Raw genomic sequence first — 277,853 nt, 5'->3', positions numbered from 1 at the left:
TCTGGTCTGTTTCTTATCTAACTCTGTTTTTTTTGTGTTTCTTTACAGGGCTTCCCCGCGCCGTGCCGTTCCCGTGCAGCGTCGTGCATGGAGCGCTTTCCCCGGTATGTATGATGCTGTTTGCGGGTCTTAGGTAAGGCATCTGATCTGTTTCTTATCTAACTCTTTATTTTTATGTTTCTTTACAGGGCTTCCCCAGGCCGTGCCGTTCGCGTGCAGCGTCATGCATGGAGCGCTTTCCCCGGTATGTATGATGTTGTTTGCGGGTCTTAGGTAAGGCATCTGATCTGTTTCTTATCTAACTCTTTATTTTTATGTTTCTTTACAGGGCTTCCCCAGGCCGTGCCGTTCGCGTGCAGCGTCGTGCATGGAGCGCTTTCCCCGGTATGTATGATGCTGTTTGCGGGTTTTAGGTAAGGCATCTGGTCTGTTTCTTATCTAACTCTTTTTGTTTCTGTTTCTTTACAGGGCTTCCCCGGGCCATGCCGTTCCCGTGCAGCGTCGTGCATGGAGCGCTTTCCCCGGTATGTATGATGCTGTTTGCAGGTCGTTGGTAAGGCATCTGGTCTGTATCTTATCTAACTCTTTTTTTAATGTTTCTTTACAGGGCTTCCCCGGGCCGTGCCGTTCCCGTGCAGAGTCGTGCATGGACTGCTTTCCCCGGTATGTATGATTCTGTTTGCGGGTCTTAGGTAAGGCATCTGGTCTGTTTCTTATCTAACTGTTTTTTTTATGTTTCTTTACAGGGCTTCCCCGGGCTGTGCCGTTCCCGTGCAGCGTCGTGCATGGAGCGCTTTCCCCGGTATGTATGATGCTGTTTGCGGGTCTTAGGTAAGGCATCTGGTCTGTTTCTTATCTAACTCTTTTTTTTTTGTTTCTTTACAGGGCTTCCCCTGGCTGTGCCGTTCCCGTGCAGCGTCGTGCATGGAGCACTTCCCTGGTATGTATGATGCTGTTTGCGGGTCTTAGGTAAGGCATCTGGTCTGTTTCTTATCTAACTCTTTTTTTTTATGTTTCTTTACAGGGCTTCCCCTGGCCGTGCCGTTCCTGTGCAGCGTCGTGCATGGAGTGCTTTCCCAGGTATGTATGATGCTGTTTGCGGGTCTTAGGTAAGGCATCTGGTCTGTTTCTTATCTAACTCTTTTTTTTTGTGTTTCTTTACAGGGCTTCCCCGGGCCGCGCCGTTCCCGTGCAGCGTCGTGCATGGAGCGCTTTCCCCGGTATGTATGATGCTGTTTGCGGGTCTTAGGTAAGGCATCTGATCTGTTTCTTATCTAACTGTTTATTTTTATGTTTCTTTACAGGGCTTCCCCGGGCCATGCCGTTCCCGTGCAGCGTCGTGCATGGAGCGCTTTCCCCGGTGTGTATGATGCTGTTTGCGGGTTTTAGGTAAGGCATCTGGTCTGTTTCTTATCTAACTCTTTTTGTTTCTGTTTCTTTACAGGGCTTCCCCGGGCCATGCCGTTCCCGTGCAGCGTCGTGCATGGAGCGCTTTCCCCGGTATGTATGATGCTGTTTGCAGGTCTTAGGTAAGGCATCTGGTCTGTATCTTATCTAACTCTTTTTTTAATGTTTCTTTACAGGGCTTCCCCGGGCCGTGCCGTTCCCGTGCAGAGTCGTGCATGGACTGCTTTCCCCGGTATGTATGATTCTGTTTGCGGGTCTTAGGTAAGGCATCTGGTCTGTTTCTTATCTAACTGTTTTTTTTATGTTTCTTTACAGGGCTTCCCCGGGCTGTGCCGTTCCCGTGCAGCGTCGTGCATGGAGCGCTTTCCCCGGTATGTATGATGCTGTTTGCGGGTTTTAGGTAAGGCATCTGGTCTGTTTCTTATCTAACTCCTTTTGTTTCTGTTTCTTTACAGGGCTTCCCCTGGCCGTGCCGTTCCTGTGCAGCGTTGTGCATGGAGTGCTTTCCCCGGTATGTATGATGCTGTTTGCGGGTCTTAGGTAAGGCATCTGGTCTGTATCTTATCTAACTCTTTTTTTTAATGTTTATTTACAGGGCTTCCCCGGGCCGTGTCGTTTCCGTGCAGAGTCGTGCATGGACTGCTTTCCCCGGTATGTATGATGCTGTTTGCGGGTCTTAGGTAAGGCATCTGGTCTATTTCTTATCTAACTCTTTTTTTTAATGTTTCTTTACAGGGCTTCCACGGGCTGTGCCGTTCCCGTGCAGCGTCGTGCATGGAGCGCTTTCCCCGGTATGTATGATGCTGTTTGTGGGTCTTAGGTAAGGCATCTGGTCTGTTTCTTATCTAACTCTTTTTTTAAATGTTTCTTTACAGGGTTTCCCTGGGCCGTGCTGTTCCCGTGCAGCGTCGTGCATGGACTGCTTCCCCCGGTATGTATGATGCTGTTGCGGGTCTTAGGTAAGGCCTCTGGTCTGTTTCTTATCTAACTCTTTTTTGTAATGTTTCTTTACAGGGCTTCCCCTGGCCGTGCCGTTCCTGTGCAGCGTCGTGCATGGAGTGCTTTCCCCGGTATGTATGATGCTGTTTGCGAGTCTTAGGTAAGGCATCTGGTCTGTTTCTTATCTAACTCTTTTTTTTGTGTTTCTTTACAGGGCTTCCCCGGGCCGTGCCGTTACCGTGCAGCGTCGTGCATGGAACGCTTTCCCCGGTATGTATGATGCTGTTTGCGGGTCTTAGGTAAGGCATCTGGTCTGTTTCTTATCTAACTCTTTATTTTCATGTTTCTTTACAGGGCTTCCCCGGGCCGTGCCGTTCCCGTGCAGCGTCGTGCATGGAGCGCTTTCCCCGGTATGTATGATGCTGTTTGCGGGTCTTAGGTAAGGCATCTGGTCTGTTTCTTATCTAACTCTTTTTTTTAATGTTTCTTTACAGGGCTTCCACTGGCCGTGCCGTTCCCGTGCAGCGTCGTGCATGGACTGCTTCCCCCGGTATGTATGATGCTGTTGCGGGTCTTAGGTAAGGCATCTGGTCTGTTTCTTATCTAACTCTTTTTTTTAATGTTTCTTTACAGGGCTTCCCCTGGCCGTGGCATTCCCGTGCAGCGTCGTGCATGGAGTGCTTTCCCCGGTATGTATGATGCTGTTTGCGGGTCTTAGGTAAGGCATCTGGTCTGTTTCTTATCTAACACTTTTTTTTAATGTTTCTTTACAGGGCTTCCCCGGGCCGTGCCGTTCCCGTGCAGCGTCGTGCATGGACTGCTTTCCCCGGTATGTATGATGCTTTTTTGCGAGTCTTAGGTAAGGCATCTGGTCTGTTTCTTATCTAACTCTTTTTTTTAATGTTTCTTTACAGGGCTTCCCCGGGCCGTGCCATTCCCGTGCAGCGTCGTGCATGAAGCGCTTTCCCCGGTATGTATGATGCTGTTTGCGGGTCTTAGGTAAGGCATCTGGTCTGTTTCTTATCTAACTCTTTTTTTTTTTGTTTCTTTACAGGGCTTCCCCTGGCTGTGCCGTTCCCGTGCAGCGTCGTGCATGGAGCGCTTCCCTGGTATGTATGATGCTGTTTGCGGGTCTTAGGTAAGGTATCTGGTCTGTTTCTTATCTAACTCTTTTTTTTAATGTTTCTTTACAGGGCTACCCTGGCCGTGCCGTTCCCGTGCAACGTCGTGCATGGAGTGCTTTCCCCGGTATGTATGATGCTGTTTGCGGGTCTTAGGTAAGGCATCTGGTCTGTTTCTTATCTAACTCTTTTTTTTGTGTTTCTTTACAGGGCTTCCCCGGGCCGTGCCGTTCCCGTGCAGCGTCATGCATGGAGCGCTTTCCCCGGTATGTATGATGCTGTTTGTGGGTCTTAGGTAAGGCATCTGGTCTGTTTCTTATCTAACTCTTTTTTTAAATGTTTCTTTACAGGGTTTCCCCGGGCCATGCTGTTCCCGTGCAGCGTCGTGCATGGACTGCTTCCCCCGGTATGTATGATGCTGTTGCAGGTCTTAGGTAAGGCATCTGGTCTGTTTCTTATCTAACTCTTTTTTTTCTGCTTCTTTACAGGCTTCCCCGGGCCGCGCCGTTCCCGTGCAGCGTCGTGCATGGAGCGCTTTTCCTGGTATGTATGATGCTGTTTGCGGGTCTTAGGTACGGCATCTGGCCTGTTTCTTATCTAACTCTTTTTTTTTGTTTCTTTACAGGGCTTCCCCTGGCTGTGCCGTTCCCGTGCAGCGTCGTGCATGGAGCGCTTCCCTGGTATGTATGATGCTGTTTGCGGGTCTTAGGTAAGGCATCTGGTCTGTTTCTTATCTAAGTCTTTTTTTTATGTTTCTTTACAGGGCTTCCCCTGGCCGTGCCGTTCCTGTGCAGCGTCGTGCATGGAGTGCTTTCCCCGGTATGTATGATGCTGTTTGCGGGTCTTAGGTAAGGCATCTGGTCTGTTTCTTATCTAACTCTTTTTTTTTGTGTTTCTTTACAGGGCTTCCCCGGGCCGTGCCGTTCCCGTGCAGTGTCGTGCATGGAACGCTTTCCCTGGTATGTATGATGCTGTTTGCGGGTCTTAGGTAAGGCATCTGGTCTGTTTCTTATCTAACTCTTTATTTTCGTGTTTCTTTACAGGGCTTCCCCGGGCCGTGCCGTTCCCGTGCAGCGTCGTGCATGGAGCGCTTTCCCCGGTATGTATGATGCTGTTTGCGGGTCTTAGGTAAGGCATCTGGTCTGTTTCTTAGCTAACTCTTTTTTTTTATGTTTCTTTACAGGGAATCTCCGGGCTGTGCCGTTCCCGTGCAGCGTCGTGCATGGACTGCTTTCCCCGGTATGTATGATGCTGTTTGCGCGTCTTAGGTAAGGCATCTGGTCTGTTTCTTATCTAACTCTTTTTTTTAATGTTTCTTTACAGGGCTTCCCCGGGCCATGCCGTTCCCGTGCATCGTCGTGCATGGACTGCTTTCCCCGGTATGTATGATGCTGTTTGCGGGTCTTAGGTAAGGCATCTGGTCTGTTTCTTATCTAACTCTTTTTTTTAATGTTTCTTTACAGGGCTTCCCCGGGCCGTGCCGTTCCCGTGCAGCGTCGTGCATGGAGCGCTTTCCCCGGTATGTATGATGCTGTTTGCGGGTCTTAGGTAAGGCATCTGGTCTGTTTCTTATCTAACTCTTTTTTTTTTGTTTCTTTACAGGGCTTCCCCTGGCTGTGCCGTTCCCGTGCAGCGTCGTGCATGGAGCGCTTCCCTGGTATGTATGATGCTGTTTGCGGGTCTTAGGTAAGGCGTCTGGTCTGTTTCTTATCTAACTCTTTTTTTTACTGTTTCTTTACAGGGCTTCCCCTGGCCGTGCCGTTCCTGTGCAGCATCGTGCATGGAGTGCTTTCCCCGGTATGTATGATGCTGTTTGCGGGTCTTAGGTAAGGCCTCTGGTCTGTTTCTTATCTAACTCTGTTTTTTTTGTGTTTCTTTACAGGGCTTCCCCGCGCCGTGCCGTTCCCGTGCAGCGTCGTGCATGGAGCGCTTTCCCCGGTATGTATGATGCTGTTTGCGGGTCTTAGGTAAGGCATCTGATCTGTTTCTTATCTAACTCTTTATTTTTATGTTTCTTTACAGGGCTTCCCCAGGCCGTTCCGTTCGCGTGCAGCGTCGTGCATGGAGCGCTTTCCCCGGTATGTATGATGTTGTTTGCGGGTCTTAGGTAAGGCATCTGATCTGTTTCTTATCTAACTCTTTATTTTTATGTTTCTTTACAGGGCTTCCCCAGGCCGTGCCGTTCGCGTGCAGCGTCATGCATGGAGCGCTTTCCCCGGTATGTATGATGCTGTTTGCGGGTTTTAGGTAAGGCATCTGGTCTGTTTCTTATCTAACTCTTTTTGTTTCTGTTTCTTTACAGGGCTTCCCCGGGCCATGCCGTTCCCGTGCAGCGTCGTGCATGGAGCGCTTTCCCCGGTATGTATGATGCTGTTTGCAGGTCTTAGGTAAGGCATCTGGTCTGTATCTTATCTAACTCTTTTTTTAATGTTTCTTTACAGGGCTTCCCCGGGCCGTGCCGTTCCCGTGCAGAGTCGTGCATGGACTGCTTTCCCCGGTATGTATGATTCTGTTTGCGGGTCTTAGGTAAGGCATCTGGTCTGTTTCTTATCTAACTGTTTTTTTATGTTTCTTTACAGGGCTTCCCCGGGCTGTGCCGTTCCCGTGCAGCGTCGTGCATGGAGCGCTTTCCCCGGTATGTATGATGCTGTTTGCGGGTCTTAGGTAAGGCATCTGGTCTGTTTCTTATCTAACTCTTTTTTTTAAAGTTTCTTTACAGGGCTTCCCCGGGCCATGCCGTTCCCGTGCATCGTCGTGCATGGACTGCTTTCCCCGGTATGTATGATGCTGTTTGCGGGTCTTAGGTAAGGCATCTGGTCTGTTTCTTATCTAACTCTTTTTTTTAATGTTTCTTTACAGGGCTTCCCCGGGCCGTGCCGTTCCCGTGCAGCGTCGTGCATGGAGCGCTTTCCCCGGTATGTATGATGCTGTTTGCGGGTCTTAGGTAAGGCATCTGGTCTGTTTCTTATCTAACTCTTTTTTTTTTGTTTCTTTACAGGGCTTCCCCTGGCTGTGCCGTTCCCGTGCAGCGTCGTGCATGGAGCGCTTCCCTGGTATGTATGATGCTGTTTGCGGGTCTTAGGTAAGGCGTCTGGTCTGTTTCTTATCTAACTCTTTTTTTTACTGTTTCTTTACAGGGCTTCCCCTGGCCGTGCCGTTCCTGTGCAGCATCGTGCATGGAGTGCTTTCCCCGGTATGTATGATGCTGTTTGCGGGTCTTAGGTAAGGCCTCTGGTCTGTTTCTTATCTAACTCTGTTTTTTTTGTGTTTCTTTACAGGGCTTCCCCGCGCCGTGCCGTTCCCGTGCAGCGTCGTGCATGGAGCGCTTTCCCCGGTATGTATGATGCTGTTTGCGGGTCTTAGGTAAGGCATCTGATCTGTTTCTTATCTAACTCTTTATTTTTATGTTTCTTTACAGGGCTTCCCCAGGCCGTGCCGTTCGCGTGCAGCGTCCTGCATGGAGCGCTTTCCCCGGTATGTATGATGTTGTTTGCGGGTCTTAGGTAAGGCATCTGATCTGTTTCTTATCTAACTCTTTATTTTTATGTTTCTTTACAGGGCTTCCCCAGGCTGTGCCGTTCGCGTGCAGCGTCGTGCATGGAGCGCTTTCCCCGGTATGTATGATGCTGTTTGCGGGTTTTAGGTAAGGCATCTGGTCTGTTTCTTATCTAACTCTTTTTGTTTCTGTTTCTTTACAGGGCTTCCCCGGGCCATGCCGTTCCCGTGCAGCGTCGTGCATGGAGCGCTTTCCCCGGTATGTATGATGCTGTTTGCAGGTCTTAGGTAAGGCATCTGGTCTGTATCTTATCTAACTCTTTTTTTAATGTTTCTTTACAGGGCTTCCCCGGGCCGTGCCGTTCCCGTGCAGCTTCGTGCATGGAGCGCTTTCCCCGGTATGTATGATGCTGTTTGCGGGTCTTAGGTAAGGCATCTGGTCTGTTTCTTATCTAACTGTTTTTTTTATGTTTCTTTACAGGGCTTCCCCGGGCTGTGCCGTTCCCGTGCAGCGTCGTGCATGGAGCGCTTTCCCCGGTATGTATGATGCTGTTTGCGGGTCTTAGGTAAGGCATCTGGTCTGTTTCTTATCTAACTCTTTTTTTTTTGTTTCTTTACAGGGCTTCCCCTGGCTGTGCCGTTCCCGTGCAGCGTCGTGCATGGAGCACTTCCCTGGTATGTATGATGCTGTTTGCGGGTCTTAGGTAAGGCATCTGGTCTGTTTCTTATCTAACTCTTTTTTTTTATGTTTCTTTACAGGGCTTCCCCTGGCCGTGCCGTTCCTGTGCAGCGTCGTGCATGGAGTGCTTTCCCCGGTATGTATGATGCTGTTTGCGGGTCTTAGGTAAGGCATCTGGTCTGTTTCTTATCTAACTCTTTTTTTTTGTGTTTCTTTACAGGGCTTCCCCGGGCCGCGCCGTTCCCGTGCAGCGTCGTGCATGGAGCGCTTTCCCCGGTATGTATGATGCTGTTTGCGGGTCTTAGGTAAGGCATCTGATCTGTTTCTTATCTAACTGTTTATTTTTATGTTTCTTTACAGGGCTTCCCCGGGCCATGCCGTTCCCGTGCAGCGTCGTGCATGGAGCGCTTTCCCCGGTGTGTATGATGCTGTTTGCGGGTTTTAGGTAAGGCATCTGGTCTGTTTCTTATCTAACTCTTTTTGTTTCTGTTTCTTTACAGGGCTTCCCCGGGCCATGCCGTTCCCGTGCAGCGTCGTGCATGGAGCGCTTTCCCCGGTATGTATGATGCTGTTTGCAGGTCTTAGGTAAGGCATCTGGTCTGTATCTTATCTAACTCTTTTTTTAATGTTTCTTTCCAGGGCTTCCCCGGGCCGTGCCGTTCCCGTGCAGAGTCGTGCATGGACTGCTTTCCCCGGTATGTATGATTCTGTTTGCGGGTCTTAGGTAAGGCATCTGGTCTGTTTCTTATCTAACTGTTTTTTTTATGTTTCTTTACAGGGCTTCCCCGGGCTGTGCCGTTCCCGTGCAGCGTCGTGCATGGAACGCTTTCCCCGGTATGTATGATGCTGTTTGCGGGTCTTAGGTAAGGCATCTGGTCTGTTTCTTATCTAACTCTTTTTTTTAATGTTTCTTTACAGGGCTTCCCCGGGCCATGCCGTTCCCGTGCATCGTCGTGCATGGACTGCTTTCCCCGGTATGTATGATGCTGTTTGCGGGTCTTAGGTAAGGCATCTGGTCTGTTTCTTATCTAACTCTTTTTTTTAATGTTTCTTTACAGGGCTTCCCCGGGCCGTGCCGTTCCCGTGCAGCGTCGTGCATGGAGCGCTTTCCCCGGTATGTATGATGCTGTTTGCGGGTCTTAGGTAAGGCATCTGGTCTGTTTCTTATCTAACTCTTTTTTTTTTGTTTCTTTACAGGGCTTCCCCTGGCTGTGCCGTTCCCGTGCAGCGTCGTGCATGGAGCGCTTCCCTCGTATGTATGATGCTGTTTGCGGGTCTTAGGTAAGGCGTCTGGTCTGTTTCTTATCTAACTCTTTTTTTTACTGTTTCTTTACAGGGCTTCCCCTGGCCGTGCCGTTCCTGTGCAGCATCGTGCATGGAGTGCTTTCCCCGGTATGTATGATGCTGTTTGCGGGTCTTAGGTAAGGCCTCTGGTCTGTTTCTTATCTAACTCTGTTTTTTTTGTGTTTCTTTACAGGGCTTCCCCGCGCCGTGCCGTTCCCGTGCAGCGTCGTGCATGGAGCGCTTTCCCCGGTATGTATGATGCTGTTTGCGGGTCTTAGGTAAGGCATCTGATCTGTTTCTTATCTAACTCTTTATTTTTATGTTTCTTTACAGGGCTTCCCCAGGCCGTGCCGTTCGCGTGCAGCGTCATGCATGGAGCGCTTTCCCCGGTATGTATGATGTTGTTTGCGGGTCTTAGGTAAGGCATCTGATCTGTTTCTTATCTAACTCTTTATTTTTATGTTTCTTTACAGGGCTTCCCCAGGCCGTGCCGTTCGCGTGCAGCGTCGTGCATGGAGCGCTTTCCCCGGTATGTATGATGCTGTTTGCGGGTTTTAGGTAAGGCATCTGGTCTGTTTCTTATCTAACTCTTTTTGTTTCTGTTTCTTTACAGGGCTTCCCCGGGCCATGCCGTTCCCGTGCAGCGTCGTGCATGGAGCGCTTTCCCCGGTATGTATGATGCTGTTTGCAGGTCGTTGGTAAGGCATCTGGTCTGTATCTTATCTAACTCTTTTTTTAATGTTTCTTTACAGGGCTTCCCCGGGCCGTGCCGTTCCCGTGCAGAGTCGTGCATGGACTGCTTTCCCCGGTATGTATGATTCTGTTTGCGGGTCTTAGGTAAGGCATCTGGTCTGTTTCTTATCTAACTGTTTTTTTTATGTTTCTTTACAGGGCTTCCCCGGGCTGTGCCGTTCCCGTGCAGCGTCGTGCATGGAGCGCTTTCCCCGGTATGTATGATGCTGTTTGCGGGTCTTAGGTAAGGCATCTGGTCTGTTTCTTATCTAACTCTTTTTTTTTTGTTTCTTTACAGGGCTTCCCCTGGCTGTGCCGTTCCCGTGCAGCGTCGTGCATGGAGCACTTCCCTGGTATGTATGATGCTGTTTGCGGGTCTTAGGTAAGGCATCTGGTCTGTTTCTTATCTAACTCTTTTTTTTTATGTTTCTTTACAGGGCTTCCCCTGGCCGTGCCGTTCCTGTGCAGCGTCGTGCATGGAGTGCTTTCCCCGGTATGTATGATGCTGTTTGCGGGTCTTAGGTAAGGCATCTGGTCTGTTTCTTATCTAACTCTTTTTTTTTGTGTTTCTTTACAGGGCTTCCCCGGGCCGCGCCGTTCCCGTGCAGCGTCGTGCATGGAGCGCTTTCCCCGGTATGTATGATGCTGTTTGCGGGTCTTAGGTAAGGCATCTGATCTGTTTCTTATCTAACTGTTTATTTTTATGTTTCTTTACAGGGCTTCCCCGGGCCATGCCGTTCCCGTGCAGCGTCGTGCATGGAGCGCTTTCCCCGGTGTGTATGATGCTGTTTGCGGGTTTTAGGTAAGGCATCTGGTCTGTTTCTTATCTAACTCTTTTTGTTTCTGTTTCTTTACAGGGCTTCCCCGGGCCATGCCATTCCCGTGCAGCGTCGTGCATGGAGCGCTTTCCCCGGTATGTATGATGCTGTTTGCAGGTCTTAGGTAAGGCATCTGGTCTGTATCTTATCTAACTCTTTTTTTAATGTTTCTTTACAGGGCTTCCCCGGGCCGTGCCGTTCCCGTGCAGAGTCGTGCATGGACTGCTTTCCCCGGTATGTATGATTCTGTTTGCGGGTCTTAGGTAAGGCATCTGGTCTGTTTCTTATCTAACTGTTTTTTTTATGTTTCTTTACAGGGCTTCCCCGGGCTGTGCCGTTCCCGTGCAGCGTCGTGCATGGAGCGCTTTCCCCGGTATGTATGATGCTGTTTGCGGGTCTTAGGTAAGGCATCTGGTCTGTTTCTTATCTAACTCTTTTTTTTTTGTTTCTTTACAGGGCTTCCCCTGGCTGTGCCGTTCCCGTGCAGCGTCGTGCATGGAGCACTTCCCTGGTATGTATGATGCTGTTTGCGGGTCTTAGGTAAGGCATCTGGTCTGTTTCTTATCTAACTCTTTTTTTTTATGTTTCTTTACAGGGCTTCCCCTGGCCGTGCCGTTCCTGTGCAGCGTCGTGCATGGAGTGCTTTCCCCGGTATGTATGATGCTGTTTGCGGGTCTTAGGTAAGGCATCTGGTCTGTTTCTTATCTAACTCTTTTTTTTTGTGTTTCTTTACAGGGCTTCCCCGGGCCGCGCCGTTCCCGTGCAGCGTCGTGCATGGAGCGCTTTCCCCGGTATGTATGATGCTGTTTGCGGGTCTTAGGTAAGGCATCTGATCTGTTTCTTATCTAACTGTTTATTTTTATGTTTCTTTACAGGGCTTCCCCGGGCCATGCCGTTCCCTTGCAGCGTCCTGCATGGAGCGCTTTCCCCGGTGTGTATGATGCTGTTTGCGGGTTTTAGGTAAGGCTTCTGGTCTGTTTCTTATCTAACTCTTTTTGTTTCTGTTTCTTTACAGGGCTTCCCCTGGCTGTGCCGTTCCCGTGCATCGTCGTGCATGGAGCGCTTCCCTGGTATGTATGATGCTGTTTGTGGGTCTTAGGTAAGGCATCTGGTCTGTTTCTTATCTAACTCTTTTTTTTAATGTTTCTTTACAGGGCTTCCCCTGGCCGTGCCGTTCCTGTGCAGCATCGTGCATGGAGTGCTTTCCCCGGTATGTATGATGCTGTTTGCGGGTCTTAGGTAAGGCCTCTGGTCTGTTTCTTATCTAAATCTTTTTTTTGTGTTTCTTTACAGGGCTTCCCCAGGCCGTGCCATTCGCGTGCAGCGTCGTGCATGGAGCGCTTTCCCCGGTATGCATGATGCTGTTTGCGGGTCTTAGGTAAGGCATCTGATCTGTTTCTTATCTAACTCTTTATTTTTATGTTTCTTTACAGGGCTTCCCCGGGCCGTGCCGTTCCCGTGCAGCGTCGTGCATGGAGCGCTTTCCCCGGTATGTATGATGCTGTTTGCGGGTCTTAGGTAAGGCATCTGATCTGTTTCTTATCTAACTCTTTATTTTTATGTTTCTTTACAGGGCTTCCCCAGGCCGTGCCGTTCGCGTGCAGCGTCGTGCATGGAGCGCTTTCCCCGGTATGTATGATGCTGTTTGCGGGTTTTAGGTAAGGCATCTGGTCTGTTTCTTATCTAACTCTTTTTGTTTCTGTTTCTTTACAGGGCTTCCCCGGGCCATGCCGTTCCCGTGCAGCGTCGTGCATGGAGCGCTTTCCCCGGTATGTATGATGCTGTTTGCAGATCTTAGGTAAGGCATCTGGTCTGTATCTTATCTAACTCTTTTTTTAATGTTTCTTTACAGGGCTTCCCCGGGCCGCGCCGTTCCCGTGCAGAGTCGTGCATGGACTGCTTTCCCCGGTATGTATGATTCTGTTTGCGGGTCTTAGGTAAGGCATCTGGTCTGTTTCTTATCTAACTGTTTTTTTTATGTTTCTTTACAGGGCTTCCCCGGGCCGTGCCGTTCCCGTGCAGCGTCGTGCATGGAGCGCTTTCCCCGGTATGTATGATGCTGTTTGCTGGTCTTAGGTAAGGCATCTGGTCTGTTTCTTATCTAACTCTTTTTTTTTGTTTCTTTACAGGGCTTCCCCTGGCTGTGCCGTTCCCGTGCAGCGTCCTGCATGGAGCGCTTCCCTGGTATGTATGATGCTGTTTGCGGGTCTTAGGTAAGGCATCTGGTCTGTTTCTTATCTAACTCTTTTTTTTTATGTTTCTTTACAGGGCTTCCCCTGGCCGTGCCGTTCCTGTGCAGCGTCGTGCATGGAGTGCTTTCCCCGGTATGTATGATGCTGTTTGCGGGTCTTAGGTAAGGCATCTGGTCTGTTTCTTATCTAACTCTTTTTTTTTGTGTTTCTTTACAGGGCTTCCCCGGGCCGCGCCGTTCCCGTGCAGCGTCGTGCATGGAGCGCTTTCCCCGGTATGTATGATGCTGTTTGTGGGTCTTAGGTAAGGCATCTGATCTGTTTCTTATCTAACTGTTTATTTTTATGTTTCTTTACAGGGCTTCCCCGGGCCATGCAGTTCCCGTGCAGCGTCGTGCATGGAGCGCTTTCCCCGGTGTGTATGATGCTGTTTGCGGGTTTTAGGTAAGGCATCTGGTCTGTTTCTTATCTAACTCTTTTTGTTTCTGTTTCTTTACAGGGCTTCCCCGGGTCGTGCCGTTCCCGTGCAGCGTCATGCATGGAGCGCTTTCCCCGGTATGTATGATGCTGTTTGCGGGTCTTAGGTAAGGCATCTGGTCTGTATCTTATCTAACTCTTTTTTTTAATGTTTCTTTACAGGGCTTCCCCGGGCCGTGCCGTTTCCGTGCAGAGTCGTGCATGGACTGCTTTCCCCGGTATGTATGATGCTGTTTGCGGGTCTTAGGTAAAGCATCTGGTCTGTTTCTTATCTAACTCTTTTTTTTAATGTTTCTTTACAGGGCTTCCCCGGGCCGTGCCGTTCCCGTGCAGCGTCTTGCATGGAGCGCTTTCCCCGGTATGTATGATGCTGTTTGTGGGTCTTAGGTAAGGCATCTGGTCTGTTTCTTATCTAACTCTTTTTTTAAATGTTTCTTTACAGGGTTTCCCCGGGCCGTGCTGTTCCCGTGCAGCGTCGTGCATGGACTGCTTCCCCCGGTATGTATGATGCTGTTGCGGGTCTTAGGTAAGGCATCTGGTCTGTTTCTTATCTAACTCTTTTTTTTTTGTTTCTTTACAGGGCTTCCCCTGGCTGTGCCGTTCCCGTGCAGCGTCGTGCATGGAGCGCTACCCTGGTATGTATGATGCTGTTTGCGGGTCTTAGGTAAGGCATCTGGTCTGTTTCTTATCTAACTCTTTTTTTTAATGTTTCTTTACAGGGCTTCCCCTGGCCGTGCCGTTCCTGTGCAGCGTCGTGCATGGAGTGCTTTCCCCGGTATGTATGATGCTGTTTGCGGGTCTTAGGTAAGGCATCTGGTCTGTTTCTTATCTAACTCTTTTTTTTTGTGTTTCTTTACAGGGCTTCCCCGGGCCGTGCCGTTCCCGTGCAGTGTCGTGCATGGAGCGCTTTCCCCGGTATGTATGATGCTGTTTGCGGGTCTTAGGTAAGGCATCTGGTCTGTTTCTTATCTAACTCTTTATTTTCGTGTTTCTTTACAGGGCTTCCCCGGGCCGTGCCGTTCCCGTGCAGCGTCGTGCATGGAGCGCTTTCCCCGGTATGTATGATGCTGCTTGCGGGTCTTAGGTAAGGCATCTGGTCTGTTTCTTATCTAACTCTTTTTTTAATGTTTCTTTACAGGGCTTCCCCGGGCCGTGCCGTTCCCGTGCAGCGTCGTGCATGGACTGCTTTCCCCGGTATGTATGATGCTGTTTGCGGGTCTTAGGTAAGGCATCTGGTCTGTTTCTTATCTAACTCTTTTTTTAATGTTTCTTTACAGGGCTTCCCCGGGCCATGCCGTTCCCATGCAGCGTCGTACATGGAGCGCTTTCCCCGGTATGTATGATGCTGTTTGCGGGTCTTAGGTAAGGCATCTGGTCTGTTTCTTATCTAACTCTTTTTTTTTTGTTTCTTTACAGGGCTTCCCCTGGCTGTGCCGTTCCCGTGCAGCGTCGTGCATGGAACGCTTCCCTGGTATGTATGATGCTGTTTGCGGGTCTTAGGTAAGGCGTCTGGTCTGTTTCTTATCTAACTCTTTTTTTTACTGTTTCTTTACAGGGCTTCCCCTGGCCGTGCCGTTCCTGTGCAGCATCGTGCATGGAGTGCTTTCCCCGGTATGTATGATGCTGTTTGCGGGTCTTAGGTAAGGCCTCTGGTCTGTTTCTTATCTAACTCTTTTTTTTTGTGTTTCTTTACAGGGCTTCCCCGCACCGTGCCGTTCCCGTGCAGCGTCGTGCATGGAGCGCTTTCCCCGGTATGTATGATGCTGTTTGCGGGTCTTAGGTAAGGCATCTGATCCGTTTCTTATCTAACTCTTTATTTTTATGTTTCTTTACAGGGCTTCCCCAGGCCGTGCCGTTCGCTTGCAGCGTCGTGCATGGAGCGATTTCCCCGGTATGTATGATGCTGTTTGCGGGTTTTAGGTAAGGCATCTGGTCTGTTTCTTATCTAACTCTTTTTGTTTCTGTTTCTTTACAAGGCTTCCCCGGGCCATGCCGTTCCCGTGCAGCGTCGTGCATGGAGCGCTTTCCCCGGTATGTATGATGCTGTTTGCGGGTTTTAGGTAAGGCATCTGGTCTGTATCTTATCTAACTCTTTTTTTAATGTTTCTTTACAGGGCTTCCCCGGGCCGTGCCGTTCCCGTGCAGAGTCGTGCATGGACTGCTTTCCCCGGTATGTATGATTCTGTTTGCGGGTCTTAGGTAAGGCATCTGGTCTGTTTCTTATCTAACTGTTTTTTTTATGTTTCTTTACAGGGCTTCCCCGGGCCGTGCCGTTCCCGTGCAGCGTCGTGCATGGAGCGCTTTCCCCGGTATGTATGATGCTGTTTGCGGGTCTTAGGTAAGGCATCTGGTCTGTTTCTTATCTAACTCTTTTTTTTTTTTTTCTTTACAGGGCTTCCCCTGGCTGTGCCGTTCCCGTGCAGCGTCGTGCATGGAGCGCTTCCCTGGTATGTATGATGCTGTTTGCGGGTCTTAGGTAAGGCATCTGGTCTGTTTCTTATCTAACTCTTTTTTTTTGTGTTTCTTTACAGGGCTTCCCCGGGCCGTGCCGTTCCCGTGCAGCGTCGTGCATGGAGCGCTTTCCCCGGTATGTATGATGCTGTTTGCGGGTCTTAGGTAAGGCATCTGATCTGTTTCTTATCTAACTGTTTATTTTTATGTTTCTTTACAGGGCTTCCCCAGGCCGTGCCTTTCCCGTGCAGCGTCGTGCATGGAGCGCTTTCCCCGGTATGTATGATGCTGTTTGCGGGTTTTAGGTAAGGCATCTGGTCTGTTTCTTATCTAACTCTTTTTGTTTCTGTTTCTTTACAGGGCTTGCTCGGGTCGTGCCGTTCCCGTGCAGCGTCATGCATGGAGCGCTTTCCCCGGTATGTATGATGCTGTTTGCGGGTCTTAGGTAAGGCATCTGGTCTGTATCTTATCTAACTCTTTTTTTTAATGTTTCTTTACAGGGCTTCTCCGGGCCGTGCCGTTTCCGTGCAGAGTCGTGCATGGACTGCTTTCCCCGGTATGTATGATGCTGTTTGCGGGTCTTAGGTAAGGCATCTGGTCTGTTTCTTATCTAACTCTTTTTTTTAATGTTTCTTTACAGGGCTTCCCTGGGCCATGCCGTTCCCGTGCAGCGTCTTGCATGGAGCGCTTTCCCCGGTATGTATGATGCAGTTTGTGGGTCTTAGGTAAGGCATCTGGTCTGTTTCTTATCTAACTCTTTTTTTAAATGTTTCTTTACAGGGTTTCCCCGGGCCGTGCTGTTCCCGTGCAGCGTCGTGCATGGACTGCTTCCCCCGGTATGTATGATGCTGTTGCGGGTCTTAGGTAAGGCATCTGGTCTGTTTCTTATCTAACTCTTTTTTTTTCTGCTTCTTTACAGGCTTCCCCGGGCCGCGCCGTTCCCGTGCAGCGTCGTGCATGGAGCGCTTTCCCTGGTATGTATGATGCTGTTTGCGGGTCTTAGGTAAGGCATCTGATCCGTTTCTTATCTAACTCTTTATTTTTATGTTTCTTTACAGGGCTTCCCCAGGCCGTGCCGTTCGCTTGCAGCGTCGTGCATGGAGCGCTTTCCCCGGTATGTATGATGCTGTTTGCGGGTTTTAGGTAAGGCATCTGGTCTGTTTCTTATCTAACTCTTTTTGTTTCTGTTTCTTTACAGGGCTTCCCCGGGCCATGCCGTTCCCGTGCAGCGTCGTGCATGGAGCGCTTTCCCCGGTATGTATGATGCTGTTTGCGGGTTTTAGGTAAGGCATCTGGTCTGTATCTTATCTAACTCTTTTTTTAATGTTTCTTTACAGGGCTTCCCCGGGCCGTGCCGTTCCCGTGCATAGTCGTGCATGGACTGCTTTCCCCGGTATGTATGATTCTGTTTGCGGGTCTTAGGTAAGGCATCTGGTCTGTTTCTTATCTAACTGTTTTTTTTATGTTTCTTTACAGGGCTTCCCCGGGCCGTGCCGTTCCCGTGCAGCGTCGTGCATGGAGCGCTTTCCCCGGTATGTATGATGCTGTTTGCGGGTCTTAGGTAAGGCATCTGGTCTGTTTCTTATCTAACTCTTTTTTTTTTGTTTCTTTACAGGGCTTCCCCTGGCTGTGCCGTTCCCGTGCAGCGTCGTGCATGGAGCGCTTCCCTGGTATGTATGATGCTGTTTGCGGGTCTTAGGTAAGGCATCTGGTCTGTTTCTTATCTAACTCTTTTTTTTTATGTTTCTTTACAGGGCTTCCCCTGGCCGTTCCGTTCCTATGCAGCGTCGTGCATGGAGTGCTTTCCCCGGTATGTATGATGCTGTTTGCGGGTCTTAGGTAAGGCATCTGGTCTGTTTCTTATCTAACTCTTTTTTTTTGTGTTTCTTTACAGGGCTTCCCCGGGCCGTGCCGTTCCCGTGCAGCGTCGTGCATGGAGCGCTTTCCCCGGTATGTATGATGCTGTTTGCGGGTCTTAGGTAAGGCATCTGATCTGTTTCTTATCTAACTGTTTATTTTTATGTTTCTTTACAGGGCTTCCCCAGGCCGTGCCTTTCCCGTGCAGCGTCGTGCATGGAGCGCTTTCCCCGGTATGTATGATGCTGTTTGCGGGTTTTAGGTAAGGCATCTGGTCTGTTTCTTATCTAACTCTTTTTGTTTCTGTTTCTTTACAGGGCTTGCTCGGGTCGTGCCGTTCCCGTGCAGCGTCATGCATGGAGCGCTTTCCCCGGTATGTATGATGCTGTTTGCGGGTCTTAGGTAAGGCATCTGGTCTGTATCTTATCTAACTCTTTTTTTTAATGTTTCTTTACAGGGCTTCTCCGGGCCGTGCCGTTTCCGTGCAGAGTCGTGCATGGACTGCTTCCCCCGGTATGTATGATGCTGTTGCGGGTCTTAGGTAAGGCATCTGGTCTGTTTCTTATCTAACTCTTTTTTTTTCTGCTTCTTTACAGGCTTCCCCGGGCCGCGCCGTTCCCGTGCAGCGTCGTGCATGGAGCGCTTTCCCTGGTGTGTATGATGCTGTTTGCGGGTCTTAGGTACGGCATCTGGCCTGTTTCTTATCTAACTCTTTTTTTTTTGTTTCTTTACAGGGCTTCCCCTGGCTGTGCCGTTCCCGTGCAGCGTCGTGCATGGAGCGCTTCCCTGGTATGTATGATGCTGTTTGCGGGTCTTAGGTAAGGCATCTGGTCTGTTTCTTATCTAACTCTTTTTTTTATGTTTCTTTACAGGGCTTCCCCTGGCCGTGCCGTTCCTGTGCAGCGTCGTGCATGGAGCGCTTTCCCCGGTATGTATGATGCTGTTTGCGGGTCTTAGGTAAGGCATCTGGTCTGTTTCTTATCTAACTCTTTATTTTCGTGTTTATTTACAGGGCTTCCCCGGGCCGTGCCGTTCCCGTGCAGCGTCGTGCATGGAGCGCTTTCCCCGGTATGTATGATGCTGTTTGCGGGTCTTAGGTAAGGCATCTGGTCTGTTTCTTATCTAACTCTTTTTTTTTATGTTTCTTTACAGGGAATCTCCGGGCTGTGCCGTTCCCGTGCAGCGTCGTGCATGGACTGCTTTCCCCGGTATGTATGATGCTGTTTGCGGGTCTTAGGTAAGGCATCTGGTCTGTTTCTTATCTAACTCTTTTTTTTAATGTTTCTTTACAGGGCTTCCCCGGGCCGTGCCGTTCCCGTGCAGCGTCGTGCATGGACTGCTTTCCCCGGTATGTATGATGCTGTTTGCGGGTCTTAGGTAAGGCATCTGGTCTGTTTCTTATCTAACTCTTTTTTTTAATGTTTCTTTACAGGGCTTCCACGGGCCGGGCCGGGCCGTACCGTGCAGCGTCGTGCATGGAGTGCTTTCCCCGGTATGTATGATGCTGTTTGCGGGTCTTAGGTAAGGCATCTGGTCTGTTTCTTATCTAACTCTTTTTTTTTCTGCTTCTTTACAGGCTTCCCCGGGCCGTGCCGTTCCCGTGCAGCGTCGTGCATGGAGCGCTTTCCCCGGTATGTATGATGCTGTTTGCGGGTCTTAGGTAAGGCATCTGGTCTGTTTCTTATCTAACTCTTTTTTTTTTTGTTTCTTTACAGGGCTTCCTCTGGCTGTGCCGTTCCCGTGCAGCGTCGTGCATGGAGCGCTTCCCTGGTATGTATGACGCTGTTTGCGGGTCTTAGGTAAGGCATCTGGTCTGTTTCTTATCTAACTATTTTTTTTTATGTTTCTTTACAGGGAATCCCCAGGCTGTGCCGTTCCCGTGCAGCGTCGTGCATGAACTGCTTTCCCCGGTATGTACGATGCTGTTTGCGGGTCTTAGGTAAGGCATCTGGTCTGTTTCTTATCTAACTCCTTTTTTTTAATGTTTCTTTACAGGGCTTCCCCGGGCCTTGCCGTTCCCGTGCAGCGTCGTGCATGGACTGCTTTCCCCGGTATGTATGATGCTGTTTGCGGGTCTTAGGTAAGGCATCTGGTCTGTTTCTTATCTAACTCTTTATTTAAATGTTTCTTTACAGGGCTTCCACTGGCCGTGCCGTTCCCGTGCAGCGTCGTGCGTGGACTGCTTCCCCCGGTATGTATGATGCTGTTGCGGGTCTTAGGTAAGGCATCTGGTCTGTTTCTTATCTAACTCTTTTTTTTAATGTTTCTTTACAGGGCTTCCCCTGGCCGTGCCATTCCCGTGCAGCGTCGTGCATGGAGTGCTTTCCCCGGTATGTATGATGCTGTTTGCGGGTCTTAGGTAAGGCATCTGGTCTGTTTCTTATCTAACTCTTTTTTTTAATGTTTCTTTACAGGGCTTCCCCGGGCCGTGCCATTCCCGTGCAGCGTCGTGCATGGACTGCTTTCCCCGGTATGTATGATGCTGTTTGCGGGTCTTAGGTAAGGCATCTGGTCTGTTTCTTATCTAACTCTTTTTTTTAATGTTTCTTTACAGGGCTTCCCCGGGCCGTGCCGTTCCCGTGCAGCGTCGTGCATGGAGCGCTTTCCCCGGTATGTATGATGCTGTTTGCGGGTCTTAGGTAAGGCATCTGGTCTGTTTCTTATCTAACTCTTTTTTTTTTGTTTCTTTACAGGGCTTCCCCTGGCTGTGCCGTTCCCGTGCAGCGTCGTGCATGGAGCGCTTCCCTGGTATGTATGATGCTGTTTGCGGGTCTTAGGTAAGGCATCTGGTCTGTTTCTTATCTAACTCTTTTTTTTAATGTTTCTTTACAGGGCTTCCCCTGGCCGTGCCGTTCCTGTGCAGCATCGTGCATGGAGTGCTTTCCCCGGTATGTATGATGCTGTTTGCGGGTCTTAGGTAAGGCCTCTGGTCTGTTTCTTATCTAACTCTTTTTTTTGTGTTTCTTTACAGGGCTTCCCCGCGCCGTGCCGTTCCCGTGCAGCGTCGTGCATGGAGCGCTTTCCCCGGTATGTATGATGCTCTTTGCGGGTCTTAGGTAAGGCATCTGATCTGTTTCTTATCTAACTCTTTATTTTTATGTTTCTTTACAGGGCTTCCCCGGGCCATGCCGTTCCCGTGCAGCGTCGTGCATGGAGCGCTTTCCCCGGTATATATGATGCTGTTTGCAGGTCTTAGGTAAGGCATCTGGTCTGTATCTTATCTAACTCTTTTTTTAATGTTTCTTTACAGGGCTTCCCCGGGCCGTGCCGTTCCCGTGCAGAGTCGTGCATGGACTGCTTTCCCCGGTATGTATGATTCTGTTTGCGGGTCTTAGGTAAGGCATCTGGTCTGTTTCTTATCTAACTGTTTTTTTTATGTTTCTTTACAGGGCTTCCCCGGGCCGTGCCGTTCCCGTGCAGCGTCGTGCATGGAGCGCTTTCCCCGGTATGTATGATGCTGTTTGCGGGTCTTAGGTAAGGCATCTGGTCTGTTTCTTATCTAACTCTTTTTTTAAATGTTTCTTTACAGGGTTTCCCCGGGCCGTGCTGTTCCCGTGCAGCGTCGTGCATGGACTGCTTCCCCCGGTATGTATGATGCTGTTGCGGGTCTTAGGTAAGGCATCTGGTCTGTTTCTTATCTAACTCTTTTTTTTAATGTTTCTTTACAGGGCTTCCCCTGGCCGTGCCATTCCCGTGCAGCGTCGTGCATGGAGTGCTTTCCCCGGTATGTATGATGCTGTTTGCGGGTCTTTGGTAAGGCATCTGGTCTGTTTCTTATCTAACTCTTTTTTTAAATGTTTCTGTACAGGGCTTCCCCGGACCGTGCCGTTCCCATGCAGCATCATGCATGGAGCGCTTCCCTGGTATGTATGATGCTGTTTGCGGGTCTTAGGTAAGGCATCTGGTCTGTTTCTCATCTAACTCTTTTTTTTTATGTTTCTTTACAGGGCTTCCCCTGGCCGTGCCGTTCCTGTGCAGCGTTGTGCATGGAGTGCTTTCCCCGGTATGTATGATGCTGTTTGCGGGTCTTAGGTAAGGCATCTGGTCTGTTTCTTATCTAACTCTTTTTTTGTGTTTCTTTACAGGGCTTCCCCGGGCCATGCCGTTCCCGTGCAGCGTCGTGCATGGAGCGCTTTCCCCGGTATGTATGATGCTGTTTGCGGGTCTTAGGTAAGGCATCTGATCTGTTTCTTATCTAACTCTTTATTTTTATGTTTCTTTACAGGGCTTCCCCGGGCCGTGCCGTTCCCGTGCAGCGTCGTGCATGGAGCGCTTTCCCCGGTATGTATGATGCTGTTTGCGGGTTTTAGGTAAGGCATCTGGTCTGTTTCTTATCTAACTCCTTTTGTTTCTGTTTCTTTACAGGGCTTCCCCTGGCCGTGCCGTTCCTGTGCAGCGTTGTGCATGGAGTGCTTTCCCCGGTATGTATGATGCTGTTTGCGGGTCTTAGGTAAGGCATCTGGTCTGTATCTTATCTAACTCTTTTTTTTAATGTTTCTTTACAGGGCTTCCCCGGGCCGTGTCGTTTCCGTGCAGAGTCGTGCATGGACTGCTTTCCCCGGTATGTATGATGCTGTTTGCGGGTCTTAGGTAAGGCATCTGGTCTGTTTCTTATCTAACTCTTTTTTTTAATGTTTCTTTACAGGGCTTCCATGGGTCGTGCCGTTCCCGTGCAGCGTCGTGCATGGAGCGCTTTCCCCGGTATGTATGATGCTGTTTGTGGGTCTTAGGTAAGGCATCTGGTCTGTTTCTTATCTAACTCTTTTTTTAAATGTTTCTTTACAGGGTTTCCCTGGGCCGTGCTGTTCCCGTGCAGCGTCGTGCATGGACTGCTTCCCCCGGTATGTATGATGCTGTTGCGGGTCTTAGGTAAGGCATCTGGTCTGTTTCTTATCTAACTCTTTTTTGTAATGTTTCTTTACAGGGCTTCCCCTGGCCGTGCCATTGCCGTGCAGCGTCGTGCATGGAGTGCTTTCCCCGGTATGTATGATGCTGTTTGCGGGTCTTAGGTAAGGCATCTGGTCTGTTTCTTATCTAACTCTTTTTTTTTTTGTTTCTTTACAGGGCTTCCCCTGGCTGTGCCGTTCCCGTGTAGCGTTGTGCATGGAGCGCTTCCCTGGTATGTATGATGCTGTTTGCGGGTTTTAGGTAAGGCATCTGGTCTGTTTCTTATCTAACTCTTTTTGTTTCTGTTTCTTTACAGGGCTTCCCCGGGTCGTGCCGTTCCCGTGCAGCGTCATGCATGGAGCGCTTTCCCCGGTATGTATGATGCTGTTTGCGGGTCTTAGGTAAGGCATCTGGTCTGTATCTTATCTAACTCTTTTTTTTAATGTTTCTTTACAGGGCTTCCCCGGGCCGTGCCGTTTCCGTGCAGAGTCGTGCATGGACTGCTTTCCCCGGTATGTATGATGCTGTTTGCGGGTCTTAGGTAAAGCATCTGGTCTGTTTCTTATCTAACTCTTTTTTTTAATGTTTCTTTACAGGGCTTCCCCGGGCCGTGCCGTTCCCGTGCAGCGTCTTGCATGGAGCGCTTTCCCCGGTATGTATGATGCTGTTTGTGGGTCTTAGGTAAGGCATCTGGTCTGTTTCTTATCTAACTCTTTTTTTAAATGTTTCTTTACAGGGTTTCCCCGGGCCGTGCTGTTCCCGTGCAGCGTCGTGCATGGACTGCTTCCCCCGGTATGTATGATGCTGTTGCGGGTCTTAGGTAAGGCATCTGGTCTGTTTCTTATCTAACTCTTTTTTTTTTGTTTCTTTACAGGGCTTCCCCTGGCTGTGCCGTTCCCGTGCAGCGTCGTGCATGGAGCGCTACCCTGGTATGTATGATGCTGTTTGCGGGTCTTAGGTAAGGCATCTGGTCTGTTTCTTATCTAACTCTTTTTTTTAATGTTTCTTTACAGGGCTTCCCCTGGCCGTGCCGTTCCTGTGCAGCGTCGTGCATGGAGTGCTTTCCCCGGTATGTATGATGCTGTTTGCGGGTCTTAGGTAAGGCATCTGGTCTGTTTCTTATCTAACTCTTTTTTTTTGTGTTTCTTTACAGGGCTTCCCCGGGCCGTGCCGTTCCCGTGCAGTGTCGTGCATGGAGCGCTTTCCCCGGTATGTATGATGCTGTTTGCGGGTCTTAGGTAAGGCATCTGGTCTGTTTCTTATCTAACTCTTTATTTTCGTGTTTCTTTACAGGGCTTCCCCGGGCCGTGCCGTTCCCGTGCAGCGTCGTGCATGGAGCGCTTTCCCCGGTATGTATGATGCTGCTTGCGGGTCTTAGGTAAGGCATCTGGTCTGTTTCTTATCTAACTCTTTTTTTAATGTTTCTTTACAGGGCTTCCCCGGGCCGTGCCGTTCCCGTGCAGCGTCGTGCATGGACTGCTTTCCCCGGTATGTATGATGCTGTTTGCGGGTCTTAGGTAAGGCATCTGGTCTGTTTCTTATCTAACTCTTTTTTTAATGTTTCTTTACAGGGCTTCCCCGGGCCATGCCGTTCCCATGCAGCGTCGTACATGGAGCGCTTTCCCCGGTATGTATGATGCTGTTTGCGGGTCTTAGGTAAGGCATCTGGTCTGTTTCTTATCTAACTCTTTTTTTTTTGTTTCTTTACAGGGCTTCCCCTGGCTGTGCCGTTCCCGTGCAGCGTCGTGCATGGAACGCTTCCCTGGTATGTATGATGCTGTTTGCGGGTCTTAGGTAAGGCGTCTGGTCTGTTTCTTATCTAACTCTTTTTTTTACTGTTTCTTTACAGGGCTTCCCCTGGCCGTGCCGTTCCTGTGCAGCATCGTGCATGGAGTGCTTTCCCCGGTATGTATGATGCTGTTTGCGGGTCTTAGGTAAGGCCTCTGGTCTGTTTCTTATCTAACTCTTTTTTTTTGTGTTTCTTTACAGGGCTTCCCCGCACCGTGCCGTTCCCGTGCAGCGTCGTGCATGGAGCGCTTTCCCCGGTATGTATGATGCTGTTTGCGGGTCTTAGGTAAGGCATCTGATCCGTTTCTTATCTAACTCTTTATTTTTATGTTTCTTTACAGGGCTTCCCCAGGCCGTGCCGTTCGCTTGCAGCGTCGTGCATGGAGCGCTTTCCCCGGTATGTATGATGCTGTTTGCGGGTTTTAGGTAAGGCATCTGGTCTGTTTCTTATCTAACTCTTTTTGTTTCTGTTTCTTTACAAGGCTTCCCCGGGCCATGCCGTTCCCGTGCAGCGTCGTGCATGGAGCGCTTTCCCCGGTATGTATGATGCTGTTTGCGGGTTTTAGGTAAGGCATCTGGTCTGTATCTTATCTAACTCTTTTTTTAATGTTTCTTTACAGGGCTTCCCCGGGCCGTGCCGTTCCCGTGCAGAGTCGTGCATGGACTGCTTTCCCCGGTATGTATGATTCTGTTTGCGGGTCTTAGGTAAGGCATCTGGTCTGTTTCTTATCTAACTGTTTTTTTTATGTTTCTTTACAGGGCTTCCCCGGGCCGTGCCGTTCCCGTGCAGCGTCGTGCATGGAGCGCTTTCCCCGGTATGTATGATGCTGTTTGCGGGTCTTAGGTAAGGCATCTGGTCTGTTTCTTATCTAACTCTTTTTTTTTTTTTTCTTTACAGGGCTTCCCCTGGCTGTGCCGTTCCCGTGCAGCGTCGTGCATGGAGCGCTTCCCTGGTATGTATGATGCTGTTTGCGGGTCTTAGGTAAGGCATCTGGTCTGTTTCTTATCTAACTCTTTTTTTTTGTGTTTCTTTACAGGGCTTCCCCGGGCCGTGCCGTTCCCGTGCAGCGTCGTGCATGGAGCGCTTTCCCCGGTATGTATGATGCTGTTTGCGGGTCTTAGGTAAGGCATCTGATCTGTTTCTTATCTAACTGTTTATTTTTATGTTTCTTTACAGGGCTTCCCCAGGCCGTGCCTTTCCCGTGCAGCGTCGTGCATGGAGCGCTTTCCCCGGTATGTATGATGCTGTTTGCGGGTTTTAGGTAAGGCATCTGGTCTGTTTCTTATCTAACTCTTTTTGTTTCTGTTTCTTTACAGGGCTTGCTCGGGTCGTGCCGTTCCCGTGCAGCGTCATGCATGGAGCGCTTTCCCCGGTATGTATGATGCTGTTTGCGGGTCTTAGGTAAGGCATCTGGTCTGTATCTTATCTAACTCTTTTTTTTAATGTTTCTTTACAGGGCTTCTCCGGGCCGTGCCGTTTCCGTGCAGAGTCGTGCATGGACTGCTTTCCCCGGTATGTATGATGCTGTTTGCGGGTCTTAGGTAAGGCATCTGGTCTGTTTCTTATCTAACTCTTTTTTTTAATGTTTCTTTACAGGGCTTCCCTGGGCCATGCCGTTCCCGTGCAGCGTCTTGCATGGAGCGCTTTCCCCGGTATGTATGATGCAGTTTGTGGGTCTTAGGTAAGGCATCTGGTCTGTTTCTTATCTAACTCTTTTTTTAAATGTTTCTTTACAGGGTTTCCCCGGGCCTTGCTGTTCCCGTGCAGCGTCGTGCATGGACTGCTTCCCCCGGTATGTATGATGCTGTTGCGGGTCTTAGGTAAGGCATCTGGTCTGTTTCTTATCTAACTCTTTTTTTTCTGCTTCTTTACAGGCTTCCCCGGGCCGCGCCGTTCCCGTGCAGCGTCGTGCATGGAGCGCTTTCCCTGGTATGTATGATGCTGTTTGCGGGTCTTAGGTAAGGCATCTGATCCGTTTCTTATCTAACTCTTTATTTTTATGTTTCTTTACAGGGCTTCCCCAGGCCGTGCCGTTCGCTTGCAGCGTCGTGCATGGAGCGCTTTCCCCGGTATGTATGATGCTGTTTGCGGGTTTTAGGTAAGGCATCTGGTCTGTTTCTTATCTAACTCTTTTTGTTTCTGTTTCTTTACAGGGCTTCCCCGGGCCATGCCGTTCCCGTGCAGCGTCGTGCATGGAGCGCTTTCCCCGGTATGTATGATGCTGTTTGCGGGTTTTAGGTAAGGCATCTGGTCTGTATCTTATCTAACTCTTTTTTTAATGTTTCTTTACAGGGCTTCCCCGGGCCGTGCCGTTCCCGTGCATAGTCGTGCATGGACTGCTTTCCCCGGTATGTATGATTCTGTTTGCGGGTCTTAGGTAAGGCATCTGGTCTGTTTCTTATCTAACTGTTTTTTTTATGTTTCTTTACAGGGCTTCCCCGGGCCGTGCCGTTCCCGTGCAGCGTCGTGCATGGAGCGCTTTCCCCGGTATGTATGATGCTGTTTGCGGGTCTTAGGTAAGGCATCTGGTCTGTTTCTTATCTAACTCTTTTTTTTTTGTTTCTTTACAGGGCTTCCCCTGGCTGTGCCGTTCCCGTGCAGCGTCGTGCATGGAGCGCTTCCCTGGTATGTATGATGCTGTTTGCGGGTCTTAGGTAAGGCATCTGGTCTGTTTCTTATCTAACTCTTTTTTTTTATGTTTCTTTACAGGGCTTCCCCTGGCCGTTCCGTTCCTATGCAGCGTCGTGCATGGAGTGCTTTCCCCGGTATGTATGATGCTGTTTGCGGGTCTTAGGTAAGGCATCTGGTCTGTTTCTTATCTAACTCTTTTTTTTTGTGTTTCTTTACAGGGCTTCCCCGGGCCGTGCCGTTCCCGTGCAGCGTCGTGCATGGAGCGCTTTCCCCGGTATGTATGATGCTGTTTGCGGGTCTTAGGTAAGGCATCTGATCTGTTTCTTATCTAACTGTTTATTTTTATGTTTCTTTACAGGGCTTCCCCAGGCCGTGCCTTTCCCGTGCAGCGTCGTGCATGGAGCGCTTTCCCCGGTATGTATGATGCTGTTTGCGGGTTTTAGGTAAGGCATCTGGTCTGTTTCTTATCTAACTCTTTTTGTTTCTGTTTCTTTACAGGGCTTGCTCGGGTCGTGCCGTTCCCGTGCAGCGTCATGCATGGAGCGCTTTCCCCGGTATGTATGATGCTGTTTGCGGGTCTTAGGTAAGGCATCTGGTCTGTATCTTATCTAACTCTTTTTTTTAATGTTTCTTTACAGGGCTTCTCCGGGCCGTGCCGTTTCCGTGCAGAGTCGTGCATGGACTGCTTCCCCCGGTATGTATGATGCTGTTGCGGGTCTTAGGTAAGGCATCTGGTCTGTTTCTTATCTAACTCTTTTTTTTTCTGCTTCTTTACAGGCTTCCCCGGGCCGCGCCGTTCCCGTGCAGCGTCGTGCATGGAGCGCTTTCCCTGGTGTGTATGATGCTGTTTGCGGGTCTTAGGTACGGCATCTGGCCTGTTTCTTATCTAACTCTTTTTTTTTTGTTTCTTTACAGGGCTTCCCCTGGCTGTGCCGTTCCCGTGCAGCGTCGTGCATGGAGCGCTTCCCTGGTATGTATGATGCTGTTTGCGGGTCTTAGGTAAGGCATCTGGTCTGTTTCTTATCTAACTCTTTTTTTTATGTTTCTTTACAGGGCTTCCCCTGGCCGTGCCGTTCCTGTGCAGCGTCGTGCATGGAGCGCTTTCCCCGGTATGTATGATGCTGTTTGCGGGTCTTAGGTAAGGCATCTGGTCTGTTTCTTATCTAACTCTTTATTTTCGTGTTTATTTACAGGGCTTCCCCGGGCCGTGCCGTTCCCGTGCAGCGTCGTGCATGGAGCGCTTTCCCCGGTATGTATGATGCTGTTTGCGGGTCTTAGGTAAGGCATCTGGTCTGTTTCTTATCTAACTCTTTTTTTTTATGTTTCTTTACAGGGAATCTCCGGGCTGTGCCGTTCCCGTGCAGCGTCGTGCATGGACTGCTTTCCCCGGTATGTATGATGCTGTTTGCGGGTCTTAGGTAAGGCATCTGGTCTGTTTCTTATCTAACTCTTTTTTTTAATGTTTCTTTACAGGGCTTCCCCGGGCCGTGCCGTTCCCGTGCAGCGTCGTGCATGGACTGCTTTCCCCGGTATGTATGATGCTGTTTGCGGGTCTTAGGTAAGGCATCTGGTCTGTTTCTTATCTAACTCTTTTTTTTAATGTTTCTTTACAGGGCTTCCACGGGCCGGGCCGGGCCGTACCGTGCAGCGTCGTGCATGGAGTGCTTTCCCCGGTATGTATGATGCTGTTTGCGGGTCTTAGGTAAGGCATCTGGTCTGTTTCTTATCTAACTCTTTTTTTTCTGCTTCTTTACAGGCTTCCCCGGGCCGTGCCGTTCCCGTGCAGCGTCGTGCATGGAGCGCTTTCCCCGGTATGTATGATGCTGTTTGCGGGTCTTAGGTAAGGCATCTGGTCTGTTTCTTATCTAACTCTTTTTTTTTTTGTTTCTTTACAGGGCTTCCTCTGGCTGTGCCGTTCCCGTGCAGCGTCGTGCATGGAGCGCTTCCCTGGTATGTATGACGCTGTTTGCGGGTCTTAGGTAAGGCATCTGGTCTGTTTCTTATCTAACTATTTTTTTTTATGTTTCTTTACAGGGAATCCCCAGGCTGTGCCGTTCCCGTGCAGCGTCGTGCATGAACTGCTTTCCCCGGTATGTACGATGCTGTTTGCGGGTCTTAGGTAAGGCATCTGGTCTGTTTCTTATCTAACTCCTTTTTTTTAATGTTTCTTTACAGGGCTTCCCCGGGCCTTGCCGTTCCCGTGCAGCGTCGTGCATGGACTGCTTTCCCCGGTATGTATGATGCTGTTTGCGGGTCTTAGGTAAGGCATCTGGTCTGTTTCTTATCTAACTCTTTATTTAAATGTTTCTTTACAGGGCTTCCACTGGCCGTGCCGTTCCCGTGCAGCGTCGTGCGTGGACTGCTTCCCCCGGTATGTATGATGCTGTTGCGGGTCTTAGGTAAGGCATCTGGTCTGTTTCTTATCTAACTCTTTTTTTTAATGTTTCTTTACAGGGCTTCCCCTGGCCGTGCCATTCCCGTGCAGCGTCGTGCATGGAGTGCTTTCCCCGGTATGTATGATGCTGTTTGCGGGTCTTAGGTAAGGCATCTGGTCTGTTTCTTATCTAACTCTTTTTTTTAATGTTTCTTTACAGGGCTTCCCCGGGCCGTGCCATTCCCGTGCAGCGTCGTGCATGGACTGCTTTCCCCGGTATGTATGATGCTGTTTGCGGGTCTTAGGTAAGGCATCTGGTCTGTTTCTTATCTAACTCTTTTTTTTAATGTTTCTTTACAGGGCTTCCCCGGGCCGTGCCGTTCCCGTGCAGCGTCGTGCATGGAGCGCTTTCCCCGGTATGTATGATGCTGTTTGCGGGTCTTAGGTAAGGCATCTGGTCTGTTTCTTATCTAACTCTTTTTTTTTTGTTTCTTTACAGGGCTTCCCCTGGCTGTGCCGTTCCCGTGCAGCGTCGTGCATGGAGCGCTTCCCTGGTATGTATGATGCTGTTTGCGGGTCTTAGGTAAGGCATCTGGTCTGTTTCTTATCTAACTCTTTTTTTTAATGTTTCTTTACAGGGCTTCCCCTGGCCGTGCCGTTCCTGTGCAGCATCGTGCATGGAGTGCTTTCCCCGGTATGTATGATGCTGTTTGCGGGTCTTAGGTAAGGCCTCTGGTCTGTTTCTTATCTAACTCTTTTTTTTGTGTTTCTTTACAGGGCTTCCCCGCGCCGTGCCGTTCCCGTGCAGCGTCGTGCATGGAGCGCTTTCCCCGGTATGTATGATGCTCTTTGCGGGTCTTAGGTAAGGCATCTGATCTGTTTCTTATCTAACTCTTTATTTTTATGTTTCTTTACAGGGCTTCCCCGGGCCATGCCGTTCCCGTGCAGCGTCGTGCATGGAGCGCTTTCCCCGGTATATATGATGCTGTTTGCAGGTCTTAGGTAAGGCATCTGGTCTGTATCTTATCTAACTCTTTTTTTAATGTTTCTTTACAGGGCTTCCCCGGGCCGTGCCGTTCCCGTGCAGAGTCGTGCATGGACTGCTTTCCCCGGTATGTATGATTCTGTTTGCGGGTCTTAGGTAAGGCATCTGGTCTGTTTCTTATCTAACTGTTTTTTTTATGTTTCTTTACAGGGCTTCCCCGGGCCGTGCCGTTCCCGTGCAGCGTCGTGCATGGAGCGCTTTCCCCGGTATGTATGATGCTGTTTGCGGGTCTTAGGTAAGGCATCTGGTCTGTTTCTTATCTAACTCTTTTTTTAAATGTTTCTTTACAGGGTTTCCCCGGGCCGTGCTGTTCCCGTGCAGCGTCGTGCATGGACTGCTTCCCCCGGTATGTATGATGCTGTTGCGGGTCTTAGGTAAGGCATCTGGTCTGTTTCTTATCTAACTCTTTTTTTTAATGTTTCTTTACAGGGCTTCCCCTGGCCGTGCCATTCCCGTGCAGCGTCGTGCATGGAGTGCTTTCCCCGGTATGTATGATGCTGTTTGCGGGTCTTTGGTAAGGCATCTGGTCTGTTTCTTATCTAACTCTTTTTTTAAATGTTTCTGTACAGGGCTTCCCCGGACCGTGCCGTTCCCATGCAGCATCATGCATGGAGCGCTTCCCTGGTATGTATGATGCTGTTTGCGGGTCTTAGGTAAGGCATCTGGTCTGTTTCTCATCTAACTCTTTTTTTTTATGTTTCTTTACAGGGCTTCCCCTGGCCGTGCCGTTCCTGTGCAGCGTTGTGCATGGAGTGCTTTCCCCGGTATGTATGATGCTGTTTGTGGGTCTTAGGTAAGGCATCTGGTCTGTTTCTTATCTAACTCTTTTTTTGTGTTTCTTTACAGGGCTTCCCCGGGCCATGCCGTTCCCGTGCAGCGTCGTGCATGGAGCGCTTTCCCCGGTATGTATGATGCTGTTTGCGGGTCTTAGGTAAGGCATCTGATCTGTTTCTTATCTAACTCTTTATTTTTATGTTTCTTTACAGGGCTTCCCCGGGCCGTGCCGTTCCCGTGCAGCGTCGTGCATGGAGCGCTTCCCTGGTATGTATGATGCTGTTTGCGGGTCTTAGGTAAGGCATCTGGTCTGTTTCTCATCTAACTCTTTTTTTTTATGTTTCTTTACAGGGCTTCCCCTGGCCGTGCCGTTCCTGTGCAGCGTTGTGCATGGAGTGCTTTCCCCGGTATGTATGATGCTGTTTGCGGGTCTTAGGTAAGGCATCTGGTCTGTTTCTTATCTAACTCTTTTTTTGTGTTTCTTTACAGGGCTTCCCCGGGCCATGCCGTTCCCGTGCAGCGTCGTGCATGGAGCGCTTTCCCCGGTATGTATGATGCTGTTTGCGGGTCTTAGGTAAGGCATCTGATCTGTTTCTTATCTAACTCTTTATTTTTATGTTTCTTTACAGGGCTTCCCCGGGCCGTGCCGTTCCCGTGCAGCGTCGTGCATGGAGCGCTTTCCCCGGTATGTATGATGCTGTTTGCGGGTTTTAGGTAAGGCATCTGGTCTGTTTCTTATCTAACTCCTTTTGTTTCTGTTTCTTTACAGGGCTTCCCCTGGCCGTGCCGTTCCTGTGCAGCGTTGTGCATGGAGTGCTTTCCCCGGTATGTATGATGCTGTTTGCGGGTCTTAGGTAAGGCATCTGGTCTGTATCTTATCTAACTCTTTTTTTTAATGTTTCTTTACAGGGCTTCCCCGGGCCGTGTCGTTTCCGTGCAGAGTCGTGCATGGACTGCTTTCCCCGGTATGTATGATGCTGTTTGCGGGTCTTAGGTAAGGCATCTGGTCTGTTTCTTATCTAACTCTTTTTTTTAATGTTTCTTTACAGGGCTTCCATGGGTCGTGCCGTTCCCGTGCAGCGTCGTGCATGGAGCGCTTTCCCCGGTATGTATGATGCTGTTTGTGGGTCTTAGGTAAGGCATCTGGTCTGTTTCTTATCTAACTCTTTTTTTTTTATGTTTCTTTACAGGGCTTCCCCTGGCCGTGCCGTTCCTGTGCAGCGTCGTGCATGGAGTGCTTTCCCCGGTATGTATGATGCTGTTTGCGAGTCTTAGGTAAGGCATCTGGTCTGTTTCTTATCTAACTCTTTTTTTGTGTTTCTTTACAGGGCTTCCCCGGGCCGTGCCGTTACCGTGCAGCGGCGTGCATGGAACGCTTTCCCCGGTATGTATGATGCTGTTTGCGGGTCTTAGGTAAGGCATCTGGTCTGTTTCTTATCTAACTCTTTATTTTCATGTTTCTTTACAGGGCTTCCCCGGGCCGTGCCGTTCCCGTGCAGCGTCGTGCATGGAGCGCTTTCCCCGGTATTTATGATGCTGTTTGCGGGTCTTAGGTAAGGCATCTGGTCTGTTTCTTATCTAACTCTTTTTTTTTATGTTTCTTTACAGGGAATCCCCGGGCTGTGCCGTTCCCGTGCAGCGTCGTTTATGGACTGCTTTCCCCGGTGTGTATGATGCTGTTTGCGGGTCTTAGGTAAGGCATCTAGTCTGTTTCTTATCTAACTCTTTTTTTTAATGTTTCTTTACAGGGAATCCCAGGGCTGTGCCGTTCCCGTGCAGCGTCGTGCATGGACTGCTTTCCCCGGTATGTATGATGCTGTTTGCGGGTCTTAGGTAAGGCATCTGGTCTGTTTCTTATCTAACTCTTTTTTTGAATGTTTCTTTACAGGGCTTCCCCGGGCAGTGCCGTTCCCGTGCAGCGTCGTGCATGGACTGCTTTCCCCGGTATGTATGATGCTGTTTGCAGGTCTTAGGTAAGGCATCTGATCTGTTTCTTATCTAACTCTTTTTTTTAATGTTTCTTTACAGGGCTTCCCCTGGCCGTGGTATTCCCGTGCAGCGTCGTGCATGGAGTGCTTTCCCCGGTATGTATGATGCTGTTTGCGGGTCTTAGGTAAGGCATCTGGTCTGTTTCTTATCTAACACTTTTTTTTAATGTTTCTTTACAGGGCTTCCCCGGGCCGTGCCGTTCCCGTGCAGCGTCGTGCATGGACTGCTTTCCCCGGTATGTATGATGTTTTTGGCGGGTCTTAGGTAAGGCATCTGGTCTGTTTCTTATCTAACTCTTTTTTTTATGTTTCTTTACAGGGCTTCCCCGGGCCGTGCCGTTCCCGTGCAGCGTCGTGCATGGAGCGCTTTCCCCAGTATGTATGATGCTGTTTGCGGGTCTTAGGTAAGGCATCTGGTCTGTTTCTTATCTAACTCTTTTTTTTTTTGTTTCTTTACAGGGCTTCCCCTGGCTGTGCCGTTCCCGTGCAGCGTCGTGCATGGAGCGCTTCCCTGGTATGTATGATGCTGTTTGCGGGTCTTAGGTAAGGCATCTGGTCTGTTTCTTATCTAACTCTTTTTTTTAATGTTTCTTTACAGGGCTTCCCCTGGCCGTGCCGTTCCTGTGCAACGTCGTGCATGGAGTGCTTTCCCCGGTATGTATGATGCTGTTTGCGGGTCTTAGGTAAGGCATCTGGTCTGTTTCTTATCTAACTCTTTTTTTTTGTGTTTCTTTACAGGGCTTCCCCGGGCCGTGCCGTTCCCGTGCAGCGTCATGCATGGAGCGCTTTCCCCGGTATGTATGATGCTGTTTGCGGGTCTTAGGTAAGGCATCTGATCTGTTTCTTATCTACATCTTTATTTTTATGTTTCTTTACAGGGCTTCCCCAGGCCATGCTGTTCCCGTGCAGCGTCGTGCATGGAGCGCTTTCCCCGGTATGTATGATGCTGTTTGCGGGTCTTAGGTAAGGCATCTGGTCTGTTTCTTATCTAACTCTTTTTTTTTGTGTTTCTTTACAGGGCTTCCCCGGGCCGTGCCGTTCCCGTGCAGCGTCATGCATGGAGCGCTTTCCCCGGTATGTATGATGCTGTTTGCGGGTCTTAGGTAAGGCATCTGATCTGTTTCTTATCTACATCTTTATTTTTATGTTTCTTTACAGGGCTTCCCCGGGCCGTGCCGTTCCCGTGCAGCGTTGTGCATGGACTGCTTTCCCCGGTATGTATGATGCTGTTTGCGGGTCTTAGGTAAGGCATCTGGTCTGTTTCTTATCTAACTCTTTTTTTTTATGTTTCTTTACAGGGCTTCCCCGGGCCGTGCCGTTCCCGTGCAGCGTCGTGCATGGAGCGCTTTCCCCGGTATGTATGATGCTGTTTGCGGGTCTTAGGTAAGGCATCTGGCCTGTTTCTTATCTAACTCTTTTTTTTAATGTTTCTTTACAGGGCTTCCCCGGGCCGTACCGTTCCCGTGCAGCGTCGTGCATGGAGCGCTTCCCTGGTATGTATGATGCTGTTTGCGGGTCTTAGGTAAGGCATCTGGTCTGTTTCCTATCTAACTCTTTTTTTTTTCTGTTTCTTTACAGGGCTTCCCCTGGCTGTGCCGTTCCTGTGCAGCGTCGTGCATGGAGTGCTTTCCCCGGTATGTATGATGCTGTTTGCGGGTCTTAGGTAAGGCATCTGGTCTGTTTCTTATCTAACTCTTTTTTTTGTGTTTCTTTACAGGGCTTCCCCGGGCCATGCCGTTCCCGTGCAGCGTCGTGCATGGAGCGCTTTCCCCGGTATGTATGATGCTGTTTGCGGGTCTTAGGTAAGACATCTGATCTGTTTCTTATCTAACTGTTTATTTTTATATTTCTTTACAGGGCTTCCCCGGGCCGTGCCGTTCCCGTGCAGCGTCGTGCATGGAGCGCTTTCCCCGGTATGTATGATGCTGTTTGCGGGTTTTAGGTAAGGCATCTGGTCTGTTTCTTATCTAACTCTTTTTGTTTCTGTTTCTTTACAGGGCTTCCCCGGGCCGTGCCGTTCCCGTGCAGCGTCATGCATGGAGCGCTTTCCCAGGTATGTATGATGCTGTTTGCGGGTCTTAGGTAAGGCATCTGGTCTGTATCTTATCTAACTCTTTTTTTTAATGTTTCTTTACATGGCTTCCTAGGGCCGTGCCGTTTTCGTGCAGAGTCGTGCATGGACTGCTTTCCCCGGTATGTATGATGCTGTTTGCGGGTCTTGGGAAGGCATCTGGTCTGTTTCTTATCTAACTCTTTTTTTTAATGTTTCTTTACAGGGCTTACCCGGGCCCTGCCGTTCCCGTGCAGCGTCTTGCATGGAGCGCTTTCCCCGGTATGTATGATGCTGTTTGTGGGTCTTGGGTAAGGCATCTGGTCTGTTTCTTATCTAACTCTTTTTTTAAATGTTTCTTTACAGGGTTTCCCCGGGCCGTGCTGTTCCCGTGCAGCGTCGTGCATGGACTGCTTCCCCCGGTATGTATGATGCTGTTGCGGGTCTTAGGTAAGGCATCTGGTCTGTTTTTTATCTAACTCTTTTTTTTTCTGCTTCTTTACAGGCTTCCCCGGGCCGCGCCGTTCCCGTGCAGCGTCGTGCATGGAGCGCTTTCCCCGGTATGTATGATGCTGTTTGCGGGTCTTAGGTACGGCATCTGGCCTGTTTCTTATCTAACTCTTTTTATTTTGTTTCTTTACAGGGCTTCCCCTGGCTGTGCCGTTCCCGTGCAGCGTCGTGCATGGAGCGCTTCCCTGGTATGTATGATGCTGTTTGCGGGTCTTAGGTAAGGCATCTGATCTGTTTCTTATCTAACTCTTTATTTTTATGTTTCTTTACAGGGCTTCCCCAGGCCGTGCCGTTCCCGTGCAGCGTCGTGCATGGAGCGCTTTCCCCGGTATGTATGATGCTGTTTGCGGGTTTTAGGTAAGGCATCTGGTCTGTTTCTTATCTAACTCTTTTTTTTAATGTTTATTTACAGGGCTTCCCCGGGCCGTGCCGTTCCCGTGCATAGTCGTGCATGGACTGCTTTCCCTGGTATGTATGATGCTGTTTGCGGGTCTTAGGTAAGGCATCTGGTCTGTTTCTTATCTAACTCTTTTTTTTATGTTTCTTTACAGGGCTTCCCCGGGCCGTGCCGTTCCCGTGCAGCGTCGTGCATGGAGCGCTTTCCCCGGTATGTATGATGCTGTTTGCGGGTCTTAGGTAAGGCATCTGGTCTGTTTCTTATCTAGCTCTTTTTTTAAATGTTTCTTTACAGGGTTTCCCCGGGCCGTGCTGTTCCCGTGCAGCGTCGTGCATGGACTGCTTCCCCCGGTATGTATGATGCTGTTGCGGGTCTTAGGTAAGGCATCTGGTCTGTTTCTTATCTAACTTTTTAAAAATCTTTCTTTACAGGGCTTCCCCTGGCCGTGCCATTCCCGTGCAGCGTCGTGCATGGACTGCTTTCTCCGGTATGTATGATGCTGTTTGCGGGTCTTAGGTAAGGCATCTGGTCTGTTTCTTATCTAACTCTTTTTTTTAATGTTTCTTTACAGGGCTTCCCCGGGCCGTGCCGTTCCCGTGCAGCGTCGTGCATGGAGCGCTTCCCTGGTATGTATGATGCTGTTTGCGGGTCTTAGGTAAGGCATCTGGTCTTTTTCTTATCTAACTCTTTTTTTTTATGTTTCTTTACAGGGCTTCCCCTGGCCGTGCCGTTCCTGTGCAGCGTCGTGCACGGAGTGCTTTCCCCGGTATGTATGATGCTGTTTGCGGGTCTTAGGTAAGGCATCTGGTCTGTTTCTTATCTAACTCTTTTTTTTTTTGTTTCTTTACAGGGCTTCCCCTGGCTGTGCCGTTCCCGTGCAGCGTCGTGCATGGAGCGCTTCCCTGGTATGTATGATGCTGTTTGCGGGTCTTAGGTAAGGCACTGGTCTGTTTCTTATCTAACTCTTTTTTTTAATGTTTCTTTACAGGGCTTCCCCTGGCCGTGCCGTTCCTGTGCAACGTCGTGCATGGAGTGCTTTCCCCGGTATGTATGATGCTGTTTGCGGGTCTTAGGTAAGGCATCTGGTCTGTTTCTTATCTAACTCTTTTTTTTTGTGTTTCTTTACAGGGCTTCCCCGGGCCGTGCCGTTCCCGTGCAGCGTCATGCATGGAGCGCTTTCCCCGGTATGTATGATGCTGTTTGCGGGTCTTAGGTAAGGCATCTGATCTGTTTCTTATCTACATCTTTATTTTTATGTTTCTTTACAGGGCTTCCCCAGGCCATGCCGTTCCCGTGCAGCGTCGTGCATGGAGCGCTTTCCCCGGTATGTATGATGCTGTTTGCGGGTTTTAGGTAAGGCATCTGGTCTGTTTCTTATCTAACTCTTTTTGTTTCTGTTTCTTTACAGGGCTTCCCCGGGCCATGCCGTTTCCGTGCAGCGTCGTGCATGGAGCGCTTTCCCCGGTATGTATGATGCTGTTTGCGGGTTTTAGGTAAGGCATCTGGTCTGTATCTTATCTAACTCTTTTTTTTTATGTTTCTTTACAGGGCTTCCCCGGGCCATGCCGTTCCCGTGCAGAGTCGTGCATGGACTGCTTTCCCCGGTATGTATGATGCTGTTTGCGGGTCTTAGGTAAGGCATCTGGTCTGTTTCTTATCTAACTCTTTTTTTTTATGTTTCTTTACAGGGCTTCCCCGGGCCGTGCCGTTCCCGTGCAGCGTCGTGCATGGAGTGCTTCCCTGGTATGTATGATGCTGTTTGCGGGTCTTAGGTAAGGCATCTGGTCTGTTTCTTATCTAACTCTTTTTTTTTTCTGTTTCTTTACAGGGCTTCCCCTGGCTGTGCCGTTCCTGTGCAGCGTCGTGCATGGAGTGCTTTCCCCGGTATGTATGATGCTGTTTGCGGGTCTTAGGTAAGGCATCTGGTCTGTTTCTTATCTAACTCTTTTTTTTGTGTTTCTTTACAGGGCTTCCCCGGGCCATGCCGTTCCCGTGCAGCGTCGTGCATGGAGCGCTTTCCCCGGTATGTATGATGCTGTTTGCGGGTCTTAGGTAAGGCATCTGATCTGTTTCTTATCTAACTGTTTATTTTTATGTTTCTTTACAGGGCTTCCCCGGGCCGTGCCGTTCCCGTGCAGCGTCGTGCATGGAGCGCTTTCCCCGGTATGGATGATGCTGTTTGCGGGTTTTAGGTAAGGCATCTGGTCTGTTTCTTATCTAACTCTTTTTGTTTCTGTTTCTTTACAGGGCTTTCCCGGGCCGTGCCGTTCCCGTGCAGCGTCGTGCATGGAGCGCTTTCCCAGGTATGTATGATGCTGTTTGCGGGTCTTAGGTAAGGCATCTGGTCTGTATCTTATCTAACTCTTTTTTTTAATGTTTCTTTACATGGCTTCCCCGGGCCGTGCCGTTTCCGTGCAGAGTCGTGCATGGACTGCTTTCCCCGGTATGTATGATGCTGTTTGCGGGTCTTAGGTAAGGCATCTGGTCTGTTTCTTATCTAACTCTTTTTTTTAATGTTTCTTTACAGGGCTTCCCCGGGCCCTGCCGTTCCCGTGCAGCGTCTTGCATGGAGCGCTTTCCCCGGTATGTATGATGCTGTTTGTGGGTCTTAGGTAAGGCATCTGGTCTGTTTCTTATCTAACTCTTTTTTAAAATGTTTCTTTACAGGGTTTCCCTGGGCCGTGCTGTTCCCGTGCAGCGTCGTGCATGGACTGCTTCCCCCGGTATGTATGATGCTGTTGCGGGTCTTAGGTAAGGCATCTGGTCTGTTTCTTATCTAACTCTTTTTTTTTCTGCTTCTTTACAGGCTTCCCCGGGCCGCGCCGTTCCCGTGCAGCGTCGTGCATGGAGCGCTTTCCCCGGTATGTATGATGCTGTTTGCGGGTCTTAGGTACGGCATCTGGCCTGTTTCTTATCTAACTCTTTTTTTTTTGTTTCTTTACAGGGCTTCCCCTGGCTGTGCCGTTCCCGTGCAGCGTCGTGCATGGAGCGCTTCCCTGGTATGTATGATGCTGTTTGCGGGTCTTACGTAAGGCATCTGGTCTGTTTCTTATCTAACTCTTTTTTTTTATGTTTCTTTACAGGGCTTCCCCTGGCCGTGCCGTTCCTGTGCAGCGTCGTGCATGGAGTGCTTTCCCCGGTATGTATGATGCTGTTTGCGGGTCTTAGGTAAGGCATCTTGTCTGTTTCTTATCTAACTCTTTTTTTTTGTGTTTCTTTACAGGGCTTCCCCGGGCCGTGCCGTTCCCGTGCAGCGTCGTGCATGGAGCGCTTTCCCCGGTATGTATGATGCTGTTTGCGGGTCTTAGGTAAGGCATCTGATCTGTTTCTTATCTAACTCTTTTTGTTTCTGTTTCTTTACAGGGCTTCCCCAGGCCGTGCCGTTCCCGTGCAGCGTCGTGCAAGGAGCGTTTTCCCCGGTATGTATGATGCTGTTTGCGGGTCTTAGGTAAGGCATCTGGTCTGTATCTTATCTAACTCTTTTTTTTAATGTTTCTTTACAGGGCTTCCCCGGGCCGTGCCGTTCCCGTGCATAGTCGTGCATGGACTGCTTTCCCTGGTATGTATGATGCTGTTTGCGGGTCTTAGGTAAGGCATCTGGTCTGTTTCTTATCTAACTCTTTTTTTTATGTTTCTTTACAGGGCTTCCCCGGGCCGTGCCGTTCCCGTGCAGCGTCGTGCATGGAGCGCTTTCCCCGGTATGTATGATGCTGTTTGCGGGTCTTAGGTAAGGCATCTGGTCTGTTTCTTATCTAACTCTTTTTTTAAATGTTTCTTTACAGGGTTTCCCCGGGCCGTGCTGTTCCCGTGCAGCGTCGTGCATGGACTGCTTCCCCCGGTATGTATGATGCTGTTGCGGGTCTTAGGTAAGGCATCTGGTCTGTTTCTTATCTAACTTTTTTAAAATCTTTCTTTACAGGGCTTCCCCTGGCCGTGCCATTCCCGTGCAGCGTTGTGCATGGACTGCTTTCTCCGGTATGTATGATGCTGTTTGCGGGTCTTAGGTAAGGCATCTGGTCTGTTTCTTAACTAACTCTTTTTTTTAATGTTTCTTTACAGGGCTTCCCCGGGCCGTGCCGTTCCCGTGCAGCATCGTGCATGGAGCGCTTCCCTGGTATGTATGATGCTGTTTGCGGGTCTTAGGTAAGGCATCTGGTCTGTTTCTTATCTAACTCTTTTTTTTTGTGTTTCTTTACAGGGCTTCCCCGGGCCGTGCCGTTCCCGTGCAGTGTCGTGCATGGAGCGCTTTCCCCTGTATGTATGATGCTGTTTGCGGGTCTTAGGTAAGGCATCTGGTCTGTTTCTTATCTAACTCTTTATTTTCGTATTTCTTTACAGGGCTTCCCCGGGCCGTGCCGTTCCCGTGCAGCGTCGTGCATGGAGCGCTTTCCCCGGTATGTATGATGCTGTTTGCGGGTCTTAGGTAAGGCATCTGGTCTGTTTCTTATCTAACTCTTTTTTTTATGTTTCTTTACAGGGCTTCCCCGGGCCGTGCCGTTCCCGTGCAGCGTCGTGCATGGACTGCTTTCCCCGGTATGTATGATGCTGTTTGCGGGTCTTAGGTAAGGCATCTGGTCTGTTTCTTATCTAACTCTTTTTTTTAATGTTTCTTTACAGGGCTTCCACGGGCCGGGCCGTTACCGTGCAGCGTCGTGCATGGAGTGCTTTCCCCGGTATGTATGATGCTGTTTGCGGGTCTTAGGTAAGGCATCTGGTCTGTTTCTTATCTAACTCTTTTTTTTTCTGCTTCTTTACAGGCTTCCCCGGGCCGTGCCGTTCCCGTGCAGCGTCGTGCATGGAGCGCTTTCCCCGGTATGTATGATGCTGTTTGCAGGTCTTAGGTAAGGCATCTGGTCAGTTTCTTATCTAACTCTTTTTTTTTTGTTTCTTTACAGGGCTTCCTCTGGCTGTGCCGTTCCCGTGCAGCATCATGCATGGAGCGCTTCCCTGGTATGTATGATGCTGTTTGCGGGTCTTAGGTAAGGCATCTGGTCTGTTTCTTATCTAACTATTTTTTTTTATGTTTCTTTACAGGGAATCCCCGGGCTGTGCCGTTCCCGTGCAGCGTCATGCATGAACTGCTTTCCCCGGTATGTACGATGCTGTTTGCGGGTCTTAAGTAAGGCATCTGGTCTGTTTCTTATCTAACTCCTTTTTTTTAATGTTTCTTTACAGGGCTTCCCCGGGCCGTGCCATTCCCGTGCAGCGTCGTGCATGGACTGCTTTCCCCGGTATGTATGATGCTGTTTGCAGGTCTTAGGTAAGGCATCTGGTCTGTTTCTTATCTAACTCTTTTTTTAAATGTTTCTTTACAGGGCTTCCACTGGCCGTGCCGTTCCCGTGCAGCGTCGTGCGTGGACTGCTTCCCCCGGTATGTATGATGCTGTTGCGGGTCTTAGGTAAGGCATCTGGTCTGTTTCTTATCTAACTCTTTTTTTTAATGTTTCTTTACAGGGCTTCCCCTGGCCGTGCCATTCCCGTGCAGCGTCGTGCATGGAGTGCTTTCCCCGGTATGTATGATGCTGTTTGCGGGTCTTAGGTAAGGCATCTGGTCTGTTTCTTATCTAACTCTTTTTTTTAATGTTTCTTTACAGGGCTTCCCCGGGCCGTGCCATTCCCGTGCAGCGTCGTGCATGGACTGCTTTCCCCGGTATGTATGATGTTGTTTGCGGGTCTTAGGTAAGGCATCTGGTCTGTTTCTTATCTAACTCTTTTTTTTAATGTTTCTTTACAGGGCTTCCCCGGGCCGTGCCGTTCCCGTGCAGCGTCGTGCATGGAGCGCTTTCCCCGGTATGTATGATGCTGTTTGCGGGTCTTAGGTAAGGCATCTGGTCTGTTTCTTATCTAACTCTTTTTTTTTTGTTTCTTTACAGGGCTTCCCCGGGCCGTGCCGTTCCCGTGCAGCGTCGTGCATGGAGCGCTTTCCCCGGTATGTATGATGCTGTTTGCGGGTCTTAGGTAAGGCATCTGGTCTGTTTCTCATCTAACTCTTTTTTTAAATGTTTCTATACAGGGTTTCCCCGGGCCGTGCTGTTCCCGTGCAGCGTCGTGCATGGACTGCTTCCCCCGGTATGTATGATGCTGTTGCGGGTTTTAGGTAAGGCATCTGGTCTGTTTCTTATCTAACTCTTTTTTTTAATGTTTCTTTACAGGGCTTCCCCTGGCCGTGCCATTCCTGTGCAGCGTCGTGCATGGAGTGCTTTCCCCGGTATGTATGATGCTGTTTGCGGGTCTTAGGTAAGGCATCTGGCCTGTTTCTTATCTAACTCTTTTTTTTAATGTTTCTTTACAGGGCTTCCCCGGGCCGTGCCGTTCCCGTGCAGCGTCGTGCATGGAGCGCTTCCCTGGTATGTATGATGCTGTTTGCGGGTCTTAGGTAAGGCATTTGGTCTGTTTCTTATCTAACTCTTTTTTTTTCTGTTTCTTTACAGGGCTTCCCCTGGCTGTGCCGTTCCTGTGCAGCGTCGTGCATGGAGTGCTTTCCCCGGTATGTATGATGCTGTTTGCGGGTCTTAGGTAAGGCATCTGGTCTGTTTCTTATCTAACTCTTTTTTTTGTGTTTCTTTACAGGGCTTCCCCGGGCCATGCCGTTCCCGTGCAGCGTCGTGCATGGAGCGCTTTCCCCGGTATGTATGATGCTGTTTGCGGGTCTTAGGTAAGGCATCTGACCTGTTTCTTATCTAACTGTTTATTTTTATGTTTCTTTACAGGGCTTCCCCGGGCCGTGCCGTTCCCGTGCAGTGTCGTGCATGGAGCGCTTTCCCCGGTATGTATGATGCTGTTTGCGGGTTTTAGGTAAGGCATCTGGTCTGTTTCTTATCTAACTCTTTTTGTTTCTGTTTTTTTACAGGGCTTCCCCGGGCCGTGCCGTTCCCGTGCAGCGTCGTGCATGGAGCGCTTTCCCAGGTATGTATGATGCTGTTTGCGGGTCTTAGGTAAGGCATCTGGTCTGTATCTTATCTAACTCTTTTTTTAAATGTTTCTTTACAGGGTTTCCCCGGGCCGTGCTGTTCCCGTGCAGCGTCGTGCATGGACTGCTTCCCCCGGTATGTATGATGCTGTTGCGGGTCTTAGGTAAGGCATCTGGTCTGTTTCTTATGTAACTTTTTAAAAATCTTTCTTTACAGGGCTTCCCCTGGCCGTGCCATTCCCGTGCAGCGTCGTGCATGGACTGCTTTCTCCGGTATGTATGATGCTGTTTGCGGGTCTTAGGTAAGGCATCTGGTCTGTTTCTTATCTAACTCTTTTTTTTAATGTTTCTTTACAGGGCTTCCCCGGGCCGTGCCGTTCCCGTGCAGCGTCGTGCATGGAGCGCTTCCCTGGTATGTATGATGCTGTTTGCGGGTCTTAGGTAAGGCATCTGGTCTTTTTCTTATCTAACTCTTTTTTTTTATGTTTCTTTACAGGGCTTCCCCTGGCCGTGCCGTTCCTGTGCAGCGTCGTGCATGGAGTGCTTTCCCCGGTATGTATGATGCTGTTTGCGGGTCTTAGGTAAGGCATCTGGTCTGTTTCTTATCTAACTCTTTTTTTTTTTGTTTCTTTACAGGGCTTCCCCTGGCTGTGCCGTTCCCGTGCAGCGTCGTGCATGGAGCGCTTCCCTGGTATGTATGATGCTGTTTGCGGGTCTTAGGTAAGGCATCTGGTCTGTTTCTTATCTAACTCTTTTTTTTAATGTTTCTTTACAGGGCTTCCCCTGGCCGTGCCGTTCCTGTGCAACGTCGTGCATGGAGTGCTTTCCCCGGTATGTATGATGCTGTTTGCGGGTCTTAGGTAAGGCATCTGGTCTGTTTCTTATCTAACTCTTTTTTTTTGTGTTTCTTTACAGGGCTTCCCCGGGCCGTGCCGTTCCCGTGCAGCGTCATGCATGGAGCGCTTTCCCCGGTATGTATGATGCTGTTTGCGGGTCTTAGGTAAGGCATCTGATCTGTTTCTTATCTCCATCTTTATTTTTATGTTTCTTTACAGGGCTTCCCCAGGCCATGCCGTTCCCGTGCAGCGTCGTGCATGGAGCGCTTTCCCCGGTATGTATGATGCTGTTTGCGGGTTTTAGGTAAGGCATCTGGTCTGTTTCTTATCTAACTCTTTTTGTTTCTGTTTCTTTACAGGGCTTCCCCGGGCCATGCCGTTCCCGTGCAGCGTCGTGCATGGAGCGCTTTCCCCGGTATGTATGATGCTGTTTGCGGGTTTTAGGTAAGGCATCTGGTCTGTATCTTATCTAACTCTTTTTTTTTTATGTTTCTTTACAGGGCTTCCCCGGGCCATGCCGTTCCCGTGCAGAGTCGTGCATGGACTGCTTTCCCCGGTATGTATGATGCTGTTTGCGGGTCTTAGGTAAGGCATCTGGTCTGTTTCTTATCTAACTCTTTTTTTTAATGTTTCTTTACAGGGCTTCCCCGGGCCGTGCCGTTCCCGTGCAGCGTCGTGCATGAAGCGCTTTCCCCGGTATGTATGATGCTGTTTGCGGGTCTTAGGTAAGGCATCTGGCCTGTTTCTTATCTAACTCTTTTTTTTAATGTTTCTTTACAGGGCTTCCCCGGGCCGTGCCGTTCCCGTGCAGCGTCGTGCATGGAGCGCTTCCCTGGTATGTATGATGCTGTTTGCGGGTCTTAGGTAAGGCATCTGGTCTGTTTCTTATCTAACTCTTTTTTTTTCTGTTTCTTTACAGGGCTTCCCCTGGCTGTGCCGTTCCTGTGCAGCGTCGTGCATGGAGTGCTTTCCCCGGTATGTATGATGCTGTTTGCGGGTCTTAGGTAAGGCATCTGGTCTGTTTCTTATCTAACTCTTTTTTTTGTGTTTCTTTACAGGGCTTCCCCGGGCCATGCCGTTCCCGTGCAGCGTCGTGCATGGAGCGCTTTCCCCGGTATGTATGATGCTGTTTGCGGGTCTTAGGTAAGGCATCTGATCTGTTTCTTATCTAACTGTTTATTTTTATGTTTCTTTACAGGGCTTCCCCGGGCCGTGCCGTTCCCGTGCAGCGTCGTGCATGGAGCGCTTTCCCCGGTATGTATGATGCTGTTTGCGGGTTTTAGGTAAGGCATCTGGTCTGTTTCTTATCTAACTCTTTTTGTTTCTGTTTCTTTACAGGGCTTCCCCGGGCCGTGCCGTTCCCGTGCAGAGTCGTGCATGGACTGCTTTCCCCGGTATGTATGATGCTGTTTGCGGGTCTTAGGTAAGGCATCTGGTCTGTTTCTTATCTAACTCTTTTTTAAAATGTTTCTTTACAGGGTTTCCCCGGGCCGTGCTGTTCCCGTGCAGCGTCGTGCATGGAGCGCTTTCCCCGGTATGTATGATGCTGTTTGCGGGTTTTAGGTAAGGCATCTGGTCTGTTTCTTATCTAACTCTTTTTGTTTCTGTTTCTTTACAGGGCTTCCCCGGGCCGTGCCGTTCCCGTGCAGCGTCGTGCATGGAGCGCTTTCCCAGGTATGTATGATGCTGTTTGCGGGTCTTAGGTAAGGCATCTGGTCTGTATCTTATCTAACTCTTTTTTTTAAAGTTTCTTTACATGGCTTCCCCGGGCCGTGCCGTTTCCGTGCAGAGTCGTGCATGGACTGCTTTCCCCGGTATGTATGATGCTGTTTGCGGGTCTTAGGTAAGGCATCTGGTCTGTTTCTTATCTAACTCTTTTTTTTAATGTTTCTTTACAGGGCTTCCCCGGGCCCTGCCGTTCCCGTGCAGCGTTTTGCATGGAGCGCTTTCCCCGGTATGTATGATGCTGTTTGTGGGTCTTAGGTAAGGCATCTGGTCTGTTTCTTATCTAACTCTTTTTTAAAATGTTTCTTTACAGGGTTTCCCCGGGCCGTGCTGTTCCCGTGCAGCGTCGTGCATGGACTGCTTCCCCCGGTATGTATGATGCTGTTGCGGGTCTTAGGTAAGGCATCTGGTCTGTTTCTTATCTAACTCTTTTTTTTTCTGCTTCTTTACAGGCTTCCCCGGGCCGCGCCGTTCCCGTGCAGCGTCGTGCATGGAGCGCTTTCCCCGGTATGTATGATGCTGTTTGCGGGTCTTAGGTACGGCATCTGGCCTGTTTCTTATCTAACTCTTTTTTTTTGTTTCTTTACAGGGCTTCCCCTGGCTGTGCCGTTCCCGTGCAGCGTCGTGCATGGAGCGCTTCCCTGGTATGTATGATGCTGTTTGCGGGTCTTACGTAAGGCATCTGGTCTGTTTCTTATCTAACTCTTTTTTTTTATGTTTCTTTACAGGGCTTCCCCTGGCCGTGCCGTTCCTGTGCAGCGTCGTGCATGGAGTGCTTTCCCCGGTATGTATGATGCTGTTTGCGGGTTTCAGGTAAGGCATCTGGTCTGTTTCTTATCTAACTCTTTTTTTTTGTGTTTCTTTACAGGGCTTCCCCGGGCCGTGCCGTTCCCGTGCAGCGTCGTGCATGGAGCGCTTTCCCCGGTATGTATGATGCTGTTTGCGGGTTTTAGGTAAGGCATCTGGTCTGTTTCTTATCTAACTCTTTTTGTTTCTGTTTCTTTACAGGGCTTCCCCGGGCCGGGCCGTTCCCGTGCAGCGTCGTGCATGGAGCGCTTTCCCCGGTATGTATGATGCTGTTTGCGGGTCTTAGGTAAGGCATCTGGTCTGTATCTTATCTAACTCTTTTTTTTAATGTTTCTTTACAGGGGTTCCCCGGGCCGTGCCGTTTCCGTGCAGAGTCGTGCATGGACTGCTTTCCCCGGTATGTATGATGCTGTTTGTGGGTCTTAGGTAAGGCATCTGGTCTGTTTCTTATCTAACTCTTTTTTTAAATGTTTCTTTACAGGGTTTCCCCAGGCCGTGCTGTTCCCGTGCAGCGTCGTGCATGGACTGCTTCCCCCGGTATGTATGATGCTGTTGCGGGTCTTAGGTAAGGCATCTGGTCTGTTTCTTATCTAACTCTTTTTTTAAATGTTTCTTTACAGGGCTTCCCCTGGCCGTGCCATTCCCGTGCAGCGTCGTGCATGGAGTGCTTTCCCCGGTATGTATGATGCTGTTTGCGGGTCTTAGGTAAGGCATCTGGTCTGTTTCTTATCTAACTCTTTTTTTTTTGTTTCTTTACAGGGCTTCCCCTGGCTGTGCCGTTCCCGTGTAGCGTCGTGCATGGAGTGCTTCCCTGGTATGTATGATGCTGTTTGCGGGTCTTAGGTAAGGCATCTGGTCTGTTTCTTATCTAACTCTTTATTTTCATGTTTCTTTACAGGACTTCCCCGGGCCGTGCCGTTCCCGTGCAGCGTCGTGCATGGAGCGCTTCCCCCGGTATGTATGATGCTGTTTGCGGGTCTTAGGTAAGGCATCTGGTCTGTTTCTTATCTAACTCTTTTTTTTAATGTTTCTTTACAGGAAATCCCCGGGCTGTGCCGTTCCCGTGCAGCGTCGTACATGGACTACTTTCCCCGGTATGTATGATGCTGTTTGCGGGTCTTAGGTAAGGCATCTGGTCTGTTTCTTATCTAACTCTTTTTTTTAATGTTTCTTTTCAGGGCTTCCCCGGGCCGTGCCGTTCCCGTGCAGCGTCGTGCATGGACTGCTTTCCCCGGTATGTATGATGCTGTTTGCGGGTCTTAGGTAAGGCATCTGGTCTGTTTCTTATCTAACTCTTTTTTTTAATGTTTCTTTACAGGGCTTCCACGGGCTGTGCCGTTCCCGTGCATCGTCGTGCATGGACTGCTTCCCCCGGTATGTATGATGCTGTTGCGGGTCTTAGGTAAGGCATCTGGTCTGTTTCTTATCTAACTCTTTTTTTTAATGTTTCTTTACAGGGCTTCCCCTGGCCGTGCCATTCCCGTGCAGCGTCGTGCATGGAGTGCTTTCCCCGGTATGTATGATGCTGTTTGCGGGTCTTAGGTAAGGCATCTGGTCTGTTTCTTATCTAACTCTTTATTTTCATGTTTCTTTACAGGACTTCCCCGGGCCGTGCAGTTCCCGTGCAGCGTCGTGCATGGAGCGCTTTCCCCGGTATGTATGATGCTGTTTGCGGGTCTTAGGTAAGGCATCTGGTCTGTTTCTTATCTAACTCTTTTTTTTAATGTTTCTTTACAGGGAATCCCTGGGCTGTGCCGTTCCCGTGCAGCGTCGTGCATGGACTGCTTTCCCCGGTATGTATGATGCTGTTTGCGGGTCTTAGGTAAGGCATCTGGTCTGTTTCTTATCTAACTCTTTTTTTTAATGTTTCTTTACAGGGCTTCCCCGGGCCGTGCCGTTCCCGTGCAGCGTCGTGCATGGACTGCTTTCCCCGGTATGTATGATGTTGTTTGCGGGTCTTAGGTAAGGCATCTGGTCTGTTTCTTATCTAACTCTTTTTTTTAATGTTTCTTTACAGGGCTTCCACGGGCTGTGCCGTTCCCGTGCATCGTCGTGCATGGACTGCTTCCCCCGGTATGTATGATGCTGTTGCGGGTCTTAGGTAAGGCATCTGGTCTGTTTCTTATCTAACTCTTTTTTTTAATGTTTCTTTACAGGGCTTCCCCTGGCCGTGCCATTCCCGTGCAGCGTCGTGCATGGAGTGCTTTCCCCGGTATGTATGATGCTGTTTGCGGGTCTTATGTAAGGCATCTGGTCTGTTTCTTATCTAACTCTTTTTTTTAATGTTTCTTTACAGGGCTTCCCCGGGCCGTGCCGTTCCCGTGCATAGTCGTGCATGGACTGCTTTCCCTGGTATGTATGATGCTGTTTGCGGGTCTTAGGTAAGGCATCTGGTCTGTTTCTTATCAAACTCTTTTTTTTAATGTTTCTTTACAGGGCTTCCCCGGGCCGTGCCGTTCCCGTGCAGCGTCGTGCATGGACTGCTTTCCCCGGTATGTATGATGCTGTTTGCGTGTCTTAGGTAAGGCATCTGGTCTGTTTCTTATCTAACTCTTTTTTTTAATGTTTCTTTACAGGGCTTCCACGGGCTGTGCCGTTCCCGTGCATCGTCGTGCATGGACTGCTTCCCCCGGTATGTATGATGCTGTTGCGGGTCTTAGGTAAGGCATCTGGTCTGTTTCTTATCTAACTCTTTTTGTTTCTGTTTCTTTACAGGGCTTCCCCGGGCCGTGCCGTTCCCGCGCAGCGTCGTGCAAGGAGCGTTTTCCCCGGTATGTATGATGCTGTTTGCGGGTCTTAGGTAAGGCATCTGGTCTGTATCTTATCTAACTCTTTTTTTTAATGTTTCTTTACAGGGCTTCCCCGGGCCGTGCCGTTCCCGTGCATAGTCGTGCATGGACTGCTTTCCCTGGTATGTATGATGCTGTTTGCGGGTCTTAGGTAAGGCATCTGGTCTGTTTCTTATCTAACTCTTTTTTTTATGTTTCTTTACAGGGCTTCCCCGGGCCGTGCTGTTCCCGTGCAGCGTCGTGCATGGACTGCTTCCCCCGGTATGTATGATGCTGTTGCGGGTCTTAGGTAAGGCATCTGGTCTGTTTCTTATCTAACTTTTTTAAAATCTTTCTTTACAGGGCTTCCCCTGGCCGTGCCATTCCCGTGCAGCGTCGTGCATGGACTGCTTTCTCCGGTATGTATGATGCTGTTTGCGGGTCTTAGGTAAGGCATCTGGTCTGTTTCTTATCTAACTCTTTTTTTTAATGTTTCTTTACAGGGCTTCCCCGGGCCGTGCCGTTCCCATGCAGCGTCGTGCATGGAGCGCTTCCCTGGTATGTATGATGCTGTTTGCGGGTCTTAGGTAAGGCATCTGGTCTGTTTCTTATCTAACTCTTTTTTTTTGTGTTTCTTTACAGGGCTTCCCCGGGCCGTGCCGTTCCCGTGCAGTGTCGTGCATGGAGCGCTTTCCCCTGTATGTATGATGCTGTTTGCGGGTCTTAGGTAAGGCATCTGGTCTGTTTCTTATCTAACTCTTTATTTTCGTGTTTCTTTACAGGGCTTCCCCGGGCCGTGCCGTTCCCGTGCAGCGTCGTGCATGGAGCGCTTTCCCCGGTATGTATGATGCTGTTTGCGGGTCTTAGGTAAGGCATCTGGTCTGTTTCTTATCTAACTCTTTTTTTTAATGTTTCTTTACAGGGCTTCCCCGGGCCGTGCCGTTCCCGTGCAGCGTCGTGCATGGAGCGCTTTCCCCGGTATGTATGATGCTGTTTGCGGGTCTTAGGTAAGGCATCTGGTCTGTTTCTTATCTAACTCTTTTTTTTAATGTTTCTTTACAGGGCTTCCCCGGGCCGTGCCGTTCCCGTGCAGCGTCGTGCATGGACTGCTTTCCCCGGTATGTATGATGCTGTTTGCGGGTCTTAGGTAAGGCATCTGGTCTGTTTCTTATCTAACTCTTTTTTTAAATGTTTCTTTACAGGGCTTCCACTGGCCGTGCCGTTCCCGTGCAGCGTCGTGCGTGGACTGCTTCCCCCGGTATGTATGATGCTGTTTGCGGGTCTTAGGTAAGGCATCTGGTCTGTTTCTTATCTAACTCTTTTTTTTAATGTTTCTTTACAGGGCTTCCCCGGGCCGTGCCATTCCCGTGCAGCGTCGTGCATGGACTGCTTTCCCCGGTATGTATGATGCTGTTTGCGGGTCTTAGGTAAGGCATCTGGTCTGTTTCTTATCTAACTCTTTTTTTTAATGTTTCTTTACAGGGCTTCCCCGGGCCGTGCCGTTCCCGTGCAGCGTCGTGCATGGAGCGCTTTCCCGGGTATGTATGATGCTGTTTGCGGGTCTTAGGTAAGGCATCTGGTCTGTTTCTTATCTAACTCTTTTTTTTTTGTTTCTTTACAGGGCTTCCCCGGGCCGTGCCGTTCCCGTGCAGCGTCGTGCATGGAGCGCTTTCCCCGGTATGTATGATGCTGTTTGCGGGTCTTAGGTAAGGCATCTGGTCTGTTTCTTATCTAACTCTTTTTTTAAATGTTTCTATACAGGGTTTCCCCGGGCCGTGCTGTTCCCGTGCAGCGTCGTGCATGGACTGCTTCCCCCGGTATGTATGATGCTGTTGCGGGTGTTAAGTAAGGCATCTGGTCTGTTTCTTATCTAACTCTTTTTTTTAATGTATCTTTACAGGGCTTCCCCTGGCCGTGCCATTCCTGTGCAGCGTCGTGCATGGAGTGCTTTCCCCGGTATGTATGATGCTGTTTGCGGGTCTTAGGTAAGGCATCTGGCCTGTTTCTTATCTAACTCTTTTTTTTAATGTTTCTTTACAGGGCTTCCCCGGGCCATGCCGTTCCCGTGCAGCGTCGTGCATGGAGCGCTTCCCTGGTATGTATGATGCTGTTTGCGGGTCTTAGGTAAGGCATCTGGTCTGTTTCTTATCTAACTCTTTTTTTTTTCTGTTTCTTTACAGGGCTTCCCCTGGCTGTGCCGTTCCTGTGCAGCGTCGTGCATGGAGTGCTTTCCCCGGTATGTATGATGCTGTTTGCGGGTCTTAGGTAAGGCATCTGGTCTGTTTCTTATCTAACTCTTTTTTTTGTGTTTCTTTACAGGGCTTCCCCGGGCCATGCCGTTCCCGTGCAGCGTCGTGCATGGAGCGCTTTCCCCGGTATGTATGATGCTGTTTGCGGGTCTTAGGTAAGGCATCTGATCTGTTTCTTATCTAACTGTTTATTTTTATGTTTCTTTACAGGGCTTCCCTGGGCCGTGCCGTTCCCGTGCAGCGTCGTGCATGGAGCGCTTTCCCCGGTATGTATGATGCTGTTTGCGGGTTTTAGGTAAGGAATCTGGTCTGTTTCTTATCTAACTCTTTTTGTTTCTGTTTCTTTACAGGGCTTCCCCGGGCCGTGCCGTTCCCGTGCAGCGTCGTGCATGGAGCGCTTTCCCAGGTATGTATGATGCTGTTTGCGGGTCTTAGGTAAGGCATCTGGTCTGTTTCTTATCTAACTCTTTTTTTTAATGTTTCTTTACAGGGCTTCCCCGGGCCCTGCCGTTCCCGTGCAGCGTCTTGCATGGAGCGCTTTCCCCGGTATGTATGATGCTGTTTGTGGGTCTTAGGTAAGGCATCTGGTCTGTTTCTTATCTAACTCTTTTTTTAAATGTTTCTTTACAGGGTTTCCCCGGGCCGTGCTGTTCCCGTGCAGCGTCGTGCATGGACTGCTTCCCCCGGTATGTATGATGCTGTTGCGGGTCTTAGGTAAGGCATCTGGTCTGTTTCTTATCTAACTCTTTTTTTTTCTGCTTCTTTACAGGCTTCCCCGGGCCGCGCCGTTCCCGTGCAGCGTCGTGCATGGAGCGCTTTCCCCGGTATGTATGATGCTGTTTGCGGGTCTTAGGTACGGCATCTGGCCTGTTTCTTATCTAACTCTTTTTTTTTTGTTTCTTTACAGGGCTTCCCCTGGCTGTGCCGTTCCCGTGCAGCGTCGTGCATGGAGCGCTTCCCTGGTATGTATGATGCTGTTTGCGGGTCTTAGGTAAGGCATCTGGTCTGTTTCTTATCTAACTCTTTTTTTTTATGTTTCTTTACAGGGCTTCCCCTGGCCGTGCCGTTCCTGTGCAGCGTCGTGCATGGAGTGCTTTCCCCGGTATGTATGATGCTGTTTGCGGGTCTTAGGTAAGGCATCTGGTCTGTTTCTTATCTAACTCTTTTTTTTTGTGTTTCTTTACAGGGCTTCCCCGGGCCGTGCCGTTCCCGTGCAGCGTCGTGCATGGAGCGCTTTCCCCGGTATTTATGATGCTGTTTGCGGGTCTTAGGTAAGGCATCTGATCTGTTTCTTATCTAACTCTTTATTTTTATGTTTCTTTACAGGGCTTCCCCAGGCCGTGCCGTTCCCGTGCAGCGTCGTGCATGGAGCGCTTTCCCCGGTATGTATGATGCTGTTTGCGGGTTTTAGGTAAGGCATCTGGTCTGTTTCTTATCTAACTCTTTTTGTTTCTGTTTCTTTACAGGGCTTCCCCGGGCTGTGCCGTTCCCGTGCAGCGTCGTGCAAGGAGCGTTTTCCCCGGTATGTATGATGCTGTTTGCGGGTCTTAGGTAAGGCATCTGGTCTGTATCTTATCTAACTCTTTTGTTTAATGTTTCTTTACAGGGCTTCCCCGGGCCGTGCCGTTCCCGTGCATAGTCGTGCATGGACTGCTTTCCCTGGTATGTATGATGCTGTTTGCGGGTCTTAGGTAAGGCATCTGGTCTGTTTCTTATCTAACTCTTTTTTTTATGTTTCTTTACAGGGCTTCCCCGGGCCGTGCCGTTCCCGTGCAGCGTCGTGCATGGAGCGCTTTCCCCGGTATGTATGATGCTGTTTGCGGGTCTTAGGTAAGGCATCTGGTCTGTTTCTTATCTAACTCTTTTTTTAAATGTTTCTTTACAGGGTTTCCCCGGGCCGTGCTGTTCCCGTGCAGCGTCGTGCATGGACTGCTTCCCCCGGTATGTATGATGCTGTTGCGGGTCTTAGGTAAGGCATCTGGTCTGTTTCTTATCTAACTTTTTTAAAATCTTTCTTTACAGGGCTTCCCCTGGCCGTGCCATTCCCTTGCAGCGTCGTGCATGGACTGCTTTCTCCGGTATGTATGATGCTGTATGCGGGTCTTAGATAAGAAACAGACCAGATGCCTTACCTAACTCTTTTTTTTAATGTTTCTTTACAGGGCTTCCCCGGGCCGTGCCGTTCCCGTGCAGCGTCGTGCATGGAGCGCTTCCCTGGTATGTATGATGCTGTTTGCGGGTCTTAGGTAAGGCATCTGATCTGTTTCTTATCTAACTCTTTTTTTTGTGTTTCTTTACAGGGCTTCCCCGGGCCGTGCCGTTCCCGTGCAGCGTCGTGCATGGAGCGCTTTCCCCGGTATGTATGATGCTGTTTGCGGGTTTTAGGTAAGGCATCTGGTCTGTTTCTTATCTAACTCTTTTTGTTTCTGTTTCTTTACAGGGCTTCCCCGGGCCGTGCCGTTCCCGTGCAGCGTCGTGCATGGAGCGCTTTCCCAGGTATGTATGATGCTGTTTGCGGGTCTTCGGTAAGGCATCTGGTCTGTATCTTATCTAACTCTTTTTTTTAATGTTTCTTTACATGGCTTCCCCGGGCCGTGCCGTTTCCGTGCAGAGTCGTGCATGGACTGCTTTCCCCGGTATGTATGATGCTGTTTGCGGGTCTTAGGTAAGGCATCTGGTCTGTTTCTTATCTAACTCTTTTTTTTAATGTTTCTTTACAGGGCTTCCCCGGGCCCTGCCGTTCCCGTGCAGCGTCTTGCATGGAGCGCTTTCCCCGGTATGTATGATGCTGTTTGTGGGTCTTAGGTAAGGCATCTGGTCTGTTTCTTATCTAACTCTTTTTTTAAATGTTTCTTTACAGGGTTTCCCCGGGCCGTGCTGTTCCCGTGCAGCGTCGTGCATGGACTGCTTCCCCCGGTATGTATGATGCTGTTGTGGGTCTTAGGTAAGGCATCTGGTCTGTTTCTTATCTAACTCTTTTTTTTTCTGCTTCTTTACAGGCTTCCCCGGGCCGCACCGTTCCCGTGCAGCGTCGTGCATGGAGCGCTTTCCCCGGTATGTATGATGCTGTTTGCGGGTCTTAGGTACGGCATCTGGCCTGTTTCTTATCTAACTCTTTTTTTTTTTGTTTCTTTACAGGGCTTCCCCTGGCTGTGCCGTTCCCGTGCAGCGTCGTGCATGGAGCGCTTCCCTGGTATGTATGATGCTGTTTGCGGGTCTTAGGTAAGGCATCTGGTCTGTTTCTTATCTAACTCTTTTTTTTTATGTTTCTTTACAGGGCTTCCCCTGGCCGTGCCGTTCCTGTGCAGCGTCGTGCATGGAGTGCTTTCCCCGGTATGTATGATGCTGTTTGCGGGTCTTAGGTAAGGCATCTGGTCTGTTTCTTATCTAACTCTTTTTTTTTGTGTTTCTTTACAGGGCTTCCCCGGGCCGTGCCGTTCCCGTGCAGCGTCGTGCATGGAGCGCTTTCCCCGGTATGTATGATGCTGTTTGCGGGTCTTAGGTAAGGCATCTGATCTGTTTCTTATCTAACTCTTTATTTTTATGTTTCTTTACAGGGCTTCCCCAGGCCGTGCCGTTCCCGTGCAGCGTCGTGCATGGAGCGCTTTCCCCGGTATGTATGATGCTGTTTGCGGGTTTTAGGTAAGGCATCTGGTCTGTTTCTTATCTAACTCTTTTTGTTTCTGTTTCTTTACAGGGCTTCCCCGGGCCGTGCCGTTCCCGTGCAGCGTCGTGCAAGGAGCGTTTTCCCCGGTATGTATGATGCTGTTTGCGGGTCTTAGGTAAGGCATCTGGTCTGTATCTTATCTAACTCTTTTTTTTAATGTTTCTTTACAGGGCTTCCCCGGGCCGTGCCGTTCCCGTGCATAGTCGTGCATGGACTGCTTTCCCTGGTATGTATGATGCTGTTTGCGGGTCTTAGGTAAGGCATCTGGTCTGTTTCTTATCTAACTCTTTTTTTTATGTTTCTTTACAGGGCTTCCCCGGGCCGTGCCGTTCCCGTGCAGCGTCGTGCATGGAGCGCTTTCCCCGGTATGTATGATGCTGTTTGCGGGTCTTAGGTAAGGCATCTGGTCTGTTTCTTATCTAACTCTTTTTTTAAATGTTTCTTTACAGGGTTTCCCCGGGCCGTGCTGTTCCCGTGCAGCGTCGTGCATGGACTGCTTCCCCCGGTATGTATGATGCTGTTGCGGGTCTTAGGTAAGGCATCTGGTCTGTTTCTTATCTAACTTTTTTAAAATCTTTCTTTACAGGGCTTCCGCTGGCCGTGCCATTCCCGTGCAGCGTCGTGCATGGACTGCTTTCTCCGGTATGTATGATGCTGTTTGCGGGTCTTAGGTAAGGCATCTGGTCTGTTTCTTATCTAACTCTTTTTTTTTTGTTTCTTTACAGGGCTTCCCCTGGCTGTGCCGTTCCCGTGCAGCGTCGTGCATGGAGCGCTTCCCTGGTATGTATGATGCTGTTTGCGGGTCTTAGGTAAGGCATCTGGTCTGTTTCTTATCTAACTCTTTTTTTTTATGTTTCTTTACAGGGCTTCCCCTGGCCGTGCCGTTCCTGTGCAGCGTCGTGCATGGAGTGCTTTCCCCGGTATGTATGATGCTGTTTGCGGGTCTTAGGTAAGGCATCTGGTCTGTTTCTTATCTAACTCTTTTTTTTTGTGTTTCTTTACAGGGCTTCCCCGGGCCGTGCCGTTCCCGTGCAGCGTCGTGCATGGAGCGCTTTCCCCGGTATGTATGATGCTGTTTGCGGGTCTTAGGTAAGGCATCTGATCTGTTTCTTATCTAACTCTTTATTTTTATGTTTCTTTACAGGGCTTCCCCAGGCCGTGCCGTTCCCGTGCAGCGTCGTGCATGGAGCGCTTTCCCCGGTATGTATGATGCTGTTTGCGGGTTTTAGGTAAGGCATCTGGTCTGTTTCTTATCTAACTCTTTTTGTTTCTGTTTCTTTACAGGGCTTCCCCGGGCCGTGCCGTTCCCGTGCAGCGTCGTGCAAGGAGCGTTTTCCCCGGTATGTATGATGCTGTTTGCGGGTCTTAGGTAAGGCATCTGGTCTGTATCTTATCTAACTCTTTTGTTTAATGTTTCTTTACAGGGCTTCCCCTGGCTGTGCCGTTCCCGTGTAGCGTCGTGCATGGAGTGCTTCCCTGGTATGTATGATGCTGTTTGCGGGTCTTAGGTAAGGCATCTGGTCTGTTTCTTATCTAACTCTTTATTTTCATGTTTCTTTACAGGACTTCCCCGGGCCGTGCCGTTCCCGTGCAGCGTCGTGCATGGAGCGCTTCCCCCGGTATGTATGATGCTGTTTGCGGGTCTTAGGTAAGGCATCTGGTCTGTTTCTTATCTAACTCTTTTTTTTAATGTTTCTTTACAGGAAATCCCCGGGCTGTGCCGTTCCCGTGCAGCGTCGTACATGGACTACTTTCCCCGGTATGTATGATGCTGTTTGCGGGTCTTAGGTAAGGCATCTGGTCTGTTTCTTATCTAACTCTTTTTTTTAATGTTTCTTTTCAGGGCTTCCCCGGGCCGTGCCGTTCCCGTGCAGCGTCGTGCATGGACTGCTTTCCCCGGTATGTATGATGCTGTTTGCGGGTCTTAGGTAAGGCATCTGGTCTGTTTCTTATCTAACTCTTTTTTTTAATGTTTCTTTACAGGGCTTCCACGGGCTGTGCCGTTCCCGTGCATCGTCGTGCATGGACTGCTTCCCCCGGTATGTATGATGCTGTTGCGGGTCTTAGGTAAGGCATCTGGTCTGTTTCTTATCTAACTCTTTTTTTTAATGTTTCTTTACAGGGCTTCCCCTGGCCGTGCCATTCCCGTGCAGCGTCGTGCATGGAGTGCTTTCCCCGGTATGTATGATGCTGTTTGCGGGTCTTAGGTAAGGCATCTGGTCTGTTTCTTATCTAACTCTTTATTTTCATGTTTCTTTACAGGACTTCCCCGGGCCGTGCAGTTCCCGTGCAGCGTCGTGCATGGAGCGCTTTCCCCGGTATGTATGATGCTGTTTGCGGGTCTTAGGTAAGGCATCTGGTCTGTTTCTTATCTAACTCTTTTTTTTAATGTTTCTTTACAGGGAATCCCTGGGCTGTGCCGTTCCCGTGCAGCGTCGTGCATGGACTGCTTTCCCCGGTATGTATGATGCTGTTTGCGGGTCTTAGGTAAGGCATCTGGTCTGTTTCTTATCTAACTCTTTTTTTTAATGTTTCTTTACAGGGCTTCCCCGGGCCGTGCCGTTCCCGTGCAGCGTCGTGCATGGACTGCTTTCCCCGGTATGTATGATGTTGTTTGCGGGTCTTAGGTAAGGCATCTGGTCTGTTTCTTATCTAACTCTTTTTTTTAATGTTTCTTTACAGGGCTTCCACGGGCTGTGCCGTTCCCGTGCATCGTCGTGCATGGACTGCTTCCCCCGGTATGTATGATGCTGTTGCGGGTCTTAGGTAAGGCATCTGGTCTGTTTCTTATCTAACTCTTTTTTTTAATGTTTCTTTACAGGGCTTCCCCTGGCCGTGCCATTCCCGTGCAGCGTCGTGCATGGAGTGCTTTCCCCGGTATGTATGATGCTGTTTGCGGGTCTTATGTAAGGCATCTGGTCTGTTTCTTATCTAACTCTTTTTTTTAATGTTTCTTTACAGGGCTTCCCCGGGCCGTGCCGTTCCCGTGCATAGTCGTGCATGGACTGCTTTCCCTGGTATGTATGATGCTGTTTGCGGGTCTTAGGTAAGGCATCTGGTCTGTTTCTTATCAAACTCTTTTTTTTAATGTTTCTTTACAGGGCTTCCCCGGGCCGTGCCGTTCCCGTGCAGCGTCGTGCATGGACTGCTTTCCCCGGTATGTATGATGCTGTTTGCGTGTCTTAGGTAAGGCATCTGGTCTGTTTCTTATCTAACTCTTTTTTTTAATGTTTCTTTACAGGGCTTCCACGGGCTGTGCCGTTCCCGTGCATCGTCGTGCATGGACTGCTTCCCCCGGTATGTATGATGCTGTTGCGGGTCTTAGGTAAGGCATCTGGTCTGTTTCTTATCTAACTCTTTTTGTTTCTGTTTCTTTACAGGGCTTCCCCGGGCCGTGCCGTTCCCGCGCAGCGTCGTGCAAGGAGCGTTTTCCCCGGTATGTATGATGCTGTTTGCGGGTCTTAGGTAAGGCATCTGGTCTGTATCTTATCTAACTCTTTTTTTTAATGTTTCTTTACAGGGCTTCCCCGGGCCGTGCCGTTCCCGTGCATAGTCGTGCATGGACTGCTTTCCCTGGTATGTATGATGCTGTTTGCGGGTCTTAGGTAAGGCATCTGGTCTGTTTCTTATCTAACTCTTTTTTTTATGTTTCTTTACAGGGCTTCCCCGGGCCGTGCTGTTCCCGTGCAGCGTCGTGCATGGACTGCTTCCCCCGGTATGTATGATGCTGTTGCGGGTCTTAGGTAAGGCATCTGGTCTGTTTCTTATCTAACTTTTTTAAAATCTTTCTTTACAGGGCTTCCCCTGGCCGTGCCATTCCCGTGCAGCGTCGTGCATGGACTGCTTTCTCCGGTATGTATGATGCTGTTTGCGGGTCTTAGGTAAGGCATCTGGTCTGTTTCTTATCTAACTCTTTTTTTTAATGTTTCTTTACAGGGCTTCCCCGGGCCGTGCCGTTCCCATGCAGCGTCGTGCATGGAGCGCTTCCCTGGTATGTATGATGCTGTTTGCGGGTCTTAGGTAAGGCATCTGGTCTGTTTCTTATCTAACTCTTTTTTTTTGTGTTTCTTTACAGGGCTTCCCCGGGCCGTGCCGTTCCCGTGCAGTGTCGTGCATGGAGCGCTTTCCCCTGTATGTATGATGCTGTTTGCGGGTCTTAGGTAAGGCATCTGGTCTGTTTCTTATCTAACTCTTTATTTTCGTGTTTCTTTACAGGGCTTCCCCGGGCCGTGCCGTTCCCGTGCAGCGTCGTGCATGGAGCGCTTTCCCCGGTATGTATGATGCTGTTTGCGGGTCTTAGGTAAGGCATCTGGTCTGTTTCTTATCTAACTCTTTTTTTTAATGTTTCTTTACAGGGCTTCCCCGGGCCGTGCCGTTCCCGTGCAGCGTCGTGCATGGAGCGCTTTCCCCGGTATGTATGATGCTGTTTGCGGGTCTTAGGTAAGGCATCTGGTCTGTTTCTTATCTAACTCTTTTTTTTAATGTTTCTTTACAGGGCTTCCCCGGGCCGTGCCGTTCCCGTGCAGCGTCGTGCATGGACTGCTTTCCCCGGTATGTATGATGCTGTTTGCGGGTCTTAGGTAAGGCATCTGGTCTGTTTCTTATCTAACTCTTTTTTTAAATGTTTCTTTACAGGGCTTCCACTGGCCGTGCCGTTCCCGTGCAGCGTCGTGCGTGGACTGCTTCCCCCGGTATGTATGATGCTGTTTGCGGGTCTTAGGTAAGGCATCTGGTCTGTTTCTTATCTAACTCTTTTTTTTAATGTTTCTTTACAGGGCTTCCCCGGGCCGTGCCATTCCCGTGCAGCGTCGTGCATGGACTGCTTTCCCCGGTATGTATGATGCTGTTTGCGGGTCTTAGGTAAGGCATCTGGTCTGTTTCTTATCTAACTCTTTTTTTTAATGTTTCTTTACAGGGCTTCCCCGGGCCGTGCCGTTCCCGTGCAGCGTCGTGCATGGAGCGCTTTCCCGGGTATGTATGATGCTGTTTGCGGGTCTTAGGTAAGGCATCTGGTCTGTTTCTTATCTAACTCTTTTTTTTTTGTTTCTTTACAGGGCTTCCCCGGGCCGTGCCGTTCCCGTGCAGCGTCGTGCATGGAGCGCTTTCCCCGGTATGTATGATGCTGTTTGCGGGTCTTAGGTAAGGCATCTGGTCTGTTTCTTATCTAACTCTTTTTTTAAATGTTTCTATACAGGGTTTCCCCGGGCCGTGCTGTTCCCGTGCAGCGTCGTGCATGGACTGCTTCCCCCGGTATGTATGATGCTGTTGCGGGTGTTAAGTAAGGCATCTGGTCTGTTTCTTATCTAACTCTTTTTTTTAATGTATCTTTACAGGGCTTCCCCTGGCCGTGCCATTCCTGTGCAGCGTCGTGCATGGAGTGCTTTCCCCGGTATGTATGATGCTGTTTGCGGGTCTTAGGTAAGGCATCTGGCCTGTTTCTTATCTAACTCTTTTTTTTAATGTTTCTTTACAGGGCTTCCCCGGGCCATGCCGTTCCCGTGCAGCGTCGTGCATGGAGCGCTTCCCTGGTATGTATGATGCTGTTTGCGGGTCTTAGGTAAGGCATCTGGTCTGTTTCTTATCTAACTCTTTTTTTTTTCTGTTTCTTTACAGGGCTTCCCCTGGCTGTGCCGTTCCTGTGCAGCGTCGTGCATGGAGTGCTTTCCCCGGTATGTATGATGCTGTTTGCGGGTCTTAGGTAAGGCATCTGGTCTGTTTCTTATCTAACTCTTTTTTTTGTGTTTCTTTACAGGGCTTCCCCGGGCCATGCCGTTCCCGTGCAGCGTCGTGCATGGAGCGCTTTCCCCGGTATGTATGATGCTGTTTGCGGGTCTTAGGTAAGGCATCTGATCTGTTTCTTATCTAACTGTTTATTTTTATGTTTCTTTACAGGGCTTCCCTGGGCCGTGCCGTTCCCGTGCAGCGTCGTGCATGGAGCGCTTTCCCCGGTATGTATGATGCTGTTTGCGGGTTTTAGGTAAGGAATCTGGTCTGTTTCTTATCTAACTCTTTTTGTTTCTGTTTCTTTACAGGGCTTCCCCGGGCCGTGCCGTTCCCGTGCAGCGTCGTGCATGGAGCGCTTTCCCAGGTATGTATGATGCTGTTTGCGGGTCTTAGGTAAGGCATCTGGTCTGTTTCTTATCTAACTCTTTTTTTTAATGTTTCTTTACAGGGCTTCCCCGGGCCCTGCCGTTCCCGTGCAGCGTCTTGCATGGAGCGCTTTCCCCGGTATGTATGATGCTGTTTGTGGGTCTTAGGTAAGGCATCTGGTCTGTTTCTTATCTAACTCTTTTTTTAAATGTTTCTTTACAGGGTTTCCCCGGGCCGTGCTGTTCCCGTGCAGCGTCGTGCATGGACTGCTTCCCCCGGTATGTATGATGCTGTTGCGGGTCTTAGGTAAGGCATCTGGTCTGTTTCTTATCTAACTCTTTTTTTTTCTGCTTCTTTACAGGCTTCCCCGGGCCGCGCCGTTCCCGTGCAGCGTCGTGCATGGAGCGCTTTCCCCGGTATGTATGATGCTGTTTGCGGGTCTTAGGTACGGCATCTGGCCTGTTTCTTATCTAACTCTTTTTTTTTTGTTTCTTTACAGGGCTTCCCCTGGCTGTGCCGTTCCCGTGCAGCGTCGTGCATGGAGCGCTTCCCTGGTATGTATGATGCTGTTTGCGGGTCTTAGGTAAGGCATCTGGTCTGTTTCTTATCTAACTCTTTTTTTTTATGTTTCTTTACAGGGCTTCCCCTGGCCGTGCCGTTCCTGTGCAGCGTCGTGCATGGAGTGCTTTCCCCGGTATGTATGATGCTGTTTGCGGGTCTTAGGTAAGGCATCTGGTCTGTTTCTTATCTAACTCTTTTTTTTTGTGTTTCTTTACAGGGCTTCCCCGGGCCGTGCCGTTCCCGTGCAGCGTCGTGCATGGAGCGCTTTCCCCGGTATTTATGATGCTGTTTGCGGGTCTTAGGTAAGGCATCTGATCTGTTTCTTATCTAACTCTTTATTTTTATGTTTCTTTACAGGGCTTCCCCAGGCCGTGCCGTTCCCGTGCAGCGTCGTGCATGGAGCGCTTTCCCCGGTATGTATGATGCTGTTTGCGGGTTTTAGGTAAGGCATCTGGTCTGTTTCTTATCTAACTCTTTTTGTTTCTGTTTCTTTACAGGGCTTCCCCGGGCCGTGCCGTTCCCGTGCAGCGTCGTGCAAGGAGCGTTTTCCCCGGTATGTATGATGCTGTTTGCGGGTCTTAGGTAAGGCATCTGGTCTGTATCTTATCTAACTCTTTTGTTTAATGTTTCTTTACAGGGCTTCCCCGGGCCGTGCCGTTCCCGTGCATAGTCGTGCATGGACTGCTTTCCCTGGTATGTATGATGCTGTTTGCGGGTCTTAGGTAAGGCATCTGGTCTGTTTCTTATCTAACTCTTTTTTTTATGTTTCTTTACAGGGCTTCCCCGGGCCGTGCCGTTCCCGTGCAGCGTCGTGCATGGAGCGCTTTCCCCGGTATGTATGATGCTGTTTGCGGGTCTTAGGTAAGGCATCTGGTCTGTTTCTTATCTAACTCTTTTTTTAAATGTTTCTTTACAGGGTTTCCCCGGGCCGTGCTGTTCCCGTGCAGCGTCGTGCATGGACTGCTTCCCCCGGTATGTATGATGCTGTTGCGGGTCTTAGGTAAGGCATCTGGTCTGTTTCTTATCTAACTTTTTTAAAATCTTTCTTTACAGGGCTTCCCCTGGCCGTGCCATTCCCTTGCAGCGTCGTGCATGGACTGCTTTCTCCGGTATGTATGATGCTGTATGCGGGTCTTAGATAAGAAACAGACCAGATGCCTTACCTAACTCTTTTTTTTAATGTTTCTTTACAGGGCTTCCCCGGGCCGTGCCGTTCCCGTGCAGCGTCGTGCATGGAGCGCTTCCCTGGTATGTATGATGCTGTTTGCGGGTCTTAGGTAAGGCATCTGATCTGTTTCTTATCTAACTCTTTTTTTTGTGTTTCTTTACAGGGCTTCCCCGGGCCGTGCCGTTCCCGTGCAGCGTCGTGCATGGAGCGCTTTCCCCGGTATGTATGATGCTGTTTGCGGGTTTTAGGTAAGGCATCTGGTCTGTTTCTTATCTAACTCTTTTTGTTTCTGTTTCTTTACAGGGCTTCCCCGGGCCGTGCCGTTCCCGTGCAGCGTCGTGCATGGAGCGCTTTCCCAGGTATGTATGATGCTGTTTGCGGGTCTTCGGTAAGGCATCTGGTCTGTATCTTATCTAACTCTTTTTTTTAATGTTTCTTTACATGGCTTCCCCGGGCCGTGCCGTTTCCGTGCAGAGTCGTGCATGGACTGCTTTCCCCGGTATGTATGATGCTGTTTGCGGGTCTTAGGTAAGGCATCTGGTCTGTTTCTTATCTAACTCTTTTTTTTAATGTTTCTTTACAGGGCTTCCCCGGGCCCTGCCGTTCCCGTGCAGCGTCTTGCATGGAGCGCTTTCCCCGGTATGTATGATGCTGTTTGTGGGTCTTAGGTAAGGCATCTGGTCTGTTTCTTATCTAACTCTTTTTTTAAATGTTTCTTTACAGGGTTTCCCCGGGCCGTGCTGTTCCCGTGCAGCGTCGTGCATGGACTGCTTCCCCCGGTATGTATGATGCTGTTGTGGGTCTTAGGTAAGGCATCTGGTCTGTTTCTTATCTAACTCTTTTTTTTTCTGCTTCTTTACAGGCTTCCCCGGGCCGCACCGTTCCCGTGCAGCGTCGTGCATGGAGCGCTTTCCCCGGTATGTATGATGCTGTTTGCGGGTCTTAGGTACGGCATCTGGCCTGTTTCTTATCTAACTCTTTTTTTTTTTGTTTCTTTACAGGGCTTCCCCTGGCTGTGCCGTTCCCGTGCAGCGTCGTGCATGGAGCGCTTCCCTGGTATGTATGATGCTGTTTGCGGGTCTTAGGTAAGGCATCTGGTCTGTTTCTTATCTAACTCTTTTTTTTTATGTTTCTTTACAGGGCTTCCCCTGGCCGTGCCGTTCCTGTGCAGCGTCGTGCATGGAGTGCTTTCCCCGGTATGTATGATGCTGTTTGCGGGTCTTAGGTAAGGCATCTGGTCTGTTTCTTATCTAACTCTTTTTTTTTGTGTTTCTTTACAGGGCTTCCCCGGGCCGTGCCGTTCCCGTGCAGCGTCGTGCATGGAGCGCTTTCCCCGGTATGTATGATGCTGTTTGCGGGTCTTAGGTAAGGCATCTGATCTGTTTCTTATCTAACTCTTTATTTTTATGTTTCTTTACAGGGCTTCCCCAGGCCGTGCCGTTCCCGTGCAGCGTCGTGCATGGAGCGCTTTCCCCGGTATGTATGATGCTGTTTGCGGGTTTTAGGTAAGGCATCTGGTCTGTTTCTTATCTAACTCTTTTTGTTTCTGTTTCTTTACAGGGCTTCCCCGGGCCGTGCCGTTCCCGTGCAGCGTCGTGCAAGGAGCGTTTTCCCCGGTATGTATGATGCTGTTTGCGGGTCTTAGGTAAGGCATCTGGTCTGTATCTTATCTAACTCTTTTTTTTAATGTTTCTTTACAGGGCTTCCCCGGGCCGTGCCGTTCCCGTGCATAGTCGTGCATGGACTGCTTTCCCTGGTATGTATGATGCTGTTTGCGGGTCTTAGGTAAGGCATCTGGTCTGTTTCTTATCTAACTCTTTTTTTTATGTTTCTTTACAGGGCTTCCCCGGGCCGTGCCGTTCCCGTGCAGCGTCGTGCATGGAGCGCTTTCCCCGGTATGTATGATGCTGTTTGCGGGTCTTAGGTAAGGCATCTGGTCTGTTTCTTATCTAACTCTTTTTTTAAATGTTTCTTTACAGGGTTTCCCCGGGCCGTGCTGTTCCCGTGCAGCGTCGTGCATGGACTGCTTCCCCCGGTATGTATGATGCTGTTGCGGGTCTTAGGTAAGGCATCTGGTCTGTTTCTTATCTAACTTTTTTAAAATCTTTCTTTACAGGGCTTCCGCTGGCCGTGCCATTCCCGTGCAGCGTCGTGCATGGACTGCTTTCTCCGGTATGTATGATGCTGTTTGCGGGTCTTAGGTAAGGCATCTGGTCTGTTTCTTATCTAACTCTTTTTTTTTTGTTTCTTTACAGGGCTTCCCCTGGCTGTGCCGTTCCCGTGCAGCGTCGTGCATGGAGCGCTTCCCTGGTATGTATGATGCTGTTTGCGGGTCTTAGGTAAGGCATCTGGTCTGTTTCTTATCTAACTCTTTTTTTTTATGTTTCTTTACAGGGCTTCCCCTGGCCGTGCCGTTCCTGTGCAGCGTCGTGCATGGAGTGCTTTCCCCGGTATGTATGATGCTGTTTGCGGGTCTTAGGTAAGGCATCTGGTCTGTTTCTTATCTAACTCTTTTTTTTTGTGTTTCTTTACAGGGCTTCCCCGGGCCGTGCCGTTCCCGTGCAGCGTCGTGCATGGAGCGCTTTCCCCGGTATGTATGATGCTGTTTGCGGGTCTTAGGTAAGGCATCTGATCTGTTTCTTATCTAACTCTTTATTTTTATGTTTCTTTACAGGGCTTCCCCAGGCCGTGCCGTTCCCGTGCAGCGTCGTGCATGGAGCGCTTTCCCCGGTATGTATGATGCTGTTTGCGGGTTTTAGGTAAGGCATCTGGTCTGTTTCTTATCTAACTCTTTTTGTTTCTGTTTCTTTACAGGGCTTCCCCGGGCCGTGCCGTTCCCGTGCAGCGTCGTGCAAGGAGCGTTTTCCCCGGTATGTATGATGCTGTTTGCGGGTCTTAGGTAAGGCATCTGGTCTGTATCTTATCTAACTCTTTTGTTTAATGTTTCTTTACAGGGCTTCCCCGGGCCGTGCCGTTCCCGTGCATAGTCGTGCATGGACTGCTTTCCCTGGTATGTATGATGCTGTTTGCGGGTCTTAGGTAAGGCATCTGGTCTGTTTCTTATCTAACTCTTTTTTTTATGTTTCTTTACAGGGCTTCCCCGGGCCGTGCCGTTCCCGTGCAGCGTCGTGCATGGAGCTCTTCCCTGGTATGTATGATGCTGTTTGCGGGTCTTAGGTAAGGCATCTGGTCTGTTTCTTATCTAACTCTTTTTTTTTTCTGTTTCTTTACAGGGCTTCCCCTGGCTGTGCCGTTTCTGTGCAGCGTCGTGCATGGAGTGCTTTCCCCGGTATGTATGATGCTGTTTGCGGGTCTTAGGTAAGGCATCTGGTCTGTTTCTTATCTAACTCTTTTTTTTGTGTTTCTTTACAGGGCTTCCCCGGGCCATGCCGTTCCCGTGCAGCGTCGTGCATGGAGCGCTTTCCCCGGTATGTATGATGCTGTTTGCGGGTCTTAGGTAAGGCATCTGATCTGTTTCTTATCTAACTGTTTATTTTTATGTTTCTTTACAGGGCTTCCCCGGGCCGTGCCGTTCCCGTGCAGCGTCGTGCATGGAGCGCTTTCCCCGGTATGTATGATGCTGTTTGCGGGTTTTAGGTAAGGCATCTGGTCTGTTTCTTATCTAACTCTTTTTGTTTCTGTTTCTTTACAGGGCTTCCCCGGGCCGTGCCGTTCCCGTGCAGCGTCGTGCATGGAGCGCTTTCCCAGGTATGTATGATGCTGTTTGCGGTTTTTAGGTAAGGCATCTGGTCTGTATCTTATCTAACTCTTTTTTTTAATGTTTCTTTACATGGCTTCCCCGGGCCGTGCCGTTTCCGTGCAGAGTCGTGCATGGACTGCTTTCCCCAGTATGTATGATGCTGTTTGCGGGTCTTAGGTAAGGCATCTGGTCTGTTTCTTATCTAACTCTTTTTTTTAATGTTTCTTTACAGGGCTTCCCCGGGCCCTGCCGTTCCCGTGCAGCGTCTTGCATGGAGCGCTTTCCCCGGTATGTATGATGCTGTTTGTGGGTCTTAGGTAAGGCATCTGGTCTGTTTCTTATCTAACTCTTTTTTTAAATGTTTCTTTACAGGGTTTCCCCGGGCCGTGCTGTTCCCGTGCAGCGTCGTGCATGGACTGCTTCCCCCGGTATGTATGATGCTGTTGCGGGTCTTAGGTAAGGCATCTGGTCTGTTTCTTATCTAACTCTTTTTTTTTCTGCTTCTTTACAGGCTTCCCCGGGCCGCGCCGTTCCCGTGCAGCGTCGTGCATGGAGCGCTTTCCCCGGTATGTATGATGCTGTTTGCGGGTCTTAGGTACGGCATCTGGCCTGTTTCTTATCTAACTCTTTTTTTTTTGTTTCTTTACAGGGCTTCCCCTGGCTGTGCCGTTCCCGTGCAGCGTCGTGCATGGAGCGCTTCCCTGGTATGTATGATGCTGTTTGCGGGTCTTAGGTAAGGCATCTGGTCTGTTTCTTATCTAACTCTTTTTTTTTATGTTTCTTTACAGGGCTTCCCCTGGCCGTGCCGTTCCTGTGCAGCGTCGTGCATGGAGTGCTTTCCTCGGTATGTATGATGCTGTTTGCGGGTCTTAGGTAAGGCATCTGGTCTGTTTCTTATCTAACTCTTTTTTTTTGTGTTTCTTTACAGGGCTTCCCCGGGCCGTGCCGTTCCCGTGCAGCGTCGTGCATGGAGCGCTTTCCCCGGTATGTATGATGCTGTTTGCGGGTTTTAGGTAAGGCATCTGGTCTGTTTCTTATCTAACTCTTTTTGTTTCTGTTTCTTTACAGGGCTTCCCCGGGCCGTGCCGTTCCCGTGCAGCGTCGTGCAAGGAGCGTTTTCCCCGGTATGTATGATGCTGTTTGCGGGTCTTAGGTAAGGCATCTGGTCTGTATCTTATCTAACTCTTTTGTTTAATGTTTCTTTACAGGGCTTCCCCGGGCCGTGCCGTTCCCGTGCATAGTCGTGCATGGACTGCTTTCCCTGGTATGTATGATGCTGTTTGCGGGTCTTAGGTAAGGCATCTGGTCTGTTTCTTATCTAACTCTTTTTTTTATGTTTCTTTACAGGGCTTCCCCGGGCCGTGCCGTTCCCGTGCAGCGTCGTGCATGGAGCGCTTTCCCCGGTATGTATGATGCTGTTTGCGGGTCTTAGGTAAGGCATCTGGTCTGTTTCTTATCTAACTCTTTTTTTAAATGTTTCTTTACAGGGTTTCCCCGGGCCGTGCTGTTCACGTGCAGCGTCGTGCATGGACTGCTTCCCCCGGTATGTATGATGCTGTTGCGGGTCTTAGGTAAGGCATCTGGTCTGTTTCTTATCTAACTTTTTTAAAATCTTTCTTTACAGGGCTTCCCCTGGCCGTGCCATTCCCTTGCAGCATCGTGCATGGACTGCTTTCTCCGGTATGTATGATGCTGTTTGCGGGTCTTAGATAAGAAACAGACCAGATGCCTTACCTAACTCTTTTTTTTAATGTTTCTTTACAGGGCTTCCCCGGGCCGTGCCGTTCCCGTGCAGCGTCGTGCATGGAGCGCTTCCCTGGTATGTATGATGCTGTTTGCGGGTCTTAGGTAAGGCATCTGATCTGTTTCTTATCTAACTCTTTTTTTTTTCTGTTTCTTTACAGGGCTTCCCCTGGCTGTGCCGTTCCTGTGCAGCGTCGTGCATGGAGTGCTTTCCCCGGTATGTATGATGCTGTTTGCGGGTCTTAGGTAAGGCATCTGGTCTGTTTCTTATCTAACTCTTTTTTTTGTGTTTCTTTACAGGGCTTCCCCGGGCCGTGCCGTTCCCGTGCAGCGTCGTGCATGGAGCGCTTTCCCCGGTATGTATGATGCTGTTTGCGGGTTTTAGGTAAGGCATCTGGTCTGTTTCTTATCTAACTCTTTTTGTTTCTGTTTCTTTACAGGGCTTCCCCGGGCCGTGCCGTTCCCGTGCAGCGTCGTGCATGGAGCGCTTTCCCAGGTATGTATGATGCTGTTTGTGGGTCTTAGGTAAGGCATCTGGTCTGTTTCTTATCTAACTCTTTTTTTAAATGTTTCTTTACAGGGTTTCCCCGGGCCGTGCTGTTCCCGTGCAGCGTCGTGCATGGACTGCTTCCCCCGGTATGTATGATGCTGTTGCGGGTCTTAGGTAAGGCATCTGGTCTGTTTCTTATCTAACTCTTTTTTTTTCTGCTTCTTTACAGGCTTCCCCGGGCCGCGCCGTTCCCGTGCAGCGTCGTGCATGGAGCGCTTTCCCCGGTATGTATGATGCTGTTTGCGGGTCTTAGGTACGGCATCTGGCCTGTTTCTTATCTAACTCTTTTTTTTTTGTTTCTTTACAGGGCTTCCCCTGGCTGTGCCGTTCCCGTGCAGCGTCGTGCATGGAGCGCTTCCCTGGTATGTATGATGCTGTTTGCGGGTCTTAGGTAAGGCATCTGGTCTGTTTCTTATCTAACTCTTTTTTTTTATGTTTCTTTACAGGGCTTCCCCTGGCCGTGCCGTTCCTGTGCAGCGTCGTGCATGGAGTGCTTTCCTCGGTATGTATGATGCTGTTTGCGGGTCTTAGGTAAGGCATCTGGTCTGTTTCTTATCTAACTCTTTTTTTTTGTGTTTCTTTACAGGGCTTCCCCGGGCCGTGCCGTTCCCGTGCAGCGTCGTGCATGGAGCGCTTTCCCCGGTATGTATGATGCTGTTTGCGGGTTTTAGGTAAGGCATCTGGTCTGTTTCTTATCTAACTCTTTTTGTTTCTGTTTCTTTACAGGGCTTCCCCGGGCCGTGCCGTTCCCGTGCAGCGTCGTGCAAGGAGCGTTTTCCCCGGTATGTATGATGCTGTTTGCGGGTCTTAGGTAAGGCATCTGGTCTGTATCTTATCTAACTCTTTTGTTTAATGTTTCTTTACAGGGCTTCCCCGGGCCGTGCCGTTCCCGTGCATAGTCGTGCATGGACTGCTTTCCCTGGTATGTATGATGCTGTTTGCGGGTCTTAGGTAAGGCATCTGGTCTGTTTCTTATCTAACTCTTTTTTTTATGTTTCTTTACAGGGCTTCCCCGGGCCGTGCCGTTCCCGTGCAGCGTCGTGCATGGAGCGCTTTCCCCGGTATGTATGATGCTGTTTGCGGGTCTTAGGTAAGGCATCTGGTCTGTTTCTTATCTAACTCTTTTTTTAAATGTTTCTTTACAGGGTTTCCCCGGGCCGTGCTGTTCCCGTGCAGCGTCGTGCATGGACTGCTTCCCCCGGTATGTATGATGCTGTTGCGGGTCTTAGGTAAGGCATCTGGTCTGTTTCTTATCTAACTTTTTTAAAATCTTTCTTTACAGGGCTTCCCCTGGCCGTGCCATTCCCTTGCAGCATCGTGCATGGACTGCTTTCTCCGGTATGTATGATGCTGTTTGCGGGTCTTAGATAAGAAACAGACCAGATGCCTTACCTAACTCTTTTTTTTAATGTTTCTTTACAGGGCTTCCCCGGGCCGTGCCGTTCCCGTGCAGCGTCGTGCATGGAGCGCTTCCCTGGTATGTATGATGCTGTTTGCGGGTCTTAGGTAAGGCATCTGATCTGTTTCTTATCTAACTCTTTTTTTTTTCTGTTTCTTTACAGGGCTTCCCCTGGCTGTGCCGTTCCTGTGCAGCGTCGTGCATGGAGTGCTTTCCCCGGTATGTATGATGCTGTTTGCGGGTCTTAGGTAAGGCATCTGGTCTGTTTCTTATCTAACTCTTTTTTTTGTGTTTCTTTACAGGGCTTCCCCGGGCCGTGCCGTTCCCGTGCAGCGTCGTGCATGGAGCGCTTTCCCCGGTATGTATGATGCTGTTTGCGGGTTTTAGGTAAGGCATCTGGTCTGTTTCTTATCTAACTCTTTTTGTTTCTGTTTCTTTACAGGGCTTCCCCGGGCCGTGCCGTTCCCGTGCAGCGTCGTGCATGGAGCGCTTTCCCAGGTATGTATGATGCTGTTTGCGGGTCTTCGGTAAGGCATCTGGTCTGTATCTTATCTAAGTCTTTTTTTTAATGTTTCTTTACATGGCTTCCCCGGGCCGTGCCGTTTCCGTGCAGAGTCGTGCATGGACTGCTTTCCCCGGTATGTATGATGCTGTTTGCGGGTCTTAGGTAAGGCATCTGGTCTGTTTCTTATCTAACTCTTTTTTTTAATGTTTCTTTACAGGGCTTCCCCGGGCCCTGCCGTTCCCGTGCAGCGTCTTGCATGGAGCGCTTTCCCCGGTATGTATGATGCTGTTTGTGGGTCTTAGGTAAGGCATCTGGTCTGTTTCTTATCTAACTCTTTTTTTAAATGTTTCTTTACAGGGTTTCCCCGGGCCGTGCTGTTCCCGTGCAGCGTCGTGCATGGACTGCTTCCCCCGGTATGTATGATGCTGTTGTGGGTCTTAGGTAAGGCATCTGGTCTGTTTCTTATCTAACTCTTTTTTTTTCTGCTTCTTTACAGGCTTCCCCGGGCCGCACCGTTCCCGTGCAGCGTCGTGCATGGAGCGCTTTCCCCGGTATGTATGATGCTGTTTGCGGGTCTTAGGTACGGCATCTGGCCTGTTTCTTATCTAACTCTTTTTTTTTTTGTTTCTTTACAGGGCTTCCCCTGTCTGTGCCGTTCCCGTGCAGCGTCGTGCATGGAGCGCTTCCCTGGTATGTATGATGCTGTTTGCGGGTCTTAGGTAAGGCATCTGGTCTGTTTCTTATCTAACTCTTTTTTTTTATGTTTCTTTACAGGGCTTCCCCTGGCCGTGCCGTTCCTGTGCAGCGTCGTGCATGGAGTGCTTTCCCCGGTATGTATGATGCTGTTTGCGGGTCTTAGGTAAGGCATCTGGTCTGTTTCTTATCTAACTCTTTTTTTTTGTGTTTCTTTACAGGGCTTCCCCGGGCCGTGCCGTTCCTGTGCAGCGTCGTGCATGGAGCGCTTTCCCCGGTATGTATGATGCTGTTTGCGGGTCTTAGGTAAGGCATCTGATCTGTTTCTTATCTAACTCTTTATTTTTATGTTTCTTTACAGGGCTTCCCCAGGCCGTGCCGTTCCCGTGCAGCGTCGTGCATGGAGCGCTTTCCCCGGTATGTATGATGCTGTTTGCGGGTTTTAGGTAAGGCATCTGGTCTGTTTCTTATCTAACTCTTTTTGTTTCTGTTTCTTTACAGGGCTTCCCCGGGCCGTGCCGTTCCCGTGCAGCGTCGTGCAAGGAGCGTTTTCCCCGGTATGTATGATGCTGTTTGCGGGTCTTAGGTAAGGCATCTGATCTGTTTCTTATCTAACTCTTTATTTTTATGTTTCTTTACAGGGCTTCCCCAGGCCGTGCCGTTCCCGTGCAGCGTCGTGCATGGAGCGCTTGCCCCGGTATGTATGATGCTGTTTGCGGGTCTTAGGTAAGGCATCTGGTCTGTTTCTTATCTAACTCTTTTTTTTATGTTTCTTTACAGGGCTTCCCCGGGCCGTGCCGTTCCCGTGCAGCGTCGTGCATGGAGCGCTTTCCCCGGTATGTATGATGCTGTTTGCTGGTCTTAGGTAAGGCATCTGGTCTGTTTCTTATCTAACTCTTTTTTTAAATGTTTCTTTACAGGGTTTCCCCGGGCCGTGCTGTTCCCGTGCAGCGTCGTGCATGGACTGCTTCCCCCGGTATGTATGATGCTGTTGCGGGTCTTAGGTAAGGCATCTGGTCTGTTTCTTATCTAACTTTTTTAAAATCTTTCTTTACAGGGCTTCCGCTGGCCGTGCCATTCCCGTGCAGCGTCGTGCATGGACTGCTTTCTCCGGTATGTATGATGCTGTTTGCGGGTCTTAGGTAAGGCATCTGGTCTGTTTCTTATCTAACTCTTTTTTTTTTGTTTCTTTACAGGGCTTCCCCTGGCTGTGCCGTTCCCGTGCAGCGTCGTGCATGGAGTGCTTCCCTGGTATGTATGATGCTGTTTGCGGGTCTTAGGTAAGGCATCTGGTCTGTTTCTTATCTAACTCTTTTTTTTATGTTTCTTTACAGGGCTTCCCCTGGCCGTGCCGTTCCTGTGCAGCGTCGTGCATGGAGTGCTTTCCCCGGTATGTATGATGCTGTTTGCGGGTCTTAGGTAAGGCATCTGGTCTGTTTCTTATCTAACTCTTTTTTTTTGTGTTTCTTTACAGGGCTTCCCCGGGCCGTGCCGTTCCCGTGCAGCGTCGTGCATGGAGCGCTTTCCCCGGTATGTATGATGCTGTTTGCGGGTCTTAGGTAAGGCATCTGATCTGTTTCTTATCTAACTCTTTATTTTTATGTTTCTTTACAGGGCTTCCCCAGGCCGTGCCGTTCCCGTGCAGCGTCGTGCATGGAGCGCTTGCCCCGGTATGTATGATGCTGTTTGCGGGTTTTAGGTAAGGCATCTGGTCTGTTTCTTATCTAACTCTTTTTGTTTCTGTTTCTTTACAGGGCTTCCCCGGGCCGTGCCGTTCCCGTGCAGCGTCGTGCAAGGAGCGTTTTCCCCGGTATGTATGATGCTGTTTGCGGGTCTTAGGTAAGGCATCTGGTCTGTATCTTATCTAACTCTTTTGTTTAATGTTTCTTTACAGGGCTTCCCCGGGCCGTGCCGTTCCCGTGCATAGTCGTGCATGGACTGCTTTCCCTGGTATGTATGATGCTGTTTGCGGGTCTTAGGTAAGGCATCTGGTCTGTTTCTTATCTAACTCTTTTTTTTATGTTTCTTTACAGGGCTTCCCCGGGCCGTGCCGTTCCCGTGCAGCGTCGTGCATGGAGCGCTTTCCCCGGTATGTATGATGCTGTTTGCGGGTCTTAGGTAAGGCATCTGGTCTGTTTCTTATCTAACTCTTTTTTTAAATGTTTCTTTACAGGGTTTCCCCGGGCCGTGCTGTTCCCGTGCAGCGTCGTGCATGGACTGCTTCCCCCGGTATGTATGATGCTGTTGCGGGTCTTAGGTAAGGCATCTGGTCTGTTTCTTATCTAACTTTTTTAAAATCTTTCTTTACAGGGCTTCCCCGGGCCGTGCCATTCCCTTGCAGCGTCGTGCATGGACTGCTTTCTCCGGTATGTATGATGCCGTTTGCGGGTCTTAGATAAGAAACAGACCAGATGCCTTACCTAACTCTTTTTTTTAATGTTTCTTTACAGGGCTTCCCCGGGCCGTGCCGTTCCCGTGCAGCGTCGTGCATGGAGCGCTTCCCTGGTATGTATGATGCTGTTTGCGGGTCTTAGGTAAGGCATCTGATCTGTTTCTTATCTAACTCTTTTTTTTTTCTGTTTCTTTACAGGGCTTCCCCTGGCTGTGCCGTTCCTGTGCAGCGTCGTGCATGGAGTGCTTTCCCCGGTATGTATGATGCTGTTTGCGGGTCTTAGGTAAGGCATCTGGTCTGTTTCTTATCTAACTCTTTTTTTTGTGTTTCTTTACAGGGCTTCCCCGGGCTGTGCCGTTCCCGTGCAGCGTCGTGCATGGAGCGCTTTCCCCGGTATGTATGATGCTGTTTGCGGGTTTTAGGTAAGGCATCTGGTCTGTTTCTTATCTAACTCTTTTTGTTTCTGTTTCTTTACAGGGCTTCCCCGGGCCGTGCCGTTCCCGTGCAGCGTCGTGCATGGAGCGCTTTCCCAGGTATGTATGATGCTGTTTGCGGGTCTTCGGTAAGGCATCTGGTCTGTATCTTATCTAACTCTTTTTTTTAATGTTTCTTTACAGGGCTTCCCCGGGCCCTGCCGTTCCCGTGCAGCGTCTTGCATGGAGCGCTTTCCCCGGTATGTATGATGCTGTTTGTGGGTCTTAGGTAAGGCATCTGGTCTGTTTCTTATCTAACTCTTTTTTTAAATGTTTCTTTACAGGGTTTCCCCGGGCCGTGCTGTTCCCGTGCAGCGTCGTGCATGGACTGCTTCCCCCGGTATGTATGATGCTGTTGTGGGTCTTAGGTAAGGCATCTGGTCTGTTTCTTATCTAACTCTTTTTTTTTCTGCTTCTTTACAGGCTTCCCCTGGCCGCACCGTTCCCGTGCAGCGTCGTGCATGGAGCGCTTTCCCCGGTATGTATGATGCTGTTTGCGGGTCTTAGGTACGGCATCTGGCCTGTTTCTTATCTAACTCTTTTTTTTTTTGTTTCTTTACAGGGCTTCCCCTGGCTGTGCCGTTCCCGTGCAGCGTCGTGCATGGAGCGCTTCCCTGGTATGTATGATGCTGTTTGCGGGTCTTAGGTAAGGCATCTGGTCTGTTTCTTATCTAACTCTTTTTTTTTATGTTTCTTTACAGGGCTTCCCCTGGCCGTGCCGTTCCTGTGCAGCGTCGTGCATGGAGTGCTTTCCCCGGTATGTATGATGCTGTTTGCGGGTCTTAGGTAAGGCATCTGGTCTGTTTCTTATCTAACTCTTTTTTTTTGTGTTTCTTTACAGGGCTTCCCCGGGCCGTGCCGTTCCCGTGCAGCGTCGTGCATGGAGCGCTTTCCCCGGTATGTATGATGCTGTTTGCGGGTCTTAGGTAAGGCATCTGATCTGTTTCTTATCTAACTCTTTATTTTTATGTTTCTTTACAGGGCTTCCCCAGGCCGTGCCGTTCCCGTGCAGCGTCGTGCATAGAGCGCTTTCCCCGGTATGTATGATGCTGTTTGCGGGTTTTAGGTAAGGCATCTGGTCTGTTTCTTATCTAACTCTTTTTGTTTCTGTTTCTTTACAGGGCTTCCCCGGGCCGTGCCGTTCCCGTGCAGCGTCGTGCAAGGAGCGTTTTCCCCGGTATGTATGATGCTGTTTGCGGGTCTTAGGTAAGGCATCTGGTCTGTATCTTATCTAACTCTTTTTTTTAATGTTTCTTTACAGGGCTTCCCCGGGCCGTGCCGTTCCCGTGCATAGTCGTGCATGGACTGCTTTCCCTGGTATGTATGATGCTGTTTGCGGGTCTTAGGTAAGGCATCTGGTCTGTTTCTTATCTAACTCTTTTTTTTATGTTTCTTTACAGGGCTTCCCCGGGCCGTGCCGTTCCCGTGCAGCGTCGTGCATGGAGCGCTTTCCCCGGTATGTATGATGCTGTTTGCTGGTCTTAGGTAAGGCATCTGGTCTGTTTCTTATCTAACTCTTTTTTTAAATGTTTCTTTACAGGGTTTCCCCGGGCCGTGCTGTTCCCGTGCAGCGTCGTGCATGGACTGCTTCCCCCGGTATGTATGATGCTGTTGCGGGTCTTAGGTAAGGCATCTGGTCTGTTTCTTATCTAACTTTTTTAAAATCTTTCTTTACAGGGCTTCCGCTGGCCGTGCCATTCCCGTGCAGCGTCGTGCATGGACTGCTTTCTCCGGTATGTATGATGCTGTTTGCGGGTCTTAGGTAAGGCATCTGGTCTGTTTCTTATCTAACTCTTTTTTTTTTGTTTCTTTACAGGGCTTCCCCTGGCTGTGCCGTTCCCGTGCAGCGTCGTGCATGGAGTGCTTCCCTGGTATGTATGATGCTGTTTGCGGGTCTTAGGTAAGGCATCTGGTCTGTTTCTTATCTAACTCTTTTTTTTATGTTTCTTTACAGGGCTTCCCCTGGCCGTGCCGTTCCTGTGCAGCGTCGTGCATGGAGTGCTTTCCCCGGTATGTATGATGCTGTTTGCGGGTCTTAGGTAAGGCATCTGGTCTGTTTCTTATCTAACTCTTTTTTTTTGTGTTTCTTTACAGGGCTTCCCCGGGCCGTGCCGTTCCCGTGCAGCGTCGTGCATGGAGCGCTTTCCCCGGTATGTATGATGCTGTTTGCGGGTCTTAGGTAAGGCATCTGATCTGTTTCTTATCTAACTCTTTATTTTTATGTTTCTTTACAGGGCTTCCCCAGGCCGTGCCGTTCCCGTGCAGCGTCGTGCATGGAGCGCTTGCCCCGGTATGTATGATGCTGTTTGCGGGTTTTAGGTAAGGCATCTGGTCTGTTTCTTATCTAACTCTTTTTGTTTCTGTTTCTTTACAGGGCTTCCCCGGGCCGTGCCGTTCCCGTGCAGCGTCGTGCAAGGAGCGTTTTCCCCGGTATGTATGATGCTGTTTGCGGGTCTTAGGTAAGGCATCTGGTCTGTATCTTATCTAACTCTTTTGTTTAATGTTTCTTTACAGGGCTTCCCCGGGCCGTGCCGTTCCCGTGCATAGTCGTGCATGGACTGCTTTCCCTGGTATGTATGATGCTGTTTGCGGGTCTTAGGTAAGGCATCTGGTCTGTTTCTTATCTAACTCTTTTTTTTATGTTTCTTTACAGGGCTTCCCCGGGCCGTGCCGTTCCCGTGCAGCGTCGTGCATGGAGCGCTTTCCCCGGTATGTATGATGCTGTTTGCGGGTCTTAGGTAAGGCATCTGGTCTGTTTCTTATCTAACTCTTTTTTTAAATGTTTCTTTACAGGGTTTCCCCGGGCCGTGCTGTTCCCGTGCAGCGTCGTGCATGGACTGCTTCCCCCGGTATGTATGATGCTGTTGCGGGTCTTAGGTAAGGCATCTGGTCTGTTTCTTATCTAACTTTTTTAAAATCTTTCTTTACAGGGCTTCCCCGGGCCGTGCCATTCCCTTGCAGCGTCGTGCATGGACTGCTTTCTCCGGTATGTATGATGCCGTTTGCGGGTCTTAGATAAGAAACAGACCAGATGCCTTACCTAACTCTTTTTTTTAATGTTTCTTTACAGGGCTTCCCCGGGCCGTGCCGTTCCCGTGCAGCGTCGTGCATGGAGCGCTTCCCTGGTATGTATGATGCTGTTTGCGGGTCTTAGGTAAGGCATCTGATCTGTTTCTTATCTAACTCTTTTTTTTTTCTGTTTCTTTACAGGGCTTCCCCTGGCTGTGCCGTTCCTGTGCAGCGTCGTGCATGGAGTGCTTTCCCCGGTATGTATGATGCTGTTTGCGGGTCTTAGGTAAGGCATCTGGTCTGTTTCTTATCTAACTCTTTTTTTTGTGTTTCTTTACAGGGCTTCCCCGGGCTGTGCCGTTCCCGTGCAGCGTCGTGCATGGAGCGCTTTCCCCGGTATGTATGATGCTGTTTGCGGGTTTTAGGTAAGGCATCTGGTCTGTTTCTTATCTAACTCTTTTTGTTTCTGTTTCTTTACAGGGCTTCCCCGGGCCGTGCCGTTCCCGTGCAGCGTCGTGCATGGAGCGCTTTCCCAGGTATGTATGATGCTGTTTGCGGGTCTTCGGTAAGGCATCTGGTCTGTATCTTATCTAACTCTTTTTTTTAATGTTTCTTTACAGGGCTTCCCCGGGCCCTGCCGTTCCCGTGCAGCGTCTTGCATGGAGCGCTTTCCCCGGTATGTATGATGCTGTTTGTGGGTCTTAGGTAAGGCATCTGGTCTGTTTCTTATCTAACTCTTTTTTTAAATGTTTCTTTACAGGGTTTCCCCGGGCCGTGCTGTTCCCGTGCAGCGTCGTGCATGGACTGCTTCCCCCGGTATGTATGATGCTGTTGTGGGTCTTAGGTAAGGCATCTGGTCTGTTTCTTATCTAACTCTTTTTTTTTCTGCTTCTTTACAGGCTTCCCCTGGCCGCACCGTTCCCGTGCAGCGTCGTGCATGGAGCGCTTTCCCCGGTATGTATGATGCTGTTTGCGGGTCTTAGGTACGGCATCTGGCCTGTTTCTTATCTAACTCTTTTTTTTTTGTTTCTTTACAGGGCTTCCCCTGGCTGTGCCGTTCCCGTGCAGCGTCGTGCATGGAGCGCTTCCCTGGTATGTATGATGCTGTTTGCGGGTCTTAGGTAAGGCATCTGGTCTGTTTCTTATCTAACTCTTTTTTTTTATGTTTCTTTACAGGGCTTCCCCTGGCCGTGCCGTTCCTGTGCAGCGTCGTGCATGGAGTGCTTTCCCCGGTATGTATGATGCTGTTTGCGGGTCTTAGGTAAGGCATCTGGTCTGTTTCTTATCTAACTCTTTTTTTTTGTGTTTCTTTACAGGGCTTCCCCGGGCCGTGCCGTTCCCGTGCAGCGTCGTGCATGGAGCGCTTTCCCCGGTATGTATGATGCTGTTTGCGGGTCTTAGGTAAGGCATCTGATCTGTTTCTTATCTAACTCTTTATTTTTATGTTTCTTTACAGGGCTTCCCCAGGCCGTGCCGTTCCCGTGCAGCGTCGTGCATAGAGCGCTTTCCCCGGTATGTATGATGCTGTTTGCGGGTTTTAGGTAAGGCATCTGGTCTGTTTCTTATCTAACTCTTTTTGTTTCTGTTTCTTTACAGGGCTTCCCCGGGCCGTGCCGTTCCCGTGCAGCGTCGTGCAAGGAGCGTTTTCCCCGGTATGTATGATGCTGTTTGCGGGTCTTAGGTAAGGCATCTGGTCTGTATCTTATCTAACTCTTTTTTTTAATGTTTCTTTACAGGGCTTCCCCGGGCCGTGCCGTTCCCGTGCATAGTCGTGCATGGACTGCTTTCCCTGGTATGTATGATGCTGTTTGCGGGTCTTAGGTAAGGCATCTGGTCTGTTTCTTATCTAACTCTTTTTTTTATGTTTCTTTACAGGGCTTCCCCGGGCCGTGCCGTTCCCGTGCAGCGTCGTGCATGGAGCGCTCTCCCCGGTATGTATGATGCTGTTTGCGGGTCTTAGGTAAGTCATCTTGTCTGTTTCTTATCTAACTCTTTTTTTAAATGTTTCTTTACAGGGTTTCCCCGGGCCGTGCTGTTTCCGTGCAGCGTCGTGCATGGACTGCTTCCCCCGGTATGTATGATGCTGTTGTGGGTCTAAGGTAAGGCATCTGGTCTGTTTCTTATCTAACTCTTTTTTTTTCTGCTTCTTTACAGGCTTCCCCGGGCCGTACCGTTCCCGTGCAGCGTCGTGCATGGAGCGCTTTCCCCGATATGTATGATGCTGTTTGCGGGTCTTAGGTACGGCATCTGGCCTGTTTCTTATCTAACTCTTTTTTTTTTTGTTTCTTTACAGGGCTTCCCCTGGCTGTGCCGTTCCCGTGCAGCGTCGTGCATGGAGCGCTTCCCTGGTATGTATGATGCTGTTTGCGGGTCTTAGGTAAGGCATCTGGTCTGTTTCTTATCTAACTCTTTTTTTTTATGTTTCTTTACAGGGCTTCCCCTGGCCGTGCCGTTCCTGTGCAGCGTCGTGCATGGAGTGCTTTCCCCGGTATGTATGATGCTGTTTGCGGGTCTTAGGTAAGGCATCTGGTCTGTTTCTTATCTAACTCTTTTTTTTTGTGTTTCTTTACAGGGCTTCCCCGGGCCGTGCCGTTCCCGTGCAGCGTCGTGCATGGAGCGCTTTCCCCGGTATGTATGATGCTGTTTGCGGGTCTTAGGTAAGGCATCTGATCTGTTTCTTATCTAACTCTTTATTTTTATGTTTCTTTACAGGGCTTCCCCAGGCCGTGCCGTTCCCGTGCAGCGTCGTGCATGGAGCGCTTTCCCCGGTATGTATGATGCTGTTTGCGGGTTTTAGGTAAGGCATCTGGTCTGTTTCTTATCTAACTCTTTTTGTTTCTGTTTCTTTACAGGGCTTCCCCGGGCCGTGCCGTTCCCGTGCAGCGTCGTGCATGGAGCGCTTTCCCCGGTATGTATGATGCTGTTTGCGGGTCTTAGGTAAGGCATCTGACATGTTTCTTATCTAACTCTTTATTTTTATGTTTCTTTACAGGGCTTCCCCAGGCCGTGCCGTTCCCGTGCAGCGTCGTGCATGGAGCGCTTTCCCCGGTATGTATGATGCTGTTTGCGGGTTTTAGGTAAGGCATCTTGTCTGTTTCTTATCTAACTCTTTTTGTTTCTGTTTCTTTACAGGGCTTCCCCGGGCCGTGCCTTTCCCGTGCAGCGTCGTGCAAGGAGCGTTTTCCCCGGTATGTATGATGCTGTTTGCGGGTCTTAGGTAAGGCATCTGGTCTGTATCTTATCTAACTCTTTTTTTTAATGTTTCTTTACAGGGCTTCCCCGGGCCGTGCCGTTCCCGTGCATAGTCGTGCATGGACTGCTTTCCCTGGTATGTATGATGCTGTTTGCGGGTCTTAGGTAAGGCATCTGGTCTGTTTCTTATCTAACTCTTTTTTTTATGTTTCTTTACAGGGCTTCCCCGGGCCGTGCCGTTCCCGTGCAGCGTCGTGCATGGAGCGCTTTCCCCGGTATGTATGATGCTGTTTGCGGGTCTTAGGTAAGGCATCTGGTCTGTTTCTTATCTAACTCTTTTTTTAAATGTTTCTTTACAGGGTTTCCCCGGGCCGTGCTGTTCCCGTGCAGCGTCGTGCATGGACTGCTTCCCCCGGTATGTATGATGCTGTTGCGGGTCTTAGGTAAGGCATCTGGTCTGTTTCTGATCTAACTTTTTTTAAATCTTTCTTTACAGGGCTTCCCCTGGCCGTGCCATTCCCGTGCAGCGTCGTGCATGGACTGCTTTCTCCGGTATGTATGATGCTGTTTGCGGGTCTTAGGTAAGGCATCTGGTCTGTTTCTTATCTAACTCTTTTTTTTAATGTTTCTTTACAGGGCTTCCCCGGGCCGTGCCGTTCCCGTGCAGCGTCGTGCATGGAGCGCTTCCCTGGTATGTATGATGCTGTTTGCGGGTCTTAGGTAAGGCATCTGGTCTGTTTCTTATCTAACTCTTTTTTTGTATGTTTCTTTAAACGGCTTCCCCTGGCCGTGCCGTTCCTGTGCAGCGTCGTGCATGGAGTGCTTTCCCCGGTATGTATGATGCTGTGTGCGGGTCTTAGGTAAGGCATCTGGTCTGTTTCTTATCTAACTCTTTTTTTTGTGTTTCTTTACAGGGCTTCCCCGGGCCATGCCGTTCCCATGCAGCGTCGTGCATGGAGCGCTTTCCCCGGTATGTATGATGCTGTTTGCGGGTCTTAGGTAAGGCATCTGGTCTGTTTCTTATCTAACTCTTTTTTTTTGTTTCTTTACAGGGCTTCCTCTGGCTGTGCCTTTCCCGTGCAGCGTCGTGCATGGAGCGCTTCCCTGGTATGTATGATGCTGTTTGCGGGTCTTAGGTAAGGCATCTGGTCTGTTTCTTATCTAACTCTTTTTGTTTCTGTTTCTTTACAGGGCTTCCCCTGGCTGTGCCGTTCCCGTGCAGCGTCGTGCATGGAGCGCTTCCCTGGTATGTATGATGCTGTTTGCGGGTCTTAGGTAAGGCATCTGGTCTGTTTCTTATCTAACTCTTTTTTTTTATGTTTCTTTACAGGGCTTCCCCTGGCCGTGCCGTTCCTGTGCAGCGTCGTGCATGGAGTGCTTTCCCCGGTATGTATGATGCTGTTTGCGGGTCTTAGGTAAGGCATCTGGTCTGTTTCTTATCTAACTCTTTTTTTTTGTGTTTCTTTACAGGGCTTCCCCGGGCCGTGCCGTTCCCGTGCAGCGTCGTGCATGGAGCGCTTTCCCTGGTATGTATGATGCTGTTTGCGGGTCTTAGGTAAGGCATCTGATCTGTTTCTTATCTAACTCTTTATTTTTATGTTTCTTTACAGGGCTTCCCCAGGCCGTGCCGTTCCCGTGCAGCGTCGTGCATGGAGCGCTTTCCCCGGTATGTATGATGCTGTTTGCGGGTTTTAGGTAAGGCATCTGGTCTGTTTCTTATCTAACTCTTTTTGTTTCTGTTTCTTTACAGGGCTTCCCCAGGCCGTGCCGTTCCCGTGCAGCGTCGTGCAAGGAGCGTTTTCCCCGGTATGTATGATGCTGTTTGCGGGTCTTAGGTAAGGCATCTGGTCTGTATCTTATCTAACTCTTTTTTTTAATGTTTCTTTACAGGGCTTCCCCGGGCCGTGCCGTTCCCGTGCATAGTCGTGCATGGACTGCTTTCCCTGGTATGTATGATGCTGTTTGCGGGTCTTAGGTAAGGCATCTGGTCTGTTTCTTATCTAACTCTTTTTTTTATGTTTCTTTACAGGGCTTCCCCGGGCCGTGCCGTTCCCGTGCAGCGTCGTGCATGGAGCGCTTTCCCCGGTATGTATGATGCTGTTTGCGGGTCTTAGGTAAGGCATCTGGTCTGTTTCTTATCTAACTCTTTTTTTAAATGTTTCTTTACAGAGTTTCCCCGGGCCGTGCTGTTCCCGTGCAGCGTCGTGCATGGACTGCTTCCCCCGGTATGTATGATGCTGTTGCGGGTCTTAGGTAAGGCATCTGGTCTGTTTCTTACCTAACTTTTTTAAAATCTTTCTTTACAGGGCTTCCCCTGGCCGTGCCATTCCCGTGCAGCGTCGTGCATGGACTGCTTTCTCCGGTATGTATGATGCTGTTTGCGGGTCTTTGGTAAGGCATCTGGTCTGTTTCTTATCTAACTGTTTTTTTTAATGTTTCTTTACAGGGCTTCCCCGGGCCGTGCCGTTCCCGTGCAGCGTCGTGCATGGAGCGCTTCCCTGGTATGTATGATGCTGTTTGCGGGTCTTAGGTAAGGCATCTGGTCTGTTTCTTATCTAACTCTTTTTTTTTATGTTTCTTTACAGGGCTTCCCCTGGCCGTGCCGTTCCTGTGCAGCGTCGTGCATGGAGTGCTTTCCCCGGTATGTATGATGCTGTGTGCGGGTCTTAGGTAAGGCATCTGGTCTGTTTCTTATCTAACTCTTTTTTTTGTGTTTCTTTACAGGGCTTCCCCGGGCCATGCCGTTCCCGTGCAGCGTCATGCATGGAGCGCTTTCCCCGGTATGTATGATGCTGTTTGCGGGTCTTAGGTAAGGCATCTGGTCGGTATCTTATCTAACTCTTTTTTTTATGTTTCTTTGCAGGGCTTCCCCGGCCCGTGCCGTTCCCGTGCAGAGTCGTGCATGGACTGCTTTCCCCGGTATGTATGATGCTGTTTGCGGGTCTTAGGTAAGGCATCTGGTCTGTTTCTTATCTAACTCTTTTTTAAAATGTTTCTTTACAGGGCTTCCCCGGGCCGTGCTGTTCCCGAGCAGCGTCGTGCATGTACTGCTTCCCCCGGTATGTATGATGCTGTTGCGGGTCTTAGGTAATGCATCTGGTCTGTTTCTTATCTAACTCTTTTTTTTAATGTTTCTTTACAGGGCTTCCACTGGCAGTGCCATTCCTGTGCAGCGTCGTGCATGGAGTGCTTTCCCCGGTATGTATGATGCTGTTTGCGGGTCTTAGGTAAGGCATCTGGTCTGTTTCTTATCTAACTCTTTTTTTTTGTGTTTCTTTACAGGGCTTCCCCGGGCCGTGCCGTTCCCGTGCAGTGTCGTGCATGGAGCGCTTTCCCCGGTATGTATGATGCTGTTTGCGGGTCTTAGGTAAGGCATCTGGTCTGTTTCTTATCTAACTCTTTATTTTTGTGTTTCTTTACAGGGCTTCCCCGGGCCGTGCCGTTCCCGTGCAGCGTCGTGCATGGAGCGCTTTCCCCGGTATGTATGATGCTGTTTGCGGGTCTTAGATAAGGCATTTGGTCTGTTTCTTATCTAACTCTTTTTTTTTATGTTTCTTTACAGGGAATCTCCGGGCTGTGCCGTTCCCGTGCAGCGTCGTGCATGGACTGCTTTCCCCGGTATGTATGATGCTGTTTGCGGGTCTTAGGTAAGGCATCTGGTCTGTTTCTTATCTAACTCTTTTTTTTAATGTTTCTTTACAGGGCTTCCCCGGGCCGTGCCGTTCCCGTGCAGCGTCGTGCATGGACTGCTTTCCCCGGTATGTATGATGCTGTTTGCGGGTCTTAGGTAAGGCATCTGGTCTGTTTCTTATCTAACTCTTTTTTTTAATGTTTCTTTACAGGGCTTCCATGGGCCGGGCCGTTCCCGTGCAGCGTCGTGCATGGAGTGCTTTCCCCGGTATGTATGATGCTGTTTGCGGGTTTTAGGTAAGGCATCTGGTCTGTTTCTTATCTAACTCTTTTTTTTTCTGCTTCTTTACAGGCTTCCCCGGGCCGTGCCGTTCCCGTGCAGCGTCGTGCATGTAGCGCTTTCCCCGGTATGAATGATGCTGTTTGCGGGTCTTAGGTAAGGCATCTGGTCTGTTTCTTATCTAACTCTTTTTTTTTTTGTTTCTTTACAGGGCTTCCTCTGGCTGTGCCTTTCCCGTGCAGCGTCGTGCATGGAGCGCTTCCCTGGTATGTATGATGCTGTTTGCGGGTCTTAGGTAAGGCATCTGGTCTGCTTCTTATCTAACTCTTTTTGTTTCTGTTTCTTTACAGGGCTTCCCCTGGCTGTGCCGTTCCCGTGCAGCGTCGTGCATGGAGCGCTTCCCTGGTATGTATGATGCTGTTTGCGGGTCTTAGGTAAGGCATCTGGTCTGTTTCTTATCTAACTCTTTTTTTTTATGTTTCTTTACAGGGCTTCCCCTGGCCGTGCCGTTCCTGTGCAGCGTCGTGCATGGAGTGCTTTCCCCGGTATGTATGATGCTGTTTGCGGGTCTTAGGTAAGGCATCTGGTCTGTTTCTTATCTAACTCTTTTTTTTTGTGTTTCTTTACAGGGCTTCCCCGGGCCGTGCCGTTCCCGTGCAGCGTCGTGCATGGAGCGCTTTCCCCGGTATGTATGATGCTGTTTGCGGGTCTTAGGTAAGGCATCTGATCTGTTTCTTATCTAACTCTTTATTTTTATGTTTCTTTACAGGTCTTCCCCAGGCCGTGCCGTTCCCGTGCAGCGTCGTGCATGGAGCGTTTCCCCGGTATGTATGATGCTGTTTGCGGGTTTTAGGTAAGGCATCTGGTCTGTTTCTTATCTAACTCTTTTTGTTTCTGTTTCTTTACTGGGCTTCCCCGGGCCGTGCCGTTCCCGTGCAGCGTCGTGCAAGGAGCGTTTTCCCCGGTATGTATGATGCTGTTTGCGGGTCTTAGGTAAGGCATCTGGTCTGTTTCTTATCTAACTCTTTTTTTTGTGTTTCTTTACAGGGCTTCCCCGGGCCATGCCGTTCCCGTGCAGCGTCGTGCATGGAGCGCTTTCCCCGGTATGTATGATGCTGTTTGCGGGTCTTAGGTAAGGCATCTGATCTGTTTCTTATCTAACTGTTTATTTTTATGTTTCTTTACAGGGCTTCCCCAGGCCTTGCCGTTCCCGTGCAGCGTCGTGCATGGAGCGCTTTCCCCGGTATGTATGATGCTGTTTGCGGGTCTTAGGTAAGGCATCTGGTCTGTTTCTTATCTAACTCTTTTTTTAAATGTTTCTTTACAGGGTTTCCCCGGGCCGTGCTGTTCCCGTGCAGCGTCGTGCATGGACTGCTTCCCCCGGTATGTATGATGCTGTTGCGGGTCTTAGGTAAGGCATCTGGTCTGTTTCTTACCTAACTTTTTTAAAATCTTTCTTTACAGGGCTTCCCCTGGCCGTGCCATTCCCGTGCAGCGTCGTGCATGGACTGCTTTCTCCGGTATGTATGATGCTGTTTGCGGGTCTTTGGTAAGGCATCTGGTCTGTTTCTTATCTAACTGTTTTTTTTAATGTTTCTTTACAGGGCTTCCCCGGGACGTGCCGTTCCCGTGCAGCGTCGTGCATGGAGCGCTTCCCTGGTATGTATGATGCTGTTTGCGGGTCTTAGGTAAGGCATCTGGTCTGTTTCTTATCTAACTCTTTTTTTTTATGTTTCTTTACAGGGCTTCCCCTGGCCGTGCCGTTCCTGTGCAGCGTCGTGCATGGAGTGCTTTCCCCGGTATGTATGATGCTGTGTGCGGGTCTTAGGTAAGGCATCTGGTCTGTTTCTTATCTAACTCTTTTTTTTGTGTTTCTTTACAGGGCTTCCCCGGGCCATGCCGTTCCCGTGCAGCGTCATGCATGGAGCGCTTTCCCCGGTATGTATGATGCTGTTTGCGGGTCTTAGGTAAGGCATCTGGTCGGTATCTTATCTAACTCTTTTTTTTATGTTTCTTTGCAGGGCTTCCCCGGCCCGTGCCGTTCCCGTGCAGAGTCGTGCATGGACTGCTTTCCCCGGTATGTATGATGCTGTTTGCGGGTCTTAGGTAAGGCATCTGGTCTGTTTCTTATCTAACTCTTTTTTAAAATGTTTCTTTACAGGGCTTCCCCGGGCCGTGCTGTTCCCGAGCAGCGTCGTGCATGTACTGCTTCCCCCGGTATGTATGATGCTGTTGCGGGTCTTAGGTAATGCATCTGGTCTGTTTCTTATCTAACTCTTTTTTTTAATGTTTCTTTACAGGGCTTCCCCTGGCAGTGCCATTCCCGTGCAGCGTCGTGCATGGAGTGCTTTCCCCGGTATGTATGATGCTGTTTGCGGGTCTTAGGTAAGGCATCTGGTCTGTTTCTTATCGAACTCTTTTTTTTTGTGTTTCTTTACAGGGCTTCCCCGGGCCGTGCCGTTCCCGTGCAGCGTCGTGCATGGAGCGCTTTCCCCGGTATGTATGATGCTGTTTGCGGGTCTTAGGTAAGGCATCTGATCTGTTTCTTATCTAACTCTTTATTTTTATGTTTCTTTACAGGTCTTCCCCAGGCCGTGCCGTTCCCGTGCAGCGTCGTGCATGGAGCGTTTCCCCGGTATGTATGATGCTGTTTGCGGGTTTTAGGTAAGGCATCTGGTCTGTTTCTTATCTAACTCTTTTTGTTTCTGTTTCTTTACTGGGCTTCCCCGGGCCGTGCCGTTCCCGTGCAGCGTCGTGCAAGGAGCGTTTTCCCCGGTATGTATGATGCTGTTTGCGGGTCTTAGGTAAGGCATCTGGTCTGTTTCTTATCTAACTCTTTTTTTTGTGTTTCTTTACAGGGCTTCCCCGGGCCATGCCGTTCCCGTGCAGCGTCGTGCATGGAGCGCTTTCCCCGGTATGTATGATGCTGTTTGCGGGTCTTAGGTAAGGCATCTGATCTGTTTCTTATCTAACTGTTTATTTTTATGTTTCTTTACAGGGCTTCCCCAGGCCTTGCCGTTCCCGTGCAGCGTCGTGCATGGAGCGCTTTCCCCGGTATGTATGATGCTGTTTGCGGGTCTTAGGTAAGGCATCTGGTCTGTTTCTTATCTAACTCTTTTTTTAAATGTTTCTTTACAGGGTTTCCCCGGGCCGTGCTGTTCCCGTGCAGCGTCGTGCATGGACTGCTTCCCCCGGTATGTATGATGCTGTTGCGGGTCTTAGGTAAGGCATCTGGTCTGTTTCTTACCTAACTTTTTTAAAATCTTTCTTTACAGGGCTTCCCCTGGCCGTGCCATTCCCGTGCAGCGTCGTGCATGGACTGCTTTCTCCGGTATGTATGATGCTGTTTGCGGGTCTTTGGTAAGGCATCTGGTCTGTTTCTTATCTAACTGTTTTTTTTAATGTTTCTTTACAGGGCTTCCCCGGGACGTGCCGTTCCCGTGCAGCGTCGTGCATGGAGCGCTTCCCTGGTATGTATGATGCTGTTTGCGGGTCTTAGGTAAGGCATCTGGTCTGTTTCTTATCTAACTCTTTTTTTTTATGTTTCTTTACAGGGCTTCCCCTGGCCGTGCCGTTCCTGTGCAGCGTCGTGCATGGAGTGCTTTCCCCGGTATGTATGATGCTGTGTGCGGGTCTTAGGTAAGGCATCTGGTCTGTTTCTTATCTAACTCTTTTTTTTGTGTTTCTTTACAGGGCTTCCCCGGGCCATGCCGTTCCCGTGCAGCGTCATGCATGGAGCGCTTTCCCCGGTATGTATGATGCTGTTTGCGGGTCTTAGGTAAGGCATCTGGTCGGTATCTTATCTAACTCTTTTTTTTATGTTTCTTTGCAGGGCTTCCCCGGCCCGTGCCGTTCCCGTGCAGAGTCGTGCATGGACTGCTTTCCCCGGTATGTATGATGCTGTTTGCGGGTCTTAGGTAAGGCATCTGGTCTGTTTCTTATCTAACTCTTTTTTAAAATGTTTCTTTACAGGGCTTCCCCGGGCCGTGCTGTTCCCGAGCAGCGTCGTGCATGTACTGCTTCCCCCGGTATGTATGATGCTGTTGCGGGTCTTAGGTAATGCATCTGGTCTGTTTCTTATCTAACTCTTTTTTTTAATGTTTCTTTACAGGGCTTCCCCTGGCAGTGCCATTCCCGTGCAGCGTCGTGCATGGAGTGCTTTCCCCGGTATGTATGATGCTGTTTGCGGGTCTTAGGTAAGGCATCTGGTCTGTTTCTTATCGAACTCTTTTTTTTTGTGTTTCTTTACAGGGCTTCCCCGGGCCGTGCCGTTCCCGTGCAGTGTCGTGCATGGAGCGCTTTCCCCGGTATGTATGATGCTGTTTGCGGGTCTTAGGTAAGGCATCTGGTCTGTTTCTTATCTAACTCTTTATTTTTGTGTTTCTTGACAGGGCTTCCCCGGGCCGTGCCGTTCCCGTGCAGCGTCGTGCATGGAGCGCTTTCCCCGGTATGTATGATGCTGTTTGCGGGTCTTAGATAAGGCATTTGGTCTGTTTCTTATCTAACTCTTTTTTTTTATGTTTCTTTACAGGGAATCTCCGGGCTGTGCCGTTCCCGTGCAGCGTCGTGCATGGACTGCTTTCCCCGGTATGTATGATGCTGTTTGCGGGTCTTAGGTAAGGCATCTGGTCTGTTTCTTATCTAACTCTTTTTTTTAATGTTTCTTTACAGGGCTTCCCCGGGCCGTGCCGTTCCCGTGCAGCGTCGTGCATGGACTGCTTTCCCCGGTATGTATGATGCTGTTTGCGGGTCTTAGGTAAGGCATCTGGTCTGTTTCTTATCTAACTCTTTTTTTTTCTGCTTCTTTACAGGCTTCCCCGGGCCGTGCCGTTCCCGTGCAGCGTCGTGCATGTAGCGCTTTCCCCGGTATGAATGATGCTGTTTGCGGGTCTTAGGTAAGGCATCTGGTCTGTTTCTTATCTAACTCTTTTTTTTTTTGTTTCTTTACAGGGCTTCCTCTGGCTGTGCCTTTCCCGTGCAGCGTCGTGCATGGAGCGCTTCCCTGGTATGTATGATGCTGTTTGCGGGTCTTAGGTAAGGCATCTGGTCTGTTTCTTATCTAACTCTTTTTGTTTCTGTTTCTTTACAGGGCTTCCCCTGGCTGTGCCGTTCCCGTGCAGCGTCGTGCATGGAGCGCTTCCCTGGTAAGTATGATGCTATTTGCGGGTCTTAGGTAAGGCATCTGGTCTGTTTCTTATCTAACTCTTTTTTTTTATGTTTCTTTACAGGGCTTCCCCTGGCCGTGCCGTTCCTGTGCAGCGTCGTGCATGGAGTGCTTTCCCCGGTATGTATGATGCTGTTTGCGGGTCTTAGGTAAGGCATCTGGTCTGTTTCTTATCTAACTCTTTTTTTTTGTGTTTCTTTACAGGGCTTCCCCGGGCCGTGCCGTTCCCGTGCAGCGTCGTGCATGGAGCGCTTTCCCCGGTATGTATGATGCTGTTTGCGGGTCTTAGGTAAGGCATCTGATCTGTTTCTTATCTAACTCTTTATTTTTATGTTTCTTTACAGGTCTTCCCCAGGCCGTGCCGTTCCCGTGCAGCGTCGTGCATGGAGCGCTTTCCCCGGTATCTATGATGCTGTTTGCGGGTTTTAGGTAAGGCATCTGGTCTGTTTCTTATCTAACTCTTTTTGTTTCTGTTTCTTTACTGGGCTTCCCCGGGCCGTGCCGTTCCCGTGCAGCGTCGTGCAAGGAGCGTTTTCCCCGGTATGTATGATGCTGTTTGCGGGTCTTAGGTAAGGCATCTGGTCTGTTTCTTATCTAACTCTTTTTTTTGTGTTTCTTTACAGGGCTTCCCCGGGCCATGCCGTTCCCGTGCAGCGTCGTGCATGGAGCGCTTTCCCCGGTATGTATGATGCTGTTTGCGGGTCTTAGGTAAGGCATCTGATCTGTTTCTTATCTAACTGTTTATTTTTATGTTTCTTTACAGGGCTTCCCCGGGCCGTGCCGTTCCCGTGCATCGTCGTGCATGGAGCGCTTTCCCCGGTATGTATGATGCTGTTTGCGGGTTTTAGGTAAGGCATCTGGTCTGTTTCTTATCTAACTCTTTTTGTTTCTGTTTCTTTACAGGGCTTCCCCGGGCCGTGCCGTTCCCGTGCAGCGTCGTGCATGGAGCGCTTTCCCAGGTATGTATGATGCTGTTTGCGGGTCTTAGGTAAGGCATCTGGTCTGTATCTTATCTAACTCTTTTTTTTAATGTTTCTTTACATGGCTTCCCCGGGCCGTGCCGTTTCCGTGCAGAGTCGTGCATGGACTGCTTTCCCCGGTATGTATGATGCTGTTTGCGGGTCTTAGGTAAGGAATCTGGTCTGTTTCTTATCTAACTCTTTTTTTTAATGTTTCTTTACAGGGCTTCCACGGGCCCTGCCGTTCCCGTGCAGCGTCTTGCATGGAGCGCTTTCCCCGGTATGTATGATGCTGTTTGTGGGTCTTAGGTAAGGCATCTGGTCTGTTTCTTATCTAACTCTTTTTTTAAATGTTTCTTTACAGGGCTTCCCCAGGCCGTGCCGTTCCCGTGCAGCGTCGTGCATGGACTGCTTTCCCCGGTATGTATGATGCTGTTTGCAGGTCTTAGGTAAGGCATCTGGTCTGTTTCTTATCTAACTCTTTTTTTTAATGTTTCTTTACAGGGCTTCCACTGGCCGTGCCGTTCCTGTGCAGCGTCGTGCATGGACTGCTTCCCCCGGTATGTATGATGCTGTTTGCGGGTCTTAGGTAAGGCATCTGGTCTGTTTCTTATCTAACACTTTTTTTAATGTTTCTTTACAGGGCTTCCCCGAGCCGTGCCGTTCCCGTGCAGCGTCGTGCATGGACTGCTTTCCCTGGTATGTATGATGCTTTTTTGCGGGTCTTAGGTAAGGCATCTGATCTGTTTCTTATCTACATCTTTATTTTTATGTTTCTTTACAGGGCTTCCCCAGGCCATGCCGTTCCCGTGCAGCGTCGTGCATGGAGCGCTTTCCCCGGTATGTATGATGCTGTTTGCGGGTTTTAGGTAAGGCATCTGGTCTGTTTCTTATCTAACTCTTTTTGTTTCTGTTTCTTTACAGGGCTTCCCCGGGCCATGCCGTTCCCGTGCAGCGTTGTGCATGGAGCGCTTTCCCCGGTATGTATGATGCTGTTTGCGGGTTTTAGGTAAGGCATCTGGTCTGTATCTTATCTAACTCTTTTTTTTATGTTTCTTTACAGGGCTTCCCCGGGCCATGCCGTTCCCGTGCAGAGTCGTGCATGGACTGCTTTCCCCGGTATGTATGATGCTGTTTGCGGGTCTTAGGTAAGGCATCTGGTCTGTTTCTTATCTAACTCTTTTTTTTAATGTTTCTTTACAGGGCTTCCCCGGGCCGTGCCGTTCCCGTGCAGCCTCGTGCATGGAGCGCTTTCCCCGGTATGTATGATGCTGTTTGCGGGTCTTAGGTAAGGCATCTGGTCTGTTTCTTATCTAACTCTTTTTTAAAATGTTTCTTTACAGGGTTTCCCTGGGCCGTGCTGTTCCCGTGCAGCGTCGTGCATGGACTGCTTCCCCCGGTATGTATGATGCTGTTGCGGGTCTTAGGTAAGGCATCTGGTCTGTTTCTTATCTAACTCTTTTTTTTAATGTTTCTTTACAGGGCTTCCCCTGGCCGTGCCAATTCCTGTGCAGCGTCGTGCATGGAGTGCTTTCCCCGGTATGTATGATGCTGTTTGCGGGTCTTAGGTAAGGCATCTGGCCTGTTTCTTATCTAACTCTTTTTTTTAATGTTTCTTTACAGGGCTTCCCCGGGCCGTGCCGTTCCCGTGCAGCGTCGTGCATGGAGCGCTTCCCTGGTATGTATGATGCTGTTTGCGGGTCTTAGGTAAGGCATCTGGTCTGTTTCTTATCTAACTCTTTTTTTTTTCTGTTTCTTTACAGGGCTTCCCCTGGCTGTGCCGTTCCTGTGCAGCGTCGTGCATGGAGTGCTTTCCCCGGTATGTATGATGCTGTTTGCGGGTCTTAGGTAAGGCATCTGGTCTGTTTCTTATCTAACTCTTTTTTTTGTGTTTCTTTACAGGGCTTCCCCGGGCCATGCCGTTCCCGTGCAGCGTCGTGCATGGAGCGCTTTCCCCGGTATGTATGATGCTGTTTGCGGGTCTTAGGTAAGGCATCTGATCTGTTTCTTATCTAACTGTTTATTTTTATGTTTCTTTACAGGGCTTCCCCGGGCCGTGCCGTTCCCGTGCAGCGTCGTGCATGGAGCGCTTTCCCCGGTATGTATGATGCTGTTTGCGGGTTTTAGGTAAGGCATCTGGTCTGTTTCTTATCTAACTCTTTTTGTTTCTGTTTCTTTACAGGGCTTCCCCGGGCCGTGCCGTTCCCGTGCAGCGTCGTGCATGGAGCGCTTTCCCAGGTATGTATGATGCTGTTTGCGGGTCTTAGGTAAGGCATCTGGTCTGTATCTTATCTAACTCTTTTTTTTAATGTTTCTTTACATGGCTTCCTCGGGCCGTGCCGTTTCCGTGCAGAGTCGTGCATGGACTGCTTTCCCCGGTATGTATGATGCTGTTTGCGGGTCTTAGGTAAGGAATCTGGTCTGTTTCTTATCTAACTCTTTTTTTTAATGTTTCTTTACAGGGCTTCCACGGGCCCTGCCGTTCCCGTGCAGCGTCGTGCATGGAGCGCTTTCCCCGGTATGTATGATGCTGTTTGTGGGTCTTAGGTAAGGCATCTGGTCTGTTTCTTATCTAACTCTTTTTTTAAATGTTTCTTTACAGGGTTTCCCCGGGCCGTGCTGTTCCCGTGCAGCGTCGTGCATGGACTGCTTCCCCCGGTATGTATGATGCTGTTGCGGGTCTTAGGTAAGGCATCTGGTCTGTTTCTTATCTAACTCTTTTATTTTCTGCTTCTTTACAGGCTTCCCCGGGCCGCGCCGTTCCCGTGCAGCGTCGTGCATGGAGCGCTTTCCCCGGTATGTATGATGCTGTTTGCGGGTCTTAGGTACGGCATCTGGCCTGTTTCTTATCTAACTCTTTTTTTTTTGTTTCTTTACAGGGCTTCCCCTGGCTGTGCCGTTCCCGTGCAGCGTCGTGCATGGAGCGCTTCCCTGGTATGTATGATGCTGTTTGCGGGTCTTAGGTAAGGCATCTGGTCTGTTTCTTATCTAACTCTTTTTTTTTATGTTTCTTTACAGGGCTTCCCCTGGCCGTGCCGTTCCTGTGCAGCGTCGTGCATGGAGTGCTTTCCCCGGTATGTATGATGCTGTTTGCGGGTCTTAGGTAAGGCATCTGGTCTGTTTCTTATCTAACTCTTTTTTTTTGTGTTTCTTTACAGGGCTTCCCTGGGCCGTGCCGTTCCCGTGCAGCGTCGTGCATTGAGCGCTTTCCCCGGTATGTATGATGCTGTTTGCGGGTCTTAGGTAAGGCATCTGACATGTTTCTTATCTAACTCTTTATTTTTATGTTTCTTTACAGGGCTTCCCCGGCCGTGCCGTTCCCGTGCAGCGTCGTGCATGGAGCGCTTTCCCCGGTATGTATGATGCTGTTTGCGGGTTTTAGGTAAGGCATCTTGTCTGTTTCTTATCTAACTCTTTTTGTTTCTGTTTCTTTACAGGGCTTCCCCGGGCCGTGCCTTTCCCGTGCAGCGTCGTGCAAGGAGCGTTTTCCCCGGTATGTATGATGCTGTTTGCGGGTCTTAGGTAAGGCATCTGGTCTGTATCTTATCTAACTCTTTTTTTTAATGTTTCTTTACAGGGCTTCCCCGGGCCGTGCCGTTCCCGTGCATAGTCGTGCATGGACTGCTTTCCCTGGTATGTATGATGCTGTTTGCGGGTCTTAGGTAAGGCATCTGGTCTGTTTCTTATCTAACTCTTTTTTTTATGTTTCTTTACAGGGCTTCCCCGGGCCGTGCCGTTCCCGTGCAGCGTCGTGCATGGAGCGCTTTCCCCGGTATGTATGATGCTGTTTGCGGGTCTTAGGTAAGGCATCTGGTCTGTTTCTTATCTAACTCTTTTTTTAAATGTTTCTTTACAGGGTTTCCCCGGGCCGTGCTGTTCCCGTGCAGCGTCGTGCATGGACTGCTTCCCCCGGTATGTATGATGCTGTTGCGGGTCTTAGGTAAGGCATCTGGTCTGTTTCTTATCTAACTTTTTTAAAATCTTTCTTTACAGGGCTTCCCCTGGCCGTGCCATTCCCGTGCAGCGTCGTGCATGGACTGCTTTCTCCGGTATGTATGATGCTGTTTGCGGGTCTTAGGTAAGGCATCTGGTCTGTTTCTTATCTAACTCTTTTTTTTAATGTTTCTTTACAGGGCTTCCCCGGGCCGTGCCGTTCCCGTGCAGCGTTGTGCATGGAGCGCTTCCCTGGTATGTATGATGCTGTTTGCGGGTCTTAGGTAAGGCATCTGGTCTGTTTCTTATCTAACTCTTTTTTTGTATGTTTCTTTAAACGGCTTCCCCTGGCCGTGCCGTTCCTGTGCAGCGTCGTGCATGGAGTGCTTTCCCCGGTATGTATGATGCTGTGTGCGGGTCTTAGGTAAGGCATCTGGTCTGTTTCTTATCTAACTCTTTTTTTTGTGTTTCTTTACAGGGCTTCCCCGGGCCATGCCGTTCCCGTGCAGCGTCGTGCATGGAGCGCTTTCCCCGGTATGTATGATGCTGTTTGCGGGTCTTAGGTAAGGCATCTGGTCTGTTTCTTATCTAACTCTTTTTTTTTTGTTTCTTTACAGGGCTTCCTCTGGCTGTGCCTTTCCCGTGCAGCGTCGTGCATGGAGCGCTTCCCTGGTATGTATGATGCTGTTTGCGGGTCTTAGGTAAGGCATCTGGTCTGTTTCTTATCTAACTCTTTTTGTTTCTGTTTCTTTACAGGGCTTCCCCTGGCTGTGCCGTTCCCGTGCAGCGTCGTGCATGGAGCGCTTCCCTGGTATGTATGATGCTGTTTGCGGGTCTTAGGTAAGGCATCTGGTCTGTTTCTTATCTAACTCTTTTTTTTTATGTTTCTTTACAGGGCTTCCCCTGGCCGTGCCGTTCCTGTGCAGCGTCGTGCATGGAGTGCTTTCCCCGGTATGTATGATGCTATTTGCGGGTCTTAGGTAAGGCATCTGGTCTGTTTCTTATCTAACTCTTTTTTTTTGTGTTTCTTTACAGGGCTTCCCCGGGCCGTGCCGTTCCCGTGCAGCGTCGTGCATGGAGCGCTTTCCCCGGTATGTATGATGCTGTTTGCGGGTCTTAGGTAAGGCATCTGATCTGTTTCTTATCTAACTCTTTATTTTTATGTTTCTTTACAGGGCTTCCCCAGGCCGTGCCGTTCCCGTGCAGCGTCGTGCATGGAGCGCTTTCCCCGGTATGTATGATGCTGTTTGCGGGTTTTAGGTAAGGCATCTGGTCTGTTTCTTATATAACTCTTTTTGTTTCTGTTTCTTTACAGGGCTTCCCCAGGCCGTGCCGTTCCCGTGCAGCGTCGTGCAAGGAGCGTTTTCCCCGGTATGTATGATGCTGTTTGCGGGTCTTAGGTAAGGCATCTGGTCTGTATCTTATCTAACTCTTTTTTTTAATGTTTCTTTACAGGGCTTCCCCGGGCCGTGCCGTTCCCGTGCATAGTCGTGCATGGACTGCTTTCCCTGGTATGTATGATGCTGTTTGCGGGTCTTAGGTAAGGCATCTGGTCTGTTTCTTATCTAACTCTTTTTTTTATGTTTCTTTACAGGGCTTCCCCGGGCTGTGCCGTTCCCGTGCAGCGTCGTGCATGGAGCGCTTTCCCCGGTATGTATGATGCTGTTTGCGGGTCTTAGGTAAGGCATCTGGTCTGTTTCTTATCTAACTCTTTTTTTAAATGTTTCTTTACAGGGTTTCCCCGGGCCGTGCTGTTCCCGTGCAGCGTCGTGCATGGACTGCTTCCCCCGGTATGTATGATGCTGTTGCGGGTCTTAGGTAAGGCATCTGGTCTGTTTCTTACCTAACTTTTTTAAAATCTTTCTTTACAGGGTTTCCCCTGGCCGTGCCATTCCCGTGCAGCGTCGTGCATGGACTGCTTTCTCCGGTATGTATGATGCTGTTTGCGGGTCTTTGGTAAGGCATCTGGTCTGTTTCTTATCTAACTGTTTTTTTTAATGTTTCTTTACAGGGCTTCCCCGGGCCGTGCCGTTCCCGTGCAGCGTCGTGCATGGAGCGCTTCCCTGGTATGTATGATGCTGTTTGCGGGTCTTAGGTATGGCATCTAGTCTGTTTCTTATCTAACTCTTTTTTTTAATGTTTCTTTACAGGGAATCCCAGGGCTGTGCCGTTCCCGTGCAGCGTCGTGCATGGACTGCTTTCCCCGGTATGTATGATGCTGTTTGCGGGTCTTAGGTAAGGCATCTGGTCTGTTTCTTATCTAACTCTTTTTTTTAATGTTTCTTTACAGGGCTTCCCCAGGCCGTGCCGTTCCCGTGCAGCGTCGTGCATGGACTGCTTTCCCCGGTATGTATGATGCTGTTTGCAGGTCTTAGGTAAGGCATCTGGTCTGTTTCTTATCTAACTCTTTTTTTTAATGTTTCTTTACAGGGCTTCCACTGGCCGTGCTGTTCCCGTGCAGCGTCGTGCATGGACTGCTTCCCCCGGTATGTATGATGCTGTTTGCGGGTCTTAGGTAAGGCATCTGGTCTGTTTCTTATCTAACACTTTTTTTTAATGTTTCTTTACAGGGCTTCCCCGGGCCGTGCCGTTCCCGTGCAGCGTCGTGCATGGACTGCTTTCCCCGGTATGTATGATGCTTTTTTGCGGGTCTTAGGTAAGGCATCTGGTCTGTTTCTTATCTAACTCTTTTTTTTTGTGTTTCTTTACAGGGCTTCCCCGGGCCGTGCCGTTCCCGTGCAGCGTCGTGCATGGAGCGCTTTCCCCGGTATGTATGATGCTGTTTGCGGGTCTTAGGTAAGGCATCTGGTCTGTTTCTTATCTAACTCTTTTTTTAAATGTTTCTTTACAGGGTTTCCCCGGGCCGTGCTGTTCCCGTGCAGCGTCGTGCATGGACTGCTTCCCCCGGTATGTATGATGCTGTTGCGGGTCTTAGGTAAGGCATCTGGTCTGTTTCTTATCTACATCTTTATTTTTATGTTTCTTTACAGGGCTTCCCCAGGCCATGCCGTTCCCGTGCAGCGTCGTGCATGGAGCGCTTTCCCTGGTATGTATGATGCTGTTTGCGGGTCTTAGGTAAGGCATCTGGTCTGTTCCTTATCTAACTCTTTTTTTTTATGTTTCTTTACAGGGAATCCCCGGGCTGTGCCGTTCCCGTGCAGCGTCGTGCATGGACTGCTTTCCCCGGTATGTATGATGCTGTTTGCGGGTCTTAGGTAAGGCATCTGGTCTGTTTCTTATCTAACTCTTTTTTTTAATGTTTCTTTACAGGGCTTCCCCAGGCCGTGCCGTTCCCGTGCAGCGTCGTGCATGGACTGCTTTCCCCGGTATGTATGATGCTGTTTGCAGGTCTTAGGTAAGGCATCTGGTCTGTTTCTTATCTAACTCTTTTTTTTAATGTTTCTTTACAGGGCTTCCACTGGCCGTGCCGTTCCCGTGCAGCGTCGTGCATGGACTGCTTCCCCCGGTATGTATGATGCTGTTTGCGAGTCTTAGGTAAGGCATCTGGTCTGTTTCTTATCTAACACTTTTTTTAAATGTTTCTTTACAGGGCTTCCCCGAGCCGTGCCGTTCCCGTGCAGCGTCGTGCATGGACTGCTTTCCCTGGTATGTATGATGCTTTTTTGCGGGTCTTAGGTAAGGCATCTGGTCTGTTTCTTATCTAACTCTTTTTTTTTGTGTTTCTTTACAGGGCTTCCCGGGGCCGTGCCGTTCCCGTGCAGCGTCATGCATGGAGCGCTTTCCCCGGTATGTATGATGCTGTTTGCGGGTCTTAGGTAAGGCATCTGATCTGTTTCTTATCTACATCTTTATTTTTATGTTTCTTTACAGGGCTTCCCCAGGCCATGCCGTTCCCGTGCAGCGTCGTGCATGGAGCGCTTTCCCCGGTATGTATGATGCTGTTTGCGGGTTTTAGGTAAGGCATCTGGTCTGTTTCTTATCTAACTCTTTTTGTTTCTGTTTCTTTACAGGGCTTCCCCGGGCCATGCCGTTCCCGTGCAGCGTCGTGCATGGAGCGCTTTCCCCGGTATGTATGATGCTGTTTGCGGGTTTTAGGTAAGGCATCTGGTCTGTATCTTATCTAACTCTTTTTTTTATGTTTCTTTACAGGGCTTCCCCGGGCCATGCCGTTCCCGTGCAGAGTCGTGCATGGACTGCTTTCCCCGGTATGTATGATGCTGTTTGCGGGTCTTAGGTAAGGCATCTGGTCTGTTTCTTATCTAACTCTTTTTTTTAATGTTTCTTTACAGGGCTTCCCCGGGCCGTGCCGTTCCCGTGCAGCCTCGTGCATGGAGCGCTTTCCCCGGTATGTATGATGCTGTTTGCGGGTCTTAGGTAAGGCATCTGGTCTGTTTCTTATCTAACTCTTTTTTTAAATGTTTCTTTACAGGGTTTCCCTGGGCCGTGCTGTTCCCGTGCAGCGTCGTGCATGGACTGCTTCCCCCGGTATGTATGATGCTGTTGCGGGTCTTAGGTAAGGCATCTGGTCTGTTTCTTATCTAACTCTTTTTTTTAATGTTTCTTTACAGGGCTTCCCCTGGCCGTGCCATTCCTGTGCAGCGTCGTGCATGGAGTGCTTTCCCCGGTATGTATGATGCTGTTTGCGGGTCTTAGGTAAGGCATCTGGCCTGTTTCTTATCTAACTCTTTTTTTTAATGTTTCTTTACAGGGCTTCCCCGGGCCGTGCCGTTCCCGTGCAGCGTCGTGCATGGAGCGCTTCCCTGGTATGTATGATGCTGTTTGCGGGTCTTAGGTAAGGCATCTGGTCTGTTTCTTATCTAACTCTTTTTTTTTTCTGTTTCTTTACAGGGCTTCCCCTGGCTGTGCCGTTCCTGTGCAGCGTCGTGCATGGAGTGCTTTCCCCGGTATGTATGATGCTGTTTGCGGGTCTTAGGTAAGGCATCTGGTCTGTTTCTTATCTAACTCTTTTTTTTGTGTTTCTTTACAGGGCTTCCCCGGGCCATGCCGTTCCCGTGCAGCGTCGTGCATGGAGCGCTTTCCCCGGTATGTATGATGCTGTTTGCGGGTCTTAGGTAAGGCATCTGATCTGTTTCTTATCTAACTGTTTATTTTTATGTTTCTTTACAGGGCTTCCCCGGGCCGTGCCGTTCCCGTGCAGCGTCGTGCATGGAGCGCTTTCCCCGGTATGTATGATGCTGTTTGCGGGTTTTAGGTAAGGCATCTGGTCTGTTTCTTATCTAACTCTTTTTGTTTCTGTTTCTTTACAGGGCTTCCCCGGGCCGTGCCGTTCCCGTGCAGCGTCGTGCATGGAGCGCTTTCCCAGGTATGTATGATGCTGTTTGCGGGTCTTAGGTAAGGCATCTGGTCTGTTTCTTATCTAACTCTTTTTTTTAATGTTTCTTTACAGGGCTTCCCCGGGCCGTGCCGTTCCCGTGCAGCGTTGTGCATGGAGCGCTTCCCTGGTATGTATGATGCTGTTTGCGGGTCTTAGGTAAGGCATCTGGTCTGTTTCTTATCTAACTCTTTTTTTGTATGTTTCTTTAAACGGCTTCCCCTGGCCGTGCCGTTCCTGTGCAGCGTCGTGCATGGAGTGCTTTCCCCGGTATGTATGATGCTGTGTGCGGGTCTTAGGTAAGGCATCTGGTCTGTTTCTTATCTAACTCTTTTTTTTGTGTTTCTTTACAGGGCTTCCCCGGGCCATGCCGTTCCCGTGCAGCGTCGTGCATGGAGCGCTTTCCCCGGTATGTATGATGCTGTTTGCGGGTCTTAGGTAAGGCATCTGGTCTGTTTCTTATCTAACTCTTTTTTTTTTTGTTTCTTTACAGGGCTTCCTCTGGCTGTGCCTTTCCCGTGCAGCGTCGTGCATGGAGCGCTTCCCTGGTATGTATGATGCTGTTTGCGGGTCTTAGGTAAGGCATCTGGTCTGTTTCTTATCTAACTCTTTTTGTTTCTGTTTCTTTACAGGGCTTCCCCTGGCTGTGCCGTTCCCGTGCAGCGTCGTGCATGGAGCGCTTCCCTGGTATGTATGATGCTGTTTGCGGGTCTTAGGTAAGGCATCTGGTCTGTTTCTTATCTAACTCTTTTTTTTTATGTTTCTTTACAGGGCTTCCCCTGGCCGTGCCGTTCCTGTGCAGCGTCGTGCATGGAGTGCTTTCCCCGGTATGTATGATGCTATTTGCGGGTCTTAGGTAAGGCATCTGGTCTGTTTCTTATCTAACTCTTTTTTTTTGTGTTTCTTTACAGGGCTTCCCCGGGCCGTGCCGTTCCCGTGCAGCGTCGTGCATGGAGCGCTTTCCCCGGTATGTATGATGCTGTTTGCGGGTCTTAGGTAAGGCATCTGATCTGTTTCTTATCTAACTCTTTATTTTTATGTTTCTTTACAGGGCTTCCCCAGGCCGTGCCGTTCCCGTGCAGCGTCGTGCATGGAGCGCTTTCCCCGGTATGTATGATGCTGTTTGCGGGTTTTAGGTAAGGCATCTGGTCTGTTTCTTATCTAACTCTTTTTGTTTCTGTTTCTTTACAGGGCTTCCCCAGGCCGTGCCGTTCCCGTGCAGCGTCGTGCAAGGAGCGTTTTCCCCGGTATGTATGATGCTGTTTGCGGGTCTTAGGTAAGGCATCTGGTCTGTATCTTATCTAACTCTTTTTTTTAATGTTTCTTTACAGGGCTTCCCCGGGCCGTGCCGTTCCCGTGCATAGTCGTGCATGGACTGCTTTCCCTGGTATGTATGATGCTGTTTGCGGGTCTTAGGTAAGGCATCTGGTCTGTTTCTTATCTAACTCTTTTTTTTATGTTTCTTTACAGGGCTTCCCCGGGCTGTGCCGTTCCCGTGCAGCGTCGTGCATGGAGCGCTTTCCCCGGTATGTATGATGCTGTTTGCGGGTCTTAGGTAAGGCATCTGGTCTGTTTCTTATCTAACTCTTTTTTTAAATGTTTCTTTACAGGGTTTCCCCGGGCCGTGCTGTTCCCGTGCAGCGTCGTGCATGGACTGCTTCCCCCGGTATGTATGATGCTGTTGCGGGTCTTAGGTAAGGCATCTGGTCTGTTTCTTACCTAACTTTTTTAAAATCTTTCTTTACAGGGTTTCCCCTGGCCGTGCCATTCCCGTGCAGCGTCGTGCATGGACTGCTTTCTCCGGTATGTATGATGCTGTTTGCGGGTCTTTGGTAAGGCATCTGGTCTGTTTCTTATCTAACTGTTTTTTTTAATGTTTCTTTACAGGGCTTCCCCGGGCCGTGCCGTTCCCGTGCAGCGTCGTGCATGGAGCGCTTCCCTGGTATGTATGATGCTGTTTGCGGGTCTTAGGTATGGCATCTAGTCTGTTTCTTATCTAACTCTTTTTTTTAATGTTTCTTTACAGGGAATCCCAGGGCTGTGCCGTTCCCGTGCAGCGTCGTGCATGGACTGCTTTCCCCGGTATGTATGATGCTGTTTGCGGGTCTTAGGTAAGGCATCTGGTCTGTTTCTTATCTAACTCTTTTTTTTAATGTTTCTTTACAGGGCTTCCCCAGGCCGTGCCGTTCCCGTGCAGCGTCGTGCATGGACTGCTTTCCCCGGTATGTATGATGCTGTTTGCAGGTCTTAGGTAAGGCATCTGGTCTGTTTCTTATCTAACTCTTTTTTTTAATGTTTCTTTACAGGGCTTCCACTGGCCGTGCTGTTCCCGTGCAGCGTCGTGCATGGACTGCTTCCCCCGGTATGTATGATGCTGTTTGCGGGTCTTAGGTAAGGCATCTGGTCTGTTTCTTATCTAACACTTTTTTTTAATGTTTCTTTACAGGGCTTCCCCGGGCCGTGCCGTTCCCGTGCAGCGTCGTGCATGGACTGCTTTCCCCGGTATGTATGATGCTTTTTTGCGGGTCTTAGGTAAGGCATCTGGTCTGTTTCTTATCTAACTCTTTTTTTTTGTGTTTCTTTACAGGGCTTCCCCGGGCCGTGCCGTTCCCGTGCAGCGTCGTGCATGGAGCGCTTTCCCCGGTATGTATGATGCTGTTTGCGGGTCTTAGGTAAGGCATCTGGTCTGTTTCTTATCTAACTCTTTTTTTAAATGTTTCTTTACAGGGTTTCCCCGGGCCGTGCTGTTCCCGTGCAGCGTCGTGCATGGACTGCTTCCCCCGGTATGTATGATGCTGTTGCGGGTCTTAGGTAAGGCATCTGGTCTGTTTCTTATCTACATCTTTATTTTTATGTTTCTTTACAGGGCTTCCCCAGGCCATGCCGTTCCCGTGCAGCGTCGTGCATGGAGCGCTTTCCCTGGTATGTATGATGCTGTTTGCGGGTCTTAGGTAAGGCATCTGGTCTGTTCCTTATCTAACTCTTTTTTTTTATGTTTCTTTACAGGGAATCCCCGGGCTGTGCCGTTCCCGTGCAGCGTCGTGCATGGACTGCTTTCCCCGGTATGTATGATGCTGTTTGCGGGTCTTAGGTATGGCATCTAGTCTGTTTCTTATCTAACTCTTTTTTTTAATGTTTCTTTACAGGGAATCCCAGGGCTGTGCCGTTCCCGTGCAGCGTCGTGCATGGACTGCTTTCCCCGGTATGTATGATGCTGTTTGCGGGTCTTAGGTAAGGCATCTGGTCTGTTTCTTATCTAACTCTTTTTTTTAATGTTTCTTTACAGGGCTTCCCCAGGCCGTGACGTTCCCGTGCAGCGTCGTGCATGGACTGCTTTCCCCGGTATGTATGATGCTGTTTGCAGGTCTTAGGTAAGGCATCTGGTCTGTTTCTTATCTAACTCTTTTTTTTAATGTTTCTTTACAGGGCTTCCACTGGCCGTGCCGTTCCCGTGCAGCGTCGTGCATGGACTGCTTCCCCCGGTATGTATGATGCTGTTTGCGAGTCTTAGGTAAGGCATCTGGTCTGTTTCTTATCTAACACTTTTTTAAAATGTTTCTTTACAGGGCTTCCCCGAGCCGTGCCGTTCCCGTGCAGCGTCGTGCATGGACTGCTTTCCCTGGTATGTATGATGCTTTTTTGCGGGTCTTAGGTAAGGCATCTGGTCTGTTTCTTATCTAACTCTTTTTTTTTGTGTTTCTTTACAGGGCTTCCCGGGGCCGTGCCGTTCCCGTGCAGCGTCATGCATGGAGCGCTTTCCCCGGTATGTATGATGCTGTTTGCGGGTCTTAGGTAAGGCATCTGATCTGTTTCTTATCTACATCTTTATTTTTATGTTTCTTTACAGGGCTTCCCCAGGCCATGCCGTTCCCGTGCAGCGTCGTGCATGGAGCGCTTTCCCCGGTATGTATGATGCTGTTTGCGGGTTTTAGGTAAGGCATCTGGTCTGTTTCTTATCTAACTCTTTTTGTTTCTGTTTCTTTACAGGGCTTCCCCGGGCCATGCCGTTCCCGTGCAGCGTCGTGCATGGAGCGCTTTCCCCGGTATGTATGATGCTGTTTGCGGGTTTTAGGTAAGGCATCTGGTCTGTATCTTATCTAACTCTTTTTTTTATGTTTCTTTACAGGGCTTCCCCGGGCCATGCCGTTCCCGTGCAGAGTCGTGCATGGACTGCTTTCCCCGGTATGTATGATGCTGTTTGCGGGTCTTAGGTAAGGCATCTGGTCTGTTTCTTATCTAACTCTTTTTTTTTATGTTTCTTTACAGGGCTTCCCCGGGCCGTGCCGTTCCCGTGCAGCCTCGTGCATGGAGCGCTTTCCCCGGTATGTATGATGCTGTTTGCGGGTCTTAGGTAAGGCATCTGGTCTGTTTCTTATCTAACTCTTTTTTTAAATGTTTCTTTACAGGGTTTCCCTGGGCCGTGCTGTTCCCGTGCAGCGTCGTGCATGGACTGCTTCCCCCGGTATGTATGATGCTGTTGCGGGTCTTAGGTAAGGCATCTGGTCTGTTTCTTATCTAACTCTTTTTTTTAATGTTTCTTTACAGGGCTTCCCCTGGCCGTGCCATTCCTGTGCAGCGTCGTGCATGGAGTGCTTTCCCCGGTATGTATGATGCTGTTTGCGGGTCTTAGGTAAGGCATCTGGCCTGTTTCTTATCTAACTCTTTTTTTTAATGTTTCTTTACAGGGCTTCCCCGGGCCGTGCCGTTCCCGTGCAGCGTCGTGCATGGAGCGCTTCCCTGGTATGTATGATGCTGTTTGCGGGTCTTAGGTAAGGCATCTGGTCTGTTTCTTATCTAACTCTTTTTTTTTTCTGTTTCTTTACAGGGCTTTCCCTGGCTGTGCCGTTCCTGTGCAGCGTCGTGCATGGAGTGCTTTCCCCGGTATGTATGATGCTGTTTGCGGGTCTTAGGTAAGGCATCTGGTCTGTTTCTTATCTAACTCTTTTTTTTGTGTTTCTTTACAGGGCTTCCCCGGGCCATGCCGTTCCCGTGCAGCGTCGTGCATGGAGCGCTTTCCCCGGTATGTATGATGCTGTTTGCGGGTCTTAGGTAAGGCATCTGATCTGTTTCTTATCTAACTGTTTATTTTTATGTTTCTTTACAGGGCTTCCCCGGGCCGTGCCGTTCCCGTGCAGCGTCGTGCATGGAGCGCTTTCCCCGGTATGTATGATGCTGTTTGCGGGTTTTAGGTAAGGCATCTGGTCTGTTTCTTATCTAACTCTTTTTGTTTCTGTTTCTTTACAGGGCTTCCCCGGGCCGTGCCGTTCCCGTGCAGCGTCGTGCATGGAGCGCTTTCCCAGGTATGTATGATGCTGTTTGCGGGTCTTAGGTAAGGCATCTGGTCTGTATCTTATCTAACTCTTTTTTTTAATGTTTCTTTACATGGCTTCCCCGGGCCGTGCCGTTTCCGTGCAGAGTCGTGCATGGACTGCTTTCCCCGGTATGTATGATGCTGTTTGCGGGTCTTAGGTAAGGAATCTGGTCTGTTTCTTATCTAACTCTTTTTTTTAATGTTTCTTTACAGGGCTTCCACGGGCCCTGCCGTTCCCGTGCAGCGTCTTGCATGGAGCGCTTTCCCCGGTATGTATGATGCTGTTTGTGGGTCTTAGGTAAGGCATCTGGTCTGTTTCTTATCTAACTCTTTTTTTAAATGTTTCTTTACAGGGTTTCCCCGGGCCGTGCTGTTCCCGTGCAGCGTCGTGCATGGACTGCTTCCCCCGGTATGTATGATGCTGTTGCGGGTCTTAGGTAAGGCATCTGGTCTGTTTCTTATCTAACTCTTTTTTTTTCTGCTTCTTTACAGGCTTCCCCGGGCCGCGCCGTTCCCGTGCAGCGTCGTGCATGGAGCGCTTTCCCCGGTATGTATGATGCTGTTTGCGGGTCTTAGGTACGGCATCTGGCCTGTTTCTTATCTAACTCTTTTTTTTTTGTTTCTTTACAGGGCTTCCCCTGGCTGTGCCGTTCCCGTGCAGCGTCGTGCATGGAGCGCTTCCCTGGTATGTATGATGCTGTTTGCGGGTCTTAGGTAAGGCATCTGGTCTGTTTCTTATCTAACTCTTTTTTTTTATGTTTCTTTACAGGGCTTCCCCTGGCCGTGCCGTTCCTGTGCAGCGTCGTGCATGGAGTGCTTTCCCCGGTATGTATGATGCTGTTTGCGGGTCTTAGGTAAGGCATCTGGTCTGTTTCTTATCTAACTCTTTTTTTTTGTGTTTCTTTACAGGGCTTCCCCGGGCCGTGCCGTTCCCGTGCAGCGTCGTGCATGGAGCGCTTTCCCCGGTATGTATGATGCTGTTTGCGGGTCTTAGGTAAGGCATCTGACATGTTTCTTATCTAACTCTTTATTTTTATGTTTCTTTACAGGGCTTCCCCAGGCCGTGCCGTTCCCGTGCAGCGTCGTGCATGGAGCGCTTTCCCCAGTATGTATGATGCTGTTTGCGGGTTTTAGGTAAGGCATCTTGTCTGTTTCTTATCTAACTCTTTTTGTTTCTGTTTCTTTACAGGGCTTCCCCGGGCCGTGCCTTTCCCGTGCAGCGTCGTGCAAGGAGCGTTTTCCCCGGTATGTATGATGCTGTTTGCGGGTCTTAGGTAAGGCATCTGGTCTGTATCTTATCTAACTCTTTTTTTTAATGTTTCTTTACAGGGCTTCCCCGGGCCGTGCCGTTCCCGTGCATAGTCGTGCATGGACTGCTTTCCCTGGTATGTATGATGCTGTTTGCGGGTCTTAGGTAAGGCATCTGGTCTGTTTCTTATCTAACTCTTTTTTTTATGTTTCTTTACAGGGCTTCCCCGGGCCGTGCCGTTCCCGTGCAGCGTCGTGCATGGAGCGCTTTCCCCGGTATGTATGATGCTGTTTGCGGGTCTTAGGTAAGGCATCTGGTCTGTTTCTTATCTAACTCTTTTTTTAAATGTTTCTTTACAGGGTTTCCCCGGGCCGTGCTGTTCCCGTGCAGCGTCGTGCATGGACTGCTTCCCCCGGTATGTATGATGCTGTTGCGGGTCTTAGGTAAGGCATCTGGTCTGTTTCTTATCTAACTTTTTAAAAATCTTTCTTTACAGGGCTTCCCCTGGCCGTGCCATTCCCGTGCAGCGTCGTGCATGGACTGCTTTCTCCGGTATGTATGATGCTGTTTGCGGGTCTTAGGTAAGGCATCTGGTCTGTTTCTTATCTAACTCTTTTTTTTAATGTTTCTTTACAGGGCTTCCCCGGGCCGTGCCGTTCCCGTGCAGCGTCGTGCATGGAGCGCTTCCCTGGTATGTATGATGCTGTTTGCGGGTCTTAGGTAAGGCATCTGGTCTGTTTCTTATCTAACTCTTTTTTTGTATGTTTCTTTAAACGGCTTCCCCTGGCCGTGCCGTTCCTGTGCAGCGTCGTGCATGGAGTGCTTTCCCCGGTATGTATGATGCTGTGTGCGGGTCTTAGGTAAGGCATCTGGTCTGTTTCTTATCTAACTCTTTTTTTTGTGTTTCTTTACAGGGCTTCCCCGGGCCATGCCGTTCCCGTGCAGCGTCGTGCATGGAGCGCTTTCCCCGGTATGTATGATGCTGTTTGCGGGTCTTAGGTAAGGCATCTGGTCTGTTTCTTATCTAACTCTTTTTTTTTTTGTTTCTTTACAGGGCTTCCTCTGGCTGTGCCTTTCCCGTGCAGCGTCGTGCATGGAGCGCTTCCCTGGTATGTATGATGCTGTTTGCGGGTCTTAGGTAAGGCATCTGGTCTGTTTCTTATCTAACTCTTTTTGTTTCTGTTTCTTTACAGGGCTTCCCCTGGCTGTGCCGTTCCCGTGCAGCGTCGTGCATGGAGCGCTTCCCTGGTATGTATGATGCTGTTTGCGGGTCTTAGGTAAGGCATCTGGTCTGTTTCTTATCTAACTCTTTTTTTTTATGTTTCTTTACAGGGCTTCCCCTGGCCGTGCCGTTCCTGTGCAGCGTCGTGCAGGGAGTGCTTTCCCCGGTATGTATGATGCTGTTTGCGGGTCTTAGGTAAGGCATCTGGTCTGTTTCTTATCTAACTCTTTTTTTTTGTGTTTCTTTACAGGGCTTCCCCGGGCCGTGCCGTTCCCGTGCAGCGTCGTGCATGGAGCGCTTTCCCCGGTATGTATGATGCTGTTTGCGGGTCTTAGGTAAGGCATCTGATCTGTTTCTTATCTAACTCTTTATTTTTATGTTTCTTTACAGGGCTTCCCCAGGCCGTGCCGTTCCCGTGCAGCGTCGTGCATGGAGCGCTTTCCCCGGTATGTATGATGCTGTTTGCGGGTTTTAGGTAAGGCATCTGGTCTGTTTCTTATCTAACTCTTTTTGTTTCTGTTTCTTTACAGGGCTTCCCCAGGCCGTGCCGTTCCCGTGCAGCGTCGTGCAAGGAGCGTTTTCCCCGGTATGTATGATGCTGTTTGCGGGTCTTAGGTAAGGCATCTGGTCTGTATCTTATCTAACTCTTTTTTTTAATGTTTCTTTACAGGGCTTCCCCGGGCCGTGCCGTTCCCGTGCATAGTCGTGCATGGACTGCTTTCCCTGGTATGTATGATGCTGTTTGCGGGTCTTAGGTAAGGCATCTGGTCTGTTTCTTATCTAACTCTTTTTTTTATGTTTCTTTACAGGGCTTCCCCGGGCCGTGCCGTTCCCGTGCAGCGTCGTGCATGGAGCGCTTTCCCCGGTATGTATGATGCTGTTTGCGGGTCTTAGGTAAGGCATCTGGTCTGTTTCTTATCTAACTCTTTTTTTAAATGTTTCTTTACAGGGTTTCCCCGGGCCGTGCTGTTCCCGTGCAGCGTCGTGCATGGACTGCTTCCCCCGGTATGTATGATGCTGTTGCGGGTCTTAGGTAAGGCATCTGGTCTGTTTCTTACCTAACTTTTTTAAAATCTTTCTTTACAGGGCTTCCCCTGGACGTGCCATTCCCGTGCAGCGTCGTGCATGGACTGCTTTCTCCGGTATGTATGATGCTGTTTGCGGGTCTTTGGTAAGGCATCTGGTCTGTTTCTTATCTAACTGTTTTTTTTAATGTTTCTTTACAGGGCTTCCCCGGGCCGTGCCGTTCCCGTGCAGCGTCGTGCATGGAGCGCTTCCCTGGTATGTATGATGCTGTTTGCGGGTCTTAGGTAAGGCATCTGGTCTGTTTCTTATCTAACTCTTTTTTTTTATGTTTCTTTACAGGGCTTCCCCTGGCCGTGCCGTTCCTGTGCAGCGTCGTGCATGGAGTGCTTTCCCCGGTATGTATGATGCTGTGTGCGGGTCTTAGGTGAGGCATCTGGTCTGTTTCTTATCTAACTCTTTTTTTTGTGTTTCTTTACAGGGCTTCCCCGGGCCATGCCGTTCCCGTGCAGCGTCGTGCATGGAGCGCTTTCCCCGGTATGTATGATGCTGTTTGCGGGTCTTAGGTAAGGTATCTGGTCGGTATCTTATCTAACTCTTTTTTTTATGTTTCTTTGCAGGGCTTCCCCGGCCCGTGCCGTTCCCGTGCAGAGTCGTGCATGGACTGCTTTCCCCGGTATGTATGATGCTGTTTGCGGGTCTTAGGTAAGGCATCTGGTCTGTTTCTTATCTAACTCTTTTTTAAAATGTTTCTTTACAGGGCTTCCCCGGGCCGTGCTGTTCCCGAGCAGCGTCGTGCATGTACTGCTTCCCCCGGTATGTATGATGCTGTTGCGGGTCTTAGGTAATGCATCTGGTCTGTTTCTTATCTAACTCTTTTTTTTAATGTTTCTTTACAGGGCTTCCCCTGGCAGTGCCATTCCCGTGCAGCGTCGTGCATGGAGTGCTTTCCCCGGTATGTATGATGCTGTTTGCGGGTCTTAGGTAAGGCATCTGGTCTGTTTCTTATCTAACTCTTTTTTTTTGTGTTTCTTTACAGGGCTTCCCCGGGCCGTGCCGTTCTCGTGCAGTGTCGTGCATGGAGCGCTTTCCCCGGTATGTATGATGCTGTTTGCGGGTCTTAGGTAAGGCATCGGGTCTGTTTCTTATCTAACTCTTTATTTTTGTGTTTCTTTACAGGGCTTCCCCGGGCCGTGCCGTTCCCGTGCAGCGTCGTGCATGGAGCGCTTTCCCCGGTATGTATGATGCTGTTTGCGGGTCTTAGATAAGGCATTTGGTCTGTTTCTTATCTAACTCTTTTTTTTTATGTTTCTTTACAGGGAATCTCCGTCATGTGCCGTTCCCGTGCAGCGTCGTGCATGGACTGCTTTCCCCGGTATGTATGATGCTGTTTGCGGGTCTTAGGTAAGGCATCTGGTCTGTTTCTTATCTAACTCTTTTTTTTAGTGTTTCTTTACAGGGCTTCCCCGGGCCGTGCCGTTCCCGTGCAGCGTCGTGCATGGACTGCTTTCCCCGGTATGTATGATGCTGTTTGCGGGTCTTAGGTAAGGCATCTGGTCTGTTTCTTATCTAACTCTTTTTTTTAATGTTTCTTTACAGGGCTTCCACGGGCCGGGCCGTTCCCGTGCAGCGTCGTGCATGGAGTGCTTTCCCCGGTATGTATGATGCTGTTTGCGGGTCTTAGGTAAGGCATCTGGTCTGTTTCTTATCTAACTCTTTTTTTTCTGCTTCTTTACAGGCTTCCCCGGGCCGTGCCGTTCCCGTGCAGCGTCGTGCATGTAGCGCTTTCCCCGGTATGAATGATGCTGTTTGCGGGTCTTAGGTAAGGCATCTGGTCTGTTTCTTATCTAACTCTTTTTTTTTTTGTTTCTTTACAGGGCTTCCTCTGGCTGTGCCTTTCCCGTGCAGCGTCGTGCATGGAGCGCTTCCCTGGTATGTATGATGCTGTTTGCGGGTCTTAGGTAAGGCATCTGGTCTGTTTCTTATCTAACTCTTTTTGTTTCTGTTTCTTTACAGGGCTTCCCCTGGCTGTGCCGTTCCCGTGCAGCGTCGTGCATGGAGCGCTTCCCTGGTATGTATGATGCTGTTTGCGGGTCTTAGGTAAGGCATCTGGTCTGTTTCTTATCTAACTCTTTTTTTTTATGTTTCTTTACAGGGCTTCCCCTGGCCGTGCCGTTCCTGTGCAGCGTCGTGCATGGAGTGCTTTTCCCGGTATGTATGATGCTGTTTGCGGGTCTTAGGTAAGGCATCTGGTCTGTTTCTTATCTAACTCTTTTTTTTGTGTTTCTTTACAGGGCTTCCCCGGGCCGTGCCGTTCCCGTGCAGCGTCGTGCATGGAGCGCTTTCCCCGGTATGTATGATGCTGTTTGCGGGTCTTAGGTAAGGCATCTGATCTGTTTCTTATCTAACTCTTTATTTTTATGTTTCTTTACAGGTCTTCCCCAGGCCGTGCCGTTCCCGTGCAGCGTCGTGCATGGAGCGCTTTCCCCGGTATGTATGATGCTGTTTGCGGGTTTTAGGTAAGGCATCTGGTCTGTTTCTTATCTAACTCTTTTTGTTTCTGTTTCTTTACTGGGCTTCCCCGGGCCGTGCCGTTCCCATGCAGCGTCGTGCAAGGAGCGTTTTCCCCGGTATGTATGATGCTGTTTGCGGGTCTTAGGTAAGGCATCTGGTCTGTTTCTTATCTAACTCTTTTTGTTTCTGTTTCTTTACAGGGCTTCCCCGGGCCATGCCGTTCCCGTGCAGCGTCGTGCATGGAGCGCTTTCCCCGGTATGTATGATGCTGTTTGCGGGTCTTAGGTAAGGCATCTGATCTGTTTCTTATCTAACTGTTTATTTTTATGTTTCTTTACAGGGCTTCCCCGGGCCGTGCCGTTCCCGTGCAGCGTCGTGCATGGAGCGCTTTCCCCGGTATGTATGATGCTGTTTGCGGGTTTTAGGTAAGGCATCTGGTCTGTTTCTTATCTAACTCTTTTTGTTTCTGTTTCTTTACAGGGCTTCCCCGGGCCGTGCCGTTCCCGTGCAGCGTCGTGCATGGAGCGCTTTCCCAGGTATGTATGATGCTGTTTGCGGGTCTTAGGTAAGGCATCTGGTCTGTATCTTATCTAACTCTTTTTTTTAATGTTTCTTTACATGGCTTCCCCGGGCCGTGCCGTTTCCGTGCAGAGTCGTGCATGGACTGCTTTCCCCGGTATGTATGATGCTGTTTGCGGGTCTTAGGTAAGGAATCTGGTCTGTTTCTTATCTAACTCTTTTTTTTAATGTTTCTTTACAGGGCTTCCACGGGCCCTGCCGTTCCCGTGCAGCGTCTTGCATGGAGCGCTTTCCCCGGTATGTATGATGCTGTTTGTGGGTCTTAGGTAAGGCATCTGGTCTGTTTCTTATCTAACTCTTTTTTTAAATGTTTCTTTACAGGGTTTCCCCGGGCCGTGCTGTTCCCGTGCAGCGTCGTGCATGGACTGCTTCCCCCGGTATGTATGATGCTGTTGCGGGTCTTAGGTAAGGCATCTGGTCTGTTTCTTATCTAACTCTTTTTTTTTCTGCTTCTTTACAGGCTTCCCCGGGCCGCGCCGTTCCCGTGCAGCGTCGTGCATGGATCGCTTTCCCCGGTATGTATGATGCTGTTTGCGGGTCTTAGGTACGGCATCTGGCCTGTTTCTTATCTAACTCTTTTTTTTTTGTTTCTTTACAGGGCTTCCCCTGGCTGTGCCGTTCCCGTGCAGCGTCGTGCATGGAGCGCTTCCCTGGTATGTATGATGCTGTTTGCGGGTCTTAGGTAAGGAATCTGGTCTGTTTCTTATCTAACTCTTTTTTTTAATGTTTCTTTACAGGGCTTCCCCTGGCCGTGCCGTTCCTGTGCAGCGTCGTGCATGGAGTGCTTTCCCCGGTATGTATGATGCTGTTTGCGGGTCTTAGGTAAGGCATCTGGTCTGTTTCTTATCTAACTCTTTTTTTTTGTGTTTCTTTACAGGGCTTCCCCGGGCCGTGCCGTTCCCGTGCAGCGTCGTGCATGGAGCGCTTTCCCCGGTATGTATGATGCTGTTTGCGGGTCTTAGGTAAGGCATCTGACATGTTTCTTATCTAACTCTTTATTTTTATGTTTCTTTACAGGGCTTCCCCAGGCCGTGCCGTTCCCGTGCAGCGTCGTGCATGGAGCGCTTTCCCCGGTATGTATGATGCTGTTTGCGGGTTTTAGGTAAGGCATCTTGTCTGTTTCTTATCTAACTCTTTTTGTTTCTGTTTCTTTACAGGGCTTCCCCGGGCCGTGCCTTTCCCGTGCAGCGTCGTGCAAGGAGCGTTTTCCCCGGTATGTATGATGCTGTTTGCGGGTCTTAGGTAAGGCATCTGGTCTGTATCTTATCTAACTCTTTTTTTTAATGTTTCTTTACAGGGCTTCCCCGGGCCGTGCCGTTCCCGTGCATAGTCGTGCATGGACTGCTTTCCCTGGTATGTATGATGCTGTTTGCGGGTCTTAGGTAAGGCATCTGGTCTGTTTCTTATCTAACTTTTTTAAAATCTTTCTTTACAGGGCTTCCCCTGGCCGTGCCATTCCCGTGCAGCGTCGTGCATGGACTGCTTTCTCCGGTATGTATGATGCTGTTTGCGGGTCTTAGGTAAGGCATCTGGTCTGTTTCTTATCTAACTCTTTTTTTTAATGTTTCTTTACAGGGCTTCCCCGGGCCGTGCCGTTCCCGTGCAGCGTCGTGCATGGAGCGCTTCCCTGGTATGTATGATGCTGTTTGCGGGTCTTAGGTAAGGCATCTGGTCTGTTTCTTATCTAACTCTTTTTTTTTTGTTTCTTTACAGGGCTTCCTCTGGCTGTGCCTTTCCCGTGCAGCGTCGTGCATGGAGCGCTTCCCTGGTATGTATGATGCTGTTTGCGGGTCTTAGGTAAGGCATCTGGTCTGTTTCTTATCTAACTCTTTTTGTTTCTGTATCTTTACAGGGCTTCCCCTGGCTGTGCCGTTCCCGTGCAGCGTCGTGCATGGAGCGCTTCCCTGGTATGTATGATGCTGTTTGCGGGTCTTAGGTAAGGCATCTGGTCTGTTTCTTATCTAACTCTTTTTTTTTATGTTTCTTTACAGGGCTTCCCCTGGCCGTGCCGTTCCTGTGCAGCGTCGTGCATGGAGTGCTTTCCCCGGTATGTATGATGCTGTTTGCGGGTCTTAGGTAAGGCATCTGGTCTGTTTCTTATCTAACTCTTTTTTTTTGTGTTTCTTTACAGGGCTTCCCCGGGCCGTGCCGTTCCCGTGCAGCGTCGTGCATGGAGCGCTTTCCCCGGTATGTATGATTCTGTTTGCGGGTCTTAGGTAAGGCATCTGATCTGTTTCTTATCTAACTCTTTATTTTTATGTTTCTTTACAGGGCTTCCCCAGGCCGTGCCGTTCCCGTGCAGCGTCGTGCATGGAGCGCTTTCCCCGGTATGTATGATGCTGTTTGCGGGTTTTAGGTAAGGCATCTGGTCTGTTTCTTATCTAACTCTTTTTGTTTCTGTTTCTTTACAGGGCTTCCCCAGGCCGTGCCGTTCCCGTGCAGCGTCGTGCAAGGAGCGTTTTCCCCGGTATGTATGATGCTGTTTGCGGGTCTTAGGTAAGGCGTCTGGTCTGTATCTTATCTAACTCTTTTTTTTAATGTTTCTTTACAGGGCTTCCCCGGGCCGTGCCGTTCCCGTGCATAGTCGTGCATGGACTGCTTTCCCTGGTATGTATGATGCTGTTTGCGGGTCTTAGGTAAGGCATCTGGTCTGTTTCTTATCTAACTCTTTTTTTTATGTTTCTTTACAGGGCTTCCCCGGGCCGTGCCGTTCCCGTGCAGCGTCGTGCATGGAGCGCTTTCGCCGGTATGTATGATGCTGTTTGCGGGTCTTAGGTAAGGCATCTGGTCTGTTTCTTATCTAACTCTTTTTTTAAATGTTTCTTTACAGGGTTTCCCCGGGCCGTGTTGTTCCCGTGCAGCGTCGTGCATGGACTGCTTCCCCCGGTATGTATGATGCTGTTGCGGGTCTTAGGTAAGACATCTGGTCTGTTTCTTACCTAACTTTTTTAAAATCTTTCTTTACAGGGCTTCCCCTGGCCGTGCCATTCCCGTGCAGCGTCGTGCATGGACTGCTTTCTCCGGTATGTATGATGCTGTTTGCGGGTCTTTGGTAAGGCATCTGGTCTGTTTCTTATCTAACTGTTTTTTTTAATGTTTCTTTACAGGGCTTCCCCGGGCCGTGCCGTTCCCGTGCAGCGTCGTGCATGGAGCGCTTCCCTGGTATGTATGATGCTGTTTGCGGGTCTTAGGTAAGGCATCTGGTCTGTTTCTTATCTAACTCTTTTTTTTTATGTTTCTTTACAGGGCTTCCCCTGGCCGTGTCGTTCCTGTGCAGCGTCGTGCATGGAGTGCTTTCCCCGGTATGTATGATGCTGTGTGCGGGTCTTAGGTAAGGCATCTGGTCTGTTTCTTATCTAACTCTTTTTTTTGTGTTTCTTTACAGGGCTTCCCCGGGCCATGCCGTTCCCGTGCAGCGTCGTGCATGGAGCGCTTTCCCCGGTATGTATGATGCTGTTTGCGGGTCTTAGGTAAGGCATCTGGTCGGTATCTTATCTAACTCTTTTTTTATGTTTCTTTGCAGGGCTTCCCCGGCCCGTGCCGTTCCCGTGCAGAGTCGCGCATGGACTGCTTTCCCCGGTATGTATGATGCTGTTTGCGGGTCTTAGGTAAGGCATCTGGTCTGTTTCTTATCTAACTCTTTTTTAAAATGTTTCTTTACAGGGCTTCCCCGGGCCGTGCTGTTCCCGAGCAGCGTCGTGCATGTACTGCTTCCTCCGGTATGTATGATGCTGTTGCGGGTCTTAGGTAATGCATCTGGTCTGTTTCTTATCTAACTCTTTTTTTTAATGTTTCTTTACAGGGCTTCCCCTGGCAGTGCCATTCCCGTGCAGCGTCGTGCATGGAGTGCTTTCCCTGGTATGTATGATGCTGTTTGCGGGTCTTAGGTAAGGCATCTGGTCTGTTTCTTATCTAACTCTTTTTTTTTGTGTTTCTTTACAGGGCTTCCCCGGGCCGTGCCGTTCCCGTGCAGTGTCGTGCATGGAGCGCTTTCCCCGGTATGTATGATGCTGTTTGCGGGTCTTAGGTAAGGCATCTGGTCTGTTTCTTATCTAACTCTTTATTTTTGTGTTTCTTTACAGGGCTTCCCCGGGCCGTGCCGTTCCCGTGCAGCGTCGTGCATGGAGCGCTTTCCCCGGTATGTATGATGCTGTTTGCGGGTCTTAGATAAGGCATTTGGTCTGTTTCTTATCTAACTCTTTTTTTTTATGTTTCTTTACAGGGAATCTCCGGGCTGTGCCGTTCCCGTGCAGCGTCGTGCATGGACTGCTTTCCCCGGTATGTATGATGCTGTTTGCGGGTCTTAGGTAAGGCATCTGGTCTGTTTCTTATCTAACTCTTTTTTTTAATGTTTCTTTACAGGGCTTCCCCGGGCCGTGCCGTTCCCGTGCAGCGTCGTGCATGGACTGCTTTCCCCGGTATGTATGATGCTGTTTGCGGGTCTTAGGTAAGGCATCTGGTCTGTTTCTTATCTAACTCTTTTTTTTAATGTTTCTTTACAGGGCTTCCACGGGCCGGGCCGTTCCCGTGCAGCGTCGTGCATGGAGTGCTTTCCCCGGTATGTATGATGCTGTTTGCGGGTCTTAGGTAAGGCATCTGGTCTGTTTCTTATCTAACTCTTTTTTTTTCTGCTTCTTTACAGGCTTCCCCGTGCCGTGCCGTTCCCGTGCAGCATCGTGCATGTAGCGCTTTCCCCGGTATGAATGATGCTGTTTGCGGGTCTTAGGTAAGGCATCTGGTCTGTTTCTTATCTAACTCTTTTTTTTTTTGTTTCTTTACAGGGCTTCCTCTGGCTGTGCCTTTCCCGTGCAGCGTCGTGCATGGAGCGCTTCCCTGGTATGTATGATGCTGTTTGCGGGTCTTAGGTAAGGCATCTGGTCTGTTTCTTATCTAACTCTTTTTGTTTCTGTTTCTTTACAGGGCTTCCCCTGGCTGTGCCGTTCCCGTGCAGCGTCGTGCATGGAGCGCTTCCCTGGTATGTATGATGCTGTTTGCGGGTCTTAGGTAAGGCATCTGGTCTGTTTCTTATCTAACTCTTTTTTTTTATGTTTCTTTACAGGGCTTCCCCTGGCCGTGCCGTTCCTGTGCAGCGTCGTGCATGGAGTGCTTTCCCCGGTATGTATGATGCTGTTTGCGGGTCTTAGGTAAGGCATCTGGTCTGTTTCTTATCTAACTCTTTTTTTTTGTGTTTCTTTACAGGGCTTCCCCGGGCCGTGCCGTTCCCGTGCAGCGTCGTGCATGGAGCGCTTTCCCCGGTATGTATGATGCTGTTTGCGGGTCTTAGGTAAGGCATCTGATCTGTTTCTTATCTAACTCTTTTTGTTTCTGTTTCTTTACTGGGCTTCCCCGGGCCGTGCCGTTCCCGTGCAGCGTCGTGCAAGTAGCGTTTTCCCCGGTATGTATGATGCTGTTTGCGGGTCTTAGGTAAGGCATCTGGTCTGTATCTTATCTAACTCTTTTTTTTAATGTTTCTTTACAGGGCTTACCCGGGCCGTGCCGTTCCCGTGCATAGTCGTGCATGGACTGCTTTCCCTGGTATGTATGATGCTGTTTGCGGGTCTTAGGTAAGGCATCTGGTCTGTTTCTTATCTAACTCTTTTTTTTATGTTTCTTTACAGGGCTTCCCCGGGCCGTGCCGTTCCCGTGCAGCGTCGTGCATGGAGCGCTTTCCCCGGTATGTATGATGCTGTTTGCGGGTCTTAGGTAAGGCATCTGGCCTGTTTCTTATCTAACTCTTTTTTTAAATGTTTCTTTACAGGGTTTCCCCGGGCCGTGCTGTTCCCGTGCAGCGTCGTGCATGGACTGCTTCCCCCGGTATGTATGATGCTGTTGCGGGTCTTAGGTAAGGCATCTGGTCTGTTTCTTATCTAACTTTTTAAAAATCTTTCTTTACAGGGCTTCCCCTGGTTGTGCCATTCCCGTGCAGCGTCGTGCATGGACTGCTTTCTCCGGTATGTATGATGCTGTTTGCGGGTCTTTGGTAAGGCATCTGGTCTGTTTCTTATCTAACTGTTTTTTTTAATGTTTCTTTACAGGGCTTCCCCGGGCCGTGCCGTTCCCGTGCAGCGTCGTGCATGGAGCGCTTCCCTGGTATGTATGATGCTGTTTGCGGGTCTTAGGTAAGGCATCTGGTCTGTTTCTTATCTAACTCTTTTTTTTTATGTTTCTTTACAGGGCTTCCCCTGGCCGTGCCGTTCCTGTGCAGCGTCGTGCATGGAGTGCTTTCCCCGGTATGTATGATGCTGTGTGCGGGTCTTAGGTAAGGCATCTGGTCTGTTTCTTATCTAACTCTTTTTTTTGTGTTTCTTTACAGGGCTTCCCCGGGCCATGCCGTTCCCGTGCAGCGTCGTGCATGGAGCGCTTTCCCCGGTATGTATGATGCTGTTTGCGGGTCTTAGGTAAGGCATCTGGTCGGTATCTTATCTAACTCTTTTTTTTGTTTCTTTGCAGGGCTTCCCCGGCCCGTGCCGTTCCCGTGCAGAGTCGTGCATGGACTGCTTTCCCCGGTATGTATGATGCTGTTTGCGGGTCTTAGGTAAGGCATCTGGTCTGTTTCTTATCTAACTCTTTTTTAAAATGTTTCTTTACAGGGCTTCCCCGGGCCGTGCTGTTCCCGAGCAGCGTCGTGCATGTACTGCTTCCCCCGGTATGTATGATGCTGTTGCGGGTCTTAGGTAATGTATCTGGTCTGTTTCTTATCTAACTCTTTTTTTTAATGTTTCTTTACAGGGCTTCCCCTGGCAGTGCCATTCCCGTGCAGCGTCATGCATGGAGTGCTTTCCCCGGTATGTATGATGCTGTTTGCGGGTCTTAGGTAAGGCATCTGGTCTGTTTCTTATCTAACTCTTTTTTTTTGTGTTTCTTTACAGGGCTTCCCCGGGCCGTGCCGTTCCCGTGCAGTGTCGTGCATGGAGCGCTTTCCCCGGTATGTATGATGCTGTTTGCGGGTCTTAGGTAAGGCATCTGGTCTGTTTCTTATCTAACTCTTTATTTTTGTGTTTCTTTACAGGGCTTCCCCGGGCCGTGCCGTTCCCGTGCAGCGTTGTGCATGGAGCGCTTTCCCCGGTATGTATGATGCTGTTTGCGGGTCTTAGATAAGGCATTTGGTCTGTTTCTTATCTAACTCTTTTTTTTTATGTTTCTTTACAGGGAATCTCCGGGCTGTGCCGTTCCCGTGCAGCGTCGTGCATGGACTGCTTTCCCTGGTATGTATGATGCTGTTTGCGGGTCTTAGGTAAGGCATCTGGTCTGTTTCTTATCTAACTCTTTTTTTTAATGTTTCTTTACAGGGCTTCCACGGGCCGGGCCGTTCCCGTGCAGCGTCGTGCATGGAGTGCTTTCCCCGGTATGTATGATGCTGTTTGCGGGTCTTAGGTAAGGCATCTGGTCTGTTTCTTATCTAACTCTTTTTTTTCTGCTTCTTTACAGACTTCCCCGGGCCGTGCCGTTCCCATGCAGCGTCGTGGATGTAGCGCTTTCCCCGGTATGTATGATGCTGTTTGCGGGTCTTAGGTAAGGCATCTGGTCTGTTTCTTATCTAACTCTTTTTTTTTTTGTTTCTTTACAGGGCTTCCTCTGGCTGTGCCTTTCCCGTGCAGCGTCGTGCATGGAGCGCTTCCCTGGTATGTATGATGCTGTTGCGGGTCTTAGGTAAGGCATCTGGTCTGTTTCTTATCTAACTCTTTTTTTTAATGTTTCTTTACAGGGCTTCCCCGGGCCGTGCCGTTCCCGTGCAGCGTCGTGCATGGACTGCTTTCCCCGGTATGTATGATGCTGTTTGCGGGTCTTAGGTAAGGCATCTGGTCTGTTTCTTATCTTACTCTTTTTTTTAATGTTTCTTTACAGGGCTTCCATGGGCTGGGCCGTTCCCGTGCAGCGTCGTGCATGGAGTGCTTTCCCCGGAATGTATGATGCTGTTTGCGGGTCTTAGGTAAGGCATCTGGTCTGTTTCTTATCTAACTCTTTTTTTTTCTGCTTCTTTACAGGCTTCCCCGGGCCGTGCCGTTCCCGTGCAGCGTCGTGCATGTAGCGCTTTCCCCGGTATGTATGATGCTGTTTGCGGGTCTTAGGTAAGGCATCTGGTCTGTTTCTTATCTAACTCTTTTTTTTTTTGTTTCTTTACAGGGCTTCCTCTGGCTGTGCCTTTCCCGTGCAGCGTCGTGCATGGAGCGCTTCCCTGGTATGTATGATGCTGTTTGCGGGTCTTAGGTAAGGCATCTGGTCTGTTTCTTATCTAACTCTATTTTTTTATGTTTCTTTACAGGGCTTCCCCTGGCCGTGCCGTTCCTGTGCAGCGTCGTGCATGGAGTGCTTTCCCCGGTATGTATGATGCTGTTTGCGGGTCTTAGGTAAGGCATCTGGTCTGTTTCTTATCTAACTCTTTTTTTTTGTGTTTCTTTACAGGGCTTCCCCGGGCCGTGCCGTTCCCGTGCAGCGTCGTGCATGGAGCGCTTTCCCCGGTATGTATGATGCTGTTTTCGGGTCTTAGGTAAGGCATCTGATCTGTTTCTTATCTAACTCTTTATTTTTATGTTTCTTTACAGGGCTTCCCCAGGCCGTGCCGTTCCCGTGCAGCGTCGTGCATGGAGCGCTTTCCCCGGTATGTATGATGCTGTTTGCGGGTCTTAGGTAAGGCATCTGGTCTGTTTCTTATCTAACTCTTTTTTAAAATGTTTCTTTACAGGGTTTCCCCGGGCCGTGCTGTTCCCGTGCAGCGTCGTGCATGGAGCGCTTTCCCCGGTATGTATGATGCTGTTGCGGGTCTTAGGTAAGGCATCTGGTCTGTTTCTTATCTAACTCTTTTTTTTAATGTTTCTTTACAGGGCTTCCCCTGGCCGTGCCATTCCCGTGCAGCGTCGTGCATGGAGTGCTTTCCCCGGTATGTATGATGCTGTTTGCGGGTCTTAGGTAAGGCATCTGGTCTGTTTCTTATCTAACTCTTTTTTTTAATGTTTATTTACAGGGCTTCCCCGGGCCGTGCCGTTCCTGTGCAGCATCGTGCATGGAGTGCTTTCCCCGGTATGTATGATGCTGTTTGCGGGTCTTAGGTAAGGCATCTGGTCTGTTTCATATCTAACTCTTTTTTTTGTGTTTCTTTACAGGGCTTCCCCGGGCCATACCGTTCCCGTGCAGCGTCGTGCATGGAGCGCTTTCCCCGGTATGTATGATGCTGTTTGCGGGTCTTAGGTAAGGCATCTGATCTGTTTCTTATCTAACTGTTTATTTTTATGTTTCTTTACAGGGCTTCCCCGGGCCGTGCCGTTCCCGTGCAGCGTCGTGCATGGAGCGCTTTCCCCGGTATGTATGATGCTGTTTGCGGGTTTTAGGTAAGGCATCTGGTCTGTTTCTTATCTAACTCTTTTTGATTCTGTTTCTTTACAGGGCTTCCCCGGGCCGTGCCGTTCCCGTGCAGCGTCGTGCATGGAGCGCTTTCCCCGGTGTGTATGATGCTGTTTGCGGGTCTTAGGTAAGGCATCTGGTCTGTATCTTATCTAACTCTTTTTTTTAATGTTTCTTTACAGGGCTTCCCCGGGCCGTGCCGTTTCCGTGCAGAGTCGTGCATGGACTGCTTTCCCCGGTATGTATGATGCTGTTTGCGGGTCTTAGGTAAGGCATCTGGTCTGTTTCTTATCTAACTCTTTTTTTTAATGTTTCTTTACAGGGCTTCCCCGGGCCGTGCCGTTCCCGTGCAGCGTCTTGCATGGAGCGCTTTCCCCGGTATGTATGATGCTGTTTGTGGGTCTTAGGTAAGGCATCTGGTCTGTTTCTTATCTAACTCTTTTTTTAAATGTTTCTTTACAGGGTTTCCCCGGGCCGTGCTGTTCCCGTGCAGCGTCGTGCATGGACTGCTTCCCCCGGTATGTATGATGCTGTTGCGGGTCTTAGGTAAGGCATCTGGTCTGTTTCGTATCTAACTCTTTTTTTTTCTGCTACTTTACAGGCTTCCCCGGGCCGTGCCGTTCCCGTGCAGCGTCGTGCATGGAGCGCTTTCCCCGGTATGTATGATGCTGTTTGCGGGTCTTAGGTAAGGCATCTGGTCTGTTTCTTATCTAACTCTTTTTTTTTTTGTTTCTTTACAGGGCTTCCCCTGGCTGTGCCGTTCCCGTGCAGCGTCGTGCATGGAGCGCTTCCCTGGTATGTATGATGCTGTTTGCGGGTCTTAGGTAAGGCATCTGGTCTGTTTCTTATCTAACTCTTTTTTTTAATGTTTCTTTAGAGGGCTTCCCCTGGCCGTGCCGTTCCTGTGCAGCGTCGTGCATGGAGTGCTTTCCCCGGTATGTATGATGCTGTTTGCGGGTCTTAGGTAAGGCATCTGGTCTGTTTCTTATCTAACTCTTTTTTTTTGTGTTTCTTTACAGGGCTTCCCCGGGCCGTGCCGTTCCCGTGCAGCGTCGTGCATGGAGCGCTTTCCCCGGTATGTATGATGCTGTTTGCGGGTCTTAGGTAAGGCATCTGATCTGTTTCTTATCTAACTCTTTATTTTTGTGTTTCTTTACAGGGCTTCCCCAGGCCGTGCCGTTCCCGTGCAGCGTCGTGCATGGAGCGCTTTCCCCGGTATGTATGATGCTGTTTGCGGGTTTTAGGTAAGGCATCTGGTCTGTTTCTTATCTAACTCTTTTTGTTTCTGTTTCTTTACAGGGCTTCCCCGGGCCGTGCCGTTCCCGTGCAGCGTCGTGCATGGAGCGCTTTCCCCGGTATGTATGATGCTGTTTGCGGGTCTTAGGTAAGGCATCTGGTCTGTATCTTATCTAATTCTTTTTTTTAATGTTTCTTTACAGGGCTTCCCCGGGCCGTGCCGTTCCCGTGCATAGTCGTGCATGGACTGCTTTCCCTGGTATGTATGATGCTGTTTGCGGGTCTTAGGTAAGGCATCTGGTCTGTTTCTTATCTAACTGTTTTTGTTATGTTTCTTTACAGGGCTTCCCCGGGCCGTGCCGTTCCCGTGCAGCGTCGTGCATGGAGCGCTTTTCCCGGTATGTATGATGCTGTTTGCGGGTCTTAGGTAAGGCATCTGGTCTGTTTCTTATCTAACTCTTTTTTTAAATGTTTCTTTACAGGGTTTCCCCGGGCCGTGCTGTTCCCGTGCAGCGTCGTGCATGGACTGCTTCCCCCGGTATGTATGATGCTGTTTCGGGTCTTAGGTAAGGCATCTGGTCTGTTTCTTATCTAACTCTTTTTTAAAATCTTTCTTTACAGGGCTTCCCCTGGCCGTGCCATTCCCATGCAGCGTCGTGCATGGAGTGCTTTCCCCGGTATGTATGATGCTGTTTGCGGGTCTTAGGTAAGGCATCTGGTCTGTTTCTTATCTAACTCTTTTTTTTAATGTTTCTTTACAGGGCTTCCCCGGGCCGTGCCGTTCCCGTGTAGCGTCGTGCATGGAGCGCTTCCCTGGTATGTATGATGCTGTTTGCGGGTCTTAGGTAAGGCATCTGGTCTGTTTCTTATCTAACTTTTTTTTTATGTTTCTTTACAGGGCTTCCCTTGGCCGTGCCGTTCCTGTGCAGCGTCGTGTATGGAGTGCTTTCCCCGGTATGTATGATGCTGTGTGCGGGTCTTAGGTAAGGCATCTGGTCTGTTTCTTATCTAACTCTTTTTTTTGTGTTTCTTTACAGGGCTTCCCCGGGCCGTGCCGTTCCCGTGCAGCGTCGTGCATGGAGCGCTTTCCCCGGTATGTATGATGCTGTTTTCGGGTCTTAGGTAAGGCATCTGATCTGTTTCTTATCTAACTCTTTATTTTTATGTTTCTTTACAGGGCTTCCCCAGGCCGTGCCGTTCCCGTGCAGCGTCGTGCATGGAGCGCTTTCTCCGGTATGTATGATGCTGTTTGCGGGTCTTAGGTAAGGCATCTGGTCTGTTTCTTATCTAACTCTTTTTTTAAATGTTTCTTTACAGGGTTTCCCCGGGCCGTGCTGTTCCCGTGCAGCATCGTGCATGGACTGCTTTCCCCGGTATGTATGATGCTGTTGCGGGTCTTAGGTAAGGCATCTGGTCTGTTTCTTATCTAACTCTTTTTTTTAATGTTTCTTTACAGGGCTTCCCCTGGCCGTGCCATTCCCGTGCAGCGTCGTGCATGGAGTGCTTTCCCCGGTATGTATGATGCTGTTTGCGGGTCTTAGGTAAGGCATCTGGTCTGTTTCTTATCTAACTCTTTTTTTTAATGTTTCTTTACAGGGCTTCCCCGGGCCGTGCCGTTCCCGTGCAGCGTCATGCATGGAGCGCTTCCCTGGTATGTATGATGCTGTTTGCGGGTCTTAGGTAAGGCATCTGGTCTGTTTCTTATCTAACTCTTTTTTTTAATGTTTCTTTACAGGGCTTCCCCTGGCCGTGCCGTTCCTGTGCAGCATCGTGCATGGAGTGCTTTCCCCGGTATGTATGATGCTGTTTGCGGGTCTTAGGTAAGGCATCTGGTCTGTTTCATATCTAACTCTTTTTTTTGTGTTTCTTTACAGGGCTTCCCCGGGCCATACCGTTCCCGTGCAGCGTCGTGCATGGAGCGCTTTCCCCGGTATGTATGATGCTGTTTGCGGGTCTTAGGTAAGGCATCTGATCTGTTTCTTATCTAACTGTTTATTTTTATGTTTCTTTACAGGGCTTCCCCGGGCCGTGCCGTTCCCGTGCAGCGTCGTGCATGGAGCGCTTTCCCCGGTATGTATGATGCTGTTTGCGGGTTTTAGGTAAGGCATCTGGTCTGTTTCTTATCTAACTCTTTTTGTTTCTGTTTCTTTACAGGGCTTCCCCTGGCCGTGCCGTTCCCGTGCAGCGTCGTGCATGTAGCGCTTTCCCCGGTGTGTATGATGCTGTTTGCGGGTCTTAGGTAAGGCATCTGGTCTGTTTCTTATCTAACTGTTTTTTTTAATGTTTCTTTGCAGGGCTTCCCCGGGCCGTGCCGTTCCCGTGCAGCGTCGTGCATGGAGCGCTTCCCTGGTATTTATGATGCTGTTTGCGGGTCTTAGGTAAGGCATCTGGTCTGTTTCTTATCTAACTCTTTTTTTTAATGTTTCTTTACAGGGCTTCCCCTGGCCGTGCCGTTCCTGTGCAGCGTCGTGCATGGAGTGCTTTCCCCGGTATGTATGATGCTGTGTGCGGGTCTTAGGTAAGGCATCTGGTCTGTTTCTTATCTAACTCTTTTTTGTGTGTTTCTTTGCAGGGCTTCCCCGGCCCGTGCCGTTCCCGTGCAGAGTCGTGCATGGACTGCTTTCCCCGGTATGTATGATGCTGTTTGCGGGTCTTAGGTAAGGCATCTGGTCTGTTTCTTATCTAACTCTATTTTTTTATGTTTCTTTACAGGGCTTCCCCTGGCCGTGCCGTTCCTGTGCAGCGTCGTGCATGGAGTGCTTTCCCCGGTATGTATGATGCTGTTTGCCGGTCTTAGGTAAGGCATCTGGTCTGTTTCTTATCTAACTCTTTTTTTTTGTGTTTCTTTACAGGGCTTCCCCGGGTCGTGCCGTTCCCGTGCAGCGTCGTGCATGGAGCGCTTTCCCCGGTATGTATGATGCTGTTTTCGGGTCTTAGGTAAGGCATCTGATCTGTTTCTTATCTAACTCTTTATTTTTATGTTTCTTTACAGGGCTTCCCCAGGCCGTGCCGTTCCCGTGCAGCGTCGTGCATGGAGTGCTTTCCCCGGTATGTATGATGCTGTTTGCGGGTCTTAGGTAAGGCATCTGGTCTGTTTCTTATCTAACTCTTTTTTTTCTGCTTCTTTACAGGCTTCCCCGGGCCGTGCCGTTCCCGTGCAGCGTCGTGCATGTAGCGCTTTCCCCGGTATGTATGATGCTGTTTGCGGGTCTTAGGTAAGGCATCTGGTCTGTTTCTTATCTAACTCTTTTTTTTTTTGTTTCTTTACAGGGCTTCCTCTGGCTGTGCCTTTCCCGTGCAGCGTCGTGCATGGAGCGCTTCCCTGGTATGTATGATGCTGTTTGCGGGTCTTAGGTAAGGCATCTGGTCTGTTTCTTATCTAACTCTATTTTTTTATGTTTCTTTACAGGGCTTCCCCTGGCCGTGCCGTTCCTGTGCAGCGTCGTGCATGGAGTGCTTTCCCCGGTATGTATGATGCTGTTTGCGGGTCTTAGGTAAGGCATCTGGTCTGTTTCTTATCTAACTCTTTTTTTTTGTGTTTCTTTACAGGGCTTCCCCGGGCCGTGCCGTTCCCGTGCAGCGTCGTGCATGGAGCGCTTTCCCCGGTATGTATGATGCTGTTTTCGGGTCTTAGGTAAGGCATCTGATCTGTTTCTTATCTAACTCTTTATTTTTATGTTTCTTTACAGGGCTTCCCCAGGCCGTGCCGTTCCCGTGCAGCGTCGTGCATGGAGCGCTTTCCCCGGTATGTATGATGCTGTTTGCGGGTCTTAGGTAAGGCATCTGGTCTGTTTCTTATCTAACTCTTTTTTTAAATGTTTCTTTACAGGGTTTCCCCGGGCCGTGCTGTTCCCGTGCAGCGTCGTGCATGGACTGCTTTCCCCGGTATGTATGATGCTGTTGCGGGTCTTAGGTAAGGCATCTGGTCTGTTTCTTATCTAACTCTTTTTTTTAATGTTTCTTTACAGGGCTTCCCCTGGCCGTGCCATTCCCGTGCAGCGTCGTGCATGGAGTGCTTTCCCCGGTATGTATGATGCTGTTTGCGGGTCTTAGGTAAGGCATCTGGTCTGTTTCTTATCTAACTCTTTTTTTTAATGTTTATTTACAGGGCTTCCCCGGGCCGTGCCGTTCCTGTGCAGCATCGTGCATGGAGTGCTTTCCCCGGTATGTATGATGCTGTTTGCGGGTCTTAGGTAAGGCATCTGGTCTGTTTCATATCTAACTCTTTTTTTTGTGTTTCTTTACAGGGCTTTCCCGGGCCATACCGTTCCCGTGCAGCGTCGTGCATGGAGCGCTTTCCCCGGTATGTATGATGCTGTTTGCGGGTCTTAGGTAAGGCATCTGATCTGTTTCTTATCTAACTGTTTATTTTTATGTTTCTTTAGAGGGCTTCCCCGGGCCGTGCCGTTCCCGTGCAGCGTCGTGCATGGAGCGCTTTCCCCGGTATGTATGATGCTGTTTGCGGGTTTTAGGTAAGGCATCTGGTCTGTTTCTTATCTAACTCTTTTTGATTCTGTTTCTTTACAGGGCTTCCCCGGGCCGTGCCGTTCCCGTGCAGCGTCGTGCATGGAGCGCTTTCCCCGGTGTGTATGATGCTGTTTGCGGGTCTTAGGTAAGGCATCTGGTCTGTATCTTATCTAACTCTTTTTTTTAATGTTTCTTTACAGGGCTTCCCCGGGCCGTGCCGTTTCCGTGCAGAGTCGTGCATGGACTGCTTTCCCCGGTATGTATGATGCTGTTTGTGGGTCTTAGGTAAGGCATCTGGTCTGTTTCTTATCTAACTCTTTTTTTAAATGTTTCTTTACAGGGTTTCCCCGGGCCGTGCTGTTCCCGTGCAGCGTCGTGCATGGACTGCTTCCCCCGGTATGTATGATGCTGTTGCGGGTCTTAGGTAAGGCATCTGGTCTGTTTCGTATCTAACTCTTTTTTTTTCTGCTACTTTACAGGCTTCCCCGGGCCGTGCCGTTCCCGTGCAGCGTCGTGCATGGAGCGCTTTCCCCGGTATGTATGATGCTGTTTGCGGGTCTTAGGTAAGGCATCTGGTCTGTTTCTTATCTAACTCTTTTTTTTTTTGTTTCTTTACAGGGCTTCCCCTGGCTGTGCCGTTCCCGTGCAGCGTCGTGCATGGAGCGCTTCCCTGGTATGTATGATGCTGTTTGCGGGTCTTAGGTAAGGCATCTGGTCTGTTTCTTATCTAACTCTTTTTTTTAATGTTTCTTTAGAGGGCTTCCCCTGGCCGTGCCGTTCCTGTGCAGCGTCGTGCATGGAGTGCTTTCCCCGGTATGTATGATGCTGTTTGCGGGTCTTAGGTAAGGCATCTGGTCTGTTTCTTATCTAACTCTTTTTTTTTGTGTTTCTTTACAGGGCTTCCCCGGGCCGTGCCGTTCCCGTGCAGCGTCGTGCATGGAGCGCTTTCCCCGGTATGTATGATGCTGTTTGCGGGTCTTAGGTAAGGCATCTGATCTGTTTCTTATCTAACTCTTTATTTTTGTGTTTCTTTACAGGGCTTCCCCAGGCCGTGCCGTTCCCGTGCAGCGTCGTGCATGGAGCGCTTTCCCCGGTATGTATGATGCTGTTTGCGGGTTTTAGGTAAGGCATCTGGTCTGTTTCTTATCTAACTCTTTTTGTTTCTGTTTCTTTACAGGGCTTCCCCGGGCCGTGCCGTTCCCGTGCAGCGTCGTGCATGGAGCGCTTTCCCCGGTATGTATGATGCTGTTTGCGGGTCTTAGGTAAGGCATCTGGTCTGTATCTTATCTAATTCTTTTTTTTAATGTTTCTTTACAGGGCTTCCCCGGGCCGTGCCGTTCCCGTGCATAGTCGTGCATGGACTGCTTTCCCTGGTATGTATGATGCTGTTTTCGGGTCTTAGGTAAGGCATCTGATCTGTTTCTTATCTAACTCTTTATTTTTATGTTTCTTTACAGGGCTTCCCCAGGCCGTGCCGTTCCCGTGCAGCGTCGTGCATGGAGCGCTTTCCCCGGTATGTATGATGCTGTTTGCGGGTCTTAGGTAAGGCATCTGGTCTGTTTCTTATCTAACTCTTTTTTTAAATGTTTCTTTACAGGGTTTCCCCGGGCCGTGCTGTTCCCGTGCAGCATCGTGCATGGACTGCTTTCCCCATTATGTATGATGCTGTTGCGGGTCTTAGGTAAGGCATCTGGTCTGTTTCTTATCTAACTCTTTTTTTTAATGTTTCTTTACAGGGCTTCCCCTGGCCGTGCCATTCCCGTGCAGCGTCGTGCATGGAGTGCTTTCCCCGGTATGTATGATGCTGTTTGCGGGTCTTAGGTAAGGCATCTGGTCTGTTTCTTATCTAACTCTTTTTTTTAATGTTTCTTTACAGGGCTTCCCCGGGCCGTGCCGTTCCCGTGCAGCGTCATGCATGGAGCGCTTCCCTGGTATGTATGATGCTGTTTGCGGGTCTTAGGTAAGGCATCTGGTCTGTTTCTTATCTAACTCTTTTTTTTAATGTTTCTTTACAGGGCTTCCCCTGGCCGTGCCGTTCCTGTGCAGCATCGTGCACGGAGTGCTTTCCCCGGTATGTATGATGCTGTTTGCGGGTCTTAGGTAAGGCATCTGGTCTGTTTCATATCTAACTCTTTTTTTTGTGTTTCTTTACAGGGCTTCCCCGGGCCATACCGTTCCCGTGCAGCGTCGTGCATGGAGCGCTTTCCCCGGTATGTATGATGCTGTTTGCGGGTCTTAGGTAAGGCATCTGATCTGTTTCTTATCTAACTGTTTATTTTTATGTTTCTTTACAGGGCTTCCCCGGGCCGTGCCGTTCCCGTGCAGCGTCGTGCATGGAGCGCTTTCCCCGGTATGTATGATGCTGTTTGCGGGTTTTAGGTAAGGCATCTGGTCTGTTTCTTATCTAACTCTTTTTGTTTCTGTTTCTTTACAGGGCTTCCCCGGGCCGTGCCGTTCCCGTGCAGCGTCGTGCATGGAGCGCTTTCCCCGGTGTGTATGATGCTGTTTGCGGGTCTTAGGTAAGGCATCTGGTCTGTTTCTTATCTAACTGTTTTTTTTAATGTTTCTTTGCAGGGCTTCCCCGGGCCGTGCCGTTCCCGTGCAGCATCGTGCATGGAGCGCTTCCCTGGTATTTATGATGCTGTTTGCGGGTCTTAGGTAAGGCATCTGGTCTGTTTCTTATCTAACTCTTTTTTTTAATGTTTCTTTACAGGGCTTCCCCTGGCCGTGCCGTTCCTGTGCAGCGTCGTGCATGGAGTGCTTTCCCCGGTATGTATGATGCTGTGTGCGGGTCTTAGGTAAGGCATCTGGTCTGTTTCTTATCTAACTCTTTTTTGTGTGTTTCTTTGCAGGGCTTCCCCGGCCCGTGCGGTTCCCGTGCAGAGTCGTGCATGGACTGCTTTCCCCGGTATGTATGATGCTGTTTGCGGGTCTTAGGTAAGGCATCTGGTCTGTTTCTTATCTAACTCTTTTTTAAAATGTTTCTTTACAGGGCTTCCCCGGGCCGTGCTGTTCCCGAGCAGCGTCGTGCATGTACTGCTTCCCCCGGTATGTATGATGCTGTTGCGGGTCTTAGGTAATGCATCTGGTCTGTTTCTTATCTAACTCTTTTTTTTAATGTTTCTTTACAGGGCTTCCCCTGGCAGTGCCATTCCCGTGCAGCGTCGTGCATGGAGTGCTTTCCCCGGTATGTATGATGCTGTTTGCGGGTCTTAGGTAAGGCATCTGGTCTGTTTCTTATCTAACTCTTTTTTTTTGTGTTTCTTTACAGGGCTTCCCCGGGCCGTGCCGTTCCCGTGCAGTGTCGTGCATGGAGCGCTTTCCCCGGTATGTATGATGCTGTTTGCGGGTCTTAGGTAAGGCATCTGGTCTGTTTCTTATCTAACTCTTTATTTTTGTGTTTCTTTACAGGGCTTCCCCGGGCCGTGCCGTTCCTGTGCAGCGTCGTGCATGGAGCGCTTTCCCCGGTATGTATGATGCTGTTTGCGGGTCTTAGATAAGGCATTTGGTCTGTTTCTTATCTAACTCTTTTTTTTTATGTTTCTTTACAGGGAATCTCCGGGCTGTGCCGTTCCCGTGCAGCGTCGTGCATGGACTGCTTTCCCTGGTATGTATGATGCTGTTTGCGGGTCTTAGGTAAGGCATCTGGTCTGTTTCTTATCTAACTCTTTTTTTTAATGTTTCTTTACAGGGCTTCCCCGGGCCGTGCCGTTCCCGTGCAGCGTCGTGCATGGACTGCTTTCCCCGGTATGTATGATGCTGTTTGCGGGTCTTAGGTAAGGCATCTGGTCTGTTTCTTATCTAACTCTTTTTTTTAATGTTTCTTTACAGGGCTTCCACGGGCCGGGCCGTTCCCATGCAGCGTCGTGCATGGAGTGCTTTCCCCGGTATGTATGATGCTGTTTGCGGGTCTTAGGTAAGGCATCTGGTCTGTTTCTTATCTAACTCTTTTTTTTTCTGCTTCTTTACAGACTTCCCCGGGCCGTGCCGTTCCCGTGCAGCGTCGTGGATGTAGCGCTTTCCCCGGTATGTATGATGCTGTTTGCGGGTCTTAGGTAAGGCATCTGGTCTGTTTCTTATCTAACTCTTTTTTTTTTTGTTTCTTTACAGGGCTTCCTCTGGCTGTGCCTTTCCCGTGCAGCGTCGTGCATGGAGCGCTTCCCTGGTATGTATGATGCTGTTTGCGGGTCTTAGGTAAGGCATCTGGTCTGTTTCTTATCTAACTCTATTTTTTTATGTTTCTTTACAGGGCTTCCCCTGGCCGTGCCGTTCCTGTGCAGCGTCGTGCATGGAGTGCTTTCCCCGGTATGTATGATGCTGTTTGCGGGTCTTAGGTAAGGCATCTGGTCTGTTTATTATCTAACTCTTTTTTTTTGTGTTTCTTTACAGGGCTTCCCCGGGCCGTGCCGTTCCCGTGCAGCATCGTGCATGGAGCGCTTTCCCCGGTATGTATGATGCTCTTTTCGGGTCTTAGGTAAGGCATCTGATCTGTTTCTTATCTAACTCTTTATTTTTATGTTTCTTTACAGGGCTTCCCCAGGCCGTGCCGTTCCTGTGCAGCGTCGTGCATGGAGCGCTTTCCCCGGTATGTATGATGCTGTTTGCTGGTCTTAGGTAAGGCATCTGGTCTGTTTCTTATCTAACTCTTTTTTTAAATGTTTCTTTACTGGGTTTCCCCGGGCCGTGCTGTTCCCGTGCAGCGTCGTGCATGGACTGCTTTCCCCAGTATGTATGATGCTGTTGCGGGTCTTAGGTAAGGCATCTGGTCTGTTTCTTATCTAACTCTTTTTTTTAATGTTTCTTTACAGGGCTTCCCCGGGCCGTGCCGTTCCCGTGCAGCGTCGTGCATGGACTGCTTTCCCCGGTATGTATGATGCTGTTTGCGGGTCTTAGGTAAGGCATCTGGTCTGTTTCTTATCTAACTCTTTTTTTTAATGTTTCTTTACAGGGCTTCCATGGGCCGGGCCGTTCCCGTGCAGCGTCGTGCATGGAGTGCTTTCCCCGGTATGTATGATGCTGTTTGCGGGTCTTAGGTAAGGCATCTGGTCTGTTTCTTATCTAACTCTTTTTTTTTCTGCTTCTTTACAGGCTTCCCCGGGCCGTGCCGTTCCCGTGCAGCGTCGTGCATGTAGCGCTTTCCCCGGTATGTATGATGCTGTTTGCGGGTCTTAGGTAAGGCATCTGGTCTGTTTCTTATCTAACTCTTTTTTTTTTTGTTTCTTTACAGGGCTTCCTCTGGCTGTGCCTTTCCCGTGCAGCGTCGTGCATGGAGCGCTTCCCTGGTATGTATGATGCTGTTTGCGGGTCTTAGGTAAGGCATCTGGTCTGTTTCTTATCTAACTCTATTTTTTTATGTTTCTTTACAGGGCTTCCCCTGGCCGTGCCGTTCCTGTGCAGCGTCGTGCATGGAGTGCTTTCCCCGGTATGTATGATGCTGTTTGCGGGTCTTAGGTAAGGCATTTGGTCTGTTTCTTATCTAACTCTTTTTTTTTGTGTTTCTTTACAGGGCTTCCCCGGGCCGTGCCGTTACCGTGCAGCGTCGTGCATGGAGCGCTTTCCCCGGTATGTATGATGCTGTTTTCGGGTCTTAGGTAAGGCATCTGATCTGTTTCTTATCTAACTCTTTATTTTTATGTTTCTTTACAGGGCTTCCCCGGGCCATACCGTTCCCGTGCAGCGTTGTGCATGGAGCGCTTTCCCCGGTATGTATGATGCTGTTTGCGGGTCTTAGGTAAGGCATCTGATCTGTTTCTTATCTAACTGTTTATTTTTATGTTTCTTTACAGGGCTTCCCCGGGCCGTGCCGTTCCCGTGCAGCGTCGTGCATGGAGCGCTTTCCCCGGTATGTATGATGCTGTTTGCGGGTTTTAGGTAAGGCATCTGGTCTGTTTCTTATCTAACTCTTTTTGATTCTGTTTCTTTACAGGGCTTCCCCGGGCCGTGCCGTTCCCGTGCAGCGTCGTGCATGGAGCGCTTTCCCCGGTGTGTATGATGCCGTTTGCGGGTCTTAGGTAAGGCATCTGGTCTGTATCTTATCTAACTCTTTTTTTTAATGTTTCTTTACAGGGCTTCCCCGGGCCGTGCCGTTTCCGTGCAGAGTCGTGCATGGACTGCTTTCCCCGGTATGTATGATGCTGTTTGCGGGTCTTAGGTAAGGCATCTGGTCTGTTTCTTATCTAACTCTTTTTTTTAATGTTTCTTTACAGGGCTTCCCCGGGCCGTGCCGTTCCCGTGCAGCGTCTTGCATGGAGCGCTTTCCCCGGTATGTATGATGCTGTTTGTGGGTCTTAGGTAAGGCATCTGGTCTGTTTCTTATCTAACTCTTTTTTTAAATGTTTCTTTACAGGGTTTCCCCGGGCCGTGCTGTTCCCGTGCAGCGTCGTGCATGGACTGCTTCCCCCGGTATGTATGATGCTGTTGCGGGTCTTAGGTAAGGCATCTGGTCTGTTTCGTATCTAACTCTTTTTTTTTCTGCTTCTTTACAGGCTTCCCCGGGCCGTGCCGTTCCCGTGCAGCGTCGTGCATGGAGCGCTTTCCCCGGTATGTATGATGCTGTTTGCGGGTCTTAGGTAAGGCATCTGGTCTGTTTCTTATCTAACTCTTTTTTTTTTTGTTTCTTTACAGGGCTTCCCCTGGCTGTGCCGTTAACGTGCAGCGTCGTGCATGGAGCGCTTCCCTGGTATGTATGATGCTGTTTGCGGGTCTTAGGTAAGGCATCTGGTCTGTTTCTTATCTAACTCTTTTTTTTAATGTTTCTTTAGAGGGCTTCCCCTGGCCGTGCCGTTCCTGTGCAGCGTCGTGCATGGAGTGCTTTCCCCGGTATGTATGATGCTGTTAGCGGGTCTTAGGTAAGGCATCTGGTCTGTTTCTTATCTAACTCTTTTTTTTTGTGTTTCTTTACAGGGCTTCCCCGGGCCGTGCCGTTCCCGTGCAGCGTCGTGCATGGAGCGCTTTCCCCGGTATGTATGATGCTGTTTGCGGGTATTAGGTAAGGCATCTGATCTGTTTCTTATCTAACTCTTTATTTTTGTGTTTCTTTACAGGGCTTCCCCAGGCCGTGCCGTTCCCGTGCAGCGTCGTGCATGGAGCGCTTTACCCGGTATGTATGATGCTGTTTGCGGGTTTTAGGTAAGGCATCTGGTCTGTTTCTTATCTAACTCTTTTTGTTTCTGTTTCTTTACAGGGCTTCCCCGGGCCGTGCCGTTCCCGTGCAGCGTTGTGCATGGAGCGCTTTCCCCGGTATGTATGATGCTGTTTGCGGGTCTTAGGTAAGGCATCTGATCTGTTTCTTATCTAACTGTTTATTTTTATGTTTCTTTACAGGGCTTCCCCGGGCCGTGCCGTTCCCGTGCAGCGTCGTGCATGGAGCGCTTTCCCCGGTATGTATGATGCTGTTTGCGGGTTTTAGGTAAGGCATCTGGTCTGTTTCTTATCTAACTCTTTTTGATTCTGTTTCTTTACAGGGCTTCCCCGGGCCGTGCCGTTCCCGTGCAGCGTCGTGCATGGAGCGCTTTCCCCGTTGTGTATGATGCTGTTTGCGGGTCTTAGGTAAGGCATCTGGTCTGTATCTTATCTAACTCTTTTTTTTAATGTTTCTTTACAGGGCTTCCCCGGGCCGTGCCGTTTCCGTGCAGAGTCGTGCATGGACTGCTTTCCCCGGTATGTATGATGCTGTTTGCGGGTCTTAGGTAAGGCATCTGGTCTGTTTCTTATCTAACTCTTTTTTTTAATGTTTCTTTACAGGGCTTCCCCGGGCCGTGCCGTTCCCGTGCAGCGTCTTGCATGGAGCGCTTTCCCCGGTATGTATGATGCTGTTTGTGGGTCTTAGGTAAGGCATCTGGTCTGTTTCTTATCTAACTCTTTTTTTAAATGTTTCTTTACAGGGTTTCCCCGGGCCGTGCTGTTCCCGTGCAGCGTCGTGCATGGACTGCTTTCCCCGGTATGTATGATGCTGTTGCGGGTCTTAGGTAAGGCATCTGGTCTGTTTCGTATCTAACTCTTTTTTTTTCTGCTTCTTTACAGGCTTCCCCGGGCCGTGCCGTTCCCGTGCAGCGTCGTGCATGGAGCGCTTTCCCCGGTATGTATGATGCTGTTTGCGGGTCTTAGGTAAGGCATCTGGTCTGTTTCTTATCTAACTCTTTTTTTTTTTGTTTCTTTACAGGGCTTCCCCTGGCTGTGCCGTTCCCGTGCAGCGTCGTGCATGGAGCGCTTCCCTGGTATGTATGATGCTGTTTGCGGGTCTTAGGTAAGGCATCTGGTCTGTTTCTTATCTAACTCTTTTTTTAAATGTTTCTTTAGAGGGCTTCCCCTGGCCGTGCCGTTCCTGTGCAGCGTCGTGCATGGAGTGCTTTCCCCGGTATGTATGATGCTGTTAGCGGGTCTTAGGTAAGGCATCTGGTCTGTTTCTTATCTAACTCTTTTTTTTTGTGTTTCTTTACAGGGCTTCCCCGGGCCGTGCCGTTCCCGTGCAGCGTCGTGCATGGAGCGCTTTCCCCGGTATGTATGATGCTGTTTGCGGGTATTAGGTAAGGCATCTGATCTGTTTCTTATCTAACTCTTTATTTTTGTGTTTCTTTACAGGGCTTCCCCAGGCCGTGCCGTTCCCGTGCAGCGTCGTGCATGGAGCGCTTTACCCGGTATGTATGATGCTGTTTGCGGGTTTTAGGTAAGGCATCTGGTCTGTTTCTTATCTAACTCTTTTTGTTTCTGTTTCTTTACAGGGCTTCCCCGGGCCGTGCCGTTCCCGTGCAGCGTCGTGCATGGAGCGCTTTCCCCTGTATGTATGATGCTGTTTGCGGGTCTTAGGTAAGGCATCTGGTCTGTATCTTATCTAACTCTTTTTTTTTATGTTTCTTTACAGGGCTTCCCCGGGCCGTGCCGTTCCCGTGCATAGTCGTGCATGGACTGCTTTCCCTGGTATGTATGATGCTGTTTGCGGGTCTTAGGTAAGGCATCTGGTCTGTTTCTTATCTAACTGTTTTTGTTATGTTTCTTTACAGGGCTTCCCCGGGCCGTGCCGTTCCCGTGCAGCGTCGTGCATGGAGCGCTTTCCCCGGTATGTATGATGCTGTTTGCGGGTCTTAGGTAAGGCATCTGGTCTGTTTCTTATCTAACTCTTTTTTTAAATGTTTCTTTACAGGGTTTCCCCGGGCCGTGCTGTTCCCGTGCAGCGTCGTGCATGGACTGCTTCCCCCGGTATGTATGATGCTGTTGTGGGTCTTAGGTAAGGCATCTGGTCTGTTTCTTATCTAACTCTTTTTTAAAATCTTTCTTTACAGGGCTTCCCCTGGCCGTGCCATTCCCGTGCAGCGTCGTGCATGGAGTGCTTTCCCCGGTATGTATGATGCTGTTTGCGGGTCTTAGGTAAGGCATCTGGTCTGTTTCTTATCTAACTCTTTTTTTTAATGTTTCTTTACAGGGCTTCCCCGGGCCGTGCCGTTCCCGTGTAGCGTCGTGCATGGAGCGCTTCCCTGGTATGTATGATGCTGTTTGCGGGTCTTAGGTAAGGCATCTGGTCTGTTTCTTATCTAACTTTTTTTTTATGTTTCTTTACAGGGCTTCCCCTGGCCGTGCCGTTCCTGTGCAGCGTCGTGTATGGAGTGCTTTCCCCGGTATGTATGATGCTGTGTGCGGGTCTTAGGTAAGGCATCTGGTCTGTTTCTTATCTAACTCTTTATTTTTATGTTTCTTTACAGGGCTTCCCCGGGCCGTGCCGTTCCCGTGCAGCGTCGTGCATGGAGCGCTTTCCCCGTTGTGTATGATGCTGTTTGCGGGTCTTAGGTAAGGCATCTGGTCTGTATCTTATCTAACTCTTTTTTTTAATGTTTCTTTACAGGGCTTCCCCGGGCCGTGCCGTTTCCGTGCAGAGTCGTGCATGGACTGCTTTCCCCGGTATGTATGATGCTGTTTGCGGGTCTTAGGTAAGGCATCTGGTCTGTTTCTTATCTAACTCTTTTTTTTAATGTTTCTTTACAGGGCTTCCCCGGGCCGTGCCGTTCCCGTGCAGCGTCGTGCATGGAGCGCTTTCCCCGGTATGTATGATGCTGTTTGCGGGTTTTAGGTAAGGCATCTGGTCTGTTTCTTATCTAACTCTTTTTGATTCTGTTTCTTTACAGGGCTTCCCCGGGCCGTGCCGTTCCCGTGCAGCGTCGTGCATGGAGCGCTTTCCCCGGTGTGTATGATGCCGTTTGCGGGTCTTAGGTAAGGCATCTGGTCTGTATCTTATCTAACTCTTTTTTTTAATGTTTCTTTACAGGGCTTCCCCGGGCCGTGCCGTTTCCGTGCAGAGTCGTGCATGGACTGCTTTCCCCGGTATGTATGATGCTGTTTGCGGGTCTTAGGTAAGGCATCTGGTCTGTTTCTTATCTAACTCTTTTTTTTAATGTTTCTTTACAGGGCTTCCCCGGGCCGTGCCGTTCCCGTGCAGCGTCTTGCATGGAGCGCTTTCCCCGGTATGTATGATGCTGTTTGTGGGTCTTAGGTAAGGCATCTGGTCTGTTTCTTATCTAACTCTTTTTTTAAATGTTTCTTTACAGGGTTTCCCCGGGCCGTGCTGTTCCCGTGCAGCGTCGTGCATGGACTGCTTCCCCCGGTATGTATGATGCTGTTGCGGGTCTTAGGTAAGGCATCTGGTCTGTTTCGTATCTAACTCTTTTTTTTCTGCTTCTTTACAGGCTTCCCCGGGCCGTGCCGTTCCCGTGCAGCGTCGTGCATGGAGCGCTTTCCCCGGTATGTATGATGCTGTTTGCGGGTCTTAGGTAAGGCATCTGGTCTGTTTCTTATCTAACTCTTTTTTTTTTTGTTTCTTTACAGGGCTTCCCCTGGCTGTGCCGTTAACGTGCAGCGTCGTGCATGGAGCGCTTCCCTGGTATGTATGATGCTGTTTGCGGGTCTTAGGTAAGGCATCTGGTCTGTTTCTTATCTAACTCTTTTTTTTAATGTTTCTTTAGAGGGCTTCCCCTGGCCGTGCCGTTCCTGTGCAGCGTCGTGCATGGAGTGCTTTCCCCGGTATGTATGATGCTGTTAGCGGGTCTTAGGTAAGGCATCTGGTCTGTTTCTTATCTAACTCTTTTTTTTTGTGTTTCTTTACAGGGCTTCCCCGGGCCGTGCCGTTCCCGTGCAGCGTCGTGCATGGAGCGCTTTCCCCGGTATGTATGATGCTGTTTGCGGGTATTAGGTAAGGCATCTGATCTGTTTCTTATCTAACTCTTTATTTTTGTGTTTCTTTACAGGGCTTCCCCAGGCCGTGCCGTTCCCGTGCAGCGTCGTGCATGGAGCGCTTTACCCGGTATGTATGATGCTGTTTGCGGGTTTTAGGTAAGGCATCTGGTCTGTTTCTTATCTAACTCTTTTTGTTTCTGTTTCTTTACAGGGCTTCCCCGGGCCGTGCCGTTCCCGTGCAGCGTTGTGCATGGAGCGCTTTCCCCGGTATGTATGATGCTGTTTGCGGGTCTTAGGTAAGGCATCTGATCTGTTTCTTATCTAACTGTTTATTTTTATGTTTCTTTACAGGGCTTCCCCGGGCCGTGCCGTTCCCGTGCAGCGTCGTGCATGGAGCGCTTTCCCCGGTATGTATGATGCTGTTTGCGGGTTTTAGGTAAGGCATCTGGTCTGTTTCTTATCTAACTCTTTTTGATTCTGTTTCTTTACAGGGCTTCCCCGGGCCGTGCCGTTCCCGTGCAGCGTCGTGCATGGAGCGCTTTCCCCGTTGTGTATGATGCTGTTTGCGGGTCTTAGGTAAGGCATCTGGTCTGTATCTTATCTAACTCTTTTTTTTAATGTTTCTTTACAGGGCTTCCCCGGGCCGTGCCGTTTCCGTGCAGAGTCGTGCATGGACTGCTTTCCCCGGTATGTATGATGCTGTTTGCGGGTCTTAGGTAAGGCATCTGGTCTGTTTCTTATCTAACTCTTTTTTTTAATGTTTCTTTACAGGGCTTCCCCGGGCCGTGCCGTTCCCGTGCAGCGTCTTGCATGGAGCGCTTTCCCCGGTATGTATGATGCTGTTTGTGGGTCTTAGGTAAGGCATCTGGTCTGTTTCTTATCTAACTCTTTTTTTAAATGTTTCTTTACAGGGTTTCCCCGGGCCGTGCTGTTCCCGTGCAGCGTCGTGCATGGACTGCTTTCCCCGGTATGTATGATGCTGTTGCGGGTCTTAGGTAAGGCATCTGGTCTGTTTCGTATCTAACTCTTTTTTTTTCTGCTTCTTTACAGGCTTCCCCGGGCCGTGCCGTTCCCGTGCAGCGTCGTGCATGGAGCGCTTTCCCCGGTATGTATGATGCTGTTTGCGGGTCTTAGGTAAGGCATCTGGTCTGTTTCTTATCTAACTCTTTTTTTTTTTGTTTCTTTACAGGGCTTCCCCTGGCTGTGCCGTTCCCGTGCAGCGTCGTGCATGGAGCGCTTCCCTGGTATGTATGATGCTGTTTGCGGGTCTTAGGTAAGGCATCTGGTCTGTTTCTTATCTAACTCTTTTTTTAAATGTTTCTTTAGAGGGCTTCCCCTGGCCGTGCCGTTCCTGTGCAGCGTCGTGCATGGAGTGCTTTCCCCGGTATGTATGATGCTGTTAGCGGGTCTTAGGTAAGGCATCTGGTCTGTTTCTTATCTAACTCTTTTTTTTTGTGTTTCTTTACAGGGCTTCCCCGGGCCGTGCCGTTCCCGTGCAGCGTCGTGCATGGAGCGCTTTCCCCGGTATGTATGATGCTGTTTGCGGGTATTATGTAAGGCATCTGATCTGTTTCTTATCTAACTCTTTATTTTTGTGTTTCTTTACAGGGCTTCCCCAGGCCGTGCCGTTCCCGTGCAGCGTCGTGCATGGAGCGCTTTACCCGGTATGTATGATGCTGTTTGCGGGTTTTAGGTAAGGCATCTGGTCTGTTTCTTATCTAACTCTTTTTGTTTCTGTTTCTTTACAGGGCTTCCCCGGGCCGTGCCGTTCCCGTGCAGCGTCGTGCATGGAGCGCTTTCCCCTGTATGTATGATGCTGTTTGCGGGTCTTAGGTAAGGCATCTGGTCTGTATCTTATCTAACTCTTTTTTTTTATGTTTCTTTACAGGGCTTCCCCGGGCCGTGCCGTTCCCGTGCATAGTCGTGCATGGACTGCTTTCCCTGGTATGTATGATGCTGTTTGCGGGTCTTAGGTAAGGCATCTGGTCTGTTTCTTATCTAACTGTTTTTGTTATGTTTCTTTACAGGGCTTCCCCGGGCCGTGCCGTTCCCGTGCAGCGTCGTGCATGGAGCGCTTTCCCCGGTATGTATGATGCTGTTTGCGGGTCTTAGGTAAGGCATCTGGTCTGTTTCTTATCTAACTCTTTTTTTAAATGTTTCTTTACAGGGTTTCCCCGGGCCGTGCTGTTCCCGTGCAGCGTCGTGCATGGACTGCTTCCCCCGGTATGTATGATGCTGTTGTGGGTCTTAGGTAAGGCATCTGGTCTGTTTCTTATCTAACTCTTTTTTAAAATCTTTCTTTACAGGGCTTCCCCTGGCCGTGCCATTCCCGTGCAGCGTCGTGCATGGAGTGCTTTCCCCGGTATGTATGATGCTGTTTGCGGGTCTTAGGTAAGGCATCTGGTCTGTTTCTTATCTAACTCTTTTTTTTAATGTTTCTTTACAGGGCTTCCCCGGGCCGTGCCGTTCCCGTGTAGCGTCGTGCATGGAGCGCTTCCCTGGTATGTATGATGCTGTTTGCGGGTCTTAGGTAAGGCATCTGGTCTGTTTCTTATCTAACTTTTTTTTTATGTTTCTTTACAGGGCTTCCCCTGGCCGTGCCGTTCCTGTGCAGCGTCGTGTATGGAGTGCTTTCCCCGGTATGTATGATGCTGTGTGCGGGTCTTAGGTAAGGCATCTGGTCTGTTTCTTATCTAACTCTTTTTTTTGTGTTTCTTTACAGGGCTTCCCCGGGCCGTGCCGTTCCCGTGCAGCGTCGTGCATGGAGCGCTTTCCCCGGTATGTATGATGCTGTTTTCGGGTCTTAGGTAAGGCATCTGATCTGTTTCTTATCTAACTCTTTATTTTTATGTTTCTTTACAGGGCTTCCCCAGGCCGTGCCGTTCCCGTGCAGCGTCGTGCATGGAGCGCTTTCCCCGGTATGTATGATGCTGTTTGCGGGTCTTAGGTAAGGCATCTGGTCTGTTTCTTATCTAACTCTTTTTTTAAATGTTTCTTTACAGGGTTTCCCTGGGCCGTGCTGTTCCCGTGCAGCATCGTGCATGGACTGCTTTCCCCGGTATGTATGATGCTGTTGCGGGTCTTAGGTAAGGCATCTGGTCTGTTTCTTATCTAACTCTTTTTTTTAATGTTTCTTTACAGGGCTTCCCCTGGCCGTGCCATTCCCGTGCAGCGTCGGGCATGGAGTGCTTTCCCCGGTATGTATGATGCTGTTTGCGGGTCTTAGGTAAGGCATCTGGTCTGTTTCTTATCTAACTCTTTTTTTTAATGTTTCTTTACAGGGCTTCCCCGGGCCGTGCCGTTCCCGTGCAGCGTCATGCATGGAGCGCTTCCCTGGTATGTATGATGCTGTTTGCGGGTCTTAGGTAAGGCATCTGGTCTGTTTCTTATCTAACTCTTTTTTTTAATGTTTCTTTACAGGGCTTCCCCTGGCCGTGCCTGTGCAGCATCGTACATGGAGTGCTTTCCCCGGTATGTATGATGCTGTTTGCGGGTCTTAGGTAAGGCATCTGGTCTGTTTCATATCTAACTCTTTTTTTTGTGTTTCTTTACAGGGCTTCCCCGGGCCATACCGTTCCCGTGCAGCGTCGTGCATGGAGCGCTTTCCCCGGTATGTATGATGCTGTTTGCGGGTCTTAGGTAAGGCATCTGATCTGTTTCTTATCTAACCGTTTATTTTTATGTTTCTTTACAGGGCTTCCCCGGGCCGTGCCGTTCCCGTGCAGCGTCGTGCATGGAGCGCTTTCCCCGGTATGTATGATGCTGTTTGCGGGTTTTAGGTAAGGCATCTGGTCTGTTTCTTATCTAACTCTTTTTGTTTCTGTTTCTTTACAGGGCTTCCCCGGGCCGTGCCGTTCCCGTGCAGCGTCGTGCATGGAGCGCTTTCCCCGGTGTGTATGATGCTGTTTGCGGGTCTTAGGTAAGGCATCTGGTCTGTATCTTATCTAACTCTTTTTTTTAATGTTTCTTTACAGGGCTTCCCCGGGCCGTGCCGTTTCCCTGCAGAGTCGTGCATGGACTGCTTTCCCCGGTATGTATGATGCTGTTTGCGGGTCTTAGGTAAGGCATCTGGTCTGTTTCTTACCTAACTCTTTTTTTTAATGTTTCTTTACAGGGCTTCCCCGGGCCGTGCCGTTCCCGTGCAGCGTCGTGCATGGACTGCTTCCCCCGGTATGTATGATGCTGTTGCGGGACTTAGGTAAGGCATCTGGTCTGTTTCATATCTAACTCTTTTTTTTCTGCTTCTTTACAGGCTTCCCCGGGCCGTGCCGTTCCCGTGCAGCGTCGTGCATGGAGCGCTTTCCCCGGTATGTATGATGCTGTTTGCGGGTCTTAGGTAAGGCATCTGGTCTGTTTCTTATCTAACTCTTTTTTTTTTTGTTTCTTTACAGGGCTTCCCCTGGCTGTGCCGTTCCCGTGCAGCGTCGTGCATGGAGCGCTTCCCTGGTATGTATGATGCTGTTTGCGGGTCTTAGGTAAGGCATCTGGTCTGTTTCTTATCTAACTGTTTTTGTTATGTTTCTTTACAGGGCTTCCCCGGGCCGTGCCGTTCCCGTGCAGCGTCGTGCATGGAGCGCTTTCCCCGGTATGTATGATGCTGTTTGCGGGTCTTAGGTAAGGCATCTGGTCTGTTTCTTATCTAACTCTTTTTTTAAATGTTTCTTTACAGGGTTTCCCCGGGCCGTGCTGTTCCCGTGCAGCGTCGTGCATGGACTGCTTCCCCCGGTATGTATGATGCTGTTGTGGGTCTTAGGTAAGGCATCTGGTCTGTTTCTTATCTAACTCTTTTTTAAAATCTTTCTTTACAGGGCTTCCCCTGGCCGTGCCATTCCCGTGCAGCGTCGTGCATGGAGTGCTTTCCCCGGTATGTATGATGCTGTTTGCGGGTCTTAGGTAAGGCATCTGGTCTGTTTCTTATCTAACTCTTTTTTTTAATGTTTCTTTACAGGGCTTCCCCGGGCCGTGCCGTTCCCGTGTAGCGTCGTGCATGGAGCGCTTCCCTGGTATGTATGATGCTGTTTGCGGGTCTTAGGTAAGGCATCTGGTCTGTTTCTTATCTAACTTTTTTTTTATGTTTCTTTACAGGGCTTCCCCTGGCCGTGCCGTTCCTGTGCAGCGTCGTGTATGGAGTGCTTTCCCCGGTATGTATGATGCTGTGTGCGGGTCTTAGGTAAGGCATCTGGTCTGTTTCTTATCTAACTCTTTTTTTTGTGTTTCTTTACAGGGCTTCCCCGGGCCGTGCCGTTCCCGTGCAGCGTCGTGCATGGAGCGCTTTCCCCGGTATGTATGATGCTGTTTTCGGGTCTTAGGTAAGGCATCTGATCTGTTTCTTATCTAACTCTTTATTTTTATGTTTCTTTACAGGGCTTCCCCAGGCCGTGCCGTTCCCGTGCAGCGTCGTGCATGGAGCGCTTTCCCCGGTATGTATGATGCTGTTTGCGGGTCTTAGGTAAGGCATCTGGTCTGTTTCTTATCTAACTCTTTTTTTAAATGTTTCTTTACAGGGTTTCCCTGGGCCGTGCTGTTCCCGTGCAGCATCGTGCATGGACTGCTTTCCCCGGTATGTATGATGCTGTTGCGGGTCTTAGGTAAGGCATCTGGTCTGTTTCTTATCTAACTCTTTTTTTTAATGTTTCTTTACAGGGCTTCCCCTGGCCGTGCCATTCCCGTGCAGCGTCGTGCATGGAGTGCTTTCCCCGGTATGTATGATGCTGTTTGCGGGTCTTAGGTAAGGCATCTGGTCTGTTTCTTATCTAACTCTTTTTTTTAATGTTTCTTTACAGGGCTTCCCCGGGCCGTGCCGTTCCCGTGCAGCGTCATGCATGGAGCGCTTCCCTGGTATGTATGATGCTGTTTGCGGGTCTTAGGTAAGGCATCTGGTCTGTTTCTTATCTAACTCTTTTTTTTAATGTTTCTTTACAGGGCTTCCCCTGGCCGTGCCGTTCCTGTGCAGCATCGTACATGGAGTGCTTTCCCCGGTATGTATGATGCTGTTTGCGGGTCTTAGGTAAGGCATCTGGTCTGTTTCATATCTAACTCTTTTTTTTGTGTTTCTTTACAGGGCTTCCCCGGGCCATACCGTTCCCGTGCAGCGTCGTGCATGGAGCGCTTTCCCCGGTATGTATGATGCTGTTTGCGGGTCTTAGGTAAGGCATCTGATCTGTTTCTTATCTAACCGTTTATTTTTATGTTTCTTTACAGGGCTTCCCCGGGCCGTGCCGTTCCCGTGCAGCGTCGTGCATGGAGCGCTTTCCCCGGTATGTATGATGCTGTTTGCGGGTTTTAGGTAAGGCATCTGGTCTGTTTCTTATCTAACTCTTTTTGTTTCTGTTTCTTTACAGGGCTTCCCCGGGCCGTGCCGTTCCCGTGCAGCGTCGTGCATGGAGCGCTTTCCCCGGTGTGTATGATGCTGTTTGCGGGTCTTAGGTAAGGCATCTGGTCTGTATCTTATCTAACTCTTTTTTTTAATGTTTCTTTACAGGGCTTCCCCGGGCCGTGCCGTTTCCCTGCAGAGTCGTGCATGGACTGCTTTCCCCGGTATGTATGATGCTGTTTGAGAGTCTTAGGTAAGGCATCTGGTCTGTTTCTTACCTAACTCTTTTTTTTAATGTTTCTTTACAGGGCTTCCCCGGGCCGTGCCGTTCCCGTGCAGCGTCGTGCATGGACTGCTTCCCCCGGTATGTATGATGCTGTTGCGGGACTTAGGTAAGGCATCTGGTCTGTTTCATATCTAACTCTTTTTTTTCTGCTTCTTTACAGGCTTCCCCGGGCCGTGCCGTTCCCGTGCAGCGTCGTGCATGGAGCGCTTTCCCCGGTATGTATGATGCTGTTTGCGGGTCTTAGGTAAGGCATCTGGTCTGTTTCTTATCTAACTCTTTTTTTTTTTGTTTCTTTACAGGGCTTCCCCTGGCTGTGCCGTTCCCGTGCAGCGTCGTGCATGGAGCGCTTCCCTGGTATGTATGATGCTGTTTGCGGGTCTTAGGTAAGGCATCTGGTCTGTTTCTTATCTAACTCTTTTTTTTTATGTTTCTTTAGAGGGCTTCCCCTGGCCGTGCCGTTCCTGTGCAGCGTCGTGCATGGAGTGCTTTCCCCGGTATGTATGATGCTGTTTGCGGGTCTTAGGTAAGGCATCTGATCTGTTTCTTATCTAACTCTTTATTTTTATGTTTCTTTACAGGGCTTCCCCAGGCCGTGCCGTTCCCGTGCAGCGTCGTGCATGGAGCGCTTTACCCGGTATGTATGATGCTGTTTGCGGGTTTTAGGTAAGGCATCTGGTCTGTTTCTTATCTAACTCTTTTTGTTTCTGTTTCTTTACAGGGCTTCCCCGGGCCGTGCCGTTCCCGTGCAGCGTCGTGCATGGAGCGCTTTCCCCGGTATGTATGATGCTGTTTGCGGGTCTTAGGTAAGGCATCTGGTCTGTATCTTATCTAACTCTTTTTTTTTATGTTTCTTTACAGGGCTTCCCCGGGCCGTGCCGTTCCCGTGCATAGTCGTGCATGGACTGCTTTCCCTGGTATGTATGATGCTGTTTGCGGGTCTTAGGTAAGGCATCTGGTCTGTTTTTTATCTAACTGTTTTTTTATGTTTCTTTACAGGGCTTCCCCGGGCCGTGCCGTTCCCGTGCAGCGTCGTGCATGGAGCGCTTTCCCCGGTATGTATGATGCTGTTTGCGGGTCTTAGGTAAGGCATCTGGTCTGTTTCTTATCTAACTCTTTTTTTAAATGTTTCTTTACAGGGTTTCCCCGGGCCGTGCTGTTCCAGTGCAGCGTCGTGCATGGACTGCTTCCCCCGGTATGTATGATGCTGTTGCGGGTCTTAGGTAAGGCATCTGGTCTGTTTCTTATCTAACTCTTTTTTAAAATCTTTCTTTACAGGGCTTCCCCTGACCGTGCCATTCCCGTGCAGCGTCGTGCATGGAATGCTTTCCCCGGTATGTATGATGCTGTTTGCGGGTCTTAGGTAAGGCATCTGGTCTGTTTCTTATCTAACTCTTTTTTTCAATGTTTCTTTACAGGGCTTCCCCGGGCCGTGCCGTTCCCGTGTAGCGTCGTGCATGGAGCGCTTCCCTGGAATGTATGATGCTGTTTGCGGGTCTTAGGTAAGGCATCTGGTCTGTTTCTTATCTAACTTTTTTTTAATGTTTCTTTACAGGGCTTCCCCTGGCCGTGCCGTTCCTGTGCAGCGTCGTGTATGGAGTGCTTTCCCCGGTATGTATGATGCTGTGTGCGGGTCTTAGGTAAGGCATCTGGTCTGTTTCTTATCTAACTCTTTTTTTTGTGTTTCTTTACAGGGCTTCCCCGGGCCATGCCGTTTCCGTGCAGCGTCATGCATGGAGCGCTTTCCCCGGTATGTATGATGCTGTTTGCGGGTCTTAGGTAAGGCATCTGGTCGGTATCTTATCTAACTCTTTTTTTTTATGTTTCTTTACCGGGCTTCCCCGGGCCGTGCCGTTCCCGTGCAGTCGTGCATGGACTGCTTTCCCCGGTATGTATGATGCTGTTTGCGGGTCTTAGGTAAGGCATCTGGTCTGTTTCTTATCTAACTCTTTTTTTTTATGTTTCTTTACAGGGCTTCCCCGGGCCGTGCCGTTCCCGTGCAGCGTCGTGCATGGAGCGCTTTCCCCGGTATGTATGATGCTGTTTGCGGGTCTTAGGTAAGGCATCTGGTCTGTTTCTTATCTAACTCTTCTTTTAAATGTTTCTTTACAGGGCTTCCCCGGACGGTGCTGTTCCCGAGCAGCGTCGTGCATGGACTGCTTTCCCCGGTATGTATGATGCTGTTGCGGGTCTTAGGTAAGGCATCTGGTCTGTTTCTTATATAACTCTTTTTTTTAATGTTTCTTTACAGGGCTTCCCCTGGCAGTGCCATTCCCGTGCAGCGTTGTGCATGGAGCGCTTTCCCCGGTATGTATGATGCTGTTTGCGGGTCTTAGGTAAGGCATCTGATGTTTTTCTTATCTAACTCTTTTTTTAAATGTTTCTTCACAGGGTATCCCCGGGCCGTGCTGTTCCCGTGCAGCGTCGTGCATGGACTGCTTCCCCTGGTATGTATGATGCTGTTGCGGGTCTTAGGTAAGGCATCTGGTCTGTTTCTTATCTAACTCTTTTTTTAAATGTTTCTTTACAGGGCTTCCCCGGGCCGTGCCGTTCCCGTGCAGCGTCGTGCATGGAGCGCTTTCCCCGGTATGTATGATGCTGTTTGCGGGTTTTAGGTAAGGCATCTGGTCTGTTTCTTATCTAACTCTTTATTTTTATGTTTCTTTACAGGGCTTCCCCGGGCCGTGCCGTTCCCGTGCAGCGTCGTGCATGGAGCGCTTTCCCCGGTATGTATGATGCTGTTTGCGGGTTTTAGGTAAGGCATCTGGTCTGTTTCTTATCTAACTCCTTTTGTTTCTGTTTCTTTACAGGGCTTCCCCTGGCCGTGCCGTTTCTGTGCAGCGTTGTGCATGGAGTGCTTTCCCCGGTATGTATGATGCTGTTTGCGGGTTTTAGGTAAGGCATCTGGTCTGTTTCTTATCTAACTCTTTTTGTTTCTGTTTCTTTACAGGGCTTCCCCGGGCCGTGCCGTTCCCGTGCAGCGTCGTGCATGGAGCGCTTTCCCCGGTGTGTATGATGCTGTTTGCGGGTCTTAGGTAAGGCATCTGGTCTGTATCTTATCTAACTCTTTTTTTTAATGTTTCTTTACAGGGCTTCCCCGGGCCGTGCCGTTTCCGTGCAGAGTCGTGCATGGACTGCTTTCCCCGGTATGTATGATGCTGTTTGCGGGTCTTAGGTAAGGCATCTGGTCTGTTTCTTATCTAACTCTTTTTTTTAATGTTTCTTTACAGGGCTTCTCCGGGCCGTGCCGTTCCCGTGCAGCGTCTTGCATGGAGCGCTTTCCCCGGTATGTATGATGCTGTTTGTGGGTCTTAGGTAAGGCATCTGGTCTGTTTCTTATCTAATTCTTTTTTTAAATGTTTCTTTACAGGGTTTCCCCGGGCCGTGCTGTTCCCGTGCAGCGTCGTGCATGGACTGCTTCCCCCGGTATGTATGATGCTGTTGCGGGTCTTAGGTAAGGCATCTGGTCTGTTTCATATCTAACTCTTTTTTTTCTGCTTCTTTACAGGCTTCCCCGGGCCGTGCCGTTCCCGTGCAGCGTCGTGCATGGAGCGCTTTCCCCGGTATTTATGATGCTGTTTGCGGGTCTTAGGTAAGGCATCTGGTCTATATCTTATCTAACTCTTTTTTTTAATGTTTCTTTACAGGGCTTCCCCGGGCCGTGCCGTTCCCGTGCATAGTCGTGCATGGACTGCTTTCCCTGGTATGTATGATGCTGTTTGCGGGTCTTAGGTAAGGCATCTGGTCTGTTTCTTATCTAACTGTTTTTTTTATGTTTCTTTACAGGGCTTCCCCGGGCCGTGCCGTTCCCGTGCAGCGTCGTGCATGGAGCGCTTTCCCCGGTATGTATGATGCTGTTTGCGGGTCTTAGGTAAGGCATCTGGTCTGTTTCTTATCTAACTCTTTTTTTAAATGTTTCTTTACAGGGTTTCCCCGGGCCGTGCTGTTCCCGTGCAGCGTCGTGCATGGACTGCTTCCCCCGGTATGTATGATGCTGTTGCGGGTCTTAGGTAAGGCATTTGGTCTATTTCTTATCTAACTCTTTTTTAAAATCTTTCTTTACAGGGCTTCCCCTGGCCGTGCCATTCCCGTGCAGCGTCGTGCATGGAGTGCTTTCCCCGGTATGTATGATGCTGTTTGCGGGTCTTAGGTAAGGCATCTGGTCTGTTTCTTATCTAACTCTTTTTTTCAATGTTTCTTTACAGGGCTTCCCCGGGCCGTGCCGTTCCCATGTAGCGTCGTACATGGAGCGCTTCCCTGGTATGTATGATGCTGTTTGTGGGTCTTAGGTAAGGCATCTGGTCTGTTTCTTATCTAACTCCTTTTTTTTAATGTTTCTTTACAGGGCTTCCCCGGGCCATGCCGTTTCCGTGCAGCGTCGTGCATGGAGCGCTTTCCCCGGTATGTATGATGCTGTTTGCGGGTCTTAGGTAAGGCATCTGGTCGGTATCTTTTCTAACTCTTTTTTTTTATGTTTCTTTACCGGGCTTCCCCGGGCCGTGCCGTTCCCGTGCAGTCGTGCATGGACTGCTTTCCCCGGTGTGTATGATGCTGTTTGCGGGTCTTAGGTAAGGCATCTGGTCTGTTTCTTATCTAACTCTTTTTTTTTATGTTTCTTTACAGGGCTTCCCCGGGCCGTGCCGTTCCCGTGCAGCGTCGTGCATGGAGCGCTTTCCCCGGTATGTATGATGCTGTTTGCGGGTCTTAGGTAAGGCATCTGGTCTGTTTCTTATCTAACTCTTTTTTTAAATGTTTCTTTACAGGGCTTCCCCGGGCCGTGCTGTTCCCGAGCAGCGTCGTGCATGGACTGCTTTCCCCGGTATGTATGATGCTGTTGCGGGTCTTAGATAAGGCATCTGGTCTGTTTCTTATATAACTCTTTTTTTTAATGTTTCTTTACAGGGCTTCCCCTGGCAGTGCCATTCTCGTGCAGCGTTGTGCATGGAGCGCTATCCCCGGTATGTATGATGCTGTTTGCGGGTCTTAGGTAAGGCATCTGATGTTTTTCTTATCTAACTCTTTTTTTAAATGTTTCTTCACAGGGTTTCCCCGGGCCGTGCTGTTCCCGTGCAGCGTCGTGCATGGACTGCTTCCCCTGGTATGTATGATGCTGTTGCGGGTCTTAGGTAAGGCATCTGGTCTGTTTCTTATCTAACTCTTTTTTTAAATCTTTCTTTACAGGGCTTCCCCTGGCCGTGCCATTCCCGTGCAGCGTCGTGCATGGAGTGCTTTCCCCGGTATGTATGATGCTGTTTGCGGGACTTAGGTAAGGCATCTGGTCTGTTTCTTATCTAACTCTTTTTTTTAATGTTTCTTTACAGGGCTTCCCCGGGCCGTGCCGTTCCCGTGCAGCGTCGTGCATGGAGCGCTTCCCTGGTATGTATGATGCTGTTTGCGGGTCTTAGGTAAGGCATCTGGTCTGTTTCTTATCTAACTCTTTTGTTTTTATGTTTCTTTACAGGGCTTCCCCTGGCCGTGCCGTTCCTGTGCAGCGTCGTGCATGGAGTGCTTTCCCCGGTATGTATGATGCTGTGTGCGGGTCTTAGGTAAGGCATCTGGTCTGTTTCTTATCGAACTCTTTTTTTAAATGTTTCTTTACAGGGCTTCCCCGGGCCGTGCTGTTCCCGAGCAGCGTCGTGCATGGACTGCTTCCCCCGGTATGTATGATGCTGTTGCGGGTCTTAGGTAAGGCATCTGGTCTGTTTCTTATATAACTCTTTTTTTTAATGTTTCTTTACAGGGCTTCCCCGGGCCGTGCCGTTCCCGTGCATAGTCGTGCATGGACTGCTTTCCCTGGTATGTATGATGCTGTTTGCGGGTCTTAGGTAAGGCATCTGGTCTGTTTCTTATCTAACTCTTTTTTTTATGTTTCTTTACAGGGCTTCCCCGGGCCGTGCTGTTCCCGTGCAGCGTCGTGCATGGAGCTCTTTCCCCGGTATGTATGATGCTGTTTGCGGGTCTTAGGTAAGGCATCTGGTCTGTTTCTTATCTAACTCTTTTTTTAAATGTTTCTTTACATGGTTTCCCCAGGCCGTGCTGTTCCCGTGCAGCGTCGTGCATGGACTGCTTCCCCCGGTATGTATGATGCTGTTGCGGGTCTTAGGTAAGGCATCTGGTCTGTTTCTTATCTAACTTTTTAAAAATCTTTCTTCACAGGGCTTCCCCTGGCCGTGCCATTCCCGTGCAGCGTCGTGCATGGACTGCTTTCCCCGGTATGTATGATGCTGGTTGCGGGTCTTAGGTAAGGCATCTGGTCTGTTTCTTATCTAACTCTTTTTTAAAATGTTTCTTTACAGGGTTTCCCCGGGCCGTGCTGTTCCCGTGCAGCGTCGTGCATGGACTGCTTCCCCCGGTATGCATGATGCTGTTGCGGGTCTTAGGTAAGGCATCTGGTCTGTTTCTTATCTATCTCTTTTTTTTTCTGCTTCTTTACAGGCTTCCCCGGGCCACGCCGTTCCCGTGCAGCGTCGTGCATGGAGCGCTTTCCCTGGTATGTATGATGCTGTTTGCAGGTCTTAGGTACGGCATCTGGCCTGTTTCTTATCTAACTCTTTTTTTTTGTTTCTTTACAGGGCTTCCCCTGGCTGTGCCGTTCCCGTGCAGCGTCGTGCATGGAGCGCTTCCCTGGTATGTATGATGCTGTTTGCGGGTCTTAGGTAAGGCATCTGGTCTGTTTCTTATCTAACTCTTTTTTTTAATGTTTCTTTACAGGGCTTCCCCTGGCCGTGCCGTTCCTGTGCAGCGTTGTGCATGGAGTGCTTTCCCCGGTATGTATGATGCTGTTTGCGGGTCTTAGGTAAGGCATCTGGTCTGTTTCTTATCTAACTCTTTTTTTTGTGTTTCTTTACAGGGCTTCCCCGGGCCGTGCCGTTCCCGTGCAGCGTCGTGCATGGAGCGCTTTCCCCGGTATGTATGATGCTGTTTGCGGGTCTTAGGTAAGGCATCTGATCTGTTTCTTATCTAACTCTTTATTTTTATGTTTCTTTACAGGGCTTCCCCAGGCCGTTCCGTTCCCGTGCAGCGTCGTGCATGGAGCGCTTTCCCCGGTATGTATGATGCTGTTTGCGGGTTTTAGGTAAGGCATCTGGTCTGTTTCTTATCTAACTCTTTTTGTTTCTGTTTCTTTACAGGGCTTCCCCGGGCCATGCCGTTCCCGTGCAGCGTCGTGCATGGAGCGTTTTCCCCGGTATGTATGATGCTGTTTGCGGGTCTTAGGTAAGGCATCTGGTCTGTATCTTATCTAACTCTTTTTTTTATGTTTCTTTACAGGGCTTCCCCGGGCCGTGCCGTTCCCGTGCATAGTCGTGCATGGACTGCTTTCCCCGGTATGTATGATGCTGTTTGCGGGTCTTAGGTAAGGCATCTGGTCTGTTTCTTATCTAACTCTTTTTTTAAATGTTTCTTTACAGGGTTTCCCCGGGCCGTGCTGTTCCTGTGCAGCGTCGTGCATGGACTGCTTCCCCCGGTATGTATGATGCTGTTGCGGGTCTTAGGTAAGGCATCTGGTCTGTTTCTTATCTAACTTTTTTAAAATCTTTCTTTACAGGGCTTCCCCTGGCCATGCCATTCCCGTGCAGCGTCGTGCATGGACTGCTTTCCCCGGTATGTATGATGCTGTTTGCGGGTCTTAGGTAAGGCATCTGGTCTGTTTCTTATCTAACTCTTTTTTTTTTTGTTTCTTTACAGGGCTTCCTCTGGCTGTGCCTTTCCCGTGCAGCGTCGTCCATGGAGCGCTTCCCTGGTATGTATGATGCTGTTTGCGGGTTTTAGGTAAGGCATCTGGTCTGTTTCTTATCTAACTCCTTTTGTTTCTGTTTCTTTACAGGGCTTCCCCTGGCCGTGCCGTTTCTGTGCAGCGTTGTGCATGGAGTGCTTTCCCCGGTATGTATGATGCTGTTTGCGGGTTTTAGGTAAGGCATCTGGTCTGTTTCTGATCTAACTCTTTTTGTTTCTGTTTCTTTACAGGGCTTCCCCGGGCCGTGCCGTTCCCGTGCAGCGTCGTGCATGGAGCGCTTTCCCCGGTGTGTATGATGCTGTTTGCGGGTCTTAGGTAAGGCATCTGGTCTGTATCTTATCTAACTCTTTTTTTTAATGTTTCTTTACAGGGCTTCCCCGGGCCGTGCCGTTTTCGTGCAGAGTCGTGCATGGACTGCTTTCCCCGGTATGTATGATGCTGTTTGCGGGTCTTAGGTAAGGCATCTGGTCTGTTTCTTATCTAACTCTTTTTTTTAATGTTTCTTTACAGGGCTTCCCCGGGCCGTGCCGTTCCCGTGCAGCGTCTTGCATGGAGCGCTTTCCCCGGTATGTATGATGCTGTTTGTGGGTCTTAGGTAAGGCATCTGGTCTGTTTCTTATCTAACTCTTTTTTTAAATGTTTCTTTACAGGGTTTCCCCGGGCCGTGCTGTTCCCGTGCAGCGTCGTGCATGGACTGCTTCCCCCGGTATGTATGATGCTGTTGCGGGTCTTATGTAAGGCATCTGGTCTGTTTCATATCTAACTCTTTTTTTTCTGCTTCTTTACAGGCTTCTTCGGGCCGTGCCGTTCCCGTGCAGCGTCGTGCATGGAGCGCTTTCCCCGGTATGTATGATGCTGTTTGCGGGTCTTAGGTAAGGCATCTGGTCTGTTTCTTATCTAACTCTTTTTTTTTTTGTTTCTTTACAGGGCTTCCCCTGGCTGTGCCGTTCCCGTGCAGCGTCGTGCATGGAGCGCTTCCCTGGTATGTATGATGCTGTTTGCGGGTCTTAGGTAAGGCATCTGGTCTGTTTCTTATCTAACTCTTTTTTTTTATGTTTCTTTAGAGGGCTTCCCCTGGCCGTGCCGTTCCTGTGCAGCGTCGTGCATGGAGTGCTTTCCCCGGTATGTATGATGCTGATTGCGGGTCTTAGGTAAGGCATCTGGTCTGTTTCTTATCTAACTCTTTTTTTTTGTGTTTCTTTACAGGGCTTCCCCGGGCCGTGCCGTTCCCGTGCAGCGTCGTGCATGGAGGGCTTTCCCCGGTATGTATGATGCTGTTTGCGGGTGTTAGGTAAGGCATCTGATCTGTTTCTTATCTAACTCTTTATTTTTATGTTTCTTTACATGGCTTCCCCAGGCCGTGCCGTTCCCGTGCAGCGTCGTGCATGGAGCACTTTCCCCGGTATGTATGATGCTGTTTGCGGGTTTTAGGTAAGGCATCTGGTCTGTTTCTTATCTAACTCTTTTTGTTTCTGTTTCTTTACAGGGCTTCCCCGGGCCGTGCCGTTCCCGTGCAGCGTCGTGCATGGAGCGCTTTCCCCGGTATGTATGATGCTGTTTGCGGGTCTTAGGTAAGGCATCTGGTCTGTATCTTATGTAACTCTTTTTTTTAATGTTTCTTTACAGGGCTTCCCCGGGCCGTGCCGTTCCCGTGCATAGTCGTGCATGGACTGCTTTCCCTGGTATGTATGATGCTGTTTGCGGGTCTTAGGTATGGCATCTGGTCTGTTTCTTATCTAACTGTTTTTTTTATGTTTCTTTACAGGGCTTCCCCGGGCCGTGCCGTTCCCGTGCAGCGTCGTGCATGGAGCGCTTTCCCCGGTATGTATGATGCTGTTTGCGGGTCTTAGGTAAGGCATCTGGTCTGTTTCTTATCTAACTCTTTTTTTAAATGTTTCTTTACAGGGTTTCCCCAGGCCGTGCTGTTCCCGTGCAGCGTCGTGCATGGACTGCTTCCCCCGGTATGTATGATGCTGTTGCGGGTCTTAGGTAAGGCATCTGGTCTGTTTCTTATCTAACTCTTTTTTAAAATCTTTCTTTACAGGGCTTCCCCTGGCCGTGCCATTCCCGTGCAGCGTTGTGCATGGAGTGCTTTCCCCGGTATGTATGATGCTGTTTGCGGGTCTTAGGTAAGGCATCTGGTCTGTTTCTTATCTAACTCTTTTTTTCAATGTTTCTTTACAGGGCTTCCCCGTGCCGTGCCGTTCCCGTGTAGCGTCGTACATGGAGCGCTTCCCTGATATGTATGATGCTGTTTGCGGGTCTTAGGTAAGGCATCTGGTCTGTTTCTTATCTAACTCCTTTTTTTAAATGTTTCTTTACAGGGCTTCCCCGGGCCGTGCCGTTCCCGTGCAGCGTCGTGCATGGACTGCTTTCCCCGGTATGTATGATGCTGTTTGCGGGTCTTAGGTAAGGCATCTGGTCTGTTTCTTATCTAACTCTTTTTTTAAATGTTTCTTTACAGGGCTTCCACTGGCCGTGCCGTTCCCGTGCAGCGTCGTGCGTGGACTGCTTCCCCCGGTATGTATGATGCTGTTGCGGGTCTTAGGTAAGGCATCTGGTCTGTTTCTTATCTAACTCTTTTTTTTAATGTTTCTTTACAGGGCTTCCCCTGGCCGTGCCATTCCCGTGCAGCGTCGTGCATGGAGTGCTTTCCCCGGTATGTATGATGCTGTTTGCGGGTCTTAGGTAAGGCATCTGGTCTGTTTCTTATCTAACTCTTTTTTTTAATGTTTCTTTACAGGGCTTCCCCGGGCCGTGCTGTTCCCGTGCAGCGTCGTGCATGGAGCGCTTTCCCCGGTATGTATGATGCTGTTTGCGGGTTTTAGGTAAGGCATCTGGTCTGTTTCTTATCTAACTCTTTTTGTTTCTGTTTCTTTACAGGGCTTCCCCGGGCCGTGCCGTTCCCGTGCAGCGTCGTGCATGGAGCGCTTTCCCCGGTATGTATGATGCTGTTTGCGGGTCTTAGGTAAGACATCTGGTCTGTTTCTTATCTAACTCTTTTTTTAAATGTTTCTTTACAGGGTTTCCCCGGGCCGTGCTGTTCCCGTGCAGCGTCGTGCATGGACTGCTTCCCCTGGTATGTATGATGCTGTTGCGGGTCTTAGGTAAGGCATCTGGTCTGTTTCTTATCTAACTCTTTTTTTAAATGTTTCTTTACAGGGCTTCCCCGGGCCGTGCCGTTCCCGTGCAGCGTCGTGCATGGAACGCTTTCCCCGGTATGTATGATGCTGTTTGCGGGTTTTAGGTAAGGCATCTGGTCTGTTTCTTATCTAACTCTTTATTTTTATGTTTCTTTACAGGGCTTCCACGGGCCGTGCCGTTCCCGTGCAGCGTCGTGCATGGAGCGCTTTCCCCGGTATGTATGATGCTGTTTGCGGGTTTTAGGTAAGGCATCTGGTCTGTTTCTTATCTAACTCCTTTTGTTTCTGTTTCTTTACAGGGCTTCCCCTGGCCGTGCCGTTTCTGTGCAGCGTTGTGCATGGAGTGCTTTCCCCGGTATGTATGATGCTGTTTGCGGGTTTTAGGTAAGGCATCTGGTCTGTTTCTTATCTAACTCTTTTTGTTTCTGTTTCTTTACAGGGCTTCCCCGGGCCGTGCCGTTCCCGTGCAGCGTCGTGCATGGAGCGCTTTCCCCGGTGTGTATGATGCTGTTTGCGGGTCTTAGGTAAGGCATCTGGTCTGTATCTTATCTAACTCTTTTTTTTAATGTTTCTTTACAGGGCTTCCCCGGGCCGTGCCGTTTCCGTGCAGAGTCGTGCATGGACTGCTTTCCCCGGTATGTATGATGCTGTTTGCGGGTCTTAGGTAAGGCATCTGGTCTGTTTCTTATCTAACTCTTTTTGTTTCTGTTTCTTTACAGGGCTTCCCCGGGCCATGCCGTTCCCGTGCAGCGTCTTGCATGGAGCGCTTTCCCCGGTATGTATGATGCTGTTTGTGGGTCTTAGGTAAGGCATCTGGTCTGTTTCTTATCTAACTCTTTTTTTAAATGTTTCTTTACAGGGTTTCCCCGGGCCGTGCTGTTCCCGTGCAGCGTCGTGCATGGACTGCTTCCCCCGGTATGTATGATGCTGTTTGCGGGTCTTAGGTAAGGCATCTGGTCTGTTTCTTATCTAACTCTTTTTTTTTTTGTTTCTTTACAGGGCTTCCCCTGGCTGTGCCGTTCCCGTGCAGCGTCGTGCATGGAGCGCTTCCCTGGTATGTATGATGCTGTTTGCGGGTCTTAGGTAAGGCATCTGGTCTGTTTCTTATCTAACTCTTTTTTTTTATGTTTCTTTAGAGGGCTTCCCCTGGCCGTGCCGTTCCTGTGCAGCGTCGTGCATGGAGTGCTTTCCCCGGTATGTATGATGCTGATTGCGGGTCTTAGGTAAGGCATCTGGTCTGTTTCTTATCTAACTCTTTTTTTTTGTGTTTCTTTACAGGGCTTCCCCGGGCCGTGCCGTTCCCGTGCAGCGTCGTGCATGGAGCGCTTTCCCCGGTATGTATGATGCTGTTTGCGGGTTTTAGGTAAGGCATCTGGTCTGTTTCTTATCTAACTCTTTTTGTTTTTGTTTCTTTACAGGGCTTCCCCGGGCCGTGCCGTTCCCGTGCAGCGTCGTGCATGGAGCGCTTTCCCCGGTATGTATGATGCTGTTTGCGGGTCTTAGGTAAGGCATCTGATCTGTTTCTTATCTAACTCTTTATTTTTATGTTTCTTTACAGGGCTTCCCCAGGCCGTGCCGTTCCCGTGCAGCGTCGTGCATGGATCGCTTTCCCCGGTATGTATGATGCTGTTTGCGGGTTTTAGGTAAGGCATCTGGTCTGTTTCTTATCTAACTCTTTTTGTTTCTGTTTCTTTACAGGGCTTCCCCGGGCCGTGCCGTTCCCGTGCAGCGTCGTGCATGGAGAGTTTTCCCCGGTATGTATGATGCTGTTTGCGGGTCTTAGGTAAGGCATCTGGTCTGTATCTTATCTAACTCTTTTTTTTAATGTTTCTTTACAGGGCTTCCCCGGGCCGTGCCGTTCCCGTGCATAGTCGTGCATGGACTGCTTTCCCTGGTATGTATGATGCTGTTTGCGGGTCTTAGGTAAGGCATCTGGTCTGTTTCTTATCTAACTGTTTTTTTTATGTTTCTTTACAGGGCTTCCCCGGGCCGTGCCGTTCCCGTGCAGCGTCGTGCATGGAGCGCTTTCCCCGGTATGTATGATGCTGTTTGCGGGTCTTAGGTAAGGCATCTGGTCTGTTTCTTATCTAACTCTTTTTTTAAATGTTTCTTTACAGGGTTTCCCCGGGCCGTGCTGTTCCCGTGCAGCGTCGTGCATGGACTGCTTCCCCCGGTATGTATGATGCTGTTGCGGGTCTTAGGTAAGGCATCTGGTCTGTTTCTTATCTAACTCTTTTTTAAAATCTTTCTTTACAGGGCTTCCCCTGGCCGTGCCATTCCCGTGCAGCGTCGTGCATGGAGTACTTTCCCCGGTATGTATGATGCTGTTTGCGGGTCTTAGGTAAGGCATCTGGTCTGTTTCTTATCTAACTCTTTTTTTCAATGTTTCTTTACAGGGCTTCCCCGGGCCGTGCCGTTCCCGTGTAGCGTCGTACATGGAGCGCTTCCCTGGTATGTATGATGCTGTTTGCGGGTCTTAGGTAAGGCATCTGGTCTGTTTCTTATCTAACTCCTTTTTTTTAATGTTTCTTTACAGGGCTTCCCCGGGCCGTGCTGTTCCCGTGCAGCATCGTGCATGGACTGCTTTCCCCGGTATGTATGATGCTGTTTGCGGGTCTTAGGTAAGGCATCTGGTCTGTTTCTTATCTAACTCTTTTTTTAAATGTTTCTTTACAGGGCTTCCACTGGCCGTGCCGTTCCCGTGCAGCGTCGTGCGTGGACTGCTTCCCCCGGTATGTATGATGCTGTTGCGGGTCTTAGGTAAGGCATCTGGTCTTTTTCTTATCTAACTCTTTTTTTTAATGTTTCTTTACAGGGCTTCCCCTGGCCGTGCCATTCCCGTGCAGCGTCGTGCATGGAGTGCTTTCCCCGGTATGTATGATGCTGTTTGCGGGTCTTAGGTAAGGCATCTGGTCTGTTTCTTATCTAACTCTTTTTTTTAATGTTTCTTAACAGGGCTTCCCCGGGCCGTGCCATTCCCGTGCAGCGTCGTGCATGGAGCGCTTTCCCCGGTATGTATGATGCTGTTTGCGGGTCTTAGGTAAGGCATCTGATCTGTTTCTTATCTAACTCTTTATTTTTATGTTTCTTTACAGGGCTTCCCCAGGCCGTGCCGTTCCCGTGCAGTGTCGTGCATGGAGCGCTTTCCCCGGTATGTATGATGCTGTTTGCGGGTTTTAGGTAAGGCATCTGGTCTGTTTCTTATCTAACTCTTTTTGTTTCTGTTTCTTTACAGGGCTTCCCCGGGCCGTGCCGTTCCCGTGCAGCGTCGTGCATGGAGCGCTTTCCCCGGTATGTATGATGCTGTTTGCGGGTCTTAGGTAAGGCATCTGGTCTGTATCTTATCTAACTCTTTTTTTTTATGTTTCTTTACAGGGCTTCCCCGGGCCGTGCCGTTCCCGTGCATAGTCGTGCATGGACTGCTTTCCCTGGTATGTATGATGCTGTTTGCGGGTCTTAGGTAAGGCATCTGGTCTGTTTCTTATCTAACTGTTTTTTTATGTTTCTTTACAGGGCTTCCCCGGGCCGTGCCGTTCCCGTGCAGCGTCGTGCATGGAGCGCTTTCCCCGGTATGTATGATGCTGTTTGCGGGTCTTAGGTAAGGCATCTGGTCTGTTTCTTATCTAACTCTTTTTTTAAATGTTTCTTTACAGGGTTTCCCCGGGCCGTGCTGTTCCCGTGCAGCGTCGTGCATGGACTGCTTCCCCTGGTATGTATGATGCTGTTGCGGGTCTTAGGTAAGGCATCTGGTCTGTTTCTTATCTAACTCTTTTTTTAAATGTTTCTTTACAGGGCTTCCCCGGGCCGTGCCGTTCCCGTGCAGCGTCGTGCATGGAGCGCTTTCCCCGGTATGTATGATGCTGTTTGCGGGTCTTAGGTAAGGCATCTGGTCTGTTTCTTATCTAACTCTTTTTTTAAATGTTTCTTTACAGGGTTTCCCCGGGCCGTGCTGTTCCCGTGCAGCGTCGTGCATGGACTGCTTCCCCCGGTATGTATGATGCTGTTGCGGGTCTTAGGTAAGGCATCTGTTCTGTTTCATATCTAACTCTTTTTTTTTCTGCTTCTTTACAGGCTTCCCCGGGCCGTGCCGTTCCCGTGCAGCGTCGTGCATGGAGCGCTTTCCCCGGTATGTATGATGCTGTTTGCGGGTCTTAGGTTAGGCATCTGGTCTGTTTCTTATCTAACTCTTTTTTTTTTTGTTTCTTTACAGGGCTTCCCCTGGCTGTGCCGTTCCCGTGCAGCGTCGTGCATGGAGCGCTTCCCTGGTATGTATGATGCTGTTTGCGGGTCTTAGGTAAGGCATCTGGTCTGTTTCTTATCTAACTCTTTTTTTTTATGTTTCTTTAGAGGGCTTCCCCTGGCCGTGCCGTTCCTGTGCAGCGTCGTGCATGGAGTGCTTTCCCCGGTATGTATGATGCTGATTGCGGGTCTTAGGTAAGGCATCTGGTCTGTTTCTTATCTAACTCTTTTTTTTTGTGTTTCTTTACAGGGCTTCCCCGGGCCGTGCCGTTCCCGTGCAGCGTCGTGCATGGAGCGCTTTCCCCGGTATGTATGATGCTGTTTGCGGGTCTTAGGTAAGGCATCTGATCTGTTTCTTATCTAACTCTTTATTTTTATGTTTCTTTACATGGCTTCCCCAGGCCGTGCCGTTCCCGTGCAGCGTCGTGCATGGAGTGTTTTCCCCGGTATGTATGATGCTGTTTGCGGGTTTTAGGTAAGGCATCTGGTCTGTTTCTTATCTAACTCTTTTTGTTTCTGTTTCTTTACAGGGCTTCCCCGGGCCGTGCCGTTCCCGTGCAGCGTCGTGCATGGAGCGCTTTCCCCGGTATGTATGATGCTGTTTGCGGGTCTTTGGTAAGGCATCTGGTCTGTATCTTATCTAACTCTTTTTTTTTATGTTTCTTTACAGGGCTTCCCCGGGCCGTGCCGTTCCCGTGCATAGTCGTGCATTGACTGCTTTCCCTGGTATGTAGGATGCTGTTTGCGGGTCTTAGGTAAAGCATCTGGTCTGTTTCTTATCTAACTGTTTTTTTTATGTTTCTTTACAGGGCTTCCCCGGGCCGTGCCGTTCCCGTGCAGCGTCGTGCATGGAGCGCTTTCCCCGGTATGTATGATGCTGTTTGCGGGTCTTAGGTAAGGCATCTGGTCTGTTTCTTATCTAACTCTTTTTTTAAATGTTTCTTTACAGGGTTTCCCCGGGCCGTGCTGTTCCCGTGCAGCGTCGTGCATGGACTGCTTCCCCCGGTATGTATGATGCTGTTGCGGGTCTTAGGTAAGGCATCTGGTCTGTTTCTTATCTAACTCTTTTTTCAAATCTTTCTTTACAGGGCTGCCCCTGGCCGTGCCATTCCCGTGCAGCGTCGTGCATGGAGTGCTTTCCCCGGTATGTATGATGCTGTTTGCGGGTCTTAGGTAAGGCATCTGGTCTGTTTCTTATCTAACTCTTTTTTTCAATGTTTCTTTACAGGGCTTCTCCGGGCCGTGCCGTTCCCGTGTAGCGTCGTACATGGAGCGCTTCCCTGGTATGTATGATGCTGTTTGCGGGTCTTAGGTAAGGCATCTGGTCTGTTTCTTATCTAACTTTTTTTTAATGTTTCTTTACAGGGCTTCCCCGGGCCATGCCGTTTCCGTGCAGCGTCGTGCATGGAGCGCTTTCCCCGGTATGTATGATGCTGTTTGCGGGTCTTAGGTAAGGCATCTGGTCGGTATCTTTTCTAACTCTTTTTTTTTATGTTTCTTTACCGGGCTTCCCCGGGCCGTGCCGTTCCCGTGCAGTCGTGCATGGACTGCTTTCCCCGGTGTGTATGATGCTGTTTGCGGGTCTTAGGTAAGGCATCTGGTCTGTTTCTTATCTAACTCTTTTTTTTTATGTTTCTTTACAGGGCTTCCCCGGGCCGTGCCGTTCCCGTGCAGCGTCGTGCATGGAGCGCTTTCCCCGGTATGTATGATGCTGTTTGCGGGTCTTAGGTAAGGCATCTGGTCTGTTTCTTATCTAACTCTTTTTTTAAATGTTTCTTTACAGGGCTTCCCCGGGCCGTGCTGTTCCCGAGCAGCGTCGTGCATGGACTGCTTTCCCCGGTATGTATGATGCTGTTGCGGGTCTTAGGTAAGGCATCTGGTCTGTTTCTTATATAACTCTTTTTTTTAATGTTTCTTTACAGGGCTTCCCCTGGCAGTGCCATTCCCGTGCAGCGTTGTGCATGGAGCGCTTTCCCCGGTATGTATGATGCTGTTTGCGGGTCTTAGGTAAGGCATCTGATGTTTTTCTTATCTAACTCTTTTTTTAAATGTTTCTTCACAGGGTTTCCCCGGGCCGTGCTGTTCCCGTGCAGCGTCGTGCATGGACTGCTTCCCCTGGTATGTATGATGCTGTTGCGGGTCTTAGGTAAGGCATCTGGTCTGTTTCTTATCTAACTCTTTTTTTAAATCTTTCTTTACAGGGCTTCCCCTGGCCGTGCCATTCCCGTGCAGCGTCGTGCATGGAGTGCTTTCCCCGGTATGTATGATGCTGTTTGCGGGACTTAGGTAAGGCATCTGGTCTGTTTCTTATCTAACTCTTTTTTTTAATGTTTCTTTACAGGGCTTCCCCGGGCCGTGCCGTTCCCGTGCAGCGTCGTGCATGGAGTGCTTTCCCCGGTATGTATGATGCTGTGTGCGGGTCTTAGGTAAGGCATCTGGTCTGTTTCTTATCTAACTCTTTTTTAAAATGTTTCTTTACAGGGCTTCCCCGGGCCGTGCCGTTCCCGTGCATAGTCATGCATGGACTGCTTTCCCTGGTATGTATGATGCTGTTTGCGGGTCTTAGGTAAGGCATCTGGTCTGTTTCTTATCTAACTCTTTTTTTTATGTTTCTTTACAGGGCTTCCCCGGGCCGTGCCGTTCCCGTGCAGCGTCGTGCATGGACGGCTTTCCCTGGTATGTATGATGCTGTTTGCGGGTCTTAGGTAAGGCATCTGGTCTGTTTCTTATCTAACTCTTTTTTTTATGTTTCTTTACAGGGCTTCCCCGGGCCGTGCCGTTCCCGTGCAGCGTCGTGCATGGAGCTCTTTCCCCGGTATGTATGATGCTGTTTGCGGGTCTTAGGTAAGGCATCTGGTCTGTTTCTTATCTAACTCTTTTTTTAAATGTTTCTTTACATGGTTTCCCCGGCCCGTGCCGTTCCCATGCAGAGTCGTGCATGGACTGCTTTCCCCGGTATGTATGATGCTGTTTGCGGGTCTTAGGTAAGGCATCTGGTCTGTTTCTTATCTAACTCTTTTTTAAAATGTTTCTTTACAGGGCTTCCCCGGGCCGAGCTGTTCCCGAGCAGCGTCGTGCATGGACTGCTTCCCCCGGTATGTATGATGCTGTTGCTGGTCTTAGGTAAGGCATCTGGTCTGTTTCTTATCTAACTCTTTTTTTTAATGTTTCTTTACAGGGCTTCCCCTGGCAGTGCCATTCCCGTGCAGCTTCGTGCATGGAGTGCTTTCCCCGGTATGTATGATGCTGTTTGCGGGTCTTAGGTAAGGCATCTGGTCTGTTTCTTATCTAACTGTTTTTTTTTGTGTTTCTTTACAGGGCTTTCCCGGGCCGTGCCGTTCCCGTGCAGTGTCGTGCATGGAGCGCTTTCCCCGGTATGTATGATGCTGTTTGCGGGTCTTAGGTAAGGCATCTGGTCTGTTTCTTATCTAACTCTTTATTTTTGTGTTTCTTTACAGGGCTTCCCCGGGCCGGGCCGTTCCCGTGCAGCGTCGTGCATGGAGCGCTTTCCCCGGTATGTATGATGCTGTTTGCGGGTCTTAGATAAGGCATCTGGTCTGTTTCTTATCTAACTCTTTTTTTTTATGTTTCTTTACAGGGAATCTCCGGGCTGTGCCGTTCCCGTGCAGCGTCGTGCATGGACTGCTTTCCCCGGTATGTATGATGCTGTTTGCGGGTCTTAGGTAAGGCATCTGGTCTGTTTCTTATCTAACTCTTTTTTTTAATGTTTCTTTACAGGGCTTCCCCGGGCCGTGCCGTTCCCGTGCAGCGTCGTGCATGGACTGATTTCCCCGGTATGTATGATGCTGTTTGCGGGTCTTAGGTAAGGCATCAGGTCTGTTTCTTATCTAACTCTTTTTTTTATGTTTCTTTACAGGGCTTCCACGGGCCGGGCCGTTCCCGTGCAGCGTCGTGCATGGAGTGCTTTCCCCGGTATGTATGATGCTGTTTGCGGGTCTTAGGTAAGGCATCTGGTCTGTTTCTTATCTAACTCTTTTTTTTTCTGGTTCTTTACAGGCTTCCCCGGTCAATGCCGTTCCCGTGCAGCATCGTGCATGGAGCGCTTTCCCCGGTATGTATGATGCTGTTTGCGGGTCTTAGGTAACGCATCTGGTCTGTTTCTTATCTAACTCTTTTTTTTTTTGTTTCTTTACAGGGCTTCCTCTGGCTGTGCCGTTCCCGTGCAGCGTCGTGCATGGAGCGCTTCCCTGGTATGTATGATGCTGTTTGCGGGTCTTAGGTAAGGCAACTGGTCTGTTTCTTATCTAACTCTATTTTTTTATGTTTCTTTACAGGGCTTCCCCTGGCCGTGCCGTTCCTGTGCAGCGTCGTGCATGGAGTGCTTTCCCCGGTATGTATGATGCTGTTTGCTGGTCTTAGGTAAGGCATCTGGTCTGTTTCTTATCTAACTCTTTTTTTTGTGTTTCTTTACAGGGCTTCCCCGGGCCGTGCCGTTCCCGTGCAGCGTCGTGCATGGAGCGCTTTCCCCGGTATGTATGATGCTGTTTTCGGGTCTTAGGTAAGGCATCTGATCTGTTTCTTATCTAACTCTTTATTTTTGTGTTTCTTTACAGGGCTTCCCCGGGCCGTGCCGTTCCCGTGCAGTGTCGTGCATGGAGCGCTTTCCCCGGTATGTATGATGCTGTTTGCGGGTCTTCGGTAAGGCATCTGGTCTGTTTCTTATCTAACTCTTTATTTTCGTGTTTCTTTACAGGGCTTCCCCGGGCCGTGCCGTCCCGTGCAGCGTCGTGCATGGAGCGCTTTCCCCGGTATGTATGATGCTGTTTGCGGGTCTTAGATAAGGCATCTGGTCTGTTTCTTATCTAACTCTTTTTTTTAATGTTTCTTTCCAGGGAATCTCCGGGCTGTGCCGTTCCCGTGCAGCGTCGTGCATGGACTGCTTTCCCCGGTATGTATGATGCTGTTTGCGGGTCTTAGGTAAGGCATCTGGTCTGTTTCTTATCTAACTCTTTTTTTTATTGTTTCTTTACAGGGCTTCCCCGGGCCATGCCGTTCCCGTGCAGCGTCGTGCATGGACTGCTTTCCCCGGTATGTATGATGCTGTTTGCGGGTCTTAGGTAAGGCATCTGGTCTGTTTCTTATCTAACTCTTTTTTTTAATGTTTCTTTACAGGACTTCCACGGGCCGGGCCGTTCCCGTGCAGCGTCGTGCATGGAGTGCTTTCCCCGGTATGTATGATGCTGTTTGCGGGTCTTAGGTAAGGCATCTGGTCTGTTTCTTATCTAACTCTTTTTTTTTCTGCTTCTTTACAGGCTTCCCCGGGCCGTGCCGTTCCCGTGCAGCGTCGTGCATGGAGCGCTTTCCCCGGTATGTATGATGCTGTTTTCGGGTCTTAGGTAAGGCATCTGATCTGTTTCTTATCTAACTCTTTATTTTTATGTTTCTTTACAGGGCTTCCCCAGGCAGTGCCGTTCCCGTGCAGCGTCGTGCATGGAGCGCTTTCCCCGGTATGTATGATGCTGTTTGCGGGTTTTAGGTAAGGCATCTGGTCTGTTTCTTATCTAACTCTATTTTTTTATGTTTCTTTACAGGGCTTCCCCTGGCCGTGCCGTTCCCGTGCAGCGTCGTGCATGGAGCGCTTTCCCCGGCATGTATGATGCTGTTTGCGGGTCTTAGGTAAGGCATCTGATCTGTTTCTTATCTAACTCTTTATTTTCATGTTTCTTTACAGGGCTTCCCCAGGCCGTGCCGTTCCCGTGCAGCGTCGTGCATGGAGCGCTTTCCCCGGTATGTATGATGCTGTTTGCGGGTCTTAGGTAAGGCATCTGGTCTGTATCTTATCTAACTCTTTTTTTTAATGTTTCTTTACAGGGCTTCCCCGGGCCGTGCCGTTCCCGTGCATAGTCGTGCATGGACTGCTTTCCCTGGTGTGTATGATGCTGTTTGCGGGTCTTAGGTAAGGCATCTGGTCTGTTTCTTATCTAACTCTTTTTTTATGTTTCTTTACAGGGCTTCCCCGGGCCGTGCCGTTCCCGTGCAGCGTCGTGCATGGAGCGCTTTCCCCGGTATGTATGATGCTGTTTGCGGGTCTTAGGTAAGGCATCTGGTCTGTTTCTTATCTAACTCTTTTTTTAAATGTTTCTTTACAGGGTTTCCCCGGGCCGTGCTGTTCCCATGCAGCGTCGTGCATGGACTGCTTCCCCCGGTATGTATGATGCTGTTGCGGGTCTTAGGTAAGGCATCTGGTCTGTTTCTTATCTAACTTTTTTAAAATCTTTCTTTACAGGGCTTCCCCTGGCCGTGCCATTCCCGTGCAGCGTCGTGCATGGACTGCTTTCCCCGGTATGTATGATGCTGTTTGCGGGTCTTAGGTAAGGCATCTGGTCTGTTTCTTATCTAACTCTTTTTTTTAATGTTTCTTTACAGGGCTTCCCCGGGCCGTGCCGTTCCCGTGCAGCGTCGTGCATGGAGCGCTTCCCTGGTATGTATGATGCTGTTTGCGGGTCTTAGGTAAGGCATCTGGTCTGTTTCTTATCTAACTCTTTTTTTTAATGTTTCTTTACAGGGCTTCCCCTGGCCGTGCCGTTCCTGTGCAGTGTCGTGCATGGAGTGCTTTCCCCGGTATGTATGATGCTGTGTGCGGGTCTTAGGTAAGGCATCTGGTCTGTTTCTTATCTAACTCTTTTTTTTGTGTTTCTTTACAGGGCTTCCCCGGGCCATGCCGTTCCCGTGCAGCGTCGTGCATGGAGCGCTTTCCCCGGTATGTATGATGCTGTTTGCGGGTCTTAGGTAAGGCATCTGGTCGGTATCTTATCTAACTCTTTTTTTTTATGTTTCTTTGCAGGGCTTCCCCGGCCCGTGCCGTTCCCGTGCAGAGTCGTGCATGGACTGCTTTCCCCGGTATGTATGATGCTGTTTGCGGGTCTTAGGTAAGGCATCTGGTCTGTTTCTTATCTAACTCTTTTTTTAAATGTTTCTTTACAGGGCTTCCCCGGGCCGTGCTGTTCCCGAGCAGCGTCGTGCATGGACTGCTTTCCCCGGTATGTATGATGCTGTTGCGGGTCTTAGGTAAGGCATCTGGTCTGTTTCTTATATAACTCTTTTTTTTAATGTTTCTTTACAGGGCTTCCCCTGGCAGTGCCATTCCCGTGCAGCGTTGTGCATGGAGCGCTTTCCCCGGTATGTATGATGCTGTTTGCGGGTCTTAGGTAAGGCATCTGATGTTTTTCTTATCTAACTCTTTTTTTAAATGTTTCTTCACAGGGTTTCCCCGGGCCGTGCTGTTCCCGTGCAGCGTCGTGCATGGACTGCTTCCCCTGGTATGTATGATGCTGTTGCGGGTCTTAGGTAAGGCATCTGGTCTGTTTCTTATCTAACTCTTTTTTTAAATCTTTCTTTACAGGGCTTCCCCTGGCCGTGCCATTCCCGTGCAGCGTCGTGCATGGAGTGCTTTCCCCGGTATGTATGATGCTGTTTGCGGGACTTAGGTAAGGCATCTGGTCTGTTTCTTATCTAACTCTTTTTTTTAATGTTTCTTTACAGGGCTTCCCCGGGCCGTGCCGTTCCCGTACAGCGTCGTGCATGGAGCGCTTTCCCCGGTATGTATGATGCTGTTTGCGGGTCTTAGGTAAGGCATCTGGTCTGTTTCTTATCTAACTCTTTTTTTTTATGTTTCTTTACAGGGCTTCCCCTGGCCGTGCCGTTCCTGTGCAGCGTCGTGCATGGAGTGCTTTCCCCGGTATGTATGATGCTGTGTGCGGGTCTTAGGTAAGGCATCTGGTCTGTTTCTTATCTAACTCTTTTTTTAAATGTTTCTTTACAGGGCTTCCCCGGGCCGTGCCGTTCCCGTGCATAGTCGTGCATGGACTGCTTTCCCTGGTATGTATGATGCTGTTTGCGGTTCTTAGGTAAGGCATCTGGTCTGTTTCTTATCTAACTCTTTTTTTTATGTTTCTTTACAGGGCTTCCCCGGGCCGTGCCGTTCCCGTGCAGCGTCGTGCATGGACGGCTTTCCCTGGTATGTATGATGCTGTTTGCGGGTCTTAGGTAAGGCATCTGGTCTGTTTCTTATCTAACTCTTTTTTTTATGTTTCTTTACAGGGCTTCCCCGGGCCGTGCCGTTCCCGTGCAGCGTCGTGCATGGAGCTCTTTCCCCGGTATGTATGATGCTGTTTGCGGGTCTTAGGTAAGGCATCTGGTCTGTTTCTTATCTAACTCTTTTTTTAAATGTTTCTTTACATGGTTTCCCCGGCCCGTGCCGTTCCCGTGCAGAGTCGTGCATGGACTGCTTTCCCCGGTATGTATGATGCTGTTTGCGGGTCTTAGGTAAGGCATCTGGTCTGTTTCTTATCTAACTCTTTTTTTTAATGTTTCTTTACAGGGCTTCCCCTGGCAGTGCCATTCCCGTGCAGCTTCGTGCATGGAGTGCTTTCCCCGGTATGTATGATGCTGTTTGCGGGTCTTAGGTAAGGCATCTGGTCTGTTTCTTATCTAACTGTTTTTTTTTGTGTTTCTTTACAGGGCTTTCCCGGGCCGTGCCGTTCCCGTGCAGTGTCGTGCATGGAGCGCTTTCCCCGGTATGTATGATGCTGTTTGCGGGTCTTAGGTAAGGCATCTGGTCTGTTTCTTATCTAACTCTTTATTTTTGTGTTTCTTTACAGGGCTTCCCCGGGCCGGGCCGTTCCCGTGCAGCGTCGTGCATGGAGCGCTTTCCCCGGTATGTATGATGCTGTTTGCGGGTCTTAGATAAGGCATCTGGTCTGTTTCTTATCTAACTCTTTTTTTTAATGGTTCTTTACAGGGCTTCCCCGGGCCGTGCCGTTCCCGTGCAGCGTCGTGCATGGACTGCTTTCCCCAGTATGTATGATGCTGTTTGCGGGTCTTAGGTAAGGCATCTGGTCTGTTTCTTATCTAACTCTTTTTTTTAATGTTTCTTTACAGGGCTTCCCCGGGCCGTGCCGTTCCCGTGCAGCGTCGTGAATGGACTGCTTTCCCCGGTATGTATGATGCTGTTTGCGGGTCTTAGGTAAGGCATCAGGTCTGTTTCTTATCTAACTCTTTTTTTTAATGTTTCTTTACAGGGCTTCCACGGGCCGGGCCGTTCCCGTGCAGCGTCGTGCATGGAGTGCTTTCCCCGGTATGTATGATGCTGTTTGCGGGTCTTAGGTAAGGCATCTGGTCTGTTTCTTATCTAACTCTTTTTTTTTCTGGTTCTTTACAGGCTTCCCCGGTCAATGCCGTTCCCGTTCAGCGTCGTGCATGGAGCGCTTTCCCCGGTATGTATGATGCTGTTTGCGGGTCTTAGGTAACGCATCTGGTCTGTTTCTTATCTAACTCTTTTTTAAAATGTTTCTTTACAGGGCTTCCCCGGGCCGAGCTGTTCCCGAGCAGCGTCGTGCATGGACTGCTTCCCCCGGTATGTATGATGCTGTTGCTGGTCTTAGGTAAGGCATCTGGTCTGTTTCTTATCTAACTCTTTTTTTTAATGTTTCTTTACAGGGCTTCCCCTGGCAGTGCCATTCCCGTGCAGCTTCGTGCATGGAGTGCTTTCCCCGGTATGTATGATGCTGTTTGCGGGTCTTAGGTAAGGCATCTGGTCTGTTTCTTATCTAACTGGTTTTTTTTGTGTTTCTTTACAGGGCTTTCCCGGGCCGTGCCGTTCCCGTGCAGTGTCGTGCATGGAGCGCTTTCCCCGGTATGTATGATGCTGTTTGCGGGTCTTAGGTAAGGCATCTGGTCTGTTTCTTATCTAACTCTTTATTTTTGTGTTTCTTTACAGGGCTTCCCCGGGCCGGGCCGTTCCCGTGCAGCGTCGTGCATGGAGCGCTTTCCCCGGTATGTATGATGCTGTTTGCGGGTCTTAGATAAGGCATCTGGTCTGTTTCTTATCTAACTCTTTTTTTTAATGTTTCTTTACAGGGCTTCCCCGGGCCGTGCCGTTCCCGTGCAGCGTCGTGCATGGACTGCTTTCCCCGGTATGTATGATGCTGTTTGCGGGTCTTAGGTAAGGCATCTGGTCTGTTTCTTATCTAACTCTTTTTTTTAATGTTTCTTTACAGGGCTTCCCCGGGCCGTGCCGTTCCCGTGCAGCGTCGTGCATGGACTGCTTTCCCCGGTATGTATGATGCTGTTTGCGGGTCTTAGGTAAGGCATCAGGTCTGTTTCTTATCTAACTCTTTTTTTTAATGTTTCTTTACAGGGCTTCCACGGGCCGGGCCGTTCCCGTGCAGCGTCGTGCATGGAGTGCTTTCCCCGGTATGTATGATGCTGTTTGCGGGTCTTAGGTAAGGCATCTGGTCTGTTTCTTATCTAACTCTTTTTTTTTCTGGTTCTTTACAGGCTTCCCCGGTCAATGCCGTTCCCGTGCAGCGTCGTGCATGGAGCGCTTTCCCCGGTATGTATGATGCTGTTTGCGGGTCTTAGGTAACGCATCTGGTCTGTTTCTTATCTAACTCTTTTTTTTTTGTTTCTTTACAGGGCTTCCTCTGGCTGTGCCGTTCCCGTGCAGCGTCGTGCATGGAGCGCTTCCCTGGTATGTATGATGCTGTTTGCGGGTCTTAGGTAAGGCATCTGGTCTGTTTCTTATCTAACTCTATTTTTTTATGTTTCTTTACAGGGCTTCCCCTGGCCGTGCCGTTCCTGTGCAGCGTCGTGCATGGAGTGCTTTCCCTGGTATGTATGATGCTGTTTGCGGGTCTTAGGTAAGGCATCTGGTCTGTTTCTTATCTAACTCTTTTTTTTTGTGTTTCTTTACAGGGCTTCCCCGGGCCGTGCCGTTCCCGTGCAGCGTCGTGCATGGAGCGCTTTCCCCGGTATGTATGATGCTGTTTTCGGGTCTTAGGTAAGGCATCTGATCTGTTTCTTATCTAACTCTTTATTTTTGTGTTACTTTACAGGGCTTCCCCGGGCCGTGCCGTTCCCGTGCAGTGTCGTGCATGGAGCGCTTTCCCCGGTATGTATGATGCTGTTTGCGGGTCTTCGGTAAGGCATCTGGTCTGTTTCTTATCTAACTCTTTATTTTCGTGTTTCTTTACAGGGCTTCCCCGGGCCGTGCCGTCCCGTGCAGCGTCGTGCATGGAGCGCTTTCCCCGGTATGTATGATGCTGTTTGCGGGTCTTAGATAAGGCATCTGGTCTGTTTCTTATCTAACTCTTTTTTTTTATGTTTCTTTACAGGGAATCTCCGGGCTGTGCCGTTCCCGTGCAGCGTCGTGCATGGACTGCTTTCCCCGGTATGTATGATGCTGTTTGCGGGTCTTAGGTAAGGCATCTGGTCTGTTTCTTATCTAACTCTTTTTTTTATTGTTTCTTTACAGGGCTTCCCCGGGCCATGCCGTTCCCGTGCAGCGTCGTGCATGGACTGCTTTCCCCGGTATGTATGATGCTGTTTGCGGGTCTTAGGTAAGGCATCTGGTCTGTTTCTTATCTAACTCTTTTTTTTAATGTTTCTTTACAGGACTTCCACGGGCCGGGCCGTTCCCGTGCAGCGTCGTGCATGGAGTGCTTTCCCCGGTATGTATGATGCTGTTTGCGGGTCTTAGGTAAGGCATCTGGTCTGTTTCTTATCTAACTCTTTTTTTTTCTGCTTCTTTACAGGCTTCCCCGGGCCGTGCCGTTCCCGTGCAGCGTCGTGCATGGAGCGCTTTCCCCGGTATGTATGATGCTGTTTTCGGGTCTTAGGTAAGGCATCTTATCTGTTTCTTATCTAACTCTTTATTTTTATGTTTCTTTACAGGGCTTCCCCAGGCAGTGCCGTTCCCGTGCAGCGTCGTGCATGGAGCGCTTTCCCCGGTATGTATGATGCTGTTTGCGGGTTTTAGGTAAGGCATCTGGTCTGTTTCTTATCTAACTCTATTTTTTTATGTTTCTTTACAGGGCTTCCCCTGGCCGTGCCGTTCCCGTGCAGCGTCGTGCATGGAGCGCTTTCCCCGGTATGTATGATGCTGTTTGCGGGTCTTAGGTAAGGCATCTGATCTGTTTCTTATCTAACTCTTTATTTTTATGTTTCTTTACAGGGCTTCCCCAGGCCGTGCCGTTCCCGTGCAGCGTCGTGCATGGAGCGCTTTCCCCGGTATGTATGATGCTGTTTGCGGGTCTTAGGTAAGGCATCTGGTCTGTATCTTATCTAACTCTTTTTTTTAATGTTTCTTTACAGGGCTTCCCCGGGCCGTGCCGTTCCCGTGCATAGTCGTGCATGGACTGCTTTCCCTGGTATGTATGATGCTGTTTGCGGGTCTTAGGTAAGGCATCTGGTCTGTTTCTTATCTAACTCTTTTTTTTATGTTTCTTTACAGGGCTTCCCCGGGTCGTGCCGTTCCCCTGCAGCGTCGTGCATGGAGCGCTTTCCCCGGTATGTATGATGCTGTTTGCGGGTCTTAGGTAAGGCATCTGGTCTGTTTCTTATCTAACTCTTTTTTTAAATGTTTCTTTACAGGGTTTCCCCGGGCCGTGCTGTTCCCGTGCAGCGTCGTGCATGGACTGCTTCCCCCGGTATGTATGATGCTGTTGCGGGTCTTAGGTAAGGCATCTGGTCTGTTTCTTATCTAACTTTTTTAAAATCTTTCTTTACAGGGCTTCCCCTGGCCGTGCCATTCCCGTGCAGCGTCGTGCATGGACTGCTTTCCCCGGTATGTATGATGCTGTTTGCGGGTCTTAGGTAAGGCATCTGGTCTGTTTCTTATCTAACTCTTTTTTTTAATGTTTCTTTACAGGGCTTCCCCGGGCCGTGCCGTTCCCGTGCAGCGTCGTGCATGGAGCGCTTCCCTGGTATGTATGATGCTGTTTGCGGGTCTTAGGTAAGGCATCTGGTCTGTTTCTTATCTAACTCTTTTTTTTAATGTTTCTTTACAGGGCTTCCCCTGGCCGTGCAGTTCCTGTGCAGTGTCGTGCATGGAGTGCTTTCCCCGGTATGTATGATGCTGTGTGCGGGTCTTAGGTAAGGCATCTGGTCTGTTTCTTATCTAACTCTTTTTTTTGTGTTTCTTTACAGGGCTTCCCCCGGCCATGCCGTTCCCGTGCAGCGTCGTGCATGGAGCGCTTTCCCCGGTATGTATGATGCTGTTTGCGGGTCTTAGGTAAGGCATCTGGTCGGTATCTTATCTAACTCTTTTTTTTTATGTTTCTTTGCAGGGCTTCCCCGGCCCGTGCCGTTCCCGTGCAGAGTCGTGCATGGACTGCTTTCCCCGGTATGTATGATGCTGTTTGCGGGTCTTAGGTAAGGCATCTGGTCTGTTTCTTATCTAACTCTTTTTTTAAATGTTTCTTTACAGGGTTTCCCCGGGCTGTGCTGTTCCCGTGCAGTGTCGTGCATGGACTGCTTCCCCCGGTATGTATGATGCTGTTGCGTGTCTTAGGTAAGGCATCTGGTCTGTTTCTTATCTAACTTTTTTAAAATCTTTCTTTACAGGGCTTCCCCTGGCCGTGCCATTCCCGTGCAGCGTCGTGCATGGACTGCTTTCCCCGGTATGTATGATGCTGGTTGCGGGTCTTAGGTAAGGCATCTGGTCTGTTTCTTATCTAACTCTTTTTTTAAATGTTTCTTTACAGGGTTTCCCCGGGCCGTGCTGTTCCCATGCAGCGTCGTGCATGGACTAGGGGTGGGCGGAATTTGCGGAATTAACCTTCGCAAATTATCGCGAGAATGTTTAAAATTATCGCAAACAAGCAGAAATATCGCGAAGATGCAGAAGTTTTTTTCCGGCATGTTCGCGCGATTTTCTGCATGGTTGCGGGTCGCCAACTTACCCATGTGGCTGCTTGCGGGCGCGGCCATCTTGTTTTGAGTTGTTCTCGCGGTGCATGATCGCGAGAAAAAAGACGTGATCGCGCGACGCATGACGTCACTGCGGGCGCGAACTGTCGCGAGACAGCGCAAATGGCTAAAAACAATACAACATCTCATGGAGAACGCGACCGGATCAAGAAAACTTGTCGGCGAACGCAGGGAATCAGGTAAGGCGATCGCGCGCGCGCGAGAATGTATCATTTTACAGCGCGAGCAAGAAACAAATTATCGCCAAGCTGCGGAAACCGGAATTTTTGACATCTTCGCGCTCTCCGCGGAACGCAAAAATGTCAAATTATCGCAATTTCCGCGAACGGAACGAAATTTTTGCCCAGGCCTAGCATGGACTGCTTCCCCCGGTATGTATGATGCTGTTGCGGGTCTTAGGTAAGGCATCTGGTCTGTTTCTTATCTAACTCTTTTTTTTTCTGCTCTTTACAGGGTTCCCCGGGCCGCGCCGTTCCCGTGCAGCGTCGTGCATGGAGCGCTTTCCCCGGTATGTATGATGCTGTTTGCAGGTCTTAGGTACGGCGTCTGGCCTGTTTCTTATCTAACTCTTTTTTTTTTGTTTCTTTACAGGGCTTCCCCTGGCTGTGCCGTTCCCGTGCAGCGTCGTGCATGGAGCGCTTCCCTGGTATGTATGATGCTGTTTGCGGGTCTTAGGTAAGGCATCTGGTCTGTTTCTTATCTAACTCTTTTTTTTTATGTTTCTTTACAGGGCTTCCCCTGGCCGTGCCGTTCCTGTGCAGCGTCGTGCATGGAGTGCTTTCCCCGGTATGTATGATGCTGTTTGCGGGTCTTAGGTAAGGCATCTGGTCTGTTTCTTATCTAACTCTTTTTTTTTGTGTTTCTTTACAGGGCTTCCCCGGGCCGTGCCGTTCCCGTGCAGCGTCGTCCATGGAGCGCTTTCCCCGGTATGTATGATGCTGTTTGCGGGTCTTAGGTAAGGCATCTGATCTGTTTCTTATCTAACTCTTTATCTTTATATTTCTTTACAGGGCTTCCCCAGGCCGTGCCGTTCCCGTGCAGCGTCGTGCATGGAGCGCTTTCCCCGGTATGTATGATGCTGTTTGCGGGTTTTAGGTAAGGCATCTGGTCTGTTTCTTATCTAACTCTTTTTGTTTCTGTTTCTTTACAGGGCTTCCCCGGGCCGTGCCGTTCCCGTACAGCGTCGTGCATGGACTGCTTTCCCCGGTATGTATGATGCTGTTTGCGGGTCTTAGGTAAGGCATCTGGTCTGTTTCTTATCTAACTCTTTTTTTTAATGTTTCTTTACAGGGCTTCCACGGGCCGGGCCGTTCCCGTGCAGCATCGTTCATGGAGTGCTTTCCCCGGTATGTATGATGCTGTTTGCGGGTCTTAGGTAAGGCATCTGGTCTGTTTCTTATCTAACTCTTTATTTTTATGTTTCTTTACAGGGCATCCCCAGGCCGTGCCGTTCCCGTGCAGCGTCGTGCATGGAGCGCTTTTCCCGGTATGTATGATGCTGTTTGCGGGTTTTAGGTAAGGCATCTGGTCTGTTTCTTATCTAACTCTATTTTTTATGTTTCTTTACAGGGCTTCCCCAGGCCGTGCCGTTCCCGTGCAGCGTCGTGCATGGAGCGCTTTCCCCGGTATGTATGATGCTGTTTGCGGGTTTTAGGTAAGGCATCTGGTCTGTTTCTTATCTAACTCTATTTTTTTATGTTTCTTTACAGGGCTTCCCCTGGCCGTGCCGTTCCCGTGCAGCGTCGTGCATGGAGCGCTTTCCCCGGTATGTATGATGCTGTTTGCGGGTCTTAGGTAAGGCATCTGATCTGTTTCTTATCTAACTCTTTATTTTTATGTTTCTTTACAGGGCTTCCCCAGGCCGTGCCGTTCCCGTGCAGCGTCGTGCATGGAGCGCTTTCCCCGGTATGTATGATGCTGTTTGCGGGTCTTAGGTAAGGCATCTGGTCTGTATCTTATCTAACTCTTTTTTTTAATGTTTCTTTACAGGGCTTCCCCGGGCCGTGCCGTTCCCGTGCATAGTCGTGCATGGACTGCTTTCCCTGGTATATATGATGCTGTGTGCGGGTCTTAGGTAAGGCATCTGGTCTGTTTCTTATCTAACTCTTTTTTTTATGTTTCTTTACAGGGCTTCCCCGGGCCGTGCCGTTCCCGTGCAGCGTCGTGCATGGAGCGCTTTCCCCGGTATGTATGATGCTGTTTGCGGGTCTTAGGTAAGGCATCTGGTCTGTTTCTTATCTAACTCTTTATTTTTATGTTTCTTTACAGGGCTTCCACAGGCCGTGCCGTTCCCGTGCAGCGTCGTGCATGGAGCGCTTTCCCCGGTATGTATGATGCTGTTTGCGGGTCTTAGGTAAGGCATCTGGTCTGTATCTTATCTAACGCTTTTTTTAAATGTTTCTTTACAGGGTTTCCCCGGGCCGTGCTGTTCCCGTGCAGCGTCGTGCATGGACTGCTTCCCCCGGTATGTATGATGCTGTTGCGGGTCTTAGGTAAGGCATCTGGTCTGTTTCTTATCTAACTCTTTTTTTTTCTGCTTCTTTACAGGGTTCCCCGGGCCGCGCCGTTCCCGTGCAGCGTCGTGCATGGAGCGCTTTCCCCGGTATGTATGATGCTGTTTGCAGGTCTTAGGTACGGCATCTGGCCTGTTTCTTATCTAACTCTTTTTTTTTTGTTTCTTTACAGGGCTTCCCCTGGCTGTGCCGTTCCCGTGCAGCGTCGTGCATGGAGCGCTTCCCTGGTATGTATGATGCTGTTTGCGGGTCTTAGGTAAGGCATCTGGTCTGTTTCTTATCTAACTCTTTTTTTTTATGTTTCTTTACAGGGCTTCCCCTGGCCGTGCCGTTCCTGTGCAGCGTCGTGCATGGAGTGCTTTCCCCGGTATGTATGATGCTGTTTGCGGGTCTTAGGTAAGGCATCTGGTCTGTTTCTTATCTAACTCTTTTTTTTTGTGTTTCTTTACAGGGCTTCCCCGGGCCGTGCCGTTCCCGTGCAGCGTCGTCCATGGAGCGCTTTCCCCGGTATGTATGATGCTGTTTGCGGGTCTTAGGTAAGGCATCTGATCTGTTTCTTATCTAACTCTTTATCTTTATGTTTCTTTACAGGGCTTCCCCAGGCCGTGCCGTTCCCGTGCAGCGTCGTGCATGGAGCGCTTTCCCCGGTATGTATGATGCTGTTTGCGGGTTTTAGGTAAGGCATCTGGTCTGTTTCTTATCTAACTCTTTTTGTTTCTGTTTCTTTACAGGGCTTCCCCGGGCCGTGCCGTTCCCGTGCAGCGTCGTGCATGGACTGCTTTCCCCGGTATGTATGATGCTGTTTGCGGGTCTTAGGTAAGGCATCTGGTCTGTTTCTTATCTAACTCTTTTTTTTAATGTTTCTTTACAGGTCTTCCACGGGCCGGGCCGTTCCCGTGCAGCGTCGTGCATGGAGTGCTTTCCCCGGTATGTATGATGCTGTTTGCGGGTCTTAGGTAAGGCATCTGGTCTGTTTCTTATCTAACTCTTTTTTTTTCTGCTTCTTTACAGGCTTCCCCGGGCCGTGCCGTTCCCGTGCAGCGTCGTGCATGGAGCGCTTTCCCCGGTATGTATGATGCTGTTTTCGGGTCTTAGGTAAGGCATCTGATCTGTTTCTTATCTAACTCTTTATTTTTATGTTTCTTTACAGGGCTTCCCCAGGCCGTGCCGTTCCCGTGCAGCGTCGTGCATGGAGCGCTTTCCCCGGTATGTATGATGCTGTTTGCGGGTTTTAGGTAAGGCATCTGGTCTGTTTCTTATCTAACTCTATTTTTTTATGTTTCTTTACAGGGCTTCCCCTGGCCGTGCCGTTCCCGTGCAGCGTCGTGCATTGAGCGCTTTCCCCGGTATGTATGATGCTGTTTGCGGGTCTTAGGTAAGGCATCTGATCTGTTTCTTATCTAACTCTTTATTTTTATGTTTCTTTACAGGGCTTCTCCAGGCCGTGCCGTTCCCGTGCAGCGTCGTGCATGGAGCGCTTTCCCCGGTATGTATGATGCTGTTTGCGGGTCTTAGGTAAGGCATCTGGTCTGTATCTTATCTAACTCTTTTTTTTAATGTTTCTTTACAGGGCTTCCCCGGGCCGTGCCGTTCCCGTGCATAGTCGTGCATGGACTGCTTTCCCTGGTATGTATGATGCTGTTTGCGGGTCTTAGGTAAGGCATCTGGTCTGTTTCTTATCTAACTCATTTTTTTTATGTTTCTTTACAGGGCTTCCCCGGGCCGTGCCGTTCCCGTGCAGCGTCGTGCATGGAGCGCTTTCCCCGGTATGTATGATGCTGTTTGCGGGTCTTAGGTAAGGCATCTGGTCTGTTTCTTATCTAACTCTTTTTTTAAATGTTTCTTTACAGGGTTTCCCCGGGCCGTGCTGTTCCCGTGCAGCATCGTGCATGGACTGCTTCCCCCGGTATGTATGATGCTGTTGCGGGTCTTAGGTAAGGCATCTGGTCTGTTTCTTATCTAACTTTTTAAAAATCTTTCTTTACAGGGCTTCCCCTGGCCGTGCCATTCCCGTGCAGCGTCGTGCATGGACTGCTTTCCCCGGTATGTATGATGCTGTTTGCGGGTCTTAGGTAAGGCATCTGGTCTGTTTCTTATCTAACTCTTTTTTTTAATGTTTCTTTACAGGGCTTCCCCGGGCCGTGCCGTTCCCGTGCAGCGTCGTGCATGGAGCGCTTCCCTGGTATGTATGATGCTGTTTGCGGGTCTTAGGTAAGGCATCTGGTCTGTTTCTTATCTAACTCTTTTTTTTAATGTTTCTTTACAGGGCTTCCCCTGGCCGTGCCGTTCCTGTGCAGTGTCGTGCATGGAGTGCTTTCCCCGGTATGTATGATGCTGTGTGCGGGTCTTAGGTAAGGCATCTGGTCTGTTTCTTATCTAACTCTTTTTTTTGTGTTTCTTTACAGGGCTTCCCCGGGCCATGCCGTTCCCGTGCAGCGTCGTGCATGGAGCGCTTTCCCCGGTATGTATGATGCTGTTTGCGGGTCTTAGGTAAGGCATCTGGTCTGTTTCTTATCTAACTCTTTTTTTAAATGTTTCTTTACAGGGTTTCCCCGGGCCGTGCTGTTCCCGTGCAGCGTCGTGCATGGACTGCTTCCCCCGGTATGTATGATGCTGTTGAGGGTCTTAGGTAAGGCATCTGGTCTGTTTCTTATCTAACTTTTTTAAAATCTTTCTTTACAGGGCTTCCCCTGGCCGTGCCATTCCCGTGCAGCGTCGTGCATGGACTGCTTTCCCCGGTATTTATGATGCTGTTTGCGGGTCTTAGGTAAGGCATCTGGTCTGTTTCTTAAATAACTCTTTTTTTTAATGTTTCTTTACAGGGCTTCCCCGGGCCGTGCCGTTCCCGTGCAGCGTCGTGCATGGAGCGCTTCCCTGGTATGTATGATGCTGTTTGCGGGTCTTAGGTAAGGCATCTGGTCTGTTTCTTATCTAACTCTTTTTTTTAATGTTTCTTTACAGGGCTTCCCCTGGCCGTGCCGTTCCTGTGCAGTGTCGTGCATGGAGTGCTTTCCCCGGTATGTATGATGCTGTGTGCGGGTCTTAGGTAAGGCATCTGGTCTGTTTCTTATCTAACTCTTTTTTTTGTGTTTCTTTACAGGGCTTCCCCGGGCCATGCCGTTCCCGTGCAGCGTCGTGCATGGAGCGCTTTCTCCGGTATGTATGATGCTGTTTGCGGGTCTTAGGTAAGGCATCTGGTCGGTATCCTATCTAACTCTTTTTTTTTATGTTTCTTTGCAGGGCTTCCCCGGCCCGTGCCGTTCCCGTGCAGAGTCGTGCATGGACTGCTTTCCCCGGTATGTATGATGCTGTTTGCGGGTCTTAGGTAAGGCATTTGGTCTGTTTCTTATCTAACTCTTTTTTAAAATGTTTCTTTACAGGGCTTCCCCGGGCCGAGCTGTTCCCGAGCAGCGTCGTGCATGGACTGCTTCCCCCGGTATGTATGATGCTGTTGCTGGTCTTAGGTAAGGCATCTGGTCTGTTTCTTATCTAACTCTTTTTTTTAATGTTTCTTTACAGGGCTTCCCCTGGCAGTGCCATTCCCGTGCAGCGTCGTGCATGGAGTGCTTTCCCCGGTATGTATGATGCTGTTTGCGGGTCTTAGGTAAGGCATCTGGTCTGTTTCTTATCTAACTTTTTTAAAATCTTTCTTTACAGGGCTTCCCCTGGCCGTGCCATTCCCGTGCAGCGTCGTGCATGGACTGCTTTCCCCGGTATGTATGATGCTGTTTGCGGGTCTTAGGTAAGGCATCTGGTCTGTTTCTTATCTAACTCTTTTTTTTAATGTTTCTTTACAGGGCTTCCCCGGGCCGTGCCGTTCCCGTGCAGCGTCGTGCATGGAGCGCTTCCCTGGTATGTATGATGCTGTTTGTGGGTCTTAGGTAAGGCATCTGGTCTGTTTCTTATCTAACTCTTTTTTTTTATGTTTCTTTACAGGGCTTCCCCTGGCCGTGCCGTTCCTGTGCAGTGTCGTGCATGGAGTGCTGTCCCCGGTATGTATGATGCTGTGTGCGGGTCTTAGGTAAGGCATCTGGTCTGTTTCTTATCTAACTCTTTTTTTTGTGTTTCTTTACAGGGCTTCCCCGGGCCATGCCGTTCCCGTGCAGCGTCGTGCATGGAGCGCTTTCCCCGGTATGTATGATGCTGTTTGCGGTTCTTAGGTAAGGCATCTGGTCGGTATCTTATCTAACTCTTTTTTTTAATGTTTCTTTGCAGGGCTTCCCCGGCCCGTGCCGTTCCCGTGCAGAGTCGTGCATGGACTGCTTTCCCCGGTATGTATGATGCTGTTTGCGGGTCTTAGGTAAGGCATCTGGTCTGTTTCTTATCTAACTCTTTTTTAAAATGTTTCTTTACAGGGCTTCCCCGGGCCGAGCTGTTCCCGAGCAGCGTCGTGCATGGACTGCTTCCCCCGGTATGTATGATGCTGTTGCTGGTCTTAGGTAAGGCATCTGGTCTGTTTCTTATCTAACTCTTTTTTTTTATGGTTCTTTACAGGGCTTCCCCTGGCAGTGCCATTCCCGTGCAGCGTCGTGCATGGAGTGCTTTCCCCGGTATGTATGATGCTGTTTGCGGGTCTTAGGTAAGGCATCTGGTCTGTTTCTTATCTAACTCTTTTTTTTTGTGTTTCTTTACAGGGCTTGCCCGGGCCGTGCTGTTCCCGTGCAGCGTCGTGCATGGAGCGCTTTCCCCGGTATGTATGATGCTGTTTGCGGGTCTTAGGTAAGGCATCTGGTCTGTTTCTTATCTAACTCTTTTTTTTTTTGTTTCTTTATAGGGCTTCCTCTGGCTGTGCCGTTCCCGTGCAGCGTCGTGCATGGAGCGCTTCCCTGGTATGTATGATGCTGTTTGCGGGGGTTAGGTAAGGCATCTGGTCTGTTTCTTATCTAACTCTATTTTTTTATGTTTCTTTACAGGGCTTCCCCTGGCCGTGCCGTTCCTGTGCAGCGTCGTGCATGGAGTGCTTTCCCCGGTATGTATGATGCTGTTTGCGGGTCTTAGGTAAGGCATCTGGTCTGTTTCTTATCTAACTCTTTTTTTTGTGTTTCTTTACAGGGCTTCCCCGGGCCGTGCCGTTCCCGTGCAGCGTCGTGCATGGAGCGCTTTCCCCGGTATGTATGATGCTGTTTTCGGGTCTTAGGTAAGGCATCTGATCTGTTTCTTATCTAACTCTTTATTTTTATGTTTCTTTACAGGGCTTCCCCAGGCCGTGCCGTTCCGGTGCAGCGTCGTGCATGGAGCGCTTTCCCCGGTATGTATGATGCTGTTTGCGGGTTTTAGGTAAGGCATCTGGTCTGTTTCTTATCTAACTCTTTTTTTTTATGTTTCTTTGCAGGGCTTCCCCGGCCCGTGCCGTTCCCGTGCAGAGTCGTGCATGGACTGCTTTCCCCGGTATGTATGATGCTGTTTGCGGGTCTTAGGTAAGGCATCTGGTCTGTTTCTTATCTAACTCTTTTTTAAAATGTTTCTTTACAGGGCTTCCCCGGGCCGAGCTGTTCCCGAGCAGCGTCGTGCATGGACTGCTTCCCCCGGTATGTATGATGCTGTTGCTGGTCTTAGGTAAGGCATCTGGTCTGTTTCTTATCTAACTCTTTTTTTTAATGTTTCTTTACAGGGCTTCCCCTGGCAGTGCCATTCCCGTGCAGCGTCGTGCATGGAGTGCTTTCCCCGGTATGTATGATGCTGTTTGCGGGTCTTAGGTAAGGCATCTGGTCTGTTTCTTATCTAACTTTTTTAAAATCTTTCTTTACAGGGCTTCCCCTGGCCGTGCCATTCCCGTGCAGCGTCGTGCATGGACTGCTTTCCCCGGTATGTATGATGCTGTTTGCGGGTCTTAGGTAAGGCATCTGGTCTGTTTCTTATCTAACTCTTTTTTTTAATGTTTCTTTACAGGGCTTCCCCGGGCCGTGCCGTTCCCGTGCAGCGTCGTGCATGGAGCGCTTCCCTGGTATGTATGATGCTGTTTGCGGGTCTTAGGTAAGGCATCTGGTCTGTTTCTTATCTAACTCTTTTTTTTTTATGTTTCTTTACAGGGCTTCCCCTGGCCGTGCCGTTCCTGTGCAGTGTCGTGCATGGAGTGCTGTCCCCGGTATGTATGATGCTGTGTGCGGGTCTTAGGTAAGGCATCTGGTCTGTTTCTTATCTAACTCTTTTTTTTGTGTTTCTTTACAGGGCTTCCCCGGGCCATGCCGTTCCCGTGCAGCGTCGTGCATGGAGCGCTTTCCCCGGTATGTATGATGCTGTTTGCGGTTCTTAGGTAAGGCATCTGGTCGGTATCTTATCTAACTCTTTTTTTTAATGTTTCTTTGCAGGGCTTCCCCGGCCCGTGCCGTTCCCGTGCAGAGTCGTGCATGGACTGCTTTCCCCGGTATGTATGATGCTGTTTGCGGGTCTTAGGTAAGGCATCTGGTCTGTTTCTTATCTAACTCTTTTTTAAAATGTTTCTTTACAGGGCTTCCCCGGGCCGAGCTGTTCCCGAGCAGCGTCGTGCATGGACTGCTTCCCCCGGTATGTATGATGCTGTTGCTGGTCTTAGGTAAGGCATCTGGTCTGTTTCTTATCTAACTCTTTTTTTTTATGGTTCTTTACAGGGCTTCCCCTGGCAGTGCCATTCCCGTGCAGCGTCGTGCATGGAGTGCTTTCCCCGGTATGTATGATGCTGTTTGCGGGTCTTAGGTAAGGCATCTGGTCTGTTTCTTATCTAACTCTTTTTTTTTGTGTTTCTTTACAGGGCTTCCCCGGGCCGTGCTGTTCCCGTGCAGCGTCGTGCATGGAGCGCCTTCCCCGGTATGTATGATGCTGTTTGCGGGTCTTAGGTAAGGCATCTGGTCTGTTTCTTATCTAACTCTTTTTTTTTTTGTTTCTTTATAGGGCTTCCTCTGGCTGTGCCGTTCCCGTGCAGCGTCGTGCATGGAGCGCTTCCCTGGTATGTATGATGCTGTTTGCGGGGGTTAGGTAAGGCATCTGGTCTGTTTCTTATCTAACTCTATTTTTTTATGTTTCTTTACAGGGCTTCCCCTGGCCGTGCCGTTCCTGTGCAGCGTCGTGCATGGAGTGCTTTCCCCGGTATGTATGATGCTGTTTGCGGGTCTTAGGTAAGGCATCTGGTCTGTTTCTTATCTAACTCTTTTTTTTGTGTTTCTTTACAGGGCTTCCCCGGGCCGTGCCGTTCCCGTGCAGCGTCGTGCATGGAGCGCTTTCGCCGGTATGTATGATGATGTTTTCGGGTCTTAGGTAAGGCATCTGATCTGTTTCTTATCTAACTCTTTATTTTTATGTTTCTTTACAGGGCTTCCCCAGGCCGTGCCGTTCCCGTGCAGCGTCGTGCATGGAGCGCTTTCCCCGGTATGTATGATGCTGTTTGCGGGATTTAGGTAAGGCATCTGGTCTGTTTCTTATCTATCTCTTTTTGTTTCTGTTTCTTTACAGGGCTTCCCCGGGCCGTGCCGTTCCCGTGCAGTGTCGTGCATGGAGCGCTTACCCCGGTGTGTATGATGCTGTTTGCGGGTCTTAGGTAAGGCATCTGGTCTGTTTCTTATCTAACTCTTTTTTTAAATGTTTCTTTACAGGGTTTCCCCGGGCCGTGCTGTTCCCGTGCAGCGTCGTGCATGGACTGCTTCCCCCGGTATGTATGATGCTGTTGCGGGTCTTAGGTAAGGCATCTGGTCTGTTTCTTATCTAACTCTTTTTTTTATGTTTCTTTACAGGGCTTCCCCTGGCCGTGCCGTTCCTGTGCAGCGTCGTGCATGGAGTGCTTTCCCCGGTATGTATGATGCTGTTTGCGGGTCTTAGGTAAGGCATCTGGTCTGTTTCTTATCTAACTATTTTTTTTTGTGTTTCTTTACAGGGCTTCCCCGGGCCGTGCCGTTCCCGTGCAGCGTCGTGCATGGAGCGCTTTCCCCGGTATGTATGATGCTGTTTGCGGGTCTTAGGTAAGGCATCTGATCTGTTTCTTATCTAACTCTTTATTTTTATGTTTCTTTACAGGGCTTCCCCAGGCCGTGCCGTTCCCGTGCAGCGTCGTGCATGGATCGCTTTCCCCGGTATGTATGATGCTGTTTGCGGGTTTTAGGTAAGGCATCTGGTCTGTTTCTTATCTAACTCTTTTTGTTTCTGTTTCTTTACAGGGCTTCCCCGGGCCGTGCCGTTCCCGTGCAGCGTCGTGCATGGAGAGTTTTCCCCGGTATGTATGATGCTGTTTGCGGGTCTTAGGTAAGGCATCTGGTCTGTATCTTAGCTAACTCTTTTTTTTAATGTTTCTTTACAGGGCTTCCCCGGGCCGTGCCGTTCCCGTGCATAGTCGTGCATGGACTGCTTTCCCTGGTATGTATGATGCTGTTTGCGGGTCTTAGGTAAGGCATCTGGTCTGTTTCTTATCTAACTCTTTTTTTTATTTTTCTTTACAGGGCTTCCCCGGGCCGTGCCGTTCCCGTGCAGCGTCGTGCATGGAGCGCTTTCCCCGGTATGTATGATGCTGTTTGTGGGTCTTAGGTAAGGCATCTGGTCTGTTTCTTATCTAACTCTTTTTTTAAATGTTTCTTTACAGGGTTTCCCCGGGCCGTGCTGTTCCCGTGCAGCGTCGTGCATGGACTGCTTCCCCCGGTATGTATGATGCTGTTGCGGGTCTTAGGTAAGGCATCTGGTCTGTTTCTTATCTAACTTTTTTAAAATCTTTCTTTACAGGGCTTCCCCTGGCCGTGCCATTCCCGTGCAGCGTCGTGCATGGACTGCTTTCCCCGGTATGTATGATGCTGTTTGCGGGTCTTAGGTAAGGCATCTGGTCTGTTTCTTATCTAACTCTTTTTTTTAATGTTTCTTTACAGGGCTTCCCCGGGCCGTGCCGTTCCCGTGCAGCGTCGTGCATGGAGCGCTTCCCTGGTATGTATGATGCTGTTTGCGGGTCTTAGGTAAGGCATCTGGTCTGTTTCTTATCTAACCCTTTTTTTTTATGTTTCTTTACAGGGCTTCCCTTGGCCATGCCGTTCCTGTGCAGCGTCTTGCATGGAGTGCTTTCGACGGTATGTATGATGCTGTGTGCGGGTCTTAGGTAAGGCATCTGGTCTGTTTCTTATCTAACTCTTTTTTTTGTGTTTCTTTACAGGGCTTCCCCGGGCCATGCCGTTCCCGTGCAGCGTCGTGCATGGAGCGCTTTCCCCGGTATGTATGATGCTGTTTGCGGGTCTTAGGTAAGGCATCTGGTCGGTATCTTATCTAACTCTTTTTTTTTATGTTTCTTTGCAGGGCTTCCCCGGCCCGTGCCGTTCCCGTGCAGAGTCGTGCATGGACTGCTTTCCCCGGTATGTATGATGCTGTTTGCGGGTCTTAGGTAATGCATCTGGTCTGTTTCTTATCTAATTCTTTTTTAAAATGTTTCTTTACAGGGCTTCCCCGGGCCGTGCTGTTCCCGAGCAGCGTCGTGCATGGACTGCTTCCCCCGGTATGTATGATGCTGTTGCGGGTCTTAGGTAAGGCATCTGGTCTGTTTCTTATCTAACTCTTTTTTTTAATGTTTCTTTACAGGGCTTCCCCTGGCAGTGCCATTCCCGTGCAGCGTCGTGCATGGAGTGCTTTCCCCGGTATGTATGATGCTGTTTGCGGGTCTTAGGTAAGGCATCTGGTCTGTTTCTTATCTAACTCTTTTTTTTTGTGTTTCTTTACAGGGCTTCCCCGGGCCGTGCCGTTCCCGTGCAGTGTCGTGCATGGAGCGCTTTCCCCGGTATGTATGATGCTGTTTGCGGGTCTTAGGTAAGGCATCTGGTCTGTTTCTTATCTAACTCTTTATTTTCGTGTTTCTTTACAGGGCTTCCCCGGGCCGTGCCGTTCCCGTGCAGCGTCGTGCATGGAGCGCTTTCCCCGGTATGTATGATGCTGTTTGCGGGTCTTAGATAAGGCATCTGGTCTGTTTCTTATCTAACTCTTTTTTTTTATGTTTCTTTACAGGGAATCTCCGGGCTGTGCCGTTCCCGTGCAGCGTCGTGCATGGACTGCTTTCCCCGGTATGTATGATGCTGTTTGCGGGTCTTAGGTAAGGCATCTGGTCTGTTTCTTATCTAACTCTTTTTTTTAATGTTTCTTTACAGGGCTTCCCCGGGCCGTGCCGTTCCCGTGCAGCGTCGTGCATGGACTGCTTTCCCCGGTATGTATGATGCTGTTTGCGGGTCTTAGGTAAGGCATCTGGTCTGTTTCTTATCTAACTCTTTTTTTTAATGTTTCTTTACAGGGCTTCCACGGGCCGGGCCGTTCCCGTGCAGTGTCGTGCATGGAGTGCTTTCCCCGGTATGTATGATGCTGTTTGCGGGTCTTAGGTAAGGCATCTGGTCTGTTTCTTATCTAACTCTTTTTTTTTCTGCTTCTTTACAGGTTTCCCCGGGCCGTGCCGTTCCCGTGCAGCGTCGTGCATGGAGCGCTTTCCCCGGTATGTATGATGCTGTTTGCGGGTCTTAGGTAAGGCATCTGGTCTGTTTCTTATCTAACTCTTTTTTTTTTTGTTTCTTTACAGGGCTTCCTCTGGCTGTGCCGTTCCCTTGCAGCGCCGTGCATGGAGCGCTTCCCTGGTATGTATGATGCTGTTTGCGCGTCTTAGGTAAGGCATCTGGTCTGTTTCTTATCTAACTCTATTTTTTTATGTTTCTTTACAGGGCTTCCCCTGGCCGTGCCTTTCCTGTGCAGCGTCGTGCATGGAGTGCTTTCCCCGGTATGTATGATGCTGTTTGCGGGTCTTAGGTAAGGCATCTGGTCTGTTTCTTATCTAACTCTTTTTTTTTGTGTTTCTTTACAGGGCTTCCCCGAGCCGTGCCGTTCCCGTGCAGCGTCGTGCATGGAGCGCTTTCCCCGGTATGTATGATGCTGTTTTCGGGTCTTAGGTAAGGCATCTGATCTGTTTCTTATCTAACTCTTTATTTTTATGTTTCTTTACAGGTCTTCCCCAGGCCGTGCCGTTCCCGTGCAGCGTTGTGCATGGAGCGCTTTCCCCGGTATGTATGATGCTGTTTGCGGGTCTTAGGTAAGGCATCTGGTCTGTTTCTTATCTAACTCTTTTTTTAAATGTTTCTTTACAGGGTTTCCCCGGGCCGTGCTGTTCCCGTGCAGCGTCGTGCATGGACTGCTTTCCCCGGTATGTATGATGCTGTTGCGGGTCTTAGGTAAGGCATCTGGTCTGTTTCTTATCTAACTCTTTTTTTTAATGTTTCTTTACAGGGCTTCCCCTGGCCGTGCCATTCCCGTGCAGCGTCGTGCATGGAGTGCTTTCCCCGGTATGTATGATGCTGTTTGCGGGTCTTAGGTAAGGCATCTGGTCTGTTTCTTATCTAACTCTTTTTTTTAATGTTTCTTTACAGGGCTTCCACGGGCCGGGCCGTTCCCGTGCAGTGTCGTGCATGGAGTGCTTTCCCCGGTATGTATGATGCTGTTTGCGGGTCTTAGGTAAGGCATCTGGTCTGTTTCTTATCTAACTCTTTTTTTTTCTGCTTCTTTACAGGCTTCCCCGGGCCGTGCCGTTCCCGTGCAGCGTCGTGCATGGAGCGCTTTCCCCGGTATGTATGATGCTGTTTGCGGGTCTTAGGTAAGGCATCTGGTCTGTTTCTTATCTAACTCTTTTTTTTTTGTTTCTTTACAGGGCTTCCTCTGGCTGTGCCGTTCCCGTGCAGCGCCGTGCATGGAGCGCTTCCCTGGTATGTATGATGCTGTTTGCGGGTCTTAGGTAAGGCATCTGGTCTGTTTCTTATCTAACTCTATTTTTTTATGTTTCTTTACAGGGCTTCCCCTGGCCGTGCCTTTCCTGTGCAGCGTCGTGCATGGAGTGCTTTCCCCGGTATGTATGATGCTGTTTGCGGGTCTTAGGTAAGGCATCTGGTCTGTTTCTTATCTAACTCTTTTTTTTTGTGTTTCTTTACAGGGCTTCCCCGGGCCGTGCCGTTCCCGTGCAGCGTCGTGCATGGAGCGCTTTCCCCGGTATGTATGATGCTGTTTGCGGGTCTTAGGTAAGGCATCTGATCTGTTTCTTATCTAACTCTTTATCTTTATGTTTCTTTACAGGGCTTCCCCAGGCCGTGCCGTTCCCGTGCAGCGTCGTGCATGGAGCGCTTTCCCCGGTATGTATGATGCTGTTTGCGGGTTTTAGGTAAGGCATCTGGTCTGTTTCTTATCTAACTCTTTTTGTTTCTGTTTCTTTACAGGGCTTCCCCGGGCCATGCCGTTCCCGTGCAGCGTCGTGCATGGAGCGTTTTCCCCGGTATGTATGATGCTGTTCGCGGGTCTTAGGTAAGGCATCTGGTCTGTATCTTATCTAACTCTTTTTTTTAATGTTTCTTTACAGGGCTTCCCCGGGCCGTGCCGTTCCCGTGCATAGTCGTGCATGGACTGCTTTCCCTGGTATGTATGATGCTGTTTGCGGGTCTTAGGTAAGGCATCTGGTCTGTTTCTTATCTAACTCTTTTTTTTATGTTTCTTTACAGGGCTTCCCCGGGCCGTGCCGTTCCCGTGCAGCGTCGTGCATGGAGCGCTTTCCCCGGTATGTATGATGCTGTTTGCGGGTCTTAGGTAAGGCATCTGGTCTGTTTCTTATCTAACTCTTTTTTTAAATGTTTCTTTACAGGGTTTCCCCGGGCCGTGCTGTTCCCGTGCAGCGTCGTGCATGGACTGCTTCCCCCGGTATGTATGATGCTGTTGCGGGTCTTAGGTAAGGCATCTGGTCTGTTTCTTATCTAACTTTTTTTAAATCTTTCTTTACAGGGCTTCCCCTGGCCGTTCCATTCCCGTGCAGCGTCGTGCATGGACTGCTTTCCCCGGTATGTATGATGCTGTTTGCGGGTCTTAGGTAAGGCATCTGGTCTGTTTCTTATCTAACTCTTTTTTTTAATGTTTCTTTACAGGGCTTCCCCGGGCCGTGCCGTTCCCGTGCAGCGTTGTGCATGGAGCGCTTCCCTGGTATGTATGATGCTGTTTGCGGGTCTTAGGTAAGGCATCTGGTCTGTTTCTTATCTAACTCTTTTTTTTTATGTTTCTTTACAGGGCTTCCCCTGGCCGTGCCGTTCCTGTGCAGTGTCGTGCATGGAGTGCTTTCCCCGGTATGTATGATGCTGTGTGCGGGTCTTAGGTAAGGCATCTGGTCTGTTTCTTATCTAACTCTTTTTTAAAATGTTTCTTTACAGGGCTTCCCCGGGCCGAGCTGTTCCCGAGCAGCGTCGTGCATGGACTGCTTCCCCCGGTATGTATGATGCTGTTGCTGGTCTTAGGTAAGGCATCTGGTCTGTTTCTTATCTAACTCTTTTTTTTAATGTTTCTTTACAGGGCTTCCCCTGGCAGTGCCATTCCCGTGCAGCGTCGTGCATGGAGTGCTTTCCCCGGTATGTATGATGCTGTTTGCGGGTCTTAGGTAAGGCATCTGGTCTGTTTCTTATCTAACTTTTTTAAAATCTTTCTTTACAGGGCTTCCCCTGGCCGTGCCATTCCCGTGCAGCGTCGTGCATGGACTGCTTTCCCCGGTATGCATGATGCTGTTTGCGGGTCTTAGGTAAGGCATCTGGTCTGTTTCTTATCTAACTCTTTTTTTTAATGTTTCTTTACAGGGCTTCCCCGGGCCGTGCCGTTCCCGTGCAGCGTCGTGCATGGAGCGCTTCCCTGGTATGTATGATGCTGTTTGCGGGTCTTAGGTAAGGCATCTGGTCTGTATCTTATCTAACTCTTTTTTTTTATGTTTCTTTGCAGGGCTTCCCCGGCCCGTGCCGTTCCCGTGCAGAGTCGTGCATGGACTGCTTTCCCCGGTATGTATGATGCTGTTTGCGGGTTTTAGGTAAGGCATCTGGTCTGTTTCTTATCTAACTCTTTTTTTTTCTGCTTCTTTACAGGCTTCCCCGGGCCGTGCCGTTCCCGTGCAGCGTCGTGCATGGAGCGCTTTCCCCGGTATGTATGATGCTGTTTGCGGGTCTTAGGTAAGGCATCTGGTCTGTTTCTTATCTAACTCTTTTTTTTTTGTTTCTTTACAGGGCTTCCTCTGGCTGTGCCGTTCCCGTGCAGCGCCGTGCATGGAGCGCTTCCCTGGTATGTATGATGCTGTTTGCGGGTCTTAGGTAAGGCATCTGGTCTGTTTCTTATCTAACTCTATTTTTTTATGTTTCTTTACAGGGCTTCCCCTGGCCGTGGCTTTCCTGTGCAGCGTCGTGCATGGAGCGCTTTCCCCGGTATGTATGATGCTGTTTGCGGGTCTTAGGTAAGGCATCTGATCTGTTTCTTATCTAACTCTTTATCTTTATGTTTCTTTACAGGGCTTCCCCAGGCCGTGCCGTTCCCGTGCAGCGTCGTGCATGGAGCGCTTTCCCCGGTATGTATGATGCTGTTTGCGGGTTTTAGGTAAGGCATCTGGTCTGTTTCTTATCTAACTCTTTTTGTTTCTGTTTCTTTACAGGGCTTCCCCGGGCCATGCCGTTCCCGTGCAGCGTCGTGCATGGAGCGTTTTCCCCGGTATGTATGATGCTGTTTGCGGGTCTTAGGTAAGGCATCTGGTCTGTATCTTATCTAACTCTTTTTTTTAATGTTTCTTTACAGGGCTTCCCCGGGCCGTGCCGTTCCCGTGCATAGTCGTGCATGGACTGCTTTCCCTGGTATGTATGATGCTGTTTGCGGGTCTTAGGTAAGGCATCTGGTCTGTTTCTTATCTAACTCTTTTTTTTATGTTTCTTTACAGGGCTTCCCCGGGCCGTGCCGTTCCCGTGCAGCGTCGTGCATGGAGCGCTTTCCCCGGTATGTATGATGCTGTTTGCGGGTCTTAGGTAAGGCATCTGGTCTGTTTCTTATCTAACTCTTTTTTTAAATGTTTCTTTACAGGGTTTCCCCGGGCCGTGCTGTTCCCGTGCAGCGTCGTGCATGGACTGCTTCCCCCGGTATGTATGATGCTGTTGCGGGTCTTAGGTAAGGCATCTGGTCTGTTTCTTATCTAACTTTTTTTAAATCTTTCTTTACAGGGCTTCCCCTGGCCGTTCCATTCCCGTGCAGCGTCGTGCATGGACTGCTTTCCCCGGTATGTATGATGCTGTTTGCGGGTCTTAGGTAAGGCATCTGGTCTGTTTCTTATCTAACTCTTTTTTTTAATGTTTCTTTACAGGGCTTCCCCGGGCCGTGCCGTTCCCGTGCAGCGTCGTGCATGGAGCGCTTTCCCCGGTATGTATGATGCTGTTTGCGGGTCTTAGGTAAGGCATCTGGTCTGTTTCTTATCTAACTCTTTTTTAAAATGTTTCTTTACAGGGCTTCCCCGGGCCGAGCTGTTCCCGAGCAGCGTCGTGCATGGACTGCTTCCCCCGGTATGTATGATGCTGTTGCTGGTCTTAGGTAAGGCATCTGGTCTGTTTCTTATCTAACTCTTTTTTTTAATGTTTCTTTACAGGGCTTCCCCTGGCAGTGCCATTCCCGTGCAGCGTCGTGCATGGAGTGCTTTCCCCGGTATGTATGATGCTGTTTGCGGGTCTTAGGTAAGGCATCTGGTCTGTTTCTTATCTAACTTTTTTAAAATCTTTCTTTACAGGGCTTCCCCTGGCCGTGCCATTCCCGTGCAGCGTCGTGCATGGACTGCTTTCCCCGGTATGTATGATGCTGTTTGCGGGTCTTAGGTAAGGCATCTGGTCTGTTTCTTATCTAACTCTTTTTTTTAATGTTTCTTTACAGGGCTTCCCCGGGCCGTGCCGTTCCCGTGCAGCGTCGTGCATGGAGCGCTTCCCTGGTATGTATGATGCTGTTTGCGGGTCTTAGGTAAGGCATCTGGTCTGTATCTTATCTAACTCTTTTTTTTTATGTTTCTTTGCAGGGCTTCCCCGGCCCGTGCCGTTCCCGTGCAGAGTCGTGCATGGACTGCTTTCCCCGGTATGTATGATGCTGTTTGCGGGTCTTAGGTAAGGCGTCTGGTCTGTTTCTTATCTAACTCTTTTTTTAAATGTTTCTTTACAGGGCTTCCCCGGGCCGAGCTGTTCCCGAGCAGCGTCGTGCATGGACTGCTTCCCCCGGTATGTATGATGCTGTTGCTGGTCTTAGGTAAGGCATCTGGGCTGTTTCTTATCTAACTCTTTTTTTTAATGTTTCTTTACAGGGCTTCCCCTGGCCGTGCCATTCCCGTGCAGCGTCGTGCATGGAGTGCTTTCCCCGGTATGTATGATGCTGTGTGCGGGTCTTAGGTAAGGCATCTGGTCTGTTTCTTATCTAACTCTTTTTTTTGTGTTTCTTTACAGGGCTTCCCCGGGCCATGCCGTTCCCGTGCAGCGTCGTGCATGGAGCGCTTTCCCCGGTATGTATGATGCTGTTTGCGGGTCTTAGGTAAGGCATCTGGTCGGTATCCTATCTAACTCTTTTTTTTTATGTTTCTTTGCAGGGCTTCCCCGGCCCGTGCCGTTCCCGTGCAGAGTCGTGCATGGACTGCTTTCCCCGGTATGTATGATTCTGTTTGCGGGTCTTAGGTAAGGCATCTGGTCTGTTTCTTATCTAACTCTTTTTTAAAATGTTTCTTTACAGGGCTTCCCCGGGCCGAGCTGTTCCCGAGCAGCGTCGTGCATGGACTGCTTCCCCCGGTATGTATGATGCTGTTGCTGGTCTTAGGTAAGGCATCTGGTCTGTTTCTTATCTAACTCTTTTTTTTAATGTTTCTTTACAGGGCTTCCCCTGGCAGTGCCATTCCCGTGCAGCGTCGTGCATGGAGTGCTTTCCCCGGTATGTATGATGCTGTTTGCGGGTCTTAGGTAAGGCATCTGGTCTGTTTCTTATCTAACTTTTTTAAAATCTTTCTTTACAGGGCTTCCCCTGGCCGTGCCATTCCCGTGCAGCGTCGTGCATGGACTGCTTTCCCCGGTATGTATGATGCTGTTTGCGGGTCTTAGGTAAGGCATCTGGTCTGTTTCTTATCTAACTCTTTTTTTTAATGTTTCTTTACAGGGCTTCCCCTGGCCGTGCCGTTCCTGTGCAGTGTCGTGCATGGAGTGCTGTCCCCGGTATGTATGATGCTGTGTGCGGGTCTTAGGTAAGGCATCTGGTCTGTTTCTTATCTAACTCTTTTTTTTGTGTTTCTTTACAGGGCTTCCCCGGGCCATGCCGTTCCCGTGCAGCGTCGTGCATGGAGCGCTTTCCCCGGTATGTATGATGCTGTTTGCGGTTCTTAGGTAAGGCATCTGGTCGGTATCTTATCTAACTCTTTTTTTTAATGTTTCTTTGCAGGGCTTCCCCGGCCCGTGCCGTTCCCGTGCAGAGTCGTGCATGGACTGCTTTCCCCGGTATGTATGATGCTGTTTGCGGGTCTTAGGTAAGGCATCTGGTCTGTTTCTTATCTAACTCTTTTTTAAAATGTTTCTTTACAGGGCTTCCCCGGGCCGAGCTGTTCCCGAGCAGCGTCGTGCATGGACTGCTTCCCCCGGTATGTATGATGCTGTTGCTGGTCTTAGGTAAGGCATCTGGTCTGTTTCTTATCTAACTCTTTTTTTTATGGTTCTTTACAGGGCTTCCCCTGGCAGTGCCATTCCCGTGCAGCGTCGTGCATGGAGTGCTTTCCCCGGTATGTATGATGCTGTTTGCGGGTCTTAGGTAAGGCATCTGGTCTGTTTCTTATCTAACTCTTTTTTTTGTGTTTCTTTACAGGGCTTCCCCGGGCCGTGCCGTTCCCGTGCAGCGTCGTGCATGGAGCGCTTTCCCCGGTATGTATGATGCTGTTTTCGGGTCTTAGGTAAGGCATCTGATCTGTTTCTTATCTAACTCTTTTTTTTAATGTTTCTTTGCAGGGCTTCCCCGGCCCGTGCCGTTCCCGTGCAGAGTCGTGCATGGACTGCTTTCCCCGGTATGTATGATGCTGTTTGCGGGTCTTAGGTAAGGCATCTGGTCTGTTTCTTATCTAACTCTTTTTTAAAATGTTTCTTTACAGGGCTTCCCCGGGCCGAGCTGTTCCCGAGCAGCGTCGTGCATGGACTGCTTCCCCCGGTATGTATGATGCTGTTGCTGGTCTTAGGTAAGGCATCTGGTCTGTTTCTTATCTAACTCTGTTTTTTTTATGTTTCTTTACAGGGCTTCCCCTGGCAGTGCCATTCCCGTGCAGCGTCGTGCATGGAGTGCTTTCCCCGGTATGTATGATGCTGTTTGCGGGTCTTAGGTAAGGCATCTGGTCTGTTTCTTATCTAACTCTTTTTTTTTGTGTTTCTTTACAGGGCTTCCCCGGGCCGTGCCGTTCCCGTGCAGCGTCGTGCATGGAGCGCTTTCCCCGGTATGTATGATGCTGTTTGCGGGTCTTAGGTAAGGCATCTGGTCTGTTTCTTATCTAACTCTTTTTTTTTTTGTTTCTTTACAGGGCTTCCTCTGGCTGTGCCGTTCCCGTGCAGCGTCGTGCATGGAGCGCTTCCCTGGTATGTATGATGCTGTTTGCGGGTCTTAGGTAAGGCATCTGGTCTGTTTCTTATCTAACTCTATTTTTTTATGTTTCTTTACAGGGCTTCCCCTGGCCGTGCCGTTCCTGTGCAGCGTCGTGCATGGAGTGCTTTCCCCGGTATGTATGATGCTGTTTGCGGGTCTTAGGTAAGGCATCTGGTCTGTTTCTTATCTAACTCTTTATTTTTATGTTTCTTTACAGGGCTTCCCCAGGCCGTGCCGTTCCCGTGCAGCGTCGTGCATGGAGCGCTTTCCCCGGTATGTATGATGCTGTTTGCGGGTTTTAGGTAAGGCATCTGGTCTGTTTCTTATCTAACTCTTTTTGTTTCTGTTTCTTTACAGGGCTTCCCCGGGCCATGCCGTTCCCGTGCAGCGTCGTGCATGGAGTGTTTTCCCCGGTATGTATGATGCTGTTTGCGGGTCTTAGGTAAGGCATCTGGTCTGTATCTTATCTAACTCTTTTTTTTAATGTTTCTTTACAGGGCTTCCCCGGGCCGTGCCGTTCCCGTGCATAGTCGTGCTTGGACTGCTTTCCCTGGTATGTATGATGCTGTTTGCGGGTCTTAGGTAAGGCATCTGGTCTGTTTCTTATCTAACTCTTTTTTTTATGTTTCTTTACAAGGCTTCCCCGGGCCGTGCCGTTCCCATGCAGCGTCGTGCATGGAGCGCTTTCCCCGGTATGTATGATGCTGTTTGCGGGTCTTAGGTAAGGCATCTGGTCTGTTTCTTATCTAACTCTTTTTTTAAATGTTTCTTTACAGGGTTTCCCCGGGCCGTGCTGTTCCCGTGCAGCGTCGTGCATGGACTGCTTCCCCCGGTATGTATGATGCTGTTGAGGGTCTTAGGTAAGGCATCTGGTCTGTTTCTTATCTAACTTTTTTAAAATCTTTCTTTACAGGGCTTCCCCTGGCCGTGCCATTCCCGTGCAGCGTCGTGCATGGACTGCTTTCCCCGGTATGTATGATGCTGTTTGCGGGTCTTAGGTAAGGCATCTGGTCTGTTTCTTATCTAACTCTTTTTTTTGTGTTTCTTTGCAGGGCTTCCCCGGGCCATGCCGTTCCCGTGCAGCGTCGTGCATGGAGCGCTTTCCCCGGTATGTATGATGCTGTTGCTGGTCTTAGGTAAGGCATCTGGTCTGTTTCTTATCTAACTCTTTTTTTTAATGTTTCTTTACAGGGCTTCCCCTGGCAGTGCCATTCCCGTGCAGCGTCGTGCATGGAGTGCTTTCCCCGGTATGTATGATGCTGTTTGCGGGTCTTAGGTAAGGCATCTGGTCTGTTTCTTATCTAAGTTTTTTAAAATCTTTCTTTACAGGGCTTCCCCTGGCCGTGCCATTCCCGTGCAGCGTCGTGCATGGACTGCTTTCCCCGGTATGTATGATGCTGTTTGCGGGTCTTAGGTAAGGCATCTGGTCTGTTTCTTATCTAACTCTTTTTTTTAATGTTTCTTTACAGGGCTTCCCCGGGCCGTGCCGTTCCCGTGCAGCGTCGTGCATGGAGCGCTTCCCTGGTATGTATGATGCTGTTTGCGGGTCTTAGGTAAGGCATCTGGTCTGTTTCTTATCTAACTCTTTTTTTTTATGTTTCTTTACAGGGCTTCCCCTGGCCGTGCCGTTCCTGTGCAGTGTCGTGCATGGAGTGCTGTCCCCGGTATGTATGATGCTGTGTGCGGGTCTTACGTAAGGCATCTGGTCTGTTTCTTATCTAACTCTTTTTTTTGTGTTTCTTTACAGGGCTTCCCCGGGCCATGCCGTTCCCGTGCAGCGGCGTGCATGGAGCGCTTTCCCCGGTATGTATGATGCTGTTTGCGGTTCTTAGGTAAGGCATCTGGTCGGTATCTTATCTAACTCTTTTTTTTAATGTTTCTTTGCAGGGCTTCCCCGGCCCGTGCCGTTCCCGTGCAGAGTCGTGCATGGACTGCTTTCCCCGGTATGTATGATGCTGTTTGCGGGTCTTAGGTAAGGCATCTGGTCTGTTTCTTATCTAACTCTTTTTTAAAATGTTTCTTTACAGGGCTTCCCCGGGCCGAGCTGTTCCCGAGCAGCGTCGTGCATGGACTGCTTCCCCCGGTATGTATGATGCTGTTGCTGGTCTTAGGTAAGGCATCTGGTCTGTTTCTTATCTAACTCTTTTTTTTAATGTTTCTTTACAGGGCTTCCCCTGGCCGTGCCGTTCCTGTGCAGTGTCGTGCATGGAGTGCTTTCCCCGGTATGTATGATGCTGTGTGCGGGTCTTCGGTAAGGCATTTGGTCTGTTTCTTATCTAACTCTTTTTTTTGTGTTTCTTTACAGGGCTTCCCCGGGCCATGCCGTTCCCGTGCAGCGTCGTGCATGGAGCGCTTTCCCCGGTATGTATGATGCTGTTTGCGGGTCTTAGGTAAGGCATCTGGTCGGTATCCTATCTAACTCTTTTTTTTTATGTTTCTTTGCAGGGCTTCCCCGGCCCGTGCCGTTCCCGTGCAGAGTCGTGCATGGACTGCTTTCCCCGGTATGTATGATGCTGTTTGCGGGTCTTAGGTAAGGCATCTGGTCTGTTTCTTATCTAACTCTTTTTTAAAATGTTTCTTTACAGGGCTTCCCCGGGCCGAGCAGTTCCCGAGCAGCGTCGTGCATGGACTGCTTCCCCCGGTATGTATGATGCTGTTGCTGGTCTTAGGTAAGGCATCTGGTCTGTTTCTTATCTAACTCTTTTTTTTAATGTTTCTTTACAGGGCTTCCCCTGGCAGTGCCATTCCCGTGCAGCGTCGTGCATGGAGTGCTTTCCCCGGTATGTATGATGCTGTTTGCGGGTCTTAGGTAAGGCATCTGGTCTGTTTCTTATCTAACTTTTTTAAAATCTTTCTTTACAGGGCTTCCCCTGGCCGTGCCATTCCCGTGCAGCGTCGTGCATGGACTGCTTTCCCCGGTATGTATGATGCTGTTTGCGGGTCTTAGGTAAGGCATCTGGTCTGTTTCTTATCTAACTCTTTTTTTTAATGTTTCTTTACAGGGCTTCCCCTGGCCGTGCCGTTCCTGTGCAGTGTCGTGCATGGAGTGCTGTCCCCGGTATGTATGATGCTGTGTGCGGGTCTTAGGTAAGGCATCTGGTCTGTTTCTTATCTAACTCTTTTTTTTGTGTTTCTTTACAGGGCTTCCCCGGGCCATGCCGTTCCCGTGCAGCGTCGTGCATGGAGCGCTTTCCCCGGTATGTATGATGCTGTTTGCGGTTCTTAGGTAAGGCATCTGGTCGGTATCTTATCTAACTCTTTTTTTTAATGTTTCTTTGCAGGGCTTCCCCGGCCCGTGCTGTTCCCGTGCAGAGTCGTGCATGGACTGCTTTCCCCGGTATGTATGATGCTGTTTGCGGGTCTTAGGTAAGGCATCTGGTCTGTTTCTTATCTAACTCTTTTTTAAAATGTTTCTTTACAGGGCTTCCCCGGGCCGAGCTGTTCCCGAGCAGCGTCGTGCATGGACTGCTTCCCCCGGTATGTATGATGCTGTTGCTGGTCTTAGGTAAGGCATCTGGTCTGTTTCTTATCTAACTCTTTTTTTTTATGGTTCTTTACAGGGCTTCCCCTGGCAGTGCCATTCCCGTGCAGCGTCGTGCATGGAGTGCTTTCCCCGGTATGTATGATGCTGTTTGCGGGTCTTAGGTAAGGCATCTGGTCTGTTTCTTATCTAACTCTTTTTTTTTGTGTTTCTTTACAGGGCTTCCCCGGGCCGTGCTGTTCCCGTGCAGCGTCGTGCATGGAGCGCTTTCCCCGGTATGTATGATGCTGTTTGCGGGTCTTAGGTAAGGCATCTGGTCTGTTTCTTATCTAACTTTTTTAAAATCTTTCTTTACAGGGCTTCCCCTGGCCGTGCCATTCCCGTGCAGCGTCGTGCATGGACTGCTTTCCCCGGTATGTATGATGCTGTTTGCGGGTCTTAGGTAAGGCATCTGGTCTGTTTCTTATCTAACTCTTTTTTTTAATGTTTCTTTACAGGGCTTCCCCTGGCCGTGCCGTTCCTGTGCAGTGTCGTGCATGGAGTGCTGTCCCCGGTATGTATGATGCTGTGTGCGGGTCTTAGGTAAGGCATCTGGTCTGTTTCTTATCTAACTCTTTTTTTTGTGTTTCTTTACAGGGCTTCCCCGGGCCATGCCGTTCCCGTGCAGCGTCGTGCATGGAGCGCTTTCCCCGGTATGTATGATGCTGTTTGCGGTTCTTAGGTAAGGCATCTGGTCGGTATCTTATCTAACTCTTTTTTTTAATGTTTCTTTGCAGGGCTTCCCCGGCCCGTGCCGTTCCCGTGCAGAGTCGTGCATGGACTGCTTTCCCCGGTATGTATGATGCTGTTTGCGGGTCTTAGGTAAGGCATCTGGTCTGTTTCTTATCTAACTCTTTTTTAAAATGTTTCTTTACAGGGCTTCCCCGGGCCGAGCTGTTCCCGAGCAGCGTCGTGCATGGACTGCTTCCCCCGGTATGTATGATGCTGTTGCTGGTCTTAGGTAAGGCATCTGGTCTGTTTCTTATCTAACTCTTTTTTTGTGTGTTTCTTTACAGGGCTTCCCCTGGCAGTGCCATTCCCGTGCAGCGTCGTGCATGGAGTGCTTTCCCCGGTATGTATGATGCTGTTTGCGGGTCTTAGGTAAGGCATCTGGTCTGTTTCTTATCTAACTCTTTTTTTGTGTGTTTCTTTACAGGGCTTCCCCGGGCCGTGCTGTTCCCGTGCAGCGTCGTGCATGGAGCGCTTTCCCCGGTATGTATGATGCTGTTTGCGGGTCTTAGGTAAGGCATCTGGTCTGTTTCTTATCTAACTCTTTTTTTTTTTGTTTCTTTATAGGGCTTCCTCTGGCTGTGCCGTTCCCGTGCAGCGTCGTGCATGGAGCGCTTCCCTGGTATGTATGATGCTGTTTGCGGGGGTTAGGTAAGGCATCTGGTCTGTTTCTTATCTAACTCTATTTTTTTATGTTTCTTTACAGGGCTTCCCCTGGCCGTGCCGTTCCTGTGCAGCGTCGTGCATGGAGTGCTTTCCCCGGTATGTATGATGCTGTTTGCGGGTCTTAGGTAAGGCATCTGGTCTGTTTCTTATCTAACTCTTTTTTTTGTGTTTCTTTACAGGGCTTCCCCGGGCCGTGCCGTTCCCGTGCAGCGTCGTGCATGGAGCGCTTTCCCCGGTATGTATGATGCTGTTTTCGGGTCTTAGGTAAGGCATCTGATCTGTTTCTTATCTAACTCTTTTTTTTAATGTTTCTTTGCAGGGCTTCCCCGGCCCGTGCCGTTCCCGTGCAGAGTCGTGCATGGACTGCTTTCCCCGGTATGTATGATGCTGTTTGCGGGTCTTAGGTAAGGCATCTGGTCTGTTTCTTATCTAACTCTTTTTTAAAATGTTTCTTTACAGGGCTTCCCCGGGCCGAGCTGTTCCCGAGCAGCGTCGTGCATGGACTGCTTCCCCCGGTATGTATGATGCTGTTGCTGGTCTTAGGTAAGGCATCTGGTCTGTTTCTTATCTAACTCTGTTTTTTTTATGTTTCTTTACAGGGCTTCCCCTGGCAGTGCCATTCCCGTGCAGCGTCGTGCATGGAGTGCTTTCCCCGGTATGTATGATGCTGTTTGCGGGTCTTAGGTAAGGCATCTGGTCTGTTTCTTATCTAACTCTTTTTTTTTGTGTTTCTTTACAGGGCTTCCCCGGGCCGTGCCGTTCCCGTGCAGCGTCGTGCATGGAGCGCTTTCCCCGGTATGTATGATGCTGTTTGCGGGTCTTAGGTAAGGCATCTGGTCTGTTTCTTATCTAACTCTTTTTTTTTTTGTTTCTTTACAGGGCTTCCTCTGGCTGTGCCGTTCCCGTGCAGCGTCGTGCATGGAGCGCTTCCCTGGTATGTATGATGCTGTTTGCGGGTCTTAGGTAAGGCATCTGGTCTGTTTCTTATCTAACTCTATTTTTTTATGTTTCTTTACAGGGCTTCCCCTGGCCGTGCCGTTCCTGTGCAGCGTCGTGCATGGAGTGCTTTCCCCGGTATGTATGATGCTGTTTGCGGGTCTTAGGTAAGGCATCTGGTCTGTTTCTTATCTAACTCTTTATTTTTATGTTTCTTTACAGGGCTTCCCCAGGCCGCGCCGTTCCCGTGCAGCGTCGTGCATGGAGCGCTTTCCCCGGTATGTATGATGCTGTTTGCGGGTTTTAGGTAAGGCATCTGGTCTGTTTCTTATCTAACTCTTTTTGTTTCTGTTTCTTTACAGGGCTTCCCCGGGCCATGCCGTTCCCGTGCAGCGTCGTGCATGGAGTGTTTTCCCCGGTATGTATGATGCTGTTTGCGGGTCTTAGGTAAGGCATCTGGTCTGTATCTTATCTAACTCTTTTTTTTAATGTTTCTTTACAGGGCTTCCCCGGGCCGTGCCGTTCCCGTGCATAGTCGTGCTTGGACTGCTTTCCCTGGTATGTATGATGCTGTTTGCGGGTCTTAGGTAAGGCATCTGGTCTGTTTCTTATCTAACTCTTTTTTTTATGTTTCTTTACAAGGCTTCCCCGGGCCGTGCCGTTCCCATGCAGCGTCGTGCATGGAGCGCTTTCCCCGGTATGTATGATGCTGTTTGCGGGTCTTAGGTAAGGCATCTGGTCTGTTTCTTATCTAACTCTTTTTTTAAATGTTTCTTTACAGGGTTTCCCCGGGCCGTGCTGTTCCCGTGCAGCGTCGTGCATGGACTGCTTCCCCCGGTATGTATGATGCTGTTGAGGGTCTTAGGTAAGGCATCTGGTCTGTTTCTTATCTAACTTTTTTAAAATCTTTCTTTACAGGGCTTCCCCTGGCCGTGCCATTCCCGTGCAGCGTCGTGCATGGACTGCTTTCCCCGGTATGTATGATGCTGTTTGCGGGTCTTAGGTAAGGCATCTGGTCTGTTTCTTATCTAACTCTTTTTTTTGTGTTTCTTTACAGGGCTTCCCCGGGCCATGCCGTTCCCGTGCAGCGTCGTGCATGGAGCGCTTTCCCCGGTATGTATGATGCTGTTGCTGGTCTTAGGTAAGGCATCTGGTCTGTTTCTTATCTAACTCTTTTTTTTAATGTTTCTTTACAGGGCTTCCCCTGGCAGTGCCATTCCCGTGCAGCGTCGTGCATGGAGTGCTTTCCCCGGTATGTATGATGCTGTTTGCGGGTCTTAGGTAAGGCATCTGGTCTGTTTCTTATCTAACTCTTTTTTAAAATGTTTCTTTACAGGGTTCCCCGGGCCGAGCTGTTCCTGAGCAGCGTCGTGCATGGACTGCTTCCCCCGGTATGTATGATGCTGTTGCTGGTCTTAGGTAAGGCATCTGGTCTGTTTCTTATCTAACTCTTTTTTTTAATGTTTCTTTACAGGGCTTCCCCTGGCAGTGCCATTCCCGTGCAGCGTCGTGCATGGAGTGCTTTCCCCGGTATGTATGATGCTGTTTGCGGGTCTTAGGTAAGGCATCTGGTCTGTTTCTTATCTAAGTTTTTTAAAATCTTTCTTTACAGGGCTTCCCCTGGCCGTGCCATTCCCGTGCAGCGTCGTGCATGGACTGCTTTCCCCGGTATGTATGATGCTGTTTGCGGGTCTTAGGTAAGGCATCTGGTCTGTTTCTTATCTAACTCTTTTTTTTAATGTTTCTTTACAGGGCTTCCCCGGGCCGTGCCGTTCCCGTGCAGCGTCGTGCATGGAGCGCTTCCCTGGTATGTATGATGCTGTTTGCGGGTCTTAGGTAAGGCATCTGGTCTGTTTCTTATCTAACTCTTTTTTTTTATGTTTCTTTACAGGGCTTCCCCTGGCCGTGCCGTTCCTGTGCAGTGTCGTGCATGGAGTGCTGTCCCCGGTATGTATGATGCTGTGTGCGGGTCTTAGGTAAGGCATCTGGTCTGTTTCTTATCTAACTCTTTTTTTTGTGTTTCTTTACAGGGCTTCCCCGGGCCATGCCGTTCCCGTGCAGCGTCGTGCATGGAGCGCTTTCCCCGGTATGTATGATGCTGTTTGCGGTTCTTAGGTAAGGCATCTGGTCGGAATCTTATCTAACTCTTTTTTTTAATGTTTCTTTGCAGGGCTTCCCCGGCCCGTGCCGTTCCCGTGCAGAGTCGTGCATGGACTGCTTTCCCCGGTATGTATGATGCTGTTTGCAGGTCTTAGGTAAGGCATCTGGTCTGTTTCTTATCTAACTCTTTTTTAAAATGTTTCTTTACAGGGCTTCCCCGGGCCGAGCTGTTCCCGAGCAGCGTCGTGCATGGACTGCTTCCCCCGGTATGTATGATGCTGTTGCTGGTCTTAGGTAAGGCATCTGGTCTGTTTCTTATCTAACTCTTTTTTTTAATGTTTCTTTACAGGGCTTCCCCTGGCCGTGCCGTTCCTGTGCAGTGTCGTGCATGGAGTGCTTTCCCCGGTATGTATGATGCTGTGTGCGGGTCTTCGGTAAGGCATTTGGTCTGTTTCTTATCTAACTCTTTTTTTTGTGTTTCTTTACAGGGCTTCCCCGGGCCATGCCGTTCCCGTGCAGCGTCGTGCATGGAGCGCTTTCCCCGGTATGTATGATGCTGTTTGCGGGTCTTAGGTAAGGCATCTGGTCGGTATCCTATCTAACTCTTTTTTTTTATGTTTCTTTGCAGGGCTTCCCCGGCCCGTGCCGTTCCCGTGCAGAGTCGTGCATGGACTGCTTTCCCCGGTATGTATGATGCTGTTTGCGGGTCTTAGGTAAGGCATCTGGTCTGTTTCTTATCTAACTCTTTTTTAAAATGTTTCTTTACAGGGCTTCCCCGGGCCGAGCTGTTCCCGAGCAGCGTCGTGCATGGACTGCTTCCCCCGGTATGTATGATGCTGTTGCTGGTCTTAGGTAAGGCATCTGGTCTGTTTCTTATCTAACTCTTTTTTTTAATGTTTCTTTACAGGGCTTCCCCTGGCAGTGCCATTCCCGTGCAGCATCGTGCATGGAGTGCTTTCCCCGGTATGTATGATGCTGTTTGCGGGTCTTAGGTAAGGCATCTGGTCTGTTTCTTATCTAACTTTTTTAAAATCTTTCTTTACAGGGCTTCCCCTGGCCGTGCCATTCCCGTGCAGCGTCGTGCATGGACTGCTTTCCCCGGTATGTATGATGCTGTTTGCGGGTCTTAGGTAAGGCATCTGGTCTGTTTCTTATCTAACTCTTTTTTTTAATGTTTCTTTACAGGGCTTCCCCTGGCCGTGCCGTTCCTGTGCAGTGTCGTGCATGGAGTGCTGTCCCCGGTATGTATGATGCTGTGTGCGGGTCTTAGGTAAGGCATCTGGTCTGTTTCTTATCTAACTCTTTTTTTTGTGTTTCTTTACAGGGCTTCCCCGGGCCATGCCGTTCCCGTGCAGCGTCGTGCATGGAGCGCTTTCCCCGGTATGTATGATGCTGTTTGCGGTTCTTAGGTAAGGCATCTGGTCGGTATCTTATCTAACTCTTTTTTTTAATGTTTCTTTGCAGGGCTTCCCCGGCCCGTGCCGTTCCCGTGCAGAGTCGTGCATGGACTGCTTTCCCCGGTATGTATGATGCTGTTTGCGGGTCTTAGGTAAGGCATCTGGTCTGTTTCTTATCTAACTCTTTTTTAAAATGTTTCTTTACAGGGCTTCCCCGGGCCGAGCTGTTCCCGAGCAGCGTCGTGCATGGACTGCTTCCCCCGGTATGTATGATGCTGTTGCTGGTCTTAGGTAAGGCATCTGGTCTGTTTCTTATCTAACTCTTTTTTTTTATGGTTCTTTACAGGGCTTCCCCTGGCAGTGCCATTCCCGTGCAGCGTCGTGCATGGAGTGCTTTCCCCGGTATGTATGATGCTGTTTGCGGGTCTTAGGTAAGGCATCTGGTCTGTTTCTTATCTAACTCTTTTTTTTTTTGTTTCTTTATAGGGCTTCCTCTGGCTGTGCCGTTCCCGTGCAGCGTCGTGCATGGAGCGCTTCCCTGGTATGTATGATGCTGTTTGCGGGGGTTAGGTAAGGCATCTGGTCTGTTTCTTATCTAACTCTATTTTTTTATGTTTCTTTACAGGGCTTCCCCTGGCCGTGCCGTTCCTGTGCAGCGTCGTGCATGGAGTGCTTTCCCCGGTATGTATGATGCTGTTTGCGGGTCTTAGGTAAGGCATCTGGTCTGTTTCTTATCTAACTCTTTTTTTTGTGTTTCTTTACAGGGCTTCCCCGGGCCGTGCCGTTCCCGTGCAGCGTCGTGCATGGAGCGCTTTCCCCGGTATGTATGATGCTGTTTTCGGGTCTTAGGTAAGGCATCTGATCTGTTTCTTATCTAACTCTTTATTTTTATGTTTCTTTACAGGGCTTCCCCAGGCCGTGCCGTTCCCGTGCAGCGTCGTGCATGGAGCGCTTTCCCCGGTATGTATGATGCTGTTTGCGGGTTTTAGGTAAGGCATCTGGTCTGTTTCTTATCTAACTCTTTTTTTTTATGTTTCTTTGCAGGGCTTCCCCGGCCCGTGCCGTTCCCGTGCAGAGTCGTGCATGGACTGCTTTCCCCGGTATGTATGATGCTGTTTGCGGGTCTTAGGTAAGGCATCTGGTCTGTTTCTTATCTAACTCTTTTTTAAAATGTTTCTTTACAGGGCTTCCCCGGGCCGAGCTGTTCCCGAGCAGCGTCGTGCATGGACTGCTTCCCCCGGTATGTATGATGCTGTTGCTGGTCTTAGGTAAGGCATCTGGTCTGTTTCTTATCTAACTCTTTTTTTTAATGTTTCTTTACAGGGCTTCCCCTGGCAGTGCCATTCCCGTGCAGCGTCGTGCATGCAGTGCTTTCCCCGGTATGTATGATGCTGTTTGCGGGTCTTAGGTAAGGCATCTGGTCTGTTTCTTATCTAACTTTTTTAAAATCTTTCTTTACAGGGCTTCCCCTGGCCGTGCCATTCCCGTGCAGCGTCGTGCATGGACTGCTTTCCCCGGTATGTATGATGCTGTTTGCGGGTCTTAGGTAAGGCATCTGGTCTGTTTCTTATCTAACTCTTTTTTTTAATGTTTCTTTACAGGGCTTCCCCGGGCCGTGCCGTTCCCGTGCAGCGTCGTGCATGGAGCGCTTCCCTGGTATGTATGATGCTGTTTGCGGGTCTTAGGTAAGGCATCTGGTCTGTTTCTTATCTAACTCTTTTTTTTAATGTTTCTTTACAGGGCTTCCCCTGGCCGTGCCGTTCCTGTGCAGTGTCGTGCATGGAGTGCTGTCCCCGGTATGTATGATGCTGTGTGCGGGTCTTAGGTAAGGCATCTGGTCTGTTTCTTATCTAACTCTTTTTTTTGTGTTTCTTTACAGGGCTTCCCCGGGCCATGCCGTTCCCGTGCAGCGTCGTGCATGGAGCGCTTTCCCCGGTATGTATGATGCTGTTTGCGGTTCTTAGGTAAGGCATCTGGTCGGTATCTTATCTAACTCTTTTTTTTAATGTTTCTTTGCAGGGCTTCCCCGGCCCGTGCCGTTCCCGTGCAGAGTCGTGCATGGACTGCTTTCCCCGGTATGTATGATGCTGTTTGCGGGTCTTAGGTAAGGCATCTGGTCTGTTTCTTATCTAACTCTTTTTTAAAATGTTTCTTTACAGGGCTTCCCCGGGCCGAGCTGTTCCCGAGCAGCGTCGTGCATGGACTGCTTCCCCCGGTATGTATGATGCTGTTGCTGGTCTTAGGTAAGGCATCTGGTCTGTTTCTTATCTAACTCTTTTTTTTAATGTTTCTTTACAGGGCTTCCCCTGGCCGTGCCGTTCCTGTGCAGTGTCGTGCATGGAGTGCTTTCCCCGGTATGTATGATGCTGTGTGCGGGTCTTCGGTAAGGCATTTGGTCTGTTTCTTATCTAACTCTTTTTTTTGTGTTTCTTTACAGGGCTTCCCCGGGCCATGCCGTTCCCGTGCAGCGTCGTGCATGGACTGCTTCCCCCGGTATGTATGATGCTGTTTGCTTGTCTTAGGTAAGGCATCTGGTCTGTTTCTTATCTAACTCTTTTTTTTTATGGTTCTTTACAGGGCTTCCCCTGGCAGTGCCATTCCCGTGCAGCGTCGTGCATGGAGTGCTTTCCCCGGTATGTATGATGCTGTTTGCGGGTCTTAGGTAAGGCATCTGGTCTGTTTCTTATCTAACTCTTTTTTTTTGTGTTTCTTTACAGGGCTTCCCCGGGCCGTGCTGTTCCCGTGCAGCGTCGTGCATGGAGCGCTTTCCCCGGTATGTATGATGCTGTTTGCGGGTCTTAGGTAAGGCATCTGGTCTGTTTCTTATCTAACTCTTTTTTTTTTGTTTCTTTATAGGGCTTCCTCTGGCTGTGCCGTTCCCGTGCAGCGTCGTGCATGGAGCGCTTCCCTGGTATGTATGATGCTGTTTGCGGGGGTTAGGTAAGGCATCTGGTCTGTTTCTTATCTAACTCTATTTTTTTATGTTTCTTTACAGGGCTTCCCCTGGCCGTGCCGTTCCTGTGCAGCGTCGTGCATGGAGTGCTTTCCCCGGTATGTATGATGCTGTTTGCGGGTCTTAGGTAAGGCATCTGGTCTGTTTCTTATCTAACTCTTTTTTTTGTGTTTCTTTACAGGGCTTCCCCGGGCCGTGCCGTTCCCGTGCAGCGTCGTGCATGGAGCGCTTTCCCCGGTATGTATGATGCTGTTTTCGGGTCTTAGGTAAGGCATCTGATCTGTTTCTTATCTAACTCTTTATTTTTATGTTTCTTTACAGGGCTTCCCCAGGCCGTGCCGTTCCCGTGCAGCGTCGTGCATGGAGCGCTTTCCCCGGTATGTATGATGCTGTTTGCGGGTTTTAGGTAAGGCATCTGGTCTGTTTCTTATCTATCTCTTTTTGTTTCTGTTTCTTTACGGGGCTTCCCCGGGCCGTGCCGTTCCCGTGCAGTGTCGTGCATGGAGCGCTTTCCCCGGTGTGTATGATGCTGTTTGCGGGTCTTAGGTAAGGCATCTGGTCTGTATCTTATCTAACTCTTTTTTTAAATGTTTCTTTACAGGGTTTCCCCGGGCCGTGCTGTTCCCGTGCAGCATCGTGCATGGAGCGCTTTCCCCGGTATGTATGATGCTGGTTGCGGGTCTTAGGTAAGGCATCTGGTCTGTTTCTTATCTAACTCTTTTTTTTAATGTTTCTTTACAGGGTTTCCCCGGGCCGTGCTGTTCCCGTGCAGCGTCGTGCATGGACTGCTTTCCCCGGTATGTATGATGCTGTTGCGGGTCTTAGGTAAGGCATCTGGTCTGTTTCTTATCTAACTCTTTTTTTTATGTTTCTTTACAGGGCTTCCCCTGGCCGTGCCGTTCCTGTGCAGCGTCGTGCATGGAATGCTTTCCCCGGTATGTATGATGCTGTTTGCGGGTCTTAGGTAAGGCATCTGGTCTGTTTCTTATCTAACTCTTTTTTTTTGTGTTTCTTTACAGGGCTTCCCCGGGCCGTGCCGTTCCCGTGCAGCGTCGTGCATGGAGCTGCTTTCCCTGGTATGTATGATGCTGTTTGCGGGTCTTAGGTAAGGCATCTGGTCTGTTTCTTATCTAACTCTTTTTTTTATGTTTCTTTACAAGGCTTCCCCGGGCCGTGCCGTTCCCGTGCAGCGTCGTGCATGGAGCGCTTTCCCCGGTATGTATGATGCTGTTTGCGGGTCTTAGGTAAGGCATCTGGTCTGTTTCTTATCTAACTCTTTTTTTAAATGTTTCTTTACAGGGTTTCCCCGGGCCGTGCTGTTCCCGTGCAGCGTCGTGCATGGACTGCTTCCCCCGGTATGTATGATGCTGTTGAGGGTCTTAGGTAAGGCATCTGGTCTGTTTCTTATCTAACTTTTTTAAAATCTTTCTTTACAGGGCTTCCCCTGGCCGTGCCATTCCCGTGCAGCGTCGTGCATGGACTGCTTTCCCCGGTATGTATGATGCTGTTTGCGGGTCTTAGGTAAGGCATCTGGTCTGTTTCTTATCTAACTCTTTTTTTTGTGTTTCTTTACAGGGCTTCCCCGGGCCATGCCGTTCCCGTGCAGCGTCGTGCATGGAGCGCTTTCCCCGGTATGTATGATGCTGTTTGCGGGTCTTAGGTAAGGCATCTGGTCGGTATCCTATCTAACTCTTTTTTTTTATGTTTCTTTGCAGGGCTTCCCCGGCCCGTGCCGTTCCCGTGCAGAGTCGTGCATGGACTGCTTTCCCCGGTATGTATGATGCTGTTTGCGGGTCTTAGGTAAGGCATCTGGTCTGTTTCTTATCTAACTCTTTTTTAAAAATGTTTCTTTACAGGGCTTCCCCGGGCCGAGCTGTTCCCGAGCAGCGTCGTGCATGGACTGCTTCCCCCGGTATGTATGATGCTGTTGCTGGTCTTAGGTAAGGCATCTGGTCTGTTTCTTATCTAACTCTTTTTTTTAATGTTTCTTTACAGGGCTTCCCCTGGCAGTGCCATTCCCGTGCAGCGTCGTGCATGGAGTGCTTTCCCCGGTATGTATGATGCTGTTTGCGGGTCTTAGGTAAGGCATCTGGTCTGTTTCTTATCTAACTTTTTTAAAATCTTTCTTTACAGGGCTTCCCCTGGCCGTGCCATTCCCGTGCAGCGTCGTGCATGGACTGCTTTCCCCGGTATGTATGATGCTGTTTGCGGGTCTTAGGTAAGGCATCTGGTCTGTTTCTTATCTAACTCTTTTTTTTAATGTTTCTTTACAGGGCTTCCCCGGGCCGTGCCGTTCCCGTGCAGCGTCGTGCATGGAGCGCTTCCCTGGTATGTATGATACTGTTTGCGGGTCTTAGGTAAGGCATCTGGTCTGTTTCTTATCTAACTCTTTTTTTTTATGTTTCTTTACAGGGCTTCCCCTGGCCGTGCCGTTCCTGTGCAGTGTCGTGCATGGAGTGCTGTCCCCGGTATGTATGATGCTGTGTGCGGGTCTTAGGTAAGGCATCTGGTCTGTTTCTTATCTAACTCTTTTTTTTGTGTTTCTTTACAGGGCTTCCCCGGGCCATGCCGTTCCCGTGCAGCGTCGTGCATGGAGCGCTTTCCCCGGTATGTATGATGCTGTTTGCGGTTCTTAGGTAAGGCATCTGGTCGGTATCTTATCTAACTCTTTTTTTTAATGTTTCTTTGCAGGGCTTCCCCGGCCCGTGCCGTTCCCGTGCAGAGTCGTGCATGGACTGCTTTCCCCGGTATGTATGATGCTGTTTGCGGGTCTTAGGTAAGGCATCTGGTCTGTTTCTTATCTAACTCTTTTTTAAAATGTTTCTTTACAGGGCTTCCCCGGGCCGAGCTGTTTCCGAGCAGCGTCGTGCATGGACTGCTTCCCCCGGTATGTATGATGCTGTTGCTGGTCTTAGGTAAGGCATCTGGTCTGTTTCTTATCTAACTCTTTTTTTTAATGTTTCTTTACAGGGCTTCCCCTGGCCGTGCCGTTCCTGTGCAGTGTCGTGCATGGAGTGCTTTCCCCGGTATGTATGATGCTGTGTGCGGGTCTTAGGTAAGGCATCTGGTCTGTTTCTTATCTAACTCTTTTTTTTGTGTTTCTTTACAGGGCTTCCCCGGGCCATGCCGTTCCCGTGCAGCGTCGTGCATGGAGCGCTTTCCCCGGTATGTATGATGCTGTTTGCGGGTCTTAGGTAAGGCATCTGGTCGGTATCCTATCTAACTCTTTTTTTTTATGTTTCTTTGCAGGGCTTCCCTGGCCCGTGCCGTTCCCGTGCAGAGTCGTGCATGGACTGCTTTCCCCGGTATGTATGATGCTGTTTGCGGGTCTTAGGTAAGGCATCTGGTCTGTTTCTTATCTAACTCTTTTTTAAAATGTTTCTTTACAGGGCTTCCCCGGGCCGAGCTGTTCCCGAGCAGCGTCGTGCATGGACTGCTTCCCCCGGTATGTATGATGCTGTTGCTGGTCTTAGGTAAGGCATCTGGTCTGTTTCTTATCTAACTCTTTTTTTTAATGTTTCTTTACAGGGCTTCCCCTGGCAGTGCCATTCCCGTGCAGCGTCGTGCATGGAGTGCTTTCCCCGGTATGTATGATGCTGTTTGCGGGTCTTAGGTAAGGCATCTGGTCTGTTTCTTATCTAACTTTTTAAAAATCTTTCTTTACAGGGCTTCCCCTGGCCGTGCCATTCCCGTGCAGCGTCGTGCATGGACTGCTTTCCCCGGTATGTATGATGCTGTTTGCGGGTCTTAGGTAAGGCATCTGGTCTGTTTCTTATCTAACTCTTTTTTTTAATGTTTCTTTACAGGGCTTCCCCTGGCCGTGCCGTTCCTGTGCAGTGTCGTGCATGGAGTGCTGTCCCCGGTATGTATGATGCTGTGTGCGGGTCTTAGGTAAGGCATCTGGTCTGTTTCTTATCTAACTCTTTTTTTTGTGTTTCTTTACAGGGCTTCCCCGGGCCATGCCGTTCCCGTGCAGCGTCGTGCATGGAGCGCTTTCCCCGGTATGTATGATGCTGTTTGCGGTTCTTAGGTAAGGCATCTGGTCGGTATCTTATCTAACTCTTTTTTTTAATGTTTCTTTGCAGGGCTTCCCCGGCCCGTGCCGTTCCCGTGCAGAGTCGTGCATGGACTGCTTTCCCCGGTATGTATGATGCTGTTTGCGGGTCTTAGGTAAGGCATCTGGTCTGTTTCTTATCTAACTCTTTTTTTAAATGTTTCTTTACAGGGCTTCCCCGGGCCGAGCTGTTCCCGAGCAGCGTCGTGCATGGACTGCTTCCCCCGGTATGTATGATGCTGTTGCTGGTCTTAGGTAAGGCATCTGGTCTGTTTCTAATCTAACTCTTTTTTTTATGGTTCTTTACAGGGCTTCCCCTGGCAGTGCCATTCCCGTGCAGCGTCGTGCATGGAGTGCTTTCCCCGGTATGTATGATGCTGTTTGCGGGTCTTAGGTAAGGCATCTGGTCTGTTTCTTATCTAACTCTTTTTTTTTGTGTTTCTTTACAGGGCTTCCCCGGGCTGTGCTGTTCCCGTGCAGCGTCGTGCATGGAGCGCTTTCCCTGGTATGTATGATGCTGTTTGCGGGTCTTAGGTAAGGCATCTGGTCTGTTTCTTATCTAACTCTTTTTTTTTTTGTTTCTTTATAGGGCTTCCTCTGGCTGTGCCGTTCCCGTGCAGCGTCGTGCATGGAGCGCTTCCCTGGTATGTATGATGCTGTTTGCGGGGGTTAGGTAAGGCATCTGGTCTGTTTCTTATCTAACTCTATTTTTTTATGTTTCTTTACAGGGCTTCCCCTGGCCGTGCCGTTCCTGTGCAGCGTCGTGCATGGAGTGCTTTCCCCGGTATGTATGATGCTGTTTTCGGGTCTTAGGTAAGGCATCTGGTCTGTTTCTTATCTAACTCTTTTTTTTGTGTTTCTTTACAGGGCTTCCCCGGGCCGTGCCGTTCCCGTGCAGCGTCGTGCATGGAGCGCTTTCCCCGGTATGTATGATGCTGTTTGCGGGTTTTAGGTAAGGCATCTGGTCTGTTTCTTATCTAACTCTTTTTTTTTATGTTTCTTTGCAGGGCTTCCCCGGCCCGTGCCGTTCCCGTGCAGAGTCGTGCATGGACTGCTTTCCCCGGTATGTATGATGCTGTTTGCGGGTCTTAGGTAAGGCATCTGGTCTGTTTCTTATCTAACTCTTTTTTAAAATGTTTCTTTACAGGGCTTCCCCGGGCCGAGCTGTTCCCGAGCAGCGTCGTGCATGGACTGCTTCCCCCGGTATGTATGATGCTGTTGCTGGTCTTAGGTAAGGCATCTGGTCTGTTTCTTATCTAACTCTTTTTTTTAATGTTTCTTTACAGGGCTTCCCCTGGCAGTGCCATTCCCGTGCAGCGTCGTGCATGCAGTGCTTTCCCCGGTATGTATGATGCTGTTTGCGGGTCTTAGGTAAGGCATCTGGTCTGTTTCTTATCTAACTTTTTTAAAATCTTTCTTTACAGGGCTTCCCCTGGCCGTGCCATTCCCGTGCAGCGTCGTGCATGGACTGCTTTCCCCGGTATGTATGATGCTGTTTGCGGGTCTTAGGTAAGGCATCTGGTCTGTTTCTTATCTAACTCTTTTTTTTAATGTTTCTTTACAGGGCTTCCCCGGGCCGTGCCGTTCCCGTGCAGCGTCGTGCATGGAGCGCTTCCCTGGTATGTATGATGCTGTTTGCGGGTCTTAGGTAAGGCATCTGGTCTGTTTCTTATCTAACTCTTTTTTTTAATGTTTCTTTACAGGGCTTCCCCTGGCCGTGCCGTTCCTGTGCAGTGTCGTGCATGGAGTGCTGTCCCCGGTATGTATGATGCTGTGTGCGGGTCTTAGGTAAGGCATCTGGTCTGTTTCTTATCTAACTCTTTTTTTTGTGTTTCTTTACAGGGCTTCCCCGGGCCATGCCGTTCCCGTGCAGCGTCGTGCATGGAGCGCTTTCCCCGGTATGTATGATGCTGTTTGCGGTTCTTAGGTAAGGCATCTGGTCGGTATCTTATCTAACTCTTTTTTTTAATGTTTCTTTGCAGGGCTTCCCCGGCCCGTGCCGTTCCCGTGCAGAGTCGTGCATGGACTGCTTTCCCCGGTATGTATGATGCTGTTTGCGGGTCTTAGGTAAGGCATCTGGTCTGTTTCTTATCTAACTCTTTTTTAAAATGTTTCTTTACAGGGCTTCCCCGGGCCGAGCTGTTCCCGAGCAGCGTCGTGCATGGACTGCTTCCCCCGGTATGTATGATGCTGTTGCTGGTCTTAGGTAAGGCATCTGGTCTGTTTCTTATCTAACTCTTTTTTTTAATGTTTCTTTACAGGGCTTCCCCTGGCCGTGCCGTTCCTGTGCAGTGTCGTGCATGGAGTGCTTTCCCCGGTATGTATGATGCTGTGTGCGGGTCTTCGGTAAGGCATTTGGTCTGTTTCTTATCTAACTCTTTTTTTTGTGTTTCTTTACAGGGCTTCCCCGGGCCATGCCGTTCCCGTGCAGCGTCGTGCATGGACTGCTTCCCCCGGTATGTATGATGCTGTTTGCTTGTCTTAGGTAAGGCATCTGGTCTGTTTCTTATCTAACTCTTTTTTTTTATGGTTCTTTACAGGGCTTCCCCTGGCAGTGCCATTCCCGTGCAGCGTCGTGCATGGAGTGCTTTCCCCGGTATGTATGATGCTGTTTGCGGGTCTTAGGTAAGGCATCTGGTCTGTTTCTTATCTAACTCTTTTTTTTTGTGTTTCTTTACAGGGCTTCCCCGGGCCGTGCTGTTCCCGTGCAGCGTCGTGCATGGAGCGCTTTCCCCGGTATGTATGATGCTGTTTGCGGGTCTTAGGTAAGGCATCTGGTCTGTTTCTTATCTAACTCTTTTTTTTTTGTTTCTTTATAGGGCTTCCTCTGGCTGTGCCGTTCCCGTGCAGCGTCGTGCATGGAGCGCTTCCCTGGTATGTATGATGCTGTTTGCGGGGGTTAGGTAAGGCATCTGGTCTGTTTCTTATCTAACTCTATTTTTTTATGTTTCTTTACAGGGCTTCCCCTGGCCGTGCCGTTCCTGTGCAGCGTCGTGCATGGAGTGCTTTCCCCGGTATGTATGATGCTGTTTGCGGGTCTTAGGTAAGGCATCTGGTCTGTTTCTTATCTAACTCTTTTTTTTGTGTTTCTTTACAGGGCTTCCCCGGGCCGTGCCGTTCCCGTGCAGCGTCGTGCATGGAGCGCTTTCCCCGGTATGTATGATGCTGTTTTCGGGTCTTAGGTAAGGCATCTGATCTGTTTCTTATCTAACTCTTTATTTTTATGTTTCTTTACAGGGCTTCCCCAGGCCGTGCCGTTCCCGTGCAGCGTCGTGCATGGAGCGCTTTCCCCGGTATGTATGATGCTGTTTGCGGGTTTTAGGTAAGGCATCTGGTCTGTTTCTTATCTATCTCTTTTTGTTTCTGTTTCTTTACGGGGCTTCCCCGGGCCGTGCCGTTCCCGTGCAGTGTCGTGCATGGAGCGCTTTCCCCGGTGTGTATGATGCTGTTTGCGGGTCTTAGGTAAGGCATCTGGTCTGTATCTTATCTAACTCTTTTTTTAAATGTTTCTTTACAGGGTTTCCCCGGGCCGTGCTGTTCCCGTGCAGCATCGTGCATGGAGCGCTTTCCCCGGTATGTATGATGCTGGTTGCGGGTCTTAGGTAAGGCATCTGGTCTGTTTCTTATCTAACTCTTTTTTTTAATGTTTCTTTACAGGGTTTCCCCGGGCCGTGCTGTTCCCGTGCAGCGTCGTGCATGGACTGCTTTCCCCGGTATGTATGATGCTGTTGCGGGTCTTAGGTAAGGCATCTGGTCTGTTTCTTATCTAACTCTTTTTTTTATGTTTCTTTACAGGGCTTCCCCTGGCCGTGCCGTTCCTGTGCAGCGTCGTGCATGGAATGCTTTCCCCGGTATGTATGATGCTGTTTGCGGGTCTTAGGTAAGGCATCTGGTCTGTTTCTTATCTAACTCTTTTTTTTTGTGTTTCTTTACAGGGCTTCCCCGGGCCGTGCCGTTCCCGTGCAGCGTCGTGCATGGAGCTGCTTTCCCTGGTATGTATGATGCTGTTTGCGGGTCTTAGGTAAGGCATCTGGTCTGTTTCTTATCTAACTCTTTTTTTTATGTTTCTTTACAAGGCTTCCCCGGGCCGTGCCGTTCCCGTGCAGCGTCGTGCATGGAGCGCTTTCCCCGGTATGTATGATGCTGTTTGCGGGTCTTAGGTAAGGCATCTGGTCTGTTTCTTATCTAACTCTTTTTTTAAATGTTTCTTTACAGGGTTTCCCCGGGCCGTGCTGTTCCCGTGCAGCGTCGTGCATGGACTGCTTCCCCCGGTATGTATGATGCTGTTGAGGGTCTTAGGTAAGGCATCTGGTCTGTTTCTTATCTAACTTTTTTAAAATCTTTCTTTACAGGGCTTCCCCTGGCCGTGCCATTCCCGTGCAGCGTCGTGCATGGACTGCTTTCCCCGGTATGTATGATGCTGTTTGCGGGTCTTAGGTAAGGCATCTGGTCTGTTTCTTATCTAACTCTTTTTTTTGTGTTTCTTTACAGGGCTTCCCCGGGCCATGCCGTTCCCGTGCAGCGTCGTGCATGGAGCGCTTTCCCCGGTATGTATGATGCTGTTTGCGGGTCTTAGGTAAGGCATCTGGTCGGTATCCTATCTAACTCTTTTTTTTTATGTTTCTTTGCAGGGCTTCCCCGGCCCGTGCCGTTCCCGTGCAGAGTCGTGCATGGACTGCTTTCCCCGGTATGTATGATGCTGTTTGCGGGTCTTAGGTAAGGCATCTGGTCTGTTTCTTATCTAACTCTTTTTTAAAAATGTTTCTTTACAGGGCTTCCCCGGGCCGAGCTGTTCCCGAGCAGCGTCGTGCATGGACTGCTTCCCCCGGTATGTATGATGCTGTTGCTGGTCTTAGGTAAGGCATCTGGTCTGTTTCTTATCTAACTCTTTTTTTTAATGTTTCTTTACAGGGCTTCCCCTGGCAGTGCCATTCCCGTGCAGCGTCGTGCATGGAGTGCTTTCCCCGGTATGTATGATGCTGTTTGCGGGTCTTAGGTAAGGCATCTGGTCTGTTTCTTATCTAACTTTTTTAAAATCTTTCTTTACAGGGCTTCCCCTGGCCGTGCCATTCCCGTGCAGCGTCGTGCATGGACTGCTTTCCCCGGTATGTATGATGCTGTTTGCGGGTCTTAGGTAAGGCATCTGGTCTGTTTCTTATCTAACTCTTTTTTTAATGTTTCTTTACAGGGCTTCCCCGGGCCGTGCCGTTCCCGTGCAGCGTCGTGCATGGAGCGCTTCCCTGGTATGTATGATACTGTTTGCGGGTCTTAGGTAAGGCATCTGGTCTGTTTCTTATCTAACTCTTTTTTTTTATGTTTCTTTACAGGGCTTCCCCTGGCCGTGCCGTTCCTGTGCAGTGTCGTGCATGGAGTGCTGTCCCCGGTATGTATGATGCTGTGTGCGGGTCTTAGGTAAGGCATCTGGTCTGTTTCTTATCTAACTCTTTTTTTTGTGTTTCTTTACAGGGCTTCCCCGGGCCATGCCGTTCCCGTGCAGCGTCGTGCATGGAGCGCTTTCCCCGGTATGTATGATGCTGTTTGCGGTTCTTAGGTAAGGCATCTGGTCGGTATCTTATCTAACTCTTTTTTTTAATGTTTCTTTGCAGGGCTTCCCCGGCCCGTGCCGTTCCCGTGCAGAGTCGTGCATGGACTGCTTTCCCCGGTATGTATGATGCTGTTTGCGGGTCTTAGGTAAGGCATCTGGTCTGTTTCTTATCTAACTCTTTTTTAAAATGTTTCTTTACAGGGCTTCCCCGGGCCGAGCTGTTTCCGAGCAGCGTCGTGCATGGACTGCTTCCCCCGGTATGTATGATGCTGTTGCTGGTCTTAGGTAAGGCATCTGGTCTGTTTCTTATCTAACTCTTTTTTTTAATGTTTCTTTACAGGGCTTCCCCTGGCCGTGCCGTTCCTGTGCAGTGTCGTGCATGGAGTGCTTTCCCCGGTATGTATGATGCTGTGTGCGGGTCTTAGGTAAGGCATCTGGTCTGTTTCTTATCTAACTCTTTTTTTTGTGTTTCTTTACAGGGCTTCCCCGGGCCATGCCGTTCCCGTGCAGCGTCGTGCATGGAGCGCTTTCCCCGGTATGTATGATGCTGTTTGCGGGTCTTAGGTAAGGCATCTGGTCGGTATCCTATCTAACTCTTTTTTTTTATGTTTCTTTGCAGGGCTTCCCTGGCCCGTGCCGTTCCCGTGCAGAGTCGTGCATGGACTGCTTTCCCCGGTATGTATGATGCTGTTTGCGGGTCTTAGGTAAGGCATCTGGTCTGTTTCTTATCTAACTCTTTTTTAAAATGTTTCTTTACAGGGCTTCCCCGGGCCGAGCTGTTCCCGAGCAGCGTCGTGCATGGACTGCTTCCCCCGGTATGTATGATGCTGTTGCTGGTCTTAGGTAAGGCATCTGGTCTGTTTCTTATCTAACTCTTTTTTTTAATGTTTCTTTACAGGGCTTCCCCTGGCAGTGCCATTCCCGTGCAGCGTCGTGCATGGAGTGCTTTCCCCGGTATGTATGATGCTGTTTGCGGGTCTTAGGTAAGGCATCTGGTCTGTTTCTTATCTAACTTTTTAAAAATCTTTCTTTACAGGGCTTCCCCTGGCCGTGCCATTCCCGTGCAGCGTCGTGCATGGACTGCTTTCCCCGGTATGTATGATGCTGTTTGCGGGTCTTAGGTAAGGCATCTGGTCTGTTTCTTATCTAACTCTTTTTTTTAATGTTTCTTTACAGGGCTTCCCCTGGCCGTGCCGTTCCTGTGCAGTGTCGTGCATGGAGTGCTGTCCCCGGTATGTATGATGCTGTGTGCGGGTCTTAGGTAAGGCATCTGGTCTGTTTCTTATCTAACTCTTTTTTTTGTGTTTCTTTACAGGGCTTCCCCGGGCCATGCCGTTCCCGTGCAGCGTCGTGCATGGAGCGCTTTCCCCGGTATGTATGATGCTGTTTGCGGTTCTTAGGTAAGGCATCTGGTCGGTATCTTATCTAACTCTTTTTTTTAATGTTTCTTTGCAGGGCTTCCCCGGCCCGTGCCGTTCCCGTGCAGAGTCGTGCATGGACTGCTTTCCCCGGTATGTATGATGCTGTTTGCGGGTCTTAGGTAAGGCATCTGGTCTGTTTCTTATCTAACTCTTTTTTAAAATGTTTCTTTACAGGGCTTCCCCGGGCCGAGCTGTTCCCGAGCAGCGTCGTGCATGGACTGCTTCCCCCGGTATGTATGATGCTGTTGCTGGTCTTAGGTAAGGCATCTGGTCTGTTTCTAATCTAACTCTTTTTTTTATGGTTCTTTACAGGGCTTCCCCTGGCAGTGCCATTCCCGTGCAGCGTCGTGCATGGAGTGCTTTCCCCGGTATGTATGATGCTGTTTGCGGGTCTTAGGTAAGGCATCTGGTCTGTTTCTTATCTAACTCTTTTTTTTTGTGTTTCTTTACAGGGCTTCCCCGGGCCGTGCTGTTCCCGTGCAGCGTCGTGCATGGAGCGCTTTCCCTGGTATGTATGATGCTGTTTGCGGGTCTTAGGTAAGGCATCTGGTCTGTTTCTTATCTAACTCTTTTTTTTTTTGTTTCTTTATAGGGCTTCCTCTGGCTGTGCCGTTCCCGTGCAGCGTCGTGCATGGAGCGCTTCCCTGGTATGTATGATGCTGTTTGCGGGGGTTAGGTAAGGCATCTGGTCTGTTTCTTATCTAACTCTATTTTTTTATGTTTCTTTACAGGGCTTCCCCTGGCCGTGCCGTTCCTGTGCAGCGTCGTGCATGGAGTGCTTTCCCCGGTATGTATGATGCTGTTTGCGGGTCTTAGGTAAGGCATCTGGTCTGTTTCTTATCTAACTCTTTTTTTTGTGTTTCTTTACAGGGCTTCCCCGGGCCGTGCCGTTCCCGTGCAGCGTCGTGCATGGAGCGCTTTCCCCGGTATGTATGATGCTGTTTTCGGGTCTTAGGTAAGGCATCTGATCTGTTTCTTATCTAACTCTTTTTTTTTATGTTTCTTTGCAGGGCTTCCCCGGCCCGTGCCGTTCCCGTGCAGAGTCGTGCATGGACTGCTTTCCCCGGTATGTATGATGCTGTTTGCGGGTCTTAGGTAAGGCATCTGGTCTGTTTCTTATCTAACTCTTTTTTTAAATGTTTCTTTACAGGGCTTCCCCGGGCCGAGCTGTTCCCGAGCAGCGTCGTGCATGGACTGCTTCCCCCGGTATGTATGATGCTGTTGCTGGTCTTAGGTAAGGCATCTGGTCTGTTTCTTATCTAACTCTGTTTTTTTTATGTTTCTTTACAGGGCTTCCCCTGGCAGTGCCATTCCCGTGCAGCGTCGTGCATGGAGTGCTTTCCCCGGTATGTATGATGCTGTTTGCGGGTCTTAGGTAAGGCATCTGGTCTGTTTCTTATCTAACTCTTTTTTTTTTTGTTTCTTTACAGGGCTTCCTCTGGCTGTGCCGTTCCCGTGCAGCGCCGTGCATGGAGCACTTCCCTGGTATGTATGATGCTGTTTGCGGGTCTTAGGTAAGGCATCTGGTCTGTTTCTTATCTAACTCTATTTTTTTATGTTTCTTTACAGGGCTTCCCCTGGCCGTGCCGTTCCTGTGCAGCGTCGTGCATGGAGTGCTTTCCCCGGTATGTATGATGCTGTTTGCGGGTCTTAGGTAAGGCATCTGGTCTGTTTCTTATCTAACTCTTTATTTTTATGTTTCTTTACAGGGCTTCCCCAGGCCGTGCCGTTCCCGTGCAGCGTCGTGCATGGAGCGCTTTCCCCGGTATGTATGATGCTGTTTGCGGGTTTTAGGTAAGGCATCTGGTCTGTTTCTTATCTAACTCTTTTTGTTTCTGTTTCTTTACAGGGCTTCCCCGGGCCATGCCGTTCCCGTGCAGCGTCGTGCATGGAGTGTTTTCCCCGGTATGTATGATGCTGTTTGCGGGTCTTAGGTAAGGCATCTGGTCTGTATCTTATCTAACTCTTTTTTTTAATGTTTCTTTACAGGGCTTCCCCGGGCCATGCCGTTCCCGTGCATAGTCGTGCTTGGACTGCTTTCCCTGGTATGTATGATGCTGTTTGCGGGTCTTAGGTAAGGCATCTGGTCTGTTTCTTATCTAACTCTTTTTTTTATGTTTCTTTACAAGGCTTCCCCGGGCCGTGCGGTTCCCGTGCAGCGTCGTGCATGGAGCGCTTTCCCCGGTATGTATGATGCTGTTTGCGGGTCTTAGGTAAGGCATCTGGTCTGTTTCTTATCTAACTCTTTTTTTAAATGTTTCTTTACAGGGTTTCCCCGGGCCGTGCTGTTCCCGTGCAGCGTCGTGCATGGACTGCTTCCCCCGGTATGTATGATGCTGTTGAGGGTCTTAGGTAAGGCATCTGGTCTGTTTCTTATCTAACTTTTTTAAAATCTTTCTTTACAGGGCTTCCCCTGGCCGTGCCATTCCCGTGCAGCGTCGTGCATGGACTGCTTTCCCCGGTATGTATGATGCTGTTTGCGGGTCTTAGGTAAGGCATCTGGTCTGTTTCTTATCTAACTCTTTTTTTTGTGTTTCTTTACAGGGCTTCCCCGGGCCATGCCGTTCCCGTGCAGCGTCGTGCATGGAGCGCTTTCCCCGGTATGTATGATGCTGTTTGCGGGTCTTAGGTAAGGCATCTGGTCGGTATCCTATCTAACTCTTTTTTTTTATGTTTCTTTGCAGGGCTTCCCCGGCCCGTGCCGTTCCCGTGCAGAGTCGTGCATGGACTGCTTTCCCCGGTATGTATGATGCTGTTTGCGGGTCTTAGGTAAGGCATCTGGTCTGTTTCTTATCTAACTCTTTTTTAAAATGTTTCTTTACAGGGCTTCCCCAGGCCGAGCTGTTCCTGAGCAGCGTCGTGCATGGACTGCTTCCCCCGGTATGTATGATGCTGTTGCTGGTCTTAGGTAAGGCATCTGGTCTGTTTCTTATCTAACTCTTTTTTTTAATGTTTCTTTACAGGGCTTCCCCTGGCAGTGCCATTCCCGTGCAGCGTCGTGCATGGAGTGCTTTCCCCGGTATGTATGATGCTGTTTGCGGGTCTTAGGTAAGGCATCTGGTCTGTTTCTTATCTAACTTTTTTAAAATCTTTCTTTACAGGGATTCCCCTGGCCGTGCCATTCCCGTGCAGCGTCGTGCATGGACTGCTTTCCCCGGTATGTATGATGCTGTTTGCGGGTCTTAGGTAAGGCATCTGGTCTGTTTCTTATCTAACTCTTTTTTTTAATGTTTCTTTACAGGGCTTCCCCGGGCCGTGCCGTTCCCGTGCAGCGTCGTGCATGGAGCGCTTCCCTGGTATGTATGATGCTGTTTGCGGGTCTTAGGTAAGGCATCTGGTCTGTTTCTTATCTAACTCTTTTTTTTTATGTTTCTTTACAGGGCTTCCCCTGGCCGTGCCGTTCCTGTGCAGTGTCGTGCATGGAGTGCTGTCCCCGGTATGTATGATGCTGTGTGCGGGTCTTAGGTAAGGCATCTGGTCTGTTTCTTATCTAACTCTTTTTTTTGTGTTTCTTTACAGGGCTTCCCCGGGCCATGCCGTTCCCGTGCAGCGTCGTGCATGGAGCGCTTTCCCCGGTATGTATGATGCTGTTTGCGGTTCTTAGGTAAGGCATCTGGTCGGTATCTTATCTAACTCTTTTTTTTAATGTTTCTTTGCAGGGCTTCCCCGGCCCGTGCCATTCCCGTGCAGAGTCGTGCATGGACTGCTTTCCCCGGTATGTATGATGCTGTTTGCGGGTCTTAGGTAAGGCATCTGGTCTGTTTCTTATCTAACTCTTTTTTAAAATGTTTCTTTACAGGGCTTCCCCGGGCCGAGCTGTTCCCGAGCAGCGTCGTGCATGGACTGCTTCCCCCGGTATGTATGATGCTGTTGCTGGTCTTAGGTAAGGCATCTGGTCTGTTTCTTATCTAACTCTTTTTTTTAATGTTTCTTTACAGGGCTTCCCCTGGCCGTGCCGTTCCTGTGCAGTGTCGTGCATGGAGTGCTTTCCCCGGTATGTATGATGCTGTGTGCGGGTCTTCGGTAAGGCATCTGGTCTGTTTCTTATCTAACTCTTTTTTTTGTGTTTCTTTACAGGGCTTCCCCGGGCCATGCCGTTCCCGTGCAGCGTCGTGCATGGAGTGTTTTCCCCGGTATGTATGATGCTGTTTGCGGGTCTTAGGTAAGGCATCTGGTCTGTATCTTATCTAACTCTTTTTTTTAATGTTTCTTTACAGGGCTTCCCCGGGCCGTGCCGTTCCCGTGCATAGTCGTGCTTGGACTGCTTTCCCTGGTATGTATGATGCTGTTTGCGGGTCTTAGGTAAGGCATCTGGTCTGTTTCTTATCTAACTCTTTTTTTTATGTTTCTTTACAAGGCTTCCCCGGGCCGTGCCGTTCCCGTGCAGCGTCGTGCATGGAGCGCTTTCCCCGGTATGTATGATGCTGTTTGCGGGTCTTAGGTAAGGCATCTGGTCTGTTTCTTATCTAACTCTTTTTTTAAATGTTTCTTTACAGGGTTTCCCCGGGCCGTGCTGTTCCCGTGCAGCGTCGTGCATGGACTGCTTCCCCCGGTATGTATGATGCTGTTGAGGGTCTTAGGTAAGGCATCTGGTCTGTTTCTTATCTAACTTTTTTAAAATCTTTCTTTACAGGGCTTCCCCTGGCCGTGCCATTCCCGTGCAGCGTCGTGCATGGACTGCTTTCCCCGGTATGTATGATGCTGTTTGCGGGTCTTAGGTAAGGCATCTGGTCTGTTTCTTATCTAACTCTTTTTTTTGTGTTTCTTTACAGGGCTTCCCCGGGCCATGCCGTTCCCGTGCAGCGTCGTGCATGGAGCGCTTTCCCCGGTATGTATGATGCTGTTTGTGGGTCTTAGGTAAGGCATCTGGTCGGTATCCTATCTAACTCTTTTTTTTTATGTTTCTTTGCAGGGCTTCCCCGGCCCGTGCCGTTCCCGTGCAGAGTCGTGCATGGACTGCTTTCCCCGGTATGTATGATGCTGTTTGCGGGTCTTAGGTAAGGCATCTGGTCTGTTTCTTATCTAACTCTTTTTTTAAATGTTTCTTTACAGGGCTTCCCCGGGCCGAGCTGTTCCTGAGCAGCGTCGTGCATGGACTGCTTCCCCCGGTATGTATGATGCTGTTGCTGGTCTTAGGTAAGGCATCTGGTCTGTTTCTTATCTAACTCTTTTTTTTAATGTTTCTTTACAGGGCTTCCCCTGGCAGTGCCATTCCCGTGCAGCGTCGTGCATGGAGTGCTTTCCCCGGTATGTATGATGCTGTTTGCGGGTCTTAGGTAAGGCATCTGGTCTGTTTCTTATCTAACTTTTTTAAAATCTTTCTTTACAGGGCTTCCCCTGGCTGTGCCATTCCCGTGCAGCGTCGTGCATGGACTGCTTTCCCCGGTATGTATGATGCTGTTTGCGGGTCTTAGGTAAGGCATCTGGTCTGTTTCTTATCTAACTCTTTTTTTTAATGTTTCTTTACAGGGCTTCCCCGGGCCGTGCCGTTCCCGTGCAGCGTCGTGCATGGAGCGCTTCCCTGGTATGTATGATGCTGTTTGCGGGTCTTAGGTAAGGCATCTGGTCTGTTTCTTATCTAACTCTTTTTTTTTATGTTTCTTTACAGGGCTTCCCCTGGCCGTGCCGTTCCTGTGCAGTGTCGTGCATGGAGCGCTTTCCCCGGTATGTATGATGCTGTTTGCGGTTCTTAGGTAAGGCATCTGGTCGGTATCTTATCTAACTCTTTTTTTTAATGTTTCTTTGCAGGGCTTCCCCGGCCCGTGCCGTTCCCGTGCAGAGTCGTGCATGGACTGCTTTCCCCGGTATGTATGATGCTGTTTGCGGGTCTTAGGTAAGGCATCTGGTCTGTTTCTTATCTAACTCTTTTTTTTGTGTTTCTTTACAGGGCTTCCCCGGGCCATGCCGTTCCCGTGCAGCGTCGTGCATGGAGCGCTTTCCCCGGTATGTATGATGCTGTTTGCGGTTCTTAGGTAAGGCATCTGGTCGGTATCTTATCTAACTCTTTTTTTTAATGTTTCTTTGCAGGGCTTCCCCGGCCCGTGCCGTTCCCGTGCAGAGTCGTGCATGGACTGCTTTCCCCGGTATGTATGATGCTGTTTGCGGGTCTTAGGTAAGGCATCTGGTCTGTTTCTTATCTAACTCTTTTTTAAAATGTTTCTTTACAGGGCTTCCCCGGGCCGAGCTGTTCCCGAGCAGCGTCGTGCATGGACTGCTTCCCCCGGTATGTATGATGCTGTTGCTGGTCTTAGGTAAGGCATCTGGTCTGTTTCTTATCTAACTCTTTTTTTTAATGTTTCTTTACAGGGCTTCCCCTGGCCGTGCCGTTCCTGTGCAGTGTCGTGCATGGAGTGCTTTCCCCGGTATGTATGATGCTGTGTGCGGGTCTTCGGTAAGGCATCTGGTCTGTTTCTTATCTAACTCTTTTTTTTGTGTTTCTTTACAGGGCTTCCCCGGGCCATGCCGTTCCCGTGCAGCGTCGTGCATGGAGCGCTTTCCCCGGTATGTATGATGCTGTTTGCGGGTCTTAGGTAAGGCATCTGGTCGGTATCCTATCTAACTCTTTTTTTTTTATGTTTCTTTGCAGGGCTTCCCCGGCCCGTGCCGTTCCCGTGCAGAGTCGTGCATGGACTGCTTTCCCCGGTATGTATGATGCTGTTTGCGGGTCTTAGGTAAGGCATCTGGTCTGTTTCTTATCTAACTCTTTTTTAAAATGTTTCTTTACAGGGCTTCCCCGGGCCGAGCTGTTCCCGAGCAGCGTCGTGCATGGACTGCTTCCCCCGGTATGTATGATGCTGTTGCTGGTCTTAGGTAAGGCATCTGGTCTGTTTCTTATCTAACTCTTTTTTTTAATGTTTCTTTACAGGGCTTCCCCTGGCAGTGCCATTCCCGTGCAGCGTCGTGCATGGAGTGCTTTCCCCGGTATGTATGATGCTGTTTGCGGGTCTTAGGTAAGGCATCTGGTCTGTTTCTTATCTAACTTTTTTAAAATCTTTCTTTACAGGGCTTCCCCTGGCCGTGCCATTCCCGTGCAGCGTCGTGCATGGACTGCTTTCCCCGGTATGTATGATGCTGTTTGCGGGTCTTAGGTAAGGCATCTGGTCTGTTTCTTATCTAACTCTTTTTTTTAATGTTTCTTTACAGGGCTTCCCCTGGCCGTGCCGTTCCTGTGCAGTGTCGTGCATGGAGTGCTGTCCCCGGTATGTATGATGCTGTGTGCGGGTCTTAGGTAAGGCATCTGGTCTGTTTCTTATCTAACTCTTTTTTTTGTGTTTCTTTACAGGGCTTCCCCGGGCCATGCCATTCCCGTGCAGCGTCGTGCATGGAGCGCTTTCCCCGGTATGTATGATGCTGTTTGCGGTTCTTAGGTAAGGCATCTGGTCGGTATCTTATCTAACTCTTTTTTTTAATGTTTCTTTGCAGGGCTTCCCCGGCCCGTGCCGTTCCCGTGCAGAGTCGTGCATGGACTGCTTTCCCCGGTATGTATGATGCTGTTTGCGGGTCTTAGGTAAGGCATCTGGTCTGTTTCTTATCTAACTCTTTTTTAAAATGTTTCTTTACAGGGCTTCCCCGGGCCGAGCTGTTCCCGAGCAGCGTCGTGCATGGACTGCTTCCCCCGGTATGTATGATGCTGTTGCTGGTCTTAGGTAAGGCATCTGGTCTGTTTCTTATCTAACTCTTTTTTTTTATGGTTCTTTACAGGGCTTCCCCTGGCAGTGCCATTCCCGTGCAGCGTCGTGCATGGAGTGCTTTCCCCGGTATGTATGATGCTGTTTGCGGGTCTTAGGTAAGGCATCTGGTCTGTTTCTTATCTAACTCTTTTTTTTTGTGTTTCTTTACAGGGCTTCCCCGGGCCGTGCTGTTCCCGTGCAGCGTCGTGCATGGAGCGCTTTCCCCGGTATGTATGATGCTGTTTGCGGGTCTTAGGTAAGGCATCTGGTCTGTTTCTTATCTAACTCTTTTTTTTTTTGTTTCTTTATAGGGCTTCCTCTGGCTGTGCCGTTCCCGTGCAGCGTCGTGCAAGGAGCGCTTCCCTGGTATGTATGATGCTGTTTGCGGGGGTTAGGTAAGGCATCTGGTCTGTTTCTTATCTAACTCTATTTTTTTATGTTTCTTTACAGGGCTTCCCCTGGCCGTGCCTTTCCTGTGCAGCGTCGTGCATGGAGTGCTTTCCCCGGTATGTATGATGCTGTTTGCGGGTCTTAGGTAAGGCATCTGGTCTGTTTCTTATCTAACTCTTTTTTTTGTGTTTCTTTACAGGGCTTCCCCGGGCCGTGCCGTTCCCGTGCAGCGTCGTGCATGGAGCGCTTTCCCCGGTATGTATGATGCTGTTTTCGGGTCTTAGGTAAGGCATCTGATCTGTTTCTTATCTAACTCTTTATTTTTATGTTTCTTTACAGGGCTTCCCCAGGCCGTGCCGTTCCCGTGCAGCGTCGTGCATGGAGCGCTTTCCCCGGTATGTATGATGCTGTTTGCGGGTTTTAGGTAAGGCATCTGGTCTGTTTCTTATCTAACTCTTTTTTTTTATGTTTCTTTGCAGGGCTTCCCCGGCCCGTGCCGTTCCCGTGCAGAGTCGTGCATGGACTGCTTTCCCCGGTATGTATGATGCTGTTTGCGGGTCTTAGGTAAGGCATCTGGTCTGTTTCTTATCTAACTCTTTTTTAAAATGTTTCTTTACAGGGCTTCCCCGGGCCGAGCTGTTCCCGAGCAGCGTCGTGCATGGACTGCTTCCCCCGGTATGTATGATGCTGTTGCTGGTCTTAGGTAAGGCATCTGGTCTGTTTCTTATCTAACTCTTTTTTTTAATGTTTCTTTACAGGGCTTCCCCTGGCAGTGCCATTCCCATGCAGCGTCGTGCATGCAGTGCTTTCCCCGGTATGTATGATGCTGTTTGCGGGTCTTAGGTAAGGCATCTGGTCTGTTTCTTATCTAACTTTTTTAAAATCTTTCTTTACAGGGCTTCCCCTGGCCGTGCCATTCCCGTGCAGCGTCGTGCATGGACTGCTTTCCCCGGTATGTATGATGCTGTTTGCGGGTCTTAGGTAAGGCATCTGGTCTGTTTCTTATCTAACTCTTTTTTTTAATGTTTCTTTACAGGGCTTCCCCGGGCCGTGCCGTTCCCGTGCAGTGTCGTGCATGGAGTGCTGTCCCCGGTATGTATGATGCTGTGTGCGGGTCTTAGGTAAGGCATCTGGTCTGTTTCTTATCTAACTCTTTTTTTTGTGTTTCTTTACAGGGCTTCCCCGGGCCATGCCGTTCCCGTGCAGCGTCGTGCATGGAGCGCTTTCCCCGGTATGTATGATGCTGTTTGCGGTTCTTAGGTAAGGCATCTGGTCGGTATCTTATCTAACTCTTTTTTTTAATGTTTCTTTGCAGGGCTTCCCCGGCCCGTGCCGTTCCCGTGCAGAGTCGTGCATGGACTGCTTTCCCCGGTATGTATGATGCTGTTTGCGGGTCTTAGGTAAGGCATCTGGTCTGTTTCTTATCTAACTCTTTTTTAAAATGTTTCTTTACAGGGCTTCCCCGGGCCGAGCTGTTCCCGAGCAGCGTCGTGCATGGACTGCTTCCCCCGGTATGTATGATGCTGTTTGCTGGTCTTAGGTAAGGCATCTGGTCTGTTTCTTATCTAACTCTTTTTTTTATGGTTCTTTACAGGGCTTCCCCTGGCAGTGCCATTCCCGTGCAGCGTCGTGCATGGAGTGCTTTCCCCGGTATGTATGATGCTGTTTGCGGGTCTTAGGTAAGGCATCTGGTCTGTTTCTTATCTAACTCTTTTTTTTTGTGTTTCTTTACAGGGCTTCCCCGGGCCGTGCTGTTCCCGTGCAGCGTCGTGCATGGAGCGCTTTCCCCGGTATGTATGATGCTGTTTGCGGGTCTTAGGTAAGGCATCTGGTCTGTTTCTTATCTAACTCTTTTTTTTTTTGTTTCTTTATAGGGCTTCCTCTGGCTGTGCCGTTCCCGTGCAGCGTCGTGCATGGAGCGCTTCCCTGGTATGTATGATGCTGTTTGCGGGGGTTAGGTAAGGCATCTGGTCTGTTTCTTATCTAACTCTATTTTTTTATGTTTCTTTACAGGGCTTCCCCTGGCCGTGCCGTTCCTGTGCAGCGTCGTGCATGGAGTGCTTTCCCCGGTATGTATGATGCTGTTTGCGGGTCTTAGGTAAGGCATCTGGTCTGTTTCTTATCTAACTCTTTTTTTTGTGTTTCTTTACAGGGCTTCCCCGGGCCGTGCCGTTCCCGTGCAGCGTTGTGCATGGAGCGCTTTCCCCGGTATGTATGATGCTGTTTTCGGGTCTTAGGTAAGGCATCTGATCTGTTTCTTATCTAACTCTTTATTTTTATGTTTCTTTACAGGGCTTCCCCAGGCCGTGCCGTTCACGTGCAGCGTCGTGCATGGAGCGCTTTCCCCGGTATGTATGATGCTGTTTGCGGGTTTTAGGTAAGGCATCTGGTCTGTTTCTTATCTATCTCTTTTTGTTTCTGTTTCTTTACAGGGCTTCCCCGGGCCGTGCCGTTCCCGTGCAGTGTCGTGCATGGAGCGCTTTCCCCGGTGTGTATGATGCTGTTTGCGGGTCTTAGGTAAGGCATCTGGTCTGTATCTTATCTAACTCTTTTTTTAAATGTTTCTTTACAGGGTTTCCCCGGGCCGTGCTGTTCCCGTGCAGCATCGTGCATGGAGCGCTTTCCCCGGTATGTATGATGCTGTTTGCGGTTCTTAGGTAAGGCATCTGGTCGGTATCTTATCTAACTCTTTTTTTTAATGTTTCTTTGCAGGGCTTCCCCGGCCCGTGCCGTTCCCGTGCAGAGTCGTGCATGGACTGCTTTCCCCGGTATGTATGATGCTGTTTGCGGGTCTTAGGTAAGGCATCTGGTCTGTTTCTTATCTAACTCTTTTTTAAAATGTTTCTTTACAGGGCTTCCCTGGGCCGAGCTGTTCCCGAGCAGCGTCGTGCATGGACTGCTTCCCCCGGTATGTATGATGCTGTTTGCTGGTCTTAGGTAAGGCATCTGGTCTGTTTCTTATCTAACTCTTTTTTTTTATGGTTCTTTACAGGGCTTCCCCTGGCAGTGCCATTCCCGTGCAGCGTCGTGCATGGAGTGCTTTCCCCGGTATGTATGATGCTGTTTGCGGGTCTTAGGTAAGGCATCTGGTCTGTTTCTTATCTAACTCTTTTTTTTTGTGTTTCTTTACAGGGCTTCCCCGGGCCGTGCTGTTCCCGTGCAGCGTCGTGCATGGAGCGCTTTCCCCGGTATGTATGATGCTGTTTGCGGGTCTTAGGTAAGGCATCTGGTCTGTTTCTTATCTAACTCTTTTTTTTTTGTTTCTTTATAGGGCTTCCTCTGGCTGTGCCGTTCCCGTGCAGCGTCGTGCATGGAGCGCTTCCCTGGTATGTATGATGCTGTTTGCGGGGGTTAGGTAAGGCATCTGGTCTGTTTCTTATCTAACTCTATTTTTTTATGTTTCTTTACAGGGCTTCCCCTGGCCGTGCCGTTCCTGTGCAGCGTCGTGCATGGAGTGCTTTCCCCGGTATGTATGATGCTGTTTGCGGGTCTTAGGTAAGGCATCTGGTCTGTTTCTTATCTAACTCTTTTTTTTGTGTTTCTTTACAGGGCTTCCCCGGGCCGTGCCGTTCCCGTGCAGCGTCGTGCATGGAGCGCTTTCCCCGGTATGTATGATGCTGTTTTCGGGTCTTAGGTAAGGCATCTGATCTGTTTCTTATCTAACTCTTTATTTTTATGTTTCTTTACAGGGCTTCCCCAGGCCGTGCCGTTCCCGTGCAGCGTCGTGCATGGAGCGCTTTCCCCGGTATGTATGATGCTGTTTGCGGGTTTTAGGTAAGGCATCTGGTCTGTTTCTTATCTATCTCTTTTTGTTTCTGTTTCTTTACAGGGCTTCCCCGGGCCGTGCCGTTCCCGTGCAGTGTCGTGCATGGAGCGCTTTCCCCGGTGTGTATGATGCTGTTTGCGGGTCTTAGGTAAGGCATCTGGTCTGTATCTTATCTAACTCTTTTTTTAAATGTTTCTTTACAGGGTTTCCCCGGGCCGTGCTGTTCCCGTGCAGCATCGTGCATGGAGCGCTTTCCCCGGTATGTATGATGCTGGTTGCGGGTCTTAGGTAAGGCATCTGGTCTGTTTCTTATCTAACTCTTTTTTTTAATGTTTCTTTACAGGGTTTCCCCGGGCCGTGCTGTTCCCGTGCAGCGTCGTGCATGGACTGCTTTCCCCGGTATGTATGATGCTGTTGCGGGTCTTAGGTAAGGCATCTGGTCTGTTTCTTATCTAACTCTTTTTTTTATGTTTCTTTACAGGGCTTCCCCTGGCCGTGCCGTTCCTGTGCAGCGTCGTGCATGGAGTGCTTTCCCCGGTATGTATGATGCTGTTTGCGGGTCTTAGGTAAGGCATCTGGTCTGTTTCTTATCTAACTCTTTTTTTTTGTGTTTCTTTACAGGGCTTCCCCGGGCCGTGCCGTTCCCGTGCAGCGTCGTGCATGGAGCGCTTTCCCCGGTATGTATGATGCTGTTTGCGGGTCTTAGGTAAGGCATCTGATCTGTTTCTTATCTAACTCTTTATTTTTATGTTTCTTTACAGGGCTTCCCCAGGCCGTGCCGTTCCCGTGCAGCGTCGTGCATGGATCGCTTTCCCCGGTATGTATGATGCTGTTTGCGGGTTTTAGGTAAGGCATCTGGTCTGTTTCTTATCTAACTCTTTTTGTTTCTGTTTCTTTACAGGGCTTCCCCGGGCTGTGCCGTTCCCGTGCAGCGTCGTGCATGGAGAGTTTTCCCCGGTATGTATGATGCTGTTTGCGGGTCTTAGGTAAGGCATCTGGTCTGTATCTTATCTAACTCTTTTTTTTAATGTTTCTTTACAGGGCTTCCCCGGGCCGTGCCGTTCCCGTGCATAGTCGTGCATGGACTGCTTTCCCTGGTATGTATGATGCTGTTTGCGGGTCTTAGGTAAGGCATCTGGTCTGTTTCTTATCTAACTCTTTTTTTTATTTTTCTTTACAGGGCTTCCCCGGGCCGTGCCGTTCCCGTGCAGCGTCGTGCATGGAGCGCTTTCCCCGGTATGTATGATGCTGTTTGCGGGTCTTAGGTAAGGCATCTGGTCTGTTTCTTATCTAACTCTTTTTTTAAATGTTTCTTTACAGGGTTTCCCCGGGCCGTGCTGTTCCCGTGCAGCGTCGTGCATGGACTGCTTCCCCCGGTATGTATGATGCTGTTGCGGGTCTTAGGTAAGGCATCTGGTCTGTTTCTTATCTAACTTTTTTAAAATCTTTCTTTACAGGGCTTCCCCTGGCCGTGCCATTCCCGTGCAGCGTCGTGCATGGACTGCTTTCCCCGGTATGTATGATGCTGTTTGCGGGTCTTAGGTAAGGCATCTGGTCTGTTTCTTATCTAACTCTTTTTTTTAATGTTTCTTTACAGGGCTTCCCCGGGCCGTGCCGTTCCCGTGCAGCGTCGTGCATGGAGCGCTTCCCTGGTATGTATGATGCTGTTTGCGGGTCTTAGGTAAGGCATCTGGTCTGTTTCTTATCTAACCCTTTTTTTTTATGTTTCTTTACAGGGCTTCCCTTGGCCATGCCGTTCCTGTGCAGCGTCTTGCATGGAGTGCTTTCCCCGGTATGTATGATGCTGTGTGCGGGTCTTAGGTAAGGCATCTGGTCTGTTTCTTATCTAACTCTTTTTTTTGTGTTTCTTTACAGGGCTTCCCCGGGCCATGCCGTTCCCGTGCAGCGTCGTGCATGGAGCGCTTTTCCCGGTATGTATGATGCTGTTTGCGGGTCTTAGGTAAGGCATCTGGTCGGTATCTTATCTAACTCTTTTTTTTTATGTTTCTTTGCAGGGCTTCCCCGGCCCGTGCCGTTCCCGTGCAGAGTCGTGCATGGACTGCTTTCCCCGGTATGTATGATGCTGTTTGCGGGTCTTAGGTAAGGCATCTGGTCTGTTTCTTATCTAATTCTTTTTTAAAATGTTTCTTTACAGGGCTTCCCCGGGCCGTGCTGTTCCCGAGCAGCGTCGTGCATGGACTGCTTCCCCCGGTATGTATGATGCTGTTGCGGGTCTTAGGTAAGGCATCTGGTCTGTTTCTTATCTAACTCTTTTTTTTAATGTTTCTTTACAGGGCTTCCCCTGGCAGTGCCATTCCCGTGCAGCGTCGTGCATGGAGTGCTTTCCCCGGTATGTATGATGCTGTTTGCGGGTCTTAGGTAAGGCATCTGGTCTGTTTCTTATCTAACTCTTTTTTTTTGTGTTTCTTTACAGGGCTTCCCCGGGCCGTGCCGTTCCCGTGCAGTGTCGTGCATGGAGCGCTTTCCCCGGTATGTATGATGCTGTTTGCGGGTCTTAGGTAAGGCATCTGGTCTGTTTCTTATCTAACTCTTTATTTTCGTGTTTCTTTACAGGGCTTCCCCGGGCCGTGCCGTTCCCGTGCAGCGTCGTGCATGGAGCGCTTTCCCCGGTATGTATGATGCTGTTTGCGGGTCTTAGATAAGGCATCTGGTCTGTTTCTTATCTAACTCTTTTTTTTTATGTTTCTTTACAGGGAATCTCCGGGCTGTGCCGTTCCCGTGCAGCGTCGTGCATGGACTGCTTTCCCCGGTATGTATGATGCTGTTTGCGGTTCTTAGGTAAGGCATCTGGTCTGTTTCTTATCTAACTCTTTTTTTTAATGTTTCTTTACAGGGCTTCCCCGGGCCGTGCCGTTCCCGTGCAGCGTCGTGCATGGACTGCTTTCCCCGGTATGTATGATGCTGTTTGCGGGTCTTAGGTAAGGCATCTGGTCTGTTTCTTATCTAACTCTTTTTTTTAATGTTTCTTTACAGGGCTTCCACGGGCCGGGCCGTTCCCGTGCAGTGTCGTGCATGGAGTGCTTTCCCCGGTATGTATGATGCTGTTTGCGGGTCTTAGGTAAGGCATCTGGTCTGTTTCTTATCTAACTCTTTTTTTTTCTGCTTCTTTACAGGCTTTCCCGGGCCGTGCCATTCCCGTGCAGCGTCGTGCATGGAGCGCTTTCCCCGGTATGTATGATGCTGTTTGCGGGTCTTAGGTAAGGCATCTGGTCTGTTTCTTATCTAACTCTTTTTTTTAATGTTTCTTTACAGGGCTTCCCCGGGCCGTGCCGTTCCCGTGCAGCGTCGTGCATGGAGCGTTTTCCCCGGTGTGTATGATGCTGTTTGCGGGTCTTAGGTAAGGCATCTGGTCTGTATCTTATCTAACTCTTTTTTTAAATGTTTCTTTACAGGGCTTCCCCGCGCCGTGCCATTCCCGTGCAGCGTCGTGCATGGAGCGCTTTCCCCGGTATGTATGATGCTGTTTGCGGGTTTTAGGTAAGGCATCTGGTCTGTTTCTTATCTATCTCTTTTTGTTTCTGTTTCTTTACAGGGCTTCCCCGGGCCGTGCCGTTCCCGTGCAGTGTCGTGCATGGAGCGCTTTCCCCGGTGTGTATGATGCTGTTTGCGGGTCTTAGGTAAGGCATCTGGTCTGTATCTTATCTAACTCTTTTTTTAAATGTTTCTTTACAGGGTTTCCCCGGGCCGTGCTGTTCCCGTGCAGCATCGTGCATGGAGCGCTTTCCCCGGTATGTATGATGCTGTTTGCGGTTCTTAGGTAAGGCATCTGGTCGGTATCTTATCTAACTCTTTTTTTTAATGTTTCTTTGCAGGGCTTCCCCGGCCCGTGCCGTTCCCGTGCAGAGTCGTGCATGGACTGCTTTCCCCGGTATGTATGATGCTGTTTGCGGGTCTTAGGTAAGGCATCTGGTCTGTTTCTTATCTAACTCTTTTTTTTTGTGTTTCTTTACAGGGCTTCCCCGGGCCGTGCCGTTCCCGTGCAGCGTCGTGCATGGAGCGCTTTCCCCGGTATGTATGATGCTGTTTGCGGGTCTTAGGTAAGGCATCTGATCTGTTTCTTATCTAACTCTTTATTTTTATGTTTCTTTACAGGGCTTCCCCAGGCCGTGCCGTTCCCGTGCAGCGTCGTGCATGGATCGCTTTCCCCGGTATGTATGATGCTGTTTGCGGGTTTTAGGTAAGGCATCTGGTCTGTTTCTTATCTAACTCTTTTTGTTTCTGTTTCTTTACAGGGCTTCCCCGGGCTGTGCCGTTCCCGTGCAGCGTCGTGCATGGAGAGTTTTCCCCGGTATGTATGATGCTGTTTGCGGGTCTTAGGTAAGGCATCTGGTCTGTATCTTATCTAACTCTTTTTTTTAATGTTTCTTTACAGGGCTTCCCCGGGCCGTGCCGTTCCCGTGCATAGTCGTGCATGGACTGCTTTCCCTGGTATGTATGATGCTGTTTGCGGGTCTTAGGTAAGGCATCTGGTCTGTTTCTTATCTAACTCTTTTTTTTATTTTTCTTTACAGGGCTTCCCCGGGCCGTGCCGTTCCCGTGCAGCGTCGTGCATGGAGCGCTTTCCCCGGTATGTATGATGCTGTTTGCGGGTCTTAGGTAAGGCATCTGGTCTGTTTCTTATCTAACTCTTTTTTTAAATGTTTCTTTACAGGGTTTCCCCGGGCCGTGCTGTTCCCGTGCAGCGTCGTGCATGGACTGCTTCCCCCGGTATGTATGATGCTGTTGCGGGTCTTAGGTAAGGCATCTGGTCTGTTTCTTATCTAACTTTTTTAAAATCTTTCTTTACAGGGCTTCCCCTGGCCGTGCCATTCCCGTGCAGCGTCGTGCATGGACTGCTTTCCCCGGTATGTATGATGCTGTTTGCGGGTCTTAGGTAAGGCATCTGGTCTGTTTCTTATCTAACTCTTTTTTTTAATGTTTCTTTACAGGGCTTCCCCGGGCCGTGCCGTTCCCGTGCAGCGTCGTGCATGGAGCGCTTCCCTGGTATGTATGATGCTGTTTGCGGGTCTTAGGTAAGGCATCTGGTCTGTTTCTTATCTAACCCTTTTTTTTTATGTTTCTTTACAGGGCTTCCCTTGGCCATGCCGTTCCTGTGCAGCGTCTTGCATGGAGTGCTTTCCCCGGTATGTATGATGCTGTGTGCGGGTCTTAGGTAAGGCATCTGGTCTGTTTCTTATCTAACTCTTTTTTTTGTGTTTCTTTACAGGGCTTCCCCGGGCCATGCCGTTCCCGTGCAGCGTCGTGCATGGAGCGCTTTTCCCGGTATGTATGATGCTGTTTGCGGGTCTTAGGTAAGGCATCTGGTCGGTATCTTATCTAACTCTTTTTTTTTATGTTTCTTTGCAGGGCTTCCCCGGCCCGTGCCGTTCCCGTGCAGAGTCGTGCATGGACTGCTTTCCCCGGTATGTATGATGCTGTTTGCGGGTCTTAGGTAAGGCATCTGGTCTGTTTCTTATCTAATTCTTTTTTAAAATGTTTCTGTACAGGGCTTCCCCGGGCCGTGCTGTTCCCGAGCAGCGTCGTGCATGGACTGCTTCCCCCGGTATGTATGATGCTGTTGCGGGTCTTAGGTAAGGCATCTGGTCTGTTTCTTATCTAACTCTTTTTTTTAATGTTTCTTTACAGGGCTTCCCCTGGCAGTGCCATTCCCGTGCAGCGTCGTGCATGGAGTGCTTTCCCCGGTATGTATGATGCTGTTTGCGGGTCTTAGGTAAGGCATCTGGTCTGTTTCTTATCTAACTCTTTTTTTTTGTGTTTCTTTACAGGGCTTCCCCGGGCCGTGCCGTTCCCGTGCAGTGTCGTGCATGGAGCGCTTTCCCCGGTATGTATGATGCTGTTTGCGGGTCTTAGGTAAGGCATCTGGTCTGTTTCTTATCTAACTCTTTATTTTCGTGTTTCTTTACAGGGCTTCCCCGGGCCGTGCCGTTCCCGTGCAGCGTCGTGCATGGAGCGCTTTCCCCGGTATGTATGATGCTGTTTGCGGGTCTTAGATAAGGCATCTGGTCTGTTTCTTATCTAACTCTTTTTTTTTATGTTTCTTTACAGGGAATCTCCGGGCTGTGCCGTTCCCGTGCAGCGTCGTGCATGGACTGCTTTCCCCGGTATGTATGATGCTGTTTGCGGTTCTTAGGTAAGGCATCTGGTCTGTTTCTTATCTAACTCTTTTTTTTAATGTTTCTTTACAGGGCTTCCCCGGGCCGTGCCGTTCCCGTGCAGCGTCGTGCATGGACTGCTTTCCCCGGTATGTATGATGCTGTTTGCGGGTCTTAGGTAAGGCATCTGGTCTGTTTCTTATCTAACTCTTTTTTTTAATGTTTCTTTACAGGGCTTCCACGGGCCGGGCCGTTCCCGTGCAGTGTCGTGCATGGAGTGCTTTCCCCGGTATGTATGATGCTGTTTGCGGGTCTTAGGTAAGGCATCTGGTCTGTTTCTTATCTAACTCTTTTTTTTTCTGCTTCTTTACAGGCTTCCCCGGGCCGTGCCGTTCCCGTGCAGCGTCGTGCATGGAGCGCTTTCCCCGGTATGTATGATGCTGTTTGCGGGTCTTAGGTAAGGCATCTGGTCTGTTTCTTATCTAACTCTTTTTTTTAATGTTTCTTTACAGGGCTTCCCCGGGCCGTGCCGTTCCCGTGCAGCGTCGTGCATGGAGCGCTTTCCCCGGTGTGTATGATGCTGTTTGCGGGTCTTAGGTAAGGCATCTGGTCTGTATCTTATCTAACTCTTTTTTTAAATGTTTCTTTACAGGGCTTCCCCGCGCCGTGCCATTCCCGTGCAGCGTCGTGCATGGAGCGCTTTCCCCGGTATGTATGATGCTGTTTGCGGGTTTTAGGTAAGGCATCTGGTCTGTTTCTTATCTATCTCTTTTTGTTTCTGTTTCTTTACAGGGCTTCCCCGGGCCGTGCCGTTCCCGTGCAGTGTCGTGCATGGAGCGCTTTCCCCGGTGTGTATGATGCTGTTTGCGGGTCTTAGGTAAGGCATCTGGTCTGTATCTTATCTAACTCTTTTTTTAAATGTTTCTTTACAGGGTTTCCCCGGGCCGTGCTGTTCCCGTGCAGCATCGTGCATGGAGCGCTTTCCCCGGTATGTATGATGCTGTTTGCGGTTCTTAGGTAAGGCATCTGGTCGGTATCTTATCTAACTCTTTTTTTTAATGTTTCTTTGCAGGGCTTCCCCGGCCCGTGCCGTTCCCGTGCAGAGTCGTGCATGGACTGCTTTCCCCGGTATGTATGATGCTGTTTGCGGGTCTTAGGTAAGGCATCTGGTCTGTTTCTTATCTAATTCTTTTTTAAAATGTTTCTGTACAGGGCTTCCCCGGGCCGTGCTGTTCCCGAGCAGCGTCGTGCATGGACTGCTTCCCCCGGTATGTATGATGCTGTTGCGGGTCTTAGGTAAGGCATCTGGTCTGTTTCTTATCTAACTCTTTTTTTTAATGTTTCTTTACAGGGCTTCCCCTGGCAGTGCCATTCCCGTGCAGCGTCGTGCATGGAGTGCTTTCCCCGGTATGTATGATGCTGTTTGCGGGTCTTAGGTAAGGCATCTGGTCTGTTTCTTATCTAACTCTTTTTTTTTGTGTTTCTTTACAGGGCTTCCCCGGGCCGTGCCGTTCCCGTGCAGTGTCGTGCATGGAGCGCTTTCCCCGGTATGTATGATGCTGTTTGCGGGTCTTAGGTAAGGCATCTGGTCTGTTTCTTATCTAACTCTTTATTTTCGTGTTTCTTTACAGGGCTTCCCCGGGCCGTGCCGTTCCCGTGCAGCGTCGTGCATGGAGCGCTTTCCCCGGTATGTATGATGCTGTTTGCGGGTCTTAGATAAGGCATCTGGTCTGTTTCTTATCTAACTCTTTTTTTTATGTTTCTTTACAGGGAATCTCCGGGCTGTGCCGTTCCCGTGCAGCGTCGTGCTTGGACTGCTTTCCCCGGTATGTATGATGCTGTTTGCGGTTCTTAGGTAAGGCATCTGGTCTGTTTCTTATCTAACTCTTTTTTTTAATGTTTCTTTACAGGGCTTCCCCGGGCCGTGCCGTTCCCGTGCAGCGTCGTGCATGGACTGCTTTCCCCGGTATGTATGATGCTGTTTGCGGGTCTTAGGTAAGGCATCTGGTCTGTTTCTTATCTAACTCTTTTTTTTAATGTTTCTTTACAGGGCTTCCACGGGCCGGGCCGTTCCCGTGCAGTGTCGTGCATGGAGTGCTTTCCCCGGTATATATGATGCTGTTTGCGGGTCTTAGGTAAGGCATCTGGTCTGTTTCTTATCTAACTCTTTTTTTTTCTGCTTCTTTACAGGCTTCCCCGGGCCGTGCCGTTCCCGTGCAGCGTCGTGCATGGAGCGCTTTCCCCGGTATGTATGATGCTGTTTGCGGGTCTTAGGTAAGGCATCTGGTCTGTTTCTTATCTAACTCTTTTTTTTAATGTTTCTTTACAGGGCTTCCCCGGGCCGTGCCGTTCCCGTGCAGCGTCGTGCATGGAGCGCTTTCCCCGGTGTGTATGATGCTGTTTGCGGGTCTTAGGTAAGGCATCTGGTCTGTATCTTATCTAACTCTTTTTTTAAATGTTTCTTTACAGGGCTTCCCCGCGCCGTGCCATTCCCGTGCAGCGTCGTGCATGGAGCGCTTTCCCCGGTATGTATGATGCTGTTTGCGGGTTTTAGGTAAGGCATCTGGTCTGTTTCTTATCTATCTCTTTTTGTTTCTGTTTCTTTACAGGGCTTCCCCGGGCCGTGCCGTTCCCGTGCAGTGTCGTGCATGGAGCGCTTTCCCCGGTGTGTATGATGCTGTTTGCGGGTCTTAGGTAAGGCATCTGGTCTGTATCTTATCTAACTCTTTTTTTAAATGTTTCTTTACAGGGTTTCCCCGGGCCGTGCTGTTCCCGTGCAGCATCGTGCATGGAGCGCTTTCCCCGGTATGTATGATGCTGTTTGCGGTTCTTAGGTAAGGCATCTGGTCGGTATCTTATCTAACTCTTTTTTTTAATGTTTCTTTGCAGGGCTTCCCCGGCCCGTGCCGTTCCCGTGCAGAGTCGTGCATGGACTGCTTTCCCCGGTATGTATGATGCTGTTTGCGGGTCTTAGGTAAGGCATCTGGTCTGTTTCTTATCTAACTCTTTTTTAAAATGTTTCTTTACAGGGCTTCCCTGGGCCGAGCTGTTCCCGAGCAGCGTCGTGCATGGACTGCTTCCCCCGGTATGTATGATGCTGTTTGCTGGTCTTAGGTAAGGCATCTGGTCTGTTTCTTATCTAACTCTTTTTTTTTATGGTTCTTTACAGGGCTTCCCCTGGCAGTGCCATTCCCGTGCAGCGTCGTGCATGGAGTGCTTTCCCCGGTATGTATGATGCTGTTTGCGGGTCTTAGGTAAGGCATCTGGTCTGTTTCTTATCTAACTCTTTTTTTTTGTGTTTCTTTACAGGGCTTCCCCGGGCCGTGCTGTTCCCGTGCAGCGTCGTGCATGGAGCGCTTTCCCCGGTATGTATGATGCTGTTTGCGGGTCTTAGGTAAGGCATCTGGTCTGTTTCTTATCTAACTCTTTTTTTTTTGTTTCTTTATAGGGCTTCCTCTGGCTGTGCCGTTCCCGTGCAGCGTCGTGCATGGAGCGCTTCCCTGGTATGTATGATGCTGTTTGCGGGGGTTAGGTAAGGCATCTGGTCTGTTTCTTATCTAACTCTATTTTTTTATGTTTCTTTACAGGGCTTCCCCTGGCCGTGCCGTTCCTGTGCAGCGTCGTGCATGGAGTGCTTTCCCCGGTATGTATGATGCTGTTTGCGGGTCTTAGGTAAGGCATCTGGTCTGTTTCTTATCTAACTCTTTTTTTTGTGTTTCTTTACAGGGCTTCCCCGGGCCGTGCCGTTCCCGTGCAGCGTCGTGCATGGAGCGCTTTCCCCGGTATGTATGATGCTGTTTTCGGGTCTTAGGTAAGGCATCTGATCTGTTTCTTATCTAACTCTTTATTTTTATGTTTCTTTACAGGGCTTCCCCAGGCCGTGCCGTTCCCGTGCAGCGTCGTGCATGGAGCGCTTTCCCCGGTATGTATGATGCTGTTTGCGGGTTTTAGGTAAGGCATCTGGTCTGTTTCTTATCTATCTCTTTTTGTTTCTGTTTCTTTACAGGGCTTCCCCGGGCCGTGCCGTTCCCGTGCAGTGTCGTGCATGGAGCGCTTTCCCCGGTGTGTATGATGCTGTTTGCGGGTCTTAGGTAAGGCATCTGGTCTGTATCTTATCTAACTCTTTTTTTAAATGTTTCTTTACAGGGTTTCCCCGGGCCGTGCTGTTCCCGTGCAGCATCGTGCATGGAGCGCTTTCCCCGGTATGTATGATGCTGGTTGCGGGTCTTAGGTAAGGCATCTGGTCTGTTTCTTATCTAACTCTTTTTTTTAATGTTTCTTTACAGGGTTTCCCCGGGCCGTGCTGTTCCCGTGCAGCGTCGTGCATGGACTGCTTTCCCCGGTATGTATGATGCTGTTGCGGGTCTTAGGTAAGGCATCTGGTCTGTTTCTTATCTAACTCTTTTTTTTATGTTTCTTTACAGGGCTTCCCCTGGCCGTGCCGTTCCTGTGCAGCGTCGTGCATGGAGTGCTTTCCCCGGTATGTATGATGCTGTTTGCGGGTCTTAGGTAAGGCATCTGGTCTGTTTCTTATCTAACTCTTTTTTTTTGTGTTTCTTTACAGGGCTTCCCCGGGCCGTGCCGTTCCCGTGCAGCGTCGTGCATGGAGCGCTTTCCCCGGTATGTATGATGCTGTTTGCGGGTCTTAGGTAAGGCATCTGATCTGTTTCTTATCTAACTCTTTATTTTTATGTTTCTTTACAGGGCTTCCCCAGGCCGTGCCGTTCCCGTGCAGCGTCGTGCATCGATCGCTTTCCCCGGTATGTATGATGCTGTTTGCGGGTTTTAGGTAAGGCATCTGGTCTGTTTCTTATCTAACTCTTTTTGTTTCTGTTTCTTTACAGGGCTTCCCCGGGCTGTGCCGTTCCCGTGCAGCGTCGTGCATGGAGAGTTTTCCCCGGTATGTATGATGCTGTTTGCGGGTCTTAGGTAAGGCATCTGGTCTGTATCTTATCTAACTCTTTTTTTTAATGTTTCTTTACAGGGCTTCCCCGGGCCGTGCCGTTCCCGTGCATAGTCGTGCATGGACTGCTTTCCCTGGTATGTATGATGCTGTTTGCGGGTCTTAGGTAAGGCATCTGGTCTGTTTCTTATCTAACTCTTTTTTTTATTTTTCTTTACAGGGCTTCCCCGGGCCGTGCCGTTCCCGTGCAGCGTCGTGCATGGAGCGCTTTCCCCGGTATGTATGATGCTGTTTGCGGGTCTTAGGTAAGGCATCTGGTCTGTTTCTTATCTAACTCTTTTTTTAAATGTTTCTTTACAGGGTTTCCCCGGGCCGTGCTGTTCCCGTGCAGCGTCGTGCATGGACTGCTTCCCCCGGTATGTATGATGCTGTTGCGGGTCTTAGGTAAGGCATCTGGTCTGTTTCTTATCTAACTTTTTTAAAATCTTTCTTTACAGGGCTTCCCCTGGCCGTGCCATTCCCGTGCAGCGTCGTGCATGGACTGCTTTCCCCGGTATGTATGATGCTGTTTGCGGGTCTTAGGTAAGGCATCTGGTCTGTTTCTTATCTAACTCTTTTTTTTAATGTTTCTTTACAGGGCTTCCCCGGGCCGTGCCGTTCCCGTGCAGCGTCGTGCATGGAGCGCTTCCCTGGTATGTATGATGCTGTTTGCGGGTCTTAGGTAAGGCATCTGGTCTGTTTCTTATCTAACCCTTTTTTTTAATGTTTCTTTACAGGGCTTCCCTTGGCCATGCCGTTCCTGTGCAGCGTCTTGCATGGAGTGCTTTCCCCGGTATGTATGATGCTGTGTGCGGGTCTTAGGTAAGGCATCTGGTCTGTTTCTTATCTAACTCTTTTTTTTGTGTTTCTTTACAGGGCTTCCCCGGGCCATGCCGTTCCCGTGCAGCGTCGTGCATGGAGCGCTTTTCCCGGTATGTATGATGCTGTTTGCGGGTCTTAGGTAAGGCATCTGGTCGGTATCTTATCTAACTCTTTTTTTTTATGTTTCTTTGCAGGGCTTCCCCGGCCCGTGCCGTTCCCGTGCAGAGTCGTGCATGGACTGCTTTCCCCGGTATGTATGATGCTGTTTGCGGGTCTTAGGTAAGGCATCTGGTCTGTTTCTTATCTAATTCTTTTTTAAAATGTTTCTTTACAGGGCTTCCCCGGGCCGTGCTGTTCCCGAGCAGCGTCGTGCATGGACTGCTTCCCCCGGTATGTATGATGCTGTTGCGGGTCTTAGGTAAGGCATCTGGTCTGTTTCTTATCTAACTCTTTTTTTTAATGTTTCTTTACAGGGCTTCCCCTGGCAGTGCCATTCCCGTGCAGCGTCGTGCATGGAGTGCTTTCCCCGGTATGTATGATGCTGTTTGCGGGTCTTAGGTAAGGCATCTGGTCTGTTTCTTATCTAACTCTTTTTTTTTGTGTTTCTTTACAGGGCTTCCCCGGGCCGTGCCGTTCCCATGCAGTGTCGTGCATGGAGCGCTTTCCCCGGTATGTATGATGCTGTTTGCGGGTCTTAGGTAAGGCATCTGGTCTGTTTCTTATCTAACTCTTTATTTTCGTGTTTCTTTACAGGGCTTCCCCGGGCCGTGCCGTTCCCGTGCAGCGTCGTGCATGGAGCGCTTTCCCCGGTATGTATGATGCTGTTTGCGGGTCTTAGATAAGGCATCTGGTCTGTTTCTTATCTAACTCTTTTTTTTTATGTTTCTTTACAGGGAATCTCCGGGCTGTGCCGTTCCCGTGCAGCGTCGTGCATGGACTGCTTTCCCCGGTATGTATGATGCTGTTTGCGGTTCTTAGGTAAGGCATCTGGTCTGTTTCTTATCTAACTCTTTTTTTTAATGTTTCTTTACAGGGCTTCCCCGGGCCGTGCCGTTCCCGTGCAGCGTCGTGCATGGACTGCTTTCCCCGGTATGTATGATGCTGTTTGCGGGTCTTAGGTAAGGCATCTGGTCTGTTTCTTATCTAACTCTTTTTTTTAATGTTTCTTTACAGGGCTTCCACGGGCCGGGCCGTTCCCGTGCAGTGTCGTGCATGGAGTGCTTTCCCCGGTATGTATGATGCTGTTTGCGGGTCTTAGGTAAGGCATCTGGTCTGTTTCTTATCTAACTCTTTTTTTTTCTGCTTCTTTACAGGCTTCCCCGGGCCGTGCCGTTCCCGTGCAGCGTCGTGCATGGAGCGCTTTCCCCGGTATGTATGATGCTGTTTGCGGGTCTTAGGTAAGGCATCTGGTCTGTTTCTTATCTAACTCTTTTTTTTTGTTTCTTTACAGGGCTTCCTCTGGCTGTGCCGTTCCCTTGCAGCGCCGTGCATGGAGCGCTTCCCTGGTATGTATGATGCTGTTTGCGGGTCTTAGGTAAGGCATCTGGTCTGTTTCTTATCTAACTCTATTTTTTTATGTTTCTTTACAGGGCTTCCCCTGGCCGTGCCTTTCCTGTGCAGCGTCGTGCATGGAGTGCTTTCCCCGGTATGTATGATGCTGTTTGCGGGTCTTAGGTAAGGCATCTGGTCTGTTTCTTATCTAACTCTTTTTTTTTGTGTTTCTTTACAGGGCTTCCCCGAGCCGTGCCGTTCCCGTGCAGCGTCGTGCATGGAGCGCTTTCCCCGGTATGTATGATGCTGTTTTCGGGTCTTAGGTAAGGCATCTGATCTGTTTCTTATCTAACTCTTTATTTTTATGTTTCTTTACAGGGCTTCCCCAGGCCGTGCCGTTCCCGTGCAGCGTTGTGCATGGAGCGCTTTCCCCGGTATGTATGATGCTGTTTGAGGGTCTTAGGTAAGGCATCTGGTCTGTTTCTTATCTAACTCTTTTTTTAAATGTTTCTTTACAGGGTTTCCCCGGGCCGTGCTGTTCCCGTGCAGCGTCGTGCATGGACTGCTTTCCCCGGTATGTATGATGCTGTTGCGGGTCTTAGGTAGGGCATCTGGTCTGTTTCTTATCTAACTCTTTTTTTTAATGTTTCTTTACAGGGCTTCCCCTGGACGTGCCATTCCCGTGCAGCGTCGTGCATGGAGTGCTTTCCCCGGTATGTATGATGCTGTTTGCGGGTCTTAGGTAAGGCATCTGGTCTGTTTCTTATCTAACTCTTTTTTTTAATGTTTCTTTACAGGGCTTCCACGGGCCGGGCCGTTCCCGTGCAGTGTCGTGCATGGAGTGCTTTCCCCGGTATGTATGATGCTGTTTGCGGGTCTTAGGTAAGGCATCTGGTCTGTTTCTTATCTAACTCTTTTTTTTCTGCTTCTTTACAGGCTTCCCCGGGCCGTGCCGTTCCCGTGCAGCGTCGTGCATGGAGCGCTTTCCCCGGTATGTATGATGCTATTTGCGGGTCTTAGGTAAGGCATCTGGTCTGTTTCTTATCTAACTCTTTTTTTTTTGTTTCTTTACAGGGCTTCCTCTGGCTGTGCCGTTCCCGTGCAGCGCCGTGCATGGAGCGCTTCCCTGGTATGTATGATGCCGTTTGCGGGTCTTAGGTAAGGCATCTGGTCTGTTTCTTATCTAACTCTTTTTTTTTATGTTTCTTTACAGGGAATCTCCGGGCTGTGCCGTTCCCGTGCAGCGTCGTGCATGGACTGCTTTCCCCGGTATGTATGATGCTGTTTGCGGTTCTTAGGTAAGGCATCTGGTCTGTTTCTTATCTAACTCTTTTTTTTAATGTTTCTTTACAGGGCTTCCCCGGGCCGTGCCGTTCCCGTGCAGCGTCGTGCATGGACTGCTTTCCCCGGTATGTATGATGCTGTTTGCGGGTCTTAGGTAAGGCATCTGGTCTGTTTCTTATCTAACTCTTTTTTTTAATGTTTCTTTACAGGGCTTCCACGGGCCGGGCCGTTCCCGTGCAGTGTCGTGCATGGAGTGCTTTCCCCGGTATGTATGATGCTGTTTGCGGGTCTTAGGTAAGGCATCTGGTCTGTTTCTTATCTAACTCTTTTTTTTTCTGCTTCTTTACAGGCTTCCCCGGGCCGTGCCGTTCCCGTGCAGCGTCGTGCATGGAGCGCTTTTCCCGGTATGTATGATGCTGTTTGCGGGTCTTAGGTAAGGCATCTGGTCTGTTTCTTATCTAACTCTTTTTTTTTGTTTCTTTACAGGGCTTCCTCTGGCTGTGCCGTTCCCTTGCAGCGCCGTGCATGGAGCGCTTCCCTGGTATGTATGATGCTGTTTGCGGGTCTTAGGTAAGGCATCTGGTCTGTTTCTTATCTAACTCTATTTTTTTATGTTTCTTTACAGGGCTTCCCCTGGCCGTGCCTTTCCTGTGCAGCGTCGTGCATGGAGTGCTTTCCCCGGTATGTATGATGCTGTTTGCGGGTCTTAGGTAAGGCATCTGGTCTGTTTCTTATCTAACTCTTTTTTTTTGTGTTTCTTTACAGGGCTTCCCCGAGCCGTGCCGTTCCCGTGCAGCGTCGTGCATGGAGCGCTTTCCCCGGTATGTATGATGCTGTTTTCGGGTCTTAGGTAAGGCATCTGATCTGTTTCTTATCTAACTCTTTATTTTTATGTTTCTTTACAGGGCTTCCCCAGGCCGTGCCGTTCCCGTGCAGCGTTGTGCATGGAGCGCTTTCCCCGGTATGTATGATGCTGTTTGAGGGTCTTAGGTAAGGCATCTGGTCTGTTTCTTATCTAACTCTTTTTTTAAATGTTTCTTTACAGGGTTTCCCCGGGCCGTGCTGTTCCCGTGCAGCGTCGTGCATGGACTGCTTTCCCCGGTATGTATGATGCTGTTGCGGGTCTTAGGTAAGGCATCTGGTCTGTTTCTTATCTAACTCTTTTTTTTAATGTTTCTTTACAGGGCTTCCCCTGGACGTGCCATTCCCGTGCAGCGTCGTGCATGGAGTGCTTTCCCCGGTATGTATGATGCTGTTTGCGGGTCTTAGGTAAGGCATCTCGTCTGTTTCTTATCTAACTCTTTTTTTTAATGTTTCTTTACAGGGCTTCCACGGGCCGGGCCGTTCCGTGCAGTGTCGTGCATGGAGTGCTTTCCCCGGTATGTATGATGCTGTTTGCGGGTCTTAGGTAAGGCATCTGGTCTGTTTCTTATCTAACTCTTTTTTTTCTGCTTCTTTACAGGCTTCCCCGGGCCGTGCCGTTCCCGTGCAGCGTCGTGCATGGAGCGCTTTCCCCGGTATGTATGATGCTGTTTGCGGGTCTTAGGTAAGGCATCTGGTCTGTTTCTTATCTAACTCTTTTTTTTTTGTTTCTTTACAGGGCTTCCTCTGGCTGTGCCGTTCCCGTGCAGCGCCGTGCATGGAGCGCTTCCCTGGTATGTATGATGCTGTTTGCGGGTCTTAGGTAAGGCATCTGGTCTGTTTCTTATCTAACTCTATTTTTTTATGTTTCTTTACAGGGCTTCCCCTGGCCGTGCCTTTCCTGTGCAGCGTCGTGCATGGAGTGCTTTCCCCGGTATGTATGATGCTGCTTGCGGGTCTTAGGTAAGGCATCTGGTCTGTTTCTTATCTAACTCTTTTTTTTTGTGTTTCTTTACAGGGCTTCCCCGGGCCGTGCCGTTCCCGTGCAGCGTCGTGCATGGAGCGCTTTCCCCGGTATGTATGATGCTGTTTTCGGGTCTTAGGTAAGGCATCTGATCTGTTTCTTATCTAACTCTTTATTTTTATGTTTCTTTACAGGGCTTCCCCAGGCCGTGCCGTTCCCGTGCAGCGTCGTGCATGGAGCGCTTTCCCCGGTATGTATGATGCTGTTTGCGGGTCTTAGTTAAGGCATCTGGTCTGTTTCTTATCTAACTCTTTTTTTAAATGTTTCTTTACAGGGTTTCCCCGGGCCGTGCTGTTCCCGTGCAGCGTCGTGCATGGACTGCTTTCCCAGGTATGTATGATGCTGTTGCGGGTCTTAGGTAAGGCATCTGGTCTGTTTCTTATCTAACTCTTTTTTTTAATGTTTCTTTACAGGGCTTCCCCTGGCCGTGCCATTCCCGTGCAGCGTCGTGCATGGAGTGCTTTCCCCGGTATGTATGATGCTGTTTGCGGGTCTTAGGTAAGGCATCTGGTCTGTTTCTTATCTAACTCTTTTTTTTAATGTTTCTTTACAGGGCTTCCCCGGGCCGTGCCGTTCCCGTGCAGCGTCGTGCATGGAGCGCTTCCCTGGTATGTATGATGCTGTTTGCGGGTCTTAGGTAAGGCATCTGGTCTGTTTCTTATCTAACTCTTTTTTTTTATGTTTCTTTACAGGGCTTCCCCTGGCCGTGCCGTTCCTGTGCAGCATCGTGCATGGAGTGCTTTCCCCGGTATGTATGATGCTGTTTGCGGGTCTTAGGTAAGGCATCTGATCTGTTTCATATCTAACTCTTTTTTTTGTGTTTCTTTACAGGGCTTCCCCGGGCCATACCGTTCCCGTGCAGCGTCGTGCATGGAGTGCTTTCCCCGGTATGTATGATGCTGTTTGCGGGTCTTAGGTAAGGCATCTGATCTGTTTCTTATCTAACTGTTTATTTTCATGTTTCTTTACAGGGCTTCCCCGGGCCGTGCCGTTCCCGTGCAGCGTCGTGCATGGAGCGCTTTCCCCGGTATGTATGATGCTGTTTGCGGGTTTTAGGTAAGGCATCTGGTCTGTTTCTTATCTAACTCTTTTTGTTTCTGTTTCTTTACAGGGCTTCCCCGGGCCGCGCCGTTCCCGTGCAGCGTCGTGCATGGAGCGCTTTCCCCGGTGTGTATGATGCTGTTTGCGGGTCTTAGGTAAGGCATCTGGTCTGTATCTTATCTAACTTTTTTTTTTAATGTCTCTTTACAGGGCTTCCCCGGGCCGTGCCGTTTCCGTGCAGAGTCGTGCATGGACTGCTTTCCCCGGTATGTATGATGCTGTTTGCGGGTCTTAGGTAAGGCATCTGGTCAGTTTCTTATCTAACTCTTTTTTTTAATGTTTCTTTACAGGGCTTCCCCGGGCCGTGCCGTTCCCGTGCAGCGTCTTGCATGGAGCGCTTTCCCCGGTATGTATGATGCTGTTTGTGGGTCTTAGGTAAGGCATCTGGTCTGTTTCTTATCTAACTCTTTTTTTAAATGTTAATTTACAGGGTTTCCCCGGGCCGTGCTGTTCCCGTGCAGCGTCGTGCATGGACTGCTTCCCCCGGTATGTATGATGCTGTTGCGGGTCTTAGGTAAGGCATCTGGTCTGTTTCTTATCTAACTCTTTTTTTTTTCTGCTTCTTTACAGTCTTCCCCGGGCCGTGCCGTTCCCGTGCAGCGTCGTGCATGGAGCGCTTTCCCCGGTATGTATGATGCTGTTTGCGGGTCTTAGGTAAGGCATCTGGTCTGTTTCTTATCTAACTCTTTTTTTTTTTGTTTCTTTACAGGGCTTCCCCTGGCTGTGCCGTTCCCGTGCAGCGTCGTGCATGGAGCGTTTCCCTGGTATGTATGATGCTGTTTGCGGGTCTTAGGTGAGGCATCTAGTCTGTTTCTTATCTAACTCTTTTTTTTTATGTTTCTTTACAGGGCTTCCCCTGGCCGTGCCGTTCCTGTGCAGCGTCGTGCATGGAGTGCTTTCCCCGGTATGTATGATGCTGTTTGCGGGTCTTAGGTAAGGCATCTGGTCTGTTTCTTATCTAACTCTTTTTTTTTGTGTTTCTTTACAGGGCTTCCCCGGGCCGTGCCGTTCCCATGCAGCGTCGTGCATGGAGCGCTTTCCCCGGTATGTATGATGCTGTTTGCGGGTCTTAGGTAAGGCATCTGATCTGTTTCTTATCTAACTCTTTATTTTTATGTTTCTTTACAGGGCTTCCCCAGGCCGTGCCGTTCCCGTGCAGCGTTGTGCATGGAGCGCTTTCCCCGGTATGTATGATGCTGTTTGCGGGTTTTAGGTAAGGCATCTGGTCTGTTTCTTATCTAACTCTTTTTTTCATGTTTCTTTACAGGGCTTCCCCGGGCCGCGCCGTTCCCGTGCAGCGTCGTGCATGGAGCGCTTTCCCCGGTATGTATGATGCTGTTTGCGGGTCTTAGGTAAGGCATCTGGTCTGTTTCTTATCTAACCCTTTTTTTAAATGTTTCTTTACAGGGTTTCCCCGGGCCGTGCTGTTCCCGTGCAGCGTCGTGCATGGACTGCTTCCCCCGGTATGTATGATGCTGTTGCGGGTCTTAGGTAAGGCATCTGGTCTGTTTCTTATCTAACTCTTTTTTTAAATCTTTCTTTACAGGGCTTCCCCGGGCCGTGCCGTTCCCGTGTAGCGTCGTGCATGGAGCGCTTCCCTGGTATGTATGATGCTGTTTGCGGGTCTTAGGTAAGGCATCTGGTCTGTTTCTTATCTAACTTTTTTTTTATGTTTCTTTACAGGGCTTCCCCTGGCCGTGCCGTTCCTGTGCAGCGTCGTGTATGGAGTGCTTTCCCCGGTATGTATGATGCTGTGTGCGGGTCTTAGGTAAGGCATCTGGTCTGTTTCTTATCTAACTCTTTTTTTTGTGTTTCTTTACAGGGCTTCCCCGGGCCATGCCGTTTCCGTGCAGCGTCGTGCATGGAGCGCTTTCCCCGGTATGTATGATGCTGTTTGCGGGGCTTAGGTAAGGCATCTGGTCGGTATCTTATCTAACAGTTTTTTTTAATGTTTCTTTACAGGGCTTCCCCGGGCCGTGCCGTTCCCGTGCAGTCGTGCATGGACTGCTTTCCCCGGTATGTATGATGCTGTTTGCGGGTCTTAGGTAAGGCATCTGGTCTGTTTCTTATCTAACTCTTTTTTTTTATGTTTCTTTACAGGGCTTCTCCGGGCCGTGCCGTTCCCGTGCAGCGTCGTGCATGGAGCGCTTTCCCCGGTATGTATGATGCTGTTTGCGGGTCTTAGGTAAGGCATCTGGTCTGTTTCTTATCTAACTCTTTTTTTAAATGTTTCTTTACAGGGCTTCCCCGGGCCGTGCTGTTCCCGAGCAGCGTCGTGCATGGACTGCTTTCCCCGGTATGTATGATGCTGTTGCGGGTCTTAGGTAAGGCATCTGGTCTGTTTCTTATATAACTCTTTTTTTTAATGTTTCTTTACAGGGCTTCCCCTGGCAGTGCCATTCCCGTGCAGCGTCGTGCATGGAGCGCTTTCCCCGGTATGTATGATGCTGTTTGCGGGTCTTAGGTAAGGCATCTGGTGTGTTTCTTATCTAACTCTTTTTTTAAATGTTTCTTTACAGGGTTTCCCCGGGCCGTGCTGTTCCCGTGCAGCGTCGTGCATGGACTGCTTCCCCCGGTATGTATGATGCTGTTGCGGGTCTTAGGTAAGGCATCTGGTCTGTTTCTTATCTAACTCTTTTTTTAAATCTTTCTTTACAGGGCTTCCCCTGGCCGTGCCATTCCCGTGCAGCGTTGTGCATGGAGTGCTTTCCCCGGTATGTATGATGCTGTTTGCGGGACTTAGGTATGGCATCTCGTCTGTTTCTTATCTAACTCTTTTTTTTAATGTTTCTTTACAGGGCTTCCCCGGGCCGTGCCGTTCCCGTGCAGCGTCGTGCATGGAGCGCTTCCCGGTATGTATGATGCTGTTTGCGGGTCTTAGGTAAGGCATCTGGTCTGTTTCTTATCTAACTCTTTTTTTTTATGTTTCTTTACAGGGCTTCCCCTGGCCGTGCCGTTCCTGTGCAGCGTCGTGCATGGAGTGCTTTCCCCGGTATGTATGATGCTGTGTGCGGGTCTTAGGTAAGGCATCTGGTCTGTTTCTTATCTAACTCTTTTTTTTGTGTTTCTGTACAGGGCTTCCCCGGGCCATGCCGTTCCCGTGCAGCGTCGTGCATGGAGCGCTTTCCCCGGTATGTATGATGCTGTTTGCGGGTCTTAGGTAAGGCATCTGGTCGGTATCTTATCTAACTCTTTTTTTTTATGTTTCTTTACAGGGCTTCCCCGGGCCGTGCCGTTCCCGTGCAGTCGTGCATGGACTGCTTTCCCCGGTATGTATGATGCTGTTTGCGGGTCTTAGGTAAGGCATCTGGTCTGTTTCTTATCTAACTCTTTTTTTTAATGTTTCTTTACAGGGCTTCCCTGGGCCGTGCCGTTCCCGTGCAGCGTCGTGCATGGAGCGCTTTCCCCGGTATGTATGATGCTGTTTGCGGGTCTTAGGTAAGGCATCTGGTCTGTTTCTTATCTAACTCTTTTTTTAAATGTTTCTTTACAGGGCTTCCCCGGGCCGTGCTGTTCCCGAGCAGCGTCGTGCATGGACTGCTTCCCCCGGTATGTATGATGCTGTTGCGGGTCTTAGGTAAGGCATCTGGTCTGTTTCTTATATAACTCTTTTTTTTAATGTTTCTTTACAGGGCTTCCCCTGGCAGTGCCATTCCCGTGCAGCGTCGTGCATGGAGTGCTTTCCCCGGTATGTATGATGCTATTTGCGGGTCTTAGGTAAGGCATCTGGTCTGTTTCTTATCTAACTCTTTTTTTTAATGTTTCTTTACAGGGCTTCCCCTGGCTGTGCCGTTCCCGTGTAGCGTCGTGCATGGAGCGCTTCCCTGGTATGTATGATGCTGTTTGCGGGTCTTAGGTAAGGCGTCTGGTCTGTTTCTTATCTAACTCTTTTTTTTCATGTTTCTTTACAGGGCTTCCCCTGGCCGTGCCGTTCCTGTGCAGCGTCGTGCATGGAGTGCTTTCCCCGGTATGTATGATGCTGTTTGCGGGTCTTAGGTAAGGCATCTGGTCTGTTTCTTATCTAACTCTTTTTTTTGTGTTTCTTTACAGGGCTTCCCCGGGCCGTGCCGTTCCCGTGCAGTGTCGTGCATGGAGCGCTTTCCCCGGTATGTATGATGCTGTTTGCGGGTCTTAGGTAAGGCATCTGGTCTGTTTCTTATCTAACTCTTTTTCTAAATGTTTCTTTACAGGGTTTCCCCGGGCCGTGCTGTTCCCGTGCAGCGTCGTGCATGGACTGCTTCCCCCGGTATGTATGATGCTGTCGCGGGTCTTAGGTAAGGCATCTGGTCTGTTTCTTATCTAACTCTTTTTTTAAATGTTTCTTTACAGGGCTTCCCCTGGCCGTGCCATTCCCGTGCAGCATCGTGCATGGAATGCTTTCCCCGGTATGTATGATGCTGTTTGCGGGTCTTAGGTAAGGCATCTGGTCTGTTTCTTATCTAACTCTTTTTTTTAATGTTTCTTTACAGGGCTTCCCCGGGCCGTGCCGTTCCCGTGCATAGTCGTGCATGGACTGCTTTCCCTGGTATGTATGATGCTGTTTGCGGGTCTTAGGTAAGGCATCTGGTCTGTTTCTTATCTAACTCTTTTTTTTATGTTTCTTTACAGGGCTTCCCCGGGCCGTGCCGTTCCCGTGCAGCGTCGTGCATGGAGCGCTTTCCCCGGTATGTATGATGCTGTTTGCGGGTCTTGGGTAAGGCATCTGGTCTGTTTCATATCTAACTCTTTTTTTAAATGTTTCTTTACAGGGTTTCCCCGGGCCGTGCTGTTCCCATGCAGCGTCGTGCATGGACTACGTCCCCTGGTATGTATGATGCTGTTGCGGGTCTTAGGTAAGGCATCTGGTCTGTTTCTTACCTAACTCTTTTTTTAAATCTTTCTTTACAGGGCTTCCCCTGGCCGTGCCATTCCCGTGCAGCGTCGTGCATGGAGTGCTTTCCCCGGTATGTATGATGCTGTTTGCGGGTCTTAGGTAAGGCATCTGGTCTGTTTCTTATCTAACTCTTTGTTCTTAATGTTTCTTTACAGGGCTTCCCCGGGCCGTGCCGTTCCCGTGCAGCGTCGTGCATGGAGCGCTTCCCTGGTATGTATGATGCTGTTTGCGGGTCTTAGGTAAGGCATCTGGTCTGTTTCTTATCTAACTCTTTTTTTTTATGTTTCTTTACAGGGCTTCCCCGGGCCGCGCCGTTCCCGTGCAGCGTCGTGCATGGAGCGCTTTCCCCGGTGTGTATGATGCTGTTTGCGGGTCTTAGGTAAGGCATCTGGTCTGTATCTTATCTAACTTTTTTTTTTAATGTCTCTTTACAGGGCTTCCCCGGGCCGTGCCGTTTCCGTGCAGAGTCGTGCATGGACTGCTTTCCCCGGTATGTATGATGCTGTTTGCGGGTCTTAGGTAAGGCATCTGGTCAGTTTCTTATCTAACTCTTTTTTTTAATGTTTCTTTACAGGGCTTCCCCGGGCCGTGCCGTTCCCGTGCAGCGTCTTGCATGGAGCGCTTTCCCCGGTATGTATGATGCTGTTTGTGGGTCTTAGGTAAGGCATCTGGTCTGTTTCTTATCTAACTCTTTTTTTAAATGTTAATTTACAGGGTTTCCCCGGGCCGTGCTGTTCCCGTGCAGCGTCGTGCATGGACTGCTTCCCCCGGTATGTATGATGCTGTTGCGGGTCTTAGGTAAGGCATCTGGTCTGTTTCTTATCTAACTCTTTTTTTTTTCTGCTTCTTTACAGTCTTCCCCGGGCCGTGCCGTTCCCGTGCAGCGTCGTGCATGGAGCGCTTTCCCCGGTATGTATGATGCTGTTTGCGGGTCTTAGGTAAGGCATCTGGTCTGTTTCTTATCTAACTCTTTTTTTTTTTGTTTCTTTACAGGGCTTCCCCTGGCTGTGCCGTTCCCGTGCAGCGTCGTGCATGGAGCGTTTCCCTGGTATGTATGATGCTGTTTGCGGGTCTTAGGTGAGGCATCTAGTCTGTTTCTTATCTAACTCTTTTTTTTTATGTTTCTTTACAGGGCTTCCCCTGGCCGTGCCGTTCCTGTGCAGCGTCGTGCATGGAGTGCTTTCCCCGGTATGTATGATGCTGTTTGCGGGTCTTAGGTAAGGCATCTGGTCTGTTTCTTATCTAACTCTTTTTTTTTGTGTTTCTTTACAGGGCTTCCCCGGGCCGTGCCGTTCCCGTGCAGCGTCGTGCATGGAGCGCTTTCCCCGGTATGTATGATGCTGTTTGCGGGTCTTAGGTAAGGCATCTGATCTGTTTCTTATCTAACTCTTTATTTTTATGTTTCTTTACAGGGCTTCCCCAGGCCGTGCCGTTCCCGTGCAGCGTTGTGCATGGAGCGCTTTCCCCGGTATGTATGATGCTGTTTGCGGGTTTTAGGTAAGGCATCTGGTCTGTTTCTTATCTAACTCTTTTTTTCATGTTTCTTTACAGGGCTTCCCCGGGCCGCGCCGTTCCCGTGCAGCGTCGTGCATGGAGCGCTTTCCCCGGTATGTATGATGCTGTTTGCGGGTCTTAGGTAAGGCATCTGGTCTGTTTCTTATCTAACCCTTTTTTTAAATGTTTCTTTACAGGGTTTCCCCGGGCCGTGCTGTTCCCGTGCAGCGTCGTGCATGGACTGCTTCCCCCGGTATGTATGATGCTGTTGCGGGTCTTAGGTAAGGCATCTGGTCTGTTTCTTATCTAACTCTTTTTTTAAATCTTTCTTTACAGGGCTTCCCCGGGCCGTGCCGTTCCCGTGTAGCGTCGTGCATGGAGCGCTTCCCTGGTATGTATGATGCTGTTTGCGGGTCTTAGGTAAGGCATCTGGTCTGTTTCTTATCTAACTTTTTTTTTATGTTTCTTTACAGGGCTTCCCCTGGCCGTGCCGTTCCTGTGCAGCGTCGTGTATGGAGTGCTTTCCCCGGTATGTATGATGCTGTGTGCGGGTCTTAGGTAAGGCATCTGGTCTGTTTCTTATCTAACTCTTTTTTTTGTGTTTCTTTACAGGGCTTCCCCGGGCCATGCCGTTTCCGTGCAGCGTCGTGCATGGAGCGCTTTCCCCGGTATGTATGATGCTGTTTGCGGGGCTTAGGTAAGGCATCTGGTCGGTATCTTATCTAACAGTTTTTTTTAATGTTTCTTTACAGGGCTTCCCCGGGCCGTGCCGTTCCCGTGCAGTCGTGCATGGACTGCTTTCCCCGGTATGTATGATGCTGTTTGCGGGTCTTAGGTAAGGCATCTGGTCTGTTTCTTATCTAACTCTTTTTTTTTATGTTTCTTTACAGGGCTTCCCCGGGCCGTGCCGTTCCCGTGCAGCGTCGTGCATGGAGCGCTTTCCCCGGTATGTATGATGCTGTTTGCGGGTCTTAGGTAAGGCATCTGGTCTGTTTCTTATCTAACTCTTTTTTTAAATGTTTCTTTACAGGGCTTCCCCGGGCCGTGCTGTTCCCGAGCAGCGTCGTGCATGGACTGCTTTCCCCGGTATGTATGATGCTGTTGCGGGTCTTAGGTAAGGCATCTGGTCTGTTTCTTATATAACTCTTTTTTTTAATGTTTCTTTACAGGGCTTCCCCTGGCAGTGCCATTCCCGTGCAGCGTCGTGCATGGAGCGCTTTCCCCGGTATGTATGATGCTGTTTGCGGGTCTTAGGTAAGGCATCTGGTGTGTTTCTTATCTAACTCTTTTTTTAAATGTTTCTTTACAGGGTTTCCCCGGGCCGTGCTGTTCCCGTGCAGCGTCGTGCATGGACTGCTTCCCCCGGTATGTATGATGCTGTTGCGGGTCTTAGGTAAGGCATCTGGTCTGTTTCTTATCTAACTCTTTTTTTAAATCTTTCTTTACAGGGCTTCCCCTGGCCGTGCCATTCCCGTGCAGCGTCGTGCATGGAGTGCTTTCCCCGGTATGTATGATGCTGTTTGCGGGACTTAGGTATGGCATCTCGTCTGTTTCTTATCTAACTCTTTTTTTTAATGTTTCTTTACAGGGCTTCCCCGGGCCGTGCCGTTCCCGTGCAGCGTCGTGCATGGAGCGCTTCCCTGGTATGTATGATGCTGTTTGCGGGTCTTAGGTAAGGCATCTGGTCTGTTTCTTATCTAACTCTTTTTTTTTATGTTTCTTTACAGGGCTTCCCCTGGCCGTGCCGTTCCTGTGCAGCGTCGTGCATGGAGTGCTTTCCCCGGTATGTATGATGCTGTGTGCGGGTCTTAGGTAAGGCATCTGGTCTGTTTCTTATCTAACTCTTTTTTTTGTGTTTCTGTACAGGGCTTCCCCGGGCCATGCCGTTCCCGTGCAGCGTCGTGCATGGAGCGCTTTCCCCGGTATGTATGATGCTGTTTGCGGGTCTTAGGTAAGGCATCTGGTCGGTATCTTATCTAACTCTTTTTTTTTATGTTTCTTTACAGGGCTTCCCCGGGCCGTGCCGTTCCCGTGCAGTCGTGCATGGACTGCTTTCCCCGGTATGTATGATGCTGTTTGCGGGTCTTAGGTAAGGCATCTGGTCTGTTTCTTATCTAACTCTTTTTTTTAATGTTTCTTTACAGGGCTTCCCTGGGCCGTGCCGTTCCCGTGCAGCGTCGTGCATGGAGCGCTTTCCCCGGTATGTATGATGCTGTTTGCGGGTCTTAGGTAAGGCATCTGGTCTGTTTCTTATCTAACTCTTTTTTTAAATGTTTCTTTACAGGGCTTCCCCGGGCCGTGCTGTTCCCGAGCAGCGTCGTGCATGGACTGCTTCCCCCGGTATGTATGATGCTGTTGCGGGTCTTAGGTAAGGCATCTGGTCTGTTTCTTATATAACTCTTTTTTTTAATGTTTCTTTACAGGGCTTCCCCTGGCAGTGCCATTCCCGTGCAGCGTCGTGCATGGAGTGCTTTCCCCGGTATGTATGATGCTATTTGCGGGTCTTAGGTAAGGCATCTGGTCTGTTTCTTATCTAACTCTTTTTTTTAATGTTTCTTTACAGGGCTTCCCCTGGCTGTGCCGTTCCCGTGTAGCGTCGTGCATGGAGCGCTTCCCTGGTATGTATGATGCTGTTTGCGGGTCTTAGGTAAGGCGTCTGGTCTGTTTCTTATCTAACTCTTTTTTTTCATGTTTCTTTACAGGGCTTCCCCTGGCCGTGCCGTTCCTGTGCAGCGTCGTGCATGGAGTGCTTTCCCCGGTATGTATGATGCTGTTTGCGGGTCTTAGGTAAGGCATCTGGTCTGTTTCTTATCTAACTCTTTTTTTTGTGTTTCTTTACAGGGCTTCCCCGGGCCGTGCCGTTCCCGTGCAGTGTCGTGCATGGAGCGCTTTCCCCGGTATGTATGATGCTGTTTGCGGGTCTTAGGTAAGGCATCTGGTCTGTTTCTTATCTAACTCTTTTTCTAAATGTTTCTTTACAGGGTTTCCCCGGGCCGTGCTGTTCCCGTGCAGCGTCGTGCATGGACTGCTTCCCCCGGTATGTATGATGCTGTCGCGGGTCTTAGGTAAGGCATCTGGTCTGTTTCTTATCTAACTCTTTTTTTAAATGTTTCTTTACAGGGCTTCCCCTGGCCGTGCCATTCCCGTGCAGCATCGTGCATGGAGTGCTTTCCCCGGTATGTATGATGCTGTTTGCGGGTCTTAGGTAAGGCATCTGGTCTGTTTCTTATCTAACTCTTTTTTTTAATGTTTCTTTACAGGGCTTCCCCGGGCCGTGCCGTTCCCGTGCATAGTCGTGCATGGACTGCTTTCCCTGGTATGTATGATGCTGTTTGCGGGTCTTAGGTAAGGCATCTGGTCTGTTTCTTATCTAACTCTTTTTTTTATGTTTCTTTACAGGGCTTCCCCGGGCCGTGCCGTTCCCGTGCAGCGTCGTGCATGGAGCGCTTTCCCCGGTATGTATGATGCTGTTTGCGGGTCTTGGGTAAGGCATCTGGTCTGTTTCATATCTAACTCTTTTTTTAAATGTTTCTTTACAGGGTTTCCCCGGGCCGTGCTGTTCCCATGCAGCGTCGTGCATGGACTACGTCCCCTGGTATGTATGATGCTGTTGCGGGTCTTAGGTAAGGCATCTGGTCTGTTTCTTACCTAACTCTTTTTTTAAATCTTTCTTTACAGGGCTTCCCCTGGCCGTGCCATTCCCGTGCAGCGTCGTGCATGGAGTGCTTTCCCCGGTATGTATGATGCTGTTTGCGGGTCTTAGGTAAGGCATCTGGTCTGTTTCTTATCTAACTCTTTGTTCTTAATGTTTCTTTACAGGGCTTCCCCGGGCCGTGCCGTTCCCGTGCAGCGTCGTGCATGGAGCGCTTCCCTGGTATGTATGATGCTGTTTGCGGGTCTTAGGTAAGGCATCTGGTCTGTTTCTTATCTAACTCTTTTTTTTTATGTTTCTTTACAGGGCTTCCCCTGGCCGTGCCGTTCCTGTGCAGCGTCGTGCATGGAGCGCTTTACCCGGTATGTATGATGCTGTTTGCGGGTCTTAGGTAAGGCATCTGGTCTGTATCTTATCTAACTCTTTTTTTTTATATTTCTTTACAGGGCTTCCCCGGGCCGTGCCGTTTCCGTGCAGAGTCGTGCATGGACTGCTTTCCCCGGTATTTATGATGCTGTTTGCCGGTCTTAGGTAAGGCATCTGGTCTGTTTCTTATCTAACTCTTTTTTTTTATGTTTCTTTACAGGGCTTCCCCGGGCCGGGCCGTTCCCGTGCAGCGTCGTGCATGGAGCGCTTTCCCCGGTATGTATGATGCTGTTTGCGGGTCTTAGGTAAGGCATCTGGTCTGTTTCTTATCTAACTCTTTTTTTAAATGTTTCTTTACAGGGTTTCCCCGGGCCGTGCTGTTCCCGTGCAGCGTCGTGCATGGACTGCTTCCCCCGGTATGTATGATGCTGTTGTGGGTCTTAGGTAAGGCATCTGGTTTGTTTCTTATCTAACTCTTTTTTTTAATGTTTCTTTACAGGGCTTCCCCTGGCCGTGCCGTTCCCGTGCAGCGTCGTGCATGGAGTGCTTTCCCCGGTATGTATGATGCTGTTTGCGGGTCTTAGGTAAGGCATCTGGTCTGTTTCTTATTTAACTCTTTTTTTTTTGTTTCTTTACTGTTTCTTCCCCGGGCCGTGCCGTTCCCGTGCAGCGTCGTGCATGGAGCGCTTCCCTGGTATGTATGATGCTGTTTGCGGGTCTTAGGTAAGGCATCTGGTCTGTTTCTTATCTAACTCTTTCTTTTCTTTTTATGTTTCTTTACAGGGCTTCCCCTGGCCGTGCCGTTCCTGTGCAGCGTCGTGCATGGAGTGCTTTCCCCGGTATGTACGATGCTGTTTGCGGGTCTTAGGTAAGGCATCTGGTCTGTTTCTTATCTAACTCTTTTTTTTGTGTTTCTTTACAGGGCTTCCCCGGGCCATGCCGTTCCCGTGCACCGTCGTGCATGGAGTGCTTTCCCCGGTATGTATGATGCTGTTTGCGGGTCTTAGGTAAGGCATCTGGTCTGTTTCTTATCTAACTCTTTATTTTCATGTTTCTTTACAGGGCTTCCCCGGGCCGTGCCGTTCCCGTGCAGCGTCGTGCATGGAGCGCTTTCCCCGGTATGTATGATGCTGTTTGCGGGTCTTAGGTAAGGCATCTGGTCTGTTTCTTATCTAACTCTTGTTTTTTTATGTTTCTTTACAGGGAATCCCCGGGCTGTGCCGTTCCCGTGCAGCGTCGTGCATGGACTGCTTTCTCCGGTATGTATGATGCTGTTTGCGGGTCTTAGGTAAGGCATCTGGTCTGTTTCTTATCTAACTCTATTTTTTAATGTTTCTTTACAGGGCTTCCCGGGCCGTGCCGTGCCGTTCCCATGCAGCGTCGTGCATGGACTGCTTTCCCCAGTATGTATGATGCTGTTTGCGGGTCTTAGGTAAGGCATCTGGTCTGTTTCTTATCTAACTCTTTTTTTTAATGTTTCTTTACAGGGCTTCCGCGGGCCGTGCCGTTACCGTGCAGCGTCGTGCATGGAGTGCTTTCCCCGGTATGTATGATGCTGTTTGCGGGTCTTAGGTAAGGCATCTGGTCTGTTTCTTATCTAACTCTTTTTTTTTCTGCTTCTTTACAGGCTTCCCCGGGCCGTGCCGTTCCCGTGCAGCGTCGTGCATGGAGTGCTTTCCCCGGTATGTATGATGCTGTTTGCGGGTCTTAGGTAAGGCATCTGGTCTGTTTCTTATCTAACTCTTTTTTTTTTTGTTTCTTTACAGGGCTTCCCCTGGCTGTGCCGTTCCCGTGCAGCGTCGTGCATGGAGCGCTTCCCTGGTATGTATGATGCTGTTTGCGGGTCTTAGGTAAGGCATCTGGTCTGTTTCTTATCTAACTCTTTTTTTTTATGTTTCTTTACAGGGCTTCCCCTGGCCGTGCCGTTCCTGTGCAGCGTCGTGCATGGAGCGCTTTACCCGGTATTTATGATGCTGTTTGCGGGTCTTAGGTAAGGCATCTGGTCTGTATCTTATCTAACTCTTTTTTTTAATGTTTCTTTACAGGGCTTCCCCGGGCTGTGCCGTTTCCGTGCAGAGTCGTGCATGGACTGCTTTTCCCGGTATTTATGATGCTGTTTGCGGGTCTTAGGTAAGGCATCTGGTCTGTTTCTTATCTAACTCTTTTTTTTTATGTTTCTTTACAGGGCTTCCCCGGGCCGTGCCGTTCCCGTGCAGCGTCGTGCATGGAGCGCTTTCCCCGGTATGTATGATGCTGTTTGCGGGTCTTAGGTAAGGCATCTGGTCTGTTTCTTATCTAACTCTTTTTTTAAATGTTTCTTTACAGGGTTTCCCCGGGCCGTGCTGTTCCCGTGCAGCGTCGTGCATGGACTGCTTCCCCCGGTATGTATGATGCTGTTGCGGGTCTTAGGTAAGGCATCTGGTCTGTTTCTTATCTAACTCTTTTTTTTAATGTTTCTTTACAGGGCTTCCCCTGGCCGTGCCATTCCCGTGCAGCGTCGTGCATGGAGTGCTTTCCCCGGTATGTATGATGCTGTTTGCGGGTCTTAGGTAAGGCATCTGGTCTGTTTCTTATTTAACTCTTTTTTTTTTGTTTCTTTACAGGGCTTCCCCTGGCTGTGCCGTTCCCGTGTAGCGTCGTGCATGGAGCGCTTCCCTGGTATGTATGATGCTGTTTGCGGGTCTTAGGTAAGGCATCTGGTCTGTTTCTTATCTAACTCTTTTTTTTTAATGTTTCTTTACAGGGCTTCCCCTGGCCGTGCCATTCCCGTGCAGCGTCGTGCATGGAGTGCTTTCCCCGGTATGTATGATGCTGTTTGCGGGTCTTAGGTAAGGCATCTGGTCTGTTTCTTATCTAGCTCTTTTTTTTAATGTTTCTTTACAGGGCTTCCCCGGACCGTGCCGTTCCCGTGCAGCGTCGTGCATGGAGCGCTTCCCTGGTATGTATGATGCTGTTTGCGGGTCTTAGGTAAGGCATCTGGTCTGTTTCTTATCTAACTCTTTCTTTTCTTTTTATGTTTCTTTACAGGGCTTCCCCTGGCCGTGCCGTTCCTGTGCAGCGTCGTGCATGGAGTGCTTTCCCCGGTATGTATGATGCTGTTTGCGGGTCTTAGGTAAGGCATCTGGTCTGTTTCTTATCTAACTCTTTTTTTGTGTTTCGTTACAGGGCTTCCCCGGGCCATGCCGTTCCCGTGCACTGTCGTGCATGGAGTGCTTTCCCCGGTATGTATGATGCTGTTTCCGGGTCTTAGGTAAGGCATCTGGTCTGTTTCTTATCTAACTCTTTATTTTCATGTTTCTTTACAGGGCTTCCCCGGGCCGTGCCGTTCCCGTGCAGCGTCGTGCATGGAGCGCTTTCCCCGGTATGTATGATGCTGTTTGCGGGTCTTAGGTAAGGCATCTGGTCTGTTTCTTATCTAACTCTTGTTTTTTTATGTTTCTTTACAGGGAATCCCCGGGCTGCGCCGTTCCCGTGCAGCGTCGTGCATGGACTGCTTTCCCCGGTATGTATGATGCTGTTTGCGGGTCTTAGGTAAGGCATCTGGTCTGTTTCTTATCTAACTCTTTTTTTTAATGTTTTTTTACAGGGCTTACCCGGGCCGTGCCGTTCCCGTGCAGCGTCGTGCATGGACTGCTTTCCCCGGTATGTATGATGCTGTTTGCGGGTCTTAGGTAAGGCATCTGGTCTGTTTCTTATCTAACTCTTTTTTTTAATGTTTCTTTACAGGGGTTCCACGGGCCGTGCCGTTCCCGTGCAGCGTCGTGCATGGAGTGCTTTCCCCGGTATGTATGATGCTGTTTGCGGGTCTTAGGTAAGGCATCTGGTCTGTTTCTTATCTAACTCTTTTTTTTTCTGCTTCTTTACAGGCTTCCCCGGGCCGTGCCGTTCCCGTGCAGCGTCGTGCATGGAGCGCTTTCCCCGGTATGTATGATGCTGTTTGCGGGTCTTAGGTAAGGCATCTGGTCTGTTTCTTATCTAACTCTTTTTTTTTTGTTTCTTTACAGTGCTTCCCCTGGCTGTGCCGTTCCCATGCAGCGTCGTGCATGGAGTGCTTCCCTGGTATGTATGATGCTGTTTGCGGGTCTTAGGTAAGGCATCTGGTCTGTTTCTTATCTAACTCTTTATTTTTGTGTTTCTTTACAGGGCTTCCCCGGGCCGTGCCGTTCCCGTGCAGCGTCGTGCATGGAGCGTTTTCCCCGGTATGTATGATGCTGTTTGCGGGTCTTAGGTATGGCATCTGATCTGTTTCTTATCTAACTCCTTATTTTTATGTTTCTTTACAGGGCTTCCCCAGGCCGTGCCGTTCCCGTGCATCGTCGTGCATGGAGCGCTTTCCCCGGTATGTATGATGCTGTTTGCGGGTTTTAGGTAAGGCATCTGGTCTGTTTCTTATCTAACTCTTTTTGTTTCTGTTTCTTTACAGGGATTCCCCGGGCCGTTCCGTTCCCGTGCAGCGTCGTGCATGGAGTGCTTTCCCGGTATGTATGATGCTGTTTGCGGGTCTTAGGTAAGGCATCTGGTCTGTTTCTTATCTAACTCTTTTTTTAATGTTTCTTTACAGGGCTTCCCCGGGCCGTGCCGTTTCCGTGCAGCGTCGTGCATGGAGTGCTTTCCCCGGTATGTATGATGCTGTTTGCGGGTCTTAGGTAAGGCATCTGGTCTGTTTCTTATCTAACTCTTTTTCTAAATGTTTCTTTACAGGGTTTCCCCGGGCCGTGCTGTTCCCGTGCAGCGTCGTGCATGGACTGCTTCCCCCGGTATGTATGATGCTGTCGCGGGTCTTAGGTAAGGCATCTGGTCTGTTTCTTATCTAACTCTTTTTTTAAATGTTTCTTTACAGGGCTTCCCCGGGCCGTGCCGTTCCCGTGCATAGTCGTGCATGGACTGCTTTCCCTGGTATGTATGATGCTGTTTGCGGGTCTTAGGTAAGGCATCTGGTCTGTTTCTTATCTAACTCTTTTTTTTATGTTTCTTTACAGGGCTTCCCCGGGCCGTGCCGTTCCCGTGCAGCGTCGTGCATGGAGCGCTTTCCCCGGTATGTATGATGCTGTTTGCGGGTCTTGGGTAAGGCATCTGGTCTGTTTCATATCTAACTCTTTTTTTAAATGTTTCTTTACAGGGTTTCCCCGGGCCGTGCTGTTCCCATGCAGCGTCGTGCATGGACTACGTCCCCTGGTATGTATGATGCTGTTGCGGGTCTTAGGTAAGGCATCTGGTCTGTTTCTTACCTAACTCTTTTTTTAAATCTTTCTTTACAGGGCTTCCCCTGGCCGTGCCATTCCCGTGCAGCGTCGTGCATGGAGTGCTTTCCCCGGTATGTATGATGCTGTTTGCGGGTCTTAGGTAAGGCATCTGGTCTGTTTCTTATCTAACTCTTTGTTCTTAATGTTTCTTTACAGGGCTTCCCCGGGCCGTGCCGTTCCCGTGCAGCGTCGTGCATGGAGCGCTTCCCTGGTATGTATGATGCTGTTTGCGGGTCTTAGGTAAGGCATCTGGTCTGTTTCTTATCTAACTCTTTTTTTTTATGTTTCTTTACAGGGCTTCCCCTGGCCGTGCCGTTCCTGTGCAGCGTCGTGCAGGGAGCGCTTTACCCGGTATGTATGATGCTGTTTGCGGGTCTTAGGTAAGGCATCTGGTCTGTATCTTATCTAACTCTTTTTTTTTATATTTCTTTACAGGGCTTCCCCGGGCCGTGCCGTTTCCGTGCAGAGTCGTGCATGGACTGCTTTCCCCGGTATTTATGATGCTGTTTGCCGGTCTTAGGTAAGGCATCTGGTCTGTTTCTTATCTAACTCTTTTTTTTTATGTTTCTTTACAGGGCTTCCCCGGGCCGGGCCGTTCCCGTGCAGCGTCGTGCATGGAGCGCTTTCCCCGGTATGTATGATGCTGTTTGCGGGTCTTAGGTAAGGCATCTGGTCTGTTTCTTATCTAACTCTTTTTTTAAATGTTTCTTTACAGGGTTTCCCCGGGCCGTGCTGTTCCCGTGCAGCGTCGTGCATGGACTGCTTCCCCCGGTATGTATGATGCTGTTGTGGGTCTTAGGTAAGGCATCTGGTTTGTTTCTTATCTAACTCTTTTTTTTAATGTTTCTTTACAGGGCTTCCCCTGGCCGTGCCGTTCCCGTGCAGCGTCGTGCATGGAGTGCTTTCCCCGGTATGTATGATGCTGTTTGCGGGTCTTAGGTAAGGCATCTGGTCTGTTTCTTATTTAACTCTTTTTTTTTTTGTTTCTTTACTGTTTCTTCCCAGGGCCGTGCCGTTCCCGTGCAGCGTCGTGCATGGAGCGCTTCCCTGGTATGTATGATGCTGTTTGCGGGTCTTAGGTAAGGCATCTGGTCTGTTTCTTATCTAACTCTTTCTTTTCTTTTTATGTTTCTTTACAGGGCTTCCCCTGGCCGTGCCGTTCCTGTGCAGCGTCGTGCATGGAGTGCTTTCCCCGGTATGTACGATGCTGTTTGCGGGTCTTAGGTAAGGCATCTGGTCTGTTTCTTATCTAACTCTTTTTTTTGTGTTTCTTTACAGGGCTTCCCCGGGCCATGCCGTTCCCGTGCACCGTCGTGCATGGAGTGCTTTCCCCGGTATGTATGATGCTGTTTGCGGGTCTTAGGTAAGGCATCTGGTCTGTTTCTTATCTAACTCTTTATTTTCATGTTTCTTTACAGGGCTTCCCCGGGCCGTGCCGTTCCCGTGCAGCGTCGTGCATGGAGCGCTTTCCCCGGTATGTATGATGCTGTTTGCGGGTCTTAGGTAAGGCATCTGGTCTGTTTCTTATCTAACTCTTGTTTTTTTATGTTTCTTTACAGGGAATCCCCGGGCTGTGCCGTTCCCGTGCAGCGTCGTGCATGGACTGCTTTCTCCGGTATGTATGATGCTGTTTGCGGGTCTTAGGTAAGGCATCTGGTCTGTTTCTTATCTAACTCTATTTTTTAATGTTTCTTTACAGGGCTTCCCGGGCCGTGCCGTTCCCATGCAGCGTCGTGCATGGACTGCTTTCCCCAGTATGTATGATGCTGTTTGCGGGTCTTAGGTAAGGCATCTGGTCTGTTTCTTATCTAACTCTTTTTTTTAATGTTTCTTTACAGGGCTTCCGCGGGCCGTGCCGTTACCGTGCAGCGTCGTGCATGGAGTGCTTTCCCCGGTATGTATGATGCTGTTTGCGGGTCTTAGGTAAGGCATCTGGTCTGTTTCTTATCTAACTCTTTTTTTTTCTGCTTCTTTACAGGCTTCCCCGGGCCGTGCCGTTCCCGTGCAGCGTCGTGCATGGAGTGCTTTCCCCGGTATGTATGATGCTGTTTGCGGGTCTTAGGTAAGGCATCTGGTCTGTTTCTTATCTAACTCTTTTTTTTTTTGTTTCTTTACAGGGCTTCCCCTGGCTGTGCCGTTCCCGTGCAGCGTCGTGCATGGAGCGCTTCCCTGGTATGTATGATGCTGTTTGCGGGTCTTAGGTAAGGCATCTGGTCTGTTTCTTATCTAACTCTTTTTTTTTATGTTTCTTTACAGGGCTTCCCCTGGCCGTGCCGTTCCTGTGCAGCGTCGTGCATGGAGCGCTTTACCCGGTATTTATGATGCTGTTTGCGGGTCTTAGGTAAGGCATCTGGTCTGTATCTTATCTAACTCTTTTTTTTAATGTTTCTTTACAGGGCTTCCCCGGGCTGTGCCGTTTCCGTGCAGAGTCGTGCATGGACTGCTTTCCCCGGTATTTATGATGCTGTTTGCGGGTCTTAGGTAAGGCATCTGGTCTGTTTCTTATCTAACTCTTTTTTTTTATGTTTCTTTACAGGGCTTCCCCGGGCCGTGCCGTTCCCGTGCAGCGTCGTGCATGGAGCGCTTTCCCCGGTATGTATGATGCTGTTTGCGGGTCTTAGGTAAGGCATCTGGTCTGTTTCTTATCTAACTCTTTTTTTAAATGTTTCTTTACAGGGTTTCCCCGGGCCGTGCTGTTCCCGTGCAGCGTCGTGCATGGACTGCTTCCCCCGGTATGTATGATGCTGTTGCGGGTCTTAGGTAAGGCATCTGGTCTGTTTCTTATCTAACTCTTTTTTTTAATGTTTCTTTACAGGGCTTCCCCTGGCCGTGCCATTCCCGTGCAGCGTCGTGCATGGAGTGCTTTCCCCGGTATGTATGATGCTGTTTGCGGGTCTTAGGTAAGGCATCTGGTCTGTTTCTTATTTAACTCTTTTTTTTTTGTTTCTTTACAGGGCTTCCCCTGGCTGTGCCGTTCCCGTGTAGCGTCGTGCATGGAGCGCTTCCCTGGTATGTATGATGCTGTTTGCGGGTCTTAGGTAAGGCATCTGGTCTGTTTCTTATCTAACTCTTTTTTTTAATGTTTCTTTACAGGGCTTCCCCGGACCGTGCCGTTCCCGTGCAGCGTCGTGCATGGAGCGCTTCCCTGGTATGTATGATGCTGTTTGCGGGTCTTAGGTAAGGCATCTGGTCTGTTTCTTATCTAACTCTTTCTTTTCTTTTTATGTTTCTTTACAGGGCTTCCCCTGGCCGTGCCGTTCCTGTGCAGCGTCGTGCATGGAGTGCTTTCCCCGGTATGTATGATGCTGTTTGCGGGTCTTAGGTAAGGCATCTGGTCTGTTTCTTATCTAACTCTTTTTTTGTGTTTCGTTACAGGGCTTCCCCGGGCCATGCCGTTCCCGTGCACCGTCGTGCATGGAGTGCTTTCCCCGGTATGTATGATGCTGTTTCCGGGTCTTAGGTAAGGCATCTGGTCTGTTTCTTATCTAACTCTTTATTTTCATGTTTCTTTACAGGGCTTCCCCGGGCCGTGCCGTTCCCGTGCAGCGTCGTGCATGGAGCGCTTTCCCCGGTATGTATGATGCTGTTTGCGGGTCTTAGGTAAGGCATCTGGTCTGTTTCTTATCTAACTCTTGTTTTTTTATGTTTCTTTACAGGGAATCCCCGGGCTGTGCCGTTCCCGTGCAGCGTCGTGCATGGACTGCTTTCCCCGGTATGTATGATGCTGTTTGCGGGTCTTAGGTAAGGCATCTGGTCTGTTTCTTATCTAACTCTTTTTTTTAATGTTTTTTTACAGGGCTTACCCGGGCCGTGCCGTTCCCGTGCAGCGTCGTGCATGGACTGCTTTCCCCGGTATGTATGATGCTGTTTGCGGGTCTTAGGTAAGGCATCTGGTCTGTTTCTTATCTAACTCTTTTTTTTAATGTTTCTTTACAGGGGTTCCACGGGCCGTGCCGTTCCCGTGCAGCGTCGTGCATGGAGTGCTTTCCCCGGTATGTATGATGCTGTTTGCGGGTCTTAGGTAAGGCATCTGGTCTGTTTCTTATCTAACTCTTTTTTTTTCTGCTTCTTTACAGGCTTCCCCGGGCCGTGCCGTTCCCGTGCAGCGTCGTGCATGGAGCGCTTTCCCCGGTATGTATGATGCTGTTTGCGGGTCTTAGGTAAGGCATCTGGTCTGTTTCTTATCTAACTCTTTTTTTTTTGTTTCTTTACAGTGCTTCCCCTGGCTGTGCCGTTCCCATGCAGCGTCGTGCATGGAGTGCTTCCCTGGTATGTATGATGCTGTTTGCGGGTCTTAGGTAAGGCATCTGGTCTGTTTCTTATCTAACTCTTTATTTTTGTGTTTCTTTACAGGGCTTCCCCGGGCCGTGCCGTTCCCGTGCAGCGTCGTGCATGGAGCGTTTTCCCCGGTATGTATGATGCTGTTTGCGGGTCTTAGGTATAGCATCTGATCTGTTTCTTATCTAACTCCTTATTTTTATGTTTCTTTACAGGGCTTCCCCAGGCCGTGCCGTTCCCGTGCATCGTCGTGCATGGAGCGCTTTCCCCGGTATGTATGATGCTGTTTGCGGGTTTTAGGTAAGGCATCTGGTCTGTTTCTTATCTAACTCTTTTTGTTTCTGTTTCTTTACAGGGATTCCCCGGGCCGTTCCGTTCCCGTGCAGCGTCGTGCATGGAGTGCTTTCCCGGTATGTATGATGCTGTTTGCGGGTCTTAGGTAAGGCATCTGGTCTGTTTCTTATCTAACTCTTTTTTTAATGTTTCTTTACAGGGCTTCCCCGGGCCGTGCCGTTTCCGTGCAGCGTCGTGCATGGAGTGCTTTCCCCGGTATGTATGATGCTGTTTGCGGGTCTTAGGTAAGGCATCTGGTCTGTTTCTTATCTAACTCTTTTTTTAAATGTTTCTTTACAGGGTTTTCCCGGGTCGTGCTGTTCCCGTGCAGCGTCGTGCATGGACTGCTTCCCCCGGTATGTATGATGCTGTTGCGGGTCTTAGGTAAGGCATCTGGTCTGTTTCTTATCTAACTCTTTTTTTTAATGTTTCTTTACAGGGCTTCCCCTGGTCGTGCAATTCCCGTGCAGCGTCGTGCATGGCGTGCTTTCCCCGGTATGTATGATACTGTTTGCGGGTCTTAGTTAAGGCATCTGGTCTGTTTCTTATCTAACTCTTTTTTTTAATGTTTCTTTACAGGGCTTCCCCGGGCCGTGCCGTTCCCGTGCAGCGTCGTGCATGGAGCGCTTCCCTGGTATGTATGATGCTGTTTGCGGGTCTTACGTAAGGCATCTGGTCTGTTTCTTATCTAACTCTTTCTTTTTATGTTTCTTTACAGGGCTTCCCCTGGCCGTGCCGTTCCTGTGCAGCGTCGTGCATGGAGTGCTTTCCCCGGTATGTATGATGCTATTTGCGGGTCTTAGGTAAGGCATCTGGTCTGTTTCTTATGTAACTCTTTTTTTTTTTGTTTCTTTACAGGGCTTCCCCTGGCTGTGCCGTTCCCGTGTAGCGTCGTGCATGGAGCGCTTCCCTGGTATGTATGATGCTGTTTGCGAGTCTTAGGTAAGGCATCTGGTCTGTTTCTTATCTAACTCTTTTTTTTCATGTTTCTTTACAGGGCTTCCCCTGGCCGTGCCGTTCCTGTGCAGCGTCGTGCATGGAGCGCTTTCCCCGGTATGTATGATGCTGTTTGCGGGTTTTAGGTAAGGCATCTGGTCTGTTTCTTATCTAACTCTTTTTGTTTCTGTTTCTTTACAGGGATTCCCCGGGCCGTGCCGTTCCCGTGCAGCGTCGTGCATGGAGTGCTTTCCCGGTATGTATGATGCTGTTTGCGGTGCTTAGGTAAGGCATCTGGTCTGTTTCTTATCTAACTCTTTTTTTTAATGTTTCTTTACAGGGCTTCCCCGGGCCGTGCCGTTTCCGTGCAGCGTCGTGCATGGAGTGCTTTCCCCGGTATGTATGATGCTGTTTGCGGGTCTTAGGTAAGGCATCTGGTCTGTTTCTTATCTAACTCTTTTTTTAAATGTTTCTTTACAGGGTTTTCCCGGGTCGTGCTGTTCCCGTGCAGCGTCCTGCATGGACTGCTTCCCCCGGTATGTATGATGCTGTTGCGGGTCTTAGGTAAGGCATCTGGTCTGTTTCTTATCTAACTCTTTTTTTTAATGTTTCTTTACAGGGCTTCCCCTGGTCGTGCAATTCCCGTGCAGCGTCGTGCATGGCGTGCTTTCCCCGGTATGTATGATACTGTTTGCGGGTCTTAGTTAAGGCATCTGGTCTGTTTCTTATCTAACTCTTTTTTTTAATGTTTCTTTACAGGGCTTCCCCGGGCCGTGCCGTTCCCGTGCAGCGTCGTGCATGGAGCGTTTTCCCCGGTATGTATGATGCTGTTTGCGGGTCTTAGGTATAGCATCTGATCTGTTTCTTATCTAACTCCTTATTTTTATGTTTCTTTACAGGGCTTCCCCAGGCCGTGCCGTTCCCGTGCATCGTCGTGCATGGAGCGCTTTCCCCGGTATGTATGATGCTGTTTGCGGGTTTTAGGTAAGGCATCTGGTCTGTTTCTTATCTAACTCTTTTTGTTTCTGTTTCTTTACAGGGATTCCCCGGGCCGTTCCGTTCCCGTGCAGCGTCGTGCATGGAGTGCTTTCCCGGTATGTATGATGCTGTTTGCGGGTCTTAGGTAAGGCATCTGGTCTGTTTCTTATCTAACTCTTTTTTTAATGTTTCTTTACAGGGCTTCCCCGGGCCGTGCCGTTTCCGTGCAGCGTCGTGCATGGAGTGCTTTCCCCGGTATGTATGATGCTGTTTGCGGGTCTTAGGTAAGGCATCTGGTCTGTTTCTTATCTAACTCTTTTTTTAAATGTTTCTTTACAGGGTTTTCCCGGGTCGTGCTGTTCCCGTGCAGCGTCGTGCATGGACTGCTTCCCCCGGTATGTATGATGCTGTTGCGGGTCTTAGGTAAGGCATCTGGTCTGTTTCTTATCTAACTCTTTTTTTTAATGTTTCTTTACAGGGCTTCCCCTGGTCGTGCAATTCCCGTGCAGCGTCGTGCATGGCGTGCTTTCCCCGGTATGTATGATACTGTTTGCGGGTCTTAGTTAAGGCATCTGGTCTGTTTCTTATCTAACTCTTTTTTTTAATGTTTCTTTACAGGGCTTCCCCGGGCCGTGCCGTTCCCGTGCAGCGTCGTGCATGGAGCGCTTCCCTGGTATGTATGATGCTGTTTGCGGGTCTTACGTAAGGCATCTGGTCTGTTTCTTATCTAACTCTTTCTTTTTATGTTTCTTTACAGGGCTTCCCCTGGCCGTGCCGTTCCTGTGCAGCGTCGTGCATGGAGTGCTTTCCCCGGTATGTATGATGCTATTTGCGGGTCTTAGGTAAGGCATCTGGTCTGTTTCTTATGTAACTCTTTTTTTTTTTGTTTCTTTACAGGGCTTCCCCTGGCTGTGCCGTTCCCGTGTAGCGTCGTGCATGGAGCGCTTCCCTGGTATGTATGATGCTGTTTGCGAGTCTTAGGTAAGGCATCTGGTCTGTTTCTTATCTAACTCTTTTTTTTCATGTTTCTTTACAGGGCTTCCCCTGGCCGTGCCGTTCCTGTGCAGCGTCGTGCATGGAGCGCTTTCCCCGGTATGTATGATGCTGTTTGCGGGTTTTAGGTAAGGCATCTGGTCTGTTTCTTATCTAACTCTTTTTGTTTCTGTTTCTTTACAGGGATTCCCCGGGCCGTGCCGTTCCCGTGCAGCGTCGTGCATGGAGTGCTTTCCCGGTATGTATGATGCTGTTTGCGGTGCTTAGGTAAGGCATCTGGTCTGTTTCTTATCTAACTCTTTTTTTTAATGTTTCTTTACAGGGCTTCCCCGGGCCGTGCCGTTTCCGTGCAGCGTCGTGCATGGAGTGCTTTCCCCGGTATGTATGATGCTGTTTGCGGGTCTTAGGTAAGGCATCTGGTCTGTTTCTTATCTAACTCTTTTTTTAAATGTTTCTTTACAGGGTTTTCCCGGGTCGTGCTGTTCCCGTGCAGCGTCCTGCATGGACTGCTTCCCCCGGTATGTATGATGCTGTTGCGGGTCTTAGGTAAGGCATCTGGTCTGTTTCTTATCTAACTCTTTTTTTTAATGTTTCTTTACAGGGCTTCCCCTGGTCGTGCAATTCCCGTGCAGCGTCGTGCATGGCGTGCTTTCCCCGGTATGTATGATACTGTTTGCGGGTCTTAGTTAAGGCATCTGGTCTGTTTCTTATCTAAATCTTTTTTTTAATGTTTCTTTACAGGGCTTCCCCGGGCCGTGCCGTTCCCGTGCAGCGTCGTGCATGGAGCGCTTCCCTGGTATGTATGATGCTGTTTGCGGGTCTTACGTAAGGCATCTGGTCTGTTTCTTATCTAACTCTTTCTTTTTATGTTTCTTTACAGGGCTTCCCCTGGCCGTGCCGTTCCTGTGCAGCGTCGTGCATGGAGTGCTTTCCCCGGTATGTATGATGCTATTTGCGGGTCTTAGGTAAGGCATCTGGTCTGTTTCTTATGTAACTCTTTTTTTTTTTGTTTCTTTACAGGGCTTCCCCTGGCTGTGCCGTTCCCGTGTAGCGTCGTGCATGGAGCGCTTCCCTGGTATGTATGATGCTGTTTGCGAGTCTTAGGTAAGGCATCTGGTCTGTTTCTTATCTAACTCTTTTTTTTCATGTTTCTTTACAGGGCTTCCCCTGGCCGTGCCGTTCCTGTGCAGCGTCGTGCATGGAGTGCTTTCCAAGGTATGTATGATGCTGTTTGCGGGTCTTAGGTAAGGCATCTGGTCTGTTTCTTATCTAACTCTTTTTTTTGTGTTTCTTTACAGGGCTTCCCCGGGCCGTGCCGTTCCCGTGCAGTGTCGTGCATGGAGCGCTTTCCTCGGTATGTATGATGCTGTTTGCGGGTCTTAGGTAAGGCATCTGGTCTGTTTCTTATCTAACTCTTTTTCTAAATGTTTCTTTACAGGGTTTCCCCGGGCCGTGCTGTTCCCGTGCAGCGTCGTGCATGGACTGCTTCCCCCGGTATGTATGATGCTGTTGCGGGTCTTAGGTAAGGCATCTGGTCTGTTTCTTATCTAACTCTTTTTTTAAATGTTTCTTTACAGGGCTTCCCCTGGCCGTGCCATTCCCGTGCAGCATCGTGCATGGAGTGCTCTCCCCGGTATGTATGATGCTGTTTGCGGGTCTTAGGTAAGGCATCTGGTCTGTTTCTTATCTAACTCTTTTTTTTATGTTTCTTTACAGGGCTTCCCCGGGCCGTGCCGTTCCCGTGCAGCGTCGTGCATGGAGCGCTTTCCCCGGTATGTATGATGCTGTTTGCTGGTCTTAGGTAAGGCATCTGGTCTGTTTCATATCTAACTCTTTTTTTAAATGTTTCTTTACAGGGTTTCCCCGGGCCGTGCTGTTCCCGTGCAGCGTCGTGCATGGACTGCTTCCCCTGGTATGTATGATGCTGTTGCGGGTCTTAGGTAAGGCATCTGGTCTGTTTCTTATCTAACTCTTTTTTAAAATCTTTCTTTACAGGGCTTCCCCTGGCCGTGCCATTCCCGTGCAGCGTCGTGCATGGAGTGCTTTCCCCGGTATGTATGATGCTGTTTGCGGGTCTTAGGTAAGGCATCTGGTCTGTTTCTTATCTAACTCTTTGTTCTTAATGTTTCTTTACAGGGCTTCCCCGGGCCGTGCCGTTCCCGTGCAGCGTCGTGCATGGAGCGCTTCCCTGGTATGTATGATGCTGTTTGCGGGTCTTAGGTAAGGCATCTGGTCTGTTTCTTATCTAACTCTTTTTTTTTATGTTTCTTTACAGGGCTTCCCCTGGCCGTGCCGTTCCTGTGCAGCGTCGTGCATGGAGCGCTTTACCCGGTATGTATGATGCTGTTTGCGGGTCTTAGGTAAGGCATCTGGTCTGTATCTTATCTAACTCTTTTTTTAAATATTTCTTTACAGGGCTTCCCACGGCCGTGCCGTTTCCGTGCAGAGTCGTGCATGGACTGCTTTCCCCGGTATTTATGATGCTGTTTGCCGGTCTTAGGTAAGGCATCTGGTCTGTTTCTTATCTAACTCTTTTTTTTAATGTTTCTTTACAGGGCTTCCCCGGGCCGGGCCGTTCCCGTGCAGCGTCGTGCATGGAGCGCTTTCCCCGGTATGTATGATGGTGTTTGCGGGTCTTAGGTAAGGCCTCTGGTCTGTTTGTTATCTAACTCTTTTTTTAAATGTTTCTTTACAGGGCTTCCCCTGGCTGTGCCGTTCCCGTGTAGCTTCGTGCATGGAGCGCTTCCCTGGTATGTATGATGCTGTTTGCGGGTCTTAGGTAAGGCATCTGGTCTGTTTCTTATCTAACTCTTTTTTTAAATGTTTCTTTACAGGGCTTCCCCTGGCCGTGCCATTCCCGTGCAGCGTCGTGCATGGAGTGCTTTCCCCGGTATGTATGATGCTGTTTGCGGGTCTTAGGTAAGGCATCTGGTCTGTTTCTTATCTAACTCTTTTTTTTAATGTTTCTTTACATGGCTTCCCCGGGCCGTGCCGTTCCCGTGCAGCGTCGTGCATGGAGCGCTTCCCTGGTATGTATGATGCTGTTTGCGGGTCTTAGGTAAGGCATCTGGTCTGTTTCTTATCTAACTCTTTCTTTTCTTTTTATGTTTCTTTACAGGGCTTCCCCTGGCCGTGCCGTTCCTGTGCAGCGTCGTGCATGTAGTGCTTTCCCCGGTATGTACGATGCTGTTTGCGGGTCTTAGGTAAGGCATCTGGTCTGTTTCTTATATAACTCTTTTTTTTAATGTTTCTTTACAGGGCTTCCCCTGGCAGTGCCATTCCCGTGCAGCGTCGTGCATGGAGTGCTTTCCCCGGTATGTATGATGCTATTTGCGGGTCTTAGGTAAGGCATCTGGTCTGTTTCTTATCTAACTCTTTTTTTTTTTGTTTCTTTACAGGGCTTCCCCTGGCTGTGCCGTTCCCGTGTAGCGTCGTGCATGGAGCGCTTCCCTGGTATGTATGATGCTGTTTGTGGGTCTTAGGTAAGGCATCTGGTCTGTTTCTTATCTAACTCTTTTTTTTCATGTTTCTTTACAGGGCTTCCCCTGGCCGTGCCATTCCTGTGCAGCGTCGTGCATGGAGCGCTTTCCCCGGTATGTATGATGCTGTTTGCGGGTTTTAGGTAAGGCATCTGGTCTGTTTCTTATCTAACTCTTTTTGTTTCTGTTTCTTTACAGGGATTCCCCGGGCCGTGCCGTTCCCGTGCAGCGTCGTGCATGGAGTGCTTTCCCGGTATGTATGATGCTGTTTGCGGTGCTTAGGTAAGGCATCTGGTCTGTTTCTTATCTAACTCTTTTTTTTAATGTTTCTTTACAGGGCTTCCCCGGGCCGTGCCGTTTCCGTGCAGCGTCGTGCATGGAGTGCTTTCCCCGGTATGTATGATGCTGTTTGCGGGTCTTAGGTAAGGCATCTGGTCTGTTTCTTATCTAACTCTTTTTTTAAATGTTTCTTTACAGGGTTTTCCCGGGTCGTGCTGTTCCCGTGCAGCGTCGTGCATGGACTGCTTCCCCCGGTATGTATGATGCTGTTGCGGGTCTTAGGTAAGGCATCTGGTCTGTTTCTTATCTAACTCTTTTTTTTAATGTTTCTTTACAGGGCTTCCCCTGGTCGTGCAATTCCCGTGCAGCGTCGTGCATGGCGTGCTTTCCCCGGTATGTATGATACTGTTTGCGGGTCTTAGTTAAGGCATCTGGTCTGTTTCTTATCTAACTCTTTTTTTTTATGTTTCTTTACAGGGCTTCCCCGGGCCGTGCCGTTCCCGTGCAGCGTCGTGCATGGAGCGCTTCCCTGGTATGTATGATGCTGTTTGCGGGTCTTACGTAAGGCATCTGGTCTGTTTCTTATCTAACTCTTTCTTTTTATGTTTCTTTACAGGGCTTCCCCTGGCCGTGCCGTTCCTGTGCAGCGTCGTGCATGGAGTGCTTTCCCCGGTATGTATGATGCTATTTGCGGGTCTTAGGTAAGGCATCTGGTCTGTTTCTTATGTAACTCTTTTTTTTTTTGTTTCTTTACAGGGCTTCCCCTGGCTGTGCCGTTCCCGTGTAGCGTCGTGCATGGAGCGCTTCCCTGGTATGTATGATGCTGTTTGCGAGTCTTAGGTAAGGCATCTGGTCTGTTTCTTATCTAACTCTTTTTTTTCATGTTTCTTTACAGGGCTTCCCCTGGCCGTGCCGTTCCTGTGCAGCTTCGTGCATGGAGTGCTTTCCAAGGTATGTATGATGCTGTTTGCGGGTCTTAGGTAAGGCATCTGGTCTGTTTCTTATCTAACTCTTTTTTTTGTGTTTCTTTACAGGGCTTCCCCGGGCCGTGCTGTTCCCGTGCAGTGTCGTGCATGGAGCGCTTTCCCCGGTATGTATGATGCTGTTTGCGGGTCTTAGGTAAGGCATCTGGTCTGTTTCTTATCTAACTCTTTTTCTAAATGTTTCTTTACAGGGTTTCCCCGGGCCGTGCTGTTCCCGTGCAGCGTCGTGCATGGACTGCTTCCCCCGGTATGTATGATGCTGTTGCGGGTCTTAGGTAAGGCATCTGGTGTGTTTCTTATCTAACTCTTTTTTTAAATGTTTCTTTACAGGGCTTCCCCTGGCCGTGCCATTCCCGTGCAGCATCGTGCATGGAGTGCTTTCCCCGGTATGTATGATGCTGTTTGCGGGTCTTAGGTAAGGCATCTGGTCTGTTTCTTATCTAACTCTTTTTTTTAATGTTTCTTTACAGGGCTTCCCCGGGCCGTGCCGTTCCCGTGCATAGTCGTGCATGGACTGCTTTCCCTGGTATGTATGATGCTGTTTGCGGGTCTTAGGTAAGGAATCTGGTCTGTTTCTTATCTAACTCTTTTTTTTATGTTTCTTTACAGGGCTTCCCCGGGCCGTGCCGTTCCCGTGCAGCGTCGTGCATGGAGCGCTTTCCCCGGTATGTATGATGCTGTTTGCGGGTCTTGGGTAAGGCATCTGGTCTGTTTCATATCTAACTCTTTTTTTAAATGTTTCTTTACAGGGTTTCCCCGGGCCGTGCTGTTCCCGTGCAGCGTCGTGCATGGACTACGTCCCCTGGTATGTATGATGCTGTTGCGGGTCTTAGGTAAGGCATCTGGTCTGTTTCTTATCTAACTCTTTTTTTAAATCTTTCTTTACAGGGCTTCCCCTGGCCGTGCCATTCCCGTGCAGCGTCGTGCATGGAGTGCTTTCCCCGGTATGTATGATGCTGTTTGCGGGTCTTAGGTAAGGCATCTGGTCTGTTTCTTATCTAACTCTTTGTTCTTAATGTTTCTTTACAGGGCTTCCCCGGGCCGTGCCGTTCCCGTGCAGCGTCGTGCATGGAGCGCTTCCCTGGTATGTATGATGCTGTTTGCGGGTCTTAGGTAAGGCATCTGGTCTGTTTCTTATCTAACTCTTTTTTTTTATGTTTCTTTACAGGGCTTCCCCTGGCCGTGCCGTTCCTGTGCAGCGTCGTGCATCGAGCGCTTTACCCGGTATGTATGATGCTGTTTGCGGGTCTTAGGTAAGGCATCTGGTCTGTATCTTATCTAACTCTTTTTTTAAATATTTCTTTACAGGGCTTCCCCGGGCCGTGCTGTTTCCGTGCAGAGTCGTGCATGGACTGCTTTCCCCGGTATTTATGATGCTGTTTGCCGGTCTTAGGTAAGGCATCTGGTCTGTTTCTTATCTAACTCTTTTTTTTTATGTTTCTTTACAGGGCTTCCCCGGGCCGGGCCGTTCCCGTGCAGCGTCGTGCATGGAGCGCTTTCCCCGGTATGTATGATGCTGTTTGCGGGTCTTAGGTAAGGCATCTGGTCTGTTTCTTATCTAACTCTTTTTTTAAATGTTTCTTTACAGGGTTTCCCCGGGCCGTGCTGTTCCCGTGCAGCGTCGTGCATGGACTGCTTCCTCCGGTATGTATGATGCTGTTGTGGGTCCTAGGTAAGGCATCTGGTTTGTTTCTTATCTAACTCTTTTTTTTAATGTTTCTTTACAGGGCTTCCCCTGGCCGTGCCGTTCCCGTGCAGCGTCGTGCATGGAGTGCTTTCCCCGGTATGTATGATGCTGTTTGCGGGTCTTAGGTAAGGCATCTGGTCTGTTTCTTATTTAACTCTTTTTTTTTTGTTTCTTTACAGGGCTTCCCCTGGCTGTGCCGTTCCCGTGTAGCGTCGTGCATGGAGCGCTTCCCTGGTATGTATGATGCTGTTTGCGGGTCTTAGGTAAGGCATCTGGTCTGTTTCTTATCTAACTCTTTTTTTTAATGTTTCTTTACAGGGCTTCCCCTGGCCGTGCCATTCCCGTGCAGCGTCGTGCATGGAGTGCTTTCCCCGGTATGTATGATGCTGTTTGCGGGTCTTAGGTAAGGCATCTGGTCTGTTTCTTATCTAACTCTTTTTTTTAATGTTTCTTTACAGGGCTTCCCCGGGCCGTGCCGTTCCCGTGCAGCGTCGTGCATGGAGCGCTTCCCTGGTATGTATGATGCTGTTTGCGGGTCTTAGGTAAGGCATCTGGTCTGTTTCTTATCTAACTCTTTCTTTTCTTTTTATGTTTCTTTACAGGGCTTCCCCTGGCCGTGCCGTTCCTGTGCAGCGTCGTGCATGGAGTGCTTTCCCCGGTATGTACGATGCTGTTTGCGGGTCTTAGGTAAGGCATCTGGTCTGTTTCTTATCTAACTCTTTTTTTTGTGTTTCTTTACAGGGCTTCCCCGGGCCATGCCGTTCCCGTGCACCGTCGTGCATGGAGTGCTTTCCCCGGTATGTATGATGCTGTTTGCGGGTCTTAGGTAAGGCATCTGGTCTGTTTCTTATCTAACTCTTTATTTTCATGTTTCTTTACAGGGCTTCCCCGGGCCGTGCCGTTCCCGTGCAGCGTCGTGCATGGAGCGCTTTCCCCGGTATGTATGATGCTGTTTGCGGGTCTTAGGTAAGGCATCTGGTCTGTTTCTTATCTAACTCTTGTTTTTTTATGTTTCTTTACAGGGAATCCCCGGGCTGTGCCGTTCCCGTGCAGCGTCGTGCATGGACTGCTTTCCCCGGTATGTATGATGCTGTTTGCGGGTCTTAGGTAAGGCATCTGGTCTGTTTCTTATCTAACTCTATTTTTTAATGTTTCTTTACAGGGCTTCCCCGGGCCGTGCCGTTCCCATGCAGCGTCGTGCATGGACTGCTTTCCCCAGTATGTATGATGCTGTTTGCGGGTCTTAGGTAAGGCATCTGGTCTGTTTCTTATCTAACTCTTTTTTTTAATGTTTCTTTACAGGGCTTCCGCGGGCTGTGCCGTTACCGTGCAGCGTCGTGCATGGAGTGCTTTCCCCGGTATGTATGATGCTGTTTGCGGGTCTTAGGTAAGGCATCTGGTCTGTTTCTTATCTAACTCTTTTTTTTTCTGCTTCTTTACAGGCTTCCCCGGGCCGTGCCGTTCCCGTGCAGCGTCGTGCATGG

This window comes from Triturus cristatus, chromosome 1_1, assembly GCF_964204655.1.
Source record: "Triturus cristatus chromosome 1_1, aTriCri1.1, whole genome shotgun sequence".
Taxonomy (NCBI): Eukaryota; Metazoa; Chordata; class Amphibia; order Caudata; family Salamandridae; genus Triturus; species Triturus cristatus.
The sequence above is the reverse complement of the archived record's forward strand: the minus strand, read 5'-3'. Positions refer to the sequence as shown.